The sequence below is a fragment of the Crinia signifera genome, chromosome 5, assembly GCF_055691185.1.
Source record: "Crinia signifera chromosome 5, ASM5569118v1, whole genome shotgun sequence".
Classification (NCBI taxonomy): Eukaryota; Metazoa; Chordata; class Amphibia; order Anura; family Myobatrachidae; genus Crinia; species Crinia signifera.
The window spans coordinates 94,174,293-94,462,650 of NC_139221.1; the positions used below are offsets into that span (position 1 = coordinate 94,174,293).

Sequence of the window (288,358 nt, forward strand, 5' to 3'; positions counted from 1 at the left end):
ATTACTAATGTCTCTTTTTTATTTTTTATTTTTAATTCTGTAATATATGTACGCAACTGTAATAAATTGTTATACTTAAACATAAGTCGGGTGCGCAGCTCTATATTTTTCTATGTTCCCTACTATCCAACTACGCATGGAGTTGATTTTATATAGTGTGGCGAGCGCAGCGAGCCACCGTGCCTGAAGCGTGGCGAGCGGACTCGTTCCCATAAGAAAAACGGGAGCCCAGATATTACATAAGTACCCAGTTTACTACCTGTTTCAGAGCCATTTTTTTGGCAGTGTGAACGGCACTAATTATATGGCTTGAAACATGTTCTTTGAGGGTTAAACGGGTTGAATGTGTGAATGGTATTACATGCTTTTTAAAACAGTATTCACCTGCAATGTGAAAGGGGTTTGAAAGGGGTTTAGTGGCTCAGATCCGTTTTAAATACAGTTTCAAAATACCGGATCTTGAACGTTTAGGCAAAGTGAACGCAGCATTAGTGTACTCACTATAAAGTAGCTCTAATGCTCATTCTTATTGGATTATTCAACTGAAAACATCTATAGTAATGTTTTATTTGGAAATGTGCTTTGTTACCTGAATTCCCATGGCATCTAATTATTATAATCTTCATTTCCTGTTTTATTTTTATATACAGAACACTTGGAATATGGTAACATAGCCTGCATTGCCTACTGTACTGTGAATTTAGATAATAAACTATTGTATATAATTGTTGTTTTTTTTACTCCATTCCCTTTCATTCAGTATTGTAGTAATAGAAAACTACTGTATGTCTTTTTACTAGAAAATCAACAGCCTTATGTTGGTTGCTCCTGATTTGGGACCTGGTGACTTTAAATTGAAAAGGCCAGTTAGAAGTAAAAAAAAACTGATTATTCAAAAGTACTGCCTGAACAATGTGATTTGATTTTATGTGTAATTATTAAAGGCACTCGAGCTATGGGGATTGTGTCCAATGTCAGATATGACTTACAAATAAATAAGTGCATAGGTGGTCAAAAATTGGTTACACATTTTGCCAATGCAGGCACTGTGATGTTAGTGTATTAGAAGGCTTAATATTTGAAGACACTACATTACTAATATGTGTAAGACTGAATCTTTGGTGATCATCCCAAGGACCAGGGGAATGCTGGGAAGTGGGTGGTGCTGAGATAGTGTGTCTGGAGTTGGATGGAATAAAACAGCACAGCAGTGAACTCACATGTCACTGTGTCCTTATGACTGGATTTACAAACATATGAACAAAACATGGTCAGAAGAAGTTTAACTTGGACTGCTAGTGCTCTCAGAGTGTGAAAGATCCTGCAGCAGTCTGTAAGGCTGTGATACTCAGTGTCTGCAAAGCCTGCTGCCATGTGCTCCTCTCTTCAAACAGTGAGTAACCATGGATAAATTGGCTCCTCCAACCGGCATGCTGATTTCTGGTAACTTGTTTGAGAACTGGAAAAGATTTAAGCAAAGGTTTAATATAAATCTTGCTGCATGTGGAGCTGATACAGAGACTGACAAAACGAAAGCATCCATTTTCCTCCATGAGATAGGAGAGGATGTGCTGGACATTTATAATAGTTTTCATTTAGCTGAGGGGCAGAATATGGTGCTATCTTCTATAATGCAAAAGTTTGAAGATTACTTTGTGCCAAGGAAAAATTTGACATGAAAGATATATAAGTTTTTCACTTGTGATCAGAAGTCTGGAGATGGATTTGATCAGTATGTTACATAACTGCAATCACTCAATAAAACCTGTGAGTTTTGTGATTTAAAGAATTCACTGATTAGAGATTGTTTTGTCTGTGGAATATGTAATAATGGACTCAGAGAGAGAGAGAGACTGCTGAGAGAGCAAGACTTAACACTAGACAAGGTGTTGACTATGGGCAGATCCGCAGAAATAACTAGATTTCAACCAAAAAGTTACACAAGGAAGCTGATGGTACCGTACATGTAGTGCAGAAAACAGAGCCAAGCAAACCTCCATTCTAAAGAATGAAGCAGTCTGAGCCACGGTCTAATAAGGAAATTTGTAGTAGATGTGGAAATGCTCACAATCATAAAATGTGCCCTGCTTATGGTAAAACCTGCATTAAATGTGGTAGACTTAATCACTTATCCAAATGCTGTAAAATGAAAAGTGAAACAACCAAAGTGCATGCTGTTAAACAAACAGAGGAGTTCTTTGTGGATTGCATTGAACTTTGCAGTGCAGATAAGAAAGAATGGATTGTCCCTTTAACTGTGAACGAGATTGTCATTCCCTTTAAGCTTGATACTGGTGCGCAGGTGAATTTAATATCGTTTCAAGACTACAGATGGAGCCGGCCTTAACTTTGCAGGGCTGGTGTTTCTATCACCAGCCCCACCAGCGGCCAGCTCCTGTGGCAACGGACCTTTCCCCAGGTCCCCGCCGCCTCCCCTGGGGCCCCTCGTCGTCCCCCATATCCCTGCCCATCTCCCTGAAGCGGAGACGGGCAGGGACCCGCATCGCCACCGTCGAGAGACTGGGATGCGCGTGCTTGTGAAACGCACGCGTGTCCCAGTCTCTGTCGCCGGTGCTCGCCAGCACAAGGGGTCTGGCGAGCGCCAGCCAACGATAAGACATGCTCCATCTGTATAAGACTTTTAGAGTAAAACCTAAAATTCATCCAGCCAAAGTGAAAGTTACAGGGTACACTGGGGAGGAAATATCTGTGAAAGGTACATGCTTAGTGATACTGAAATATAACGGACAACAGTTTAAAAAATCTCTACTGATTGTGGATAAAAATGTGCAACTGATTCTAGGATTAAGTTCCTGTGAGAAACTAAGCTTGCTAAAGAAAGTTTTTACGGTGACATCACAAGTAGAAGATGACTGCAAATCGATGTTTACAGAATATAGAGACTTGTTTGAAGGTCCAGGTTGCTTGCCTGGAGAGAATAAAATAAATATAGACACACAAGTTTCTTCCGTGATACACCCCTGTAGAAAAGTGCTGTTTGCGCTGAGAGAAAAACTGAAACTTGAGTTAAATTGCATGGAAGTCTTGGGTGTGAAACAGAAAGTTGATGAGCCTCCTGACAGGGTAAGCTTCTTAATAATTGTTGAAAAGAAAAATGGACAACTCAGAATATATCTAGACCCCAGAAATTTGCTGGAGCAAAATGGTTCAGTAAATTGGACGCGTCTTCAGGATTCTGGCAAATGAAGCTAGATGAGGCCAGCTCAAAGCTTTGTACATTTAATACACCAGAAGGTCGATACAGATTTCTTTGACTACCGTATGGAATATTGTCTGCTTCAGAAGTATACCACAAAAAGATACACATGATTTTTGAACATATTCCAGGTGTTGAAACAATGATGAATGACACTATTGTCTGGGGATCTACAAAGGATGAGCATGATTCTAGATTGATACAAGTAATGGAACTTGTCAAGAAATTGAATCTAAAGCTAAACAATGCCAAATGTGAATTTGTTCTGAATGCACTTACCTTTATGGGTGACGTGGTCTCGGATCAAGGTGTAAAACCAGACCCAAGGAAAATATCAGCCATAGTGAACATGGAACGCCCTAACAACAAAGACGACATCAGAAGATTCCTAGTAATGATTACTTACTTAGTAAAGTTTATTTCTCAACTCGCTGAATGAGTTGTTGGACAAAGATAACAAGTGGATGTGGTCTCATGAACAAGAAGAAAGTTGGCAAAACTTGAAACATCATTACAGAGCAACCAGTGCTAAAATTCTTTGATACTGCGAAAAGAATAAGAATTTCAGCAGATGCTTCGCAATTTGGCCTAGGCTCAGTGTTGTTACAAGAACATGAGGATACATGGCAACCAGTAATCTATGCATTAAGAGCACTGAGTGATTTCATCAATTTGTGTATGGTCAAACATTTACAGTGGAAACTGACCACAAGCCATTGGTAGCTATCATGACTAAATCATTACATGACTGTCCCATAAAATTCAACACATGCTTATCAGACTACAGAAATATGATGTATACTTGCTGTACACTTGCTGTACTGTCCCGTTGATACACTTTCTCATGCTGTGGACAAAAGTGAAGGTTCCAAAAGTCTGATGGATGAAGAGATAGAAGCCTATGTTAATTTGATTGTAGCTTCTCTACCAGTGTCTTTTGTAAGACAAGAACAGATTAGGAAAGAAACTGAGACAGATGACACAATGAAAGTGTTGAAAGATATCATCCTGAAAGGTTGGCCAGCAGAAAACCATGTGTGCCTACTGTCTATTCATCATTATTGGATGTACCTCAGTGACCTTACAGATGTCGATGGTATTATTTGCAAAGGCAATAGGTTTGTAATACCTGCACAACTAAGAAAAACTATGCTGTGCAAGATACATGGAGTGGAGATCGCATGATGTTATGTATTCACCAAGAATGAACCAAGACATAGCACAGACTACTGCTACATGTGAATTATGTCTTACATATAGACTGAAACAACAAGTAGAGCCACTGAGTCATCATGCAGTGCCAGAGAGACTGCACCATAAAGTTGTTGCAGATTTGTTTGATTGTAATGGGAAAACATACATTGTTGTGACTGATTATTACTCTAACTATCCTGAGGTGATGACACTACATACAACTAATAGTAAAGCCGTAATCAATTGCATGAAGTCAATCTCTGTAAGGCATAGTGTTCCTATGGAAGTGTTCATTGACATAGGTCCTCAGATTTCCAGTGCTGAATTTAGACAATTTGCTGATGAGTGGGAATTTGTCCATACTACGTCAAGTCCCCACTATCCACGCTCAAATGGGTTGGTGGAAAGTCCAGTAAAAACTGTAAAGAGTCTCGTGAAAAAAACTCAAGAAGGTGAAGAAGATTTAAACAAAAGTCTTTTAATCTACCGCAGTACACCTTTACAGAATGGGCTTTCTCCTGCACAAATTCTGATGGGAAGGAGGATTAGAGCAAATCTCCCGATACATGATGAACTGCTTAATACACATAACTCAGTGTTGGTCAGACTGATTAAGGAACGTCAACAGGCAAAACAAAAACTGTTCCATGACAGGCGAACAAAACTCTTATCTGATCTACAGTATAATTGGGTGGCCAAGTCTGTCTCAGAGATTACGAGAAAGGTATTTGAGTGCAGAAAGGTATTGTGCAAGCACAAGCAGCACCAAGATCTTATATTATACGTACAGAGCGTGGAAAGGAATTAAGAAGAAATTGGCCGGATTTAAGATCTCAACCTAACCATAATGAAGACAACATGACTGAAGAATACCATTCATCTGACATGTATGATGATCCTGATAATGGTGAACAAACCACGATTCTAGAAAGGTCCAACATGGTCGATGAAACACAGACTGTGTATGAAAGGGAAATATGCAGACCTGAGATACTCATTGAAACATGTTAGATGATGTTCTTAATATGGTGTTGTTAATTGTTGCATTGAAGCGTACAGGGCTTATCTTTAAAGAAAAGAGGATGATAGCGTATTAGAATGTTTAATATTTGTAGACACTCCCTTACTAATATGTGTAAGCCTGATACTTCGGTGATGGTCCCTAGGATCAGGGGAATGCTGGGAAGTGGGTGGTGCTGATACAGTGTGTCTGGAGTTAGATGGAATAAAACAGCACAGCAGTGAACTCACATGTCTCTGTGTCCTTATGACTGGATTTACAAACAACAGGCACCAACTGATATCATGATAAAAAAAGACCACAGCAAGTCTTGCAATAATACTTAAAAAATAAGAAAGTATTCTTTTAAAGTATATTGGGATGGGATCTAATTTAGAAATGGTTTAATATCTTAATCCTTATAATACATGTGTACATTACTGTACATCGCTTGCTGTCTCAAAAAGGGATTAAGAAAAAGTCCTTATTCAACATATAAACAGTCACAACATTTTCACAAGAGCAAATCTTGTCAAACCAGGTGGAAGTTTAATAAATACAAAGTAAAAATTCCAAAAGACAATTTCACACCAGCCAAGACATACTGTAGGCCACTAACCACTACTGTTTTAAGCATGAGACATATACAGCACTGTACATCTAAGAAAATCCTCTATAAAAAGACATTTAGCAATGTAGATCATCTTTGAAAAAACTGCTTTCCGGTGTGTTGCATCAATTTAAAAAGACAAAGGGCCAGATGCACTAAGCTTCAAAAGTGATAAAATGCTGAGTGATAAACAGCCAGCCAATCAGATCCTACATGCCATGTCACAGACTGTGTTTGAAAAGTGTGACATAGGAGCTGATTGGCTGGTTTTTTATCACTCTCCATTTTATCACTTTTGAAACTTAGTGCATCAGTCCCATAATCTTCTGAATTGAGTTGCAGGACTTAATATTTTATCATCTAAAGTATATATATATATATATATATATATATATATATATATATATATATATATATATATATATATATATATATATATATATATATATATATGTCTAGTGTCCATGAGTCTCAGAAACACTGCCATATGCTGTCAGAGAGTGAAAATACATCTCTTTTTCACACATGCACAAACACCGAAGGTAGCAGACTAGCTTTCGAAGCTTTTGCTTTGAGTGGGCTTACTAGTTTATATACAAACTATGTTTTATACGTTTATACTGTATGTTAACACATAAAAACTTTTTAAGCACTTTCCTTTACTTTTCATTGCTGTACTTCCTGTCTGCTGCTTAGACAGAGATGGTAATGAATGAAAGCAAATCACAATATTTTGTATTAGTGGACATTTAAAATGGAATGAACTGTTACAAAATTCACATATTGTTGAATTTCTGTTGTATTGTGAAGGGAATATATCGGGTATTATATAATATAAATCTACCTTTAACAACTTGATATGAAAATAAGAATAGGGGTTCTATCTGGGGCCCCCGTTGAGTTTATATGTAATTTAATGAAATTGGTTTTGACCAGCAGTCATTTTCAATTAACACATTCATGGGCACACTAATTACATCAATTTTTTTTGGCGAATATCACAAATTGTGGTAAGCCAGTGTATGGACACATGTTTAGTAAGACTTATCATTGCACTGCCATGTAGGGCCTAAAAAACTTTTCAACCTCTACAAATTTCCAGCTCATGTATTGGTACTCTTGGAAAACTTAGTCATTGTACAGCATTAACCACTTTTTTTTTTGTGTAAGCTATTTGAAAGAGATTTATCGAGTAGCAGATCTTAACTTGTTCTGTTTGTGTTATTCGTGAGCAATAGTTTGGTTAATCACGTCAGCAGCCCTGAAAATGCATGTATTTCTGTATTTTTAAACATTTCCTTATGGTAAAAATCTCATAATAAGATTAGAATTCCTATTATTATCCTTTAATTATAAAGCACCACAAGGGATCAGCAGTGCCCAATTACAGTGCACAGAAATTAAGAAAGAAAACAGGAAACAGTAACTTACATTTAAATATAATAGAGGACAAGTGCAGGGTACATAAATATAGCTGCATCAGCAGATGGCATTGAAATAAGTATCAGAGTGCAAGAAAATCGCAGAATATCATGCCAACGAAGATGGATTATGTAAGAGATTGAAAAACACAAGGATAGAGGGGAGGGGCAGAAAGACAGGTGACACAGATGGAGTAGAAATTCAGCATGGAAGAGAAGATTAGGGTGAGATTTTAAAGATGGTAATCAAGAATAACATCAACTAGGTGGTCCGTGCGAAGATTTATCATGTAAATAAAATGATTCATTTCATAGCGAGGTTGGTGGTTTGTAGTGAAAAACTCCATGTCGAGCTTTTGACTGTCGACCTAGATAATGTCAAACTAATGACCTGTCGAACTAACGATCTGTTGAACTAATGACCTTTCAACTTAGAACCATGTTGACCGTTTCCCATGTCGACCTAGATCCGTGTCGACCTAGACCCATGTCAACCTAATGACTGTCGGCCATAATGCAGTAGACCAAATGACCGCATTCCGGCTATTCTGCGTAGTGAAATCGCATCACATCGCATCGCATGGGCCATTTAAGGGCCATGCGATGTTCAATGTGCTATGAGATTTTCCAATTCATTTATTCACTGCTCTCTCAGCCCCGGGCCATAGCATCTGCTACAAAATTGCATGCAATCGCATGCGATATCTCATGTTTTTTTATAGGGTGTTTGATGGCATGACATTAGGTATACAATCATATGATTGTATGTCCCAAAAAATAGGTTTAACGCACCCCCCTACTATCCACGCCAACCCAAAGTGTGGTGGCAGAACACGTCCTCTGATTTTTTCATTACCCCACTATCCACGTCCGCGTGGAGTTGACTTTACATAGTGTGGCGAGCGCAGTGAGCCACCAAACCCAAAGCGTGGCGAGCGGATGTGGAATACATGTAAAGTAATATGCATCCCCTCGCGGGGCTTTGCTGCGCTCGCCACGCTTCGGGCTCGGTGGTTTGCTGCGCTCGCCACACTATATAAATTCAATTCCACGCCGACGTGGATAGTGGGGTAATGAAAAAGTCAGAGAATGCATTCCGCCGCGCCTCGCGGGGCACGCTGCGCTCGCCGCGCTTCGGGGTGGCGTGGATAGTGGGGGACACAAACGCAGGTATAGTTTTGAAACTGCTCCATTTTAAGGAATACATTGTAATGTTGTAAGGGTTAATGCAAAGTGCAATTTGGGTGTAAAAGCATTTAATTGGTTCAATTGAAAGTAATAGAGACCATAGAGGTTGCCTAATTGTTTCATTGTTTTATGGGTTTGAAGCATGAGTTCAGTGTGGATTTGTGCTGTGCTTACAAAATCTCCAACAGAGGGCATTCGGTCGGCTGTCAGTCCGCTTGGACGCGGAAAGACCGTGCAAACTTGGTGAGTTCCGTCCGCACATGGTGGTGTTGATGCAAAACCATGCCACTCCCTCTTATGTGGTAGTCCGTCCGAATGGATGCAGTGGCCTTGTAGGTGTGTCTTCGCTCACCATATGGATCCTATCCGAACGAACGCACATCCGAAAGAGTGAACCAGAATAAGGCCCTGAGTGCATACGGGGCTGCAGGAAAGTGGAGGGGCAAAGTAAATTTTTAACTATGTGCACTCATCCTGCTGCAGCTGCACAGAGCACCAGGGCTCTTCTGACAGATAGTACGTGGTGTCAGTGGCTGGCCTATGACTTGGACCATGTGTTGTGTGCGCATGTCCTGCAGTGAGGCTGAGCTGCAGGGACTCTAAATAGCTGTTTTAGCTGTCAGGTGGGGGGGAAGAGACTGCACAGCAGCACATCCAGTAATGTACCAGTGTTAGTGCTCTTATTTGTGCATGGAATTACCTATGTTTTCATACAATGAGCGGATTCAGGACAGCGGAATTCTCTCAGCCAAAATATGGGCATCCAGTCTTTTACATTCAGCAGCCACTTCCTGCGCCACCAATACCACTACTAGTTCCCTTCCTCCACAGGGACCCTGACGCTGACTTCCCATATACCTCAGGGACCCCGCTGCTGACTGCCCAGCCATCGCAGAGACCCCCCTGCCTGCCACGCCCGAACCCGCTGCCTACCACCCACCTGCCACCGCTGCTGTGGTGGCACCTGATGTGTGGGGGCCCTGGGGCGACCGCCCTGGTTGTCCTGTGGTTTATCTGGCCCTGGTTCCCAGTCCCCACTGTCCTGTAATACTGATTGATGCCACAGTGCTGGTGCCGCACAGCAGTACAGACTGAAGCTCTGTCATTGATGGCTTGCAGGCTGTAAGGCGAGAGGTGGCAGGACTCAGAGAGAAAACAGATGCAGCATATTGGAAATGAGTACAAGCACTTGGTGCACCCCAGCACAGTTGTTTTAGTTGGGCACATTGGAAAACAAACAGTACTGTGTTCAGGTACCCTCCATTAGTGCCAGCATATACACTTTACAATAAATTATGTGTTTCAAGCATTTTAACTCTACTTTTTCTTATTGTACTTTTTGTGGTAAACACATTCTCATTATAGTGTTAATGATATTTTTTAGTTGGGTCATTACGGTACATTGTAAAACTACTCTATTTTACATTCAATTAGAACCCTGCCCACATTACTATGATCAACCATACTGAAAGACAGGTTTTTAAATGTCTTGGTAAATGTTATCCACGATATGCTTGTTTATAAATTATCAAATGTATTTTTGTTTTTCATCTCCACCACCTTTAAGTTGCCTTGGTCTTTTCAGGGAAGCATGAAAGGACCAACAGGGAGGAATGCAGTTATAGGGGTTCATACTTAGGCATGTATTTAATGCTCCTATGTCGCCGTAAATAACGGTGAGTGTGCATGTTTTTTGGAGAGTAGTGAACTTTTCTCTCCTATTTTGTGCTTCCCTGTATTCAGCTCTGTTGCTTCTCCAAAAATATTTTGCGAAGCTAACTCAGTTCACCCTGCACTTCTCCCCATGTCTGTTCAATGGGGATTTTAGTGTCTCTCTCAAAAAGTGTATTCAATGCACAAATTGCGAGTCCTGCTGGTTTCTTTTTTTAGAGATGTTCTCCATTTTTCCCTCTGCATCTTTTTTTAGGTGAACTGTAGGGCTATCTTTGTTAAAGTTGTTATTTTTTTTGTTTTTTTATGGCTTATAAATTAATAAAAATGTACTCTAATGTATTTATTGCAAGTGCCATAATGCTGTATTTCTATATTAATTTATTTGGAATTTAATAAGTTATTTTAATGGTAACCAATAAGAAATCATTTTGGAATGCTCCTAGTAATTTCCCATGCTTCCTCTCTTCTTCCTCACCTAACCCCCAAACAGGCTTTTAAACACGCTAACAATTATAAAATAAATTAAATAAAAACACAGGGCAAAGAAACAATGCTAAAAGCACAACACAAGGATATAGGCCAAACAGAACAAAATACACCCGTCTGCACAAACCCAATTAAAATAGTCACACAGCCATTTGTTGTAAAATAAATACTGAACAAAACATTAACCTTTCTAAACCTTTGTAAAAAAATACAAGTCCACAAATGCGAGGAACACGCTGCTGAGATGAACACCCTGCTCATATCCCAGTCTGACCAGCTCACGTGGAGAGCAGGAGAAAACAGATGTCTCCAATTACAGCACTCCCATTTGAACTCGCATAATTATGCTAAGTTCGCAAAAGGGGCCGGCGAGCTGGCCACAAGTTGAATACTGAGGAAGTCAGAAATGAGGAGATAAGAAAAAGTGCCGAGCACTTCAGCGAGATCACAGGGACACAGAACAGTGAGCGGTGAGCCAGACTCTCAAAAAACATTGAATACTCCTCTTAGAGGTATAGTCTGCCTTCTGTAGGTGTGCAGCCTACCTCCATAGAGACTTGAAATACAAAATAGGTGCAGTATAAAGTAACATTTTCTCCATTTAAAATTCAGTCTGGAACCTGATATCTAGAGGAGGAGATCAGGCAGGGTGGGCCACCTGGAGTTTCCCTAGTATCCTTGGGAACCAGTCCAGCCTTGCCCAACCTATGCCAGGCACAACCATGTTGATTATGCCACATCCACAAATTAGTCATAGCCTTTTGCTATCTCAGCCAGTGGATGTATATTTGCAAACATGTCTGATTTCAAAACACAACAGTTGTTCTTCCACAAAACCCAAGTCTGCCAAAACTCTAACCTTGTATAAGGCACAATGATGCAATCACAGCATGACAGTTCAACAGCTGAACTAACCATAATTGTAAAATGCATTGAGCAAATGTGTAACTCTCAAAATAGGTTTCACAACACCTTACTAAGGATGCCATAGTCACAAAATAGGTATCATGACACATACTGTACATAAGGATTCTAAAATCTCACACAAATGCAGCTTGGGACCTACTGTAAAGGCTACCATATTATGTTTGAGAACCCAAATGATGGCTTGGTTACCTACACTAAGCACTAGCAAATTGGCTAGCAGTACATTAAAATAAACACCATGGCCCCTGTGACCACCCTTGGTAACCCCAGGCTGGCAAGGGTCCATGAAGAGGAAAGCAAGGAATTTAATGGACAACATTATTTATAAATGCATTTGCCCCCCAAAAAATGTATAAATATGTTTCAACATTTCTAGTGTTAATTTACCATGCTACTTTCATTTTCCCTTCTGTTTGTTTACACTTTTGATTGATTATTCTAAACTATAGTTACCATAGTAATTATTTTAGTTGCTGTCTTTTTTCTGCTCTTGTTTTTTATTTTAGTTAAGTAACTTCATTTACATAGAGAGTTCTAAATACAAATTGCTTGCTTAAAATTTTGAATTATAAAAATATACATTACATAAATATGTTTATACAAAAACAAGCCAACAAAAGTAAAGCGTAATAACCTTTCTGTGCAAGTTTTATAAAAAAAACTAAACAAAACAAATATGTTGTTGAAGACTCAATTTTGCTTTATGTTTCATCGTATTTGCAAGCATAATTCATAGCAAATCTGAGCATTGTATTCTTCTTAAAAGAAGAACTAGCGAGTTGGCTTGATGGTGCAATGACTTCTACAGTATTTGCAAATTCTGCCATGTTTTGCAGATCGAATAGTTTTTTTAACATGCATATTTAGCTTTTATAAATATCTGAGTTGACAAAAGCCCAAATTTGCATAAGAATGCAAACTCCACCTAACAGGAATCTACCGCTCACATATATACCAACCATCCCACTGACAATCATGGTCATTGTTGTGATGTAAAGGAAGTTTTGGGGCAACACATAGTTTAGGTAGAATATTTAAAACAACTATCAAAGTTTTACATGAATTTGAATTTCAGGTTGTCCATCTTATGGTACAACACAAATGGAAGCCCTTAACTTCAAACTTAAATCTGACTTTGATGCAGCGCATAGAATGTTCAATGTGCCATTGCTCACCTTAATCATAAATTCAGTACTCTAGTTAATATAGTCAGTAAGCTTTTAGCCCATAAGGTAAGAGGTAAAAAGGATAGATGCCTAAGGTACAGTACTGAATATTGGTGATGAAAACCCATTTGCTGTATAATAGGAACAACCACACAATCTCAATCAGGATCTCTCATTGCTTCCCTTTTGGTTTCTTTGGCCATGCATAAATTGTCTCTTGTTGAAATAATGGCTTTCTTCTCTAAATGAACTTCTGAAAAGATTTGGGAGACTATTGACTCCTTAAAAAGGTGTAAGTCACCTAGTACAGATTGTTTTAAAGAAAACTTCCAGTCAGATTGGGTGCCTATCCTTTACACTCTACAATTATACCAAAAAAACCCTGTTTATCCTAAAATGTTATAAGCTAGGTTTAGTACTGTTCCCGAACCTGGCAAGGACCCTGCATGGCCTCAAAACTATTGACTTTTGACTTATGTCACTTCTTAACTCAGAAAGATATCCATTACTCTGTTAAACAACATACTGAGGGACTAATTCAAATTTGCATATCAAGTTGATAGTTATAGGGTTGTGCATGTCAGAAAGACATTGCATGTGCCCTTTGTCAGCATGTTTGACATGGACCCTTTTTCACGTACCATTTTTTGGTTAGTAGATCAATAAAGATCAAGTGAGATTAATCTTGGTTCAACAAGCACTAGGATATATGAGACATGTATTCAAATTGCTGGCATATCATGTCAGTAAGCCCAGACCACTGATTAAACTCTCATTAGATGCAGATAAGACATTTGATAGGTTACATTGATAGTGATGTATATGCATGGGTCCTTTCTAAATTAGGCTTTAAGGATTTATTGCTTCAGACAATCCTTGCAATATATAAAAAAAACTCAACCAGAGTTATAAGAAAACAAATTTCCAATGCAACTAATCAAATTTGCTACTCTCTCCATTATTTATTACTTTTGCCATGGAACCATTAGCATAAAGCATTACATCGAAAGACAGATCTCAAGTTTCTCAGTTGGGCTTGTCAACATAAAATTTGCAGCTTCACAGGTATTGTGTTGCTTTCTGTCACGTACCTGAGGCTCCCTTGCCTGCCATCCATACAGTCATCCAGGGATTCTCTGAAGTTTCCTATTATAAAATGAATGCCTTAACATTGGGTATAAAGCAGAATTCCTTAATTTCCCTTAAATCTATATAAGGATACCTCACTATGGACCTTATTCTAGTTCACTCTTTCTGACAAAATCCTTCTTAGATGGACAAACCCATGTGCACTGCAGGGGGGCAGATGTCAAATGTGCAGAGATAATTCGATTTGGGTGAGTTATTTTGTTTCTGTGCTGGGAAAATACTGACTGCTTTATTTTTAAACTGCAATATAGATCTCACTTTGAAGTAAAACCCCATCTGCCCCACCTGCAGTGCACATGGTTTTGTCCATCTAAAAGAGTGAACCAAAATAACCCCCTATGTTACCTTGGTATTCTGATTCCCTTTGACTTACAATGTGCTATTGCTTGTTATTTGTTGAACTTTCTAAAGCAATTCACTACTCATTACTATAAATAATAGATTAACTATGGGATTTCATAAAAAAGAATTAGTTGCCACCTGCGCCAATACAGTATTGCAGCTAGAAGATGCACTGCGTCTTAGCTTGAAAGACTTTTAATTTGGGACCTCCATCTTCCAATCCTTGATGCCACTCTTTGGACCTACTGCCCTTCGTGTTTCCTCATTCTGGGTGAGGGAGCTGAGACGCGGTTGTGGAAGTGTGGGGTCTGCATTTTAAGCAATAAATCTGTGTTTTACCCTTGGATTTACCATTTGTGGTCCGTTGGAATTCCTTAATAAAGAAACCTTTGGATGAACATAGGGACTGTTCCCTAGGTGAGTTTTTTTCCATATGATTGTGATGCTGATGAAAAGTAAAGATACCTAGATGTGAACGTCTCCTAGTCAATCTAGGTGAGTTGCTGTTGTGGTTAACCTTACTGAACTCTAAGAATGCTCGGTGTGTGTGTGTTAATCCAGAGAATCTTTCTCTTTCTTCCTCGCGGTTCGGATACCCTGGAAAGAATCGTCCGGTTAAAGTTAATCCTAAGAATAGCGCTATTAGATTTCATGGTTGAAAAGGTTGACCATATTCAAGATTTTCCTTTTACATAATTTTTCTTCCCTTCCTATCTTCAACCACCATGTCGATATGTAACAGGACATATACGTATTGACACAATGTGGCTATTGCTCAGTACTGAAAAAATATGACTCACCAATTCCTCTGCAAGATGATTATTAATATCCAAAGGAGCTTTGTTATAAAAACCTTGTTTTCAAACATTTTTACTCAATCTTCTCACTTTTTGTAAAGTTGAGATAGATCTGACCACTATCATGCACTCATGACCTCAAACCAAAACACATTTCAGTATTTTTTTTATTTGACTATATTACCTCTACCAGGTATACAACAGTGCACAATATTAATTCCTAACTATAACACCTATTGGGGTTTTATTATTCTTATATTTATTATTCGCATGTATTAAACTACAGTATACATTTACTGTTGCTGTGCTAAGATGCATTATGTGGTTGGTTGGTTGGTTGGTTGGTAGATTTATACAAAGGGGTAGCGTGAAGGATTTCACAGCAAGTTAGATTACTTTGTCCTCATCGCTTTAACATGCATGGGATCTGTTTTTTATCACCGGCCAATCATCTCCAAACTGTGAAGTTACAGGCTTGGTTGGAAAAATGACAGGTAGAAGCTGATTGACCAGTGATTTAAACCAGTCACTTTATCACTTCACCGAGCTTAATAAATCTACCCCACAATGAAAGCTTGATTGACAAACTGTCATTATCAATATCACATTACTTCTTCTTATTACCAGTGGCCAGAGCCGATAGAAGGAAGAAGGACCCACTTGAGTCACATTGGACCAGAAGGCAGCTTAAAGACAGATCTAGTTATGCTCACTAGGCCGGAATGTTATCTTACTGTATATACCTGGTTACGTGCACACAGGCTCAAACATTTCATAAAAGATCTTGAAAATGGTTTAAATTTAAGGGATTTTTTAGTTAAAAGCAAGTGTAGGTTTTGGTCACATTTTATACTACATACTGTACATTATAGTACTTTTTGTTATCACGTATTCCTGTTGTCTTTGATCACTAGGTCCTCAGCAGGATTGGGTTTAATGTCAACCAATACTGACTATAATAGTTCTGACTGGTGCCTCTAGAGTTAAACCATGTAATAGTTGTTGAGATTAATTACGCAGCAGCCTGGAGAAATATAGACCATCACAAACAAGTCCCAAGTAATGTTAGTGGATTAAATATATGTAATCCGGTGCTGTAAAAATACTCCGGTTTAAAGTGGATTTTAGGGGCTAGAATTATAACATCTTAGAAAGAGATAAAATTCCAACCAATCAGCTCCAAAATCATTATTCAAACACAACTTATAAAATTACCGAACCAATCAGATTCTGTCTACAGTATATCGGCATATTCTGATTGGTTGCTATAGACAACATCACCTCCTTTCATTTAAATAGTACTGCAGTATCTATCTGTTCAATATTTCACTCCAAAATAATGCTCTGCTGAGTGTTTACTTCATTGCTCAAAGAATGGACACATATTTTTATAATCAGTGCACTTAATAGAAAGCGAAGATATAAAGTTAAAACAAAAGATTTACAGTTGTGCTCATAAATTTACATAACGTAGCAGGATTTGTGATTTTCTGTCCACTTGTTAGAGAATATGAATGATAACTAGTGGTTGGGTGAAGCCATTTATTGTAATAAACAACTGTGTTTACTCTTTTTAAATAATAATGACAACGGAAACTACCCAAATGACCCTGATCAAAAGTTTACATACCCTGGAGATTTTGGCCTCATAACATGCACACAAGTTGACAAAACCGGGTTTGAATGGCTACTGAAGGTAACCATCCTCACCTGTGATCTGTGTGTTTGTAATCAGTGTGTATGTATAAAAGTTCAGTGAGTTTCTGGTCTCCTGAAAGACCCTTGCATCTTTCATCCAGTGCTGCACTGACATGTCTGGAGTCATGGGGAAAGCAAAAGAATTGTCAAAGGATCTGTGGGAAAAGGTAATTGAACTGTATGAAACAGGAAAGGAATACTAAAAGAGGTACTTGTTTCCTATCTGGGCGCCCGCTAAGTTAATTGCGCACCATGCTATTCTCCGTAGAGAAATCTGATCGCATCGCATCGTACACATACACGATATTGAACGATGCGATGCGATGCGATGCGATCCGATTCGATTTCCCATAGGAAACAATGTTAAATGGCTCAATTTAGCCAAATTATCATAGGAACAATAGTAAATGGGCCAAAAACACCCCTGAACATTAAAATGTCCCCCCAAAAGTAGTTGACGCCACCCCGCCATCAACGTGAACCCGAAGCGTGGCGAGCGCAGCGAGGCCGCGAGGGGCGGCGGTACGCGTCCTCCGACCTTTTCATGCCCTACTATCCACTAGGGCGTGGAGTGAGAATAGAATAGTGTGGCGAGCGCAGCGAGCCACCGAGCCCGAAGCGTGGCGAGCGCAGCGAGCCCCGCGAGGGGACGCGGATACCTTCACAGGTAAACGCGTCCCTTTGCGGGCTTCCCAGGTGTCCGCGTCGCCATGGACACCTGGGAAGCCCGCGAGGGGACGCGTATAACTGTGAAGGTATCCGCGTCCGCTCGCCACGCTTCGGGCTCGGTGGCTCGCTGCGCTCGCCACACTATTCTATTCTCACTCCACGCCCTAGTGGATAGTAGGGCATGAAAAGGTCGGAGGACGCGTACCGCCGCCCCTCGCGGGCTCACTGCGCTCGCCACGCTTCGGGTTCACGTTGATGGCGGGGTGTTGTCAACTACTTTTGGGGGGACATTTCAATGTTATGGGGTGTTTTTGGCCCATTTACTATTGTTCCTATGATAATTTGGCTAAATTGAGCCATTTCACATTGTTTTCTATGGGAAATCGAATCGGATCGCATCGCATCGCATCGCATCGTTCAATATCGTGTATGTGTACGATGCGATGCGATCAGATTTCATTACGGTGCCGTACGTAGAAAACCTGGGCGCCCAGATAGGAAACAAGTACCCTAAAAGATATCCAAGCAATTGAGAATGCCATACAAGAAAACAGAAATGATAGATAGTACATGGCGCAATGCAGCCTTAGGTTACCAATCCCTGAAGATACACCTTTACTTCAATACATAGAATTGTGAAAAATTGGGATATATAAACCAGTGGCGCAATGAGTATCACTCATTGCGCCACTGGTTTATATATCCCAATTTTTCACAATTGAGAATGCCAATCTGCAGTGTTCAAACTCTAATTAAGAAGTGGAAAATTAGGAATTCTGTGGAAACCAAATCACAGTCAGGTAGACCAACAAACATTTCAGCCACAACTGCAAGGAAAACTGTTCGGGATGCAAAGAAAAATCCACAAATAACTTCAGCTGAAATACAGAACTCTCTGAAAAAAGTGGTGTGGTTGTTTCAAGATGCACAATAAGGAGGCATTTGAAAAAAATGGGCTGCATGGTCGATTATACCAAAATGTAAGTTTTTGGCCACAACCATAAATGTTACATTTGGAGAGGAGTCAACAAGGCCTAAGATGAAAGGTACACCATTCCTACTGTGAAACAGAGGCGGACCACTGATGTTTTTGGGATGTGTGAGCTACAAAGGCACTGGAAACTTGGTCAAAATTGATGGCATGTTATCAGAAAATGCTGGAGGAAAATTTGCACTCATCAGCCCAGAAGCTGCACATGGAATGTACTTGGACGTTCCAACATGACAATGATCCAAAACACAAGGCCAAGTGGACCTGTCATTGGCTACAGCAATATAAAGTGAAGGTTCTGGAGTGGCCATCTCAGTCTCCTGACCTCAATATCATTGAGCCACTCTGGGGAGATCTCAAACGTGTAAGACAGCCCAAGAATTTACAGGAACTGGAGGCTTTTTGCCAAGAAGAATGGGCATCTTTACCATCTGAGAAAATAAAGAGCCTCATCCACAACTATCACAAAAGACTTCAAGCTGTCATTGATGTTCAAGGATAACCACGGTATTAAGTATTGGGGTATATAAACTTTTGATCAGGGTTATTTGGGTAGTTTCTGTTGTCATTATGATTTAAAAAGACTAAACACAGTTGTTTGACAATAAATGGCTTCACCCAACCACTAACCATGAGTGAAAGAAAAGTTTGTTTGCTATCATTCATATTCTCTGACAAATGGCCAGAAAATCACAAATTATGCTAGGGTATGTAAACTTATGAGCACAACTGTATATAATGTAAATGTAAAAATGCTTGTGCTAGCAATAAACTTTTAAAATATCAAACAAAATAAAAAAAACCCTGTAAATATGAGCAAAATTAAAAATACAAAAATAAATTAAAGAGGGGAGTTCACACTCACCTTGCAACACATTTATCAGTGCTCAGACTGCTTCCTCAGACAAATAATGACAGCCAAGCTAGCAGCAATATTGGGTTTAGTGATAGTAAGTTCAGCTACTGACAATATGAAACTATCTTTCTTTGAGCTGAAGCAGTGTGCTATAATGTATTGGCTTTAACACTAAATAGTAGACTTTAGCTTTATGGTTCAAAAGACATCCCACAAAACCCTTAGTACCCCACCCCTCCTTTAACAGACTACCCCTCCTCATCCATTTTACTAACACAGATTTCTGATTCATTCCCTGATTAACCCATATCAGTCTATCTTCCATCTCCACTGAAACTGTCCTCGTGATGCAATGACTTCCACCACTCTCTGCTTATTCTCCTTGACCTGCTGCTTTTGACACAGTAGATTATCCTCTGCTCCTTTAAATCTTTTATTAATTTGGCCTGCTTGATACTCCCCTCTTCTGGCTGTCAAACTACAGTACGTCTCTGACTGTACATTCTCTGTCTGATCTCATGAATTTACTTTCTCTCACTTCTACCAACAGTTGGTGTCCCACAATATTCTGTTCTTTAACCTCTCTATACATACTCTTAAGGTATGGTCATTAGCTCTGTTGATTACCAATATCATGTCTATGCTGATGCTACTGAAATCTACAAATATGTCCTCATACATTGCTGAAGTCAAGTCAAAGAGCCCTTCTTGGCATGCCTTGTCAAATGACATTGAGCTTATCATCTTCCCACCCTCCTGAATAATCACACCTCACACAATATCACTATGTATTGATGGCACAACTGTCTCCTCTAGCTCAAAAGTACACTGTCTTGGAAGTATCCTTGACTCATCCCTCTCCTTCAAATCACACATTCAGTATGTCTCATAGTCCTGCCATTTCCATTTAAAAAGTATAAAATTTCTGGGAACACACCTTTCCTACCCTAGTCCAGTTTGGACTACTATAATCCCCTCCTACCAGGCCTCTCTGACTATGGTCACTCTCCATTTCAATAAATCCTCAATGTTGGGAAGTAATTCAGTCACAACTGTATAAATTTGACAATAGATAAAGTGATCTTTTGGGTGAGTACCCCTATGTTTTTATGTCAAATTTGACCCAGATTAGGTATTAAATAATAATTTAGCTTTTCGATGGGTTATGAAAGCAGGGTGCATATCTTACACTTTTAACAGAAAATAAGCCAAAATTGGTATTATTAGAGTCATTAGAGTGTATTTTTTATTTTGTAAGAATTTAAGATACTTCTAAAGAGGTAAAAATAGAAGCTTTGCCGCCCAAATAATAAAAAAATTCTTCAGCAAACCACCACAATTAAAATCAGCACAAAAGCATCAAAATAGTATAGTGGCTTGGTTTGTAAGGTGAATCAGTTGACTAAATATGTCTCAAAGAGTTCATATCATATAGTATTGAAGTGGTTAAGAATGTATAACTTTATTACATATAATCACTTCAGGTGCAGATGTCTCTAATAGAGCTTTATTGATTGAAAATTGCTTTGAATTTACATAATTTGTGTAACAAATATCTAGGCAACTGACTGCATCCCCTAATGACATATGAATCATGCTGTATGTGTTGTGAAGAAGCAAGATGCCTGCTGAAAAACTGACATTATATTAATTGGGAAGATTTGAACAATTTGCTCCTAAAGCAGCAATTTTCCTTTCTGCAATGAAAGTGAAGTAAAAGCATGAGAAAAGTATTTCCAGATAAAACTTGTTTTATTTTTGTTTTTATAAAATTCTAGCAGCTACTTCCTCCCATTTCATGCAGTTTCAGTTTACAGGGTTTTTTTTTTTTTGGCAAACCCAATTCAGACCATTTTACTATGCTGCCAGAAATGTGCTGGTACTGTAATGGGCTATAAAGTATCTTCCTTTATTTGAAATTCTCAGAATACCATACAGGTGAATCCAGAACATGCATTGTATGGTTTTAGAATTGTATTTAACATTGCTGAGTTAATAAATATGTATTTATTTATTTATTATTTACAGCAGGGTACATTTTGTTTTTCACTTTCCTTTTCCTATTGTTAGGAAAAGTTTGCTGTTGTCTGATTTGATTGCTTTTAAGACATTGGTTCCATTAGGGGTAAAAAAAAAATTGGCTCATTGATGCTGTTTTCTTAAATGTACTGTATAGCTTTATGGTTCTTGGTTTTCTGAGTGTTTTTAGTCATTTGTTTTGTACCATCAGAAACTGATGTTTTTGTTGTCCTCCGATGATCCATTTATGTTGTGACCTTTTCATTGGATGCAATTGTATCTAGATAGAATCTGGAAAAAAAGCACAGTAGATAATACCTAATGATGTAGGGGAGTGATGTATCAAGTGTAGGAAATAGTGGAGAAGAGGAAATGCGTATAATGTAATCAATGGTTAATTATTTCATTGTTGAGTTTTTAATTTCATTATTGATTTTTATGTACATATGTTTTCAGCACTTTACAGAGAATTTATAATGTATTTGTAAACACTATGGATATATGGTTCTAGAGCATAGAATCATAAACAAATATTTTGCTATCTGTCTTTATTGTATAAGATTGTGCCTTCCCCCTTTTTTTGTTTTTTTTTTGCTAATTAATACAAAGTCTCTATATCGATATCTCCCTGCTTGGGTATCTGGATTACAATAGGTCTTTATAAGACATTCTAATTATAAAGAGAAAGTAAAATAAAAATATATACCTAGTTGGACACGCACGGAGATTTGAACACTGGATCTGTAACATACAAGCATAGACGCTCTGTGTAGTACGCCACTGAGCATCTATGCTGCTGACAGAAAAATATGGGATATAGTAACATTGAAGAAAACACCACATAAAATGTACTTATAAAACTGTCGGAATCCTCCTAATAATGAGTTTTGTTTGTTTCTAACCGCTATACTATTATATTGATATGTACAATTTTTAAATTAAAGCTTGATCACTATAGATTGAAAACTATACTATATTACTCACTGAAGTATCAGTCAAAAGACCGATTCATTGAGAACAGGTGATCTAATCAGGTGGTTAACTCTGATTGGTTGTCTACCCTTTTTAAACACCCTTCTGTTAGCTGGGGATATCTTCTGAAGAAACTGCCAAATTTAATGACGGAGAAACGCGTCAAGAGACCCCTGGTCTGACTGACAGACTGCTGATGGGTATAGACTTTTAAACAGCACTTGCTTTGGAAGCTGTTCACATTGCCCTTCGTTGCTCCCGCCACACAGCGAGCCCGAAACAACTGGGAGCTCCAAGCCGCACAGTTATAGAACAGTGGGAAACTTACTTCAGCAGCGGCAGTGAGACAGCAAACGAGTGTCCGCCCCCCAGCCGAGTGTGTGTGGATTACTCGCAGACGCAGCTAAGTAAGCAGGTCTCACGCTGCGGTCTGCCTTCTAAAACAGCAGCCGCTGCACCCACAAAATTACTGAGGCGAGTACTGTATGAGCTGGTATGTAACTCTTTAAAACCATTATCACATTCCACAGGCTTTATCATCAAAGTAAAAGCGCTACAGTTTGTTATCAACAATAACAGCTTCACCTAAGACTGTGAATAATCTACTAAATTACCAATTGTGGTTCTACACACTGGAGCATTCTTTGGGCAAAACAGCTATTTGAGCAATTTTAAGAAATGAATTGCTGGACATTTACACGGACTTAAATAGTTCACTATATATCTTACTCCGCGGCTATCCCTGTCTAGTCATTTTATGCTATATTTTATTGTTGATTGTGATAAGTAAGAAATTAACTAATCTGTTTAAGATTTACTAGTGTCATGTGCACTCTCTTAAACACTATATTGTTTAAATTTGTATAAGCTTTGGTCTATATTGAGAGACACAGAGGTCCTCAATTGGGAGCTGCAATTGATACTATAAATAATTGACACCTGATCTTGATATTCTTTGTGCGCCCGATCTAGTGGCTCTTTTTCTACCCCCTTCTGTGGGTCGGGAGACTGTGTTTTTAAACATATCACACAGGTCTCTTTAGACACATTGGTGGAGTGATTAGGTACATTATTGTATTTTGTTCAGGTCTAAAATTAGCACATTGCAATTCAGTGAGATCTGTGCATGGATCTGTCCAAAAAGTGTTTACCAGCCCCAGATTCACTGAGCTGGTCCTGGTTCCACAAATACAGGGGAAAAATATTGTGGGGATACGCCATATTTAAGAAATCAGCACCGGGCTCTTGGACTGGTCCTGGTCCCAAAAATATGGGGGACAAAAAGACTGGTTGTACCCATTATTTCTTAACAGCACCAGGCTCCAACAGAAAGTGGTGTCATGCCACATCTGGGGGACAATTTTTATGAAAGGTCCCCTGGCCGTACTATGACTACCATGGCTGGTAGCCCTGGATGGGGCTCCTGGAGGAGTGGGAACTCCCCCCCCCCCCAATAAAGGGGTCCTGCCAAGCTTCACCTGTCCAGAGTTAAAGCCTAAGGCTGTCCCCACCACCCCTGGGCTGTGGGTGGCAGGCTGATTTTTGTGGTGTAAAGAACAGAGATAAACATTTCACAGATAACCTACAAGTCCCAGAAGGCCTCCCCCACATGCTGGGACTTGGAGAACCATAAGTTTCAGCATGCGGGGCATTAATGGGCCTGCTTAGACATGTAGTTTATCTGTGAAAACAATGAAAAAAAAAGACACGCAGACATAGTGAAGTCAATAACTGACATGTGATTTGGGATAGCCAATAAGATACTGCTTTGAAATCTGAGTAATTCAGAATAAATCAGAACCTGCACAGCTCTACTTAATATAGACAGAAATTGCAAACAAATTCTGACTATAGACTTTCTAAAAAATTGCACCTTACTACATTTCACCCTTAAGCTGGCCATACATCAGAAAGATCGATCTTAAGATCGATTGCACTCATGATTGTGTACAATTTCCCTTGAAATCCCCGGCAGTCCTTGGTGGTTTTTGGACACACAATCTACTCACAATCCATCATACAATCAGTCATACAATCCATCTGCTGCATGATTGTGTACACAGGATGTGCACACAATCTGCATACAATCCATCATACAATCAGTCATACAATCCATCTGCTGATTGATTGCATGATTGTGTACATAAGATGTGCACACAATCTGCATACAATCCATCTTACAATCAATTGAGATTGTATGATTGGGTACAATATCTTTCTGATGTATGGCCACCTTTACACTTTATGTACATATGTATCAAGCAGTGGTAAGAGTGGAAAGTGGAGCTGTGACGTTTCCCCTAGCAACCAATCAATTTTGAGCTAGCATTTACTAAGTACATTCTATTATAAAATCAATAGAAGCTGATTAGTTGCTATGCGCAATGGATATGGGTCATAGGTTTGACAGCATGAAGGTCGACATACATTAGCACAGTATGAAGGCCAACTGGTTAAGGTTGACACATGAAATAGATTGACAGGCCTAAGGATGTCAGGGATGGAAGGTTGACACAAGCACTAGTTCGACAATGGGAAGGTCGACTGTCAGAAGGTCGACATTATTTTTTCCATGTTTGTTTTGTGGACACCATATAAGAGTACCATGTGTCCTCGCATGACTCCCTGCGCTCACCTTGCTTTGGGCACGATGCTTCGCTGCACTCGGAACACTATTCTATTCTCCCTACACGCCCCACTAGGGTATGAGGTACTTGTTTCCTATCTGGGCGCCCGTCGCGGGCATCGCGGGTACATTTATGTATGGCCGCGACGCGACCGACGCGATGCCCGCGATTTCCCATTGAAACCAATGTTAAACTTGGAAATCGTGTCGGTCGCGTCGCGGCCGGCCATAAATGTACCCGCGATGCCCGCGACGCGATGCTCACAATTTCCCATAGGAATCAATGTTAAAAGCCGCGATGGACCCGATTTTACTGTTAAATGCCTCAATCCACCCGATTTGGCCATAGGAATCAATGTTAAATGGGCCACAGAGCCCATTAACCCTTAAATGTCCCCCCAAATTTTTGACGCCACCCCACGATCGACGCCAACCCGAAGCGTGGCGAGCGCAGCGAGCCCGCGAGGGGCGGCGGTACGCGTCCTCCGACCTTTTCATGCCCTACTATCCACTAGGGCGTGGTGTGAGAATATAATAGTGTGGCGAGCGCAGCGAGCCACCGAGCCCGAAGCGTGGCGAGCGCAGCGAGCCCCGCGAGGGGACGCGGATACCTTCACAATTATGCGCGTCCCCTCGCGGCCTTCACAGTGAAGGTATCCGCGTCCCCTCGCGGGGCTCGCTGCGCTCGCCACGCTTCGGGCTCGGTGGCTCGCTGCGCTCGCCACACTATTATATTCTCACACCACGCCCTAGTGGATAGTAGGGCATGAAAAGGTCGGAGGACGCGTACCGCCGCCCCTCGCGGGCTCGCTGCGCTCGCCACGCTTCGGGTTGGCGTGGATCGTGGGGTGGCGTCAAAAATTGGGGGGGACATTTAAGGGTTAATTGGGCCTAATTCAGGGTTAATATGGCCAAATCGGGTCAATTGAGCCATTTAACAGTGAAATCGCGGTCAATCAGCCTTTTTAACATTGTTCCCTATGGGAAAATCGCGGTGATCGCGGTCATCGCGGGCATCGCGACCATCCAATTTTACCCGCGATGCCCGCGATGACCGCGATCACCGCGATTTTTACCCCCGATGACCGCGATTTTGATCGTGGGCGCCCAGATAGGAAACAAGTACCGGGTATGAAATAGTAGCGCCTGTTTTTTTATGTGAAAAACCACGTTGCACTTTTAACTATCATCCTTCCCACTGTCGACCTAATGTTTGTGTCGACCTTCTGACCCTGTTGACCTACAGATGGAGGGCCTATCCGCCAGTGCTGGGAATAGCCAGATTCCCTTAGCTGGTGATCACCAGTGGAGAGGCGTTGACCTACAGATGGAGGGCCTATCCGCCAGTGCTGGGAATTGCCAGATTCCCTTAGCTGGTGATCACCAGTGGAGAGGCGTTGACCTACAGATGGAGGGCCTATCCGCCAGTGCTGGGAATTGCCAGATTCCCTTAGCTGGTGATCACCAGTGGAGAGGCGTTGACCTACAGATGGAGGGCCTATCCGCCAGTGCTGGGAATTGCCAGATTTCCTTAGCTGGTGATCACCAGTGGAGAGGCGCTCCATCTGATGGGGACGCACAAGCTTCTCACACGCATGCGTGTCCCCATCAACACGGTGAGCACTTTCCCTGCCCATCTCCGCTTCGAGGCAGGGCAGTTGGCAGATACCTGATTGCAGTATTCACTAAATCACGCATCAGCAATCACGTAGGACTAACGCCCATTACTCAGACCTGCCCACATTTCAAAAGTCTTTGATGTTTTTTGATAGGATTAAAAAATGTTTGGGCACACAAAATGGCTTCATCCACTGTATGTGGGCAGTCAGTTTAGGTTAAATGTGACACAGGTATTAAACCTACTTCCAAAAGACCTAGAGCCTTTTACTGATTTGTACACAATGCTGATGCTTATGCAACTGATGTTTATGCACCTGCAATCAGCAGCAAAAATACAGTTCTATGGATTGTTTGAGGGAGGAGGGCCCCAAACTGGTATCTTTCCTAGGACTCCATGAGATCTAAATCCGCCTCTGAAATAAATGCACTAATAACACATGGGCATTAGAGTAGTTGTGGGGCATTCTCCCTTGCTCCTAAGCAGAATATTTGCATCCCCAAAGGGGTTAGGCAGACAATTAAAGGAAAGGTGAAGGAGTACATATGTGAAAGAGGGATAGTATACTGAGTGTCTGAGTCTCACCGGGATTATACAGGCAGAAAATGTACTTTACAGCCCAATGAACTTCTAATTGATGACAATGAGAGATTATCAGTACACTGTGCATGTGTACACAATGCAATGCACACACTCCAAGTCCTTATTTGAGGTATTTGTGATAGTGAGAGCAATCCCATATAATGAGGAAAAGGAAGATTGTCAATGGGAGGGATTCACAATTTCTCCTATACGGGGTGTGTAGTGGGTGATCCAATGAAAATATGAATAGATTATTGCACAGGCTGAGTAACTAAAGGGCTACCGCAGACTGTGGGAGTATTGATGGCAGCTGAAAAACTATCGATACTCAGGCTAATTATTGAATAACCACAGCAAGCTAATGCTCTTCAAACTGATAAAGTGGATGCTGTTTAGCCTACTGCATGCCAAATTACATTACTTTAAAGAAGTTGTTACAATCGGGTGTGGTATGGTGGTCCGACAATCGGGATACCGATGGTCAGTATCCCGACATCGAAATCCCAACTGCCTGAGCTCCGACAGGGGGGCAAGCGCAAGGATTCCTTTTGCCGGCTCGCTGAATCCGCCATGCTCCCCACAAGGGAGAATAGACCCTGTCAGTCTGAATCCTGGGCAATTAAACAGTCAGATTCTGATGTTGGAGTACTGAGGAATTCCAACTGTCCGGCAGTCATCCGGCATCCGTTGCAATCAGAAGTTATATAAAGTACAGCATTTTGTATTGTGGAACTTTTTCAAAAATAGTCTGTAACTTTCAAAATTACCTCTCTGCAGCTCTGAATCTCCAAGATGTATAACACCTTAGAACTTAATGAATCATCTTCCTTATCTCTATTGGATTCATATATCAGAAATTGCTATATCACTGTAACAAGTTCATTATAATACTTTTGCTGGAGAATGGGATCTCAGACATTTGCAACTAAAGGGTTGCGCTGATTTGCATATATTGTCATTACTTGGTAGAAGATGAGAAGGATAGAGGCAGACTACCAATCAATCTTGGCAAGATGTTTTATTTTCCTGTTCATCATAACTTTGGCATATGTCTGCCTTATGACAAAATAGATTACAAAGAACAAGTGACATTGCAAAGTTCCACTCCCCTTTGCACCGAACAGGTTAAGAAAACTGTGGATTGCTGGATTTGTTTTGTTTACAACCACAGGAAGACAGGCGATTTGATCTTAACCCTTTAAGTGCCAAGGATGCTGTGAGAGTTCCTCAAAATATCCACTAAAAATGCCAGTGTCGCTCACAGCGACTGTTCTTTAAGTGTACATAAATACAAATACAGCCAAGTCAATGAATTGAAAATTAGTTCAATATTGCACTAAAAAAAGAGAGCAGTTGCTGTGAGCAATATAAGCGGATATTTTGAGGATCCCTCACCGAAACATTGGCACTCAAAGGGTTAAAACACCAAGCCAATTATTACGGTACAGAATAAAGTTGCACCTGTTGCACTTATCAATAGAACAAATACATTTTGCTATCTTTAAAAAAAAAAAAAAACACAATGACACAAAAACTTGTAACATCACTAAGAAAAGGTGAATGAGCCTGCAGTACTTCACTTGTGAATTTGTGCAGCACTAACAATAGCAACACAATAGGAAACTGGAACAATGGAAGTGTGTTTCCAGCAACACTAGTATATGTAACCTATCTATTGTGCTATCTTGTTTAGATGCAGGACCCTTTCTTCAAGATGAGTTTCACACTGAGACTAAATCATACACTGGGATTTTACTCCAGATAACACAGCAGGGTGGAGAATATACAGAAGTAAAGACTGTGTAACTAGGGCACGCTGGAGAGATTGAAAGGGCAAAACTATAAAGCAAGACAACTCTAAGTAGTGATTCGCTCTGGCTTTGTGCCTTGGGAGCTCAATTGATCATGGTTCCTAATGACAAGCTAAAAAAAAAAATCTTAAACTCTCTCCTGAAGCTCTTTCAAATGCAAATGCTTCAAAGCAGATAGACTGGTTGCCACCCCACCCCCTTTTCATAGCCCTTTTCTGATTTTATACTGAGGACTCCATCTGTACCTCCTGTCAAGAAGGATGTTCTCATTTTGGAATCCTTTTTAATAGCAGCTGCGTTATCCAGCAGAAACCAAAAAAAAAAACATAGAGAGAGAACGAGAGAAAAAGAGAGAGGAGAGAGAGAGAGTGAGTGAGAGAGCGAGAGAGAGAGAGTGTATGTGTGTGTCACCATGCTGCCTTTTCATATTCTCATATGAAGAAGTGAACAAGTCAGAGGCCACGGAGCATGTTCTCACAGCAGTTTAGAGCCCCAGAGACCCTCATATCACTGAGCTGCTGCTATTACTGCTCAGTCTGCCCAAAGCAGAGCTCCGCTAACTTCTCTCTCTGACAGCGGACAAGGCACATGTCTTCAGGAGCAGGTACCAGTTTAACAGAAGGCACGAGAGATTTGCATACATCTTTCTCTGGCTACACAAGGAGAGAATAAGGTAATATTCTTCCACTATATTTTAACTCTTTTTTTTGTGCAGTGGATTATTCGTAAGCAATTTATTCCAGGGAATTGTATCTAAGGTTTCTGTCTAGAGCCATAGATAGATGTATCATTTGCATGCTGCATCAATGACATTTAGAAGTTACTTCCATTCTAATCAGAGGTTGCTTTGAAAAGAGATAAAAAGACCTGCTGCCAGTAAGCATATAAAAAGGCAAGTCTGCAAAAAAAAAAAAAAGCATGCTTCAAATGGGAAAGCGCAGAAGGGAAGGAGGGATAGACGGGAATAGGAAGATATCTGGAGAATGCCTTTCAGGCAGAGCAGCCAATTTAAACAGGACTTGCAGGGATCCAAAATTAGGAGTAAGGTAAATATTCCTACTGCAGTGCTATTGATGCCTGGCATGTGCATTACTCTGCTGAATAAGATGTGTGAGTGTTTGACTTTGCCTTAGACTGTATTGTTGCTCTACTGACTGTGTGTGTGATATCTGTCATTCTACAATGTTTATCATACAGTATACAGGTACAAATGGTAATGATCTAGTTTATTGCATTTCTCACATAGGTTAGGCTACATGCTTCATGATTCCTGTTCTCTTAAGTGATCAGGCTTCCAGTATGTGCTGGATGGTACTTTATCACTGTGTTCCAGGCAATTCAAGCTGTAGCTAAGGTCAGTGAGGGTTATGTTAAGCATGACTCTACGAGGCAGTGGCAGGACTTGGAGAACACATGCTACCCACTGATCTCAAAGATGGCCCGTAGAATATGATAGATAGATAGATAGATAGATAGATAGATAGATAGATAGATAGATAGATAGATGATAATATATTTGTCAAATCATCTAGTCCTACAGTATATAAGTAGTTAACTGAGTACCTGGCCATACATCTGAACAAATTCAAATTCCCTGTATGACAACCAGGCAATGAATTCATAAGGAGATTGCAAAAGAAAAAAAATGCTCTACTAGCAAATTTGTAGAGAATACAAATGACCCATTCTATCAGATTAGAAAGGTCATGTGCATCTGCTTTCTATGTCTTTTTTTTTTACAAAATTGGCTTGACGTGCATGAGCAATCCTGAAGGTATTGCATTTCATCCCATTGGCTATTTATTATCAATGACATCTCATATTTACAGTCACCGTAGAAGATGCTTACAAGTAAAACACCTTGATCAGGTCAAACATTATGTCTCCTAAAGCATTGTGTTACCAAGGAGATCAATGTGGAATGCATTAAGCTTTATCAGACTCCTTGCTAATGAGTTACAAGGCAGAGGTAAATAAGCTAACAGCACAACTACTGGAACTTGCAGCTACCTGAGTCAAACTTGCATAGTACCCACAGTTAATCCACTCACAACTCTATCCAGATTTGTTTCTCATGCCATAACCTCATAATAGAGGATCTAAAGAAGATGTTATGATTGATTACACATGTTTTATCCCAGCTTCTTTCTTCAAGAAAAGGTAAATCACATTTAACAAGGACTGACTCTACTATATAACATATGTATATATTATCATAACTATCTAATACCCCAAATCTTAAGTTTCCCATTTGCCATGAAGATATATAGACTGATATCATCCTGTTTTTGGCACTTTTCTAATGTTATGCAACTGTTGCATGACAGATGCAGGTTATATAATGAAATTCGAATTTTAAGTTCTATGTAAATAATGAAAATACGTTTGTATGCTATACTTATATGCTATATGATGCAGAACTGTGGCTCTGATAAATATCAAAGCACAAATTGGTTTTAGGTGTTCTATGAAGATCAGTAGCACGCTCAATAACCTTCAGTGTCACATTAAGGTTACAGTAGCGTAGGCAGCATTTCAGTTTGGTTCTTCTTTCATAATATCAACAGTAGACATTGAAAAGTCTGTCAAGTCTAAGAATACGGCATTTTTTCGCACATTAAACTACATAATGATTTATCCATTAATTGTAAAGACCATAGTGCTGTTGGTGTGTGTGTTTCTTTGAATGAATATTTGTACAGGAGATGTGTATGTATGCTAGTAGAAAGTTTTTGTAGTGTGAAATATTCTGTTTATATATATTATGAGCATAGTAATAAGGTCTAGAAATAACTGCATTATGGTACTAAGAACGATATCTCCTCTTGCTAATGTGAATGTCAATTTGCAATGAAATAATTGACTTGGACAGGACTGCCAAGTGTCATAACCTATTAATCCTTAGTGAGTAGTGTGAAAGTGGTAACCTGATTACAAGGATATTAGACTCCTTTAGGATGTGTAATAGATCATACAGTACTGTGCATTTGTAGCAGATGCTAGTTATAATGTACTTGTGTTGTATAACTGTTCATACAGTACTTTCAGCTTTTCTATTAGCAATGTATTAAACAGATATATGGATATTTTAAGCATCTTGGAGTGTTGCTATATTTATACCAGAAATAATAGGAAGCTGCTGACCAATTTGCACACCATGCATCATTTGTCTCCTTCTTACGTTCCAGCTATTGCATATGTTAGTTGTACATTACCACTTTACTTTGTTAATCATCTTGGCCTGTGAGCAACTCGTTCTATTTTCTATGTGTCCTCAGCTATCTATAAAGTAAACAATAAGAAAGTACTGTATACTTACAGTATATACAGTACTGAGATAGAGGGAGAGAAAGGGGGGGGGGGGGTGACAGAGAGAGAGAGAGAAAGAGAGAGAGAAAGAGAGCGAGAGAGAGAGAGAGAGAGAGAGAGAGGGTACATTATAAAGACCATTTGCTTTTAGTTTGAATATGATTGTGATTCATACTTCATCTGATTGTATGAATACCTAATTGTTTTTTGCCTATTTGCTGAATAACTTTATCCACTGATATAATAAGTCATTTTTGCTAGTGTTTTGGATAATGTTGATTTGTATTCAAGAGACATATATCATTTTAAAAATATGTTCAAAGCGGAATGAATACTAAATACTAATCTGCATAATGATCTTACTAACACAGTATTGATTCCTCATGATGAATGTTTCAGACACATCCTGAGATCCCTAACCCTATGAAGCCCTTTACATTTTGATATCTGTTTTTTAAAATTTCCTTGGTTTTAAGAACAGGAAGGGTTAAACCGTTTCCATATACAACTATACAATAAAAACAAAATCAATCAGAAACCACTGCATAATATTCAATTACGTTCATTATAAACTTTAGGATATAGGGGTGTGTCTATACAAGGAATAAGGAAACAATAGGGAAAAACTTTAATTTGGATCACTACAGATAGAGCAATTCATGAAATGTACTAATGATGGTATTAACCAAATAAAATACAATTAAACTTACTTTGCATATTCAAGTTTAATTATTGCTTTTCCCATGGAGGTCACTTGTGTGGGTTTTTCTGTAGTTGTGTTGCTACATAAAGCTTTTGTAGTACTATGTTTATTATAATTTATGTGTACAGTGCTACCAGTATGTTCAGTGCTTTCCAGAGAATATTGAATTATTATGGCCCATCTTGTCATAAGCCAATTAGCCTACAGTACCTTGGCTTCTGGTGCAAACCCACATACACATGTTTCGAACATTCAAACTCCATAAAGTGACCTGATTAATTAATTGCCCCTTTTTGATAAGCTTCAATGATAATTACTATGTTACCATATTTCTCATGGCAGAAATTCACCTGCACTAACTTTTTGGCATATTTAGACTTCCTTTGCCCACAGCTATAAATAAGCTTCAGTATTTGTATTGAACAAAAGTAGATTTAACCAAAACAACATAAAAGTAGTGGCCCATGTAATATTTTTTGAAACTTCCTGATCTTGTCATATTTTATCCAAAACAGAGGCTGTAGTTAAAGAAACGGCATTTCTCATTTTCTTACATTCAAAATGAACCATTGAAACATACTGTAACATTATTTTTTAAATAAGTGATGCATTTTTTAAATGTCCAGTACAACTATTTTATAGTTATTTGTAGAAAAGGGAAGTTAGTAGTTTGTGTTTGCAATGCCTTGCATGTCACTCTTGCCTGTTGAATCTTTCACTATCGAGCAGCAAAAGTCATGGAAAAATATGATAAAATATTTTATAACAGTGGCCAAGATTTTACAAAATACATTTAACCAATACTGTATAATGCTGCATCCTAAAGATCTGTCATTGCCAATGACTTACAGAGCGTCTGGCTGATCAGGACTGTCAGTGCTAACCAGTGGGTGTCACTGTCGTACTGACAAAGGAGACACTAATTGAGCAGAGAGAAAGGTGAGGAAATAATATGGTTGAGCCTTCTACGCATACAGCATGTATTGGCTCTTTTAGTAATTTCTTGTTTTTGAGCTTAACTATGCTTTTCAACAGAGCATAGTTCAGCTGTGAAACATATCTTATTCGATAAGGGCTTTATTGGAAAAATGCTGCTGTTCAAAAGTTATCTTTTTAAGAAATAAAATGGAACATTACAAATAAACGTCTTACCATTAATGCAATGGAGCAATGTGCAAGCAAAGATAATTGGGAAGATATAGCTCTTGAGTTTATTATGGCACTTTTATGCAGCATTGCTTTCTTCCCAGATGTGCTAAGAACAGGTTTAAACAATAGTTCCCCAAAGGATGAAAATAGGACATAGCTATTACAAAAATACAATAAAGCATGTGCTTTTATATTACATGTGGCACAGATAAAGACAGACTATGCCTTCTGCCCTTTGTATTTGCTGTGTATGAGTTAAAAGCACTTGCCAAAGGAACACCTTTAATGTCCTATATCAGTAATGCTACAGTATGATGTATCAAAAATAATATATTGGACATCAGGATGCCAGTATTCACTTTATCGATACAAGCATTCCGTCTACAACCAGAAGACTGGCACCACAATTCTGATAGCAATTAGGATGTCAGAGCCTGAATCTCAACTGCCGTGATGTTGAAGGTAAGTATGCTGGGGAGTGATACAACAGGTTGGGGAAGGGGGGGTGTAGGTTTAGGCACTAGAGGGGACTTAGAGTTCAGCTGGGCGGGTTTGGCTAGGAGGAGTACAAGCAAGGCTGTGGGTGGGGGAAAGGTTTAGGTAGGGGGATTGGGGAGATTGTGGTTTGGCACTAGGGGGGAGGGTAGGGTTATGCTGTGTTGGGAGGGGGGGTAGGGTTAGGCTACGGGGAGAAAAGATTAAGGGTTTGGGGGAAGGGGGAGATAAGTACAGTATACTTACCTGACCCGTGTCAGATTTTCCTCCCTTGGGATGCCAGTTTCCCTAATATATATGCTTTGAAAATCTTTGAATGACAGCATTTGCTTTCAGCTGGCAGGGTATGCTGTTACTTGTGGTTCAGAATTAAGGAAATATTTTAACAATCATCCCCCAACCTATTATAATTCTCTATTTCCATGACACTCTGAAAGACAAGAATAAAGCAAAGTTGAACACAAGTCCGTTTGCAGAGAGTATCTTGATTATTTTTTCTCTGCACATGCTCCAGTGCCATTCATATGCAATTACAAGACTGCTAGATGTACATATCTCCACTAACAGATGTGTGAAAGAGTTGTGCATAAGCATAAAGATGCCTGTTTTCTGATGAATCTTTTGTACCAGGGATAGGGCCGGTGCAGGTGTTTACTTATATTGACTGTCGTTCTGGCTGTGGAGATGCGTACAATGTTTAATTCTGGTGAAAACATGCTTTAAGTTCCCGGCAAGCAATGTGGCAGCAAATACATCTGGCTTTCATTTAACTCTACATCAGCCCAAAAGTGTGCAGGACACTGGCTTAGGCAGAGATACCATGTCAGAGTATTGATTTCACATCTTTAATACATCAGTAAATAAATGACTATACTTAAGGCACCTATACACTTATCAGATTTGGGCCAATTTTGCCCAATTACGATGGATCAGGACGAGAAATCATCCCAAATTGGATGTGTTTGACATACCCTCCGACCTGTCACATAGTCCAGGGCGCATCAGATCGAAGTGGGGAGGTCGGGTGGCTGCACAGTAAATTTATCGGATCAGATCCATCAGTGGCACATCGTGGGTGCTTTTTAGCTATTCTAGGTGTGTGTGACAGCAGTGAAGCACCGCTGGCCCACACCAATGTGCAATGGCCAGAGGTGGGCAAGCAGGGTCTGTGCATCGTGGGGCAGGCAGCGGGGTCTGTGAAGCGAGGGACTGGGCAGTGGGGTCAGAGAGGTGGCTGGGAACTAGTAGTGGCATTTGCCAGGCTGTGGGGCGGGAAGCGGCTGGTGAAATTGAAAATATATATTCAAACGACTGGCCGGACATTGATTGGCTGAGATAATTCTCTCAGCCAATCAGATGGGAGGCCGCTGATTGGCCGAGAGAATTCTCTGATCCAATAACTGGCCGACCAGTCTTTTCTAAATATTTTTTCAAATTCACCAGCCAATTCTCACCCCACTGCCTGGCAAAAGCCACTACCAGCTCCCAGCCATCGCTCTGACCCCGCTGTGCCACCCAAGCTGCATGGATCCCCCTGCCCACCCCACGCTGCCCTAAAACCACTGCGTGCCCCACACTGCAAGGACCCCACTGCCCACCCCTGTCAGCTCACCAGGAGTTTTTTTCATGCAATAAATTGCATATGATTTATTGCATCAAGCCCCAAATCATTAGTGAGCCCTCCTGGGGAGCTCAAGAGGCAATCTGGTGTGACGTCTCCTATGGATAAATTGGACTAGTGTATCCCCCATACACTAGTCCAATTTATCCTTAGGACATTTTAATGGAAAGCTAGAAAAGTTAAATGTCATTAGTATGTAAAATTTCAACAGGGCTATAACTGGTGTGTGCAGCACATTTGCCCTGTAGGAGCAACTGGATGCACCCACCCACTGCCCATGATCCTCTTTCCAGTCCAGTTTGCATTCACCTGCCGCCACCAGCTACTGTAGGTATGGCTGCGGGAGGGAGAAATCAGGAAGAGATTGCAAAGAAACTTTGGTGCCCAGTCTGTGGGCTAGGGACCCTGATCCCTTGGTCCCAGAGATAGGAGGCCAGTGATCTCTCTGAAGTCACAGAAATCCAAGGAGTGGACTGCAGGCAGCAGCTGAGAATACTCTGCTGCATATCAACAGAATCTGCTGCCCAGGAAGAGGATGCTATGGATATACTGCTGCTGTCCAGAAAGATGTGTGTCTGGCTTCTGAGGGCTAAGTGTAATGAGACCCATTTAATATATGGTATGAGATATGAGTGAGAGCTCAGTGTCTGATGCAGAGTGTGAGATTTACAGGAGGGCTGAGTTTATGACAGGTGAATTAGGGCTGAGTGCATGAGAGGTGAGTGAGAGCTGAGTGTTATGGTCTATGGTAAGCAAGGGATCACTTCTGAGTGAGAGGTGAATAAAGAGGAGGAATTATGATGAGGGGTTTTAAGTCTTGTAATAGTAATGACTATCCTTTACCAAGATGTAAAGTCTACTGTTTTGTTCTTTTCTTTAACGGAAGTATGCTTTGGATCAGCATATTGCTGTATCCATTAACCAAATAGGTATAGAACAGATGTAAGGTGGCCATTCCCAGGAACAGAATTGGCAGGATCCTTGGATTTGACCCCAAAATTGCCAGGATTTCAATCTCGGGCAGCGTCTGAGCACCTGATCAGATGCTGCTTGGCTTCTCCCTTCCCTGGCTGTATGGCTCGGCGCAGCACGATGTGGTCAGAGGTCACAATGTGCAGGCAGCAGCCCCACTCCTGGCCACACAGCCTGCCCCACTTCTGGACGCACCACCCTCCAGGATTGAAATCCCTAAACAGACGGTATTGTATAGTACTTTCTTCAAGGTGCCAGTCACTTTGTGCAATCACTGACTGTGTCTGATGGTTCTCACAGTTAGTGGTCATACTGCACTTAAGCACAAAATTTAAAAGGACACTTATTTTAATAGTTACAGATGTGTTCTCATACATCTAACCTCAATACATTATGCTTCAAATGAGTGTGTTTTAAGGTCATACTGTATCTCTGCTAGTATCAGGCATATTTTTTCTTGCTGCACATGTGTCTTAATGGCAATGCAGCTAGGATGAAACAGGAACCTGTGCTGATTAATTTGAACATTTATATCAAAGATTGTCATACTGTACACAGGTCACACATACTGTAGGTATACAATAGTCACATAGGAAGTTTGTCAGCACAGTCTCCTGGTGCATCGTAGCCACACTGTGTTGTGAGTAAAAATACATATGCGCTAACAGAATCTTATGGAACTAGGCGCACTGAGAGGGACTGAAAGGCGCAATTGCAGTATTCATGCATGAGGACAGATCTGTAGAAAATAAACTATTCAGATTAAGGAAGAATCCTTTAGCCTACTCATTGGAGTATAAAACCCTTGCATAATGAACCATCTTCCAGTCTTTTTTGGCAGTTTTTGATGGATGACATTGCAAACTACCCAGATGCTGCAGTGCATTTCCGTTAGACTCGTTTACTGTTGCTCACATCAGAAACTTCTTTATGTACAGTAAATATTGATATGCAACAATAAATATAATTGATGTATTCACTGCAGGTTTTCAAATGTATTTCCATGACACTAAAGGCCAATACACACTGGGCAATTTTGAGCTGAAAGAAGCTCACTTTTACCGCTTGAGCTGCTTTCAGTGTGTATGGAATGAAGATGAGCTGTGAGGGGTGATGTGCACTCCTGCATCATCGCCGACTACCTCCTGGTGTTTCCAGCAGGTAAGCAACGGGGTGGACGGCTTTCTATAGTGTCCTGCTAGCGAAAGCCTTCGACCCCCAGCAAAAATCGCTTGGATGGGCGAAAATCGCTCAATGTGTATGCACTGAGTGATTTTCAGCCCAGCCGTTTTCAGCATCATCGCTCTGCAAACACGCCCAGGGTGTATGCACTTTAACAGTATACCCACATACATTTCTAGTGGATACCATGTACGTCTTCTTCGTTCTTCAGCTTCATCTTGTTTGCCATTTACTTTTTTCTTTACAATATTTACAGAATTAATTAAAGTTACTACACACAAACAAGGGAGGCAGACAATGTGGGCTGTAGCAATATTCAAAGGAATAAAGGTCATATTTAAAACAGAAATAAGTGCATCATCATGGGTATTGGCATTGAGATACACTCGTAATGTAAATATTGGTCTCATAATCAATGACCTGCATTTCTTGAACAAGTGCACTTTAATGACATCATCAGTTTATTACATATTTCATCATTCACAGTAATGAATAACTGTTATTAATTGTACACTAGACTGAATACATCTAATCTATACAAAGTACAGTACTGTATATTTTTCACAAACACTAAAAATTGTGAAAAGTCTGCCTTATATCGTCTTTTTTTTTTTTTTTTTTGAAGAAGAAGAAGAAGAAGATTTGTCTTGTTTGTATGAACATGTGAATGTATTATCAAGGCAGTATGGTGTGGATTATAGAAGGCTCAAATGTTTGCTTCCTTTAATGCTTAAAGCTGGTTAGCTTAAGGAGGATTGCACCTGACAATATGGCATTGATTGTAAAAGAATCAAATCTATGCTCATTATAGGGATAACTCTAATAACTCACTAGCGTATTGGGATGTTCTAAGCTAAATGACGACTATACTCAATATTGCCGTCAATTTTGAGCCATAATTCAAATCAGAATTTTTTTTTATGCATTCAAATCTCCAATAAAATGCATAATGAATGACTTAAAAATATATTATTCAGTATGGTTCAATGCAGCAATTTCAATGCATCTGCATAATTAGAGCCATGAAAATTCATGTTGCCCTAAAGTGTGTGTATATAGTTAAAATTAGATGTATTAGTGCAGTAGTATCAAACTCATCCCAACATGCCATGTCACAGTTTTAGCAATACATTGTATAAAATCTGTGGCAGGGCATGCTGGGATGTGTAGTTCCACAACAGCTGGAAGGATATGAGTTTGAAACCACTGTATTAATGCAAAAGGAAACACATATTGAAACACTAAAACAATAATCAAAATAATTTGATGTTGTCACTGGCAAACATATTTTTTGTGGCCTATGATACAAGTTTCGATATTATGCATACATACCGAAAGCTAAAGGCATATGAATAATAGCAATATACACTCATTGGTGATCCAACATAATACATCCTCAAATACAGAATACAGTATGTCCTCATACATTAGCCTCAATATGCCTTGCAGTGTGAGATGCCTGGTGCAAGTGAATCCCCAACTCCCATGCTGTTCTTCTAGTGTTGGACATCTTCTTTTCACCGAATGTGAATCTTAGTCACAACATGATGCACTTAGGACACACTAGGATACTGTATTGATATGCAATATCTGTATATATGAGTGCAACTGAGTCTGTATACAAAGTCAATTGGAACTTGGTATAGTAAAAAGCTGTAGCTGCTGCTACTACATCATATCACTTCATATATATAGATTCATAGACTCACTCGCATACACAGATATATAAGTGTTGCACTGGCTTATTTAAAATGGGGCAATGTGTGTGGTGCTGATGGGTCCCTGAGTCCAAGATGGCCCACAGTGCACAGGCTGCACCCATTTCCTGAATACTTACACTTTCTGGGGGACTGCACCATTGGCAGCAACATACAGAAATTACTTTAAAATGATTCCCAGCATTTTAGTCAAGCACGGTAGAGAAAATGCTGACCAGTACCTCTCCACCAAGACCAGGCCCATTTAAACAGAATATGACCACCCCTCCTGCTGCCCCTGACTGGGACTCAAATGTGTGTTCATTTCTCCCCTTCTTTTGTAGAAGTTAAGGGAAAATGATTATACCCTTAACTTTTGCTGTAGTCACTATGTTCAGTTGGCTGTACTCACTGTGTTCAGATGAGCAGCAACCATCCCTCATGAATACAGGGGAAGATAAACTTCTGCAAAAACTACTTCCAAGCCAGGGGGTATAGTGTCGTAGTGCAAGCAAAATATTACTTCCCAGGAAACTATTGATGTAAGTGTTTCAGATTTATTAAGGGCTTTTTTAAACTTTTTTTTATAGAGCTAATATAGTGTTTTGAGGACATTGGAATGAGAATTTTATACCAGTTTAGATTTTATTATATCATTCTACATTTATATAGTTATCACTGTATTTTAGATAGAGGGCGGTGTACCTGCGCACTGAGTGGAGGGGATTTGGACTAGCTGCAATACACTAAAATGGTCTGACTGCTACCGTTTGCATAATTAATAAGTATAAAGGATTGGTTTGTGCTGCTCTCCATCCCTATGTGTTTCTGGTCTGTTCTTCCAAACCTACTACAATTCTAACAATATGATGATAGTGGTGACACAATGGTTGAGTTAAAAAACTTTACTTATTTAATAAGAGTTTACATATATTCATACATAAGATAAGATAACAGCAGTGAATAGCCCTGATAGCTGCAGAACTTTCAACACTGTGTCCCCAAATGTGTGCACCATACTTGCAGTCCGTATGATTGATAGGTCCAAAAAGTTCCCAATAGTGATGAGATTGAGTCTTAATGCAGTCTAAAAATGTATCTGAGTGCGGGGTCCTGCCAATCAGTTATACATAGTATGTCTTCAGGTACCTCTTTTAAAGCCATTGGTCAAGTGTGGTTTTCGGAACAGGGGTGGATGGTGCAGTGTAAGGTGTGCCAGATTCTGTTTGTCCAAGGTCGCCTGCGTGCTGCACACGTGTGGAGACACAGCGTGCAATCTTTGGATTACAGAGGGGTGAACCAGACGCTGCCAGCAGGATGGACCAGCGGTGAGGACAGGTAAGTAGGAGGCTGTGAGTGTGAGGCGAGGCAAGAGGGATCCCAGGCAGAGAGGTGAACGCAGCCCACACAATGCCAACAGCGACCAGTGCGACGCAACTATGCATTAAGACTCAATCTCATCCCTATTGGGAACTATTGGGAACTTTTTGGACCTATCAATCATAAGCATACCACAGACCGATATCCCCGAATTGGCAAGACAGACTGCAAGTCTGGTGCGCACATTTGGGGACACAGTGTTGAAAGTTCTGCAGCTATCGGGTCTATTCACTGCTGTTATCTTATCTTATGTACAGTATGAATATATGTAAACTCTTATTAAATAAGTGAAGTTTTTGAACTCAATCATTACTGTATTTTAGGCAACAATATACAGAGAATATTTGTCATTCACAGTATCTGCCTTACATGAGTTTACAGTTTAAATTTCCATACATACAGTATGATCAAATTTTATGACTATATGGTCTTGGTTTATAGCAAGGCAATACCACATCTTGTCCTGACACCACCCTAAAACATGTGATATTCTGACATAACTGAAAAAGGGCTGAGTCACAAGCATACTAATAATAAACCATTGGCCACCTCTCCAAGTTGCAGTTAGCCATTCCCGATACCACACAAACTGGACAAAAAGTTGCCATTTTTGTCCAGTTTTGTGTTCTCATGCCATCTTACCTTTTCTTGTACTCCTGGCATTTAAACAAGATTTGCCCACTAGGTAGTGCAACCTTCAGAATTTTTTTACAGTATTGTCTGCATTTTATATTATCTACACATATTAATAAGAGGAAACTGCAGCAGATAGGGACTGAAAAAAACCCTCTTACCAAGCTTTACAGATCTTTTAATCACTTTATAAACCTTTTCTGGGACAGTCTTTTATCAGAGGTCAATAAAACCCCAAACAAATAGCACCAACAATACTTTTCAAATGCAAAAAAAAAAAAAAAACAATATATGTATTTTACTCTTTGGGTCTTAAATAATATTATTTCTTTATGGGATCTTAAATTTTGCACAAGATAAATGCCAAGTTTTAACAAACAATCTCCTGTTCCTAACTACAGTACATTGCATAAAAGAAGATCACAGTTACTGAAGTATCAATAACGATGAAGTGTTATTGATGTTTCCTCCTCTTCCTCATCCTATATGGAATAATACGAAAAGTTATGTAAAACATTTTCTTTTGTGTGAAATGCAGAGCAATCTGAGTTTGCGGATTCGGATGACAACATTACAAAAATGAGATGAAAATAGACAGACAATTTCTAGAACCTCCATGTGAAGTTGTATCAAGCAGTGATGATGAAGAAGAAACAAAACCAGGCACAGCAAGCTTCTGATAAGCATAAATATTGCATGTCCCTCCATCCTCATCTGAGAAAGACAAATAAATTCTTACCCCAATGAAATAACAAAAAAAAAATTGCAAGTGAAACCAATAATCTAACACCATAGAGTTCCATGGCTCATACTTCTCTAATACATTACATACAGTATACAGTATGTAGGGTTGGACAGGGTGTGGAGTGTACATTGGGGAAGTAATGTCAGGGGCTCATGGAATAATGTGTATGCTTGTTTAGTCTAATAACAAAGTATACCTCCTTAAGTATTGTAATAATAACCTTAAGTTTAATATCAGAACCTTTTCCCCTTTTAGTATATTAATGATCATCATCAACATGATCCGTTTACTAAAAATAATCTATGTCCCTATTAATAAAATGAAAAAAATCTATACCACTTTAATAGAATATTACTAAAACTATATATTATTTTCTTTAGTCGTCTATTTATAAGAAAATTAATACTATGAACAGCCTTTTACTAGAGTTATATAAAGGAAAAACAATAATATGTCCACTCTTTATTTGTGTAGTAATTATATATATATATATATATATATATATATATATATATATATATATATATATATATAATCCAGGGTGTATCCGTATCCACACCTGTTATGGTGTGGAATGTCAGGCACTCGCCTAATAACAAGTCCAGATCAATTCGTAAAATCCAAACATGGTGAGGTTTTATTCAATTTTTTTCAATCAGTCAGGTAGGCAGTAGGTAGTACCACAGGTAGTTATAGGATATGCCCCGACGTTTCGGTCCTATATAAGTGGACTTTTTTCAAGGAGCTTTTTCAGCAAAGATACTTTCTATCAACGGAGATGGGGATGGAAAACCCCGTGGTGCCTGGAGCTGCTTTTTTTTAAATATTATACATCACTATAAGAATGCTAAAAACAAAATATCTGTATTATTCTATGAATAAATACAGTAAATTATTTGTACCTATTTAATATTGCCATAATAATAATAATAATAATAATAATAATAATAATAGACTCCATATTTTTTGTTGTTCAAGTGGTTCTATTGAACATCTGCAATAGGATACATATGTACCATAGGGATCTTATTCTTCTGAACAGGAACTTCTGCTGCATAGTATGCTAAATGATGATAATTCTCTGGTTAACTGCTTTTAACCACTCCTGCTCATTCCTGTTTTTGTTTGTGTGCGGCTCACCACACCCACCATAGAAATGACACCTGCTACTCACTTAGGTGTCATGCAGGGGATCTGGGGCACCATGTAAACAGGCTTTTCCTCCAAACTTGTGTTATTGGGTACAGCATAGAAACAGCATTGGCCCTCCATACCAATATGAACATTAAATTCATAGTTACATTTATAACATGACAATTGTGAAGTACATAGCAGGTTCACAAAGGGACAGTTGATGTAGATTTGAAAAATAGTTCAGAATATTGGATTTGATGTAAGATCTGGAAATTAATTATCGTCATTTGAAATACCTTTCAATCTGGGTAGCAATTCAAGAATAAATAAATGAAAATTGTACATCTAGGGCAAAAAAGCTACATGCAAATATATTATGTTTTTATCCATATGTGGAAGAGTCTCCTAAGAAAATATACCCAATTTATTTCAGTTACACAGCACTTAACAAGTTCAAAACTATTTGTTTTGCTTTCAAAATATATTGTACATTCTCTAACATATTTATTTAAAAAATAGAATCCATTCCTCCTGTATATCAATGACAACTCTAAGGGGGAGATTCTCTAAGAATCTCCGCCCCCCTTCGCCTTTCTTCGCAATTATAATTATCGCATATGTTGTAACATATGCGATAATTATAGCAAAGGACAGCTCTTGCGTTAAGAGCTGTCCTTTGCGGTGAGAGTCGCCGGGTCCCAGCAGGTCCCGGCGGCTCCCCCTCCCTCACACACCCGGCGCTGCTGCTGCTGCGCCGGGCTCTCCTCCCTGCACCCGGAAGAGGATCAGTGCAGGGAGGAGGTCACAGGTCCGGGCAGCACAGCTGTGCTGCCCGGACACAGGTGAGGGGGGGAGGGGGCGATGCGGGGCGGCGGGGGTCCGTGCGGGGCGGCGGGGGGTCGTTGCGGGGTGGCGGAGGGATGCGGTAGAAGCCCATTGGCTTCTATGGGGCATCGCCAGATTTTTCTGGCGATGCCCCCCGCCGCGTTAACCCGGCGGGGGATGCTTAGAGCATCCCAAAATGCGGTAAAAACCCGATAACGGGGTTTTTACCGCATTTCTTATTTAGAGAATCTCCCCCACTATCCCTTGTATGAAAAACGTGCTAAAACACGTATAGGAAAAGGGCTGTTCTCTGAGCATCAATGTGTTTAAGCACATTACTCATATGATTATCATACAGTAAGAAGACTATTTAATTGAATAGCTTTTCCATATGTGGCATGACCAATTACGTGATAAATCCTGCACTCAAGCTATTTTGGAGGGTGTAAATAATGAAATAAATAGGGTAATGTATGACATTGTTGTGTGTATATCAATTTTTTGTAGTAAAGAAACAATCCAATAATAACCAAACAATAACAAATATGCAGATACAGCAATATGTAAATTGTTTTGAGAAATGAGCCAGAGGAGAATCTTTCTGGAATACGAGACCTGGCAGTTTGATTGATATGTAAGAATTAGCAAATACGATAAATACACTTGCACAATGGAGAGAAAAAAAAACTCAAGCACAAAGAGGAATAGTTAATGAATGCAATTAAAATAACAGCATAATGTAAAACACCTGTAATGAAAATAAATCCTACTGTATTTGAGATGCAATTTATGTTATTTTAACTTAGGATAAAGCCATTCATTTATGTAATTATTTGGAATTTTGTGATTTTCAGGCAGATTTATATTTTCACAAATGAACCCACAAGCCCAATATTGTGGGGCTGCAGTGCTAACAATAGTGTCTGAGGGGTAAATGTATGAAGCAGTGAAAAGGGAGGAGAACTGATAAATTGCCTGTTACTTTATCACTGGCCAATCAGCTCCTGACTGTTAAGTTACAGGCTGGGATTAAAAAGGAGCAGTCAGGAGCTGATTGGCCGGTGATAAAGTACCAGGGACTTTATGCACTTTGCATGTGCAATTCAGTTATTCTATTTAACCTGTCTGACATCTTTGAAGATCAGTTAATTAAGTCACATAGGGCTGTTGCATCTGGGAAATAGGTGGAAAGAACTGTAATAAATAATTTGAAATGGGTCATATAAAGCTAAGTTAATTTTTTCCCCTATACGATATATCCATATACGTAGTCAAATTTCTCCCAATAGTATCTCCATGTTAGACTTCCATTATAAACAAACAATGTTATTTATGCTGATTCCGCTACACGCCCCTGTGCTGCTATTTCAATGATAGCATGCTGAGAGAAAGAGGTAATGCATGAAAGACAGGGACAGATTATAATGGGGGCATAAGGGGTCAGTACCCCTGGGCCCCCCTCTAGCTAGGGGCCCCTGTGGTTGGCATGTATTTTTTTTAAAAACAACATTCTTTTTTTTTTTGATAAAGGTTTTGTGCATGGGAGTGGGGGTAGTGCTGCAGCTTCACCTATCTGCCAATGTGACAATGATTAATGGTGCTGAGCATTACTGGGAGTTAACTGAGTCCCATGACACTTTGCACAAGAGGGCAGAGGCTGAGATGTTTGTGCTGAGCTCTGATTGGTGGAGCTCATTACATGCTTCTCAGGCCCATGGAGAACAGCAGCAGCAGCAGCCTAGTCATGGGAGGGATTTTAATCAGAGGCAGCACTGGGACTGTGAGGTCTTCTACAGAGTAAGGTGCAGAGGGACAAACACAGGCTTTTCATGTGGTATGTATGTATGTATGTATGTATATATATATATATGTGTGTGTGTGTGTGTGTGTGTGTGTGTGTGTGTGTGTGTGTGTGTGTGTGTATGTATGTATGTATATATATATATATATATATATATATATATATATATATATATATACATCCCCTGCAGTTACCCATTGACCAAGTTTATACTGCCTTTACTCTGTGTTTTGACAGTGTAATATTCCCCCATGAAGTTTGCGGCCAGTAATGAAATGTGCAAGGGGGCCCCGCTGTCTAAAGTGCCCCGGGCCCCCCGAAGGCTTAATCTGGCACTGATGAAAGGTCAGTAGCGCTGACCGTTTCTACAGCTGCAGCTATTGTTTTTGACAGCTACAGGTGTTATTGCCCATACACCATAGCAGGGACAGCACTGTCACTGGTTGTGATACCTGCCAGCTATGGGCTGCATGTGAGATCTCGCAAGGCTCACAAGATCTCAATCATGCCCAGTGAAGCTGGATGGTGTAGAGACACAGCACATCAGCACTAGGTTGATGGGGAGTCTGTGAAGTATTTGCCAGATGTATAACATCTCAGCCCTGGGTCTTCCTGCTTTGCCTCGGTAAAGAAGGGAAGAAGGAAAACTTATACCCACATGTATCATCTGGATATAATACATCTACCCCTTAGTTTTCTTTTTAAATACAGAATTGTGGAGCTGTGGTATAAGTAGTAATAGGTAGTAAATAGGATAGTTTTGTCCAATAATGCCTAATTGATAATATGAAAAGTCACCTACTGTATGTAGCTAATTGATACACCTGTGGATCTGCAAGTAGAGTAGAAATACATTACCTAATTAGTGTTTAATTTTAGCTTCATTCCAAACAGCTTTAATAGCTAATAAAGTTTTTATCTGAAATGTGAAGCTTTGATATAAAATGCCAAAGTGACCCATGTAATCTCTGAGATAGTTGTCTGATCATTAACTTACCACTGATCTTCAGGCTGTATTGATCTGGTCTTAAGTAATGAAGGGATATAAAACAAAACTTTAAACCACTTAATTAATTGAATTCAAGATAAATCGGGCAAAAATTAAATGGGTCAAGTTGACAATTAGGTATTATGTTTTTTCCAGTGCCCTGAACCTCTTTTTGCACTTAATTATACTTAATTACACTCATAATGTGTATCTCGACAGTAAGATGTTCTTCATCTTGATACAATAAAAGCTCACAAAATTATTAATAAGGTTGGTAAAGGAAATCCATACAACAGCTAAATTAATTATTTGCAATGCCTTGTGATACCATGGTTATTGGGTCAGCTATCCAGTAACATACTGTATGAAGTATACATACTCCACTGCAAATACACTACATCAGTGTTTCGTGTTAGCACAGAATACTATGTCATTTAAAGCATGCAGCATTATTAAGGAATATTTATTTAGCATAAGATTGTAATGTTAAAATGAATAAATATCAAGCAAAAACACTTTGTTAATCAAGTTGTGGAATTGTCTTAATATGATATTTAGTCTATATTCAGACTGAACATATTGCAATTGCTTAAATATGATTTCACCTTCCAATGTTACCTAATGCTAAGCACCAATAGAACTTATCAACACATGTATTATACTAATGTTATTCCTCTGTTACTGTAACTGTAATTGTAATTATGCAATTTTGTTGCTTTAGTGGAAATTCAAATACTGTGATGAAAGAGATACAATAGTAATACTAATAAGTAATCTTATAACTGGTTTTAAAATAAGTAGTTAGCTACTACAAATCAGTTCTTAACATGTCTGCTATAATTTCTTCCCCACTTTAATGCTTCCAGAACTGTAATTAAGTATGTTTTCTTTGTGGTGTAACAAGTGGCTGCAACAATGTGAAATAAATACCAGACTCGGTATACTGCCAATGTCTGACACAGTTGGGCATTTTGTTTCCTGTGCACACATCTCCCTCCCATGCATTCTAAGTCCAAGCACACAGAGTCACAGTTGAGACACATGGAAACCGCACAGTCTCAGAAATGTTTTAAAAATGTACTGGGTGTTGCTTGCAAAGGCAGGTGGCTAAGAGGACACGTGGATATGGTACATTGTATCGGCGTGTTATCATAGATGTGTTGTGTTGTTGCTGTGAATTCTAAACTCTAGTTTTGGTGGTACAATGTGCACAGTGGCATTTCATAGAAACAGAATTTAAAGATAGATAAGAAAAACTTGGCCCGTATATTCTGCTCCTTTTTAAAACATGTTACCTCAAACCCTATTTGATCCTTATTTCTTCGTAAAGATATCAATATGCATATCCCAAGCATGTTTAAATTGCTCTACTGTATTTGCCTTTACCACCTCTGATAGAAGGCTATTCCACTTATCCACTACCCTGATACCATGGTTATTGGGTTAGCCATCCATTAACTGTATGAAGTATACATACTTCACTGCAAATAGACTACATCAGTGTTTCATGTTAGCACAGAATACTGTCATTTAAAGCATTCATCATTGTTCAAGAATATTTATTTATTTAAGATTCTAATGTCCAAATTAATAAATATCAAGCAAAAACACTGTAAATACTAAAATCCTGTGTGTTACAAAATGTGTGTCTCAGTATTTGAATGTTCAGATGGACATTATGCATCATTGGGCATCACAAAAGATGTAATAGTTAGCATTACTGCCTCACAGCACTGAGGCCATGGGTTCGATACCCACCATGGTCCTAACTGTGCAGAGTTTGTATATTCTCCCTGTGTTTGAGTGGGTTTACTCTGGGTATGCCGGTTTCCACCCACAATCCAAAAATATACTGGTAGATTATTTGTCTTCCAACAAAATTAACCCTATAATGTCCATGTGTGTGCATGTACATGTGGTAGGGAAAATAGATTGTAAGCTCCACCGGAGCAGGGACTGATGTGAATGTTCAACTATACTGTGTAAAGTGCTGCAGAATATGTATGTGCTATGTAAGAAACTGTTAATAAATAATAATTAAATAATGCAGCAGTGGAGAGGCTTTTATTAGCATTAGTAGAATGTGACTCAGAAATGACCCCTCTGGGATTTTAATTTTTTTGTTTCTAAAAGCTACAGTATTAATCCATTTAATGTTCTACTGGAAACTGGCATGCAGCTTTTGAATGGAGTTTAATTGGTTAGCTGTAATTTTATTTTATATTTTGCAACAAGTGTCTATCTGTAACTTTTGAGGTTCACTATTCTTATTACTGACCTGTCTATATTCATCTACAGTATGATGAGAAATTGTACCAGAACCTAGATGTTTTATATTTACTTGTGCTATATACAGAGAAAGTGGAATAACTTTATTTTGACCAAGCTCCCTTTCCTTTTTCTTTTTTTTCCCTTAGGCATTTAAGTATTTCTCTGTGGATATATACTTCAAGTAAGTTTCCACCTTCGACACTAAAACTCTGTCTGGAACAGTATTGGATTTTGTACGAAGACATTTGGGAACTGTTTAATACTTTTATTTAAAGTCAGAAAAATGAAGATGGGCAAACATGAAATGTGTCATTATCTTCAGCTTATAGCTATTTTATTTGGTCTTTCTGGAATAAGCCAAGCTGAGCTTTCAATGTCTACATCCAAGCCTTACATTCAGTCCGGGAAATCAAGAACAAAGCGGAGCTGGGTGTGGAACCAGTTCTTTGTACTGGAAGAATACACAGGAACTGATCCTCTGTATGTGGGGAAAGTAAGTACCATACACACATGCTGTTAAATCCATACTGTAAATAGAAATGACCTATCTTTCTTTATCTGTATTTGGATCACTTTGTTAGAGAACAGAGAACTGAATGGTAATTGAGGGGCATCGAAAATAGGTGGTTCATATATCATGTATCTCACTGACAACAATAGTATGAACATCTATTTATTATATAACTTTTGATTTATGGAGCATTGAATGTACTTGGATTAATAAAATGCAATATTAGCTAATAAAATGCAAATGTGCCAAAATTAATATTTTCAGACATCCATACCCATGATCAAGAAATCTAGGGTGAACTTAAAAGCTCTTCTAGAATACCACTAACCATCAAAGATTAACATGCATTACACTAGATTAATACATAGAATAACCATAGATAAATCTAACAAAGTAAAGCCTATAAATAAAAAAAAAAATATATATATATATATATATATATATATATATATATATATATATATATATATAAATGTTTAAAATATTTTGCATGTCATTAACATTTGCAAAAACAGGAATAATATGATTCAAAAATTTTGTTTAGTAAATGTAAAATATAATGTGCACATAATAGAAACAGTATGGAGCAGATGCTGATTATGTTACTATAAAAATATATCTTTATGCAAATGAACAATGAGTTAGGAATTTCATACAGTATTTGTTTATATTTATTCTTTGTATTATAATATCTCTATATATATATTTCATAAAGAAAATAATTACATCTTTACTAACTAAATAGGAACGGAAAGTGTGATAAAAATGTTTTCAAAATCTTAAAAAAAAAAAAATGTAGATAATCAAAAATAGATTCATTTGGGCAAAATACATGTCAAAAATGTATTGTGAGTTTTCAAAACTAATTTAAAAATGATTGTGTCAACTCTTTACTAACTGGAAAATGGAAAAGAGGGTTACAAAAAAAAGTGAACATAAAATAATAAAACATTTTTAAATCAATGTCTAATATATTTTGTAAAGTGATACTGCACAGAGGAAATTAATATTTTACAAATTACATCGATAGACACATTGATGTTAATCTATCACCATTCTATTTTATGAAATATAATCGTAGATAGACATTATATGCATGGTTAAAGCTAATATTTCCAAACAAATTGTACTTGGATACTAGTAACATATATGTGAATAAATGTACTTTGTTTATAAAAAAGAAAAGGAGAACATCTGGATACATACTTAATGATGTGTGTATCCAACCACCTCCTTAGCTACAGTACTCGATGGGGGAGAGCAGGGTCCATGTTGCATTCCATAACATGTAGCTCACTAGTGATATCCTTTGTCATACTGCATGTACAGGCAATGGCAGATGGCATTGTAAGTGACATTGTGCATACACACTGGACAATATTTAGATATTGTCTGACCCATCAGAATCGGCTAAATAGTTTAAAGTGTCCTCCAGTGTGTACACCGCTATAGTGAATTCATCACATATCATTTGAAACTCATAAAGATTGCATATGACCTATATATTAGTATTGAATCTGGTAAATTGTTGTTGAGACTCAATCTAACACAATTTAGACCAGGCATGTAAAAACTATGGTCCTCCAGCTGTTGTGAAATTACAAGTCCCATCATGCCTTGTCACAGTTTTACTTTTAGGGAATGCTAAAACAATGGCAAGGCATGCTGGGATGTGTAGTTTCACAGCAGCTGGAGGGCCACAGTTTGGACATGCCTGATTTAGATGATATACATAACTTTTCTTTCCATAACTCTACCATTAGTAATAGATTCAGCTATTTAAGTGTACACATTCCATTACATACAGTAGACCTCTGATATTTGTGTTCTTTTACCTGCAAATGTGCAGACCAGGGACTGAGTGGTCACTTGCAGTGCTCCAAAAGTGACATGCTGTTGGTATTTATGGGCAGCTATGGAACAGCGTTAAGCAGCATTATTTGTGTGGGGCCTGTCTTTGAGTTATTTAAAGTTGTATCTGCAGCTTCTGAAAGGTGAAACCTTTTGAAACAATAAAAAGCTTTTGGTCAAAAATGTCACTTTAGTGTACAGTATATAGCTTATAATATGATGCAAAAGATAATGACATCCTATTTACCACATAGACAGGTCCTTAAGATACTTATAAATTCATGCTCTTTGTATTTATTGCATTTCCTTGTCCTGATTGTTGGTAAAGCTATAATTTAAGTGGTGTAGAGGGGTAGATTTATTATAGCATCTCTTATCGTGCCGCTATAACACTTCCTGCTTCGCCTCATTAGTGAGGCGAAGCAGGAGGGAAACCGACAAGATGTATAAACATCTTGCCCACTGAAGTGGGGGAGCACAAATCCCCCCCTCAGGCGATGGCCCCTCCTGGAGATGCGCTGTCTCCTCCCCCCTGGCCGGCTGGACTGAGCATGTGCGGGATCTTGCTACTCACGCAAGATCTCCAGCGCAGCTCAGAGCCAGCAGCAGGGACAGCGCTGTCCCTGCTGTGGGCATCAGACATTGCCACCTGCAGCTGTTAAAGTCAATAGCAATGTTGACCGTTCATACAATAGGTAGGAGGCAGGCACACAGTATAAAATATAATACTTGCGCTAAGCCTCCTCCCCCAAACCTGCCGCTGATATACTGTAGTACCTGCATCGCAGGTGTCATAGATCAGGGGAAGTGCTATCCCCTGCCATAATGCACAGGGATAGCGCATTTTCCCCTGATTTACGCTTATTAAATCTACCCCAGAGTCTCTTATAGCTATATGTTATAACTTCACATATAAAAATATTTATGTTAATATAAATAAAGTATGAACATGTAATAATTTGAGTAACTTATTCTAACCAACTGATCATATCCCTCTTTGAATTAGTATAGTCAATAAGTAAAACATCTTTCAAAATTTTAAAATAATTTGTTTACAATTGTACATAAGTAGATTGCCCTATTTTTTTTGCAAATACATTGATTTGCAGGCACAACAGTGACAGTTCAAAAAGTCATTGTCTGATGGAAGAGGTTTGGTGGGTTAGGTTGTTACCTCGCTTAATTTAGGTTCATGAGTGCTACTAGGAGGGGAGATGAGTACATTATATATAGAAGGTGCGATTAGAAAGTAGTTTCCCGCATGTACTTGAATTATTCAGCTGCCAGAGGTGCTGGAATGTCAACAATGTGATTTTACATTTAATTGAATACATTTTGTATTTTCTAGTAGTATTTTAGCAGGGCAACACATTATTAAAAATACACAAACTCTCATGATTTATTTACTTCATAAATAAAACTAAATAAAAATATTTTAGATGAAAAATTTTAATTTCTAAATTAACGAAGCAACAGATATAAAATGGAAAGCTTCAATTTGATTTACAGTTTTTATCATGTACAGTTTCAAGATTAACAGCAAATCTGCAGCTACTGTATAGATGTCAATATAGCAATGAGGGGTGCAAAGACTATGACTTGGCTGTGCACTTGTTATGTACTTGATGGATAATTAAGCACATATGTACAATAAACAAAACATACATACTGCATATTGTTTTCTTAGGCAGCATGATTGATTAAGAATGAAGTTAGAAAAATTCAAATACATATGATAAATCAGTTTATTCTGTCACCATATGATGTAAAAAGTAGCATGACTTGTGCTAGTGCCTACATGAAAGAAGCAAAAGGCCTGTTTATAAACTATTGTTATCTGCTGTGAACAGGGTGAAATGTCCAAACTATGGCCATCCAGCTGTTGTGAAACTACAAATCCCATCATGCCTTGCCACAGTTTTGCTATTAGAGGATGCCAAAGCTATGGCAAGTCATACTGGGATGTGTATTTTCACAACAGCTGGAGGGCCACAGTTTGGACATGCCTGCCCTAGAGGGTACTAGTGTCACATTGACAGAAGCTGCTTCACCAGCAGCTACTGTAGGTGGGAACGTCAGTCCCAGAAAGACTTGCAAAAAAAAGAAAATGGTAGCAGCGCTTACCAATTGTCGATTGTATAAAACAATTGGACTGATTTCACATAAAATAATACAATTTATTAAAACACATATAACATTGACCATTAGTGTGTAATGTATTGCGCACTGTATTGCGCATGTGTATTGCGCATGTGTCAAACACAAAATCCCATACAGTTCCTGGTGTAAAGGTGCTGACCTTTTCTGTTATGCACCTGATGGTAGGTGCCTGATATGTATTAAAGAGGGTATTTACCGTCCACAATAAATGGCTTTGCAGTCCCACACTACTATTTGCCTCCTGTTGCTGTATTAGGCTGGTCCTGATAAAATACAGTCCACCATGGAGGATAGCTTTGTGGTGTAGATGGTACCATTGGTGAACTCCGATGGCTGGGGTACAAGCATTGATGCTAGAAACCTTCTCCAGCTGGTTCGGGTTCAGATGTAGATTGGCCAAGATAATTCAGGAACGATGTGGGGATCAAACGGCTGTATCAAAGTAACTGTAAAATCAGTCCAATTGTTTTAACTAAGACCTTTTCATTAGTATAAGCACTGCTACCTTTTTTTATACCATACTGTACATGTTTCAATCATGTGGTGTTGTGGAGACAACAGCACAAAAACATTGTCATCACTCCTCAGGCTGGTGGAGGCAACATTACTGAGAGGCAGATCATCATATTGAGCTAATATCATCAATGAAACTTATCAGCAGTAGAATACATGCTTAGAAGAATTCAAGCCATGCTAAGGGCAAAACTTGGCCAATAAAGTACTAACTCGGTCATCAAAATAATCCAGTGTGCTTAGTCAGAGCAAAACTGTTGTGATAAGCCTTGATATTTTGTGACCATGTTAAAGGAGGCTCCATTAGATTATATGAATAACATTAAAGTTTGATACAGATTTAAGAATTCCCCTGTGTTGCTGCTTAGTTGCCATACACTTTCAGCACATTTCACATAAGGCAAAAGCAAGCAAAGATCTGTCCAACTTGGGAATCCATGATGCCAGATTGTAAACTTAAATGTTTTGCCTGAAATATGAATGTATACCCCTTGCAGGTGTGTTCTTTAGCAGAATTTTTTTTTTCATTCAAGATTACACTAAGAATTTTAAACCTTGTAAATAAATATAACAATTGACATGTTATAGCCCTTATCAGTGGTGTCACATAGGGAGACCTTGCCATGTTGAGAAATTCAGGGGCATTGCTGCAAATCGGTAAGCCTTCTGGCTTTGTGACAAGACAAAAACTGGCATTGGTCTGGAAACATTTAGGCTAATCTGTGCAAATATTCATGCTAAATGAGCGGGCTAAGCTAATATGTTTTGAATATCAGGAACCCGCACGTGTTTGGGTTAATTGCCTGACACTGCAGGAGTATGTGGATTGCTACTTAGCACATAATGCAGTGCCACTATACTGAGGCTACTCTACCATGAGTGTGCAACAGAACGGCAATAGCTTATTTCAGATAACAATCCTGGGTAAACTGAATAATGACCTGGCACTGGTGGATACAGCAGCAAACTCACTTTATTTTGATTGTTTGATCTCAGTGGAGCCAGTGCCCCAACTGCACAAAGTGAAGGTTCTTTGTATTCATGGGTTACTGGGGGAACACTCTCAAGGTCAGATTGTATGTACTGTGGTGGTGAGAGCTCATAAGCTCCCATACCTACTCACCTTGGGACGTGACTTCCTGTTATTCTAGGAGGTGATCTTAAAGTCCAACCTGACATAACAGCAACTGAATCATCAGATGGGTCTTTGGGTTTAAAGTATATGCCAAAGAGAGAACAAGATCTATACCCCAGAACAATGCCATTGTGGGAAAATGCAAGGTGACACAGAAATCCCCCTGTTAAAAAAGCATGTGGGTTCTGCTTCTGATCCTCCTGTGGGAACAGACAGACAAGCCCATCCTGGAGCTCAATATGGACATGGACTGGTCACCAGTGCCAAAACTATTTCTATTACAAGTCTTTGCAATGGACCAAGTTAGAAATCTTTTGTGTACAGTTAATCAGCTCGTACATACAGTATACGGCATATATAATCAGTAGTGTAGCCATGGTACAGATTATGCATCCGCATGCTTCCCATACTTGTTTATTCCTTTGTTCCTAGGATACACTACGGCATCTATTATGTCATAAGACAAACCAGGGTCATGCACCTGAGACAGGACATGATGGCTTTGAATCACCTATTTCTTCAGCAATATTACTAAGTCAAATGCGTCTGTCATCCTGAACCTTTATGCGACACAAGTAGCATTTTGTGGTTGATGTTCTTGGCCAGCCAGATCACTGCTCTTCTTGAACATTTTTCCTGCCATTATCCAAAGCACTAGTCCCAAACCTGTTTCCGTGACATGACATTATCACTGTACACCTAGACAAGTTTATGATTCATTTTGGCTGCTTACAGTATGTGCCCTTTAGATTCAGAAATCTGATGCACCTAAGTATTTCTGAAAGCCCCACAATCTCACAATTGAAATTTGGACAGTATGACTGATATGAGGTGCAGTCTACTGAATTCAGCCAGATTCTTGCTGAAAGTGACATACCATACAGTCCTCCTGGCTGTGAGATAATTGGTGACCAATTGGCCGCCTATAGAATTTTTGCATGCTATTGAACCACTTTAGCAGGTAACTTTATTTGGGCCCGTTGAAGCCGTTTTCTTGTGGGACCCTTCTTAAGGGAATTAATTGGAATACTAATTATTCTAAAACTTCCATGAGGAATCAAGCCCTCATACACCTATAACTTTTGCAGCCATAGAACTACCTTATCAGTATATATGCTAACGAATTAAAAGCTAAACCCATAGGGGACGAAACACATCGGGTGAGGCATCACATTTTATTCCAAAATGTACAACACATTTTTTTTTTTTTTTTCAAAACGTTTTTATTAAAGTTTTGCATGTAATAGTAGTTGTACATAACTAAACATCAATCTCTTGTATTAAAACATTCAGCAAATAAAGTACATTACCCTATGAAAACTGTGCATAATTGGTATTTCTTTCCATGGGTGTATTCATGTCAGATGTATAACATTTCCTTTCTTCAATCCCTGAGAACCCACTTTTCCTATTGCACCACTTTCCCTTCTCAATATTTGACCCCTCTTTCTTATTTAGAGGTGTGTTCAACAAAGTAACCCTTTAGTTTCCTCGTCTCTACATACATTCGCCTGATTACATGTCTAATACAACTTATTCCTTATGAATTTCAACAACCAATCAACTACCCCTACAACATTAACTACCCCCCCACCACCCCCCCCCCCTCCCTTGCCCACCCACAACTAAGACTCGGTGCGCCTCAACTATCTGTTAGTGATCTAAGCAGGTACCAGGTTGTGCCTTCAAACACCTTCATAACGTGTTTCCTTTCATTTTCCTCCATTGACGCTATGTATACCCCCCATTTAGCATGAAATTTCTTGACTCCTTCCTCCACCATCGGCAAAGTGGCTTTTCTATCAAAATACAACAGTTGCGTTAGCGTAGACTTAACATCATGTAATAATGGGGATGCTGAGGTAGTCCAGTTGCGTAAGATTACTTTCTTCGCAACTGTTACTATCATGGTGAGAAATGGAAACAATTCTGTTTTCCTGCCGTGAAGATTCCATTGTGAGAAATTCGCACATAACATAGCCAACGGATCTTTAACTAGGCGCAACCCACATATATTATTTATATACATCATCACCTTGTCCCAAAATTTTCTGACTCTCCCGCATTCCCACAAATGGTGGAAGAACGTTGCGTTTGAGCTTTTACATTTAAGACATATCCCCAGTTCTCCCGGGACAAAGTGCTTTCTCTGGGCTTGTGAGATATATGCTCTATGTAGCGTCTTTATGTGCACCTCCTGCAGCATAGCCGACTGCAACACCTTCAATGTTTTTTCCATGTGTTTATGTAATATATCTCCCGAACCCACTCCCGGAATGTCTGCCTGCCACTTAAGCCCCATTGCTTGCCATACTGCTTCAGGTGTGACTGGTAGTATATCGCCATATATATATACTTAATTCGGAATGGCCCAGTAGAGCTTAAAGCAAACACTTGCTGCATTACGTCTTGTCTTTCAGTGTCTATCATTGGGTTTCCTTTTGACTGAATAAAATGTCTGATTTGCAAATACATAAAAAAGTCCCTATTTGGTAAAGAGTATTTAGCTGAAAGCTCTTGAAATGAGAGCAAATGTCCCCCCGGGTCGAACACATCCTTAACTGCCAAAATTCCTTGTCTTTTCCATCTTTCATACCCCTTCTCTGTCATCCCGGGAGTGAATCCGGGGTTTCCCCAGAAGGTGTCATATTTTGTGTTTTGAAAGTTTCTGCCCATGCACTTGTTGATTGCCAACCATGCGGAGTATGTGTCCCTGACAATGATGTTATCCCGGACCTGCTGTGGCAACTTTGCCCGTGGAACGTGGAGCAATCCCGCCAAAGAATATGGTGAGACAGTTTCCTCCTCCAGAATTCTATGAGTATAGGAGCTAGTTCCCTGGAGCCAGTCCAGGGCATATCTCATGAAGACTGCCTGGCTGAAGGCCAGCACATTTGGCATTCCTAACCCCCCATCTGCCTTTTTGAGGTATGTTTTAGATCTAGAAATCCGTGGTTTCTTGCCCTGCCACAAAAAAGAGAAGAAGGCCGTATTTATTTTCCCTATATCTTGCCTAGATACCCGGATTGGGAGCATTTGGATGTAATAGGATAGTTTGGGGAATACTATGGCCTGTAGTACCGCAGCTCTTCCCAGCAATGAGAGTGGCAGTTCCTTCCACCCCTCCAGCAACTTTCTGATATCTTCAATTATAGGGGAGAAGTTAATTTTGTATAAGTCTCTAATTTTGCCTGGAATATTTATGCCCAGATATTTAATGGTATCTGTACTAAGCTTGAAGGGAAGGGTATTTTGCGCGGAAAGCTCATCTGTCTGGGGCCCTAGTACCTGCAAAATCTCTGACTTGTGGAAATTTATCTTATATCCTGCAAAGGACCCGAACTCTTCTATCAGTTTCCTGATGGCAGGTAAGGATTCCGTCAATTTTGATACAAAAAGAAGCATGTCATCAGCAAAGAGGCTGACCTTCAATTCTATTGCTCCCAATGTAATGCCCCTATAGTGTGTACTTTCTCGTAGAGCTATTGCTAAGGGCTCCAAGGCCAGAGCAAACAGCAACGGCGACAGTGGGCACCCTTGTCTCGTCCCTCTTTGGACCAGAAACGGGGGGGATATGTGACCATTACATGCCACCTGCGTGTATGGTTGTAAATACAGAGATTGTATAGTTCCGATGAAGGCCGGGGGAAATCCAAACCTCTTCATCGTTTCATATAGATGGTCCCAGGTGACCAGATCGAACGCCTTCTCAGCATCCATAGACAGAACGACCCGGTCACCTGAGCCCCCCTCCCTTCCCAACTGGTGGATCACGGTCAGCAATTTACGTACATTTACCACCGAGTGCCGACCACTTATAAATCCAGTTTGGTCCTCGGAGATAACTGTAGGCAAAATATGTTTCATTCTTTCGGACAATATTTTTGTGAACAATTTGTAGTCAGTGTTCAACAGTGAAATGGGCCTATACGAGCTCGGCTCCTCTGGGTCCCTACCAGGTTTCGGGAGTACCTTGACTACTGCTGAGTTAAAATACAATGGGGTTGGTTGGCCCTGCAGTATAGCATTAAACACCTGCACCAAAATGTCTCCCACCCTTGCTTTCAGTATCTTGTAGAATTCCCCAGAGTATCCATCTGGCCCCGGGGCTTTAAGGGGTTTAAGCTTAGATATAGCTTGCGTTACTTCCTCTATTGTTATAGGCGCTACAATACGCTCCGCTGCGGAACTAGAAATTTTAGGTATTGAAATAGAAGCCCAAAAGTTTTCCTTCTTCTCCCGATTAATTTCCCCCTGGGAATATAGGTTTGAGTAAAATCCCCTAAGAGTATCAATGATATCAGATCCCCTATGTACCCTTGCGCCTCCCGAGGTTTTGAGGGATTTAATATATGCTGATGGCCTAGTGCCTCTCATTAAATTGGCCAATAGTCTTCCATTTTTATTACCATGTTTATAAAATTGGAAGTTTGTGTTGCTTATGCACCGCAATGTCTGAGATTCTAGCAGTGCCTCGAACTGAGTCTTGGCCTGGGAGTATTTCTGTTTATGGACCAAGTTAGGGGATGAGCTATAGGTAGCGTATGTTGATGTTAGTAGTTCCTGGGCCTTGACTATGTCCTCAGATCTTTCCTTCCGATATTTCTTGACAAACGAGATTATTTCCCCTCTAAGCACCGCTTTAGCCGCCTGCCATTTTAAAAACGGATCTACATCATGTTCCATGTTGTTATGTTGATACTCCATCCACTTGGCCTCTAAAGCATCTCTAAAAGTTTTGGAGGACGCCAGATAAGAAGGGAATCGCCACTGACGATGTCCCCCTACATCTAGGGCTGTCTCCACTAGTACCCATATCACAGCATGGTCCGACAAACATATCGGTTCCATACCGGTATCAAGTAAGCGGCCGCAGAGACCAGTGGATAGGAGTATGTAGTCAATGCGTGACATTGTTCCATGTGCCGCTGAAATACAAGAATATTCCCTGTCTGTGGGATGTAGCAACCTCCAGCCGTCTACCACCTGGAGCTGGGTTGCAATTTCACCTAACCCCAATGCTGGTTTTGCAGGGCTTCTTTTTGGTTTAGAGGATTTATCTAAGGACGGTTGGGCTACCATGTTAAAATCTCCCCCTATTATTAAGCGGGAATCTGCATATGGCATTAATTTTGTCAATAAGTGGGCAAAAATTTTTTTTGAGTATACATTGGGCGCGTACACACTGCACAGAACAAATTGTTCTCCGTGTATGGTCATCTCTACTACAACATAGCGTCCCTCCGGGTCTTTGATGATGTTGCTGACTACCACTCCCAGTGTTTTGCGTGACAGGACTACTACCCCTCTAGCTTTAGAGGTAAAGGAGGCATATGCCTCAACTTTAAACCCCAAGGCTCCCAATTTATCATGTTCACTATCAGTGAGATGAGTCTCTTGAAGTAGAGCTATGTCCGCCTTTTGTTTTCTAAGGTATAAGAGTAGTTTTTTCCTCTTTATCGGGGAATTAATGCCTCCCACGTTCCACGAGCAAAATTTTATATTAGCCATAACACATTAGCACTATGATACTTCCTAGACATTGACGCACCGAGTCCCCATTCCCACCCCCCTTTCCCCCCCCAACTTCCCCACAAAATATACATAGAACCCGGAAGGACAGGTCCCTGTGCCTTCCCCCCCTCCCCTCCAACAATAAGAACAAAAATAACTTTTCCCTTGAGAGAAAAAACTCTCAGATAACACATCAATATATTCCCTATTCCTGCAGCGAGGATTGAGCCCCACCAGTGAAGCTCCTCCCTCACCAACACCCCTGTTTTGGTATTTACCTGACTTCCTTTACCTCTACGCCCCTAGATTAAACCAGTTTCCCGGGCGGCGTAGCAGGGCCGGCACCCCTATTATCTAATTTCAATATATTATCAAACAGATCACAATCCCCCCAATATTAACCTTATAACATAACTATAACTGTATATATTAGTGTTAACTTTTCCACACTTATAACGGCAATAATATCTCCATGCGGCTGTCTTAAACTAGTAACATTGATAGGAGCATGCTCCTAAAATACCCATGCAGTCCCGCCGGACAACCTTGGCGTGAATCCATCAAGTCATATATATCACATGCATGTTCTCACGGCTGTGCAGTTTCTGCAAATTCCATCCTGAGATATGCTCTCGCATCGGCCGCTGTAGAGAAGTCTCTGAAGGTGTCCCCCTCAAAGACCCTAAGCCTGGCTGGGTAAAGCAGTGCGAATTTCTTCTTTTCTGCGATTAATTTAGAGCAAATGCTGGTGAACTCCTTTCTGGCCCTAGTCACCTCAGCAGAATAGTCCTGAAACAGGTGCAACTTGTGGCCTTCCCACTGTAATGTTCTCTGCTTGCGTGACGCTGTCCATAATATTTCCTTATGCAGGTAGCTCAAGCATTTAAAAATTGTGACTCTGGGTCTCACATTTACCCCCTCCTTTTCAGGTCCCAATCTGTGGGCTCTTTCTATGACCATATCAGTGCAATCACTCTCTACCCCCAACAATGTAGGCAGAGTGTTGCGGACAAAGTGTTGCAGAGCGGGGCCCCGCACTGTCTCTGGGAGTCCCACAAGCCTGAGGTTAGATCTTCTCGACCTATTTTCAAGGTCGTCAACCTTGTTGGTGAGGGCATATACAGTTTTCTGGAGGGCGGCATTGTGATCCTTCAATTCTTGTACCTCATGGAAAACCACTCCAACTTGTGACTCATTATGGGAAACCCTCTGTGAGAGCTGTGAAATGTGTCCCTTCAGGTCATTAAAGCTCACATGAAATGCTGCTGCCTGTTCTTTAAACATAGGCGCAATGGTTGCTTTAATAGCTTTTACCATGCTTTGGTATGCTGCAGTGTCCCTGTCTTCCTCCTCTCTGGTTATGTCCCGCAGTAAGCATTCAGGGGTACCCTGGAGTGAGTGGGTAAGGGAGTCTGAGGTGCCCAGTACCTGTAGCTGCACTGTCTGTTGCTGGCAGGGTTGTCCGGGCGAGTGCTGTGCCTCAGAGCGTGATCCTCCTGCTGCAGGGGACGGAGGTGTGGCCGCCATCTTGGGCTGCTGTAGCTGCTGCTTCACTGCGGTGCGACGGCTCTGGCGCTTCGGCATGGGAGAGAGAAACCTCTCCATGCACCGCGCCCAGCTCTCCTTATGTTCTGCCTCCGAATGAGGAGCAGGGGGACAGCAATCCGGCGAGGTAGGGGTGCCGCCCACGGAGCTCAGCTCTCACGCGGCCGTCTTGTAGTGAGCCGGAACCGGAAGTCTAAGCCGTGACATGTTAAGGGCAGGCAACGGGGAACATGAGCCTGGTCAAATCATCTGATGAAAAGACATCCTTATGGAAGTAGCGACCAGTATTAGAGATTGGTGCTGCACAGGTCTGACACCAGTAGCACAGGGCTGGTCCACCATGCAGCAGCTGCTGCAGCTCGTTCACAGGTGAGATATCTGCAGGTCCAAGCTGCCTCCATAGGCACCCAGCAACAGCCCAGACAGCTCTTAGTCTCACTACAGTGTATTACCCCCGCAGGAGGCTTAGCCCAGAAGCAGCAGGAGCAGGCAGCTGTATATATAATCCCAACCTGCCACCTCCAAGATGGCCGCCGCGGGGACAGTGAGAGGGAGAGACCCGGGTCTCTCACAGAATTTTCAGCTCCCTGGGTGGACAGGTAGGTCTGAGCAGGCAGTGCCAGGTGGGGGGCAGGTGTAGGCACCTCCAGAGTGGCCAGCTGATGGTCCGCGGCGATTTGCGCTGCCGCGATTCGGGCCTGGAGCCCGCCGCCGGGTGCAGTCTAAATTGAGGCCGCGGCTTGAGGCAATGTATAGGCCGCAACCTGCAGGAAGGGAATTCTCCCTCCCCCGGCCCCGCAGCACACTCACCCAGGTACCGGAGGGTCCCCGCCGGGCTGGAGAACACGCAGGGGCCTTGAGGGGACTGCCGGGGTGTCCCAGGAGAAGGTTTTTGATGGAAGGAGCAGGAGCCCTTGAAAAAAGCGTCCTGTGTCCTTCCCGTGCAGGCCACGCCCCCCGTGTACAACACATTTAATCATTGAACATTTTTATTGAAAAAAAATACTTTTCTTGAAAAAAAGATTTGTAATAAAGAAAGAAGTTTTAATATGGACTTTTGTGTTAATAATACTGGTGACACCATTTGAGGTATATAGAGAACTTATTGTGGCAGGGACATGAAGTGAATTTGTAATATACATTCCAGGGTTTAGAGCAGCAGCAGGACTAATTAGATCTTTTGTTTCCTCTGATATATTGTGAATCACTGTCTGCTAATTAACCACACCTGTTATTTCCAATTATATGTTTGCCTAGAGCAGAAAGTCAGTATTCCCAATGACTTGTAGCTGTTGAGCAGTAGGCTGGGTTTATGTGAGGATTACGATAGGGATTGCTGGAGTGTACCCGTATTATGAAGCCTATGTGTTGCCTTTTGGAAAACCTGCCATGGAGTAACTCAAGAATTGCCAAGCTGTTACCTTGTATGCTGTCTACCTGCTGCAAATGAAGATCCAGACTTTATTTAATCTAGTGTGTGTGTCACTCCTTGTCACTATATATATATATATATATATATATATACACATATGATATATATATATATATATATATATATATATATATATATATATATATATATATATATATATATCCGGCATGGTGTAGTTAATAGTAGTCATCATCAAATTGTAATGCAGCATGCAAATCACTTTTCCTGTATGTAATCTCTATTTTCAGCAACATAAACCAATTATTATTTAGTCTAATAGTTTTATTACAGGAGTAGTGTTCTTGCAAAATGGGCTCATTACATTCCTAATTAAACAAAGTGGACATTTCTAACAATACATAGTATACTTGAAGTGAAGTCCATTAACAAAACTTCAGCTTAGATAAACATTTTATTACATTAAGACTAAACATGTTTTCCCTCAATACACACTGTAATCTATACTTTGATTCTGCCACAGAGGGCCTGATTCATGATAGTAAGGAATTGCACCGTCACAAGGAAGTGGCTGTGCACAAATTCGCCTGTAAGAGATGGATGCATCATGTTTGCATTAGCAAGTATCAGAATGCTGTGTCTGATGACATGCAATTTACTCGGCTTTAGGCATCGGTAGTGTTGGACTGGGGCATCATATAGAACCCAGCCCCAGTTCATATTAAGTCCACTAACTGTATTCCTGTTTATAATATGCACACCCAAGCATGTCCCATTAATTCACTTTTTTTAAATCACCATATGCTACCTTGTCAGCAGGTTGCTCTGGGAATTGCCTCTTGATGCCTGTGTCATAGAAAGACATACAAAGGAACTGCAAGCAGACGTGATTTTTGGGTCAAAATAGAACAATGGGAGCTTTTTCCCACAGTACATATTTTAACAATGTTGCCAAAGTAACGGGTGCAGAGGAAGTACTGTTGGCCCCAGAGGCATGCAAAAATTCTTATGCCAATGTATGCATATGCATTGTAAACAGGAGTATTGGACAGGATCAATGTAAATACAGAGCAATATTTTGTTGATATTGTGCTATTTTGCTATGTAACCTCCTTTTGAATTAAATGTATAACCAACACTGTGGTTACTGTGGCACAGTAACGTGCATCCTCATCATATCTGCTAGCATTGAATGCTGTTAATACAAGTATGTTTCAATCTGAAGCAAATCTACCATGAAACAAAATTGTATGAAATAGCTTTTTATATTCATTTGTTTTGCTTTCAGGTGTTGGACTTCATTTTAACATTTCTATTATTATGCAGTTTTGGTCATCATCATCATCATCATCATCATCACCATCATCATCATCATCACATCATCTACACGTATGTATAATCTGTGAAAGTTACTATTTCGTTTATCAATTGTCATTGTCATTATGTCATTTTAGCATTGTTATAGCACAAATCTCGGCTTTTCATTTCATAGTACCTGTCAATTCTTCAACAAAATTGAAATATAATCAAAGAAATATAGAAAGCTGTGCAGCTCTATTGCTTTTAACATGTATTTCCTTTTAGTATAAAATCATCAATACTTCAGAGTGGACTCACATAAAATCATCATAACAAATTATTGCGTGAGCACAAGCAAATATCTTTGTTTATTTCAAGTCAAGAACATAAGATGGTATTATTTTTGATTTGCAAATATAAATAATATAAATTAGGGTGTATACATTATTTATTCAGTAAGTGGAGGCACATTTAGGGGCAGATGTAGTAAGCCTTAACAAGAGATAAATGCAAGGGTGATAAAGAGAGATAAATGTCCAGCCAATCAGCTCCTTACTGACTTTTTTTCAAACACAGCCTATAACATGGCAGTTAGCAGGTGATTGGTTGGACATTTATCTCTCTTTATCAACCTTGCATTTATCTCTTGTTAAGGCTTAATACATCTGCCCCGTAATAAGATAATTTAGCAGGGTGGTACACATTCACAAGTAAACTTTATTGCATACATCCTACTTCCTACTGGGCAGGGATAATGAGAGGGGTCAGTGCTACTAATGTTTACCACCCTGTTCAGTTGCAGCAATCAATATAATAAGCAAAAAAGTGTGTGGAGTAAATTTACTAAGGAGTTCTTTTCAAAATGAGATGTTGCCCATAGCAACCAATTCGATTATCTCTATTATCTTCTAGGTAGTGCTAAATGGGCAACATCCAATATTCCATCTTAGTAAATTCACACCTATTTGTTAGTCTGTCCTTTATGCACAACCAGTGTTTTGTACTTAGTTCCACAATATTTTTCATGTTGGTGTAGTTTGACTGGAATAAGGTTCCTAGTTCATGGAGATCTACTTGTTGGCTACTAACTAGGTCATGGAGACTCTGAGTCAATATTTTCATTTAACCAACTTTGCTCAGGATGTCTCCCAGTTCTGAAAACCACACTGATCTGAAAGCACAAGATGGTATGCACCAGTGGGGAGCAGGCAGAGTGTCCATGGAAAAGCAATGTCAGATATTAAACTGTCACATTGCACCTGCACTGACAGTTACTAGCCTTGGTCTCCAATATTGGTCTGCAGAGATTTCTGCCATCATTGATTTCTGTTCTGCGGTGATCTCTGAAACCGCAGTGATTTTGTAAGCTATACAAACTCAGTCTGCTCCTGATATACCCCATTCCAAACAGTCATAGAAAATGATTACCTGCACTTTTATGTTACGAAGTTACAAGTTCAGAAAGGAAACTATATAATACATAAGTGCCTCAGAGGGTTATGCGTGTAGAACTTAAATATGATAGGCTTGCCTGAAGAGGTGAGCTTTACTCAAAGCTTTCTCACTTTAGTATACCACATTCAACTAAGTTTACTTATTTTCACCTCTCAGTCTTCAAAAGTGTGATCCATATCAGGAACATTCACTGTTAAATTACAACCACAGACTAAATGCCCTCATACAATATATGATTCAATGAGGGGAGACGTCACATACAATCCCTATTGAAGTGCGTGGCAGCTTCCCAGGGGGCAGAATTGCATAACTACATCATATCTGGTCCTTTTGCATACCATGTATCATGGTATGCAAAGCTTGAGGGGATCCGATAAATTTATAGTGCAGGTTTGGAATCTCCGTCCCTGATCCAATGCGCTCAGAGCCATACATTGGATTGAAATCAGAGCTGAATCACATGCGATTTGATTTTTCATCTAATTTCTCGCAATTATCCCCTGGAATTGGATGAAAAGTGCCCAAATAGCACGACAGGTCATTTGGTTTACACAAGCATTAGGTCAACAGTGTCTAGGTCAACAGTGTCTAGGTCGACAGTCAAAAGTTCGACATGGGGTTTTTCACAGTTTTTTGAGCCGACATGTGCCGACAGGCGGTATTTCATGCCATACCATCGACTAGGGCATGGTGGGAGAATAAAATAGTGTGCCCGAAACATTGCGAGCGATGCAAGGGAAAGTGGTGCACTGGAAACTGTGTCCATGTCGACTGTGTCGACATTCGGGTAAAACAACAGTGAAAAACCCGATGTTGACCCTTCGACTGTCGACCAAGCCACTGTCGACCTAATGCTTGTGTCAACCTATTGAGCTGTCAACCGAAACCCATGTCAACCTAGACCCATGTCGACCTTGTCCCATGTCGACCCAGAACCATGTTGACCTAGACCCATGTTGACTTAACGGTGTTGACCTAATGCTTGTTGACCAACTTGCTGTAGACCAAACGATCCCAACCCATTTTTAAAGGGGTAATCAACAAGGCATGGTTTTCCAGGTAAATTACTGCTCCTTTGGTCAGCAAAGGTGTTTTGCTCAGACATTCAAAAAAATAACTCTGCTTTCCAGTTTCGGGGATGATTCAATTTACATATCATTATGTAAAAGTTCGGGTGACGTCTACCATCAAGTAGCATCATTGTTATTACTTCCTGATGAGAATCATAACTTTCTTCATTTAAGATGAGAAACAGGAAGCAAAAAGACAATGTAAAAAATGTCTGGAATTGATTTTTACAGAATCTTTAAGTCAAAGGATATAATGCCAATAACTACAGTATATCACGAGGGTTAACATTGCCTTAGAAAATAAAAACCTCAAGGTCTATTCTTCAAGATCCATTCTTCAAACCGAACAATGGCAGGTATCCCAGATTGTCTTCCATAAAACATATGTGTTCTGCCTTAACCCTTTATGACCCCTTGTCAATTTAAATATACATTTTTAGAAACATTTTTGCATATACTATATTTTAAAGATGGTTAGCATTCAAATCCCATTTAAATGTACAAAAATACTGTACATATTTTCTGGCAGATGCTAGAGTACCAAAATATCAAAATAGTATGATTGGTTTACGAGCTACCATGGATTATGTACTAATAATGAAAATAATCAAACCTTGTTTTGGGGGGTTTACTTAGGACCTGATTTGTCCATTCGATCAGTGTCATCACTGGGATACACCGGAATCATGCAGTGTCATAAAAGATTACTCCTCATGGGATCTAAAATCACCAGAAATTTGACTTTTTAATCCAATTAATCAACCTATGAGAAATCCATTACACTTTAGTACTTCATCAGGATTTTTTCAAGTCTGTTATTCAAAATACTGTACATATTTTAATCCACATTAATGTTATGCACCAAATTTCTTGTGAAACTTAGAATTAGTCATTGATGTACATGTACATACCCATATAAATGCAGAATATTTTTGCAGAAAAACGACCTACCGTATGTTAAAGAAACAGGGTTGATCTGGCCCACAAGCATCTAGGGAAAACCCCCTTTGAGCCTCACTTTCTAAGGGCCCACCACCTCCTCTAGCATTCAGATTCCAGAGGGTGCACTTGAATTATATATAATACATATGTTATATTATAGTACACATGACTATGTTTTTTTTTTACAGTGCTTTAAACTGGTAATTTATCATACATGAAATATATCTATAAAGGGGCCCAGACCATACACTTTGTAATACTGTAGCAAAGTCCCTGTGATGGCTGGACACACCCCTTCTGGCCACACGCCTAAACATGGTCACTACTGTATTATCTCGGTGGGCTTTTCATGCCACAGTCCGATACTGTATAGAAATATAGTTAGGTCTTTTAAAAACGATATTTGGAATATACTGTAGATTTCATACTCCAGGCAGGATGTAATCAAGTCCCCGTTTGGTAAGATGCCTATCAATCTTGAACATTAAAAAAAAAGGGCAATGACTTAGTAGTCAGAATCATGCCTTGTAAATGATTGTCCCTTTAAAAAATGTATCCAAGTTCATCTGGCATCCCGCACCTCCTCCAAACTCAGACTTTAGTACATCAAACTGCAAGGTACTGTAATTATGGGGTAGATGCATGAAGCAGTGATAATGGAGGAGAAGTGATAAAGTGCCTGGTACTTTATCACCAGCCAATCAGCTCCTGACTGTTAAGTTACAAACTTGGTTTAAAAGGGATAGTAAGAAGCTTATTGTTTGGTGACAAAGTACCAGGCACTCTATCACTTCTCCTCCCTTATCACTGCTTCAAACATCTACCCTATAGTTGTAGATATTAAATACTTTTTAAAAGTATACAATGTTAAATTTCTTTTTGAACATTTTTGTATATTTAGCAATGCCTCATATCAAAATTCAAAACCAGTATCATTTATAATTTGTATGATTGCCTTAGCTCCTAAAACTGGACATTTCTACCATATTGTTCTTAGCTATCTTATTAAGATTCTTATAGTCAAGTATTTCCTAAGCATTTACCAAATTCAGCAATCTTTATTTTTAGATATGCTTCCATTTCATTATACAATTCTGTACTTTCCTGATGAGTTTATTCTAACAAGACATTTTTTCCACTGCGTTCCTACACAGGAACAGTTAAAAGCAGAATATATTCATATACTAGTCTCATTGTGCAATGTACTGTATGCTTACACAGCTGTTTGTATTGATGTACAAACATGTCTCCTATTTTTTTATGAGTTTGCATTGACTCAATGTTTATTGACTGATATGAGTAAACAGAAAAAGCAAAAACACAATTGAAAATATGGGGAGGGAGAAATGATTAAAATCGGAATGTTGTCATAAATGCATTAAGATAATTAAAAGAATATATTGTATATAATATATTAATACTTTGCAGTCACCTTGATAGGTGTTGTACATCACATCGATGCTCAGAGTACTGGTATTCGGTATCTGAATGCTGACATTCAGGATTTTGGCATGGTAATAATGTTAACATTTTGAATGTCAACAGTGACCAAAGCCAGGGATGGACTGAGGGATCAGGATGCGATAAAAAATGCCATTATTAACTGCCCCCCCAAAGAAATTGTATTCATTTTTTGCCACCCATAGTACAGAATATATGATTTCCTATAGTATAGAATATAATGTGCCCCCATGGTTGGTTCTGTAACATAACTAGCCTCTGCTTGCCCTGTTCTTTGGACAGCTTCCTTGGCTCCCATTCTTTAATGTGGGTTATTGAAACAGGAGCAGAAGGTGCAGAATGTACATGAAGGTGTTGTCTGATCCAGCTCTTGATCGTGGAGCATAGGATGTCAGTGGAAGCATGTATTGGAAAATAATAGATAACTTTATTATACAGGACCAAGATGTGCAAATGGAACTGAACTGGAATCAGCTGGACCTGGGATATAACTGGAACCAGACTAAAACTGGAATGTTAGCTGTAATCTTACCAAGAATACAACTGAAACTGATCTGGAACTAGAATACAACTGAAACAGTACTGGAATAAGAATACAACTGGAACTGGACTGGAACCAGAATTAAATTGGAACAAGACTGGGCATGGAATGCAACTGGAACTTGACTGGACCTGGAATACAACTAGAGTCAGTTTGGATATGGAATACAATTGGAACCAGTATGGACCCAGACTACAACTGGAACAGGACTGGTACTGGAATTGTAGTGCCCTAATTTACGGAGTGGATCTGGAAGCTGGTGTGTACAGGGACAGAATTCCAGACAGGAAGTACTGTTGCAGTGAACATTACTGATACAATCAGACTGGAAACAAGTAGGAATTCAGTATCTGGCTCAGTACTGGGTAGTGACTTAAACAGAAGTGAAGTTGTTGGGAAAATTGGGTCTGGGGGAGGTCCCCTTTATAGCACAGAGCTGAAGCTGATTGGAAGCTGATGTAAAGCTGGCCATACATCAGAAAGATCGATCTTAAGATCGATTGCGCTCATGATTGTGTACAATTTCCCTTGAAATCCCCGGCAGTCCTTGGTGGTTTTTGGACACACAATCTACACACAATCGATCATACAATCAATCATACAATCCATCTACTGCATGATTGTGTACACAAGATGTGCACACAATCTGCATACAATCCATCTTACAATCAGTCATACAATCCATCTGCTGATTGATTGTATGATTATGTACATAAGATGTGCACACAATCTGCATACAATCCATCTTACAATCAGTTGAGATTGTATGATTGGGTACAATATCTTTCTGATGTATGGCCACCTTAAGCTGGTCTTGAAGCAGCATTCAGATTGACATTGTCTATACCATCATTGTGGAGGTAACTGTGATGTTCAGGACACTGAATACGGCCAAAGAGGAGCAACATACACAGGGACATTGATGTCATGCTAAGAACACTGTATTGGAACATCATAAGGAGACATAATTGCCAGCCGAGAGCGATGTACAGCATGAGCGGACCTCATCACCATATGGGACAAACACTTGAAAGGTGAAAAACTGAGCTTGAAATGGCAGAGAATGACACTCTAGCATTATGCTGCAATGGGTCTCCTCCACTCCCCTTTCCATTCCAGACATGCAGATTTCAGTGGTGGCTTAACTCACAGGCAATATAGCAATGTGTTACCTCACATCCCCCATTTCCCAACATATGATACCAGTCTGCTCACATCTGTTACTGGCAGTGGTAAAAACACAGGTAGCAAATTTCTCTCTACCATGCAGCCTATGTGAATGGCTGCACTGTTCTTCCCTGCAGACTGCTGTCTAGATCACAATAACAGGACTGGGTAATATCATCAGGATGGACGTTGACCATACTGTATGTGCACAAAATAAGGCTGTAAGCCTATTCTTTGCAACTATAAAGGATGCTAATCAGCATCAATCCATTGCATTATTAAAATGGATACATAGAGCTCTTAACTCTCAATAAGAATGTTATTACATTGTATTGTTTTATTCTTCAATGTTCTAAAATATTATTGGAGATCAATTCCTGTTGAAAGGAGACTCTGGTATTATTGTGTGCTTTATTTGAAAGGTTATATTATTTATACAGTATTTATTATGCATATTTAATTAAAATTGTTATATTTGATTTGTTATAAAGAATTATTGCTGCCATTTAAACTATTTCAGAGATATTTGATAGGAACGGCACTTAAAAAGGGTGATCTTTGGTTATTTACTACTATTTTGTGCCTGAATTTGTTAATCAATATATTATTACATCACATGTGCAATATTTCTGGGATTATTAGGTCCTGCTGGGTTTGCAGAGAGGAAATGATGGGTGACCTTGTGCCCTAAATGACTACAAGCTGCTCCATTGATGCCTGCACCAGCAAGTGGTAAAAAAATTCCATATTATGATGGAATCAAAGTAGGAAAAAAAGTATCCCAATTTATAATGTCCAATATAATACATTACAGGCAGAAATGTAGAAGCAGAAACAATGCTATCACTGGATAAGTTTAGATTTCACCCAGCTGTCACCCCTCGAGGGGGGGACACCACAGTGATGACTGTAACATTAAGTGGACTTGTCACCTGTCCCTGTGTAGGACCTGGTACTGCAGGCCAAGGCACTTTCCTGGAACAGTCTGCATCTCCTGGTCCCCCACAGTGATAAAAAGTGGTTTGGGCTATGAGACCAATACCATGACCCAGTAGACCATGCCCCCCTTTCTGCCATGTACCATCTCCAGCATATTGCACCCCTAGGTATTCACCTCCCATGCCTAGTGGGGAATTTGCCACTGACTAACCCTAATCCAGAGCTGTAGCCTGGAGTCTTGGCATCTGAAGCAAGTGACTACTATAGATTCTTCCCGCTGAAGTGCTCACAATTCACATTATGCCACAAAGCCGCACCCACAATTCAAATAATGTCACACAGTAGTGCCCCTTATACACATGCCACACTATTGTCTCTTATTGGCATTTAGTGTAAGAGCAGTCATTTTGAATCAACATTGTCTCTGACCAGATATGTCAACATTCTGGACCTGTCAACATTACAGTACAATATTCTGAATGTCAACACAATAAAATGTATTCAGAAAGCATATACTACAGTATAAGGATGAAATAAAAAACAAATGTAGTGCGTGGATAACAGTTGAAGATCAGATGTACTAAGCCATAAAAAGTGATAAACTGGAGAGTGATAAATTACCTAACTGCCATGTTACAGGCTGTGTTTGAAAAATAACAAGTGCTGGTTAATTTATCAATCTCCACTTTATCACTTTTCAAGGCTTAGTAAATTTGTTCTAAACTGTTAAAAATAGTCAATAATGGGGCAGATGTATTAAGCCTGGTAAAGTGATTAAAGGGCGATAAAGCTCTGATAATGCATCAATCAATCAACTGTCATTTTTCAAGCACAGCTGATTGGCTACGCCATTATCCCCTTCCAATTTGTCACCGCTTTGTCATCACTTTACCAAGCTTAAATATCTACCCCAATGTCTGTTACCCCAGAGTTGTTTTTCACGCAAGAAAGCTATATTAGGTATAATTAAGCAAAATAAAATTTACAAAGACTTCAGTGTTTTTGTCTTTTGTCTTGACAGTTCATTCAGATTACCATTCCTGATCATAGTCCACGTGGATTGCAAAGTATGAAAAAGTTGAAAAAAAAGCAAAAAAAAACAGGCAAAAAACTATGGCGGCGATATGTTCTGACTATTGTTATGTCACCTTTTGACCATATTGACCATATGCATGTTGACTATATGGTGCTGACCTATTGAATGTTGACCTATTGCCTGTTGACCTTTTACCTATCTGTTGACCTATCATCGATATATCCATTTTCCATTTTTATTCCAGATATTATATTGTGTAGTAATAGTACAGTCTGTAGTTGCACATGTCTATAATACAGTCTGCTGCTGCACAAAACACAAATATCATGTGCCCTAGAATATGGCATCTGGACCTGAATGTATTGATCCTACCCATATGGTCCTACAATACAAGACACCTAAAAGCAAGTTCTTGAATGCATCTGAAATTTATTTCCTTGGTATAATTCCAATTCTCTATTTATGTCCTGCATTTTCAAAAAAATGGTAGGCATGGCTCACACACTGCTTTTCTCTTATGATATTGGGAAAATTAACAAAGGAGCTGTTCAACTCACAATGCTTTCCAGGAAGGCACTATCTTGATGCAAATACTCTATTTGTAATGTATAGTTTTCTACAGATCAGGGCCAAATTAAGCCTTTTGGGGGCCTGGGTCACTTTAGACAGGGGGGCCCATTCCCTCTTGTCATTACTTGCCGCAAACTGCACAGGAGGCTATTTAACTGTCAAAACACTCTAAAGGCAGTGAAATAGCAGATAAAAACAAGTGGGAATATTAGCAGCAAAACCTTGCATGTAGATCATACATATGTATAATGTCACTGACTAGTTCAAATAAACTATGAGGCAAGTTCAAATGTAAGGACATGTTATAAAGCAAAGGTAGGAACATTGCACTAAGAGAGTACATGTAAACTCCAGATACTAATCAGGACATCTGTATTATCAGAGAGAAAAAGAGAGTTGTACCCATAATATATCTGGTCTACAACAGGAGGTGGTCATAAAGAATAGGGGAAAATGACATGGGAGAGTACATACAAACTTGCTGGTATTAGATGTCTTGTGGCATCTAGAATGTACAACAGGCTGATAATCTGAAAGCTCTAGAGGGGAAGTGCTCATAAGAGGCTCATGTTAAAGGATCAATGGTCAATGGGTAACTGCAGGTTACACCACATGAAAAGCCTATGTTTTTCCCTCTGTATCTTGCTCTGTAGGAGACCTCACAGGCTCAGCACTGCCTCTGATGAAAAACCCTCCCATGACGAGACGACTGCTGCTGTTGTCCTTCTCCGGTTCTAGATGCATGTAATGAGCTCCACCAATCAGAGCTCAGCACAAGCCTCTTAGCCACTGATCTCTTGTGCAGAGTGGGATTTAATTAATTCCCAGTAATGCACTGCACACTTGTGCACAGCTCCTGATGCTCAGCACCATTAATCATTGTCACATCGGCAGATAGGTGAAGCTGCAGCACTACACTACTCATTTTTTATTTTTTTTAAATACATGCAAGATAGAGGGCGGCCCAGGGGTACAAATGTTGCCTACCGACATAGTTGCCTTCAATCACAGAATGTCAAGTACACTCCCAAAAGTGAGACTTTACTTGGTAGACTGCTTGGTTGCTTGGTACTTGTGACTTATCTGGGCGCCCGATGTTGAAATTGTATGCCAGTACCCTAAGCATGCGATTTGATGCGATTTGACGCGATTTCCCTTGAAATTCCCTTGAAGAGAAAATCACGTTGCATTGTATGCTATTGTATTGCATGCTATGCGATTTGATGCGATTTAATGCGATTTTAATATGTACAGGCACCCAGATGCCTGTTTCATATGTGAAAGGGCCCCCCAAACCCCATTTTTAATTGTATACCCACCCTGATGGCTAAATGACCCCCATTGTTAAAGCCACCCCACTATCAACGTCAACCCGAAGCGTGGCGAGCGTAGCGAGCCCGCAAGGGGCGGCGGTATGCGTCCTCTGACCTTTTAATACCCCCACTATCCACGTCGGCGTGGAGTTGATTTTATATAGTGTGGCGAGCGCAGCGAGCCACCGAGCCCGAAGCGTGGCGAGTGGACGTGGATACCTTCACAGCTATACGCGTCCCCTCGTGGGCTTCACAGGTATCCGCGTCCGCTCGCCATGTTTCGGGCTCAGTGGCTCGCTGCGCTCGCCACACTATATAAATCAGCTCCACGCCGACGTGGATAGTGGGGGTATGAAAAGGTCGGAGGACGCGTACCGCCGCCCCTCGCAGGCTCGCTGCGCTCGCCACGCTTCGGGTTGGCGTTGATAGTGGGGTGGCATTAACAATGGGGGGCATTTAGCCATCAGGGTGGGTATACAATTAAAAATGGGGTCTGGGGGGCCATTTCACATATGAAACAGGCATCTGGGTGCCTTCGCATATTAAAATCGTGGCAAATCCCGGCAAATCGCATCACATGCAATCTGATTGTATGCGATGTTATTTGACGCGATTTTTAGGTGCGATGAAGAAAATCAGGCGCCCAGATAAGTCACAAGTACCGCTTGCTTTCAATGTGAGTGAAAACACATGTCCTGAATAAGAGATGGATGCTGTTTGCATTGATGCTGTGTCATATTAATGCAAAAACATGCTGCAGAACAAAAGATGCCCAATGCCAGATATGCAGATTGAAGTATTGCATCCAAAGGCAGAGCATAGGATCATCATCACAGCCATCATTAACGACATCAGCATATGGCTACCAAGATTGGATATCTCACCTCTGTAGCAGAGTCAGTAAATATACTGAAAATTGAAAGGGACAAACACTGGTCTCATGACTCTCAGATAACAAAACTGACACTCGCCCAGTTTTAGGAATGCTGTCACCCTATTCATTACCCCCAAATGTCCGCAACATATTAATCAGGCTGCACGTTAGGGGTTGCATTCACTATAACATCGCCAGCATCCAGACTACTGCCAGGAGACCATCACCAGCAGGGCCGGGGCTAGGGTGTTCAGCGCCCCCCTGTAAACTGTAAATTTGCGCCTCCCATACTTTACAGAAAGACAGCAGGTGCAGAAGGCGCATGCTTCAAAAAAAGGGTGTATAATGTCCATAGTAGTAGTGCCTCATACACTTATAATATGCCATGTAGCAGCAGTACCATGACTAGACAATTTGACGCACCTGTGGCAGAAAAGGGATTGTGCCCCAGCCCCCCCCACACACACACACACACGAAAACACTGGGATAGTGCTCGCCAAAGTGACTTTGTGCGGGAGGGGCAGGGCCACATAATAGTACCAATACAAATCACGCTGCACAGTAGTGTGTTATTCACATTCCACAACACAGTACCACTTGTACACATTGCGCCAGGTAAAGCCCCTTTGACACACTGCACCAAGTAGAGCCCCTTAGAAACATTATGCCAGGAATAGTCACTTAGCCACTTGGATACACTGCACCAGGATTATGCACACCATATTGCCAATTACATATCGTCACACACTGTAATGCCCATTACACATTATGCCATACAGCATAATGCCCCTTGCATATTAAACCACACACAATAATGCCTATTACACATTATGTCACACATCTTAATGCCTATTACAAATTATACCATGTAAGGTCAGCTTACCTACATGCTCATTGCCAGGAGTTACATTCTCCTTGCCTGGGGCTGCAGATGCAGCCCTTATATCTTTATGTCTATTATATCTTTATGTATATTACTCCACACCACCACAGAAAACATAAGCCCCAAATACCTTTAACTTTCATTTGTTTGATGGTGGCTTTTTGGCTGCATGCACTGCTGGAGCTGGCTTAGGTGAGCCATGGACAGCATTGAGTCTCCCTCTCCCTGCTTACTGCACTGGCAGTGCTGACAAGAGACCAGGGCCCCAGTAAAACATGGAGGCGTGGCCTAATCGCGGGAGGCGTGGCCATGCCCCCTTCGTGGATTTTTTTTTATAGAGGGATACTTTGATCATCCTCGGACCTCCCCCGAGTCCTTAGCAGCACAGCCACATCACACTGCAGCGTGTACTGTGCTGACAGTTACAGCATGAGATTCTCATATGCCGTCACATATGAGAGCTCATGCTGCTGCTGCTGCTACCCTGATATGAGTTGCGGCGGAGCCCGTCACCAACCAGCCGGTATGTGAAGGGAGGAGCCCTACCTGCCCGGATATTTAGAAAGTGCTCAGTGCAGATTCCCACTGAGTCCTGAGGGAGTCCTGCTTTACGCTGCCAGTGCTGCGGCCTGTCATACAATATGACAGGCACAGCAGCGGCCGGCAGCAACACCACAAGCAGGGAGCGAGCGCCTATCCAGCCTGGCCCCTCCCTGCTTTGCATACCTTGCTGAGCGGCTAGCGCCGGCCCTGATCACCAGAATCCCAACATCATTAGCAATGCTGAGGCCATAATCATGTCTGCCAGGAAGCTGAAGGTAAGCATACATGGGAGTATTAGTGTCATGCTGGTGAAGGGAGTGTCAAGCTTACACACTAGAGAAATGACTAAGGGTTAGCCTGCAGGGGGAAGGTTAGAGTTAGGCTGCAGGGAGGGGGTTAGGGTTAGATACTTAAAAGGGAGGTTAGGGTTAGTCTGTGGGCCAGGGGGGGTTAGGCTTAAGTGGCAGGGTACAGGGGCTAGATTTAGGCACTAGCAGGGATGGTTAGGGTCAGGCTGCTAGAAGAGAGGGTTAGGGAGGCAGGGAAAAGGTAAACATACTTATCTGGCCCTGTTGGTATTCTCTGCTTAGGGATGCAGGTGCTAGTATTCTGACCACCGACATCCTGACGGCCGGTCATTTGGCAACCCACATATGCCTATTACATATGCTCCATGGTTTGTGTACATCTTTGAATCAAGACCAGTAACATTTTGTTATATATTTGCATGATTACAATCAATAAAATAGATGAAAGCAATGACTTTTAGAGAAAAACAGTGAATGAAACATACAGATGGAGCACACTTCATCCAGTGGGGGTCTGGCGGTCGGATCGCCAACCACCAGCCCCCAAAAGGGGATGCGCGCGCATTCCCTTACAACGGAGCTCCTCGCCAGTCCCCCTGGCTCGATTCCACCTGCCTGCTCCCCCCTCTAACCCTGTTCATCTCCCTGAAGTGGAGACAGGCAGGGTTCCTGTCCCCCACCGCCCGGAAACTGGGACACACGTGCGTGTAGGATGCTCACGCATTCCCGTCAAATGGAGTGCCATCTCGCCAGCAGGGGCATTCAGGTGAGCCCCTGCGCTGGCTGAGAGATGCTTCATTTGTAAGCAATAGTGTAGGTACTATCTGGCCAAGTTCGCCAATGATACCATCTCTGCCTCCTTTGTAGGCATCAAAACTCAAGTTAATTCTCATAATAAATGTTGTGCCAAGACTGAAGAAGGCAGTTATACAGTAAACAGACCATTATTGGCTACAATTCCATTGCAACACACCTTGAAATACTATAACTGTTCCTGGTTTTGTCTTATAACTGACAACTAAAGGAAGAGTCAGTGTATATATTGTAAAGCGTTGTTGTACCTTTCAAAACACATTTATAAGTAAACAATGGGTACTTGTTTCCTATCTGGGCGCCCACTAAGTTAATTGCGCACCATGCTATTCTCCGTAGTGAAATCTGATCGCATCGCATCGTACACATACACGATATTGAACGATGCGATGCGATGCGATGCGATCCGATTCGATTTCCCTTAGGAAACAATGTTAAATGGATCAATTTACCCAAATCAGCATAGGGAAGAATGGTAAATGGGCCAGAAACCCCCAAAAAACCCACAGAGCAGTGGAATGTCCCCCCAAAAGTAGTTGACGCCACCCCGCCATCAACGTGAACCCGAAGCGTGGCGAGCGCAGCGATCCCGCGAGGGGCGGCGGTACGCGTCCTCCGACCTTTTCATGCCCTACTATCCACTAGGGCGTGGAGTGAGAATAGAATAGTGTGGCGAGCGCAGCGAGCCACCGAGCCCGAAGCGTGGCGAGCGCAGCGAGCCCCGCGAGGGGACGCGGATACCTTCACAGGTAAACGCGTCCCTTCGCGGGCTTCCCAGGTGTCCGCGTCGCCATGGACACCTGGGAAGCCCGCGAGGGGACGCGTATAACTGTGAAGGTATCCGCGTCCCCTCGCGGGGCTCGCTGCGCTCGCCACGCTTCGGGCTCGGTGGCTCGCTGCGCTCGCCACACTATTCTATTCTCACTCCACGCCCTAGTGGATAGTAGGGCATGAAAAGGTCGGAGGACGCGTACCGCCGCCGCTCGCCACGCTTCGGGTTCACGTTGATGGCGGGGTGGCGTCAACTACTTTTGGGGGGACATTTCAATGTTCAGGGGTGTTTTTGGCCCATTTACTATTGTTCCTATTATAATTTGGCTAAATTGAGCCATTTCACATTGTTTCCTATGGGAAATCGGATCGCATCGCATCGCATCGTTCAATATCGTGTATGTGTACGATGCGATGCGATCCGATTTCAGTACGGTGCCGTACGTAGAAAACCTGGGCGCCCAGATAGGAAACAAGTACCAAACAATGTTATGTTACAGAGGGCAGCGAACAACATTGGTGCTACTGCTTGATGTATTGTTTGTAAAACAAAACAAAAAGATCAAACTAAGTTATACTGTATGTGTTAAAAGGTATAAAATGATATAATTTAGATTGTAGTACTTACTCTGAGACTAGTTCTGTAACCAAATGAGCAAATGCTTATGCAGAACATGAAATGACAGTGTGATAGCACGAAATAGCTGTACACTTGTTCTAAACATTGAAATGGTGCTGAAATAACCAAGGCAGAAGTTATTTCTTGCTGTTACGGCAATACTCACCGTGGAGAGGATAGCAGAATAAGAACTGCTTTTCTGAATAAGCAGGTCTTGCCTTTCAGTCAAGAAAAGGTGAGATGGTACAGTGCACATTACATATACTGCTTGGCAAAAGAGTTCACAGCTGAGAAACATCACAATTATGATCAGAAATGAAGGTTGATACAAGTCACTCTTCACTCACCATTGACTGCTTTCTTTGTGTAGACTCAGATAAAGCAGGTGTGAAAGTGGATGCACTCTGCAATTGTCCTTCCTGTAAATTACCAATCTTAAATGTACTATATCAAGGTATTGGTTCTTCGTACTTTACATGTCCTTTAAATTCCTTGCATTCAACTTTTTTTTTCCATATCACAACTGCCTTGCTTTGTTTGCAGTAGTTAGCATAAAACTGTAGTAAACTCCATACTGGTTCTTTTTTAAGGCACAAAATGCGGTGATTCGGTTCATCAATATGTGAAAAAAGTCCTGCTAAACTTGTGAGCAATCTAAGTACCAACAGATGCAAACAAGTGATTACATTGTTTAGCAATATAATTAACTTCAGAGATTATTTTTCCTTCAGTTGTTAAGAAGGCAATCTGTTGGTTTGGGTAATGGCTTAGTGGTATCTTCTGTGTTTTTCTATGCAAATTGTCGTAAGTAGCAGCAAAAGTTTTCTGATACTTTTTTTTAAGTGGTTGGCAGAGTTTCAAACATCAATAGGCAAACTTATTCTTGCCAATTCTTTACAAATTAGAATACTACGTTTAAGGCATATTGTCATAAAAGAAACATTCTGCATACCTACATGCATCAGATATATTATTCCGCCTTCTGTGTGGTTCTACTAAGGAGGATGAATGAGGTATTTTAAATCGACGGTTATACTCCCTGCTGTTGAGTAGATTACTAAGTACAGGTCGAGCCATACTGGCCTAACCTCTTGAAATGGCAGAGAGGCTCCCAAATATCTGGCCCCCTTCTCCCTGAAGGGTGGGCAACTCTCCTGCATCTTACTACCCTGACAGTCAATTACAATCATTGGCGGGTATATGCTGAGGGGGTGGGGCTAAAATGATGCATGTTGCATCATTTTAGCCCCACCCTCTCCATGTACATTTGGGGATTTCACCATAGTAGTGAGATTCCAATAAGACGTCTATTCATCATTCATTAATTTCTACAAAAGCAGGTGATGCTACCTACTTTTATAGAAATTAAGATTCAGGACTGTTCCTCAACTGTGCTAAACATGTGATATCGCAGGTATCTCCTGGTTATAATTATCTTCCAATAATTTCCACAGCCCCCATACTTCAGTACTCACAGCAAACCCTCTACATCCATATATGTTTAATCGCAATGTGTCTTCCAAATGCGCTAGGACTGTCCTATGCTAGCCTCCAGTGCAGCACTCTCTGGACTCAAGCAGTCAGCAGGCCCCACACCGGCCTCCCCATTATCAGGATGGATTTGTATAATTACTGCCTTATATGTTGGAGGGGCCTATATGAGTAACAGCTCAATCATTGGTATCCATACTGTAGACATGAATAGAGGGTGGGCTACATTAAAGGAAAAAATAAAACCTTGTTTTAATTTTCTTTAACCGCATTTCCCAATGCACTTAACCCCTCACACAGGGGCTTCGGGGCACAGGGTAATACCAGCAAAAGCTGTTGTTACCCTATAGAAGCCTACAGGCCTCATTCTGCAGTGCTGGTTGACTGTTCCATCATGGATCCCTCACAGCATGCTCTTCAACAGCTAACTTCACTCTGAGCATACACAGAGGGACTCCTGGGTCACAGACCTGGAAGTCCAGTGACGAGAGAGCATCTTATCGGAAGAGCTGTCCTTTGCATTACTAATCACATATGTGAGTGCACATGTGATTAGTATGTATGCAAAGCCCCTGCGTTGTATGCAGGATGCACCGGCAGAGTTTCGCGCTCCTGCCCTGAATATCAACTAATATTTTTGCTTATGTCATTTATGTCATTTTATTATATGGGAAGGAGACAAACAAATAAATAACTACAGTGAGCAACTATAAATCCATAATAAAGTGCTATTATGTACAGTGCATTGAAATCAACAGTAAAAGATGATTTTACAATTGGGAAACCAAAATCTTCTCTATCCATTTGTATACATAACCCCCACCCCATGTCATGCTTGAAGCTTGACAGATTATGCATACAGACCTTGCATCTATGAACACCATCAGCACAGCAACGCCACATCTGATTAAGTTGGCGAATGTGTTACATTTCTGTGTGCTTGCTCTTCATTCCAGATCCCATTAGCTGCAGCAGCAGGAACGGATGTGAGACACTGCATTCCTGCTATGCATCAAGCAGTTTATTAATTTGACATTGAATGAGATGAAGAATCCCTTTTGATACAGCACTCTTGTTACATTTTACTTTGCTTAATATCTGCATATACCGGGGAACTGTACATGGTGCTCTAGTACCGCTAGGAAATTAATACATTTTCAATTTAAACATTTTCTTTCCAACAATGCCTAGGCTATGGGGGTATTCATTAAAGCTGGGGTAGAGATACAATTGTCAGAGATCAATTACTAGCCAGTCAACTTCTGCCTTACAATTTACAGACTGTCTTTGAAGAATGAAAGGATGCATTTGGTACTTTATCTTTCACATTTTTATCACTTTCCAAGATTTGATAAATACCCCCCTACATGTTTCTTATTATACACTGAATTATTACCTACTTTCCAGTGAGTGCCCATTATGAGGCATGATGGCATTATAAGGCAACCAGTAATATGGCATAGATTATCACAAATTGAAGGTGAACATGCGTGAGTGTTAAGTAATATATATATTTTCATATACTGCTTTACTATAAATTATTGAAAGCGCAGTGTCCCTTTAATCAAATTTTTGCAATGCAACTATACTTCTCCTTAAAAAAAAAAAAATGCAATTCCTTGTAAAGTTACACACTAAACAGACTTTACATTTTCTGACATAAGACCTTTAAAACACACAGGGGGGAATTTACTTAGATCAGAGTTCTTTTTCGCATGAGACGTTGCTATGGGCAACAAATCAAAATCCATTTCTTATTTTTTAGCACCTTCTAGAAGATAATAGACAGGATCTGATTGGTTGCCCATAGCAACATCCCATCTGAAATAGAACTCCCCTCTTGGTAAATTTCCCCCCTATACTGTTTGGGTTTTTTGTGTGTTGTTCCACTTGTAGGAGACAGTGCTTAGCTTTTTCAATAGTAACTTCTCACTCCTGTGTTAAACCTAGCAATAGACTAATGTTGGTTAATGTTATCGACTTGTAATTTATACAATATCTTCAATCGTTTCCCTTGAAGTCCCCGGAGCTCCCAGACAATCGATATAGGTACTTATGTAATATCTGGGCGCCCGATTTTGACATCGCATTGCATCGCATTGCATCGCATGCAATATAGTGGCATGCAATTCATGCGATGCGATTTTTCATTGTAAAGACCCGATTTTTCCCTCTAGTATGACCTGCATGGATATAAGTAATAATACTGTATGTGATCTTTAAGAAATCAGCCACACCGGGCAGTATTACAATGGCTCCTTGTCGTGTCTCCTTATCATTATAGATCCTGCCAACCATTTCATCCCTCACTGCGCTCACCACGCTTCGAGCTCGGACTCGGTGGCTCGCTGCGCTCGCCACACTATATAAAATCAACTCCATGCGTAGTTGGAGAGTGGGGGTATGAAATCACCCATGGTTGACTATACAATTAAAAATCGTGTCTTTACAATGAAAAATCGCATCGCATGCCTTAAGTAGTGGCATGCAATGAAAAAATTGGGCACCCAGATAAAACATAAGTACCTTAATATATATTCTGTCATTAACATTATTTACATATCTTCCTGCCTGTTGAAAAGATCAGAAGATGCGATTAACAACCAGTGGGAGTGTGCGTCATCAGTCGTCTAGTGCGAACACACTGGATGAGTATTTGGCCAGCTTAAAGCTACTTTTGCCTGATTTAGAGGAACTATCAGACAAGTATATGGTGTTGTATGATGTTATTGGTCTGTGTACTACTGTATTTCATTGTACATCAGTTTTGGGTGTCTTTCAATAATATTGAAATTTGCTGTGCAGGTACCAGAGATTATAATGTGAAACCATCCCCAATGGAGGGTATTTTCATTTGGAATATTATACAGTATTATTTAACAATACTTAGTTGTATGGGCAACTAAAAACTTAAATGGTTAAATACAAATATTGTACTAATTTTCAATTTCTAACTAATAAAATGCAATAAATTGTATACCAAAAGCAAACACATTGTTGGATTGTTCATTTGATTTGGTTATGGACATAAAGTGTTTATTACTTGAAAGTCATGCTGAGAACACACTTTGACATATAATAATGCCCCAAAAATGATTTAGAACCATTGATGAGCTTAACACAGATGTAACATTACTGTATACATTTTTAAAATCAAATACATTACATAGAATATGTACAGTACAGTGCTCTGCTTTCCTTTATTACATATGTAACACTTATTGAAAAACACCAGCAGATTTTTTGTGCAGGTCAAATGAGTTATGCAGACTGGTGACACACCCACTTTATACGTGGATACATGAGAGAGAAAAACTATATTTGTCTGACTTCTTAATTTATTTTTGGTTTTAAGCTTTTTTTTCTTAAAAACATACATGCAAATATTTTTCAGATTTGCATGTAGTATAATGTGCATTCAGATATTTATGCAGGTTCCATAGCTGCATGTCAGTGGTGGATCCAGGGGATGGGCTGTAGCATAGTTCAAAATTCAAAAAGGGGAGACCCACCAACTGAATTGAATTTGGAATGGCAGTTGGTGTGGTTCTCTATTTTAATTTTGAACTGTGCTGCAACCTCTCCTCTGGAGCCTCCCCTGATTCTAGTCATAACTCCAGTTTCTACTGAATAGGCATTACCATGCCATAGCATGTCAAGTATGTGTTGATGTACAGTATCTCCAGGCTTTTGTTGAGTTGTGTGTACTAAGATATATGTTTTCTCATGGATCTCTTATCACAGATATAGGGCACATGCAAGGTCAGGGGGTGACATACCTGTACAAACAAATAATTGGGGAACTTAATGAGCTGAGTGACTTAAAGAAGGCGTATTTTGAGATAGCTATATAAGATCATCTCCAAAACAGCGGGTCTTAAAGCGTGTTCTTGTTATGCACGGAATTGTAACTATAAAGTGGTCCATGGAAGAATAACTGGTGAACTAGTTACAGGGTCATTATTCAAACATTATTCTCAAATAGTTTACGGAACATGACAAACAGTTAAAGGTGTTGACTTGGCGTCCAAATTCCTCAGATCTTAAACTAAGCATTTGTGGAATGTGCTGGAAAAACAAGTCCATACCATAGAGGTCCTATCTCACAACTTACAGGACTTTATCAATCTTCTGCTGATGTAATGATGCCAGATACAGTACCACAGGACACTTGTGGAGACACATAAGTGAGTGTGTGTTTGTGTCCAGTTGTGATAGAATCTATTGACTACCGTTTTAAAATAATCCTTAATAGTGTCTTATTGACTACCGTTTTAAAATAATCCTTAATAGTGTCTTTCAGCACCGCCCCCCCCCCCCCATCCCCCTTTTTCTGCTTATTCCTCTTAGTTCTCAAATATTCAGCTGCAATCGATGTGGACCACAGGCAGGAGAAAAATATATATAGTTGTATAATAATAAAATGTATATATAAAGTGACTAGTGCTCACATGCAGAAAAAAGTGGTAGCTCCTCCTTGTCAAGAGCTTAAAAATAGCACCCAAATCACTCCAATCTAGTGTTCCAAAGTACCACATAACTAGATTTGGAATTGAAGTGGCTTTTGTGTGTGGTTTTGTATGTGTGTGTGTTTAAGATAGATACTGTAGGTAGATAGATAGATAGATAGATAGATAGATAGATAGATAGATAGATAGATGAAACAATACAAGATTCTCAGACATTGAATTCAGATCTGTTATTAAGCTTCAGGTTAAAATTATGTTAAAGTGCTCAAATATGTACAGTTTTTATATTCTGTATACAATCACATTAATGTATTTTTTCTGTTATTTATTCCTGTATCTATGAACGGTTTCCTATGAAAAAGTGTGATGTGACCCTTCACATTCCACTTTGTATACATCTGTCTACATAATTGAATGTCATGCTTTGCATTCTTTGTAACCATGTTTTTACCATATAATCAGTGTAGTTGAAAAGCATACCTATACATAATTCATGCTATGCCTTTATATTTCTTTTTTTCCCTTTTATAATTTCAAGTTATGGACTCTATATGCATTTAAGTAATATGAGTAATGTGAATGGTTGAAATACATCAATGCTAGCAAACTGATAGAATGGACAGAATTAAAAGGTATATGTGAATTGCTTGGGTGCAGTTTTAAAACACTGTTTATCAAAATTTTACGGCATGCGTACCGACATAATCTTCTGTGGTGGATACCAGAAGATACTGTATATAAATTTCCACACTGCCAAAAGCAAGAACAGGGGTCCACTCATGGAATGCTCTGTAGGGAGACCTCCTCGGAAACTGTGCCGCATGCTGAAGCGAGCTGATCACCAGAGGTCACCCTACAACCAGGATACAATTTATTTAGGAAGGACAGAATGGGAAAGAATCAGAGGAGGGGTAGCAATGTATGTAAAGAAAAGCATAAATGCTACTTTAATACAAAACATTGAAGAAAAAACTGAGGCCCTTTGGGTGACCATAGAAATGGGGGAGAAGGACATTATTCGTACTGGGGTCATATATAGACCACCAGGCCAGGGGCAGGATTTGGACAGGAGCCTATTGCTTGATGTCACTAAAATGGCTTTAAAGGGAGAAGTCATAATCATGGGAGACTTTAATCTACATGATGTGAATTGGGAGGAGCCTTTTGCAAGATCATCTACAAGTGACAAATTTCTAAATTCCCTACAGGGAGCATCTCTCAAACAATTAGTGAGGGAGCCTACTCACAAAGACTCAATATTACATTTAATACTCACAAATGGTGACAGGATATCGGACATATATGTGGGTGAGAACCTGGGATCCAGTGATCATCAAGCAGTATGGTTTAGTGTCAAGGCAGGGTCCAACTCCAGTCACACAAAAACTAAGGTGTTGGATTTTAGGAAGGCGGACTTTGCAAAAATGGGGAGATGTTTAAGCGATTCATTTGTATCAAAAAGGGTTAAGAAAAGTACCAGGAAAAGGAAGCCAGTGTGGTTTACTAAAGAGGTATAAACTAGTGTAAAAGCAAAAAAGATGGCCTTTAGGATATCCAAGCAGACTCAAAATAATAATGACAAAGAAGTGTATCTTGCCAGATGCAAGGAGGCTAAGAAAGTGATCAGGCGTGCCAAGACACAAGCTGAGGAGAAAATGGCTCAGTCAGTAGATAAAGGAAACAAAACTTTCTTTAAGTATATAAGTGAAAGGAGAAAATCAAATGGAGGAATAATAAGACTGCGGCCAGACACTGAGAATTTGGTGGAGGGAGACAAGGCAATTGCAGATCATCTAAATAATTATTTTTGCTCTGTATTCACTATAGAAGGAGAAGGAAAGGGACCACAGTTAAGTTGCAAGAACAGTCAGAAAAATAAGGTAGATGGAAGTACACTTACTTGAGAGAAAGTCCTAACAGAACTTTCAAGACTGAAAGTGGAAAAATCAATGGGGCCAGATGGAGTTCATCCAAGGATACTAAAAGAACTAAAAGATGTGTTGGTAGCACCATTAACAGATTTATTCAACCAATCACTAGATACAGGTGCAGTTCCAGAGGACTGGAGAAGAGAAAACATAGTTCCACTGTACAAAAGCGGAAGCAAAGAAGAAGCAAGTAACTAAAGACCAGTGAGCCTTGCATCAGTAGTAGGGAAATTAATGGAAACACTATTAAAAGAAAGAATAGTGGAATATCTTAAATTAAACAACTTACAAGATCCAAAACAGCATGGTTTTACTGCAGGGAGATCATGTCAAACAAGTCTCATTGACTTTTTTGACTCCGTGACCAAAATACTAGATGAAGGGGGGCTGTAGATCTAGATTTTAGTAAGGCATTTGACACTGTCCCACATCGCAGACTGCTAAATAAACTTGAAAGTGTGGGATTGGATTATAAAACAATTAAATGGATAAGAACCTGGTTGCAGGATAGGAAACAGACAGTTGTAGTAAATGGAGTGCATTCTATGGAGGGACATGTTACCAGTGGAGTACCCCCAGGGAACTGTACTTGGACCAGTGCTCTTTAATATCTTTGTTTGTGACATTGCAAATGGTATTGAAGGGAAAGTATGCCTTTTTGCAGATGACACAAAGACGTGCAACAGAGTAGACACACCAGGAGGGGTAAATCAAATGACTGATCATCTAAGTAAACTTGAGAATTGGTCAAGAGCATGGCAACTACAGTTTAATGCTAAAAAATGCACTTGGGACTCAAAAACCCAAAGGCTCAATATAGTATCAAGGCTACTATAATGGAATCTACTGAGGAGGAAAGAGATCTAGGAGTCACTATTTCAAGTGACTTAAAGGCAGGGAAGCAATGTAGCAAAGCAATGAGGAAGGCTAGTCAGATGCTTGGTTGCATAGGGAGAGGAATCAGTAGCAGAAAAAAAGACGTAATGATGCCACTTTATAGGTCATTGGTACAGCCTCATCTGGAATACTGTGTCCAGTTTTGGAGACCAAATCTTTAGAAGGATATAAATGCGTTAGATAGTGTACAAAGAAGGGCATCTAAAATGGTGCATGGCCTACATCACAAAACTTACCTGGAAATACTAAAAGATCTTAACATGTATAGTTTGGAGCAGAGAAGGGAAAGGGGGGACATGATAGAAATCTTCAAATATATCAAGGGCTTTAACATAGTACAGGAGGGAAATTTTCTTTAAAGGAAAAGAAGTAATAGAAAACAAGGTCATGCACTGAAACTGGAGTGAGGTAGGTTCAGTGGAAATGTTAGAAAGAATCACTTCACAGAAAGGGTAGTGGATAAGTGGAATAGCCTCCCATCAGAGGTGGTAGAGGCTAAGACAGAACAATTTAAACATGCATGGGATAGGCATATGAATATCCTTACAAAGAAATAAGGATTAAAAAGTGTTGCGATTACCTGAAGGGTAAAAAAGGGCAGACTAGATGGGCCAAATTGTTCTTATCTGCCATCAAATTCTATGTTTCTATGTTTCTATATATATATTGTATATACAGTGTATACATATATACTGTCTATCAATCAATCTATCTATTTATCTATCTATCCTAAACCCTCAGGGGGGACTTCTATTGTTGCTCCTATTGGTAGCGGCTTACTTTTCAAAGTCTCACTGTGAGTGCAGCACCAAAATGAGTGGAGAAGAATATGGGGAAAAAAACTATTTCCTATATCTTTTCTGCCCACTATACTTATTGTTAAAAGTTGTGCTGGTTGATGCTCCTTCCAGCAATTACTGTAACATTGTGACTGACAGCATAAGAGTAATCAATTATCAGTAGCTGCTGAACAGAACATTCTGGGAAGTGAGGACAGTCAATTTAGCAGACAAGATTTGAGGTGAGAAACCTTTTACTGCTGCATCTTGACACATGGCAGAAATGAACCACTTTAAATTTAAAACCATTTTTTAAAATGCATTTTCGGTATCCAGCTCACCAAGATAACACATATTTTATTTTTGCATCTACAATAACCAGCTATTGTATGTTGGTCTAAAGTATTGACCAATATATTAAAACTGTCACCATATGAAAAAAGACTTGTCATTCAGGGGTTTAATACCTCGGTTTTGTTTTCAAATTACCATTAGAAATAAATTGGTTCAAAGACACCAATTTGGAAGCTTGTCTGTAGCTCTTCTATGGACTAAGGATGTCATCTTTTTATATCCTATATCCTAAAACACAATTTTGAGATGGACACAAAGATGTGGCAGTAAAGACATGTCAGATAGTCATTTGAAATATATACAAAAAAAAGGGGGTAATTCTGGTTGACCAGCAAAGCTGCAAAATGTGAAAATATGCAAATCTTCTAAACGCCACCGCGGCGCTGGCACTAATGCCCGCCCCCTCACACCCTAATTTTCACACACACATGCGAATAGATGTTTAGTATAAACATCCATTCGCAGCCTTGCATGCGGGGGCAAAATCAATTGATTGTCGCCGACCATCAAATGATTTTGCAAGCGCTTGCAGATCGAAGACACCTCTCTGGTGTCTTCGATCTGCGGGCATCCTGTACTCTGTTCCCATGGGCGTAACAAAGGCCCGCCGCCCCTGCCCCCCACCCACACTGCTGCACTGCTATGTGCGAGTTGCCGGCAAAATAATCAACTCACTGTGCCTGCTCGCACACAGAGGCGGCCCATGCACATAAATACTTATGTGCATGGGAAATCTCTAAAAATCAACTAGAATCACTCCCAAGAAACGCCCCCAAGGTACGTTGACAAAGAAAGGATTGCAATTATTAGTACAATATGACAATCAGAGCTAAACTAGAGCTCTGCCCTGGAGCAGCTCCACAGGATGCAGAGTACCGGCCTGGATTGATACTATTGATGGCTTTGAAGTAGCGCTACTGGTTGAAAGGTGCTTAGCCAGGGCTGGCTTAGCAGTAGTGTTAGACACTGGGTAAAACAATGCAATGGGGCCCCCACACACCAGTTCATAATAATTCAAAAGTAAACAGCAGAGCAGCAGTGGTGTACTTATAATGGGTGCAGTGTGTGCTGGTCCCTGAGTCCACATGTTGAATTCATTTTCCATTTTTTAATACTTACCTGCCCTTCCAAGAGTTCTGCAACAATGGTAGCAGTGCTGCTCAAATTTCTGTAAAAATTAATGCTGTGCCATTTTTCCAGAGATCTCCACATGAGCATTAGAGGCCGAGCCTTCTGTAGCGCTGCGCTGCTGTTGGCAAAGAAGAGGAGGCCTGAGTGGAGGAGGTTGCACATGGGTCTTCTCTCTTACAATGCCCCTACACCATTAATCAAATCCATCTCCTTAGTGCTGTGCGGCAGAAATACTAACCATTACACCACCTTGCTGTCAGTTATCCATTATAGAATCTCTAGGACTCATTATTTATATTAACAATTGAATAGAACTATTAAAGAGAATGAAAAGCAACCTTATAAAAACATAAGCGGATCATTACCCACCATATAGGGCCTTATTCAGATCTGAGCTCAGTACAAATTTGTTTGGAAAATGGGCAAAACCATGTGCACTGCAGGTGGGGCAGATGTAACATGTATAGAGATAGTTAGATTTGTGTGAGTTATTATGTTTTTGTGCAGGTTAAATACTGGCTGCATTATTTTTACACTGCAATTTAGATTTAAGTTTCAAGACACCCCACCCAAATGTAACTCTGGGCCTTATTCTGATCGGTGCGGCCCGATCAGGAATATGCGGCCGCGAACGTGCAGGCGAATCCCCGCCTTCCATACGGATCGCCACCTCCGTCCGTACGCGGATATGTGGCGATCCGCATGAAATTGGACGGGGATACGCCTCCTCCGTCTTGGGAGCAGCCCCTGCATTCGATGGTCGCCGAACATCAAATGCAGGGCCGCACGCTCCACCAGGTCCCGCCAAACAAGACCACACGGACACTTGTCCGTGTGAAATCATGTATGGGGGCGGGCAGCTGACATCCGGCGATGTCAGCTGCCCGCCCCCTACACACGCGTCACGGCCTCATTACCATGCATACGCCCCGCGTTTGCATGGGAACGCCCATGAAACGCGGGGCGTATGCATAGGGTAATGAGGCTAAGTAGCCCCTCACGCCCCTCTACGCCCCCTGTGCGGCGTGTCAAGAATACGTGCGCCGAAATCGCCTGCACATGCGCAGAGTGACCTCTGCACATGCGCAGGCGATCACCATCGGCGGGACGTACGCATGTGGAGAAATCCGCACCGATCAGAATAAGGGCCACTATTTGCACAGGTTACATCTGCCCCACCTGCAGAGCACATGGTTTAAAAAAAAAATTGTACTGAGCTCAGATCTGAATAAGGCCCATAATGCAGTGTTTGAAAAAGACTTAGGAACCTGGGATTGAATGGCAGTAGATAATGTTGCTATATTCCATAGCTATATATATATATATATATATATATATATATATATATATATATATACATACATTCATGCATACAGTAGTGAACACACACACACACACACACACACATATAAGAAAATAAGTTTTATTCCATGTGTAAAAACAGACAGTAACAGCAGCCGTCCCAAGGATCTGATCTATTTCAAACTTGCTGGATATGGGGAGGGAGCCATGAAAACAGAGATTTGAGGTAGAAGCAGATAGTGACTGGGGGTGGGGTGGAGAGTTTGTGGGCTAAAAACTGTCACAGCTCAGAGTAAAAGTAAAAACAAAGTGAAAGTACATGGCTTTAACCCCTTAAGTGGTAATCCTGAGAATTTTCCGGGCTGTGTCTCAGTGCCCAGCTTGGAAAGCCTGGAAAATTCTCGGGATTGCCAGCTCCCTATCCTCTGCCGTGCCTCCTCCTCTCTCCTCCTCCCCCCTCTCCCCTGGCTTTTCTATTGAAGCCTCCGGCGCCGACTACTTATACGCCGCATGGCCGGGTGCAGGGCTGAGGCGTCGGGGCGCAGGGCTAGGCAGCGGCTGGCATAGTGTCCAGGGCGCTGCCTGGTCCAGCGGGAGAGTGTGGTGTTTATTTTTAGGTAGTGCTCCCCCCAAAAAACTTGCCCAGTGGGGAGCGCTACCTTAAAAACACCACTGATGGGGTTAAACTAGTGAATAGATAAAATAGCTTAGCCTTAACAAGGGGCACTAGTGGGGAGGATCCAGGGTGCAACCATATTTGTAGAATGGCTTACTGAAGCCCAAACTTTTATGAAGGCCTTGCGAGAGAATTCCAGATAGTGCATATTTTGGTGCTGATGTTAAATAGCTGAACAATTGTTCAACAGAATAAGTTTGTATTTGTACTCATAAGTTACAAATTTGGGAAAACCAACCATTAGGGTACCTGAAGTAGCCTGATTATACATTTGAACATTGGGAGAGTTAATACCCCATTAGAGACACTGTTGTGGTTTTACAAGTTCTACATGTGGTCTTCTGCCCTGCCATAAAGACCGCTGGAACAGAAAGGGTGTATGTTGATAATCTTTAGGAGTTAAAATAAAGGATAAATCCTAAATCAGGTACATAAAGTGTGGAAAAGACAATATCTTAATAAGATTAACTCTTCCAACATACTGTATGACAAGGGTAGAGAACTTAAACTTTGAGGCTCAACGAATATCCGGCAAAGAACAGATGTGAAATTAAGATCATAGAAAAGTTTGGTCTCCTAAAGGAGGGTACCCCCAAATTATGGATGAAATCAGACCTCCATGATAAAGATACACTACCCACTCCATTTTTGAGAAAGTCTCCCAAACACCAGATGGAGTGCGATATAATTTTTCATCAGTTAACTTGAATTCCTGAATCCTACCCAAAATGTTGTAATATCTGAAAAACTTGGGGCACGGATTCAGAAGTTTTTGATACATATAGTAAATATCGTCCATCCATAAATGCAGTACATTTAATTATTTTATTGCTGATTAAAATCCCTTGGAAACTAGTATTGATTTAAAGTTAATTTGAGGGTGACATGTACAAAATTACAAAAATTGCACTGTTGAACTTAAAACAGGTGAGTTAAAGCATGGTGCCAAATGCCTTTATAGTGTCAAGGCTAATCAATATATTTTGCATGTGAGGTGAATGGGAAGAGGCAACAGTCACAGCTATTGTATCTCTGAATATACATGCACAAAGTTGGTGGCTCGTTAAATTATGTGAAAGCAAATGCTGAAGCCATCCAGAATAATTTTTGTTAATAACTTAATATCAGTTTAATATATGTAGTAATACAATTGGATTATGTGAATCCATTATTTTAGGATTTCAGCTTGGCTTTGTGATAGTATGAGTTTAAATGTGGGAAAGTTGTGTTGTTATGAAGGATATTATTGAAAAGTTCAACTAAAATAGATGCAGTGTGTGGTATAGTATTTTATCAAATTAGTTGGACAAACCCTGGGGATTTTGCGAAGGTGAAGTTGAGATATGGCCACAGTAACATCCAAAATAGATACAGGTAGCCTAAGGAATTCATACTGATCTTGTGTGAGAAGGGGAAGATTCACATCCTGAAGTAGTCAGTCATGCTGATCTGCATGGAATGGAAGGACAATTAATATGGTATGATTCAAAGTGTCCCAGTATATGACAGTCAGTTAGTATATTACCACTTGGTTGGTGCTTTAGCATTGTGGCAAGCAACGGGAGGATTGAGGTTTGGACATACAGTAGTTGCTAGAAGGCTACTTCCTTAAATTGAGAAAATACTACATCTTGTTTAGCTTGCGTCAGAAAAAATTGTTCAGTAGTTGTTTCGCTTGTGTATAACGATTTACTGTGTCTTCTGAATGGGTAGATATTTAATCATTCAGAGTTTTAGATCATAAGTCATGCAGTATGCAATATTTCACTTCTATTTTCTTCTTCAGCCTGGACACATAATCTATTATCAGTCTTGGATGCACCACAAAACGTAGTAGTTCTGTCCCAATAATGTAAGTTGTCATTCGCATAATTCATCCATTTATCAGTATGGTACTTATGAAAGTCAACTGACTGATAAAGGTAACTGAAAAAAATGGCAATTTCATTTTCCTCCCACCTGTTCTGTCGGTTCCAACATTAAGGAAACCGGAGCATGGTCATATATTGATATGTTGTGAATATCAATGACCTATGTGACCAAATAAGTTTTCACTAGAATGGTGTTTATTCTGGACAAAGATCTGTAAATCCCTGAATGAAATGTAAATATCTGTCTATAGGATTCAAAACAGACATCCATAATCTGAAGAGTGGACCTAATGAGTTGGAGTTTGGTGTCACAGAAAAGGAAACATATCCATGAGGGGGTTGTCAACTGAATTCAGGTCACCACCTATTATAACAGGGAAATTGGTTCAGGAAATGTGAAACTTCCTCATTCTCATTGCTATCATCCGTTCCCTGTAAAGTGTAGTTATTTATACCATGTGAATTATCTTTAATGCATAATTAATAGCAATAAAGATTTATACACTTTCAGTTTATTTTATATATGTAAGGAAAGACATATGCTCTATGAAGCAGAGAATAGGGGGATACAATTGGCTACTTTGAATAAAATATATTATCATAAAAATACTACATCAATCATTAATTAATAATATGAAATAAATAAAAACTCATTAAAGAATAGCACAATAGGATGTGCCCACTTATATTTTTTACCTTGACCTTGATTTCGCACTGAAGGTAGGCTACCTGTATGTTTGCTTTCTCTTGTAACTTTATTTTTCTATGTTAGATGATATCATTCAGCCTCAGGCATTTACTAAGATTGAAAAGTATATCAAACCTAGAAGGTAGAATATAGCAAAAACAGAAGGCCACATAGTGGCAGAGATCCTGTATCACTTGGTATTTAGTATTCCAGATTAAGTAAAGGGGCCACTGTCTTTCTCCATAATGTGAAACTGGTTTTAAAGAAAAAACATCTACTTGCTAGTGTAAGTCAATCAAAAGACTCCTCATTCACATAGTACAGTAAGCGTCCAGTGAAAGAAGGAAGCATGTTAACAATGCATGCAGTACAGTCTGTTGAAGTCTGTAATAGTTCTCCTGACACTCCTGCTCTTGCTAGCATTAGTTGGATCAAGGGCATTCACAAAGATAGTGTCACATATAATGATAATAAAATTGATATCCAGCAATCTTTCAAGCAACGTGCATACTATTTCTTCACAAGGATATAGAGTCTACACTGAAAGAATATAATCATGTATATTTCCAGGTATTACATTAATTATTATTATTATTATTATTATTATTATTATTATTATTATTATTATTATTATGGTACTTGTGAGTTATCCGGGCGTCCGATTTTTTGATTGTATGCCTTAAGTTAAGGCATACAATCAGATGCGATGCGATGCGATATCGCATCGCATCGCATCGCATCGCATGCGATCATCGGATGCGATGACCCGATTTTTCCATAGGAATCAATGTTAAAATGATTCCTATGGAAAAAGGGGTCCTTTTCATACCCCTACTATCCAAGTGGGCATGGAGTTGGATATAAACCTGTGGCGAGCGTAGCGAGCCACCGAGCCCGAAGCGTGGCGAGCGAAGCGAGCCCCGCGAGGGGACGGTATTCCGTGTCCCCTCGCGGGGCTCGCTACGCTCGCCACGCTTCGGGCTCGGTGGCTCGCTACGCTCGCCACAGGTTTATATCCAACTCCATGCCCACTTGGATAGTAGGGGTATGAAAAGGACCCTTTTTCCCATTGAATTCCATGTTAAAATGGACTCAGTCCATTTTAACATTGATTCCTATGGAAAAATCGGGTCATCGCATCGCATCGCATCGCATCGCATCCGATGGTCGCATGCGATGCGATGCGATGTCCCGATCCGACCCGATTTAAAAATCGGACGCCCGGATAACTCACAAGTACCATTATTATTATTGGCAGCTGAAGACATCAATGGAAATCAGCAACTTGCAAGATTATTTTTTTACAAATAAAAAAATATGTATTTTATTATATATTTTTTTTATATAAGATCTAAATAATAGAAAATACAGACATTAGATATCACTACAGATATGTTTAAATAGATTGTTCAACATACAGTATGTAGTTTAATTTAATCATGCACAATTCATGAATGTTTGGATAACAATATACAGGGTCTTATTCTGGTTGGTGCGGTCCGTTCCGAATTCTTTCGGAGCTGAGCGAACGCCACGCTGTGCGGACATTGTAAGAACAAACGCCCACAGGTCCTCCGCATTCGGACGGACTTACTCTCTAAGAAAAGGGTGTGTTTTCGGACAACAACCAAACCGTGCGTGTGCGGTGGCAACACAAAGATTCTGCACGGTCTTACAGCGTCAGAACGGATGGGAAGCTGCCCATCCGCACCGATGCAGGGTATTTCCGCAAAACTCATGACTGTTATCTGAACTCATACATCTGCCACATGACACACTTATGCCCATTTCTGCCCATTGCTTGCAGTGTAAATGTGTGTAAAATAGCAAGAATTTATTTTATTTATTTTTTTCTCGTCTGTGGTGTTTTTTCTATCTTTCTGTTGTTGTTTTTTGTAAAGTGTATATATATGTAGTCTTGTGAATTGTAAAGGAATTGTCTTGTAAAGTGATGTAATTGGATGTATATGTGATGTAATTATTTGTAACTTTTCTATGGGAAAAAAAAAATGAATAAAGATGATTGAATTTAAAAAAAAAAAAATAGCAAGAATGCAGTCGTGCTTTCAGCATATATTTGTGTATTTAGTAATGGCCCATTTAGGCAGCAATGCTTCCAATTGAAGCTATGAAAAGAGTGTAATTAATCACTAATGAGGAGTGGATTGTATTGTGTTCAGCTGAGAGTGATTCAGGTGCGGGCGTACTAATTGGGCGAACCGAATGCCTAGCGCATGAACAAGTGCTCTCCGCAAACTGAAACTTGCTTATGAAGACCGCATATTTCATGCGTGTTGGTTCGTTTGCAGTCAGTGTGCTGTCCGAATGCACGCCTACCACACTTTGTGCACTCCCTCGTGTACGCCCATATTTACGCCCAGTTTTGCCCACTTTGAAACCACGCCCTTGTGTAGGTCCGAATGACGCCCATATTACGCCCATATTTCCTGAGTCAATTCGGTGGACATATCTGTATTAGTGAGAATGAGAACGTAGACCATGCGTGGCACATGCGCATTGCATTGCCTACGCATGCGCAGACAGCTAAAAACCAGAATAAGGCCCACAGTGTTGAAAACAAATATGTCCACAGACATCATTTAAAACAAAACTATTATTACCATCATGAAAAGTATCATAGAACAAACAGCACTTGGTATGTAATAATAATAATTAATAATAATAATAATAATAATAATAATAATAATCTACTGTAGGTAATTGTTATGTTCAGTATTTTAAGATAATTAAAAAATCATCATGAAATCAAATCCAGTCATAATATTTTTATCAGTAATATACTGGCACAATCAAAAAAATTGCAATCGGAATCTATGTTCTATGCATAGATAATATGTAATTCAAAGCAAGCTTTTGCAACACTTGCAAAAGTTAACATAGTAAATTGCAGTTAATAGTATAATAAAATAAATGAATGAACTGACTCTTTCTAATTTGTAACATTTAACTATAAAAATAGTTCAAATAGCCTACCAAATGAATGCATATTCATTATCAGTTTATTAAGCAGTAATGTAATGATTATATAAGGCAGTCAGTCAAAACAGATTAGTAATTTATCTATTGCAATCCAAGTTTTATTTAACAATAGAGCTGGCAAATATTGTTCCAATAATTCCTATGTATGGAAAAGTGAGAATAAATGTTTTGATATTCTGCTGATTATTTACAGTATACTGTATGTAGTCATACCTAAAGTCCAATAGGTAATTTTTAATGAATAATTGTAAGGTTCCAATGTGTCATTACATAGTCCGGAAAAAATAGGCACCCTGCGCTTCCTATTGGGGTAGATGGAATAATTGAATGATGGTAATTTCCTTTTTGTGGTCTCCTTCTATAAAAAACAGTTCTTTTTCCTCAAGTCATGTTCTTCAATTGTTTTCACCTCAAAAAGAAAATAGAGAAAATCTCATGGTGCAGATTTTCCTTAAATGTTCAATACACATATATCGTAGAAAACAGGGGTGAGGGTACTCGTACCGTATACAGGCCTCTCCTATAGGCCAAGAATTTAGGCGTAGATAAGGGGTCACTTAATAAATCTGGAATATGTCCAATGAACCAATCCTTTCCCAGTTTCCTCAGAAATCGTACCTGGCCTTTCACCAAAGGCCGGTTATGGAGCGTATGGGGGGGGGGTCAGATGTAACAACCCAGGTAGACCCCTGCATAAATTCTCCAGTAGCAGATCCCGGTGTTAGGTTTCCAGACAGGTTCCCAGGTGCCTCAGAAACACCTCCTTCCTTTTTTCCTTTTTTATTGTCATTACATAGTGACCGTAACCAAACTAAATGTATACATTTTTATTTAGCTATTGATTAAATAAATCCGGTACTTTTTTCCTAGCACAGCACCCAGATTTTCTACGTACGTCACCGTAGGGAAATTGCATCGCATTACATGGGCCATTATAGCAGCATGCGATGCGATTTTTTCATGTAGTTTTTTTTTTCATTTTACACTACTATATCGCATCGCATTGCATCGCATGTCCCGCAAAATCGCATGCGATGGCATGCGATTTGATAGGGTGTGCGATGCCATGACATTACATATACAATAATATGATTGTATGTCCCAAAAATAGATGTGATAGATGTCATCCCCCCACACTTTCCCTGCCACCCGAAGCAAGGCGAGCGGCGGCTGACCGCATCCTCTGACTTTTTCATTACCCCACTATCCACGTCAGCGTGGAGTTGACTTTATATAGTGTGGCGAGCGCAGCGAGCCACTGAGCCCGAAGCGTGGCTAGGGGACGCGGATTACTTTACATGTATTCCGCGTCAGCTCGTGACGTTTACGGCTAGGTGGCTCGCTGCACTCAAGACACTATATAAAATCAACTCCACGCCGTTGTGGATAGTGGGGTAATGAAAAAGTCAGAGGGCGCGTTCTTCTGCCCCTCTTCGGGGTGGTGTGGATAGCGAGGGGGTGCATTACATCTATTTTTTGGGACATACAATCATATTATTGTATACCAATGTCATGGCATCGCACACCCTAAAAAATCGCATGCGATTTTGCGGCAGATGCGATGCGTTATGATGGCCCGGGGCAGAGAGAGCAGTGAATAAATTACACAGGAAAATCGCATCGCATTGCACATCACATGGCCCTAAATTGGCCCATGCGATGCAATACGATTTGACTACGCAGAATAGCCTACTAAGCACATATCTTAGTGGGCGCCGTGCTAGGAAACAAGTACCATAAATCCTTCAAGATGCATAGAATACAGTTGTTGCACATGGTATACATAAGATATCCCCACGCTCAGGATGATGGCAATCAAAAGACCAACCCCAGCATCACAATAGGGAAAATCCCAACAAGGGGCTCTTTATGTACCCTAACCCTCTTCCCCTACCTTCTAACCCTCCCTTGCAGCAGTCAAACCCTCCCCACCCACAAACTGACCTTAATACTTCCTGTATGGGGTACTCCTGTACCCTTCTACCTGCATGCTCTTTACCCAAAACCTAAGACCAGTTGCCCTTGTAGGTACCTACACTTAACTCTCCTCTTCCCACGGCCTATTGATAACCCTTTCTGCAGCCTAACCCTAAGTCCACCCACTGGTGCTTAAACCTAATCTCCCTTCCCTGGCCTGACCAAAACCCACCTCAGCATACTTATATTGATGTACTTGTAAATCCTGACCGCTGGTATGCTGACCACAGCCTGTTACACATAGTATACCTCTTAAACTTTAATATGTCTAAAACCACCCTTCTCCTAGCAATTACCTGTATATTCCCAATGCCAGTGCCCTTCAAGTAATGGGGATGATTAGTGTGGAAATACACAAATTATCAAGGACTCATGGGTCTGGTTCTCAAGTGGAGGCAAATGGGAGAACATTACCCAAAAGTAAAGTCAGCAAATAATAACAGATCCACATATAAAGAACTTTGACTGACTGATATGTGAGGCAGTCCCTGTAGAACTGCATTGTACTGAATGGTATCACTGATGTTCTCTGTATCATATGGTAGTCACTGATATACTTATGCTCTCTGTTTATTTTTTATGCATTCTGAAGTATATATAGTAAAAGCCACTGCAATTATCTGTGTTAGTGGAGGTAGAGTCATACAAGCAATGGAAATACCTTAAAGCATGGGTCTTCAAACTGTGGCCCTCCAGATGTTGTGAAACTACAAATCCCAGTATGCCTTGCCACAGTTTTGCTATAAGGGAGTGTTAAAACTGTGGCAAGGCATGCTGGGATTTGTAGTTTCACAACATCTGGAGGACCACGGTTTGGAGACCCATGCCTTAAAGCCTTCAGAGAGTGGAACCTGAATGCTCTATTTAAATAAAAAGACATCCCAAAAGCACATAAAAATGCAGCAGGTGCTGGTACCTAAATGTAGCAAAAAACAAAAAGGAATTCTTGCATTGGCATCTCAGTCCACTCTGCAGCTGTCCACGTAGCAATGTGTGTATGGACAGTCTTTGCTAACCAGTGCTTCTCTGGTTTGAACATACTGTAGTCAAGATCTGAGCCAAAGATGGGTATGCATGGGACCGCTATGGGCATATACACGGAATGATCCATGTTTAATTTCTAAGTGATCTAGATAGATCGCTTAGAAAATGGGCTATTATTTCCCCATGTGTATGCCGCTTTAGTTACTGTCACTTTTCTCTAGTGCAATGTTCTGTGTATTTAATTCATCAAATTTGGAATATATGTAAGTATTAACTATGATATCTAAAAGAATTTCCACAGAAACTGTATCAGTAAAAAATAAATTAATCCAGTAACACTAAATAATGTTTTGTTGTTGTTGTTGTTTTAATCCTTTATGTACAAGATTTCTTCTCTCCTAAAAACACGTAATTTCAAATAATCAATAGAAATTGGCATGTCATAGTGTATTGTACGTCTTCTTTCTGAATATTAGTTATGTAGCAAATGGATTAGTCAAACATTTACATTTTGATAATAAAATGGCTAATGACATTTCTTTTAATATTTAATATTTCTCAGAGCACAATATAGAGAACAAAATGTAGCTTTTATATTGTAATATAATTTTATAACCGTACTGCTGGCACCTTACTGAATGTACAAATATAGATGAAAAAAATATAAAATGATTGTGAACAAAGGACGTTGTTTGGATGAAAACATATATAAAATTATTGTGAACAAAGGACATTGGCCCTTATTCTGATCAGTGCGTACTTTTCCGAATACTTACGGTGCGGGCATCGTCCGTAGAAACGCCCACGTGTCCTCCGCATTCGGACGGACTCACTCTTTAAGAACAGGGCGTGTGTACGGATGACATACAAACCGTGCGTGTGCGGTGGACACGTACAGATTCTGCAGTCTTACCGCGAAAGCACGGTCTTACCGCGTTAAAACGGACGGGAAGCTGGCCGTACGCACCGATGCGGAGTATTTACGCTAAATACAACACTTTTGTACTGAGTACACACAGCGATCACATGACCCACTTAGGCAATTAGGCAACCTCATTAAAAAGGGATTGTAATCTATTTGAAGCAATTAAATCCTAATCTATACTGAACCACATTCCTAGTACATTCATTACACACATTAACCCTTACATCATGTGACCCTAACATACATCTATATACACTATTTACATTTTGCTTATGTAAAAGATTTTAAACAAGTTACACATATACTTTTGCATGTTATAAAAAAACACAGACAACTTCGAACTGTAATTAACTATTTATTAACTGTACAAAACATATAGATTATATAAAAAATAAATAAATTAATTGGCCCCATCCAGTAGCCGGTCCAATTCCGCCATGACCTGGCGCATGTGGGCTCGAATTCGGAAGAGGGCCCCACGGAGACCCTCTTGTGCTTGGGCTGGCTCATCTGTGGGCCAAATAAAAATAGAAAAATGAATAATGATATTTATGCATACATTTAACATAGTCATACCTAAATTTTAAACATGCACCGTGACAGGTGTGTGTGTATATATATATATATATATATATATATATATATATATATATATATATATGTATATAGACACATATATAACTATATATGACACATACAGCTATACATACATGCATACATACTACATGGAAAGCCTGTTTTTTCCCCTCTACCCTTTACTCCTAGAACACCTCACAGTCATAGTGCTCCTTCTCAATCCAAACCCACCCATGACTAAGCTCTGAGAAGCATGTCACGCGCTGCACCAATCCCAATTCTGCAAACAAAGTTCAGTGTCTGTTATATGATGGAGCGTGGCAGGGGAGTTACACAACTCTCAGGAATGCTCAGTACATTTGTGCAATCAAGCATGGCTTGCCTGCTGATGGTCTGCTCCAGAAATCATTGTCATAATGCCAGTTAGGTGAAGCTGCAGCACTAACCCACTCCCATGCACAAAATCATTACAAACACAAAATCAACAAACAATTATGGTGCCAAACATACATGCAGACCGCAGGGGGTGGTTAGCTAAAGGAGGGCCCAGGGGCACTGACCACTTGTTACTCCAGTCTAAGCCACGCCTGTCCATACTCCATTTATGCCATACTGAATCTAGTTTACAAAGATCAATCACCAGTAAACTCTACTCACCTATATGAGGCTACAGATTGTATGCTTGCAGCAGGGACATGTAACCCTTACATCAGCAAGTCATCCCTTTCTTCCAGGATACAGATTAACTACACAGGTTCAGTGGCACTTAAAATCGACCTGAAAGCCATCCGCACAACCTGTGTCATTAATATGTGTCCAGGATGAAAGGGATGGTTTGGCCACCCTATCTAACCCCAAAGTGTGTCTGTTGCTACCCAATTTGTTGTTTGACTTTATAGTATTTTCAAACACAATTGAATCACCAGTGCTACATATCAAATAGTAGATGACAAAAGGAAGAATGATTCTTTATGTATACATACCACTTTCGGCCGCCTGCTCCACCTCACAGGCCTCCTCATCCTCCTCTTCCTGGCCCTCCTCGGCTGCCACGACCTCCTCCTCGGCTGCCACCTCGTCCTCCAAAGGCACCACCTCCGCCTCCACTGCCCACACATCCTCCACCACTTCCTCCCTTTCCTCTGCCTCCACTTCCTCCGCCACCCCTTCTTCACTTTCACCCTCCTCTGCCTCCTCCCGGGCCTGTCTTGCTCGATCACGTGCTGTGTTTGGGAAAAAATCAAAAAAGTGCCAATTAGTGGTCATTTGTATTAAGCCTTATCAAGCTATAAATGCAAAGGTTATAAGTACTGATAATTGTACAGGCAAACAGCTCCTTAGTGGCCTTTACAAAACACAGCCTGTAACATGGCAGGTATGCTGTGACATTTGGCCCATTGTAAGCATCACAAGCATTAATCCTCCCCAATAACATATTTTATGACCATTACAGGGTGTCAAACAGGAAGTAGCACACATATAGTGTATGCCATGTTTAACTCATGATCAGGCTGGTGACCTTAGTGGCTTAAATAATGTCAGGTAAGCAATCTGGTACAAATGGACATTTACTGTAGAAACACTCACATCTAGCAATACTGCCCCTGATTTGCTGGAGCAAATCCGGCTGCCGACGCCTCAGGTCAGACCACCGCCGCTCCAGCTGAGCAATGGTCCGCCGCACCTGTGTGCGGGCGAATATGCGGTGGCGGGCCACCGCATACGCATTGCGCTTCTGGCGGTTGGTTATGAATGGGCCCGCCCGCCCCAGCCTGGTCTCCATAACGGAGACCAGTGTCCTGAGCTCCGCAGCAGAAAAGGGTGCTGCTCTTCCATATGCCGCCATCTTAGCAATGGCACAAATCAAGCAATCATGTGCTGTCATTGGTTGATCAGAGTGATATTTGGTATCAACTTTATTGTTCATTTTTACACTAACAGCGTGTATGCGCCCGAACAGACGGCTAACCCATTGCATCGCACACCCACACTTGCTGTACCTTTGCATAGTTTAGCAGACCATCCTAAACAGACAGTGTCAAATAAGATGGGAACCCATTATATATAATCTATAACAATCACCAAACATGGGTATAAGCAACAGGTGAAATAGTCTGCATCACTAGACACTTACACCTAACTCAACAAGGTACTAAACAGCTATTTTATAATGAAAGCTATGCAGAAGAAACATAGCAAATAGTGCCAGACCTTTTCCCAAAATTAGGCCATGCTGCCATGTGTACACTTACCTTCTACTGGGCCATACTAGAGAGATGGAATGAAAAGTAGCTAGCATCAAGGCTGAATTTGGAGAGCTTTCACATGTGATTTGGATGCTAGCACTGATTACTTGTGCCTAAGTGGTGGACTGGATTTACATATGGAATGGGTATTGTCAGTTGTACTACATACCAAACAAGTGCACAGTACAGATGTACATTCAAATATACATTTCATGTGTGACCTCAGTTTTATTTGGTCATTGGTGTTCAAATCTGCATTTACCTACTAAATCAGACTTACTCAGTTTGCCAGGTTTTTTTAAATATTTTTCCTCAGCAAGGGGCGTGGCCTATGCGCCGCACGGTTGACGCTGCCATACGGAACGCGGCCGTATGGAACGCAGGTTGTAGCTGATTTATGCCAATTACAGAAATAGTATTTAAAGTTGTGCTAGAAAGGCAAAAAGTTGTTGCAAACATGGCTGGCTCAGAGTCAGAGGAAGAAAAGGTGGTGCAGAACCTCTTGGCCCGCATTGAGTCCAACACCACCTATGTCCCCCTCAACCCAGACCAGCCATTGGGGGAAGAGCAGCCAGATGGGCCATCGACATCACGCCAATCGGCAGCTGGCCCATCCTCAGCATCAGCAGAATCATTGGGAACACAGCAGGTGGCTTCCCAACAGAGTAGCCTGGCCAGCACTTCAAGTACAGCAACCGGTGGCCGTGGCCGTGGCAGTGGCAGTGCCAGGATGAAAGGGATGGTTTGGCCACCCTATCTAACCCCAAAGTGTGTCTGTCGCTACCCAATTTGTTGTTTGACTTTATAGTATTTTCAAACACAATTGAATCACCAGTGCTACATATCAAATAGTAGATGACAAAAGGAAGAATGATTCTTTATGTATACATACCACTTTCGGCCGCCTGCTCCACCTCACAGGCCTCCTCATCCTCCTCTTCCTGGCCCTCCTCGGCTGCCACGACCTCCTCCTCGGCTGCCACCTCGTCCTCCAAAGGCACCACCTCCGCCTCCACTGCCCACACATCCTCCACCACTTCCTCCCTTTCCTCTGCCTCCACTTCCTCCGCCACCCCTTCTTCACTTTCACCCTCCTCTGCCTCCTCCCGGGCCTGTCTTGCTCGATCACGTGCTGTGTTTGGGAAAAAATCAAAAAAGTGCCAATTAGTGGTCATTTGTATTAAGCCTTATCAAGCTATAAATGCAAAGGTTATAAGTACTGATAATTGTACAGGCAAACAGCTCCTTAGTGGCCTTTACAAAACACAGCCTGTAACATGGCAGGTATGCTGTGACATTTGGCCCATTGTAAGCATCACAAGCATTAATCCTCCCCAATAACATATTTTATGACCATTACAGGGTGTCAAACAGGAAGTAGCACACATATAGTGTATGCCATGTTTAACTCATGATCAGGCTGGTGACCTTAGTGGCTTAAATAATGTCAGGTAAGCAATCTGGTACAAATGGACATTTACTGTAGAAACACTCACATCTAGCAATACTGCCCCTGATTTGCTGGAGCAAATCCGGCTGCCGACGCCTCAGGTCAGACCACCGCCGCTCCAGCTGAGCAATGGTCCGCCGCACCTGTGTGCGGGCGAATATGCGGCGGCGGGCCACCGCATACGCATTGCGCTTCTGGCGGTTGGTTATGAATGGGCCCGCCCGCCCCAGCCTGGTCTCCATAACGGAGACCAGTGTCCTGAGCTCCGCAGCAGAAAAGGGTGCTGCTCTTCCATATGCCGCCATCTTAGCAATGGCACAAATCAAGCAATCATGTGCTGTCATTGGTTGATCAGAGTGATATTTGGTATCAACTTTATTGTTCATTTTTACACTAACAGCGTGTATGCGCCCGAACAGACGGCTAACCCATTGCATCGCACACCCACACTTGCTGTACCTTTGCATAGTTTAGCAGACCATCCTAAACAGACAGTGTCAAATAAGATGGGAACCCATTATATATAATCTATAACAATCACCAAACATGGGTATAAGCAACAGGTGAAATAGTCTGCATCACTAGACACTTACACCTAACTCAACAAGGTACTAAACAGCTATTTTATAATGAAAGCTATGCAGAAGAAACATAGCAAATAGTGCCAGACCTTTTCCCAAAATTAGGCCATGCTGCCATGTGTACACTTACCTTCTACTGGGCCATACTAGAGAGATGGAATGAAAAGTAGCTAGCATCAAGGCTGAATTTGGAGAGCTTTCACATGTGATTTGGATGCTAGCACTGATTACTTGTGCCTAAGTGGTGGACTGGATTTACATATGGAATGGGTATTGTCAGTTGTACTACATACCAAACAAGTGCACAGTACAGATGTACATTCAAATATACATTTCATGTGTGACCTCAGTTTTATTTGGTCATTGGTGTTCAAATCTGCATTTACCTACTAAATCAGACTTACTCAGTTTGCCAGGTTTTTTTAAATATTTTTCCTCAGCAAGGGGCGTGGCCTATGCGCCGCACGGTTGACGCTGCCATACGGAACGCGGCCGTACGGAACGCAGGTTGTAGCTGATTTATGCCAATTACAGAAATAGTATTTAAAGTTGTGCTAGAAAGGCAAAAAGTTGTTGCAAACATGGCTGGCTCAGAGTCAGAGGAAGAAAAGGTGGTGCAGAACCTCTTGGCCCGCATTGAGTCCAACACCACCTATGTCCCCCTCAACCCAGACCAGCCATTGGGGGAAGAGCAGCCAGATGGGCCATCGACATCACGCCAATCGGCAGCTGGCCCATCCTCAGCATCAGCAGAATCATTGGGAACACAGCAGGTGGCTTCCCAACAGAGTAGCCTGGCCAGCACTTCAAGTACAGCAACCGGTGGCCGTGGCAGTGGCAGTGCCAGTGGCAGTGGCGGTGCCAGTGGTCATGGCCGTGGCCGCAATCGGGCAACAGAGGAACCAACCACCAGAAACATGGCATATGAACCGCAGGAGCTTGCCATCCTGGTGACCCGGGCACGGGATTTGATCGAGTGCCCACCGGAAAAGTTGACACACACAAGGAGATGGAAGATCTGGGAGGACATAACAGCGGAGATTAATACGGTGGCTCCACAAGTTCGTGAGGCGGAGCACGTTAAGAAGAGGCAAGTTCATGTGTGTTACATTTGAGCAGTACAAGTCCAGTAATGTTTACATTAGATATTAGATGGAGTTGGTCAATGGGCTGTGACGTTGATTCAAGCCACTGACATGTTTGCCATGTCATTGAATTGATAGTTATTGGAGGGTGAGTGTGAGTGTATCTTCTAAGGGTTGGTTTTCAAATTTAATATAATGTAAGTTTGGTGTCATGAGGCACATGTTGTATTATGTTGCAGATTGCAATGGGTGCTACAGCAAACATGAGGAGTGACATGTATTAATATGTACACTTTGATTGCAGGTGGCACGACTTCAAAACAAACCTCAAAAAGAAATTGACCCAGCGGTGGGAACACAGCCACACCTCTGGGGCTGGCCCCATGCCTTCAAAGCAGAAGCTCACCCCCCTGGAACAGATGGCAGAGTGCTGCATTGCAGTGGAGGAGGTCCGGGGCGTGAGCACCATGGACAGCGAGGCCCCAGCGGAAGTCATGGCTTCTTTGCTTGAAGGTAATTATTTGCCAGGCCATAAGTAGATGTTTCGAATTTTGCATGGAATGTGTGGTAATTGGAATTTTCTCTTTCAACAGCATCCCCACCGCTTGGTCAACAATCTCTTGAGGAGGTTGTGGAGTCTGTGCCACCTGGCCCCAGTAGCAGGCCCGTGCAGCAGCAGCCGCCAATGTCCGCGGCTGAATTGGCCACGTGGGGGCATGTGCTTGAAAATATTGTGCAGCAGGGAGAGTCGGCATCAGAGCGGGTGCGTAGGGCCGAGGAGGTGTTGCAGGGCTTGACCAGCAGCCAGCAGAGTATTGCTGCGAGCCTGCAGGCTATGAGTGCCAGCCAGCAATCTATTGCTGCTAGCCTGCAGGTGCTGGCTGATCAAGCCCTGCGGCAAAATGAACTCCTCCTCCGCCATAATGATCTTATGGTGGAGCTAGTTACCACCAATAGGGTCCTAATGTCACCCGTTTCTGGTGCATTCCCACCATCATCACTCCCTGCTGCCAGAGGGGGAAGACGATCCCCCCCCTCCCCAGCATGTGCTCCACCTGGCCCACCATCTGACCGTGGCCGTGGCCGTGGCAGAAGAGCTGCTGCACGTGGCAAGGAGCCTGGCAGGGGCAAACGTGCCCGCAAATGAACTTGTGTCTCCATTAATCTCCACCCTTAAGTCTTCCCAAATCTTCCATTGAGCTGTGTGTGTCAGCATCCTGTGTCAAATTCCGTGCCGAGGGTCACCACATTTGCCCTAGTTTCGAATGTCATGTTTAGTTCCCCTGTTGCCCTGTTTCGGCTACCATTACTGTGTGCTGTACTTGAAGTGTTGGTGCTGTACTTTTGTTGTGAAGCCACCTGATGTGTTCCTAATGATTCTGCTGTGGCTATGTATGTCTATAATACATGGATTTTGTATATATTATTTCATTGTCTTCCTGCTATGGTACCTTTTATTTTGTTGCGATTTCTAATTTATTTGATAAGTTCCTTTAATAAATGTTTTTTTGTTTCCCCCAAATGTGTGGTTTAATTGATACATGTAAAAGTGACATGTGTATTTGTATTATTTATATTAAGTTGTGTTCATTATTTGCAGTGTAAAAGTGTGTGACAAGTGCAGCATATACAGTATGTGTGTGCTTAGTAATGTTCCATTTAAGCTGCAATGGGTCCAATTGAGGCAGTGAGAAGCGTGTAATTAACAAGTAATGAGTAAAGTAGGTGATTGTATTGTGTTCAGCTGACATTGGTTGAGGTGCGTCCGTCCTGATTAGGCGTTCCGATTGCCTAGCGCATGACCGAGTGGTGTCCGCAAAGCAATACTTGCTTATGGACACCGCACATTTCTAGGCTTTTTGTTCGCGTGCATTCGGCGTGCTGTCCGAATGCACGCCCACCAAAATAGGTGTACTCCCCCGTGTCCGCCCATGTTTCCGCCCAGTTTAGCCCACTTTGAAAGTACGCCCCTGTGTCATTCCGAATGACGCCCATAACACGCCCATATTGCCCGAGTGATTGCGGTGCACATTTCTGTACGGTATTAGTGAGGCCATGCGTGGCACATGCGCATAGCGTTCCCCACGCATGCGCAGACGGCTAAAAAACGCCATCCGAAAGTATACGGGAAAGTACGCACCAACCAGAATAAGGGCCATTGTGTGGATAACAAATTCTGGGATTGCAACTCCATTTTTCGAAACAATTATTTCTTATTTTAAAAACCCACTTTACTAACTAGTATGTACAGATGGATAAGTGTAAAAACAAATGTGATGCCAACATGAATTTGGGATCTATGCCTGTTATCTAGTAAGGAAACATGTGGGGAACTGTAAAAAGTGTAACTAAATGTTTCTTAAACTTTTAGGAAACTATTCCCCATGCCTTAACTAAAATTTAATTTATAAAACAGAAATAAAAAAAAGCTTGGTGTACTGTAAGAAAACTCAGAAATTAGGCTGTAGAATATGACACATGTTAAGAAAAGTTTGAGATACACCTTCATGTAACACAAATATTTGAAAATGATACAATTAGAATAAATATTGTTTTATGAAACTTGTTATGTCAAGTAAATGAACTTTAAATAAATGAACGTGGTACTTATGTAATATCTGGGCTCCCGTTTTTCTTATGAAACAGCGTCCGCTCGCCACGCTTCGGGCACGGTGGCTTGCTGCGCTCGCCACACTATATAAAATCAACTCCATGCGTAGTTGGATAGTAGGGGTATGAAAAAATGGGGTGCATTTAACATGGGAGCCCAGATAATACATAAGTACCATGAACGTTAACATTTTATGATTAAGTTGAAAGTTAGAATGTAACATAGAAGTGGAGAGGGGGCAAGTGTTGTAAGAGCTGGCAGTGAGTGGGGAGATGGGCGTAGGGCTGCAGGGCTTTTGGGAGAATGGGGTGCATTGAAAGATCCCTCTAATACATTTGATGTTTGAATTTTCAAAGAAAGGGGTGTACACCGCACTAAATGATAGCAGTGTGTCAGTACTGGATAACTTTAATATTAGAATGCCTATTATGTAAATATTAAAAAACACATTTAATAATGCAGTAGAATAAAATAAAAACAATAGGCACAAAAAAGTTATGCATACCAATATATGATGAATATATGAAACTGAAAATTAAAAAGTTAAATGAAGACGAATGCCTGAGAGGGGTGGGTTAGTGAAAAAAACAGTCCATATGGTACCACATTGTTAATCTGCTTAGCGGCCAGAACCGTTCCTATAATGTCTCTTGTGAAGAATCCTGTAATGAGATCCTTCAGGGAAGTGTATCCAGCAATTGTGGACCCAACTGTAACTCCACGTTGCCAGTCCTGATCATTAAGGGTGGGTTCACTCATGGGATTGCACTCACTGGCTGAGTTGTGAACAGCCACTCCGTAGCACTGCGGGCCACCCCTGTGTTGGAAAATGGGGGGAGGTGATGGATTCTGATGCTGGCAAGGGGTAAACAGGTGAGGGTGGTCCGGTCTCTGGTGTAATGGCAAGCTCTTAAGTAGCAATGGAACAAGGTAATAGGCCCCCTCTCATCCACCAGGTGATTACAAATGTGCAATAGCAGGTATTATAATGCAAAATATGCTATTTTACTGCTCATTTCATTTCATTACTGATTTAAATTAATCACTTCACATGTCACCTTATGTGTTGGCTGTGTTATTTAGCTAAGTGTAAGCTACTGACTTTTCATATGAAATATAATCTTACATTTTAAGCCTTGAGTGGCAGTTTTGATCATACTTCATTATTATGTGATCTGAGGTTTCCTGGATGAATTATTTTTAGTCACTGTGCACAATACCCTGGTAATCACTGATAGAAATACTTACTCCTAGCAGTGTCATTCAGTGTTTACAGTTTTAGTATGTAGGCTATTGTACTGTATATATTGTTAATCTTTGGTAGGGTTTCAGAATGATAGCTTGTTTGTGCATCATTTGCTTATTGGTTTACTTTTTTAAGGCATGGGCAATTAAAGCTAAATTAATGACATACTGGTTTAAATTAGCAGCAATATAAAAATAACAAATAAATTAAGATCAAATACTGTATACCAAATGCAAATATAATAATTTAAAACAGATAGAAACAAGCTTATGAGTAAATGCCTGTTTGCCTCATCAATATATACAGTAGATGCATTTTTCACTGGCACCTATTGTATTTCTAAAACACTTCTGCATTCGTAGTTGTACGTGCCACTCAGATAACTTAGTGCATGACAGTGGGCATATGGTCGAAGTTTTGGTCCTTTGGCGGACCTTTCTCAAGACCCCCTTTCCTGCCTTTTCCAGTGAGCAACAGTAATAGTCCAATTGCATAACCGTGTGTGAATTGCTATGCACAAGTGACCAGTTGAACCCATTTGTTTGGATGGAGTAATTGTTTTTGGGAGGAAGCTATCAGTATATACTGTAAATGGATTCAGCAATTTATATGCATGGGGTAGAAAACCTTGGATACAAATTGAATCATAACTATTGGGTGAGCTGCCAATGTTTAGAATGAATAATCAGACCATTACAGTTTCTAGGTTGTGGAGGAATCATAATGGGGTTGTGTGATTATAGCATGAGGATTCTAGCTATGGATATATTAATACATCTACATGATATGAGGACATTGTACAGCAGGGACAGCTGGAGTTGTTAGAATTGTTTAATAATACATTGCAGTTTCTTCTAATATTGGGTCCCCAATTCTATTCAATATTACATTCATGGTCTCATTCAGAGTTGCAGCTTGTTTGGCTGTACTTTACATTAGTATTCTTACGTACATGTCTTTACAACTATGAATCTTTTTTGGCATGTACTGAACTCTCCATGTCAAGACAGGGACTAGATTTGGTGTAAAGATTCGACAAGTGGCCTACAGATGCAGCCAATAAATACAATAAGGACATGGCGACTGTGTGTAATTGTGAAAACAATATCCAGAGTGGATTGAAGTGTTCTGATTTATGTGTGCTACAGCCTTGGTGGAAGTTGCATACTGATGATGACAACTGTGTCCAGTCGCAACAGTTAAAAACTTATTTAAGCAAATACAGTGGAACTGTGTATTTTTTCCTTCATTTTACCATGCAAGGAAAACAAACTTGTTTTACACAAATATGGTAGGTTTTATACTCACTTGGGAAAGGAGATGTACATATGTTAATGTAAAGTGTTGTCATAAAACAAGTGACCGTAGATTTGCATCTGATTAGCTTCAAATTTCAAATAGCCACTTGGGTACATATGATTTGTATTATCTTCTCATTAGTTTTAATGTGTAGAATTTCCAATACTTGCAGTTGAAACCACACATCCGGTTGAATTTCAGCCCGGTAGCATCATTGGGAGGGACACACCATTGCAGACCTGCATATGTGATCGACTCCAAATTGTGTAAATTTTAGTGCAACTTTGTGGTATTCAGTTTATGTCCAGCTCTGAATAAGGTGCTCAATATTTTAGAAATAGTCTAAACTTTAAATAAGCATAAAAAATGTGATTTAAATGTATCTGCAATTTAATGAGTCCACCTTTAGTTTGAAATATTTTCTGTAATCCAGAAGGAGATGCCCCAGCAACATTTGAAGCATAATAATTAAATGCTTACTATAACAAGGTGCATAACATTACTACTGTATATCTACTTTTATATTTTATGCATACCAACATTTGCAAATCTAAAACTTCTCTTTATCCTTCTAGTCTTAACAACTTTAAGGAGATAAAAAGTTTTTTTTGCTCTTCTTTTGATTGTTTTTTTCTTTTACAGAAGTAGGTTAGAGAAAAAAAAAATACATGGTTTTAAAAATGTTATTTTATTTTTTTACTTGAGGGAATAAATGTCAGTATATATATTTAATTGGTCCCTTAGTGTTACATTGTAACCTATACAGCTGATGGCTATAACCTATTAAATGCCATTTGAGCAAGTTGGAAAGTTTCACAATAGCTGTGAAGCCTTTGTTGATTTTTATGACAGCGCATTTTGTACTAAAAAAATGAATATAAAAATTGGGGAAAAGTTATTATTAGTAATGTCTACAAATCAAATAGCCTACAGTTTTACTGCCTGGGAATTAAATATATCATTATGCTGACAAGAATGAACAGCCAAGAAATGATAACAATACAAATGAAGCTTTGGGAAAATAAAAGCCTCCTACATGACCCCAAGGATGATTTTGATGGTATATGCTCCTTTGGTTAGGAAACGGGAGCTGCACAAAGGAAGTTAGATCAAGATTCAGGTATGGATGCAGCAGTAACATCTGTGATCCACTGCTGCTTGTGAAGATAAACATTGGTCATCTGAGTAGGCCTAAGGCAGAGGTAGCCAAACCGGTCCTCGAGATCTACCAATGGTCCATGTTTTCCAGATCACCTAGCTGGTGCACAGCTGTGGTCATTAGAAACTGTCACATTTTCAAACATACTGCATCATTCCTACAAAAGATCCACAGGCTGCCTGAAAAAAAGAACTGTTGGTAGATCTTGAGGACAGGTTTGGTAACCCCTGGCCTAAGGTGTTTTCATACTGCAGTGGCCAATCAGATTGCAGTATACATGGCACTGCAACTGTCATCACAGACATAGATATGCACATGTGCATTACAGATCCTGCACAGGCACAGATCAAAAAGCATTGGAGATGTACATAAGCCACTGGCTTTGCATTCATCTCTTAGGGCCTTATTCTAGTTCACTCTTTCTGACAAAATATCTTCTTAGATGGACAAAACAATGTGCACTGCAGGGGGGCAGATGTAAAATGTGCAGAGAGAATTAGATTTGGGGGAGTTATTTTGTTTCTGTGCAGGGTAAATACTGGCTGCTTTATTTTTACACTGCAATATAGATCTCACTTTGAAGTAAAACCCCACCCAAATCTAATTCTCGCTGCACAAGTAACATCTGCCCCACCACTGCAGGTGGTTTTGTCCATCTAAGAAGGATTTTGTCAGAAAGATTGAACTAGAAAAAGGCCCTGAGTTCCAGTAGTTAACTTTTCAATAATGATCTAGCTGTGGGTTAAATGCAAGTTTATATGAAGTGTACTGTTCATTGAGGTCTGCATTTAAATAGATTTGTTGCTGACAATATTATATTTGGTTTGGATTTTTGGGCACTTTGGGTCCCATTTTCTGGGAGTGCTGATAGCAGAGTGTGTATCTTTCAACACAGACTTTCTGTCCTCAGTCTTACGGCTGTTAGGGACAATCTTAAGCCCTGTACACACGGGGGGAGATATATTGCTCAGCAATATATTGCTAGCAATATATTGCTGAGCAATATATTGCCCAGTGTCTCCTTTGCATCAGCGACCAGAGATGGTCGCTGGTGAAAAGGAACCTCTGCTGATGGTGCTGCAGAGGTAATTTGCTGGTCGCAGGAGCAAGCACCTGCAACCAGCGATTAGAAAGGGGCTGAAAACGGGAGCGCGCACCCGGCGATTTATCGCTGGGGCACAATCCCAATCACTGGCAATATGGTCGCCAGCGATATTCCCAGCGATTATAGCCCCGATCGCCCCCGTGTGTTTACTTGCTGACAAGTGAACTCTTGAACATCTCACTGTCTAGTCATGCCATAAGCCACTGCACTTAATTTTACACTATGTCCCCATGGAATATCTTTCTGTATGCCTGTATGTGTTCCCCCACCTGTTTATATTGTTTATATTGAATACCTGAAATACTACCTGAAAAGATTACACAAATAAGAAAATATCTATATTTCAAGTTATCTTAATCCACTCTTCATAGTCAATATACGTATCAGCAAGACTCCTATCACTGATAGTATGGACTATATTAACAATTTCTTTGTTTACAAACTCAGGACTGCTTTCATTCTTAATGTTTTTGACATCTTTCACATTTGTGATGTTTGAGTTTTGCAAAGTATCTTTTTTCATTTGGACTTTGCATCACACCAGTTGGATCTTGACTTTGGCTTCTAAATATTTTGACATCATATCTTTTAGGTGGTTCTGAATCTTGCAGAACATATTTTATGTGGCTGTTTGTTCATGCTGGTAACTCCTGGTTCAGACATGTATCCAGTTGCTGGCAATCGGTGTCAATTTTCTGTAATTTGCACTTTTTCTTTAAATATGACCACTCTAGACACATTTTCTGGTACTTTAGGCCCATACACACTGGACGACTGTCACTTGAAAGCCGCTCAGTTTTATTGTCTGAGCAGCTTTCAGAATGAATGAAAGCCGCCTAGTGTGTACAGGGAAGCGATGAGCGGTGAGCGCTGCTGCCCGCTCCTGCATCATCTTTGCTGGCCACTGCTTATTTGCTGGTATTACCAGTAGATGCGTGGCTTTGTGGACAGCTTTCCATAGTGCTGCACTATGGAAAGCAGTCTGCCTCCCGCTGACAGCACCGGGCAGGGGTAAAGCCGCTCAGTGTGTATGCACTAAGCGGCTTTCCCTGAGCAATGACAATTATCATCGCTGTCCATACACGCTGGGCAGAATTGCCCAGTGTGTATGGACCTTTGGATTCAATAATCTGTGGCCTTTACTTTGGCAACAGCGAAGCATGATAAATTTTACAGATTTGAATCAAGTTTGTGTCTTCTTTCCTTTAGTATATACACATACTGTACTGTAGGTAGTACTTCCAAACCAAGTGTGATATGTGTCACTCTTAGACCTTATAGATATTTTATCTTTCATGGAGACTGTTGGAGAACATTTTTTGGGGTAAACTGCTGTGAAAACATCTTATGCCCCAAACTGTTTGTCTAGGCCTGCACCATTTAGCATATATACTTATTTCTCTACTAGTACTTTAGGTACTTCACTTACTCCCACTGTGCTACTAGGCAGTATAGGGGGTCAGATGTACTGTATCAAGCTTCAAAAAGTGATAAAATGAAGAGTGATAAACAGCCAGCCAATCAGCTCCTACCTGCCATGTCACAGGATGGGTTTGAAAAATAAAAGGTAGGAGCTGATTGGCTGGTTGTTTATCACTCTACATTTTATCACTTTTGAAGCTTAATACATCTGGCCCAGGCACTGAACTGTAGATGCTGAGTTGCATATGTCCTCAGATAGCATTCAGCCTACATATTCACCATATGTATTAGTAGTCCATTCCTCCCAACATGACCCTCTCCAGGAGGAACACATTGCTCTGCTCCTGCACTTCCCTCATAATGTATGATTGCCATCACCTGTGTTGAAACACCTTTGTCATCAATGAACCTGTTCAACACAGGTGATGGCAATCATACATTAAGAGGAATGTCCAGAAGCAGAGCATTCTGTCCCTCCTAGAAAGGGTCATGTTGGGAGGTACAGTATGGTAGTCTTGTATTTCAAAGTCATGATTGTACCTCCAATACAGTACTCAATAATGTACTTACAAATACATGGAACAAATGTCAAAGATTACTTACAGTATCTCTATTTTAATTATTATGAACTATTACAAATATAACTTTGTTGTTTTTCTTTCCTACATTATGATATAAGCCAGGGATAGCCAACTCCAGTCCTCGAGAGCTACCAACAGAACGTTTTCCATGTCACCTCACAGAATAACAAGTGAAGTATTTAGCGCCACCTTTGGATATTTTAATATGTGTTAGTCAGTAATGAGTGCACCTGTATACCCTGCGAGGTGAGCTAGAAAACGTGAACTGTTGGTAGCTCTCGAGGACTGGAGTTTTCTACCACTGATATAAGCCATACAGGATTTAACAACTTATTTCCAATTTTGGACTGCAAAAAGAACCTCACTGTATCTGCTGACTTTTGTGGATTTGTTCCTAACCATCAATTCCATAAGTATGGCAAGGGCACTATGTCATTCTACAAAAGCTACTGTGAGCACATAGTCTTCTGACACTTATTTCATTAATTTGACAAGACCTACACATTTGATTATATCATCCAACAAAGTTAAAAGAAAATGATTCATATACATGAACAAAAATCATCTTAATAACATACTGTAGGTGAAAAGATGATCATCTTTTAAAATATTATATTTTATGCAAGCTTTGACTCACCAAATAAATAACCTTTTTTATGTTAGTAGCTAGTATACAATATAAATTTCAGAGAACATAAAAACACAATTATAAACCATGTACAAAATAAAATTAAACATCTTTTTTTTAATTAAAAATGAATTAATTGATGACATTTTGTTTAAATTGGTACATTTATTTTAATTTTGTTATTATTAAAAATTACCCATATTTCTTATAATTTCAGAATAGAAAACAAAGACAAATTAGTACATAGCCTAAACTAAAACATCAGCAAAAGCTCTCAAAATCTGTTTGCTATGGAGCAGTTTGCATTACGTTTTTAGCTTGAGTTGTAAAAAAAATAATACTGTCATAGTCACAAAAGATGACTGGTTCAAAAGTTTATCTACAGCTGAAAAATAATTGAACAAACATTTAACCCTTTAATTGCCAGTGTCTCCATGAGAGATGTGAAAAATATCTACTAAAAATGAACATGGCGCCTGTTGAAATTATCACACCCATCTACTCTTCATAGATATCAAACTGTAGCTTGGATTGAGATAATGTAAAGATATATTACCAACCAGGCAATTCCTAGCTGTCATTCTTCATAAACAACTTGTAATATGTTAGTTAGGAACTGACTGGCTGATAATGTATAGCTGGGTACACACAGGAGTGATATTGATCCAAAATATAATTTCTGGATAACTTGGAATGGCATATCAGCATATTGCTCAATTCCCAATATGCGAGTGACAACGGTCACTAGTGATGACGCATGGTTGGAACTGCTACAAGGCCAACCCGGTGATAAAGGCAGCAACCTTGTGTATTATAATGAATTATGAAACAGTGATTATTCTGTCCTTTATTAACTTGTTCTGGTGTGTACGGGCTCAAGGGAAATTGCCCCTTATGTCTGATTGCCCATCGCTCCAGTGTGTACCCAGCTTATCTTTCTACACTTTATATTTCTCCAAGCATTAATATATCTCCCCCATAGTGTATAACCAATGTCTATTACTTGGATGTGAATACAAAGAAATATAATCCTTTGAACAGGGCACCATGTGCCTTACTACTTTACTGAAAATTTACGAATATATTGTATAATTAAAATACATCCTACTTAATGCTCATAGCAAGGGTGTTTTTGTTACCAATAATTTAAGATACAGACCGATCACTCTAATGGAATTATGGAGAGGCATTTAATGTCAGCTTAATGCTAAATATTACAAGGCCACTGTCAAGTCTTTCACCTACAAATCTAGTTTACTTTTCTTTAATCAATGAGATTTCAATGGAAAATAAAAATGACCATGTCTCAGTACATCATTGTAGCATTACTTGGTCATATCTTCTTTAATTATTATTATGAATGTTGCTTAAAATATGTGGACAACTTGGACTCTCACCCACACATTTTTTACAAATAATTTGCATATGTTTTGGAACTCGGAATCACTTTTTTAAAGCACTTTAAACTACTGTCTCCTTGAACAGCCAATCAATGTGTACCATCAAATACAGTATATTCATAAACCAACTGTAATACCTACGGTTGGTTGTACTATAGATGCATTGTTTCTGTATGTTACTGTGTCCTATGTATGCATTTAAAGTGACATGATTAAAAATGTCCTATCTGTGTACCCTTATGGCTTGAGCTTGGTACTGCCCCTTTTTGGCTGTTTCCAACCTTATGATATAAATTAATGATAAAAAAAAACAGCCTATTGCTCTTAACAAAGTGAAAATAACATTGCCTCCAACTGATTTTCTGAAGCCCAAACTACCATCAGAGAATCCACACTTTAGAATACAATAGCACATCAAAGCACTAAAACAGTTTTTGCTGTTAAATTTATAAATATCTGTGTTTATGTTTTTGCACAAAGGAAATAACACTGGGGGAGGAGCAAAGAGTGTGGAGTCCCCATGGTATTTTTACTAACCAGCACTGGGTTTAACCAGCAAGATCTGGTGGTCCTCCCACCATGGTCCCAATAAGCCTCAGGCTTTGCTGCACTAGAGCTGGTTTCCCCCATGGGTTTAGGCCAACATATAATTGTGTGTAACCAGCCCAATGGCATTAGTTGTATGGCTCTTCCTGCACCAATGTAGTGGTAGGTGCTGGGTAATAATGTTTAACTAAAATTATTACTAATTAACTTTGCTGGTAAATTACTTATACCAACACACAAGCAATGTCAATTTTAAGGGGTGCCTTAAATGCGGTTTATCATTTCTTGTAAAACCATAAGACTGCCAGAGACCATAAGGATTTGTGCAGTGCTTTCAAATTGCGGTCGATATGTGGCAGGTTTGCAGCAGGTTTACAGCAGCACAATATGGGCTAAGCATATAGAGGCTGATTGACATCTACAACATTTCTTAACATACATTCAAAATTACTGCTTGGCTTTGTGTGCAAAAACCATTGGAGATGTACATTAATTTTGAAGGGATGTCAAATTTCACAATTTTACCTGTTAGAGTGACAGACTAAAGCTGATTTTTTTTCACAGAAAATCTAAAACAATCATTTAAGAGCATGGTGCTTCCTACCACATTGTGTGATGCTACCACCTGCTGTCCTTCCATTCAATGATAAGCTAGGAGTGTCACACCATATTCCTAAACTGTCACTGACATGAAAAAGCAGTATTCTTTAATATCACAGGTAGCACAAAGCAGTACATCCTCTTGCTCAGCCTGTCACACTTATTTTGTGTTTCAAGCTACAGTATGTAAAAAGAAGATGGGTTTGGTATATTCCTATAAGGTTGCATATCTCTACGTGTCCACAACAGCTTCACTGGCCTTTCATTTGCTTATATATTTTATAAATTAAAATTAAATGACTGGCATCAGTAGTTTATCTGCTCTTCAAATAAATTACATTGTATATTAGGGATAGGGGAAGGGATACTGACCAAAATGATGGAGCATTTGAGGTCTGGCCCAGAAGTAAATTCACATTAGCATCAGGATCCAGAAGATATATTGGAGCCACTGCAGCTGTCAGGAGCTGGTACAAATGTGTCCCTTTGCGTCTTTGCACCATAGTGTTTTCACCATATCATTCCATAGCCGGAGTGTGCATGACCATGTTCCCGCTACCACCACAAAACAACAAGTGTGTGTGGGGTAATAAACATAGCAAGCAGCAGTGCTACTGTTACCGGTTAATTGAGCATGGTGGCAGAGAGTGTTCAGTAAGGGTAGTGGGAGTCACTGTACTTGAGCCCGGTGAAACGGAGGTAGCAGTGGGATTGTACATATGCATGCTACTGCGCTTAATAGTAGACAAATTAAAAAGCTATGCTGTGGGAGGGCAATGATAAAGCAACAATACACAGCCTCCCGCAACAAGGAAGTATAGGGACACTTCTATAAGTGACCGCTGGGCCACATTTTTTGTAATACTGTAGTATATTTGCACAAGTCCAGGGAGTGACTTAGAGAAAACTCTAGATGAGTCCCTTGGAGTGTATCATTTGCACATTACATATTGGGCCTTATTCTAGTTCACTCTTTCTGACAAAGTCCTTCTTAGATGGACAAAACCATGTGCACTGCAGGGGGGCAGATGTAAAATGTGCAGAGAGAATTAGATTTGGGTGAGTTATTTTGTTTCTGTGCAGGGTAAATACTGGCTGCTTTATTTTTACACTGCAATATAGATCTCACTTTGAAGTAAAACCCCACCCAAATCTAATTCTCTCTGCACAAGTAACATCTGCCCCACCTGCAGTGTACATGGTTTTGTCCATCTAAGAAGGATTTTGTCGGAAAGAGTGAACTAGAATAAGGCCCTTTGTGTAAACAGTGTTCATTTAATGTATTTTATATGCACATTACATATTAAGCATTATTTAATCAGTGGGCATTTAATATGTTCTATATGCACATTACATATTATGCATTAATTAATAAGTGGGCATTTAATATGTTCTATATGCACATTACACATAATCCATTAAATAATGGACCATACAACTGACATCATTACTCTAGCCACTGCAACCAAACATTTAAACTCTACTTCAATGCAATCATTAATAGATTGCAAACACATACAAAAGAGAGCATTCATTTGCAGTACTGTATAGAACCACAACCACCCAAAATCCTCAGATTTCTCAGTGTCTGTGAACTCTTTTATCTTGTTCTCACTGATCAAACAACATTTAAAAGCTTCAAAAGAATACCTTTTTTTAATCAACTTCACAAGCCATTTGTGATTCCGTAACAATAGTGACCTCTAATTGGCTGCTGGAGTCCATTAAAGAAAAAAACATGCTTCATATTTGACATTGCTTGTTACTTGTTATTATCTGTGTGATCATAAGAAAGGAGTTGGAATTATATGAAATACACAGAAAGAGTGCATGTGGTGCTCAGGAGACCAGGGAAAATGTGGGGTACAGTACAGTTTGGGAGACTATAGAAATCTAGAAGAGAAAACACATCTTTGTGCTATAATCCATGACATTATAGGATGGATAGACATTACTTATATTGTTAAGTAATATACATAAGACACATATTGAAGAAAATCAACATACTGTTGCATAATAAAAACAATTAGTAAAATTGAGTATATATATATATATATATATATATATATATATATATATATATATATATACATATTTCACATACCACTTGTGGTGGTGCCATATAATAGAATGTAATAATAATAATAATAATAATAATAATAATAATAATAGTAATACTGTCACACATAGGGCTTGATGCAAAGTTGAATACAACTCAGCTGTATTATCTCTTGTATATCATGCACAGTACCAGTTGCACATACAGATGAAGATTCAGGGGAAATGTGAGGAAGAATTACTTCACAGAAAGAGTAGTAGATAAGTGGAATAGCCTATCATCAGAGGTGGTAGAGGCAAATACAGTAGTACAATTTAAACATGCTTGGGATAGGCATATTGATATCCTTACAAAAAAATAAGGATCAAATATGGTTTTAGGTAACATGTTTAAAAAAGGGGCAGACTAGATGGGCCAAGTGGTTCTTATCTGCCGTCAAATTCTATGTTTCTAAGCGCCGCTCATTCAACTAGGGGCTGGCGAATCCATCGCCAGCCCCCACCAGGGGGTGCAGACGCACAAGACAGTTGCGTGCCCCATGGCGACAGAGCTTCCCACCGCCGCCCACTGCCTCCTACGCTGCCACCGACTGTCCCCATTGCCACCCGACCCCCCCACTAACCCTGCCCATCTCCTTGAAGCAGAGACGGGCAGGTTCCCACCGTCCAGCCGCAGAGAGACTGGGACGCGGGTAAGACTCACGCAACCCTGTCTGATGGAGTCCCTCTCTGCCGGCTCTCACCAGTGGGTACGTTCTGGCGAGAGCCCAGCAAGCATGAGAGGGGATCCATTTGTACATATTTGCTTATCAGCAAGGTATTACACTTATCTCTGACTCGACTGTTGTTCTTAATCAGACCTGTCAGCAAGGCTGCAGTTTTTGCAGATGGACAAAACCATGCTGCACTGCCAGGGCTGGTGCAAGGCTTCTCAGCACCATAGGCAAAACTTCAACCTATTCCCCCCCCCCATTTTTTTTAGATCATGTGGTCATCCAATCTCCGTGACCCCCCACCCCACCCCCCCCCCTGCATTATGTACAACAAGGATCCTCATAGACATCCTTGATTTTTGATTTGCAGACTTGGTGGCACCCCCCAGATCCCGGCGCCCTAGGCAGCTGCCTAAAGCTGCCTAGTGGTAGAGCTGGCCCTGTGCACTGCAGATGGGGCAGTTGTAACATGTGCAGAGAGAGATACATATGGGTGGGTGTGTTCAAACTGAAATCTAAATTGCAATGTAAGAATAATGCAGACAGTAATTACCCTTCACAGGGCGCTGGAGACATATATCGCAAACTGTGCCGCCGACTCCCACGCCCTGCTCGCTTGCTCCTCCACCTGCTCCCTGCTGTGCCCGGCTGAGCTGCCCTGTCCACCACTATTTTCAGTCTCCCACTGGACTGCTAGCCAATAGGCGCTTGCATTCCATAAGCCAATCAGAAGCAGCATTGGTGACTGCTGAACTGTGAGTGCCTATTGGCTAGCGGTCCAGCAGGGGACTTAATAGAAAATAGCGGCGGACATGGCAACTTAGCTGGGCACAACGCCAACGAGCTATTTTATTCCCCCTTGGCAAGGAGCAATTTCAGTCTCCTTTGGCAACAAGCTATTTCACTACTGGCTGTAGCTTAATCAAAGCTGATAAAGCTACAGCCAGTAGTGAAATGCATCAAGTGTTTCCTCACTCCTGGATTCACTTTTTGGCTCAAGGATTGCCACCTTACCACTGGGACTAGTTTGGTCACTTCCCTCACTGTGGAAACTCCACCATTCACTCCACAGGTGACCTCTGAGGTGCAACTGGGCACCAATCGAAATCAAGGATATAACATCTTCACCTGCCATCCCATTGTGTCTCCTCCAGCGGTTTCAGGGGCACTGCATCACCAGAGAGGACCCTTGGACAGTTTGGGATTCAATATCCGGATCAACTCACAGACACCTCCAGCGGCCTAATATCTGAAGACTGTAACATCAGAGAGGATCTGTGATACCTTGTTCCACCTCCCCCATTTCACGTACAGTGACTCAATATCCAGCCAATTGGTAACGTTTATGCACCCCTTGTTTAACTACTGAGCCATTCATCATTGCTTTATTTCCCCAGGAGTGAGCATATCGATCAGTAATTCATTGTATTTTATGTATAGTTGTATTGATGTGCAAATTATTTTTTTATAATATAAATACTTAAACCGTTTGGTTGTGTGTAGCATTGTAGCAAGGAGGGGCACTGTTCATATTTTCTTCTTTTTCCTATATATTAGAATATGTATGTATATATATATATATATATATATATATATATATATATATATATATGTGGACAACGGACTGGCACTTGGTCCAACAAGGGTTAAATCAGGTGAGGTGCCTTCCAAGGGTTAATTATAGCAGCGTATCTCCAGATACAAGGAAAACAAAGTTCCAAACAAAAGAAGACAGGAGGCGGCACTCTCAAACAACGTGGTGAACTGTATTCAAATCCTTCCTCAGGACAACTGACCAGGCTAATGAAACAAACGTGCAGTGCAGAACTAACAAGAATACAAATTACTAATACCTTTATATAAAGAAGCATACTTACGTGACACGCTGTGAAGCGCTGTGCGGCGGGTCTGACCTCCGATGGCTTGTTCACGTGATGAGTGACGTCAAACTGTAGTCACGGCAACCACCTAGCGTCTAACCCGGCGCTCAGACGGTGTCTGCGAGTGAACAAAATGATTAGATGCGCAAAGCAGCAAGCAGGAACGAGCGCATTGTATTGAAAGTGCATAGTGCTTAAAGTGCTTGGTGCGATAGAGGTGTAATAAAATTTAAAAACACAATTAAAAAAGACATGTAGCGCTATCACTGATGTGTAAAGCATAGATTAGGGTAATAAAGGTCACGTGAATAGGCTTCTTATGGCAACATTACAAGCAATGCAACCATTTAACACATGAAGACATGCTTTTTGAATACAATCACAAAATAGATTAGTGCAGGCTCCTCTATTATAATAAGGCTTGCAGGTCATAGGTCAATACATATTTAATTAAGGAAATGTGGTATTTATTTTACTATGCTATACTGAGTGTTTCCCAGGCTGTGACTAAGTCCAATGTCACAATATGGAGGGTCACTGCAATATTTCTATCGATAATAAGCTAGTTATAATTGGGGGCTATTATCGATCGTGCAGTATACGTAATATGGACAATAAAGAAAAATATATTTAAAGAAATATGTTTAAGGAGGTTTTTTCGTTGAGACCACGGGGCGCCACTGTGTCCAGTACATGGATCCAGTAGGTCTCCCTTTGTAGCAATTTTTTTAATCTATCGCCTCCGCGGGTGGGCATGGGTACGTGTTCTATGATTTGGTGCTTAAGACTGGCCAGCGTGTGCTGGTGTGCCTTGAAGTGGCGAGCAACAGGCTGGTCTATGTCTTTGCCGGCAAGACAGTTTTTGATAGCTGAGCGGTGTGCTGTGGCTCGCTCGCGAAAGGGTCTGCTGGTTTGCCCAACGTACAGGAGCCCACACGGGCACCTGATGACGTATACCACAAATGCTGTGGTGCATGTGATCACCTGATTAATCTTATATTTATGGCCAGTGCGGGAGTGGGTGAAGAACGTGCCAGTATCCATGTAGCTGCATGCAGTACATGTAGGGCACCTGTAACATCCCGGGGCTTTAGTGTGTACACCCTCGGGTGTGATGGGGGTCAGATTGGTTTTGACCAAAATGTCTCGGATGTTCTTACCCCTTTTAAAACTGGTTTTGACCAAAATGTCTCGGATGTTCTTACCCCTTTTAAAACTGGGCATAAGTGCGGTGTTGGCAAAGCACGGTAGGTCGTGATCACTGGTGACTAGCGGCCAAGTGGCTTTAAGTACACGTGGTAGCGCGGCACTGGTGGAGGAGAACGTGGTGACAAATGGGATTTTACTGTTGAGATTGGTCTTAGGCTGACTACGGAGCAGGGCGGACCTAGGTATATTAAGGACCTCTTGCTTCTGTTTTTTAAGTAGCCTGTAGTCGTATCCACGTTCCAGAAATTTTTGAATGACTGTGTCCAGGGCCTGATCCAGTTTTGCGTGGTCACTAGTGATGCGTGCGATGCGCAGCATTTGAGACCGCGGTAACCCCCTCTTCAAACTAGAAGCATGGTGGCTACTGTTGTGGAGCAGGGTATTGCGGTCTGTCGGTTTTGAAAAAACCGTTGTGTGGAACCTACCATCTGTTAAATGGATGGAAACATCGAGGTAATTAATGGTAGAAGGGTGACACTGCAAAGTGAGTTTAATGGGGTTGTCCAACAAATTAATGTTGGAAACCAGGGACCTCAGTGACTCCTCGTCTCCCCGCCAAACCAACAACAGGTCGTCTATGTAGCGGGAATAGAAAATTATGTTCTGGGAAATGCTGTTGTCTGAAAAGAAAAAGTTGGTTTCTTGAGTAAACATAAATATATTGGCGAGCGATGGGGCCACATTGGACCCCATGGCGCACCCGGTGAGCTGCAAATAAAAACTGCCATTGTGCAAAAAATAATTTTTGGTTAAAACAAATTCAAGCAATTCCAGAAACAAAGAAATGTCTAAACGGTCAAATTGTTGAGAAATCAGAAATTCCCGCATGGTGGACAGACCGGTGGAGTGGGGGATGACGGTGTAAAGATTGGAGACATCCATGGTACTCAATAAAGCATTTTTCGGGATATCGGTGAGCTGTTGTAGATGAATAAGCAATTGGGTTGTGTCCTTTAGGAAATATGGTTGTGCCATAACCAATGGCTGAATTAGGAAGTCCAGAAATTGTGAAATGGGTTGGCAGAGGGATTTACGAGCAGAAATGATGGGTCGAACCGGAGGGTTATTGCAGTCTTTGTGTATTTTTGGGATTGTATATATCACCGGAGTTATGGGGAAGTAAGAGGTTAGATTTTTTTGAATTTTCTTGCTGATGTGTCCTTCAGTAACAGCTTTTGTGAGTATAACGTCCAGTTGTTTTTTAAATGAAGGGGTAGGATCACCAGACAATTTTTTATAAGTGTTGGCATCGGCCAGATGGGCATCCAAATTCAAGATGTATTGTGCCCTATCCTGGATGACGATGCCACCGCCTTTGTCAGCCGGTCTCACAATGATATCTTGTCGCTCGGATAAAGATTGTAACGCCTGTCGTTCTCCGTTGGAGAGATTGTGGTGTCTTGGAGGCTGAACTTTATCAAGTTGGGTGATAGAATCGTCGAGCAGGCGAGAAAATGTGCGTAGTGTAGAATTCTGTGAGGGGGGGTCAAAGGACGAGTGGCTATGCTGACGCAGAAAATCCTGATGTTTATCTGGTGTGCTGGTAGTGGTCTGGTACTGAAAAAATTCCTTGATCCGAAGATTACGATTGAGACGATGTAAGTCGATTTTCCAGTCGACACTTTTGTGTCGATTGGTAGGCACGAACGATAGCCCTTTTGAAAGGATGCTTTCTTCCATTGAGGAGAGGGGAGTTGCTGAGAGATTGAAAATTAGTTTTTCTGTCTGTTTATGGGCGGTTTTGTGGAGCCTTTGCGTTTGGCCTCCACGACGGGTGGGTTGGGTGCGATGCCCCCCGTGCGGGCTCGGGTGGCGCGGCCTAAAGGGATCCTCGTTGAGGATGTGGAAGGTTCGTCAGAGTCCGCAAAGGCGAAATCACTATCGCTATTGGACCCCGTAGGGTCATATCGGGGCTTGCGTTGAGATTTTGATCTCCCTCTAAACCGGTTGTTAGTTGGTTGCGTACCGTTGAGCCATCTATATACCCGTGAGTCCTCATAGTCACCTTGAACTGTGACTAGCTTCTTTTTCTTAAAACGTTCAAGTTCCAATTTGTAAGTGGCAACCTGAGCTTCCAACTTCGTCCACAGTGGGGCCTGTTTTTTGTCCTCGATGATGTTTTTGTGCTGAAGTTTGAAAGCAGCAATTTTAGCCCGGGTAGTCTGTAGTGTTTTGCCTGCTTCTTCTATTACGAGGATCATTAGATCCATGCTGCATTTGTTCAGCACGGAGATCCATTTATAGCAGAACTCTGCACTATTTCTCCCAATGGTGGGTGTGTTGGATATGCGGAATCCACGTGGTATCTGGGCTTGTCGGTAGTAATTAGAAAGCGAAGTGCCGTGTAGCAGACAGTCAATCTCTTTTTTTTTGCAATTTAAGCAACATATGGTAAATGTCGTCAGGTGTGTCTGTCGACAACTCAGTAGACTCTGTCTCCTCAAACAGAATGGCCTGTATTTGATCGGTAGACAATGTAAGGGTGTCATTTAGATGTTGTTGCAGGTCCATAAAGGTGAGTGGGTCACTTCTGGGGGTAGTAGTGATATCCATGTCAAAAGAGAAGGGTACTGTAATATTAGTACTCAACTTAGATTTCTGCAGTAGATAAATGAAAAAACGCAGAATACTAGGGGTCCAGTGCCTTGTCACTTAGGAATCCTGGCGGGGAATCCAAAATACATATGTGGACAACGGACTGGCACTTGGTCCAACAAGGGTTAAATCAGGTGAGGTGCCTTCCAAGGGTTAATTATAGCAGCGTATCTCCAGATACAAGGAAAACAAAGTTCCAAACAAAAGAAGACAGGAGGCGGCACTCTCAAACAACGTGGTGAACTGTATTCAAATCATAACAAACGTGCAAAACGGTGTCAGCTTGTAAGTGTCGACAAGTTTCGAGGCATTGCGCCCCTTCCTCAGGACAACTGACCAGGCTAATGAAACAAACGTGCAGTGCAGAACTAACAAGAATACAAATTACTAATACCTTTATATAAAGAAGCATACTTACGTGACACGCTGTGAAGCGCTGTGCGGCGGGTCTGACCTCCGATGGCTTGTTCACGTGATGAGTGACGTCAAACTGTAGCCACGGCAACCACCTAGCGTCTAACCCGGCGCTCAGACGGTGTCTGCGAGTGAACAAAATGATTAGATGCGCAAAGCAGCAAGCAGGAACGAGCGCATTGTATTGAAAGTGATCACATGCACCACAGCATTTGTGGTATACGTCATCAGGTGCCCGTGTGGGCTCCTGTACGTTGGGCAAACCAGCAGACCCTTTCGCGAGCGAGCCACAGCACACCGCTCAGCTATCAAAAACTGTCTTGCCGGCAAAGACATAGACCAGCCTGTTGCTCGCCACTTCAAGGCACACCAGCACACGCTGGCCAGTCTTAAGCACCAAATCATAGAACACGTACCCATGCCCACCCGCGGAGGCGATAGATTAAAAAAATTGCTACAAAGGGAGACCTACTGGATCCATGTACTGGACACAGTGGCGCCCCGTGGTCTCAACGAAAAAACCTCCTTAAACATATTTCTTTAAATATATTTTTCTTTATTGTCCATATTACGTATACTGCACGATCGATAATAGCCCCCAATTATAACTAGCTTATTATCGATAGAAATATTGCAGTGACCCTCCATATTGTGACATTGGACTTAGTCACAGCCTGGGATACACTCAGTATAGCATAGTAAAATAAATACCACATTTCCTTAATTAAATATGTATTGACCTATGACCTGCAAGCCTTATTATAATAGAGGAGCCTGCACTAATCTATTTTGTGATTGTATTCAAAAAGCATGTCTTCATGTGTTAAATGGTTGCATTGCTTGTAATGTTGCCATAAGAAGCCTATTCACGTGACCTTTATTACCCTAATCTATGCTTTACACATCAGTGATAGCGCTACATGTCTTTTTTAATTGTGTTTTTAAATTTTATTACACCTCTATCGCACCAAGCACTTTAAGCACTATGCACTTTCAATACAATGCGCTCGTTCCTGCTTGCTGCTTTGCGCATCTAATCATTTTGTTCACTCGCAGACACCGTCTGAGCGCCGGGTTAGACGCTAGGTGGTTGCCGTGACTACAGTTTGACGTCACTCATCACGTGAACAAGCCATCGGAGGTCAGACCCGCCGCACAGCGCTTCACAGCGTGTCACGTAAGTATGCTTCTTTATATAAAGGTATTAGTAATTTGTATTCTTGTTAGTTCTGCACTGCACGTTTGTTTCATTAGCCTGGTCAGTTGTCCTGAGGAAGGGGCGCAATGCCTCGAAACTTGTCGACACTTACAAGCTGACACCGTTTTGCACGTTTGTTATGATTTGAATACAGTTCACCACGTTGTTTGAGAGTGCCGCCTCCTGTCTTCTTTTGTTTGGAACTTTGTTTTCCTTGTATCTGGAGATACGCTGCTATATATATATATATATATATATATATATATATATATATACTGTATATATATATATATACACAGAGATGCAAGACGATTTCCGGCACTCCGGTGTCCCCAGGTCTCGCTTGCTCCAGTGCCTCCAAGATGGGTTACATAACCCTATGCATTATACCTCCAACACACGAGTGGCACTTGGAGACTGGTTAGTGCAAGAAAGTGCGTCAGGATCCTGTCGAAGGAGCGCAAGCTCTGAAACGTTGATGTGACAATAAATGCACTTTCTTGCACTAACCAGTCTCCAAGTGCCACTCGTGTTTTGGAGGTAATATATATATATATATATATATATATATATATATATATATATATACAAATAGGCAGATGTTCAAACAGTTTTATGTTGTAAAACTAAAAACATATCCTCACATACTGTATACTGTACTCTGTGAATTTGTGTGTAGAGTGCGTCAATGATGGATAAATGTAGTGTGTCTGTGAACACTGACTTTTAAGATGCCCAAGCTAAACAAAAATTGCCCATATTTGGTAATAATTCAGTAATCATTCTGTTTTACAGTATATTGGGTAAGTTATCATTTTTAACATGTATTGTGTATGCATGAGTGTTTCAGTGCTTCACTCATAAAGTAATGAAAGAATGATCAATTATCCGTCAGTGCTGAAGTACAAAAATGACAATATATGAACTAATGTCATCAGGATACAAAGTATACTACCACTGTATAAAAAACACTATTTAAGTGAATTTTAAGGGATGGGATCCAGAAATACCTAGAGGCAAATAAAATAATCAGTGATAACCAGCATGGCATGTAAAAAATCGTTAAGCTAAACTAACCTACAGTAATACATTTTCATGAGGAAGTGAGCATGAACCTTGACATTGGCAATACTGTAGATGTGGTCTACCTGTATTTTGCAAAGGCATTTGACAATGTGCCACAAAAGAGACTGATTAATAAAATGGAGGAATTGGGACTGTGAGTAAAAATGTGTAACTGGGTAAGAAACTTGCTGCAGGATAGAGAACAGAAAGTGGTTTTAAATGATGCAGTCTCAAGCTGGATATCAATACTAAGTAGGGTGCCACAGGGCTCAGTGCTAGGGTCACTTCTGTTTAACATATTCATTAACACAGAGGATGGAATACTAAACAGGTTACTCATCTTTGCGGATGACAAAACTCAGTAGGGTGATTGGAACGGTCAAAGATGTCTCCATGCTGTAGAGGAATTTAAATAAATTAGATATGCAGACAGACAAATAGAAATTGAGGTTCAATGTACTGTAGATAAATGTAAATGTTGTGCATCTCGGGGTGCATAATGTTTGTGCAAACTATAACCATAATGGGGTATAATTGGGTAAATTAATATTAGAAAAGGACCTTGGAGTCCTTTTCTAATATTAACTGGGGTGCAGTGCTTTTTGCCATGGAGCAGCTAACAGAATACTAGCCTCTATAAAAAGGGGCATGGGAACTAGGTACGTAAATGTACCACTCTGCACTGGTTAGACCTCACCTGGAATGTGGAGTGCAATTCTGGGCCCCACAATATAAAAAGGAAAATGTAGAACTGGAAAAAGTTTAGAGAAGCACAACCAAGTAAAAAATCGAAGGGAGTATTTAAACTAGGAGGATAGATTAGACAAATTAGGAATGTTTACGCATGAGAAGAGATGTTTAAGGGGAACCATGCTTAACATGTACAAATATAAAAGAGGGCAATATTCTAAATACATCAGAGGGCAATAATCTGAATTATCGGGCATCCTCTTTGCTTTGAGATCAGGGACTCATGCATGCATTCAGACTAGAGGAGAGAACATTTCATATCCTTAAAAGGAAAGGCTTTTTCATGGTCAGGGCAGTAAGGGTATGGAACTCTTTACCAGTAGAATTGGTGATGGCAGACACTTTGAACACATCTAATATAAAAATGGACAAATATTTATTAAAAAAATATATATTCTGGAGTACAACCCATAACCACTATTTAGTCAAAGTTAAAACAAGTATATATTTCAAATAGGGGATGACAATTCTAGATAAAAGGTTGAACTTGATGGAGATATGTATTTTTTCTACCTCAACTACTACAGATGGAGCCACTCCTGGCAAAGCTATTGCCATCGCGGTCTGCCTCTGTGCACCATAAAGGGGGCACATGCACATGAGATGCATGCACCCCTCATTTTTCCACAAGAGAGGGGGAGGGACCCGAACCCCTCATAATTCCGTAAGCCATGCAGCCCTGTCCCTGCCCGTCTCCCCACCCATCACCGCACCCTGCCCATCTCCCTGAAGTGGAGACACACAGGAAAGCCCCCTGTCCCCGCTCCATGCCGTCCAGCTGAGTGGGACGCGGGAGCAAGTGAGATGCACATGTGTCCCCACCATCCGCCAGCTCCACCAGAAACATCACCATGGTGAGCTGGTGGGTTGGCTGTGAGGGGCTCCATCTGTATCTTACAAAGTTACTTACTGTAGCATGTGCTGTTGATACTTGTATTGAACTGGGGACACTGTATATTATAATGTGAATTGGGGAATACTGTGTGGCATAAGATGTACTGCCAGCCTTACAATGTGACATCATGTAAACTAAGAAACTATTGTGATTCATAAAAAAAGCCTATGGTACTACTCTGAGTAGTAATATTAAAAAGGCACTTTTATGGTTCAGAAAACAAGTCACAACTCTATTGTGGGACATAAAATGAATATCTTACGTGAAGAGGCTTTTCTTTATAATCTTTGGAAAAGGTGGCAATTCAATATGTTTTTATGGGACCCACAAAGAACTGGTTATGTACAGTATCTGGTTACTGTGAATGTATCACTGCTCTCTGTGGCCCCTGCCCTTGCTGCACCCCTTCTCTTCGCACTAGTTAGAATAAATACAATTAAGTTTCCTGCAACAGGATGTGTGACCAGTGTCTTTGGGACCTGGTCAAGTTCTGGTCAAGTGGTCTGTGCTGGAACCTCAGATGACTGCACAGATCAGGTGTCCCAGTCTTAGGGCTATTTCACATGCTCTGGCTCCTGCCGGGCGGCGAAACCCTGCACGGCCAGGAAGCTGTGCCGCACACAGCAGTTTACAATGGTGGGGATGACCACAGCCCGGCAGCCGTCCCTTCCAGTGGTGGGATCCGGCTGCAACTGGGTGGCCGGGCCATGGCTATCCCGTGTGAATGGACATATTTGTGTCAATTATTAACTATGGTGTGCGGCATGGCTTCCTGGCCGTGTGGGGTTTCGCCGCCCGAGGGAGCCGGAGCGTGTGAAATAGCCCATAGGGAAGGAGTTCATCAAACACAGATCCCTGGGTTCAGGTAAGTTTTATTCTACATATTTTGTATTTAAGCTATTAATTTTCACTTTGATTAGCCTCTGATACATTAGACACATATGAAGCAAGGTCCTAGCTCCTCTCTGCATGTCAGCAGAGTAGGAGAAAAACCTGCATAATGCCATCTGAATATGGTGTTATAATCACAGCTCCCCCCATATTATTTTGCAAAAAGAGCACATTTACCGTTCCAACTATTTAAAATGTGAATTTAAAGAGTTTTTACATACATTTGTTTAATACAAAAATAATGTAGAAAGGATGTGAAAACATGTTTACATTATTCTAATTAAATCATATAAATAGACTGCATAGTGTGTACTTAGCTTTTGTAATATTCTATGAATTTATATAAATAAGATGATTATGATGATGAATATCGTATTTATTCAACAATGTTTGACTGTTGTATACTGTTACTGGTATACTGCTGTATAGTGTACAGAGATGATCATGACAAAAACTACAGTAATTACAGTACATCCAATGACATAATATTAGAGACAAAGATGGCCCATGATATGTTATGATAATAACAGGCTTATCCAACAGGACCAACTACCCTATACATTATGTAAATTAGCTTTGTCTTCAATATGTTATTGTTAATATATGGTGTTACATGTGACAACAATATTAAGCTGCTCAGTATACTAAATAGTCCATGACTCAGTAAACTACATGTTGTGGATCATTAAATAGCTGTGCAAAGATGTCTGCAGCTGTGTGATATGAAATATATGCAAATTACTTGTTATAAATGTAGCATGCAGAAATGTCAGTAAAGTAATAATGAATGAATGAGAACATATTCGGTGTACTTGGCAGAGCACATGTTACTTGCTTATAAAGACATGGTGCTGTGTGATTAGTGGGATGCAAGCCAGGTGGTAACACTTATCTACTGAAAACGACCATGTGATTCACTAAGGGTTATTGCAATAATTTCCAATTGCCTAATTAATATGCTAGCAGGCACAATAATTCACCTACATGGGTAATTACTGTACAAATTAACTTAATTGACTATTTCAAGGCTTTTTATTTGTAAGCAGTTAATTAATGTAACACACTTCTTGGCTTGCAAAAAATGTCAAAGAATAACTGCAACCAAGCATCATATCACATTGCAAATAGTAATATAAAAAGGGTAATATGTATAAAAAAGTAATCTGTGCATGTACTGTACACAAGAAATCAGACCATTTCTTGGTAGAAAAATTGCAGCTCTTTGAAATAATTGTTGTAAAGAATTTGCAACTCCATACCTTCTTTTAAAATCTGTGTTCACACCATCTGCACAGATCACCCGTACACACTGTAGTGATGATAAAGAAGGACGGAATGACCACTGTTTCATCCTTCATTAACATGCATGGTGTCAAGAGGGGTTCTATATATAAATAGATATCATTAAGCCCCTCCCCTGGTGGCAAATTACCATGATTTTATGATTTACATAATGATTTTATGCAATTTGCCGCGAGGTCTCATGGGTTATTAAATCATGCCCAGTCTCTTTCTTTTGTCAGAGGGGGTTCTGGGTTCTCAGCAAAACCCCTAAGTGTGCTAATGGGTGTCATTACCAATCTTGCCAGGTTTGAAGTTCAGCCCTTAAAACCTACCATCATCGCAAGTGCCCCATGGAGTTTGCATATAATGGATAAGATCTGAACTATGGCCCTTATTCTAGTTAAATCGGTTGGATGCGTATTTTCGAACGGCCACCGAGTGTTCTTAGCCCCAACTACCGTACGGATCGCTCACAGCGTCCGAATACGGTAAGATGCCGTCCGAATGGACCGCGAGTGAATGTTTCATGTGAACACCTCCTCCACATGTGGGAACCTCCCCCATCCTCCGATGGTCGCCGACCATCGAATGATGGACCGAGCGTTCAGACAGCTCCGAGTGCTCCATACCACTCGGACATTTCTCCGTGCGAAAGAAGGGATATGGTCGGGCAGCTGACATCCGCCTATGTCAACTGTCCGCCCCCCACATGTGCGTCACGGCCGCATTACCATACTTACGCCCAGCGTTTTTGTGGGATTGCCCATGAAACTCGGGGCGTATGCATATGTTAATGAGCCTGAACAGCCCTTCACGCCCCTCTCCACCCCCTGATCGGATTATTCTGACCGATAATATTCTGCACTGAACTCACGCCGTGTCCGCACATGCGAGACATTCGCACATGTGCAGAAACGCCTTTGCACATGCGCAAACACCAACCATCAGCCATCTGTCCGCGTTTGGAGCCATCTGACTCAATCAGAATAAGGGCCTATATGTGCAATATGTCAATACTTCGACTGGACGGCATAACATCCAGTATGTACCTGGCTTAAGAGGCTGGTAGAATATACCATCACCAAGTGCATTATCAAGAAAATATTAGAATCAACAAACCTAGTATTTTTTGCTTGCTTGTAATGTTCACTGTTCATCTTTCACTTTTTTTGGTTTACCTGTATTTAAATATTTGTATCTCTAAATACTATTTCAATAAGATTTTGAAATCATTGAAAGTATATTGTAGTATTTTTTACATTTTAAAGTCAAATAACATTGGATTCAAGGTTTGAAGCCTGTTATTTATATTCAAGATCTGCAATTCAATAGTATTTATTTATCTTAAACATGCCTGAACTTACGTTTGAGAACTGAACAGAACATGCATTGTTGATTTGGCTAGAGCATAAATCAATCTTGATTTCTTCTGTAGAATTTTTTTTCCAAAATGAAATTAATTAAAAATGTAAAAAATGAGAGAAAGGGCCTGATTCTGGTTGACTCTGTAAGCTGCGAAGATTGCAATTTACCGAGTGCCAGAGCCTGCCAAAAATCCATTTCCTGCCACAGTTTCCCCTCACAACCAGGCTAGGGAATGGTAATGAAGACACATCCCCTTGCATGCCGCTGCTGCAGGAGAAATCATTGACAACCATGAAATGATTTATCCTGTCTTCTCAAATAAAAGTCAGTCTGTACTGGCTTTTATTTGTGGGCGCTAGGGTTGAAGACAGCGCTGATATCATGTGCCGTCAGCCGCCCACCCCCGACAGGCATTGGCCCGCCCGCATACCATGGGAATGCTCGGTGATTTCATCTGGATGCCCATTAAATGCTGGGCGTCACCATGGCCCAGTGCCGCCTACATAGTCCATGTCCCTCCCACCCGAACTGCGAATGGACCGACGAGTGAGTAACTCACCATGGCCTTTCGCAGTTGGGGTTTGCACATGCATCTGGAATGCCATCTGTCCTCATCTCATAGCAACTATGTTACTATGTTTATAAAGGTGAACTACTGTAAATCTCCACCACTGTTTATTCTTGTTAGTTAACATAGTGAGTGCAGAGCCCCCGTGATTTCTGTTGTACCCCAAATCTAGGAGCGTTGAGTGTCATGGATTAGTGCTTATATATATATATATATATATATATATATATATATATATATATATATATATATATATATATAGTTGATGCACTCACCCAATCCACTAAGCAGACAGGGAAAGAAACGACCAGCACTCAAAACGAAGGTGAAAAGAAGAAAATTGTATTCACAATGACAGCATGGTTATACAGACATTGCTACAGCTGACCCGACAGCCGTTTCAACCAGGGGGTCCTGGTCTTCATCAGGGGTCTTCCTGATGAAGACCAGGACCCCCTGGTTGAAACGGCTGTCGGGTCAGCTGTAGCAATGTCTGTATAACCATGCTGTCATTGTGAATACAATTTTCTTCTTTTTACCTTCGTTTTGAGTGCTGGTCGTTTCTTTCCCTGTCTGCTTAGTGGATTGGGTGAGTGCATCAACTATTATTCCTCTATGGACCCTGCACCTGCATAACAACTAAAAGTGAGTGCCTGCCTGCCTTCTCTTCTATATATATATATATATATATATATATATATAAACACCCAGCCCTGGCAATTGATTGTATCTTCACGAGATCTACAGCTGGAGCTACTGTTGTTCATTGCCGGTGCCTGCCAGATCCTCTCCTCTGGCAAGCGCCGGCGATAGGGACTGGGATGCGCGTGCATCTCACGCGCATGTGCGTCCCAGTATCATGGTGGCTGGGCAGCATCTCCCTGCCCATCTCCGCTTCAGGGAGATGGGCAGAGTTTGGAAGGGGGGGGTCGGGCGGAGAGGGGGACTGGCGGCAAAGACGGGGTAGACGGCGGGGACCCGGGGCATCTCATTCGTGCATGCCCCTGGCAGGAGCCTGCCGCTGGTCGGGCTGGCGCTACTTTCGCCAGCCCCTACAAGAACTAGACCAGCTCCATCTGTAGCTGATGATCAAATATCTATGAATCAATGTATTAATGGCACATATATGTGTTGTTGTTTTTTCTTTGTTGCTATTTTATGGGAATTATAACAATACAATACACTTACAGTCTGAGTAAGAGTATAGCTGTTCACTATGCTATATTAAAAAAAGCAACAAAGTAAAACAATATTTCTTGATTAAACAACACATTCCAAAAATGTGAAATTTAGTCTAGGTCCCTAAAGTATTAGATAGCCTTGTTCATAGATATTTTAAAAAAAAGCCTCCATGTTCTTCCAAATAGTAAAAATGATGCATCACCTGCCACTATGGTAGTATTTAAAACTCCAGCTGAAATACCCAAAGGGTCTTTATTATTTTTAAAGCATTGGCTTTATTTGATTTTTAACAAATGACAGGTAGCAGCTCTCCAAGCTTTGATAAATACCCCCTTAATGTCATATTAACTAATGTCTGACATTGAGCCTAAAGTACAGGAAAGTGATCAAGATGTTTCCTGTAGGAAATGTAACATATTATTTGGGCATGTTCCATGTTGTAAACAAGTTCTAGTGCCTTCTAAATTGAACTTGAAAAGTTTATATTTTAACCTTTTATTTAGTAAATAAAAATGACTACATTCCAGATTAAGCAATCTTTCTTATATAATAAATCTCCCAAATGTAAATGTCCTTGCAGTGGAAAGCATTAACTATAGTTATAGTCTTGCATTAAAATGGTTATGGTCCAGTAGTTTATGGTGTTATATAGTGACAATTAGTCACAGTTATTAGTTTAGCTAGTTTACATCTTCACCTTTTAAATTTTGAAATATTTTATGATAGTAATTATTCTTCCCTCTAGCCAGAGCTGTGATGTAAAATACAGGTATAATGTATTGTAGATGGGACTTCAAATTTCACATGAAAGGAATAACCTTCAAGAAGCTCATCAATAAAATTACTTTAAATTGTTTTATTAACTGTAAAATTTGAAGTGAATAATACCTTAAGCCTTTATTTTTTAACATTTAAATTATAACTGGCCTACAGTATTGAAAAACTATGAAGAATTATATTGTAGTCTCATTAGTCAAAAATTAGTAGCACTTGACAGCTTGTATAACATTTTTATCATTGTTCAATTTTACTAATAGTAAACAAACAAATTAATGTAGTAAAAACACTGAGACCTTCAATGACAAATTTTAAAAATTCATAAACTATCAGTTAGAGTACATAGTAAGTGGTCAAATGGAAACATATAGGTCTAAATTTTTATCATCATGCTCAGCACGGTCAAGGTCTCCCAATAATGAGTAATATACTTCCACTGATGCCATAGTGGAAATTCTAGGATATCTAACTTTCCATCATGTATCAAAAAATAGTAAAGATCAAATATTAATGGTCTTGGAATTCTATGTACTAAGCCGTGGAGAGAGATGTGAAGTGGATGAAGATTAAGTACCAGCCAATCAGCTCCCAACTGACACGTTAAAGGCTGCATATGCCGATTGACTGGTGCCCTACCTCTGTCCACTTTATCCTTTGCCAAGTCTTATTACATAGGCATATCATTTTGATCAGCAGATTCTTCTTTTTGCATTTATTTACATAGAGATTAGAATAAAATGCATTTTCAACAGTAATAGATGACCAATGCTAGTGACCTTTTAGCTCTTTAATGCCAGTTATGGTATCTCCCGCTGCATGGTGTATTGAGTCAAGATGTATGAGGACACATCTGTACATATAGATATGCAATTTTGTTTTCAGAAATCTATATTAAAAAGTTTTACAAAAGAATTAAACTTGAATATGAATGAATATCCTTATCTTAATCCCACATAATGGAATCCATATTTGTGTACTCAAATAATGGACTGTTGCACCTCTGCTACAACATTTTCCTGAATGAAATATCATAAACCAGATTAAAATGTCTAAATAAAGATTGAAAACAAAAGTACAGGTCACATCTTAAATGCAATATCAACAGAGGTCTCTGACTATTGCAAGGTTTTTCTGACTACACTCTGAAAAATGCATTTGTTCTGAAAAGTAACAAGTTCTGCCCAAAGAGGAAGGGAGAAAAGGTACATCTTTATTTTTCTTTTTTTGTGCCAAATTTCTGTAGAAGTGTGTGATTTATTTCTCTATTTTTATTGATTTATAATATATCTATAAATATTATTGTTTTTTTTTTTTTATTTTAAAGTCTAGTTTACTACTAGTGTATTTTATGACTTGTATATTTACATCTTTACCATTCTTGTAATATTTATCTGTAATACTACATTCATATTTTGTTACTTACTACTCAACCAAAGTTATCATTCTAGTAGACATCAAATTACAATTTAGGGAAATATCATCCATCATTTAACATTCCATGTCATGATGTAGGGTGGAACAAATTCAGAATAGTAGAAACATGTGCAAAACTAGCGATTTAATTAAAATGTTGTTTTTATGAATAAACATTTAATTGAATAGTAACTGAACATTAAAGTCATTGTTGTGAGGGTTGATGTCAGGACCTGGTAATATGGTATATGGTAATGCTGCCATTTCATGAGATTTGCAATCAGACGTTTGTATTTGTGTCAGAGTAAGGCAGTGATTGTCTGATTTTCTTTAAGTAACATCTGGAATGATGCTGGAGTAATACTGCTGTTGGTTTGAGATTCAGTTTTGTTTACAGCGGGATGTGGTTCAGGCATGCAGCCATGCTGGTCATTAAAAATATTGCACGGTTATATGTTGTATAGTGTAAAATAATGTTACATTTCAGTTACCAGTCAGTAACTGTACACACAAAAAAATATATGCAAATATAACCAGTGTTGCAAGTAAGGGGGTACGGCGTGGTACGGAGTACCTGTAAGAAATATGTTGCAGGTACGCAGTACCACTTACCCCCTGAGCCACTGTCAATTCTAGTTTTATTTTAAGTCTAAATATAATGCATCCGCAGCCCGCCCACCCAGCGTTATGATTGGTGCTGTATGCAGCTACCGGCTACTGCTGATTTAGCCTGTCACACTGACAGGCAGCAGCGGCGCCGACAGCATGAAGAGCAGGCTCCACAATTGTAAGCACAATCTGCCTGGCTCTCCCCCAAGCAAGAGCCAACCCACCCCCTGACATTCCCTGTTTTTCATTCCCTGTCTTCTGATTCCATGCTACTATTGTCATTTAGTCACTCCTCTAGCTTTGTGTGACCACGCCCCCTCATGACACATAACCACGCCCATTTTTGGTGAAGGCTGTCAGTACCACCAAGAAAAAAATTCTACTTGCACCACTGAATATAACCCTTTTTGAAAAAAAATTCCACACGACTAAAATTGCCAGCACCCTGCTACTTCATAAACTCATTAGGAAACAGGGTTTATTATATTTAAAAAAAGGTATCAATATCCTGTTATCCTACTATAAGATGTAAAGCAGCCACAGCAATTATGTTTAGTGACTCAGATATAACTGTCATCATAAAGAGTCTTTCCCCTATTATCAGGTGCAATTTCACCTGTTATGTGGCCATATTGGTATGCATTTTGTGTTGACACACCCTGCCCATATTTGGACCACATCTACCTGCACCCTTCAAGTCACAAAACAACTCACAACTATAGTACTGGGAGCTGTAACTGTATAATGCAGCTGAGTTGTCATGGTTACATAGGCATATGTACTTAGGGCCTAATTCATATTTGTGCGAAAAAGCAATAATTTACTTAAAGATACAATAGCTGTGAGTCTGCAGAGGTACAATACCTACTCTGCACATGTGCAATGGGTCTGGGGTTTTGATGGCTAACCTTAACACTCCAGCTGTTGTTGAACTACACATCCATGCTCTGCTTCAGTTTTGCTATTTAGCCATGCTAAATCTGATGCAGAGCATGCTGGAATGTGTAGTTCAACAACAGCTGGAGTGTCAAGGTTAGCCATCAAAGGTATAGGGTGTGCATGATGCATGCAGATCTACTGGACTGGGGTGACCCGATTCCACGTCCAGCGCCTGTCAGAGTAAGCTTCAGTACAAATTGGGACCAATAAACACAGTGATGATCAAGGCATCTATCTCCTACAAACACTTCCTGCTGTATTCAAATTTTAACTACATAAAATTGCACAGACACTTTCTTACAGTTGTGCAATTTATTTCAATTGATTCAAGTAACTACTGTATAGTAATGGTCAGAATGGCTACATTATAATGAATTTTAAATATTAAGGAAAATAAAGAATTTAAATATATGCAATTATTCAGTATTGATCAATAAGCTACAGTACAGTTTTAGCAAGACATATAATAGTGAACAATGGCTTACTAAAGATAGCAAAGCTTGTCCCAAAATGTTTTTCAAGGGGCCTCTATAACATTTTGCTGTGGGACCACATATACCTAATTATGGCCTCCTCGTAAGGATGGTTAAGCTAAATAATTCCTGATCAAGTGAGATAAAAAGGTTAAAAGCGAAATATGAAAACTGGATGTTATTTTTATAGAAATGATATATACAGTAGCTATAATTAGCAGTGATGATAGATATTATTTACAGTATTGGGGTCAGTTGATCTTGACTTCCTGGGAGAGTAATTTGGCAACTACATTATCACAATGGGTATTTTTCTTTCCATCAACACAATTAAAATGAATGAAACTATGAACTTGATGGTCCATTATATTTTATCAACCTTACTAATTATGTAACTATATAATGGATGAGCAATATGCCTCACTATCAGCAGACACGACCTATTCAATGTGCATATAATTATTACTGAATTATATTTTATTTGTTGTTATCCTCATAAATTACTGTAGTCATAACCTACTGTAGACAAGCAAATAATAGCAATCTACATTCAGGTCAGAGCAAAAAATTATTTCAGGGCAAACCTTGACAACATTTGTATGTCTGGCAAAATTAGATATTATTTTGCCAAACTGTATGTTTACAATATTTGTTAAATGCAATCAGAAAAAATATACTGTAATAGCATAAATGTATCTCACATATTAAGACAATGTTGCTCAACTCACCTAATACATCATGCGCTTAGATAAATTGTTTCATTTTCCCTGTGCCACTTGCTATAAAGTATAAAGTATTTTTAGTATAGAATGTTTCTTTTTTTTGCTATATTCTGGATAAACAGGCTGATAAGTAAGTCTACATGAGAACCAGTTAATATATATATATATATATATATATATATATATATATATATATATATATATATATACACATATATATATATATATATATACGATACTCACGCTGCATCCAAGCAGCTGCAGCAGCACACGGAGCGCAGAAGAAGGACACAGGGAGCAGGAACTACTGCAGTAGTTCCTGCTCCCTGTGTCCTTCTTCTATGCTCCGTGTGCTGCTGCAGCTGCTTGGATGCAGCGTGAGTATTGTATACAGTAGCCTTCTCAGTAAGGTTTCAGCTGGCACCGGGACTGTATCTTGCACTTATGGGTTGTGCCTGACCTATTGCTATCTATCTATCTATCTATCTATCTATCTATCTATCTATCTATCTATCTATCTATCTATATATATATATATATATATTAATTATGAGGTATTGTGCTCGTTTGTAGGTAACACACACTGGTGTAATTATAAGAAAGCACCATTCTATTGCCATATATGTGAGCAACTGAATTACAGTCCAGATTAAAGCATTACTGTTCATATTACTAGTGTTTACTTTTTTGCTTCTATTGTGTGGTTTAAAAAATACAGTAATTTTTTTCCTGACTATCAAAAATTATTTTCTATGTAGTGTATGAGTTTGACACACAATTGGCATCGATAGGTCTGTTTGTTTCATGAGTATGGTTTGACTTGCACACATTTTGGTGAGAGATACAATACACAAACTGATATTGCTGTTGTATCATAGAAACATAGAATTTGACGTCAGATAAGAACCACTTGGCCCATCTAGTCTGCCCCCCCCTTTTTAAACATATTACCTGAAACCATATTTGATCCTTATTTCTTTGTAAGGATATCAATATGCCTATCCCAAGCATATTTCAATTGATCTACTGTATTTAACTCTGATGGGAGGCTATTCCACTTATCCACTACCCTTTCTGTGAAGTAATTTTTCCTCACATTTCCCCTGAATCTTCCTCCCTCTAGTTTCAGTGCATGTCCTCATGTTCTGTTGCTCCTCTTCCTGTGAAGAATGGCTCCCACCTGTACCTTGTTAAAACCCTTGATATATTTGAAAGTTTCTATCATGTCCCCCCTTTCCCTTCTCTGCTCTAAACTATACATATTAAGATCTTTTAGTCTTTCCTGGTACGTTTTGTGATGTAGGCCATGCACCATTTTAGTTGCCCTTCCTTGTACAGTCTCTAATGTATTTATATCCTTCTGCAGATATGGCCTCCAGAACTGAACACTGTACTCTAGATGAGGTCGTACCAATGACCTATCCAGTGGCATTATTATTTCTTTCTTTCTACTGCTGATTCCTCTCCCTGTGCAACCAAGCATCTGACTTGCCTTCTTGCCTTGCTTTGTTACATTGCCTATCTGACTTTGTCACCTGAAATAGTGACACCTAGATCTCTCTCTTACTCGGTAGTTTCCATTATAGTGCCTTTTATACTATATTAAGTCTTTGGATTTTTGAGACCCAAGTACATTATTTTGCACTTTTTGGCATTAAACTGTAGTTGCCATGGTAGACCATTCCTCTAATCTACCTAGATCATCAATCATTTGTTTTACCCCTCCTGGTTTGTCTACCCTGTTGCATATTTTACCCTCAATTCCATTTTGCAATGTCACCAATAAAGATATTAAAAATCACTGGTTCAAGTTCAGATCCCTTGGGTACTCAACTGGTAATCTTTCCCTCTTGTGACTGCATTCAATTTACCACATCTCTTTATTTTATGTCTTACAACCAAGATCTTATCCATTTACCATCTTATAATGCAATCACAAGCTTTCAAGATGATATATCAGTCTGCGATGTGGGACAGTGTCAAAAGCTTTAATAAAGTCAAGATAAGCTACATCTAAAGCCCCATTTTGATCTATCACCCAGTCTAAAAAAATAAATAAGTTTTTTTGACATGATTTTCCCCAGCAAACCCATGCTGTTTAGGATCCTGTAAATTGCTGGTTTTGAGATATTCTTCAACTCTTTGTTTTAAGAGTGTTTCCATCAATTTCCCTACTACTGATGTAAGGCTCAATGGTTGGCAGTTGCTTACCTCTTCCTTGCTTCCACTTTTGTGCAGTAGGGCTACATTCACTATTTTCCAGTCCTCTTGGATTACTCCAGTAGCTACTTACTGGTTGAGTAATTCTGTTAATGGTTTTACCAGCTCCTCTTTAAGCTCTTTTAGTGTCCTTGGACACTGGGCCATCTGGCCCCATTGATTTATCCACTTTCAGTTTTGAGAGTTTTGTTAGGACTTTCTCCTCTGTAAATGTACTTGTCTCTCCCTCAGTTTTCTGAATATACTTGCCACTTAACTGTGGCTCCTTCCCCTCTTAGCAGAATACTGAGCAGAAATAATAAGTAATATGATCTGTTATTACATTGTCTCTGTCAAGAAGACTTCCACTCTCTGTCTTACTATTCCACTTTTTGTTTTTTTCCTGTCATTCTTATACTGGGCCATTTTCTCCTCAGCCTGTGCTTTTGCACATCTGATTACCATCTTAGCCTTCTTTTGTCTAACAAGATACCCCTCTTTGTCTTCATTATTCTGCGTCTGCTTATACTATTTCTTAAAGGCAAACTTTTTTGCTTTCACAATACTTTTTTCACAAACAACACTGACTACCTTTTCCTTGTGTTTTTCCTAACTCTTTTGACACAATGTTCTGTTGCTATTAGTATTGCACTTTTTAAGGTCCCATTATGTGTCTCACTGCATTGGCTTCATTAAGTTGAACTTAAAATGACCCTTAGAATGATTGGTTATTGGAGATTAAATTGTGAATAACTTCATGCAAAAGAGGAGTGCCGTTCTGTTTGTATCTGACTTGCTTGGATATACAGTTTTCCTATCAATGACCTCTGGACTCGCACACAATCCTTATATCATTACAAGTGTGCAGATCCCTCATGTGTCTTCTGGCCATTGTTGCGGTTCCATTGTCATTATTCCAACTGCCAGCATCCTGACGGTTGTTATAACTAACCAGATCACAAAATATTTTCTTTGTAATTTTCCTATAATTTATTTTATATTCTTTAGTGTTGTGTAAATATGACAGCCAATAAAAAAAAATCATGTTTAAATGGCTATTATATCCTTACGTATATCTGTAAGCAAAGAACAACAGCTGGATAGGTCATTCTTCAAATAGCTAATATTAAGAGAGTATCTAAATTTGCAGATTATCAATATTGTGTTTCATAAACACACCCAGTAGTCTACTTACAGATGGGTCCACGGTCTTCTGTAGCGCTGGAGCACTGAGATAACCCATCTCGGCATGCCACTCGCTGGGACATGAATGTGTGAGCATCTCACATGCTGACATGTCTATTGCTGTGAATGTGGCACGTGAGTGTCTCACATGCGTGCCTGATTCATGCCGTGTCGCGTTGCATTGTGCTCTAATGAGCATGGCTCCATCTTTATATAAGATCTCGCCTGTTTGATCATTTTAAGCATAAGATGCCACAATTCTTGGATCTGCATGCAATCAATAACCTACTGTAGGTATTTGTGGTTGCAGTACATATTTGTGTATTTTCGCTACACTGTTGTAAATCCAATTTAGCATCAGCCATTATACAATATACCAAAATTTGTTCAGCTTGCTAATGCTGCTTTCACATTGCCTAAACGTTTGAGACCCGGTATTTTGAAACGGTATTTAAAATGGTATATTACCGTTTTAAACCCCTTTCACACTGCACATAAATACCGTATGTATTGCAGTGTGAAAGCAGGAAAGACAGTAGCTATAAGACAGAGTAGGGCATATGTAATGAGATGCTCATTACATATGCACATATGTAATGAGAACAGTGCATGTGAATGAGCCGATATGTAATGATCGGCTCATTACATGTGCACTGCGCTCATTATATATACGCATATGTAATGAGTGGCACATGACATATGCACAGCACTCTCATAGCTACTGCCTGAGTCCTATATATACCGTTTAAGAGCCTTTCCCACTGGCAAAAAAGGCTCTTAAATGGGTAAAACACTGCTTTTTACCCATTTAACAATTACCAGTATATAGCAATCTGGAGCTTTCCCACTGCAGCTCTACCCTTTTAAAAAGGCTAAAAAAAATGGCAATTTACCGTTTAGGAGCTGCAGTGGGAAAGGGATATAAGTCAAATAATATTTTTTTAGACAAATCTACAAAGCCTTACAATATAGCATTCATGCAAAATCCAAATTGATTGCTTAATTGCCTCTTGTACTGAAATACACTTAAAATAACAAGGGTAAATCAAAATATCTCTAGCTTTTAAGCTTGGCACCTTCCATTTTTAAGTTGCTAGAATAGAGAGTTTGAGAAAAGCATATGTTCTTTTATTATGGTTTCAGTATACCAACATATTGTAATTAACCTCTTAAAATATTTATTAGGACATTGGTTTTGTAGATAATGACTGGTGATAGGATTCCCCTGAGGCAATAAAGCAATGGTTTCTATTTTTTTTTTTTTATCAGATGAAAAATGTCCTGTGTATTAACAATAACAGTAATATTTTGTCAGGACAGCTGTATCAAGAAACAGGTTCTGCAATTCTAGTTCTGCATGACAATATATTGCAAATCAAGCATCATGACTCTAGATGCCATGGTTAATGAACTGAATTTTAGGATTAGTTTTTTTTCTTAACTTTCTGAAAATCTTTTGACTTTGAACAAATTTTAACCAAATAAGATAGTTTGGGTGAATGTCATTAAGATAATCATCCTTTCACTGCATTTGTTAAAACTTGTTTAAAATTGTATGCATACTCCAAAATGTCTTGCTGATTGTCCTTGAATTGTATTAGGTGATTTGATAGGCTTACTTTGAAATCAAGTTGTACCCTGACTTTCTTATTTTATAATATGAATAAACGGTACTTGTGTATTATCAGGGCGCCCATTACGTAGTTTACATAGTGGTGTATTCAGAATACTGATACAGCACTATGCTGGCTACGTAAACTACGTAAGTGGCTCTGGAGCCCTAAAAATACACAATGCTTAATATCCCCACTATCTACGTCATACCCCTAGTATACACATTGGTGTGGAGTTGATTTTATAAAGTGTGGCGAGCGCAGCGTGCCACCGAGCCCAAAGCGTGGCGAGCGCAGCTAGCCCCGCAAGGGGACAAAGATATGCGTTCCCTCGTGGGGCTCTTTGCACTCACCACACTTTGGGCTCGGTGGCTCGCTGCGCTCGTCTTGATAAAGTTCCCAGCCAAACCACGGAACGAAACGCGTTGACGTAATCTACACACCTGAGACGGTGATCCCACCAGCAAACATCTTACTTGCCTCCCTGCCTCTCCGTGCAAGCGTGAGCCTCCTTCTACTACCGGCAACCAGCCGCTCCACGCTGTCCGGCTGGATACAAGCACAACCGCGCACTCCGACAGGTGCACACCTACCATCCAGCTGAAGTGCGGCTCTCCCCTCTTCCGAGCCGCCGGACATCAGCTGCTGCACCCTGCCCCTCTCCCCATGCTACATCAAGGGGATTGAGACCTGCCGCGGTATACCATCACCAGTGCATTCCCGCAGTTGGAGCAGTGTATCCCATCTGCCGACAAGCTGACAGCTATTCCACGCTACACGCTGTTTGAGCATTCCAACTTGGCTAAACTCACCCCGGCATACTGTCAGGTGCGCTTACACGTCCCAGCTGAAGTGCAGTTCTCCCTCCATCCGAGCTGCCGGCCATCAGCTGCTGCACACTACTCCTCTCCCCAAAATACATCCAGGGGATCGAGGTCTGCCGTAAGGGTGAGCATACTACCAATTCTGTGACTGTATCTATTATAAGTTACTAACCAGCTTGAATGCAATATTATTCCGCCTAAATTGGAACTTTATTTCATTGCCCGACTCCTTCTGCATACTATTCATTAAATTGCAGGAGAATCACTTTCATCTCTAATCTTGCCGGAGAAAAAATTATTGCTGTTATTATACTAAAGTTACTACAAATAACTGATTGGGATCCCATTCTCCTTTTTTAAAATTGCTTTGTTTTATATTCTGTGTATTTGTATGTAATATATATTTTTATTTGTGATAAAATACTTTTCTAAAGTAACAGTGTGTCCAAGATTCATTCCTTTTTAGACAGCCAATGTGTTACAGATACTAAGATCATTTAAACAGCAGCGCAATTAACTCCAACCCTCCTCTTTAATCTCTTTCTTCTTTGTGGGTCTGACGGGCCCACAGGAGTTACTGCTGCAGCTGTAGCAAATTCTGTAAATTATATATATATTTTTTCAAACGAAATAGATCTTGAACTGTAGAGCGCCAGGAGTTGTGTCCCAGAGGGCCCTGTTTTCAGTGCCACTCCGCCACACACAAACACTCCTTGCTCGCTGCGCTCGCCACACTTTATAAAATCAACTCCACGCCAAAAAGGAGACGGGGGGTATGATGTGGATAGCGGGGCTAAAATGGCTGGTCTAAACTTACCCTCCTCCGGCCCGGGCACCGCGTCAATCTAAGCTGACCACACTGACTCATGCTGGGATCCATGGTGAATCCCCGGCAGTCGCATTCAGACCCTCTGCACCGGCACTCACCATGGACGCTGTACGCAATTAGCGTAGTGCCACTGGGGGAGCAGGGAAACCATTTGATGCACCGCAAGTGGCACTATGCTGAATTACGTACAGCATCCGCCGTGAGTGCCGGAGGAGGGGGATTGAACGCTGCCACTGGGGAGTGACCGTCGCTGCTTCTGGGGAGTAACCATCGCTGCCACCGGGGAGTCATCCGGTGCTCCCAGTGCTGCCTCCTGTATTATCACGGTGCCGGCTATGCTGACAATGTAGCTTAGCCTATGTTGAAAATTTAGCGTAGCCGGGTGCCCTGATAATACACAATTACCGAAAAAACTAATATAATGGGGTAGTAGCGTAAGTAATTTAATAATTTATATAATTTTATATATTCTATACTTTACGCTTAGTCAAGGCTTTTTGTAATGTTAAAAAATTTAATTATGTAGTAAATCTTTAGCTGTTATCAGTATAAAATGTTGCTTCTTTTTGGCATGTCACTACTGCAAAATAAAGGGGGTTATTCTGGTTAGCAAGGATGCAAATTTGCAGCCTTGCTAGTCCAACAAACCCCACCTTGCGCCCTGGCCGCCACCCATTTGCAAGAGCGGTTCCCTCACAGGGCCTGCAAATGGATGTTACACAGTAACATCCATTCGCAGCCTAGTGGGATCCACCCACATCAATCGATCGTCGGCGATCATCGAATGATGGTGAAGGGGCACGCATTTAAAAGTGACTCTGAAGTCACTTACATATGCGCGGACGCTCTGGAGGAAGTGGGTGGACAGCTGACATCTGGTAATGTCAGCTGGCTGCCCCCTGCACCCACGTCATCGGGGCATTTGCATGAGAATGCCCAGCGTTCTCATGGGAACACCCATGAAATGCTGGGTATTCCCATATGCAATTGGCTCAGGCCACCACCCCATGCCCCTACATGCTGCCCGCCCACACACATTGGTGCGTGCGCCCAGCAAACATGCTGTTTGCCATGCCACACACACCCGGCATATGCACATGCACAGAAATGACCCTGCGCATGCGCATACACCCACCATCGGAGCCATTGCGAATATTCTAGTTCATGCGAATGGATCAGAATAAGGCCCTAAGTGCTGCAATAATGAATGCTCTAGGAAATATACATTTAGCCACACACTACAGTATTTATTGGGAAATAAGAGCATTTAATATTTACATTACTATGGGCAGGATAATTTTTTGTGAATAATGCAGCCAGAAATTATGGAAATTAGAATGCGTGTGTAGTAATTTTTTGATAGCACTAACAGGCCAAAGTGAAGTCAGGAGTCATTTAGCCACTTGAATTTAGAATCAGATGAATGCAATTTGGCCAATCCCGTAAAAAATGTAATTGAAAAATGACCTTGCTATTTGACTGTCATGTTGAGTATCAGATTTGGTCCATATGTGGGCAAACTAACTGCTGTTTAAAGCTCTTTTGAGATACTTTTGGTCTACATGCAGATTCCAAATCAATACAACAAAGAGAAAAATAATGATTTGACATTTTATTTTTCTAACATCGATTGGAAGCAATTACTTTATATTTATTAGTGTAGACCATAACAGCATGTTTTTGTTTTGTTTCTTTGTAATAATATATCTGTTCTCAGTTAGTTAACTTCTGAACAAATTTAAATATATACTGTACTCCACATTTTTGCATTTGTAAAAGGATCTATTGTCTCTTTGGTGTACAGTAATAAGTCCAATTTCCATTGAGTTGCTAATTATTATCTTACACAGGTTATACAGGCAAAATTAAGATGTGTGTAGCATGCAAGAAAAGCTGTGTAATATCCTATCTTATGTTAGCTTCAGTTTGTTTAAAAAAACAAAACACATTGTATTCAAGATGCTGTGTTGTGACCAACATGTCTCTATAGGAAATACATTGTAAAGTATATACAAGTCATATTTTTCTAAACGATGTACTGTATGTGACAATGCTTCAAATACTAAAATATGAATGTGTTTTTTTAGCATTTTAGCAAGTCTATTTTTAGACTAATGATAACCTTTTAACTTAACATCAACTCTTGTCAATTTATTAACAGCTTCACTCTGATGTGGACACAGGAGAAAGTGTCATCAAGTATGTCTTGACAGGTGAAGGGGCTGGCTCCATTTTCAATATTGATGAAAATACTGGGGACATACATGCTTCAAAAAGGTTGGATCGTGAGGAACAAGCCTATTACACATTGCGAGCACAAGCCATTGACAGGCAAACAAATAAACCAGTTGAACCTGAATCTGAGTTTGTCATTAAAGTACAAGATATAAATGACAATGAACCAAAATTTCTGGATGGACCTTATACTGCTGGTATTCCTGAAATGTCACCTGTTGGTAAGTAACTAAAACTTTTTTTATACTATAAAAGATTAAATCATCATTAAAAGTAAATGTATTGTTCTATGCAACACTGCTAAAGTCCCACAATAAGGGAGTCCTGCAAAACAAATTATACATTTGTAAACACTCACAAAATGAAACATTCATACAATTATGTAGTAGTATATTTAATGATCTATCTATCTATCTATCTATCTATCTATCTATCTATCTATCTATCTATCTATCTATCTATCTATCTATCTATCTATCTATCTATCTATCTATCTATCTTAATGTTTCTTTTTCAAATCCATAACTATAACCCATTTTTAAGTATTGCAATGAAGGTGAAAGGAAAATCCCATTTCAACTTTTTTTCCAAAAAGTCATTGCATTTGGAAGAAAAACTTTTTATTAACTGACAACTAAACTCCTTTTAATGGCAGTGATTAACCCAGTGCTTGAAACAAATGCACCACATCAGATTTGAACATAGCCTAGTAGATTGCTTACATCAAAGCAAACATTTGGGAGCAATGTTTTGAAAGTTGCAACCCCTACAACCAATTATTATATTTACAGTGTTGTGAAAAAGTTTTTGCCTCCTTCATGATTTCTTCTATTTTTGCTCACCTGAAACATTCAAATGTTTTAGATCTTCAAACAAGATTCAATATGCAAAAACAAAAAGACAACCTAAGTAACTACAAAATACAGTTTTTAAATGATTATTTAATTGAATAATATTTTCATTCTTAGCTTCTTAGTAACTATTATTCAATGAACCAAACTGAACTGAAATGGGCTCAACGACTCTACATACAATAATGATTGATTAATACCAGTCTTGTGAAATCTAATCACAAAAAAACTGAACCTTTTTAGCTACTGTATGCGAAACAAATGGAGAGATATTTAAACAATGATAAATCTTTCATGTAATGACGAGCATATTCAAATTTCTGGAGGTCACAAAATTAACCAGACAAACATTTTATTTATTAACATTAATTTATATAGCGCAGATATATTCCGAAGCGCTTTACAGCGAATATTTAAACATTCACATCAGTCCCTACCCCAGTGGAGCTTACAATCTAGATTTCCTACCAAAGGTTCACATTAATTCTAGGGTTAACTTTGGAGCCAATTAAACTACCAGTATATTTTTGGATTGTGGGGGGAAACCGGAGTACCTGGAGAAAACCCACGCAAGCACTGGGAGAATATACAGATTTTGCATGGTGGGAATCAAATCCATGACCTCAGTGCTGTAAGTCAGTTATGTTAACCATTAAACCATCTGTGCTTCCCAGTTCGAACTGTAGGCCTCACTCAGTGCAGTTAATGTCAGGATTTATAGCCAAAATAATGATACTGATCAAAAAAGTTTATACATGGGATAGTTGCAAGTTGAAAACCACTGCTTAATAAAAAAATGAACATAGAATTTGCCAATAAACATATTAACAACCACCCAACACTTTTGGGTTAAAATTCTGTGAACCGATGAGCTTTAAAGGGAACTTTATGGAAAACACGAGTCCTATTACACCTGGTGTAAAGCTAATACAGCATACTACAATACGATCATTATACCACCAGTCAAACATGTTGGTGCTGAGAGTGTGATGGATGCTTTGCCGTTTTCATCTTTCATGACTTGGACAACTTACCATAAGACATTATTATTGGCTCAAAAGCAAGTACAACTTTTGTATGGCTCAAAAGAAACAAAATGATGGTTCTGGCGTGGCCTAGTCAAAGTCCTCTCTTGAATCCAATTTAGATGCTGTAACATTAAATTAAACAGCAGCTATTGAAAATCCTCAAGTATGACTGAATAAAAGCAATTCTGAAAAAATAGTGCAACAAAATTCCTCCATGGTGATGTGAAAAACTGATCTCCTATTGAAAGTTTTTGGTTACAACTGTTGCTGCTAAAGGGGGCAAAGGCAGTTATTATGTTAGGGGACAATTCAATTTTTAATCACCTGATATAGGTGTTGGATAATTTTTTTTCCTTCAACAAATGAAAGTAATAATTAAAACCCAGTAATTCAAGACATCGTATTATTATTCAGTTTGATTTGAAGATCTGAAAAAAAAAAATAGATGCAACAAATATGCAGAAATAAAAGAAATCTGGAAGGGGACAAAAAAACCTTTTCATGCCACTGTATAAAATAAATATTTTGCTAAAATGATATATTATATATTTTTTACAATTTATATAGAGGAGATGACATTCCACAAAGTGTTGCTTGTACAGTAGCAAGAGTCTCCACTTTGCTTTTAATCTGTGTACAGATGTTCAAAAATAGACAAATCTGATGTAAAAATCAAATCTGTGGATTTATGAAAACATTTTTAAGTCATTAGTACTATCTTATAAATAAAAGCTGAATTCTTTTTTGTTCATTTTTGCCAAATAGTTACTTTATTTGCATTATTTTATTGACTTATGAAAACATACCAAAAGATAGTAGCAATGAAAATAACCGTTTAGCCATTTAAGTGACATACTGTATTTTGTACTGTATACTGTACATCTGTTTTGTATTCATAAAGTGAAACTAAAACAAGTGACTTTATTAAATTAATAGACTATGGGCAGTATTCAATCCAGGATCTGTCAGAACATCCAGACAGTCTGAATCCTGGGCCATCTTCGCTCAACTCGACAGAAACTCAGCAGCTGGAATTCAATGTTCCATCAAGTGTCGGAAAGAGGGCGTGTCATCAATAATGTCCGTGGATTGTCAGAAAATGACTGTGAATTCTGAAATCTCCCGGTGTTTCTGACAAAACAGATCGACTTGTTTTGTCATAATCTGGCTTCAATGCTTTCAGAAACAACAGCATTGAATAGGCGATGACCGCTTTTTCCTCAGGCGGAAATAATGGCCAGGATTAAATACTGCCCTAAGAAACTGCATTCTCTTGAATGATTTTCTATAGCAAAAATAGATGCATACATTGAGTGGCTGATTCATTCATTTAAAAAATATTTTCAAACAAATATTTAATGTCCCTTTAATAAAAGTAGTGTTTTCAATCACTCAACTGTCATTGTAGTATTTATATTTGTCTTATATTTGAAGTTATTTTTTTCTAAGTATTTTTAATAAGTTAAAAATAAATCAGATTTTTCTAGTTTATTTTTTATATATGTACAGAACATACTTGAAAAGTAATATGTACATCTCTGCCACAGTAACGTTTCTAGAATTACAATATTATAAATGTTTTACAATGTACTGCTATAGGTTGAAATCTGCTTAACTGAAAGCCAATACCATTTTATTAAGGAACGTCAGTGCTGCAAGTAAAAGCAACAGATGCAGATGATCCCACTTATGGAAATAGCGCTCGAGTTGTGTATAGCATTCTTCAAGGTCAACCGTATTTTTCTGTGGAGCCAAAGACAGGTAAGAAGAAAGGACGTTTAATCTCACATATAACATTTCATTATTTGTAAATTAGTTGTATGTTCTAGGAACAAATTGACATTAATTTTTTCACAGTAAATTGTTAAGGGCTATATCAACATTTTACATTTTGTGTTCAATATTTTTTTAATGTTATGGGGTGTTCAAACTGGTATTTTGTAAGGGTTGTTCAAAGGATGCATCCTTTTTAATTATCCTAATATAGGGGATAATTCAGCTATCCCCGCAAATTACCAAAAATTTCTAATTGCAATTTTTGGAAATGAACACAAGCATTTAAAGTGCAGACGCATTGGGAAAAATGCTACCACAATCTAAGGTGCGATGATTGCGTTAGCCAAGCATTTCTTTATCTCAGTTTGGACAATGCAGGCTAGTCTGGACAATCGGGGGGGGGGGGGGGGGGGCAGCAGCAGCTGCATGAGAGCACAAGCAGCTGCTGTCACCCAGAATATGGTGGCCATGCTCCTAGCTTCTCAGCCAGGAAACTGATGTTTTTGTTTTGCATTTAGGTACTTGTACAAAAGTGATTTTGCATTAAGGGGAGAGACCTAACAAGTGGGTGGCTCTGCCCTGTGATGGGTGGCTCCCACTAGCTATTGATTGCAGATGTAATTATGTAAATTTTTGTAAAATTACAAATTATACTGTATTAGGCCTATAGCCACATTTTTATGTAAAAAAGTTATCCAATTCTTCACAATTTTTTTCTTCTACTGCAATATACTGTAGGTGTACTAAAAAATGTATACACACTGATATATAATAATACGCTTAAAATCCACGTTTTCTTTTCAAATACCTCCAAGAACTCAAACAATTATACACTTGACTTTTTCAACTTGGATTATAATATTTAAATATATAATTTGTTTGGGACATGCTGTATTTTTGAAAGTCAAAGTTTCTTCATTTTTTCTATTGAAATACTTGATTGTACTGTCCTTACATTCTAACATTAAGCTCTCCCCTCACATGCTTTTTTCTACTTTTATGCTTTACTCCTTTCAACTACACCTAACCAGAGGCAGGGCTGTCTTAACAGCTTTGTATGCCCCTGGCAAAGCAATGCATTTGGGGCCCCTCTACACCCATTCACGTGAAAAACATAACACGCACCTCATTTCCACTTGCTTCCATACAGTGAATGGCTATCAGCACTCTGATTTGTTGATGGCTCCAGCCATCCACCAATCAGCATGCTGAAAGCCATTCATTGTTGGACTGTGGGCTGGGAAGCAGGAAGAGAATGCTTCCTGGATATTCTGTTTGTGTGTGATTCACTATCATAGTGGCCAGCCAGCATTCTCTACTGCCTCCCAAGAAGCCCAGGAGGCAGATGCCCCCCCCCCATCTGCCCTAGTTTGAAAGCCCCTAGATTTCAGGGGCCCTTGGGCAGCTACCTATTGAGCCCATACATTAAGATGGCCCTGACCGGAGGCCTTTACCACTCTAATAAGTTTTAAAGTGTCCTGTTCCCTGATGCACCCGCCAGCCCTTTCACTGGTGATAGAATCGCCAGCCCCTGCAATGATGACCCCCGCTACATCTGTACTTGTCATAAATTGCCTTGTACTGCACCTAAGTTTTTTTTTCCTGTTTTTGCTCATTTGTTTAGTGTTAAGTGTTATGGAACCATTATGCTGCCATGTAAATAAATAAATAATATGTTGGCTCATCAAACATAAAACATGTTGATTAATTAATGTCACAACTTCAAATCAACTGGAAATGTTTGGCTCATTGGACAACTATCTTGGCTCGCCATGGCTATCCTATTGTTCTCAGCTGCAATACAATAAAATAGCTGTACAATCGCCAGAGGTAGAAAGGATGAGAGACGCTCCATCTGTAGAACAATACAGTAGGGCATGGGTCTTCAAACTGCAGCCCTCCAGATGTTGTGAAACTACATGTTCCAACATTGCCACATTTTTTCCTATAAGAACATGCCAAAACTGTCAGGGTATGCTGGAACATGTAGTTTCACAACATCTGGAGGGCCACAGTTTGAAGACCCATGCAGTAGGGGATTAGCAGAGTAATCCTATTACTCACTTATTCCTATTAAAGTTTTAGATGAGGAGGGCTCCATCTGTAGGTTAATAACAGTGCATGTGCAATTACCATATGTCCACAAATTAAGCATGTCTTTATCTTTAGAAAAGGTTTTAATAATTGGTCTGACACTTGTTCTGTATTCGATTGTGCCACAAAAAAAATCTGTTATATTGTATATTACTTACAGTATTATGTGTGTTGTGACAATCAGTAGCTTTATTAGGTACTGTGTAAAAACACCCAATCAATTCTTTTCAATATCAGACAGGTATTTTATATGACAATAGACAGAATCAGTACTGGGTTCTATTGAATTATGAAATGAAGGGATTCATTGTCACACTGTTTATTCTAAACATAATTTTTGCAAGTGTCACACACACAGAGAGTCTGCGTTCTGAAAGTTTAGATATAGATATAGATATACACACAAACAGATATTTATATGGGGGGGGGGGGGGCACCAATATTTATCTTGCCTCTGGGCAACTGGGATTTACTTATGCCACTGCTTCCATATAGGAGAGTCTGCAAAATATAACACAAACACACATTACAATAAGTGACACAAGACATGCATATGGTTGCTTGCATTGAATTTGTTTGCCCATATTTTATATAGATTTGTACACAGAAGCTTCTGAGTCCAGAGTAAGCAGCTTGAGAGTGCTGTACTTATGGGGCATACACAGAGGCCGATTTAAGCCCCGATTCTAAGAGATCTGACTAGATCACTTAAAAATGAAGCACTTATAGCTTTGTGTGTAATCCCGCACAACGCCATCACACACACAGAGATAGACAGTTCATGCACTGTCTGTCCTGCTTCGAGCGCAGTGTTTTGCCTATAAGCATAGACAAAACACTTCTCAGCACAGCTCACTCAGCAGACATGGCAGGTGCATTGCATGTCTACAGCGATGTGTGCTGAGCGATATGTGCTTAGGCAGCTAGATTTTGTCTTGCTGTGCTCAGCCCTGCAAAGGCTGATGGGTTAATTTTCTAAGATGGGAGTTCTATTTCCGATAGAATGATGTCATGGGAAAACAATCTGATTTTATTATCTAGAACAGGCATGTCCAACCTGCGGCCCTCCAGATGTTGTGAAACTACACATCCCAGCATGCCTTGCCATAGTATTGCTATTAGGGAATGCTAAAACTATGGCAAGGCATGCTGAGATGTGTAGTTTCACAACAGCTGGAGGGCCGAAGGTTGGACATGCCTGATCTAGAAGGTTCTAAATAAGTAGATTCTGATTGGATGCCCATAGCAATATACCATCTGAAATATAATTCAGATCTTAGCAAGTAAACCCCATAGCTTCTATCTCTATCACAGCATTCTTTCTGGACTCTGAGGTCATTCTGAGATACATGGGGGTGATTCCAAATATTTGTGGTTACCCCTGAAAATGAATAAGCCACAACTATTTAATGATAATTGGACCTCTAGTCTGTATGTAATCATGCAGATATTTCACCTAGACGAGCAGTCTCAGAATCATATTCTTAAACTGTATGAAAACACCGGTACTTGTGAGTTATCCGGGCTGCCGATTTTTTCATCGCGCCCGAAATCGTGGGCATCGCGTCGGTCGTGGCCGTTATAAGGAGCCGCGACGCGATGCCCGCGATTTCCCATAGACAGTAATGTTAAAAGACACGATGGACACGATTTCCGACCCGATTTCCCATAGACAGTAATGTTAAAAGACGCGATGGACCCGATTTCCCATAGACAGCAATGTTAAAATAAAATGACAATGTGAAATTGGCCAATATGGGCATTTCACATTGGATATGTTTTAAAAAAAAATGTTTCATGGCCCCCCACCACCGTTAACGCCACCCCGCTATTGACGCCAACCCGAAGCGTGGCGAGCGCAGCGAGCCCGCGAGGGGCGGCGGTACGCGTCCTCCGACCTTTTCATACCCCTACTATCCACTAGGGCGTGGAGTGAGAATAGAACAGTTTGGTGAGCGCAGCGAGCCACCGAGCCCGAAGCGTGGCGAGCGCAGCGAGCCCCGCGAGGGGATGCGGACACCTGTGAAGCCCGCAAGGGCACGCGGATACCTGTGAAGGTATCCGCGTCCCCTCGCGGGGCTCGCTGCGCTCGCCACGCTTCGGGCTCGGTGGCTCGCTGTGCTCGCCACACTATTCTATTCTCACTCCACGCCCTAGTGGATAGTAGGGGTATGAAAAGGTCGGAGGACGCGTACCGCCGCCCCTTACGGGCTCGCTGCGCTCGCCACGCTTCGGGTTGGCGTCAATAGCGGGGTGGCGTTAACGGTGGTGGGGGGCCATGAAACATTTTTTTATAAAACATATCCAATGTGAAATGGCCATATTGGCCAATTTCACATTGTCATTTTATTTTAACATTGCTGTCTATGGGAAATCGGGTCCATTGCGTCTTTTAACATTACTGTCTATGGGAAATCGGGTCCATCGTGTCTTTTAACATTACTGTCTATGGGAAATCGCGGGCATCGCGTCGCGGCCCCTTATAACAGCCACGACCGACGCGATGCCCCCGATTTCGGCTAAATCGCGGGCATCGCGTCGGTCGGGTGTCCTTAAGTTAACTAAACTTAAGGACAAAATCGGCAGCCCGGATAACTTTACAAGTACCAAAACACCTCCTGAACCGACTTCGGCAGGTGTCTGCAGGCCTTTGATTTATGAGTTATACTGTAAGTGAACATACACGGTACAATTGTGCTGTAAAATGCGATGCACGCTCCCGTGGGCATCCCATCGCACAGCATATAAAGTCTCTGCAGCCTGTACTTTTTGAAGTAGGTCCCGATCGCATCACATCGCACGCAGATCACATGCAAATAGCATGTGATCTGATGTGATGCAATCTTGTTCAAAATGCACGGGAATTATTGTACTGTGTATGAGCACCTTTAGACCTAGACCTTTGATTAAATATTGTTCCTTCTCTCTACTTTTCCCCCTTCACCTTCCCCTTTGTGTTTCCCTTTTATTTGATCTCTTTGTAAGCTCTATTGCACCTCATTTCATTTGTTTCTTTTTCAAATATATTTGATTGTAACATGTTATTCTAATATGGTCATCAATGTTACACTTATTTCACTTTTTTCTATTACCATTGTCATTGGCATCTTATTGTGCTACAACAATCTGGAGTGAAAAATCCATTGTTTGAAAATCAATAAAAATGTATTTGGAAAAAAAATCATGTAGATATTTCCAAGCAGCCTTGGCAACTGCTCAAGAGCTCAGGAGGAGGTCACATGGCCAGTCAGGTGGTAAGGGCAGTGAAAGTTGGAAGTTCCTGTCATTTGTTGCTGGGGTGTAAGGATATGGGTTGTGCTGTGTGCAGGGATCTGAAAAAAGCTGTGACAAGAAGATGGAGGCAGACTATCCCCATGTGCAGGGGCGGGCTGGGCCGGGGGGCAGGGTGCCATGTGCCCCCCGGGCCGCTTACCCAGCCACCTGCTGCGGGCCACGCGGCGCACTTCCTCCAGCTCTCCTGCACTGGCCGCGTCTTCCAGAACACGGCCGCGGCCACAGGAAAATGGCCGCCGGCCCCCTGCACTGAGGACATATCCTTAGTGCAGGAGGCCGGCGGCCATTTTCCTGTAGCCGCGGCCGTGTTCTGGATTCTGGAAGCAGCGGCCAGCGCAGGAGAGCTGGAGGAGGTGCGTGGCCTGCTCCGGACTGAGGCTGCAGGGTGTGGGCAGGAGGGGCATGAACTGCGCTCTCCCCCGCCCCCAGCAGCAGCAGCAGCAGCAGATATAGTTGAAACAGCAACAATGGTGAGTTGCAAATTCTGGCACTGGGCTATATGTGTTTCTGGCACTGTGGGGGAATATTTGGCATTGTGGGGGCATATGTGTATCTGGCACTGTGGGGGCATATATGGCACTGTGGGGGCATATGTGTATCTGGCACTGTGGGGGCATATATGGCACTGTGGGGGCATATATGGCACTGTGGGGGCATATGTGTCTCTGGCACTGTGGGAGAATATCTGGCACTGTGGGGGCATATCTGGCACTGTGGGGGCATATCTGGCACTGTGGGGGCATATCTGGCACTGTGGGGGCATATGTGTCTCTGGCACTGTGGGGGCATATGTGTCTCTGGCACTGTGGGGGCATATGTGTCTCTGGCACTGTGGGGCATATCTGGTACTGTGGGGGCATATGTGTCTCTGGCACTGTGGGGGCATATCTGGCACTGTGGGGGCATATGTGTCTCTGGCACTGTGGGGGCATATGTGTATTTGGCACTGTGGCGGAATATCTGGCACTGTGAGGGCATGTGTATATTTGGCACTGTGGGGGAATATCTGGCATTGTGGGGGCATATGTGTATCTGGCACTGTGGGGGCATATATGGCACTGTGGGGGCATATGTGTCTCTGGCACTGTGGGAGAATATCTGGCACTGTGGGGGCATATCTGGCACTGTGGGGGCATATGTGTCTCTGGCACTGTGGGGGCATATGTGTCTCTGGCACTGTTGGGGCATATCTGGTACTGTGGGGGCATATGTGTCTCTGGCACTGTGGGGGAATATCTGGCACTGTGGGGGCATATGTGTCTCTGGCACTGTGGGGGCATATGTGTCTCTGGCACTGTGGGGGCATATGTGACTCTGCCACTGTGGGGGCATATCTGGCACTGTGGGGGCATATGTGTCTCTGGCACTGTGGGGGCATATGTGTATTTGGCACTGTGGCGGAATATCTGGCACTGTGGGGGCAAATCTGGCACTGTGGACATCACATTGTGCAGTGCAATGGGCATCATGTTATGGGGCGTAATGGGCATTACAGTGTGGGGATCATTGGGTAATTGCCATCACATTATAGAGTGTAATGGGCATTACAGTGTGGGGATCATTGGGTAATTGCCATCACATTATAGAGTGTAATGGGCATCAAGGTGTGCGGCATAATGTGTAATTAGCATCACAATGTGCAATCTGCAGGTACACAATACAATCATGGAATAGGCCACGCCCCCTTATGTTAGGCCACAAGTCTAATTTTTCGGTTCCGTCTTCCAGAAAGTGTGTGTGTGTGTGTGGGGGGGGGGGGGGGGGCTATGGGCCAGTGCTCTGGACTTGCCCCCTAGGCTAAAAGTTGCCAGCCAGCCCCTGCCCATGTGAAAGACAGGTTGAGAGGGCACCCACTGCCATAGAAGGGAACTGAGGTGTGTGACCAGCAAGTCAGGAGGTGCATGCTCTATGCTTTATTAATGAAAACATCAGTAGAGGTCAGTTTTTCCCAAATGACCTAGGGTTCACACAATATATTACATACCTCCCAGCTCTCTCGCTTTCACACAACAGTCACTTTTTTATGACTGTCCTACGGTGGTGGTGGGCATTTAGGAGTTCCCATGCCACATGTTGTGAAATAGACACTGTGCACATGCATACATCATCTATTCATGGAGACAGAGGGAATGAGGGAATGATCAGCATCTCATAGACCGCTAGCCATGGCACCACAATGATGAAAATGGGAGGTGGCTCACAATAGCGGTGTTGTCACGAAGCCATGCATCTGGGAGACCATGACCCCTTCTTTGCCATTCACATTTAAATGTTCAGAGGTAGGCATTAGAACAGGACCCATAGTTTATTTAAATAGCCGACCATAACAGGCTTCTGTCATAAATAGACTTACAGGCGCAATATCCTGCAGCATCACAGGCAACTGAGCCAGTGGCGTAACTATAAATTTTTGCTCCCCCCTGCCAAAAAGTTTGTGGCTCCCCCTCCAGCAGGGCCGTCTTAACAGCAGTGTGGGCCCCTGGGCAAAGCAATGCACTGGGGCCCTTACCCATTCTCCCCTCCTAGGTGAGGGGGTGCTATCAGTAGTAGCTTTGATGGGTGGCAGGGGGTGCTCTATCTTCCATTCAACATGAAGGACCTGTAGCAGTAACTTCTGTTAATTACTCCTTTACAGCATAGGTGGTGGGAGGGTGAACACTAACGTGTGGAAGGGGGCACTGAGCTGAATGAAGGGTACCTTGTAAATGACTTCCAGGGAGGTAGGGGGTATTTTATACACAGGGGAGGGTTGGATAATGGAGTGGGCTTAATATTCGTCATTTTCTAGTGGAAGAGCAGCTTGTTTGACTGCAGATATCACCATTATCTGGAAATAGATTTCTTAGCCTTCATTAGTATAAAAACCTAGAGTACCAACCTTCAGGAGGTGCTGAGAACTTGGGCATCAGAGATCAGGAGCCAGAGCAATCCATTGACAAAAATATAAAACTACACCAGACGTTTTGAGCTGGAGCAGTGACCAGCTGCTCGAAGGCTGATATCTCTGGTTCTGGGCATGATAGAGACAAGCTGCTAGTGTCGACAGAAAGGGGAGAGTCCCAGCTTTTGGAATATACTCTCAGAAAAATAAGTAAGAGAAAACCTGAGAAATATGACTGGGAATTGCAATTAACAGGTCAGAAATGGACTGCTGCTTTGAAGTTGGATATCTCCAGTTCCCCAGGGCCGATTTTCTAAATTCTGGTATTCCTGGAAAAAGGGGATCCTCAGCTATCAGAATATGGCCTGGGCAAGTGCCCATTAAGCCCATACGAAAAGACGGCCCTGCCCTCCTGGCTCCTCTCCAGCATGTTTTGCCAGCGTGTGACGTGATGACGTCACACGCATAACGGAGAAGCTGAAGCAGGAGAAGAAGAGAGACCAGCAGACACTGCTGCTTCCCTTGGCTCTGACGCATCACAGGCCGTCCTAGCATGCCCATCCGCCCCCCATCCTGTACACAGTAGCCAGTAGCCAGCTCTGTGTACAGTCAATTGAATCAGTGGGGGAATTTGACATCTCTGCCATGGCCCCACCTGCACTGCGGCTGACTCACCCCGTGCTCAGTCAGTAGCCTGCAGCAGGCAGCAGCATGTCAGTGCGTCGAGCGGGTGCCGGCGCCCAAACAGACCCTGCTGCTGCTTGCTCCCCCAAGTGGCTGCTGGGGCTGCCTTACAGTAGTTACGCCACTGAACTGAGCAACAGTGACCAATAAAAGTAATGTACTGCAGTGCTAGCACTTGTTGTAGCTACAAACCAATCAGGACTCTTATTTGTACTCTGACAGTGCACACCAGCAGCAAATCTGACAGTTTTCCAAAGACAGGCTATAGTAACTGCAGGAAAGCAGCAAAAACCTTTTACATGAGATTCTGCTTACTGCAGCATCCTATCCCCTCTAGGGATAGCAATAATGACCAGACTACCTTAACAAACAGTTTCTACTAAATAGGAGCCAGCATCACAATCAGGCACACAGGTTTTACTTGTAAATCAAAGCCAGCAGCTTTCTGTTATTTCAAGTTTAAAAGTGTACATAGTAATAGAAAGCATTCAAGCTGGCAGGTACAACCCGTCCATTCATTTGCCTGATTACAGCTAATGGTGCACATACATCTATGATGTATTGGTGCAATCATCCGATCCCCTAATCGGCACATCCGGAGATCGGGGATTTAAAACATGTTTTAAAATCCTGATCCTCCAATACCGGCAATGATGGGGGATCAGGCATCTTTATTTACATGCTTCATTTCCCGTTTCTCCTGATGAATCGCTGATCAGGGGCGGGCTGGGCCGGGGGGCAGAGTGCCATATGCCCCCCGGGCCGCTTACCCACCCACTGGCTGCGGGCCGTGCTGCGGCTGGATCAGCTTCTCCAGCCCTCCTGCACTGGCCGCGGCTTACAGAACACGGCCGCGGCTACAGGAAAATGGCCGCCGGCCCCCTGCACTGAGGACATGTTCTCAGTGCAGGAGGCCGGCGGCCATTTTCCTGTAGCCGCGGCCGTGTTCTGGAAGCCACGGCCAGCGCAGGAGGGCTGGAGAAGCTGATCCAGCCGCAGCACGGCCCGCAGCTAGCGAGTGGGTAAGCGCTCTCCCCCCCCCCCCCTCCCTCACCCCAGCATATGTGTTTCTGTCACTGTGGGGGCATATCTGGCACTGTGTGGGGGCATATCTGGCACTGTGTGGGGGCATATCTGGCACTGTGTGGGGGCATATCTGGCACTGTGTGGGGGCATATGTGTATCTGGCACTGTGGGGGCATATGTGTATCTGGCACAGTGGGGCATATGTGTATTTGGCACTGTGGGGGCATATGTGTATCTGGCACTGTGGGGGCATATGTGTATTTGGCACTGTGGGGGCATATGTGTATCTGGCACTGTGGGGCATATGTGTATTTGGCACTGTGGGGGCATATCTGGCACTGTGGGGGCATATGTGTATCTGGCACTGTGGGGGCATATGTGTATCTGGCACTGTGGGGACATATGTGTATCTGGCACTGTGGGGACATATGTGTATCTGGCACTGTGGGGGCATATGTGTCTGGCACTGTGGGGGCATATGTGTATTTGGCACTGTGGGGGCATATGTGTCTCTGGCACTGTGGGGGCATATGTGTCTCTGGCACTGTGGGGGCATATGTGTCTTTGGCACTGTGGGGGAATATGTGTCTCTGGCACTGAGGGGGCATATGTGTCTCTGGCACTGTGGGGGCATATGTGTCTCTGGCACTGTGGGGGCATATGTGTCTCTGGCACTGTGGGGGCATATCTGGCACTGTGGGGGCATATGTGTCTTTGGCACTGTGGGGGAATATGTGTCTCTGGCACTGTGGGGGCATATGTGTCTCTGGCACTCTGGGGGCATATCTGGCACTGTGGAGGAATATGCGTATTTGGCACTGTGGCAGAATATCTGGCACTGTGGCGGCATTTGTGTCTGGCACTGTGGGGGCATATGTGTATTTGGTACTGTGGCGGAATATCTTGCACTGTGGGGGCATATCTGGCACTGTGGACATCACATTGTGTGGTGTAATGGGCATCATGGTATGGGGCGTAATGGACATTACGGTGTGGGGAGCATTGGGTAATTGCCATCACAGTATGTGGTGTAATGGGCATCAAGGTGTGCAGCATAATGTGTAATTAGCATCACAGTGTGCGGTGTATTGAGTAATTAGCATCGCAGTGTTGGGCGTAATGTGTAACTGGCATCATGGTGTTCAGCATAATGTGTAATTGGCATTACGGCATGTGGCTTTATGTGTAATGGGTATTACAAGGTTCGCTAAAATGTGCAATCTGCAGGTACACAATACAATCATGGTACAGGCAACGCCCCTTATGATAGGCCACGCCCTAATTTTTCGGCGCGCCTACGGCGCGCAAAAGCATTCCTTCCGACGGTGACTTGGCTGATTATGGGCCAGTGCTCTGGACTTGCCCCCTAGGCTAAAAGTTGCCAGCCAGCCCCTGTCGCTGATTATCGTTGGTCCCTGATTGAGGCATACAGTCGGCGGAATTGCTGGGAATTGGGACATCACACAAGCAGATGTATGGGCCTCTTTATTCTTTAGGCAGCTATATTTAAATATATACATAATATTGTTGACAGGATTAAAAGTAACTGAACTTTCTCTGCTCTAGTAATTACAGAAAAGGGTCTAGACTTCAGTGGTTTCATTCTCATATATATATATATAGATATATATATATATATATATATATATATATATATATATATATATATATATATACAGAGAGAGAGATAGAGAGAACACATATATATTTCAGAACTTAGCCATAGAAGCAATTTTGATGGCTTTCAATTAATAGTTTTAAAATGGCAGTGGTAGAGAGGTGCCCCCTTGATAGCAAGAGCCCGGCGGCAGATGACTCCATTGCCTCCTAGAGTTCTGCCTCTGTGAAGACCACTACCTATGGGATTTGTATGTACAGGCCCTGAGATTTCAGTTCATAAATTGAGATTGTTGAAAAGAGATACAGGAAACATTTTGTAAACAGATGTAATAAAACTGCTTGATCTACAGACCTGCAGGGAATTATTTTTAATGTTCTTTGGAGTGCTTACTCAAATTCCATAGTTCAAGTAGCTTTGTGTTTCTTTACTTTCCATTGTACTAAACGTAATTCATAGCAAATTAACCCAACATGTATTAAATTGAATAATAGCTGCTGAAATGTAATATTTCTTTAGCTTTTAATATTCTTTTTGGAGATGATTATCCAGGTACAGAATAGTTCATGTTGTACCACAGAATAAAGTACAAAGATATCAGCATCTCTTTAATGTTACACAGAGTTATGTCATGTGCTCTACATGTCAAGTGACTCATTGTTGTATTGTGCCAAGAAGCCATTTTCAAGCTGTGTCTTCTGTTAAAACTTATTATCAAATCTAAAGTTCTGTGTCCTAAATAACCTTTACCGGTCAAACAGATCCCTCAAAATGGGATTTCCACTAACATAGCAGGCAATACATTTATTATAATTAACGGGGGTTCTGTGTAGTACATAGATTATATGGTACAGTATTCACACTCATCACTGTCACGCCAAGCATGTGACTTCTGCGGCAATTGGAGCAATCCTATTACCATGCCTGTGTGTCTGAATCGCACCTGCAGCTTAAAGAAACGCATAAAGCGGTGATATCACAGCATGGAGATTCCACATAGCGGGTGTGAAATTTGGTGTGTCAAACATGCATGAGCATCTGGGTCACTACAACGACATAGGCGAATCTAGAATTATGGTAATGAGTGGTCCCAGATCTAGACATAATAGAAGGGGGACCTTTGCGCGGCTATGCCGCGCGACAAAAAGGGGCGTGGTCTCATGGGAAGGAGGCGTGGCATCACAAAAAGGGGTGTGGTATTACACTATAGACCATACACAGTAATGCCCATTACACTTTTTAGCAAACTCCGTAATACCCATTACACATAAAGCCACACGCCGTAATGCCAATTTTACATAAGGCCACACACCATAATGCTCATTACACATTGTGCCACACATCATGATGCCCATTACATACTATATAACAAACCGTAATGCCCATTACATATTTGCTACATAAGTGCTGCTTACTTACGTGCTCATTGCTAGGGGGTTCTTGCTTGATGGCACCATAGTACCCATTACACATGATGCCGCACACCATAGTACCCATTACACATGATGCCGCACACCACAGTACCCATTACACATGATGCCGCGCACAATAGTACCCATTACACATGATGCTGCACACATAATGTCCCTTACACATGATGCTGCACACATAATGCCACTTACACATGATGCTGCACACCGTAATGCCCCTTACACATTGAGACACACATTATGCATAATGCCCCCAAATACCGCCACTTGTAGCGTCCCTTAAGCAATGCCCCCAAAAGGGCCACTTACTGTAAATTTTTATATGATCCTTCGCTGGTGCTGCAGGGAGAGATGGAGAGCGGTGCAGCTGCTTCTATGGGAAGAGGAGCAGAGCGCAGCGCAGAGCACGCTCCCACTCCCCTCCTGGTGTCCCCTGGCTGTTTGAAATAATACTCCTTTCACAACAGAAAATGCAGGGATTTACCCGGGAATATGGTCCCAGGATCATGCAGGGACATTCCCAGGCTGACCCCTTATACACCAGCCTGCATTTTCTGGTGTGAGGGGGAGAGACAACCACTCCCCTCTCCCTACCCCCTTTAACCAACCAGCTATATCTTCTGAACCAACTGACCCATTTACATGAGACCAGTATCATATTGAAGAACTTTTGAGTTGGCTTCAAATGATTTTGGTGCCGTGAAACTGGGCTGTTTGGTTCCAGAGAAATCTGCCCTCAAAGAACATAAACAGTCATGAAATTACATGTAAGAAATGAAAAAAAAATGGTTTAACCTCAATATCCCTGGAACCAATTAACCCATATGGATCCAGCCTGGTATCAGATTGAAGGCCCAGCAATTTGAGTTAGACTGAGATCAACCTCGAGCTTCAGTGATGCCGAAGGGGGAACTGGCAGCCGTTGAACTGGGTGGGGGTCGGCATTAGCGGGTCCCGTGTTATCCTATAGGGAAAACGTTCCAGCTTTGCCTGTCCGTATCTCCGGTTCCCAGGGGGCTAGAGACACGGGGCTGGGCTTGTTGGAAAGCCCCATCCCTCAGCTACAAAATGGTGAATGGGTGGTCCTGTGCACCCCCGGACCACCCCCTAGATTCGCCAATGTACAACGATGAATATGGCTACATCTGTATCATTGTATTACAGTAATGCTATTGTGTATTGTTTTAAAATCTACATTACGAAAAGCACATTAGAGATATAGCCGATCTTACCTACCTGTAGTACCCGTTTTGGTGCAGCAATGCTATGCTGTACATAAGTGTGGTGGCAGGTAGGCGACTTTTGCCACACATTTTGAACCTGCAACATGTCGGGGCTCTGATGATCGGGGCTACATCAGTATTTGTCATTAAAAAAAGACTTATGCTGAGTACACACTAGATGATATTTGGAATAATTTTGCCAAATCTGACGAGATAACATGACAAAATTGAATTATTGTCTAGTGTGTATGCCATATGTCACTAATTATGCGCACTCTCGCTCGGTGTCAGCAACATCCTCTGTTGTCTGTACATGCAGGATGATGGAGGACATTGCAAATGAGGGCTATGCTGCTGAATGCAGCATAGTCCCGATTATGTTGTAGCTGATATCAGCAAGTGTGTATGCACTTGACTATGCTGACTACCCTTGACTAAGAAGGTTACGCTGGGTACACACTGCCAAGTGTGTACCCAGCATCAGATGTATTTTGCCCTTGTACCAACTTTAAAATAACTGGATGTGGTTACATCCTAAATTGTCAAGTTAGAATTACAGTTATACACCTGATAAATGAGCTTAAGTGCCCATAATGGTAGCTGTAGCTTGCAGTGTGAAAGTCACCACCTTTCATAAGTCCAGTTCCATAACTTTTTTTGTAAGCTCTTGGACAGCTGCAATAAATGTCTAAAAGTATATATATATATATATATATATATATATATATATATATATATATATATATATATATATATCTCAAATGGAAGAAACATTTTTTTACAGTGTACTGAGATTGATGGAAGCTCTATCAGAGATTGTTAAAGTATCCATAGTCTTCTGAGGATCAATCATTTCTATGCAAGGCTCTGGATAAGATACAGGGATGGAAGGGAACTCTAATAGGTTTGTCTTGTGCCACCACCAATTTACCTGAGTGGGTGGTTAGGTAAATCCATTAGATTTTAAATGCACTACAAGACATTGAGTGCTTTATGTAATTATGTTTTTTTTTTGCACAATTTCTAGTTTCAGCATCTGTGTAAGGATTTATAGTGCAGTTTACTGAAAGGGACATCCCAGTTGACCAGCTTTTATCAAAGTAAAAAAAAAACACATAATAGACTTTTTCTTTAGTATTTGATGCTGGAGAACCCAATGATAACTGCCCAGCAGCTTCATCACTGTAGCCCGGGCAGGCTATTTTTATTTTACTTTGCTTTATTTTGTTTCATAAGCATCTTTTAAATTCCTCTGCTCCATCTTTATTTTCGTCACTGCTATAATTTTTTTAACTTTACCTCTGCAAAACTTAATATAGCCGGAATTACCCATACCAGCTATCTCAGTACATAGCCTGATTTGTGCCATTCACAATATACTACATATACAGAACTAATGGTGTGTACATTTTTGGTAGTATCACAGGCAATATGGTCGCTGAGTGACCATATTGCCCGCGATTGGAGTGTGCACCGATTATATATCGCCGGGTGCGCGCTCCCATTTTTTCCCCGTAGTAATCGTCGGTCGCAGGAACATGCTCCTGAGACCAGCTGATTTCCACTGCCAGGCTCCACAGGCAGTTTATTTTTCATCAGTGACCATCTCTGGTCGCTGATGCAAACGGGATACTGAGCGATATATCGCTCGCCCCATGTGTACACATCTTAACTTTCAATTGTGCCCCTATATTCAGTTATACTTTTGCTGAATGGTTCCCTCACTACAAGTGCTCTTCCTCTCTCTCTGCAATCTTCCAATGCAGGGTGCACTTCTATGGCTGGTATTCTGCCGATTGTAACCCGTGTAGTGTGCACTAAATGGCTGCTTCACTTGCTGCTTTCATGGGATGGGCAACTGTCGAATTTTTTAACAGGGTGTATTTTGATGATTCACTGTTATTTTAATCTTTTTATCAAATGTGAGTCATAAATTCTTGGAATTGCCTATTCTGCCCAGTGGAATCATATATAGTGCACCCAAAATGACTGTCTCACCTGGATTCTTCACTGTTAGAAAGAATGATTCCTGCAACTGATGACTCAATGTTTCACCCTTTAAATTAAGTCTGTAGCCTCGCTTTTTCCATACAAAGCTAATCCACTTCATTGTGTTCATTGACTTTTATTGTACACTGTATTTTGTATCTACTATCCGCTAAGTGCCTTGAGTCCACTTAAAGCCAGAGCACTATATAAATAAAACAATAATGTGCATTTCCAGGTAATTTGAATGCAAGAATAAAGGGTTGTAATTGAATAGCCCAAGCATTAAAGTCTGAAATAGACCATACACACGGTGAGATATGCACTATTTTTCTATTCAATTTTGCTAATAGAAGCAAAATCGAATAGAAAATCGAATGTACATCAAATGATTTTTCTACATTCAATGCAGATTTGATCCCGATGCGTGCTTCCGTGTAGTGTGAATCGAATAGAAAAATAGTCTTGGCAGCCAAGACTAAATAGTGAAAATCTAATAGTAGATAGTGCAAATCTAATGTGTTCACTGCAGCATTCGATCCAATGTCCATATCCTGCCATTATTGATCTAATAGAAGAATCTAATAGCAAATCGAAAGCACATTGATTGGAAAATTGAATATAAAATAGTGGAAATTGAAAAGGAGTAGAAAAAACTTCAGAGCAGCGCGAATAGGTGAATATTCAAGGGTTGTAATTGAATAGCCCAAGCATTAAAGTCTGAAATAGACCATACACACGGTGAGATATGCACTATTTTTCTATTCAATTTTGCTTATAGAAGCAAAATCGAATAGAAAATCGAATGTACATCAAATGATTTTTCTACATTCGATACAGATTTGATCCCGATGCGTGCTTCCGTGTAGTGTGAATCGAATAGAAAAATAGTCTTGGCAGCCAAGACTAAATAGTGAAAATCTAATAGTAGATAGTACAAATCTAATGTGTTCACTGCAGCATTCGATCCAATGTCCATATCCTGCCATTATTGATCTAATAGAAGAATCTAATAGCAAATCGAAAGCACATTGATTGGAAAATTGAATATAAAATAGTGGAAATCGAAAAGGAGTAGAAAAAACTTCAGAGCAGCGCGAATAGTCCATATCTAATAGAAATTGAATCAAAAAAGGAATTGAACCATGTATACACACCTTGAGGCTACCACCCCTTTCCTTGTGCAGAAAAGTATCTAATTTTATTTAATCTAGTCCTAAAACTTCAATGAAATCATTGGCCGGATGTAAGGAAGCCATATTTGGCTGCAGGTGCATTTTCCTTTCTGAATGCAGATTTTTTTAAATGTATCAAACACTTACAGTACATGACACTGCTCAAAAAAAATCTCAGTTTAGCTAGGAACTCACACCTTTAAAACTCGGGCATCATTACATTCTGCCCCATAGGTTTAGTAATGGTTTTTAAAAATATTTAGAAAAAAATGTTTGAATACCTAAGTTAAAACTGATTGCTCTAAAATAAAATATTAGAATCTGGTCAAAAAATGTTCCAGCAAATTCCTTAAAATGGAGAAAACAATGCTTATTAGCAATCAAGATAAAACAAAAGAAACGGCAAAACACAAAAATATTTATACAAGTGAGCTTGTAAGATGCTTTTTATATTAAAGAGGTTTTTTTAAATAAGAAACCGAGGAATGCCAGTAGCTTAACATTCACCATCCATTCAAGCAGGGGGAAGACAACAATGGGATAGTAAAATACTTAAAATACCTATAGAGCATAGGGCATGATTCTGACCTGGTCACTAGGCAGCATATGTTAGCAGCTTGCAAACAGTAAAACGCTGCCCGACAACCGAATGCCCACCCCCCGCCACGTGAATCCTCACATTTGCATGCAGGTTGATGTGTACACAAGGGGGGTGGGTGCTTATTTATTTATTTATTTACAGTTTCTTATATAGCACAGCAGATTCCGTTGCCCTTTACAATTGTAAACAGAGATAAAACAAACTGGGTAACAACAGACAGACTTGGAGGTAGGAGGGTCCTGCTGTAATCTTACAATCTATAGGGATTATAGGAGGGAAACACAAGGACGGGCACCAGTAATAGCATAGCTTGTAGGTCAAGAAGGGAAGCTATATAATACATAAGTGCCTCAGAGGGTTATGCATATGAAACTTAAATATGATGGGCTTGCCTAAAGAGGTGAGTTTTCAGGGATCTCTTGAAAGTATGGAGGCTAGTGGAGAGTCTTATTGTGCGTGGAAGGGCATTCCATAGGGTGGGAGCAGCCCAATGAAAGTCCTGTAATAATGAATGGGAGCTGGTGATCCATGCAGAAGAGAGACGCAGATCTTGTGCAGAGCGGAGTGGTCGAGATGGGAGATATTTTTAGATAAGTAAAGATATATAAGCTGCTGCAGTATGCTTATTAGCTTTATTTGCTTGCAGAAGGGGTTTAATGTCATGTGACATCAGCCACCGGCTCCGAGAAGGCATCAATGGCAAGAATTTTTATGGCATATATATATATACAAGGGTGTTTTGAACCGGCACTCTCGGTGAATGGAAGGTATTGCCCTGGGTGCCTTCCCAATAGTTAAAGTAGACTGGAAAAAACTGGAAAAAACAGGCGTCACTCCAAGGGACTTTTCAAACGATTTTTAGTGATTAAAGATCTTTAATCACTAAAAATTGTTTGAAAAGTCCCTTGGAGTGACGCCTGTTTTTTCCAGTCTATATATATATATATATATATATATATATATATATATATATATATATATATATATCCACCTATGCCGGCACTCCAAGTAGTCAGCTGCTCCGGTGCCACAGTTTAGTACAACTAGTGGATCCACGAAAAGAGCACTCTGGAGACTTTTCATTCAAATCAAAGACACACTGTATTGCAGTATAACGATACCGTTATACTGCAATACAGTGTGTCTTTGATTTGAATGAAAAGTCTCCAGAGTGCTCTTTTCGTGGATCCACTATATATATATATATATATATATATATACAATGGGCATCAGGTCGGCACTCCATATATAACACAAATTCCGGTGCCAGGTCCATAAAGGGAACGTATACAGCACTTACCCCCCACACACAAGGTGAAGAAGAGTCCTGAGGAAAATTGGCTGAGTCCAATTGAAACGGCTGTCGGGTGCAGCTGCTGTATGTATTTCCTGCACGTTATGGAATAAACTTTCCTCTTTCTTCAACTACGCTGAGTGCCGGTCTGGACTCTTCTTCACCTTGTGTGTGGGGGGTAAGTGCTGTATATATATATATATATATATATATAGAAAAAAAGGGGAGATCAGAGTGCGCTAATAGACCAATAGATGTCACTTAGTAAAAATATATTTAATACAAAATACAAATAAAAAGTACATATAAATCATGTACAATAAAATAACCCTTCAATGGGTATCACAAAATATACAGTAGGTGAACATCAATAATTGCTCAGAGATTCCATAATCATAAACAGAAGGCCCAACGCGTTTCGTCTGAACCAGACTTCATCAGGGGCAGAAATTGCGGTCAGCAGTAACTGTAATTTACAATGGTATATTACATCAGTGAAATTCATATCTGCAATATCACAACAAAAAAGGAGGAGAATTTCGAAAAAGAACAGGAAGAGGAGATGGAGAGAACGAAAAATGACCACATAGGATCGAAATCAGACATTTACAAATTTATATCATTAAATTTGACATCAAACAATCAATTTATAAATCAAAAAATTAATTCACAAATTAATGAAATTGATAAAATCAGGAAGTAAAGAAATAGTATAAAATTCACCCGTAAACACCACGTGAAAATTAATGATGCACATACCTATGGATGTTCAGTATAGATAATATTATGACTCAGATGTCAATAAGACATAATCCAGTAAATTTCGGCAATCTATATAAATTCATACAAATTTACAGAAAGTCACATTCTGTTCTATACATATTAACAAAAGACCTTATGGTTGACTGTTTGACATATTATTACATACCAGAGAAAAGATTATTCGGGCTTGGAATAACCAAACCAATGGTAACAGCCAGATGTAACAGAATCCTCAAATTAACATCTGGTAACAAAGACATTATGAACCTTAGTATAAAGTTACAGTCCAAAAAGAGGTATGCAAGTTCAATTCATCAGGTAAACTTCAATTGGAAAAAGAAAAAAACACTTACTAAAAATGTCAGGAGCAGTAGTATACAGCAGGAGTTCACCAGTGTGAATGAAAGCACTGTGAATCTGGAGTGTATATATAGCTCTGAGTATATGACGTCACTTCCGGGTACTGAATAATAAAGTTCGTCTAATAAAGATATTTAAAATTAATAGTGCTAGGTTCTAAATGAGCTGTGTTATTATAACGCTCCCTTGTGCAATAGAGAAATGAAATGAGTCTGGAGCGGCCGTTAAATAACTAATATAAGCCAGTGGAACGCAAAACGCATCGCGTGCGTTCCAACTGGCAGCCATTTTGGACGGAAGTCCAGGATTCAATGTACAGCTGATGTGAGTATAGTGGGATGGGCAGACAGAGATCGCTCAGCCTGTATTGATGGTGGAACGCACAGCATACCCCATGCGTTCCATCCAGGCGGCCATGATGGACGTCTGTGTGCGTAACAGTATAATGTGAACATGTTAAAAAAGCGGAAGTGTTACCCGATGGAGCGCACAGTATAACCTATGCGTTCCATCCCGCAGCCATGATAAACATATGTGAAATGCTATTATATATATAATGAAAAAGCCTGTGGGGCATATGAAAGTGCGCTCCTTATAGCGGCCTTAATAATATACTTTGTGTATAGTGTACTCCAAAATATGTGAACATAATATATAACTAAAATATATTACAATATTTAGTTATGTGAAAATGAAGCATGTAATTGACAAGGCTCCTATATTAAGATATTATCCTAAAGTGACTGGTGATCTATAACTTATGAAAATTGAGACAAGAAGTATATACGAAAAAAATATGGTAAATACGAAATAAAACGAAATAAAAACGAAATGAAAAATAATAAATAAATAATAAAAAAAAAAAAATAAATAAATAAAGAAATAAATAAAAATAAAAATAAATATAAAAATATAAAATAAAAATAAAAATAAACATAAAAATAAAAATAAAAATTAAAAATACAAAATATTTCATTCAATACTAGACTTATAAAGGTACCCGAAGATATCTTAATGAATTGGACTTGCATTTACAGTATCAATCACCATTATCTAAAATAAATAAACTTGATTTGTGCACAAAAAAGGAAGAAGAAAAAGAGAAATAAAGAATGGAGAAAAAAAGAAAATTAAATTAAATAAAGGCTACCACATCAATGCCTTCATTTAGGCCATTAGGTTTAAGAGTATTGAGAGTATATATCCAATAACTCTCTCTTTTAATAAGCTGTTGTCCCCTATCTCCGCCTCTGGGGTTGATGGGTATTTTTTCCAATATTGTAAATGAAAAATTCTCCTTTGTTACAGTTGAATTATGCCTCTCCAAGAAATGTCTTGGGAGACTATGAATCCTGACTTTATTTTTTATGTTTCGAATATGTTCTTGGATGCGTATTTTTGTCTGCCTGATTGTTTTTCCAATATACTTCAGACCGCATCCACATGTGATCATGTAAACCACATGATCTGTATTACATGTAACCGCATCTTTAATAGAGTACAATCGGCCATCTTCTAGGGTGTGATGGAGAGGAGTCCTATCTAGAAACTTGCAACAAATGCATTTATTACATGATGTTACCCCAGGTTTTTTAATCAAAAAATTCTTTTGAGTGTTCTCTTTAACTTTAGGTGTAGTTTTTAGCCTGCTAGGTGCCAGAATGCTTTTCAAGTTGGAAGCCTTGCGGTAGACCACATTCGGTTTTTGAGGGAGATGTTGGCCCAATATCGGATCTCTTAAGAGAGTACTCCAATGTTTTTCCAGAATTTTACTGATGGTTTTATTATTACAGTTATACTGTGTAATAAACGGTCTGGTATTCATTGGTGTTTTTGTCTTGATGTTATGTTCCAGTAGACTGTCCCTTTCTCTAATGGCAGCTTTAGATCTTGCCTTATCAATGAATTCCTTTTTGTACCCTCTCTCCAGGAACCTACCGTAGAGTAGTTCTGATTGCAGCCAGAAATCCTCTACTGTACTACAATTTCGTCTAATCCTCAGAAATTGTGCGTAGGGGACACTGTTTTTCCATATCGGGTGATGACAGCTTTCTGCTGGAATGAAGCTGTTGGCATCTACAGCTTTGAAGTATGTTCTCGTCAACACTTCTTTTTCTGGGATGCCTTCAAGTTCTAGGTCAAGAAAATCAATTTTACTTTGATCAGTTTTATATGTGAATTTAAGGTTGAAATCATTCACCTGAATATCTGACATAAAATTGACAATGCTTGACTCGTCGCCACACCAGATCAGGAGGAGATCATCAATGTATCTTCCGTAAAAAACGATATGATCTTTATAAGTTGAATTGAATACATGTAGATCTTCCCATGCCCTCATGTGCAGGTTGGCATATGCCGGGGCAAACTTGGTCCCCATAGCCGTTCCTTGTTGTTGGAGAAAGAATTCATCATTGAATTCAAAGAAATTGTGGCTCAGTATAAATTTTATACTGTCAATTAGGAAGGTGATCTCTGCGTCTCTTATGCTGGGATCCGTTCGAAGAATGTTGCCTACTGACTCAATACCCTTAGAGTGGGGTATCGAGGAATATAAGCCCTGGACATCTATGGTAAGCCAGCTATAATTGGACGACCATATTTTACCTTTCAAAAGTTGCAGAACAGTGGTACTATCTTTCAAATGTGACCGATTCTGTAATACAAATGGTTGCAGGCGTATATCTAAATAATGTGAAAGGTTGGAAGTTAAAGAGTTGACTCCAGCGATTATCGGCCGGCCTGGTGGATGATCTTGGCTCTTGTGTACCTTTGGAATATGATAAAAAATTGGTACGGTGGGATGCTTTACCATCATGTAATCATATTTCTCTTTACAAATCACACCTTTTTGTAAACCTGTTTGTAAATGGCAATTAAGTTCTGCCTGGAAGTCAATGGTAGGATTATTTTCAAGTTTCAAGTAGGTAGTGTCGTCTTCCAAGATTTTATTTGCCTCCGCTAAATACTTATCTCTATCCTGTAAAACTACAGCTCCACCTTTATCAGCACTTCTAATGATGGTATTGGTGTCTTTCTTCAAGGTTTTTATAGCTTTATTTTCTTGGGGGTTCAGATTTTTTAGGGAGAATTTAGAAGGTTTGATTTTCCCAAAATCTTCTCTCACAGCTTCATAAAATATGTCCAAGTGACTCCCCCTAGATTCCACAGGATAGAAGTGTGAGGGTAAAGACACAACGGGCTTGTCTTTCTCTTCCTGAGTAGAATTTGTTTGATTCTTGAGGAAATGACGTTGAACGGTCAAATTTCTAATATATTTGTTCAAGTCAATAAATAAATCGAAGGCATTTCGGTGGCAGTCTGGGGCAAATTTGAGGCCTTTATTTAGTACCGCAATCTCGGCTGTAGATAACTCTTTCTCAGAAATGTTGATGATCCCTGATCCTGAGTTATTGATTGTGGTAGTTTTTGTTTTTTTGGGGATCTGTTTCCCACCTCTTGTTCCTCTATTTCGCCATTGTATCTCCTTTTTAGACCGTGCGGGGAATCTAACCGGGTATGTAATTCCTCTCTCGTGGACCGATGGGGGGGGGTCTATATGGCGTTTTTCGTCTAAAAAATGTTGGCGTTGTTGTTCTCTATGAGGTGAGGGGGAACGAAAAGACTCATGTCTATGTGATTGGGTCTTTGCTAACAGAGGACCCTTCAGAGGTGCTGCTCTTATTCTATTAGCGCAGGAAAGGGTTTTTTCCTTTTTATATATATATATATATATATACACACACACACACAGTATATATATAACTGAGAGTAGCAGCGGCACTCGGAAGAGAAATAAAGCAAGCACGCAGGGTGGTAATTGATTACCGCCCTGCATGCTTGCTTCATTTCTCTTCCGAGTGCCGCCGCTACTCTCAGTTATTACATTCACCTCACGGTGGACTGGATGGCACCGGAGCACTAATCATGTGTTAGAGGAGTACTACTACCTCAGACTATCTGTATATATATATATATATATATATATATTCCTGATGATGGTTTGTACACAACCCGAAATGTAGAGTTGCATGAATAAAGATTAAGTTCTTTATTTAAATAAGTCCTGGAGTGCCACTTCATTCTTGACTATTAACAAATATGGCTTTGAGGGCACCGGGCACATTGAACTTTAAAGATTGAGTGCCGGATCAATACTACAAGCTATATGTATGTATGTATATATATATATATATATATATATATATATATATATATATATATATATATACAATTGACATCAGGTCGGCACTCCATATGTAACAAATTCGGTGCCTTGTCCATAAAGGGAACGTATACAGCACTTACCCCCCACACACAAGGTGAAGAAGAATCCAGACCGGCACTCAGCGTAGTTGAAGAAAGAGGAAAGTTTATTCCATAACGTGCAGTAAATACATACAGCAGCTGCACCCGACAGCCGTTTCAATTTTCCTCAGGGGTGACATCACACAGTAAAACCATATATATAGGAAATGTAACCTTTAGTAGTCTAGTAGAGGTACGTTGAAGGCACAATGCTTAAAAAGTGGAAGGAGGCCTATTGGTGAGATCATGTCTCACTTTGGAGTGAAGGTGCCTGATTTGTAATAATTAATGACAATTTCTACTGGGGATATACTGAGGAAAAGACAAGTCTTTAGAAATGTAATTTAAGATATTAGATTTAATATATTTTGATTTCTCCATAGGTGAAATGACAATTTGTTTACGACTGGATAGAAGTCTGGATTAAATTGGGGAAGGGCTAAGGGTCTAACTTAAATGTATTGTTTGCATAGTTCCAAATAGATAAGGAGCGAGAAGTAATTGGATGGAAGCTCACGGCCCTAGGGCGACATAATCCCGGGATCCAAAGAAGAGAAGAAATCGTGGAGAAACCCAACTCATCGGACTTAATAGTAGTCCAAACCCTCCATGCATCCAGATTACACCATTGAACACAGTTCAATTGGATGGCTAAATAATATTTTTTAAAGCAGCAAATACCAACTGTCATTATTTAAATACATTTAGGGACAATCTGGTTGGAGCACAATTTATCATATTCAATGGGTTTTAAATAGGTATTAATCTTTGATAAATGTTCCTCACAGTTTTAGCTAGGTGCACAATTTTCACATCTTGAAGTTCATTTTAGTATCTTTCTTGAAACATAATGATATTTAACATTACTGCATATTGAGCAGTGAGGGGCGTTCCTGCACATAGCCAGAATTTAGCAATATACACTATATTCATCTATAAAAGACACATAATTAAGGTTTCATAGCTTTTATTTAGCAAATAACTCAAAGTTTTACATCAATAATAAAATGTGTGAGATAAGTGCAGTATATTGGCCCTTATTCAGATCTGATCGCAGTACAAATTTGTTCTCAAAATGTGCAAAACAATGTGCACTGCAGATGGGACAGATGTAACATGTGCAGATATAGTTACATTTGGGTGGGGTAGGTTGAAACTGAAATCTAAATTGCAGTGTAAAAATAATGCAGTCAGTATTTAGCCTGCACAGAAACAAAGTAACTCACACAAATCTAACTCTCTCTATACATGTTACATCTTCCCCACCTGCAGTGCACATGGTTTTCCCCATTTTGAGAACAAATTTGTACTGCAATCAGATCTGAATAAGTGCCATAATGTATGGTTGAATTGTCTGACAAATTTACATTGGTTTACATTTTTGATGTTATGCTAAAAATATATTACTGTAGTTGAAGGACATACTAAACATTAGGTCATTGAAGAATATAAATAAACTTGATATATATTAATCTGTACACAGTAATAGACTAACAGTAGTATATACTATATTTAGTGACATGAGCTTTAAAAAAATAGTTTGCAAATTCTACTTACTTTGACAAGTTCCTTTGGCATTCACACAATTCACATTCTCCCATTTTTTTGTGTCAAGAGGCTTTTAGTATTACAGTTTTAGTCTGACAATTGTCTTGTATGAGGTATGCAGGCTAGTAACTGAATTTACTAATGGATGGTATAGAGGCTGCATTTACAGTAGATATGGGTATGGTTTTACTTCAAAGTGAGATCTATATTGCAGCCTCATAATAAAGCAGTCAGTATTTTCCTTGCACAGAAATAAAATAACTCACCCTAATGTAACTCTCTCTGCTCATGTTAAATCAGCCCCACCTGCAGTGCACATGGTTTGTCCATTTGCGAAGGAATGCACCTTTGACAGTGAACCAGAATAAGGGCCTTAATCATATGCCCTAATCCCCTACTGTATACTTCTATGTATTGTATTGCAGCTGAGAACAATAGGCCTTGCTGAGCCTTGGCTCGCCTTGGTGAGCCATGACTCGCCATGGCTCACCATGGCTATCCAGAGAAGCTGGAGAAGGCTGAAGAAGGCTCCTTCTGTAAAGTATTTATTTCTCTTCCAGCACAATTCTTAGGTTATAGAATATAAAATAAATGATATAAACTCCTTGCTCATGCACGCCATAGAGTATTTTTACCACAATCTTTATCTCAGATGAGGACGGGATGTTACTGTATAAATAAACCCAAATTCACTTTGTCGCCCCCAAAACTCCCAAAGTTTATAATGTAGTTATTTCAGAAAATATCTGCTATGTTTTCTATTTGGATACTATTTTAAACAATAAAATATAGGTGCATGTCTTACTCTTGATTTTTTTCCATCAGGCATTATAAGAACAGCCCTACCAAACATGGACAGAGAAGCCAAAGATCAATATCTACTTGTAATTCAGGCAAAAGATATGGTTGGACTGATGGGTGGATTATCAGGCACAACTTCTGTGACAGTCACGCTTACCGACGTCAATGACAACCCACCAATATTTCCACGAAGTAAGCTCTTAAAATAAATGCTTGTTTTTGTCCTTAATTAATACACAACAAGTTATTCATATGTCTACATTAAAATGTAATCAGCTGCAGGGTATTAAATAGTATGGGAAATACTGTAAGTGTCTAAATAAAATTAGTTACCGACTTGTGCACTCACCCTTCAGTTAGTGTCTTCCCATGTTCTGCTCACACTCATGTCTTCCCTTTAACCTGCATTGCTAATTGATTGAACTGTCTGTCATGCAAATTAAGGGCCTGTTTCACAGGGTTTAAATCACACTCAGCGCAACGCTGCATGTGAACCAGAATAAGGTCCTAAGTCTGCAATAATATTGGAGGTGCAGAAAGACTTGTGTGTTTATTTATTCTATATAATAAAAGACTAATGTTGCTCCTGGCCTCTATGGGGAAAATTCAAGTGTTTTGTGCACCGGCGGCAACTAAATGGCACACAACTGAACAATTTAAGTATTTTTCCATTTGGCTGCAGACATCTGGCAGTGTTGACATTACTGTTATGTTGTTCTGCCATATTGACAGGCTGATTTCTAGTATTATATACAAGTTAGTAAATGCTTTGTTAATGTAATTATCATTATAAGTGTTTATTATTAATAAATAATGTGTAATAGCTTTACCGAATTTATCAGATAAATTATATTACATGTTCAAAATATAAATGTACAGTGCTATATTTAAAATTATATATATACATATATATATATATATATATATATAGGTCACAGGTGGGAAAGCCAATAGCAAATAAAAGTCCAAGTGCCAGGCACATGAAGATTAATTATGACAAGCACTTACCCCTCACAACGTGAATAATTGGAGCCGGCACACCGAGTGAGAGAAGCAGTGATTTAATGCTTAAGCATCATGTAGACAGTAACAGCTGTATTACCCAACAGCCATTTTAACTGCTCACAGGCAGTTTTCAGGCAGCCCTGATATATATATATATATATATATATATATATATATATATATGTATATATATAGCGTAGTGTGGCTGGCACTCACTTCCGTATAAGTCTCTTAGGGCCTGGTGCCTTCAGTATGGGAGCAGCGTGTGCTGACCCAAATGTAAATAGCAGGGTTCACAGCGGCACTCAGGACTTAACCGTACAAAGAAACTCACATAGCCATTCAAGGTGTGGTTGACGAAACAGCTTACATACAGACACAGGGTGATCTTACCTCTATATATGGTGCAGGATCATTGATGTGAGCAAGGACCGCGTTCACTCGTGCACGCCGAGGGCGCTCTCTGAGTGACGTCATTGTCGGGGGGACCGTTTCCGCGGCAACGCATCTGTACAAGAAAAAAAACAATAAAGTTTTGTTGACAAAACAGAAAAAAAACTCGGAATGAGTGCTTTTAAACTAAATGTGCGTGTGGAGAACAATGCCGCTGCCTTCACTCAAATCAATGGTGCCACACTGCAACAAAAACAACAAATTCATGTGCAAAATAAACTATCAGACAGCAGGCTACTGAATAATAATATGCATAAGATATATAATAGTGTTTTAAAGAATAGCATAATGGACAATGCAAAATGAGCATAATTAGTGAAAATACAGGTTGATGTAATAAGTACAGTAAAATAGCCATAATCTAGGTACCTACAGTGCTTGAATTGTAGAGATGTACTATATATGCTAAATACCTCTGCTGTAAATAACAATACGGAACTGCTCTATTATTATAGTACCAGTTGGGGGTCAACTCAATGGCATAGGAGCTAATAATATCGAATATAAATTGACTTGATGCTCTAGTCAAGCCTGTGTCACTTAAAAAAAGTTGACATACTATATATAATTCATGATGTTATGTAACAACTAAGTCTCACTATATGGCACTGGAGTGAGAAAAATATTGTTGTCTTAAACATAAACTAGTCATGTATATCTCACAAAAACCAATGTAATCCCAGCTGGTCGTTGAGACCCCTGGGGGGCCAGGGTGCCCAACTTGTGGATCCAGCGGGTCTCCAGATATAAGAGCTTCCTTCCTCTATCGCCACCTCTAGCAAGTGGCGGCACATGGTCAAGAATCATATATTTAACTGAGGACAAGGGGTGTCGGGCCATGGCATAATGACGGGCAAGGGGTTGGTCACTTGTGCCCTTGTTGATCGCTGCCCGGATGGCTGAGCGGTGTTGGGACAAATTGTCTCTCCGTCTTGCCTATGTAGGCCAAAGAGCATGGGCAAAAGATTATATACACAACAAATGTTGTTGTGCACGTGAGGAAGTGCTTTAAGGGAAACCGTTTGCCGGTATAGGGGTGGGAGATATATGAACCAGTTTGCATAAAGCTGCACGATGTGCAGTTGGGGCATCTAAAACACCCTTTTCTTGTTTTGCCCAAGAACGTATTAACTGGAGTTTTACCCATGTTGGTTATATCGGTCTTAACCAGGTGATCCCTCAAGCTCTTCCCTTTCCTGAATGCCGGCAGCAGGGATTTGTCACCCATGTGTATATATATATATATATATATATATATATAAAAATAATACAGACTTTTCAATAATAATTTGTATTACGCATAACCTTTTATAGAATAGCAACAAAACCAACTTTTTGGCCATGGACTGATTGGCCTTTCTCAAGACAGGCCACTATCACATCACTGTCCTGTGCATGGTGATAGTGGTCTCTAGAGTAACAAATATATCTCATTCATACACCGTTAATCCAAGTTTGAAACACTTTAAACAGTAGGTATTGTCTTTGGTCAATGTACACAATAGAAAACCAAAGGAGATCCTTGGCTTAATGATGACAAGACCTACTTCTGCTGTTAACTCTTGTGCTGTTGAAGGGAATGGGTTGATGAGAGAGGAAGTTTGGCAGGTGGAATGGAAGGGATAGAGAAGTAGAGCACATATCTTGTTTCCAATATACAGTCAGTCCTTTCCCTGTTGTGTGTTCACATTGCAGTGGAAGTGGCAGGTTTGACATTGGTTGAAAGGCCGCTCTAAATACCTTTAGATGCTGTTTAGTAAATAGTGTGATTAAATGTAAAGCGATCAATGCCATTATAGCTGACTGTCAAGTCCCACTGTGAAACTCCAGAGCTGCCTTCCTATGATGTCAGATCTCATGGACACTACATGAGAACAAGGAAGTGATGCTTGATTAACCACATTTCACCAAGCTCACAGGATGTGTTAACAGCTATGGGTTGGTGTCCTGAGAAATAACATTATAAAATATAAAAAAATAACCATTGCAGATTCAACCCTTAACCTCCTGGATCTATATACTTCAGTGTCCACCTGTTTATTAGCTTGCATTCTCCTAGGGCTTTTATCAACTGCAAGAATCCTCTAGACTCCAAGTGCTTGTGTTGACTGCTTAAAACCTCCTTCGTCTTGCACTACCTTGTGTGTTCCAGAAAGATTTCACCTATTTCTGAGGTGCTACATGCTTCCACCACTAAACACACACAATAGGAGGAGTTATTCACAGGCATGTCCAGGCATTTTCATGGAGGGTCTGTAATGTCAGCTCCAGACCCAATCAGCCTGTTTCTATTGCAATGTACAAGTAAGTCCTGGGCTACACACAGACTGCCCACACTGGGGAAATAATTCAATGGTGAGTAAGTTGAAAATGGATTTGCAGGTAATCATCTAGGTCAGGGCTGGGGAACCGTTCACCCTCTTGCTGTTGTTGAACTTCACATCCCAGCATGCTCTGCTACAGTTTTGCTATTTGACCATGCCAACAACAGCTGGAGGGCCAAAGGTTCCCCATTTCTGATCTAGGTATTCATAGCCTTGCACATAGCAGGATTTCACCCTGGCGGGGGCGGCAGCTTTCTGTTCGCAGGTCTGTGCAAATTAGGAATTACCCCCTATATCCTTGTAAATCTCTGATCTGATTGAGTTTGAACATAGAATGATCTGTGGTGCTCTCAGGGTGGAAGTTATTAAAGTGTACACATAATGGATCAGCAGATAAAAAACTGCATTTGTGTTCATAAGCAGCTAATGGTACTGGTAAATGCAGGTTCTGTATTTGTAAACAGCTACTGGATGTTCAGCAAAACAAAGAGAGGGCATACTCATTCAGTACCGCATCAAAATATGGATACATGAGTTTGGTTCCAATTCATTGCGACTTTCAATGAAGACTACACTGCATATTACATATACAGTACAATGTAATATGCAGTGTAGTCTTCACTGAAAGTTACTATGAATACAGAAGACAAAGACCTGTCTGGGCACCATTACTATCTGCTGCAACCAAGATGGCACACCTCTAGTGTACTCAAGAACACTGGCGTTGGACAGAAAATGATTGGATATTAGTCATGTGGTCTGACAAATCACTTTTTAAATATGCAGATGATAGGATGAGTATATGAAGACAACAGCACAAACACAGGGAAGCTTCTTGCATTGTCACAACTCTTCCGGGTGGCTACCATCAAACCTTCTGAAGCTGGAATACACAGCTCATCAAATTTGGGCTCTAAGTGTGTATGAGTGTGAAACATCGGGGACGGGGTTGAATTTGGACCCTAACAAACGGGTCTGAATCAGACCCTTAATTTCAACAAATCAGAAACACTTTTATTTCTGCCCCATGTTACATGCCTTAAAATATAACTTCTAAATATATATAATGTAAAGCTACATGTGTATTTAAGTTAATGATATTGCTGAATATTTTGTGGCAGGGAAATCTACTACTGCAGGCTCTATTCATAAAACTTTGTCAATCTTAACTTTAGCCGCAATATGGAAATCTGTGATGAAAACTTTTGTTATACTGGATAATGGACTTAGCTGTCACTAAAAGGTCAAGATGAAAATACTGAATTCTGCATATTCTTTTGAAATAATCCTTGATAAAGAACATACTTGCGGGGATTAAAAATAAAAGGAAAGACGGCGCTAACAATGATTGTAGAGAATATTGAAATGCAGATGAAAATTAATGTAAATGTGATATTAGAAAGTGCTATGAGAACTACAGTACATTTTCTGAAGGCTATTCAATCCTTAACAACTGAAATAATTAGAAAATAGTGCTATTGATATTTAACAACAGCTCCTACATAGCATTTTCTAAATATTCATTATCCATTATATCACATGGCATCTTATAAGATTGCTATATATTATCATTTTAAAAGTTTCATACCATGAAGCCTGAGATAATTACACATTGTAACTGAATGCAAACTTTTATTTGTTGGTTGTCCACCATTACATAGGCAATATCACCTCATAGACTCATTTATAATAGTGGGAAAGTTCAAGCTTTACAGGTTGGTAACATCGCTCACATTTGTTATAGAAATTCAAATAAAAAATGTTGTGTAAAAAAGATTATTGGTGAAACTTAATAGGGTGCGATTTTTTCTTTTTGCAATTTTTTTCGCAAAAACTGCTGTTTTCGGTCTTTTTCCGAAAATCGTATATTTTATAGGGTGCGATTTGCGGTAAAAGAAATCACACTTTTTTGCCGCAAATTCGCATCTTATTAAAAATGCGAATTCACAGAACAAATGTGATTTTTTAAAAATGTGATTTTGTGCGATTTTGGAAAGTGCCTAAAAATCGGCCCCTATTAAATCTCACCCTATATTACATATATACGGTAAACATTACAGATAATTATGATTAATAAATATGTTTGCTTGGCAATTTTTATACCTATTTTGACAAATTCACTTGGCACTCAAAGGGTTAGGTCACACAGACATCTCTGAGAGTTTATGTAATTGGCATTCAAAGGAGGACTGAGATGCCCAATTTTAGTTACTGTGCATTTTGTAATACTGATATCAGCATCGGCGGGGACTTATTAATCATGTGTGGGGCTTTAGTCTGACTGGTAATGATACAAAGTTACAATGCATCGCATGCAGCTGTTGTTTTTAACTTAGATGCTGTGTGCGACTCAGTTGGAGTAAAAAGGCAAATTATGGATGTCCAAAATGAGCGAAGAGTGTCATTCTTGCTGCCATATCACTGTACTTAGGGTCTAATTCAGGTTGGTTTGCAAAAGCAAATGTACAAAACCATGTGCACTGCAGAGGGGTCAGATGTAGCACATGCAGAGACCCAAGTGTAACTCTCTCTCTCTTACATCTGCCCCACCTGCAGTGCACATGGTTTTGTCCATTAAAGGAGTTTTTGCAAACCAACTTGAACCACTCCCTTAATATGATACTGTACTTTATACCAATTCCCTTGAAACTAAAATACTAATACTACATGCCTAGTATACTGCAAGAGGCGTTGTACGATGAGACTATGCTAAATTTATGAATTTATGTAAATCTCAGAAATAATATCCATGGTAGAGCATCTTTGTTGCATAATGTGTCTCATGTTATATATTGTAGTACCAAAAGAATAGGTTTATACAGAAAACTTTGTATTCTTACAGCATATCTGTTTGATACTAAAAATTTCCACTTTGTATTTGGCCTTTAGGTTATTATAAAACATATCACTGAGTTTTTAAGGTTTCATTTTCTTGAAAGATTATTATTGTATAGTACCACAAACATAGAAAGGTGGTATATCTGTGCTAAACCCCACAAAAAAGTCCCTCAACTATATATAGTTTTGGTATAGACCATATACACTGCCACATATGTATGTATATATCTTCTTTTTAAAAAAGATATCTATACACACCCACAGCAGGTTCAAGCAGCGTCTGTAGGAAATGCCTAGTCCCTAAATATGCAAGAAAACAAAACAAAAAAAAATACATAATACGCGCTAGAAACAATGTATAAAATAAATTAATAAGTAAATAAATTAATTATTGTATGGTAATTTGTTTCTTCAAATGTACATCTTTTTATTTAAGCTATTAGTAGGATTTATATGTAAAATTGATTATAATCTAGGCTTGGTTGCTCTTTAGTTGCATAGTTCTAAATAACATTTACATAGTAAACTATTAAATGATCTTTAATCTTTGCAAAATAACTCAACCATACAATCTATGATTTGACATTGCACTCTTTATTTTGATTTAAATATCTGGGTAAAACTTATGATATCTCATTTTCAATGTAATTTAATGTGTTATAACAAAATTATGTTTGTTTTTTACAGACAATAATCACAATTTATAGACAAGTATCATCATCATTTCATATATTTCTCATATTTCCCAAAATCTAGTTATGAATATTATGGATAATTTTCTTTGCTATAAATCAGAGGGAGTTATCCAATATGTGCTGATAAAGCGGTACCCGCCTATTCAATACTACCGTTTCCGACAGCATTGAAGGCAGATTCTGACAAAACAGATACGACTTTAAAACAAGTCAGATCCGTTTTGTCTGAAACGGCTGCAGTTTTTTGAATTCACGGCTGTTTTTTAACAGTCTGCAGCAGTTTTCGCTGATCCACCCAGTTTCTGAAACTCAACAGCCAGAACAAAGGAATTCCAGCTGTCAAGTTACAGTCGAACTGAACAAAAACAGCCTGGGATCCGACTGTCAGCACGCTCCGTCAGTCGGAATCCCATATTTCTGTATTAGACAAACAACTCTCCAATCTGAACAGCGTACAGATAACTAATGTAGGCTAGCATAGAAGATTTGGTATTGTGTAGGATAAATAAGAGATAAAAGAGTCTAACATTATCATTCCTTCTTTCTCCAGAATCTGATCAGTACTATGTTCCTGAATCATTGCCTGTTGGCTCAACAGTGACCAAGATAAAAGCAGCAGATGCAGATATTGGATTAAATGCAGAAATGGAATATAAGATTGTTGATGGTGATGGACATGGAGTATTTAAAATTTCAGTTGATAAAGATACTCAAGAAGGAATTATTGCCATTCAGAAGGTAATAATATGTAAATGTTTGAGCAAATGTACTAATCATAGAAAGCTGGCATCACCATGAGTTCTTGGGTCAGAGTCAGATTATAGACTTCATAATACAAAGGATATTAATGATGATTATAGATTATAAGCTTGTAGCAGGGCCCTCTAACCCCCAAGTCTGTTTGTTGTTACCCAGTTTGTTTTATCACTGTCTACTATTGTAAAGCGCAACGGAATCTTCTGCACTATATAAGAAACTGTAAATAAATAAATAAATTATATTGTTACCAAATACAGTATACAACCATGCTACAAACAATTATTTAAACACATAAAAAATCAGAAGAGTAAAGCAAAAATAAACTGCTGTAATTTAAGAAGTACTGTATGGGATCGTTCCATAGAGACGCATTTATGCATTAATTATTCCACATGTATTTGCCTATCATAAATTATCTTGATACATACTAATTAAGTGAGTTTCAGCAGAAGCAATTCTTATGGGAAAAAGCATTCAAAAATATTACAAATTTATATTTTTCATGGGTATACACTTTATGTAAATCCACATAAGTGCTATTAACTTGTCTTTTTACCCAATAATAGCAATCTCTTTCGCTTTTCCCAAAATACGGAAATGCAGTTAATTCCATTCAGCCCCCAGTGAGCGTATGTCTCAGTACCACTGTAAAACTGCAAAACAAATCTAAATAATAATGATAATGCTATAATTGGATATAAAAGATTATTTCCCATTTTCTGTTGAGAAAGTATACATTTTCTACAGCTGATTAATCAGAAATATGCTTCAGAATATTTTTCTCTCTACAAGCCACCTGTAATTACTTTTTACAATTTAGTCAATTGTTATCACAACAGATTCTTATAAACTGTACTCGGCAAACAAAAAAACATAGCTAAGCACTGATTTACACCCAGCTATGAAGAACATGTATTCATTGGAAGACTGATCAAATTAAACAGGTCTTCAAAACTTGTTTATTTTGAGCATAGTATTTATTTAATTGACAACCTGAAAGAAAATTGACGTAAAAGCAATTACTTTAGTCATATTATTTTTGCTATTAAATGGAAAAACTCCATAAAACTTATACCTTCGTTTAACTTTCTTTACAGAAGAAGCGTGACTAACTATAAAACTTTATATTGTTATTGTAGCCAAGCAAATTTTTCAGTTCATAAGCCTGGGTTGTTTCTCAAGTGTAATTGTCTCCTATTTATAAATTAATGACAACATCAATCAAGTAGCTGGGGGCCGCTATACTGACTTCATTTGCCACATTTCCAGCATTTGAAAAGCAGTCTGTGCATTCCATAGGGAAATTACTATTAGAATAATAAATAACCACACCAATGCTGCATTGGTTACACACTAGCCGGCACGTTCGCTGGGGTGACGCGGGGTATTCTGAGGGTGGTAGCAGGGGAATTCTGGGCATTTCCCTATAGAAGCAGCTGTGGTAATGCCTGATTGTGGTGAATGACTGCCATCACATGACACCAGTGCCCAGCCCGTCTTTGGCGAACAGCGATTTCAATTATTTCTCTCCTGTTTGGCCTCATGTTAGGGGATGTGTACCTGGTACCGAGGGGATTCAGTGATGGTGGTGAGGTGGAATTGGAATGGGTGCCATGTGGTGTTAACCAGCTTGCAAACAGTGAAAGACCGCTGCTTAGAGAGTGAACGTGAATCGGGCCCTTTGCACCTGTGTTAACTATCCTAACTATTTCTCAAAATTATGTAGTGCTTCCACCGAAGCCTGTTTTCTATTCCTTTCCTGAAGTGGACTTGGGAACACTCCCAAGCAGGCAGGTGCACTGTACCTGGTATGGTAAATGACTGAATGTATCCATACACTATGCATGATAGATTTACATTAGCAGATATGTTTTATTTTACTCCATCATGTCTACAAGCTAAAACTGAACACTGTTATAACAATGCATGTATGAGACACTTACAAATATTATAATACACTCTACCAGGGGTGTCAAACTCAAATTCATCGGGGACCGCATCAGCAGTTTGGTCACCCTCAAAGGGCCAGTTGTATCTGTAGGACTATGTGTCCACTCTTTATTATCATAAATTATTGTCACTGCATTCAATTATTGTATACTCAGCAGTAGCATTTCCCTCCTGCTATTGCTGTGAACTGCAGTGCATTAGGGCACACGCTGCCTGCACAGGGGGGCAGCACTCAGTCTTAGGGCATATGTCCTGCTTATTATCATGGGACACAGCAATTAATGATGGGCTGCAATGTGCCAGTGGACACACACACACACATAGGCAGAGAGTTTGACACTTACCTGGTCTGATGCGTCCACTCCAGTCTGAGCTGCTCCACCACCAAGGACACAGCTGCGCTCTCACACAGGCGCATTTCCCCCTACCTCCTGTGAGTAACACTCCTCGCACTATCTATCCAGGAGTGGGGGGCAGCGTGCTCCCGGTCACTGTGCAGTGCACACTCAGCAGTAAGTGACCTGGAGCGCACAGCAGCAGCAGCACCATTCACCACGACAGACCTGCTCTTTCCTCTCTCTGGCTCCTATACAGCAGGTGGGAGCGGTGGAGGGGTTGACGACCGGCGGCACTGTGCTAGAGGGCAGACATTCTCTGGCTTGTAGGCTGCCGTGCATGCGCTGAAGAGGCGGCTTTCTTGTTTAAAAAAAAAAACGAGAATAAAAGGTGAAGGCTGGCGGCGGCTGCGCGGGCCACATAAAGAGGTCTGGCGGGCCGGATTTGGCCCGCGGGCCTTGTGTTTGACACCCCTGCCTACACCAATGACATGTTTAGATGTTCCTGTTTTATATTTTTGTTACATTATTCCTTATCCTACAACTCTAATCCAAGACATTAGTAATGTTACGAAAGAAAGTGTGTGTGTGTGTGTGTGTGGGGGGGGGTGTTTCGGCGCTCTCTGGGGGTCATCTGGTTTCAGCAGCAGGGCTCCAAATAAGAGGGAGGCCACCCTCTTGAAAACAAGGAATAAAAACAGGGGTGTCTGGAGACCTGCGCTACGTTAGTGTCTGTCTAATGAGTAATGAAAGGCTGTTGAGCAGTGATTGTTAAACAAAAATAATTTATTAATGAAAAAAAGGTAAAAAACAGTGAACTGCAGTGTAGCAGGCATGGGCGGATTGGCCCACCGGGATACCGGGCTTTTTCCCGGTGGGCCGGCCTATTTCAGCCAGGCAGCGGCCGCTCGCTCCCCCTGGCTGGGCCGCGGACCGCCCGACCGCCTTCTCCGCGGTTAGCGGCCGCGGCCGCAGCACTTTACCCTCAGTTAAGATGGCCGCGGCCGGCCTCGTCAATGGCAGCAATGATAATGGCCGCGGGAGGGCTGGTGCGCATGCGCGGTCGCACGCAGCAGCTCCCGCGGCCCCTTTGAATGTGTGTGTGTGCACGGCTGCTAAATTGATCCCCAGCAGGCAGCGCAGCATGAGTTTATTGCGCGCTGGGGATCAAAAACAGGAAGGGGGCGGCGCTGACAAAGCAGGAGAATTAAAGAAAGAGCAGCAGTCTGCACTCTGAAGCGCCGCCCACCCTTCTGCTAGCCTTCTCCCTATAGCAGCAGCAGAGCAGCAGCCTGGCAGCCACAGCCATAGGAAGAGCCAGCCAAGCATGGGCAGAGCCTGGAACAGCTCTACAGCTAGCCTCCCAGGTATATAATGTGTGCTGGGGATGGGCATGATTTGATGGGCATCACGGTGTGTGGCATATGTATAATGGGCATCACGGTGTGTGCCATATGTATAATGGGCATCACGGTGTGTGGCATATGTATAATGGGAATCATGGTGTGTGCCATGTGTATTATGGGCATCACGGTGTGTGGCATATGTATAATGGGCATCACGGTGTGTGCCATATATATAATGGGCATCACGGTGTGTGGCATATGTATAATGGGAATCATGGTGTGTGCCATATGTATTATGGGCATCACGGTGTGTGACATATGTATAATGGGCATCACTGTGTGAGGCATATGTATAATGAGCATCACAGTGTTTGGCATATGTATAATGAGCATCACGGTGTGTGGCATATATATATTGGGCATCACGGTGTGTGACATATGTATATTGGGCATCACGGTGTGTGGCATATGTATATTGGGCATCACGGTGTGTGACATATGTATAATGGGCATCTCTGTGTGTGGCATATGTATAATTGGCATCACGGTGTGTGCCATATGTATAATGGGCATCACGGTGTGTGGCATATGTATAATGGGAATCATGGTGTGTGCCATGTGTATTATGGGCATCACTGTGTGCGGCATATGTATAATGGGCATCACGGTGTGTGCCATATATATAATGGGCATCACGGTGTGTGGCATATGTATAATGGGCATCACGGTGTGTGGCATATGTATAATGGGCATCACGGTGTGTGGCATATGTATTATGGGCATCATGGTGTGTGCCATATGTATTATGGGCATCAGGGTGTGCGGCATATGTATAATGGCATCAGGGTGTGCGGCATATGTATAATGGAGCATCAGGGTGTGCGGCATATGTATAATGGCATCAGGGTGTGCGGCATATGTATAATGGAGCATCAGGGTGTGCGGCATATGTATAATGGGCATCAGGGTGTGCGGCATGTGTATAATGGGCATCACGGTGTGTGGCATATGTATAATGGCATCAGGGTGTGCGGCATATGTATAATGGGCATCACGGTGTGAGGCATATGTATAATGGGCATCACGGTGTGAGGCATATGTATAATGGGCATCACGGTGTGAGGCATATGTATAATGGGCATCACGGTGTGAGGCATATGTATAATGGGCATCACGTGTGTGTGGCATATGTATAATGGGCATCACGGTGTGCGGCACAAGTATAATGGGCATCACGGTGTGCGGCACAAGTATAATGGGCATCACGGTGTGCGGCATATGTATAATGGCATCAGGGTGTGCGGCATATGTATAATGGGCATCACGGTGTGCGGCATATGTATAATGGCATCAGGGTGTGCGGCATATGTATAATGGCATCAGGGTGTGCGGCATATCTATAATGGGCATCAGGGTGTGCGGCATATGTATAATCGGCATCACAGTGTGCGGCATATGTATAATGGCATCAGGATGTGTGGCATATGTATAATGGGCATCACGGTGTGTGGCATATGTATAATGGGCATCACTGTCTCCTCCACCACTTTGGGACTCCCCTCCCTGCATCCCCTGCCACTCTGCATTCCCCCTCCTACCCTGCATCCTGTGCCACCGTGCCCCCTCACACTCTGTGTCCTGTGCCACCCTGTGTAAGTCCTCACTCCCTTCGTTCTCAGCCACTCTGCATCTCCCCTCCCAGCATTCTACGGCACCCTCCATCCTCCCCTCCCTCCCTGCATCCTCTTCCACCCTGCCACTCTACTGTGTTGGGAGACCCCCTGTCACCCCCCCCCCCCCATCTCTATCTCCCCAGCCCCACAGGCTGTAGAATAAACGCTGTACGCATGCGCCTATTCTGCAGCCTGAGGGGCTGGGGACATAGCCAGCAGCTCAGAGAGCCACTAGCCATGCCCTCACAGCGGCAAAAATTGGGCGTGGCCTTGTTGGAATAGGCCACACCCCCATAATGATAGGCCACGCCCCCTAAAAAAATCGGGCGCGCCTCCGGCGCGCAACAACACGCCACCCCCCCCTTAGGGCTGCTTCAAGATTTTTCCCGGGCTGGTTTTAATTCCCAATCCGCCCCTGGTAGCAGGAAACTATTTTTAAGTATAGGACAAGGGGGCGGGGGGGGGGGGGGGTCCGGGTGGGAGGGGGGGAGAGAAGGAAATATCACCGCTGCACCTGAAAAGGTGTCTGCGGTCTGTCTGACCTCTTTGGGACAGGGGAATTGGGCAGATGTACGTTGCACAAATACAAATGATCACAGAATAATGTGTGCCTTATAAATGAACAGGGGACACTCAGTTAGGGTCCTGAGAAAATCCCTCTGTGTGTATGAATGAAAGTCCAAGGTGGGGGGGCTGGGGGGATGTCACACGGAAGTGATGGTGCCAAATAGTGTCACCAGGGGCTGGCCTCCCTACACCGCTGGTGGTGCCCTAGCACATGCCTCTTTTCCTTGGCTCTCTCTCCGACCGTCCCTCGTTGTTTCACTATGTGTGCGTCTGCAGAGCCCTGCAGGACGCCGTCTGTTCCCCACGCTGCTTCTACACTGACAGCCGCTACTTCCATGTCCTGCCTGACCAGTTTCCTGCTACACTGCAGTTCACTGTTTTTTACCTTTATTTCATTAATAAATCCTTTTTGTTTAACAATCACTGCTCAACAGCCTTTCATTACTCATTAGACAGACACTAACGTAGCGCAGGTCTCCAGACACCCCTGTACCCCTGTTTATTAGTAATGTTACGCCCAATGATATAAAGTTACAGTAAAGCTTTAAAGAGCAAAGTTCCATACTATGATCCCTGGTACATGCACTCTGACTGATGCATCACTGCACTGCATATAGGGAGCCAGAGGAGATCCACTTTGCACTTGTGTCTGTCATAAGGTGGTTAAAGAGAACCTTTTTCCACCAGAATCAGTGACCACCCACTGAGATGTGTGCAACTGGAGCTTGTCCTCCTCTATCCTGCCCTCCAGTACCTCCTCACTGCACTGCAGTCCTTGTAGGGACACTGCCAAGGGTGTAACTACCATAGGTGCAAGGGGTGCAGCTGCTATGGGGCCCAGAGCTGAAGGGGGCCCTTTTTTGCTGTCTAAGTATATGTTTTACATACATTTATCACCATCAGTTGCTGAATAGGGGGCCCTTACAAACTTTTGCTATGGGGCCCACAATTATCTAGGTACGCCTCTGGACACTGCTCCAGCTGTAATCACATAATGTTACAGTACCTCACAGATGCTGAGGCTTCCAACACAGTAGTTCACTTCTTCCACCTGTGCCATCCTTCAGCATAGCCAGCTACCTCTATTATACTCTTTGGCAATGAGCACCCAGACCAGAGTCGGATTAAGGCTCCAGGGGGTACATGGTTCTTAAGACAATGGGGGTCCCTAATGATCTCATTGTCAGTTTTGGATTCATATAAGTGATACCATTGCTGTATATTTTCTTTCTGAGACATTTTCTGCCACCAAATGTTTCCAATTGTTTTAGCATTTCTTAGAACCTACAGAAGGAAATTTGGCAGCAACATATGGTATACACTATCAATAAGAACTCAGCTCGCACATATGCACCATTAAAACTGCAGAATATTAACGGAATGGTGTGTTGTCAAGTGCATTTCATCAGTCAGTTATTTGCCAGTTGTAGAACAGACTGGGCTCCATATGCAGTTATACAATGTCATGCTTCTCCAATATAGTTGTGTCACCCAATTGTGACTATCTGGTACTTTTATTCAATAGCTTTTTGTTTAACAGAAACATTGGTGCATTATCTAACCTATTGATTATTCTATTATTGACTTTTAATTTATTGATAATTTATGTTCTATATATTTTGTGTGTTTGCACGCACACAGTCACAGTGTCACACAGTCATATATGTTGGTTTGCTTCTGAAATATTCATGTGTGCATGCAAATTGTTGACACTACTGACATTGGCAATATATACATTAATATAGTACATGTTATCTCATATCCATTCCCTCTGCCTGTCATCCACCCTCATTAAAAAGTTGAGAATCGCAGTCTTTGTTCAAAGCCTATGAACGTGCATCTTAAAAGGTTTCTTCTGCAAACTAAATTAACTGGAGATATGTAATTTAAATGTATCCAGAAAGCTTCGACCAGGGTCTTCAGAAACAGCACACCAATCTAATGCCCAAACAGTTATTGTGAACATTTCAGTAAAATTTAGCCATTAAAACAGCACCAATTTAAGTGAGACATGCAGCACTGCTAGCATCGGGCATCTTTTTTAGCTGAAAATTCATCTTAGGTGACAGTGCTGATTTAGACGGACTTGTATATCTGTGAGTGCCTAATACTGTTGATGAAGCACAGTGGAATTTAGCATGGAAAAAGCCATGGCCACTACATGGGAGCACAGTTTGTATACAGATTTAGAGACTCGCACACAGATGCACAAGTGTCACATATCAACCTAATCAGCACAGTTTTTTGTTGCTTCCTTATTGCATCACACTGTGACTAAAAGTATGGACACATGGTGCAATTCACATTCGATTTGATCCCAATTCAATTGGGATCAAATTGCACACAGCAAGCAAAACACATTCAATTGGGACCATATGGTATAGATTTGTACTATATAGTCTTTTTCTGTTTGATGTACGCTATATGGGAGCATGCATCAGGATTGAATGCGGCTGAAAACTGTTCAATTTCTATAAAATGTTTACTATATAAGGAATACAGTATCTAAATGTGTTTCCACAGCTTTAAGCTGAATACACACACAAAGATGTATATGTTCAATCTGTCTGGTAGGAACAAAAATCTGCTGATGAATGTGAGCAATTTGACAATCAACCATTTGCGCCAAATGCTGGAAAACAGATAAAAACAATTGTTCAGATAAATTTGTTAAATCAAATGGCTTTGACCAATTTGTCTGATTCACTATTGTTCCTTTTCCAGTCTTTGGTAGCACATTTTCAAATTCTTCCATACACAGTATTTTATACAGGTTTTTGTTCTCATCAGATTGATTGGATATATAAATCTTTGTGTGTGTGCCCAGCTTAAAGGTGTGTGCATATGCTTTGACACGATGGCCATTGATACTGATTCCATATCGATGGACACCAGGACCTGGCGGGTGCCAGCATCGAACAGGAGGGAAGGACAGTGTGCAGGGGAGCTCCCTGTTACATGCTGCATTGAGCAGAATGTAACTACATTTCATCTGGAGATCAAAGCAGAAACAGATTTGCCTTCCAAGTCTATTTCTGCTTTCTATCCCAATAAATACAATTTGATTCAGTGTCATTTTCGATTTTGCTTCTAGAAGCAGAATTGAATTGAAAACATGTCAAAATTGAACCGCATAAAACAAATTTTCAGGTGAAATACTGTATGCAAATAGAAAGATGCCTGACCTGACACGGACCTCACGGGACCTAACACGCAGAGTGGGGCTATTTTGCATGTCTGCAGCAACAGTGTATGAGAACACATCTGTCAGGGGCACTTTTTTTTAACGATAGGAAGAGGTCCATGTGCAGCCTCCTCCTGCCAGGCCCCCTCCTCTCTGCCAGGAGCAGTGACGGGAGCCAGGTGTGAGAACTAGAGTGCTCAGACCCCACTGCGCATGCAAGAATCTCAGAAAAAAATGGTGTGGTAGCCATTTATCTGTCTATATTCCTATTGCTGCTGCCAGCAGGAGCGTGGTGTTGAGGAGTTTGAGCACTAGAGTGCTACAATGCACATGCACAGATCACTGGTAAAATTACCATTTTTGGCAGTGATTTCAACAGCAGTCATGCCGCTGAACTCCTGAGGGTAAGTATTAGAACACTGCACCCCTTTTCGACACGCCACTAACATATGACTATAAACAAACACACACACTCATTTAATCCAAAGTAATTCTACAACATAAAAATAGAATTTTACAGCAGACAAGAACCGTTTGGCCCATCTAATCTTCCCTATACCACACTAGGCTTCATTTTTGTCAGGAGCCTATAAATATTTTTGGAGTGTGGAGGAAATCGAAGTACTCAGAAGAAGCTCATGCAGGTACAAGGAGAACACACAAACTCCACACACATAGCGCCATAGTGGGAATTGTACTTCTGTCATAGTGATGTATCTTTTCAGGGTTTTAATAGTTAATGCAATGCATTATACCTAGCATTTGTATAAGATGTTCCATCTTTTCAACACCATGCACTATTGCAAATGAACAAATGAGGGAAAGTCTCTACTGCAAAAATGTGTTTTAAAAATGTATGAAAGTAAGGTAGTTTATTATACAGGTTAATTGGAACTTTACATTTTATTTGCAGGTCAATTATTAATGACATTTTTTTTTATTACAGGAACTGGATTATGAAACAAAAACCAATTATATACTGAGAATAGAAGCATCAAATAAACACGTGGACAGTCGATTTTTGAGCGTTGGTCCATTTATGGATTCAACAACAGTAAAAATTACTGTGGAAGATGTGGATGAACCGCCTGTATTTTCGCAACAGTTATATACAATGGTTGAATCTGAAGCGGCAAAGATAGGCACCAGCATAGGTGCAGTAACAGCACATGACCCAGATTCTACAAATAGTCCTGTGAGGTATTAACATTGCTCTTTTGTTTTTCATATTGTTTTTTGTTTATTAGCCACAAACACATTTCAATATCTATTAAAAAAAATAAAAATAAAAATAACAACTCATATTATTTCGAATATTATTCAGCTAAATCAATGCAAAATCGTCTCTCAATGTACAAAGGGAATAATTAAAAGTCAACAAAATGTTCAACAAAATGGAATAAATAATAAAATCACACAAGTATGTTCTGCATAAATGACCAAGTGACCCATCATATAATTATTATTACCAATTATGTCACAATAACCGGTAGGTCAGGATAATACTCGTGACATTCAGCCTTCGGCAGTATGCAGAATCAGTACCCATCTCTCAGTCTAGCACTGTTGCTTTCTGCAGTGCAAGTTGAGCAATCTGTCACTGCTGGCCGGCCATAACCCCATTACTGTAATGTCACTGCTGTCTGTAACCCACCATTTGTTAATGCTACTGTGACTGCTGGCTGTACCCCACCATTTGTTAATGGTACTGGGACTGTGACCATACCCCCACTGTGTATATGGTATTGTGACTGCTGTCTGTACCCCACTCTGTATATACGTTACTGTGACTGCTGTCTGTACCCCACTGTGTATACGGTACTGTGACTGCTGTCTGTACCCCACTGTGTTTACGGTACTGTTCCTGCTGTCTGTACCCCACTGTGTATACGGTACTGTGACTGCTGTCTGTAGCCCACTGTGTATATGGTACTGTGACTGTTGTCTGTACCCCACTGTGTATACAGTACTGTGACTGCTCTCTGTACTCCACTGAGTGTACAGTACTATGCCTGCTCTCCGTACCCCTACTGTGTATATGGTATTGTGACTGTTCTTCATACCCACCGTGTGTATAAGGTACTGTGACTTCTGTCTGTACACAGTGTGTATATGGTATTGTGACTGCTGTCTGTACCACACTGTGTATACGGTACTGTTACTGCTGTCTGTACCCCACTATGTATATGGTACTGTGACTTCTGTCTGTATACAGTGTGTATATGGTATTGTGACTGCTGCCTGTACCCCTCTGTGTATACGGTACTGTGACTGCTGTCTGTACCCCACTGTGTATACGGTACTGTGCCTGCTGTCCATACCCCTACTCTGTATATGGTATTGTGACTGCTCTTCATACCCACAGTGTGTATAAGTTACTGTGACTTCTGTCTGTTACCTCAATGTGTATATGGTATTGTGACTGCTTTCTGTACCCACTGTTGTTAACACAAATTATAAAAAAAATGAACAATACTAAAAATATTACACCCCACAGCGTATACATTATCTTTGCATATGCCTAAAAATCCTGTGTGATCACTCGCTGTCCCCCTTTAACTGAAGCTTGACTGGCATGCTGTCTCATTTGGGGGTGGTGACATTCTACAAAAAAATGGAGGGTGTCATCCCATTTTGCAGGTGTGCCAAGCCTGGACCTGGGATAGGGGTTCTATGTCATTTTATTTTATATACTTATATAGACAACTTCATGACTGCCAATATTTTGGGCATATCCAGGTGATGAGGGTGGGGAAGGTAGCTGCTGAAGATGAACTTGCTATATACATTACTATAGTGTGCTCCACTCTGCATTGGTGGGCACCTGGACCAAGTATTCAAAGCCCTATATCCCCCTCTTGGTGCCTCATTACATTACTCATTAACAAAAATGAGGACATAGGAAACAGTCTCTAGAGTAAGTAACAGTGTAGGCATTGCTCATGTTTTTGCATTTAGGTCACAACCCACGTTTCACATTAAAAACTTAAATTTTTGCCTCATTGATCATGTGCTCATGGAGAAAATTAAATTATTTCTCACCGAGAAAAACTTGCATCTTCACACAAAATGGCACACACATTGACATGTGAAATTGAGAAAAGCAGCAACTGTGGAAACCTTTTACATAGTGTGAAATCACCATATATTATCTTTTACTTTAACTATCTGACATAGCACAAGATCTGACAGCATAATGAACAAAAGGATTAGCAGGGAAATTGATTCTGTTTAGTCTAAACATCCATTAGAGGTTAGTGTGTAACTATATTTATGCTTCATTTTGTTAGTAGAAATAGTTATTTCACATAATTTGGAAGGATCATATGAAATGTCAGTAAATCTTACTACAAGCCATACCACATGTGGATATCTTATAAATAATAAAAATATATAATTTTAGACATAATAATTGTAATGCCTAACATACACAATGATAGCATACAGTGGAATATACAAAATAATATAAATAATAATAAGCAAGTATTGTAATGAAAATATAAAAGAAACCTATAACACAAATTTAATAGAACAGCATTTGATTGTCTTAGTATTGTCGAGGAGAAATTTTGTTCAATTCCGCTGTACAGGTGTAGCCAAACTCATCCATCCCACAATGTTTTCACGTCCTAGCATAGATGGTGCAACTAGTGTTTCCATGAATGGAACGCACATGTGAGTATGCACACATACACCATTTACTCCTAGGGGAGTATGCATCATGGCAAAAATGAGTGTCGTGCATATTTTCCACATGCTCAAAAGTGAGTGTATACAAGTGTAAGAATGCAGAGTTAAATATTTTATTTGCATATACAAATACAAACAGTATAGCAGGGATGCACATGTGCATTGGTTGCTCATAAAATGCTGTCCACTAGCCATGGGCTGTTCAGCATGGTAAATATGACATCATCAGGAACTGGGTTCATGAACCTGATCTGGGACAAAATGTACATTCCATAAGAGAAGTTTTATTTTAAAGTCACCTGTGAGCACCTTTGTTTCTAAATACAATATATACTGTACATCTCTCTCTATTTTTTGCTGATCACAGCAGGTATTGATAGAGTATCTTGGTGCATGCACAGTCAACCAATAAATGCTCAGCTGTGTAAACATTAACATTGCATACAAATGTGAATCAGGAGCTAGATCTTTTGGAAGTGGACGTAATACCTGTGTCACATATTAAGTAAAAAGTTGCCTTGAGGAAAATCCACCTCTGTCTACATGAGAATAAAATACAATCTGTACTTAGAACTGATGGTATATTATATTCTTTATTATGTTTTTGAATGAAATTAATAAAGTATGAAGCTGTAATATGATTACCCAAAAAGCATGCCATTTTCAAAAATAGACAAAATACCTTATCAAATGAGGGTCAACTTTATGTTTATTGATGCCAGTAAAGTATTGTCTCGTAACTACTGATGTCTTCAAAAGGAGCACATTTTTTTGAAAGAGGAGTCTCCTCTCATACAAGCGAGGGTACTCCTAAGTGTGTAGTTGTCTGGGTTAGGAGACCAAGCATTCTAATATCCCTCATGTTTTTAGAATGTTTTTATATTGCACAAACTAAAATAATGTGATACATTTTTTCAAATGATTAAGACACAAAACTCAACTGTGCAGTACATGGTATTTTTGATGTTTGTTCCACTACTGTATCTTGTATCTCCTCAAGAGATATCTTGTCTCTCCTCAGGAGACACAATATAGGTGTGTGTGTGAAGTCTGACAACTTAGTGTACAGTACTTTATTTAAATATAAAATATTACATCATTTGTAAACAATTAAAAAATACATATATAAAATAAAATATATAAAATATTATAAAAATATGTTTTTTTCTAACCACAGATACTCAATTGACCGCAATACGGATCTTGAGAGATACTTTAACATTGATTCCACCAGTGGTCTTATCACTATAGCAAAACCTTTGGACAGAGAGACCAATGCTGTTCATAATATCACAGTTTTAGCAATTGAGAGCCGTAAGTACAGTAAACATTATTTATTTATTTATTTATTAGTCCTCGGGGGCCCCAAGTCACTCGGAATGGAAGTTCTGACTCTAACTGGAAGGTGGCTTTTCAGATGCAAAGAGATTTAGGGCCAGATGTATCAAACTTTAAAAAGTTATAAAATGGAGAGTGATAAACAGTCAAACAGCTAATCAGCTCCAAACTACAATGGTGGATGCTGGGTTTGAAAAATGACAGGTAGGAGCTAAACTGGTTGTTTATCACTCCCCAGATTTTTACTTTTTGAAACGTGATACATCTGGCCCTTACTGTCTCATTATGGGAATGTTTTGTGATGTTAAACTGGTGCATTTACTCATTTTGGAGACCACTTTCTGATTGGATGCTTTGCCCTTGCACATTCTAATGCATGTATATTCATCAGGGGAATGAGATATACTAGTATTAGCTTACATACACTCTGCACCAGGTTGGAATCAGGCCCCATGTTAGTGTATTCTCTATAATGTAAACATACTGTATATGATTGTGATTATGAACATATTTATATGTATAACTTATTTTGTTTAAAGTAAATACTGTAAGTTGGCCTTTGTTTCCACCCAAAAATAATGAAAATAGCCAGCCAACCATTTATACTGAAAGATTTTTAACCATTTATTTTGTGTTATGCACAAAAGTGGGTGAAAAACTACAAATTGATAGTTTTTTTTGTTTTTAATGTTGCACAGAAAATCCAGCACAAATCGGGAAAGGTTATGTAGCAATTAGTATACTGGATATCAATGACAACGCTCCTGAATTTGCCATGGAGTATGAGACCAATGTTTGTGAAAATGCTCCTCCTGGACGAGTAAGTTATATTATATACAGTATATAGTGACATTAAATGGTTGTGTTTTGGTGAGTAGCACCCCTAGTTTAAAAAGTGAACCTTCCACACTCCCTAAACAAATTTCTTAACTCTTCCCATAGTTCCTAGCCCTAACAACCCTCCCACTGACTACCCCTCCCTCACTAGAGCTAATGCCTAACTCTCCCCTCCCACAGCCTAACCCTAATTGTCTGCTATCTGAGAATGTAATCATTTTACATATCGACAGCTCAGAGGTCAATATTATGACAAAGTCTACATTTTGTAGCAATCTCGACATCATAACGGTTAAGACAACATTATTAATTATAGCATCCTGGTGCTCTGGAGGATAGACAGGTAAATAAAATATGTGCATTAATCGGGCATACCAGGGAGGATCCATACATTTTAAGAGATTCCTGATGTTATTCTGTATAAGTTAAATGTACAAAATTATATTGCATTACATTCCCAAATCAGTACTTTTTTTTAAAATTACTCTATTGTGGGTTTCCTTTTTCTTTAGATATCATGCCAACAAGGTATATTTTATCCCAGCAGTGTTTAAGAACATACAGTATTGTAGCCAGTAATTACATATATTTGTGATATACTTTATTTAACTATTGCATTTATATTGTTTACAGTATTTCATAATAACATAACTGTAAAATTACATGTGTATCTGAATAACATATAGTACTACATTAAAACAACACTTTTGTTCATTTTGCACAACTAAATTATATGAATATTGACACTGACACATAAGATTGGATTAAAGATGTTGCAGTTATAATTATTGTTCAAATTGATTAATTGTTATGGTGGCAGAAAAAAGCAGTGCTACCTAGGCCAAAGCCTAGATTGCAAGATTTTGCAATCACATGTGAGATGGGATCTGTCATGCACGGTGAACCAGGCCTGTATTGAACAGTCCTCCATATGCTATTGTAAGGAGTTGCAGGTTTACCATTAGGCACAAAACTACATGAATTACTGTGTAGGATGATAGGAAACAAAATACTATTGAGCACAATATAATTTTTACTCTAATTAACACAACTGCAAAATACAATTTAGTGGCTTCAGCTAAATGTACGACCCATGTTGGTAATCTCAAAGTCACTAATCATATATATTACAATGCAAAATATACTATGTAACTAGAATTCCAAAACAGTTGAGAATAGGTGCAAGTTTCTGACTATACTACATATATTATTTATATGATTTACATGACCTGCCTGTTCTTCTGAATTGTACTGCTTTACTTAACACCTACAGACAAGATGGTAATTTTCCCTGAAACATTGTCTGATCTTTCTTGCTTGTCTGATAATGTTAGCTTGTAACCCTTTATAAGACCATGAAAGTGACCTCCAGTTATTTCATCTTGAGCCTTGAGAGTAACTTGCTTCTGTTAAGCTATTTTATCAGACACTGGGTTTCTCTAGAACTGGGGAGAAAGTCATGCACCAAATCTTGCATAAAGAGTTGTTGGTAGCAATTGGTTAATTAGCATCTTCATAATTGCTAATTTATTTATATTGAATTAAATAAAGTGGTTATAATAATTATCAGAACCCAAGAGAATAGACACATTTTCAGATGTTCTTACAACAAGTATACAACCAAGAGGAAAAAAAATGAAACTCCCCTTTAGTTGGATAATTGCACTACTGTATGTTTATGCATGGACACAACAACTGGTTATATTTGCTTACTGTATATACAGAGTTATAGTATATGGATGTTAAAATCCTAATGCATGTGTGCATAGACCTGCTTTGCATCCATACAGACCAAACTTGACCACTATCTGGGAAACTGCAGGAGTCTCATGGTTTTTGGGGTAGTCCCCCACAGCCCCTGAAGAGTATGTATCTCTACCCCATCTTGCCTACAGGTAGGTTGGTGTAATAAGCACAGGGCTGCAGGAAAGGTCAAAACACATGGGCAGATGTATTAAGACTGGTGAAAAAATATAGCGGTGATAAAGTAGAAGGTGATAACTCAACAGCCAATCAACTCCTAACTGTAATTTTTCAAAAATAGCAGATTGGCTGGTGCATTATCACCTTCTACTTTATCTCTTCACCAGGCTGAATACATCTGCCCCTAAATGACTGAAAATACCTTATTTTGCTCTGTCCCCTCACCAAGGACCCACGAATAGTGGGTGTTTCCCTCTATTGAGGTGGGGGTCTAAGGACAAGTAAGTTTGGCCCAGTCTCCTGGATTGATCTGCAGTGTCCACACTGGTAGCTTTGCAAATCTGATTGGTTGTGCACAAAGTTACATAATTGTTCATAGATTAGTTGATTATCAGAGCTCAGAGTAGTTAAATGGTCACAGAGAATGTCTGAAATTGCAGTTGCAACACCACACATGTGCTTAAAAATATTAGTTAAACCCCTGTTTATGCTGCCACAGCCCATTACATCCTACAAATGGCCCCAAACGTAAAGAGCAGAGGCAAAAAAAAAATTGTACAACTGTCTAAAAACTCTATAAATGGGCGTATGTTCTACTCTGTATTAAGCTAATAGTATATACAAATGTATCATATTTCTTCCTCTTCCCTCATAATTGTTCTGATAAATAACATACAGGAATAAATGTAATGTGATTCTTGCCTTGTAAATGATTGCTGCTTCAAAAATATCACCATTTGCAAAAGAAATCCCAGACCTCCGGCATCTCCAGCATTTACACCCCAGTATTATTTTACCAATAATGAGAATAAAATGTAACTGCATCAATAAATCCTGTACTACCATGCAAAAATACTGAAGTTTGGGACTTTGGCGTGGGTGCAGGACCCATTATACATATGTGTAAATGGGTCCCATGACATCGGGAGCAGGACAACAGCAAACTGTCAGTGATTGCCATGCAGGAGCAATGAGGGGTGGCAATGAGGGGCTATTGCAAAATGGAGCTGTATTGCTGCCATTTAGGGGGTGGGAAGCAGTCAAGGTTCACCGTCATTGGACTAGGATTTTGTGGTCTCTACAATGGCCATAAGCCTTCCAATGGTGGGAGAGATCCAATACTGTGTGTTAGAACTCAGCTTGTATCACTACTGCAGGCAGGAGGCATCTGCATGTAATAGATGCCTCCTGCTGCATTACCATAGAGTGCTATCCCGCCAACTCGAATGACCATCAGTAATTGTATCATTAATCTGCTTTCTGACTTTTATTAGTTATAGTTGTAAGGGCAAATACTGTATTCAGTTTTACAGCAGTGTGTTTTTATATTTGTGATACTGATGCCTTGCCAGATGTTATATAGGCTGACATTTTATTGCTATGATACTATATAAATAAATAAATAAAAATAAACTTTGAAAAGCTATCTTTGTGTGGAAATTACACTGTGTGCCTATATCTACTCTTTGTTCATTATTTTTAAAGGTTATTCAGGAGATAAGTGCAGTAGATAGAGATGAACCTTCAAGTGGCCATTGGTTTTATTTCAGTTTACCGCCTGATGCAAGTAATATTAATTTCACATTACAAGACAATAAAGGTAAGTGCTATACAGTAAATGCATCTACAACAATGCAACCTTTTTATAAAACCCCTCAGAATAAACCTGTTCCTTGTCACAGCATATTGAAAAATGTACACAAAGAATTTGAAATAAAAAATATTTGACATTATACTCTTCATTGCATGTTTTTTAGTTTAATTCTTGTTTATAATATATAAGTCTATAAGATAAAACAAAAGAAAAAGACACTGGGGCAAAAGTAATACGGTGTGAGAATTTGAAAGTGAGAATTTTTGCGAGATTTTCTCATTTTTTTAAGGCAGCAAATTGAAATTTTCAGGCAGCAAAATGAATCTGTTTTTTTTTTCAGTGTAAATACAGTAATTGCCTCTTTTAAAAAAAATGGTAAAAATCTCCCAAAATCTCCCACTTTCTGATTGTCACACCCTATTGCATTTGGGGGGTTATTCTGATTTATCCGCAAGGCTGCGAAATTGCAGCCTTGCGAGTCCATCAAACCACGCCTTGCGAATGGGTGGCTGGTGCCACTCATTCACAAGGGCAATTTGCATTCAAGGGTTAGCGCAGGGCAGGGGGAACCTCCCATATCTTTCGATGGCCATCAAAAGATGTGGAAGGTGCACGCATATAAAAGTGACTTTCAAGTTACTTACATATGTGTGCAATAGGTGGGCAGCTGACATCCGGTGATGCACCCGCGTCATGGCTTCATTAGCATGAAAACGCTTTGCTAACATGGCCACCCCACACCCCCTCTCCACCCCCCACCCGCTGTTCTGGGTGTGTGAACAGGAGGAATAATCTGCTCACCGTGGGTGCACCCACCCTGCGTATGCCCAAGCGCAAAAATGCGCATGCACATGTGCACAGCGCCACCATTGGTCCTCCTGCAAATGCATTCTGGTTGTGAAGAAACCAGAATAAGGCCCTTGGTCCTTTATGTTCTTACAAGTTTCAACAGGTGGAGACACACAATGGAAAGACTGGGGAGGGTTAGTGGTCTGTGTATTTCTAATGAAGCCATGTCTTTTAAGAGGACAACAATTGACTTTTTTAACAAATATTTTGTTGTACAGTTAAATAATTAAACACAAATACGCAGTCATTTTAGGGTAAACACTGAATACAATATTTTGTCAGAAATACATGTAAAAAATGATGTTGCAATAGCATTAAAACAAATGGGTAAGTGCATTTCTATGAATGATAGCTTGATCTTGTTCATTGATATTGCTAGCTATGTGTATGCCCAGGTAGTTTATGTTAAAAACATGTTTAAAACAACACCGCCATTTTTTTTTTGTGGTCACATTCATTGAAATAACTCATTTGAAAATCTAATTTTTTTTATTACCATTTTTTTCATTCAGATTTTGATATCATTATATATGCTACAGTATAATTGTTTTGTTGCTAAAGGCAGATTTAAATGACAGCAAATAAGGTGAAGGTTATAGCTAGTGTTATCTGCTTGGCATATACACAAGGAATTAACAAATCATAATAATAGGCATACCTTTGAGACATAGGCTTCAGTTGGTGACAAATTGAATTATTGTTTGTGTTGTTTGATAATGATATAGTGGGGAGTTCATTAAAATGACATACAAGGACACATTTTAGCACAATTCTGTCTAAACCTTCTCTAGACACAAAATAACTATGACAGGTTAAAATTATTTAATCAAAAGTACAATACTTTTTTTTAGTGTTCTTCAAGCTCCTCTGCTAACCTCTGCCGCCTAGTCTTTTTCTTTTTGTACAAACATCAGTCTGCTCGGCCATATAATAAAGAAATGTCATGGTAACTGTTTTCAGTGCAACCACAGATCAACTGTAGTATATTACATCTTCAAGGACATCATTTTGAAAAAAAGTCATCACTCTTTCCTTCTTGTCAGTACAATTTATTTTTTCTTTTCTCCAGCACAGCATAATGTTTGTGCGCTTGAGGTTCTCCTTATTATAAAATACACATAAATAATCTTTCACTGGCGGTTTCTAGCTGCTATGTTATTGTATTTTGTTGTTTTATTGAGCATATACGTATGTAACATAATGAGTTACCTTAAGAATTGGAAGAATCTATCGTAGACTTTCATTAGTTTTTTAGAGACATCAAAGTAACATTTCCAACGATATCAAGATTTGACTTGTCGTTTTTATAAGATATGAGCACATATTTCTTTTTCTTGCACTGTAGACTGTTTGATTAATTCTGGCATTGCCAAAGGGTAATACATGGCTGACAAAAAGTGAGAAATCAGAAGTAATTCTAAATTGCCTGTCCCTCTTCACTCCTATTGTTGATTGAAGAACTACAACGTGACATTTGCTTGACTTTGTATCCGGTGTAGATTTTGACAGAGACTCTAATGCCTCTAAATTAACTTTAGATCATGTATATAAACAATATTTTGAATTTACTATGATGCTTATATTAAATTGATACATTTTCGTACATAGCAGATTTTACTAAATTGTGCTTGACAAACACTGTTTTATGTTTCATATCTTTTTACCATATAGCTGAACTAAAGTATATGTTACATTTTGTCATAGTCTATAAGAAAGCTGTGTTAAATTATAAATCCTATTCTAACGGGTGTGAGTGTGTTGGCAGTGCCCTGACTAATACTTCATAAATCCCCAACCCCTAGTGGGCTGAACAATAATAACAGAGAGTAGACAAACACGATGGAAAGAGTTAAAATGTGCTACTGTCGCCATCATACACCATCTGCTTAGTACTTGAGACGAGATGTCTAGTTTAGTTGAAAATTGAATACACCTGAACTTTGGGGTTTTGATTAAATTGATTCAAATCCTGGCCCTTTTCTTTTAAAATTTACGAGTAGAGCTGTGTCCATGCTCAGGTCTTTCCATCTAGTTTGGATCTCCAAAATTAATCTTGCATGCTTTGGATTGCATGTTTGTTCCTACCTTGTGATTTTATGTGCTGTTTCACACCGAAGAGTGTATGGAGAGAGTATGGGCTGTAGTAGATGCTGCAATATTAAATACTAGCATCAAAGTTATATGATGTTAGCTGTTTTTATATATTTTCAAATAATCAGATCCAAAACCAGATTGCAAACCTAAACAAGGCTGAAAAATGTATAACCCAAACACTGCATATACAGTATATTTACTTACACAGATCCAGGGCAGCCAGTCCTGGGCCCAGATATAAAGGGGGCCCAGGACTGGAGTCTATCAAGTATAATTTGTCATAAAGATCACATTTCCCATGAAGCAATGTAGAGGTTGAATAGTGCGGCCAGTGCTGTGGACACTGGAGGGCTCACCAGGCATTCTTGGGACTCAAGAAGAGGAAAGGGGGCACTGCCTATTTGGTTAGTCCCGGGCCCCATAATCTCTGATGGCAACCCTGAACAGATAAATTATTTTTGTGCCTTAAACATAAGTTAGACAATGGTAGTAAATTGAATATTTGTCCATGAAGTTTGATTTTTAAATAATTACTATTCTCACATTAATGCTTCATTTGTATCTGTTCTTAGCATAGATCAAGCTTTAAATCAGGTTCTATAAGATGTATAGACAATGGGACTAAACTTAAAAAATGCATGTTATTACTGAACAAATAAAGTAGTTTGAGTGTTTGGTGAAAACGAGAGAAGGAAGTACTGAAGAAAAGATTAGTAGTCCACATGTATAGTACAGGATGATTTAAAAAAAAAACTTGTGTTGACCATATGTGTGTCAACCATTGTTATGTTGACCATTTGAACCTGTCAACCTCAAGCAATGACAACCTTTTACATGTTGACCTATTGATCATGTTGAGATATTGATCATGTTGACCTTTAGTACAAGTGACCTACTGTAATTCAGATTGACTATTTAGGCTCAACCTATTGACTTCCATCTAATAAATGTTGAAGAAACTGTGAGTAGGATAAAGGGGAGATAAATCCAGAAAAAAATGCCCTGAATTTTCTTATTCATAGAAAAGACTCTTGGGCTATAATCAGAAAGACAAAGAAACCAAAAAGATGTAAATTAATATGCACCAGCTAAACATATGGTATTATAGCATTGTATTGTGTTTCATATTAAAATTTTGAACATACAGTATGTTGATGTTTTAAATGTTTATATATAAACGTATCTATATATTTTAACCTAGATAATACAGCCTCAATCCTAACAAAAAGAAATGGATTTCGAAGACAAGAACAGTCTGTATTTTACCTACCAATTGTTATAGTGGACAGCGGATCTCCATCACTCAGTAGCACCAATACCCTAACTATTAGGGTCTGTGATTGCGATCTGGATGGAATTGCTCAAACGTGCAATGCTGAAACCTACATTTTACCTGCTGGACTAAGCACTGGAGCACTGATTGCAATTTTAGCCTGTGTTTTGACACTATTAGGTAAGTTTTGGAGTGTTGAAAATGATGTAAGTCTCAAACCCTTGGTAGTTTTTGAAAGTCAGTCTTTATAGTTTTTATTATTTTATTAATTAAATAATTTTAGGTACTGTATGTGAGCACGTGTGCACCAAAACATTTATAAGATACAGAAATTGTATTAGTATTATTTAAAATATTTTTATTAGCATTTATTATGTAAAACCATGTGTACGTGTGTTGAAAACTATTCCAATTTTGGCAAGCATGAGTGTTGGGCCACAACTTTTAAAAATTTAGTGATGGCCATCACAAGTTAATTACTGTTTAACAATGATGTACATGTCAATTATAGAGCATACACACGGCGAGATATGCACTATTTTTCTATTCAATTTTGCTTCTAGAAAATCGAATGGGCATCTAATGATTTTTCTACATTTGATGCAAATTCGATCCCAATGCATGCTCCCGTGTAGTGCAAATCAAATAGAAACATAGTCTTGGGAGTCAAGACTACAGTATACAGTATAGTGGAAATCTAATAGCAAATAGTGCACATCTAATGTGTTCACTGCAGCATTCAATTCATTTTGAATAAATTAAATTCATTCAATTCAATTTGATGTCAATCTCCTGCCTGAAGCCAGTGTTGATCTAATTGCAAATCTAATAGCAAATCTAATGCACATCGAATGGAAAATCTAATAGAAAATAGTGGAAATCGAAAAGGAGTAGAAAAAACTTCAGATCAGGTCGATTAGTCCATAACTAATAGAAATCGAACCGTGTGTACGCACCTCAAGTTTTCTCTTTTTCAGGAGCCAATAAAATAAGAAAACATGCTGGCTGGTAACTTTCAGTTTACAATTGTAGACTAGAAAATCTTTTATCAAGCAAAATATATACTAGTATTATTTGTGCTACTGTAATTTCAATGTACATTGTAGTCAGAAATAGAATAGATGTTTGATGAAGCTTTTTGCGTAAAATTAATAGATTCATTTTTAGCTGTTAAATAAATGTCTTCTTTGAAAAAAGTATAAAACAGTATTGTAATCATTGTAGAATGTTCTACTATTTTTATTAAGAGTTTAAACAATTGCTCAATATAATTAGGGTGCCTAAATTATAATAAAAGTAATTAGAATAGTCCTTTAGAACCATTATAAAATCGATTTTTTTAGACTTGTGTTGCTGAGAGAAGAATTGCTTTCCTTTGTTTAAGCACTTTGGGGCCGATTCAGACGTGATTGCAGGGCTGCAACTTTTTGTAGCCCAGGGATCAATTGGCGACTTCCCCACCAGAGTGAAATCCTGCCTATGTTCATGGCTGTGAATCATGCGAAGTGGAAGGATTCTATTTGCAATCAATTACATCAAATGGATTTACCCACCATTTGTGCAGAGCAGCATAAGTCTAGACTTACTTGATGCTGCAATGGCCCTGGTGAAATCAAGGCTGCTGCTAATGGCAGCGGCCCTCCCTCCCAATGGCTTGGTCTGCCTGTGTTTTTTTGTTCCACTCCCAAAAAACACTGGGGAAATCTAGATATTATTATTATTATTATTATTATTATTATTATTATTATTAGTTTTCCAATAGATATTCCAACCCACTAAAGTAATAATATGAATATAATCCACAGCGTGTACAAAATAAAAATACAACTTACTTATATGGTGCAGATTGTGGGCCAGATGCCCTAAGCTTCAAACATGATAAAATGGAGAGTGATATACAGCCAGCCAATCAGCTACTGCATGCCATGTCACAGTATATGTTTGAAAAATGTCAGGCAGAAGCTGATTGGTTGGCTGTTTATCACTGTCCATTTTTGCACTTTTGAAGCGTAGTGCATCTGGCCCAGTGTATTTAGTTAGTATCCACTATTCATATAGAGATCTAATGGTCCAGAAGATTCCTGTTTGTGCAGGAATATAACCAATGTCATCATTATACAACAGAAGTTCAAATAGACTCATGCCCCCATGACACCTTCTGCCTCCTGACCTGTCTTGCCAGCCTCCTGTCCCATTACTCTTTTCTCATGCCTTTCATGGCTGCCACTCCAGCCCCATCTCTTTAGCCTCATGACCCCTGTCACTCCAGCCCCATCTCTCCAGACTCCTTCCCCTGTGTCTAACCAGCCTGCTCCCTATCAATCATTCTGCCCTGTCTATCCTGCTTCATTTACCATGTCTCTCAGCCTCACCTTCACCCTGTGTCTCTATCAGTCCCCCCCTTACCAAACCTCTCTAGGGCTGCCTCTCCTCTGCATCTCTCTGTAGCCCCCTCTTTCCTGTAACTCTCCATGACCAGTCCTACCCTGTGTATCTCTGGCAGCCACACAGACCTTTCCTGACCTACTTCCCTGAACTTCTACATTACAAAGCTTCTTCTTACTGTGACCTCTCCTATTCTTCAATAATGTGTACATGGACATTATGACATTACACCATGCTGTGCCATAAAAATATAACTTTATTGTGCAGGGGGTTCTGGGGAGTACATATACCAAGGAGTACTGTGACCTTTTAAGTGGCATAGTGTTTAGCTACTGGTGGCAGTAAGGTGGTCATGTTACTTGCACTGCTGCTCACTGCACATAGAAGCAATGATGGTGGGCTGCGGCACCTTTGCCAGATCATATGCTTCAACAAGCTGGGCTAGGGACACAACAACAGGGAGTCACCTGGCACTATGTCCTGCATCTTCATTTATTCATCACAGGGGTTTTGTTTCATATGCACCTGTGGGTCAATCCAACCCTGGATGGGTTCCCTTACATTGGTTGGAACATCCTGCTTCTTTGATAACAAAGTCACTGTATTATCCACCAAACTGCTACTACCAATATAGTTTTTAAAACGAATGCTGGTGACACTTCTGTAGTAGGGGCTTAAGTAGATAGTCTTGATGTCCAATGGAACCTCTAATGTTTCACTTTTTTACTGTGATTTAAAAACTTGTGCAATATACAGTGATTTGTTCCTTAAAGACTAAAAAAAAATAGGACAACATTTTGTGGAAAAGCATGTGTACAATTGTGTCATTTTGGAGACTGTATGACTATTTGAAATCTATTATACAGTGCATTATATATACAGTACAGTACAAATTACAGTTGATTGTAAAATCACCAATTTTTCAAAATCAAAGGCTATTACATTTCAACATTAGTGTTCTAGTTCAAAACAGGTTGCATACCATTTCTCTATAATAAATATTATAGTATAACACCTTCCCTAGTGGTTATTATACTGTAGCCTGTTTAGGACAAGATGGCTTGAATTACAAAGGATTTTCTATCTGATCTACTATCATCTGGTTGAGATTTATGTGCACTTCTGCATGTTGAAATTGCTATTAGTAGGCATATGAAGTTATAACCTTTAAAAAAAAGATACATTGTGCCAGAAGTTTCTTGTAGGCACTGCATCATAGATTTTCTATTGAAACATGCATCAAATTTCTAAATTGTTAAATTCCCCCAAAGGACTATATTTTTGTGCTGTGGGGGAATCTCAATATAATATGAGCTAGCTGGGTGTCATTTATCACTTCTGGCTTGACAACCTTTGTTCTAAACATATACAGTACATAGCAAAGCCAATCTACAATTTATATTCCTGCAGTGTTATAATTTAAAATGAATTTCCCACACCTCTATTGTAAAATTTTATATACTGTATAATAATAATAATAATAATAATAATAATAATAATAATATGTTGTTTACTGCCATTATTCATTGTACTAGTCCTGATATTTGTGGCATCCAACTTAGGGTTCCTCTTGCTTTCACATTTTGAAAATGATTGCAAATCTTAATTCCTTGGTGACTCCATTAGTTGACGTAATGCATTTAGCTGGTTAAACAAGTCTCAATGCTGGGATAAAGCAATATCAGCAGATACAATATGAGCAATGGGTTGTGCTCAGGCAGAATTCATAAAGTCGAAAAGGAAAATTGAAAAAGTTTCCATTTTAGTGTTGGAAATGTGTGTGTTTGTGTTTGTTGATGTGACAGCATTACTGTGCACAATAGCAAAGCCCACAAACAGCCCAGTTGGGGTGGTTTATTAAGAGATTAATGAGATACAGCATTATCCAGTGTGAAACGCACAGTGAATGTATGGTACTTTTATGCAGGAGAGTAGAACAGGATACTGGAACATTATTTGGAACATGTACTGTAAATAGCAGGTCTCATCTGGAGCCATGTACCAATATAGTGCTTTTACACACAGACAAGAATGTACCATACATGTGAGTTACTTAGGTTGGCAGCCATGTTAATACAGGGCATGTACAGTAGCTTCCGTTGAAGAACAAAATAGAGTGTGCACAGTAGCGCACTCTATTTTCAACAATTCCCTTGCTACAAGCTTCACCTTGTTACATAAAAATTCAAATACTGCATTTCTGTAGCAACCTGAAAAAGAAAACAAGGTTAAACACACAATATTACATCAAAATATTGTGACTGGGATGGTCGTCTTGGTAGACTGATCATTAAGAGTCCCTTCACTGACAGCATGGATCATATCAACATTCTATTGACTCATAATCCTGGGACAGGGGTCACTGTCAGGAAAAAGTGTTTTTGTTCTATATTGGGCATCCACTCACACCAGTCAGAAATTGGTTTCTGGATGTCTTGAAGTTCACTGCAAGCAATATATGCAAATTTGTAATCAAATTTCTTAAATGATTTTCCAATATTTGATCCTGCAGAATGTCGTTTCTATGGTTGAACTTTTATGTTGGCATCAGATGGCATGTCAAGTTACATACACTTGTTCTTCACACTAACTCTGTAAAAAATATGTTTAAATATGACACCTCTTGATTTAACAAACTTTCTAGTACTTGGATTCCATAACCTGTAACCTTTTGCTGTCATGACAATAGCCAATATGCTCTTTGCTGATTTTGAATCTAGCATTGGTATATGAACATATTCAGTTCTTCCAAGACTAAAGCTGAGTACACATATATACAATCCCTGTTTCTTGCAACTATTCAGCCGACCGTACTCCCGTCGGACCGTCCACAAACAACAGCCGACACGCGCGTACACACCTGTACAATTTTACTTGCGACGTCTGATGTACTCCCGTCCAAACAGTCACAAGAAAAAGATTGTACCACCGTACACACTGTCTCAATTTGGGCTATTGACATGTCAAATGTGACCAAAATTATCATAATGGGCTGGGTTAGGGCATAATTATAGCAGTCACCCTTTTACCTATTAAAATAAAATTGTCGTGGGGTCCCCCCCACAGCCGTAGCCAGCACCAGGCTGAAAGACCCGGGACTGGTATTAAAAAATCAGGAAACCCGACAAATAGGGCTTCGCTGATTTTTTAAAACCATCCCCAGGCTCCAGGTCCTGGGCTGGTTCCCAAAATACGGGGGACAAAATGACCAGGGGTCCCCCATATTTTAAGAACCAGCCCCAGGCCAAACCAGCCAGCAGGGTAATGCCACAGCCGGTGGACACTTATTATATAAGGTCCCGCGGCCAAAGCATTCAGCCCTCTGACCGGTCAGCCTGGCCAGGGGTCCTGGGGGAGTGGGGACCCCCCTCCAGGACTTACCTGACCAGGCTGAAGCCTGGTGCTGTCCTCGGTGGCCCTGTGCAGTGGCCACCGGGCTGATTCAGTGTAAAAAATAGATGAAAAACCTATTGTCTTTTCCTGTGGAACTATGAGTCCCAGCAAGCCTCCCCCGCATACTGGGACTTGAAGAACCACAAGTCCCAGCATGCGGGGCATTAAAGGGCCCGCTGGCACTTGTAGTTCCACAGAAAAAAAATAGTTAAATAAATACACACTGACACATTAGAAAAATAAAAGTTTAATACATACATTACACAAACACACTGATACTTACCTATCTTGATCCCGTAGGTAGGTCCCTGGGTCCGGTGGCTTGGTTCCGGGGCTGGGCCGGGTCTGGGGCTCCAGGGCTGAAGAGTACGGGGTCCTGGATCCGTAGTAATCCAAAGGGGTACCTGTGGAAACTTATCACTGCTTTATACATCTGGTGATTTACCAAATAACATTAGATACACATGTCTAAATAAGGATGCTGTGGATGGTACAGACCTGGAGGGGCCGATCACAACTTTTTCATGTAGCATCCAGAGGAAAAGTCCTTCAGGCATAGTGAGGTCTAGCGACATGCAAGCACCTAGAAAGGTCATGGTAGGAATTTTAATCATCAGGCAGACAGATAGGGCAATCTGTTACCCTGACCATGATCATCATACCGTCTGTTGTCTACCAGGTGCTCGGGTACAGCTCGGAGATGGTGGACAGATTATTTGGAGGGGCTTGGAAAGACCCAGTAGTCATGGTGCACTTTGGCACAAATGACAGAGTTAGAGGCAGGTGCGCTCTCCTTAAGAAAGGTTTCAGGGCCAGATTTGCACACAATATATGAGCCATGGGGTACATGCCGGCATTACACACATGTGTAGCAGTATACACTGCTGGAGATTTGCTGAGTTTTGATAAGAGATGTGCAGAAAAGGTAGCCAGGTGAGGCACTGGCCCTACCTGCCATAGACTTTTTACTCCAGAGTTTTGACTACAAAAATGATTAGCATAATAAAATAAGAATTTTTTTATACATTCTTTGTATTTTTGACATACTTTATAAATTCAAACAGCCGGCATATGCGCTAGTATGACAGGAAAGGCTGTGCCTCACCTGCCTCACTCCACCGCACGCCACTGATCCACGGTAATATTCTAGGAAATATTGCCAGTGGCAAGACCTAGACCAGGGAGACAGAGGGAACTTTGGGAAATAAATGTGTCGCTTAGGGAGTTCTGAAAGAAGGAGGGATTCATGTTCTTAGACCACTGGATAGACTTTTCGGCCGGGGCAAAATCTACAGCAGGGAGGGATTGCACTTGAATGAGGAGGGGGCGGCCGTGCTGGGGGATAAGACGGTAAGAAGCTTGGAAGAGCTTTTAAACTAGGGGGAGGGAATAGCAAGCAATTAAAGTCTTGATAGAAAGAGGAGAGGGGTAGCAAGGAACAAAGGCATTGAGAGGGAATAAATAGCATTAGTAAAAACTCAAGAACTTATACAGGATCTCATAAAAAATTGTCATGTGATAATGGGGGTAGTAAACTAAAATGCCTGCTTGCAAATTCAAGAAGCCTCTCAGGTAAAATGGGGAATTAGAAAGACTGACTATGAGGGACTGTTATGATTTTTTAGGCATAACAGAATCAGGGCCGGCGCTACCCGCTCAGCAGAGGATGCAAAGCTGGTAGGCGTCGGGCAGGAGAGGCCCTGTCCCTGCTGTGCATCCTCTGTGGTCTCTGTGGCTGCCAACTGCTGCTGTGCCTGTCACACTGCAGGGCACGCAGCAGCGCCGGAGGCACAGAGCTCCCTCCAGGCTCCTAAACATCAGGTCACTGGTCAGCACTGCAGTACGGACGGAAAGGGGTGGGGCTACATGGGTGGAGGGGGCGGGGCTACACGGAGCAGAAGGGGCAGAGCTATGAGGAAGCAAGACTGAAAACAGTGGACACAGGAGAGGATGAGCTGCCAGGATACTAGTGTGAGTGTAAAATGTCAGCAACTGATGTGGGCACTTGTATAGGCAGCGCTACTAATGTCGGCAACTGGTGTGGGCACGTGTGTTGGCAGTACTACTAATGTTGGCAACTGATGTGGGCACGTGTATAGTCAGCGCTACTAATGTCGGCAACTGGTATGAACACGTGTATAGGCAGCACTACTAATGTCGGCAACTGGTGTGGGCACGTGTGTTGGCAGTGCTACTAATGTCGGCAACTGGTGTGGGCATGTGTATAGTCAGTGCTACCAATGTCGGCAACTGGTATGAGCACGTGTATAGGCAGCGCTACTAATGTCGGCAACTGGTGTGGGCATGTGTGTTGGCAGTGCTACTAATGTCGGTAACTGGTGTGGGCATGTGTATAGTAAGCACTACTAATGTCGGCAACTGGTATGAGCACATGTATAGGCAGCGCTACTAATGTCGGCAACTGGTGTGGGCATGTGTGTTGGCAGTGCTAATGTCAGCAGCTGGTGTGAGCGCCTGTATTGAGAGCGATACTACTGTCGGCAACTGGTGTGAGCATGTGTATAGGCAGCGCTACTAATGTCGGCAACTGGTGTGGGCATGTGTGTTCGCAGTGCTACTAATGTCGGCAACTGGTGTGGGCACGTGTATAGACAGCGATACTACTGTCAGCAACTGGTGTTGGCACGTGTATAGACAGCGATACTACTGTTGGCAACTGGTGTGAACATGTGTATAGGCAGCACTACTAATGTCGGAAACAGGTGTGAGCACGGCAGCGATTCTACTGTCGGCAACTGGTGTGAGCATGTGTATAAGCAGTGCTACTTGTGTCGGCAACTGGTGTGGGCATTATATATAGGCATCGCTACTACTGTCGGCAACTGGTGTGGGTGTTATGTATAGGCATCGCTACTACTGACGGCAACTGGTGTGGACACGTGGATAGGCAGCGCTACTAGTGTCTGCATCTGGTGTGGGCGTTATGTATAGGCATCGCTACTACTGTTGGCAACTGGTGTGGGCGTTATGTATAGGCAGCACTACTAATGTCAGCAACTGGTATGGGCATGTGTATAGGCAGTGCTACTTATGTTGGCAACTGGTGTGGGCATATTTGTATAGGCAGCGCTACTGTCGGCAACTGGTGTGGGCACGTGTATAGGCAGCGCTACTGCTGCCGGCAAGGTGTGTAGGCAGCGCTAATGCTGTCGGCAACTGGTGTGGGCATCTGGTTACACAGTGCTACTAATGTCGCAACTGGTGTGAGCACTATGTACTGTATAAGCAGAGCAACTACTTTTGGCAACTGGTGTGGGCATTATAAATAAGCAATGCTACAAATGTGGGCATATGCAGGAGTACTTGGGGCATTATGTGTAGCATAATGTGTGTCAATGTCATATGGGCATTATGGTGCATGGCATATTTTGTAAGGGGAATTATGGTGTGTGGCATAATGTGTAATGGGCGTTATGGTGTGTTGCATATTGTTTAAGGGGCATCATGATGTGTGGCATAATGTATAATTTGCATTACTGTGTGTGGTATAATGTGTAATGGGCATTGAGGTGTGAAGCATAATGTGTTATGGGGATTACAGTGTAATTGGTATTTTTATGTGACCACGCCCCTTCCCCGTGAAGCCACGCTCCTACATTTTTGCATGCGCCTGCGGCGCGAACTCTCCCTGTTTTTTAACTCATGGCACCAAAATGGCTAGTTACAGCTGTGTAAGGTGAATAATATTGTGCTACTGTGTGGTGTAATTTGGAGTGGGAGTACTATTGTGTGGCCATTCTCTTCCTTGTGATATCACACGTTTTTCTTTCCGTGTGCACGGTCCCTTTGTAAAGCTTGGGTGGGCGCAAATTTATAGTTTGCAGGAGGGCGCCGAACCCCCTAGCACCGGCCCTGAACAGAATTATGGTGCAATGATACAAATGACTGGGCTTCAAACATTGAGGGTACACCCTTTTCAGAAATATCAGGGCACATAAAAGGGGAGGTGGAGTCTGCCTCTATGTATGGTCTAATATTAGATATCCTCTACCCCATTTGAACCATTGCATTTATATTTATTCTATATGTCTTACCTCATTAGCATAAACCCAATGGTTTAACATGTATGTACAGGTATATCAGTTGGTTTTTGCAAATATCCAAGAAAGTTAACTTTTTATCATCCATTATGCAATCCTACTCATTTAAAACATAGACTATACAACTCCCTAATCCCTATTCTCAATCAGGTTAATCCCATGGGATGTGGTCATTTGGTCTACAGCATTATGGTCAACAGTCATTAGGTCGACATGGGGAAAGGTTGATGTGGGTCAAGGTCAACATGGTTCTAGGTCGAAAGGTCATTAGTTCGACAGGTCATTAGTTCGACAGGTCATTAGTTCGACATTGTCTAGGTCGACATTCAAAAGGTCGACATGGAGTTTTTCACAGTTTTTTAGCCAAAATGTGCTGACAGGTGGTATTTCATGCCCTACCATCCACTAGGGCGCGGCGGGAGAATAAAATAGTGTGCCGAGCATGGCGAGGCACTTTGCCCGATGCATTGCGATCGCAGCAAATGATGCGAGGGGATGCTGTGTACTTTAAACTGTGTCCATGTTGACTGTGTTGACATTCAAGTAAAAAAACTGTGAAAAACCCCATGTCGACCTTTTCACTGTCGACCTACACAATGTCGAACTAAATGACCTTTCGACCTAGAACCATGTCAACCTTTTCCCATGTTGACCTACATCCATGTCGACCTACACCCATGTCGACCTAATGGTGTCGACCGAATGACTGTCGACCATAATGCTGTGGACCAAATGGATCCCAATCCCATCTAGATGGAGCGCAACACCACCCTATTGTAATTAATTTTAGCCCAAGCTTAAAGGACATGACCTTGGTTAATGGCAATACTGAGGTCTTGAGGGCAGACATAGACTGTGGTAGCAAAAGTTCAAATAAACTGTTAATAGGGGTATGTGTTTAGACTCCTGATATTACAGAATCAGATGAGACATTACTCATAGAACAAATCAATAAATATGCACTACAGGGACAGGTATTAATCATGGGGGATTTTATCCAAACACATTTGCAGCCATGCACATGGGTGGGATTTCAATCATGCATGGCAGTGCGGGGCAGCGTTTACCTGCTCGCTGGAATCTTTACACTCGCATCCCAGCGAGTAGGTCTGTATCAGACCCTTAAGGAGCCCATACACGCTCCATTGTGGTCCGGCTCAGTTCTGTACTATGCGATGCCCACTCCCGTGCATCACATAGTACGGTACAAAAAGTATGTGCTGCACATACTCTTTGTACTAGCTACACATCGTATCGGATCTCAGTGCATGCACAATGCATGCAAAAGGCATGCGATCCGATACAAAGTGTACTTTAAAAGTACATAACGGAGCTGCAAAACGAGGCGTGTATGGGCTCCTTTAGTCTTAACAAATAACATTTAACTAATTTCAAACATTAAAGTAATTAAAATGTGAGGAAACAGTGATCACAATATGGCTTTGCTTGAAATTTACTTTCATAAAAATCAATATACAAAAACACTTAGGATCTTATTCTGGTCCACACGTAATGCTCCGAATTTCACAGTGTTGAGTGTGGATTAAACTCCGACAACTGCTCGCAAAGCTGGCCACACACACCTCACCCCTTTTGCATAAACATACATTCGCAGCCTTGGATTCAGGGGCCAAATCATATGATGGTCGCCGACCATCAAATGATTTGTAAGGTACATGCAAATCTAAGACACTCTGGTGATATCAGCTGCCCACCCCCGGCAACCACAGCACTGCCTAATTTCCATAGGACCGCCCAACATTTTCATGGGAACACCCAACACATTCCCATGGGTGCTTCCCCTCGCTGCCGCCCCATGCTCATCACCAACATTGGTAGTTGCAAATGGGATGCGAACAAGCAGTTTACCATGTCCGTTCGCACCCAGCCTATGCGCATGCACATTAGGAAAACATTGCTCCCCTATGCAAACTTGTGGGGGATCAAGCAGATTAGAATAATGTCTTTAGCTTTGGGAAAGCAATCTGCAAAATGCTGAGGGAGTCCATAAAATACAAAGTGGGATGCTAGTTTTTGAGGGTAGGAACACAGAGGAAATGTGGGAAGCTTTTAAAATGTTGTTGGTAAGATTAACAACAAAAACCAAAAGGTTAATTACAGTACTGTATGTCAAAACTGTTGTGGTTAAAGAAGAATGCAATGGAAGCAATTAGCAATCAGAAGAGATCCTTTAAAGTAAACAAGGCTATTGGGGGCAAGGAAGCTTTCATATTATATAAAGAGCCCATGGTTCCTGGGTTTTATCTGTCACCAGGATATAATGTCACTGACCACAAACTTTCACACTTTAGTTGCATTTCCATTACAAACTTCCAAGTTGTATAATTAACTTCACTTTTTGTATCATGCATGTATGCTTCTTACAGATATAACCGAGTAGCCTTTAATTAGCTTCACTTCACTCTGTATTCAATGGCATTGTGTGCCTAATTCGCATTTATGTGCTGCTTTGGGTGTACTGGGTGTGGATTATTAGATAGACAGTGTCTATATAGACAGTAAATAAATGTACCCTAAGAGGTCGACATGGGAAAGGTTAAGAGGGTGAAAATGACAACAGGGTCAAATGTCAAAATGTTATAGGTATTTTACATTTTTTGGGAGTGTCAATGTCAACTGTCAATTAGTTTGATGCGTATTGGGCCACGTACTTATGCATGACTCACTTTGCTTGCCATGCTTTGGATTTGGGGCCTCGCTAAACTCGGCACTATTATAGTCTAGTTCTATGCCGATATTGTGATGAAGTAAGAAAAAGGTGGTTAAAAATAAAACATCATTAAAAACTCATGTCTTCCTTGTCATATAGTAGCATTGATTGGAGGTGAAGTAGTTTAGTAGTGTAGTGCAACACACACAAGGGGAATTGGTGCAGCATATAAGGGGAATGTGGTATATTGATGTAGTGCGATGAATTGGAAAATCTAGTGCAGAAATATAGCTCAAGATATAAGGAGGGAGTATAGTGATGTAGTGCAGCAATGCAGTATGGAGCATAATGAGATGTTGTACAGTTATGCAATGCAGTTGTGTAGTTCAGTGTAGTGACGTAGTTCAACATTTAAAGAGATGAGTGTAGGGATGTAGCACAATTATGCACTAGATGAAGTGCAGTGACATAATGTAGTGGGGATCAGGGCCGGATTAAAGCAGGGGCAAAAGGGGTCAGTACCCCTGGGACCCCCTCTAGCTAGGGGCCCCCTGTGGTTGGCATGTATTAAAAAAAAATAGCTAAAGGTTTTGTGCCTGGGTAGTGCTGCAGCTTCACCTATCTGCCAATGTGACAATGATTAATGGTGCTGAGCATGGGGTGCCAAGGCACACTGACATTACTGGGAGTTGACTAACTCCAATGACACTTTGCACAAGAGGGCAGAGGCTGAGAGGTTTATGCTGAGCTCTGATTGGTGGAGCTCATTACATGCTTCTCAGGCCCATGGAGGACAGCAGCAGCCGCCAAGTCATGGGAGGGTTTTTAATCGGAGGCAGCACTGGGACTGTGAGGTCTCCTACAGTCCTACAGAGTAATCAGTTACCCATTGACCAAGTTTATACTGCCTTTACTCTGTGTTTTGACAGTGTAATATTCTCCCATGCAGTTTGCAGCCAGTAATGACAAGTGCAAGCCCCCCCCCCCCCCTGTCTAAATTGCCCCAGGCCCCCCGAAAGCTTAATCTGGCACTGGTGGGGATGTAAGCCACATACTAATCATCTCCTTTTTCTTTTGGGGGGATGGAGGCAAAGCACTTCTGCTCATCACTTGCTATGCCACCACCCCACAAGTAGATGTTACAACACATAAAATATGCTGACAATGCCATTGACCACATCGATGCATACAGTATAATTTCATATAGGAGGAAAACCCCAAAACAGTCTCAGAATTCTTATTCTATAAATAATTAGCAAATTACCCTAAATCTGCACAATGTCCAATCACATCATTTTGCATAGTATTGAAAGCGAATTAGAAACAACATTGAAATGTGTGACACAATTTTTCTTAACACAGTAGTAACTGTATCACAGCCCTAGCTCTATTAATGTAATTGGCAATTCACTCATGGAAGATTACCTTTTCTTTAATTATAATTGATACAGTCTCTGCTTGTTTAGACAAAATAAAACGATTTAAATGTAATTTTAAAAGGTCACACAAAGCTATTCTACATTTTGTTCATGCATATGCCTGGAACCACTGTCTCCTCTATTTAATTTAAAAGTGAAGTAGTGTTTACATTGTTTTAAGCAAATATTAAGCCTGATCTAGCAATATTTTACGTTTGCAAGACATCTGCTAATATATGGATCATTAGAGGAAAGGCTGGTAGCTACAACATGACAAGCAATTTATTCCTTGTTATGTGTGTCAGGGGAGGCTGCAGGAAAGAAAATGTGCTACAGTATATGCTGTCATACAGACTTTTAACAGTTTTCACCATAGGCTTAAAAAAAAATGAAAATCTGTCAAAAGAGTATACAGTAGATAAGTATTGAAAATTAGAATAATTCATCTCAGAGTGTACCAAATAAATGTGAAAACATGCAGTATATTAACCTTACCAATATTTCCACATAGAGAAACTCACCAAGAAATGATAGCTTTCTCTGTGAGCAATTATATTTGAAATCAAAACACATTTTCTAATGCTTTAAAAATGTGTTTTCGATTAAATATTTAAATGCAATGAACTAAACTCATTAATTTTGCATTACAATTATTATTCTGGCAATTCCATCCAGTATATTAATCCAATTATTATAGCACAGTAACATACTTGTTCTGTTGCCCTTTCCACCATAACGATAGGCAATCTTAACTAGCCTCACAGCCTGGGGTCTTTCCACACAGCATCAATGTCACCTTGGGCTCTTGTAGATTTTCTGCTTGATAGAGCACCCATTGGCAATATTGTTCATGGACAGTAGATTTATCCTATGAGGTTTGAGCATAATCCCATAAGACAGAGGAGTGTCATGGAGAAAGCATTAGAAGACCACATCAAGGATACAGTAGACAGCTATTTGTAAACCGTTATTCATTTCTAGAAAGTATTGATTCAAAAATAACTGTTTATTTATTTCCTGATTTAGTGCTTGTTCTTCTAATTGTCACCATGAGAAGACGGAAAAAGGAACCTTTGATTTTTGATGAAGAAAGAGATGTCAGAGAGAACATTGTACGTTATGATGATGAAGGAGGAGGGGAAGAGGACACAGAAGCCTTTGACATGACAACTTTAAGGAACCTGAATATTATCCGAGACAACAAAAGCAGGAGGGATGTCACTCCAGAAATTCAGTTCTTGAGCAGGTCATCTGTACGTAGTCCTCCAGACAACTTAATCTTTAGGGAATTTATCTGGGAAAGACTAAAAGAAGCTGATGTGGATCCTTGTGCACCTCCTTATGACTCCCTACAGACATATGCATTTGAAGGAAATGGCTCAGTTGCAGAGTCTCTCAGTTCATTAGAGTCAGTCAGCTCAAACTCTGAACATAATTATGACTATCTGAGTGACTGGGGTCCTCGTTTTAAAAGACTTGCTGATATGTATGGCACCGTTGAAGACAACCTGTATTCATAGCATTGGAATAAAAACTCTTAAGGCACTGAATTAAGAATTTAAAATTGACTGCTGAAATTTACATATGTGCTCATTTTACTACAGTAATATAGAATTTTGGTTTTGTGGAACATGTTTTATTTCTCCTGCCCTTAGGGACTGCTCTGACAACAAATTGGAAATATTTACTTTTATATAGAATGAAAAATGTATAAATTCACCAATATATGGTTAATTGAATATCTAATCTGGTATTTGAGGATTGAATCTAAAACCTGACCTATACTTTATTTAATATCTTTAATTGGACACTTTTGCTATGTTCATGATCCATTGATATGCAGAATGTTCAGCTAGAGATGACATAGGTGTGGTATCCATTGATAGTCTCCATCGAAGACACTTCTGGTTGTTAACCTCGATGATGTTGGCACATCCATAGGCGATCCATCAATGGTTTCTATCACTGATGGACATCCCTTCTCTATTGCCTACCAGGCAGCAGGTCAATTAGAGGTGGAGGTGGGGCCTCACAGGTCATGTCATGGGCAGGTTTTGTGTCTCTCCACAAAAAAAAGAGGTAAAAATCAGGGCCTGTGTGCCATTGATGGCAGAGAACCATTGGATCTGTGCTATTGATCACAAAACCAACCTATATCGGTGGTTAATTAACGATGATCATGCCTATGTTAAGTCAATTCAAAATTTAAATTATAATATTCCTTAAAAGGTAATACTTTTCTATATGGATAAAAGATGGTCTATGTAAATGAATTAAAGCTGGAAAATGAAGCTTGAATAATGTTGCTTAATTAACAAAGCAATTTGCTATATAGAGACCAAAATATAATCTATCTGCAGTGATGTATGTTCTATATGAAGTTTGATATGGCTAAATGCATATCTGGCCAAAAGAACACAGATGCAGAGAAAATACAATTGCATTTAAAAACAACTAAATATTCAAATCTAGTAAAATTATTCAAACGAAACACAAAAAGTGCAAATAAATAAAAAAAGTTTAATATTAGAACAATAATAATAATAATAAATATTATGTTATTGTAAAACAGAAGTAATGTTTCTTTGAACACCATCAATCAGAAACTTTTTTTCTTCTAATCATTGTACACCTGGATGGTAAATTATGAAAAAGTTCCAAAAGTGAAAAAAATTCTTAAAAACACATATCAATGATTTTCTGTGTCGACGATAATCATGTCAATCTATTGACAATACCAACTACTGCATGTCAACCAATAATAGTCGACCTACAGTATTTACTGTTGACCGGATTTTCAAGTCCGGATACAGTACAGTCGTACAGTAATTGCTTAAATTGGAATGTTATACAGTATTACACACTTAACTGGTGTTAAAATACAGTATGATACTGTACATATAGCAGGTTTATGTGTTTTGCTGAAGAATAAAAGAAAAAAAAAAACATTTAAAATATTCTCAAAGACCTTTAAAATGTACCATACCACAATCACAATCATAGGAGAGCAAAACAATACATTTTCTAGGTTGACCATGTCATACACAGGTCCAATTGTCTTTTTAGTAGAAAAGTATAAGATAAAATACAGATTTAAACTTCTTTGTGATATATGTACTGCAGGTGATACCCTTTTATATTGGATTTGAAAGGTAGAATTATTTGTCAAAGAGATAAACTACATAACGCCATAAGGTATTTATATGTGTGATTTGTTTGAGGTACAGTATAAAAGACAATAATCTATTTAGGTTTTTTGCACTTTCTAATAATCATATAATGCATACTTTTCATTTTAATTTAATTCCCCCTTATAGATATGGAAGTTCTATTGAAGATGTGATGTTGTTCACATCAACCAATCAGAATCTACTTCTTATTTATTCATTTATCACCTTTTAGAAGATAAGATAGCTGATTGGTTGCCCAAAGCAACATCCCATCAGAAATAGAACTCCCATCTTAGTAAATTAACCCCTAAGAGGGGACAAGTAAGGTTAGACTGTATATGGGGGGGCACTAAAGAGATGAGTTATGGTAAGGCTACAGGAGGATAGGGTTAGACTGGTTACACAGGTTAGGAGTGGAAGGGTCAGAATACATCCGAATGCTGCTGTTGGTCTTTTGACCACTTGTTACCCAAGCACCAGCATACCAATACCATCCTGTCATGTAGAAGTTTAATACACTTGTGATTTTCATAACCATATGATGATTAGAAATGTTAGTGTTGTCAGACATGAGCTCAATGATATGCCAGGATATATTGAAGAGACAATCTTAATACAATAGCTATGAAGATCAAGGGTTGCATCTAAGTTGCAGACATTGTAATGGACAGTCTGGTCATATTGTCTTGCCTCACAAATAATGTATTACTCTTACAATTCATTCATAACTCTTAATACATACAGTATGTTTCATATAGAAACATACAGTATGTATTAAGTGTTATGAATTAATATGCGCAGCACAGAAAACCTCGGAGATGTACGGTACATCTCCGAATCAGTCCCTAAGTTTTAAGAAAAGTTTCAATATGGAAAGTGGCAAAATTGCCCTTTTTAGTTTGTTGTTGAGGCTGACACATTTTTATTGGTTTAAAAAAATCTTACAAAGTTTAAACACTAACAAGACAATTTGTTCATTTGTATAACTATATAGATTTGTTTTTCACAACTATAGGGTTGCACTTTAATGTAAATTTCAGTATCTGCAAATTATCAACTGGAATCTAAGATGAGTAACCACATAGTATTATTGACAAAGAAATTATTATTATTATTATCAATGCCAGCATAATGTGTCTATATACACATGTATATATTATAATGAAAATATAAATCTTAATTAGGTGCATTCATTTGTCAGTTTAAGGTACTTTTTTTGACAAGCTACTGTACTATAATTGCCTACATTAGGCTTGATAATCTTTGCAGTATAATTTTTGTGATTGCCTTATTTACAGAATCTTAAATGATAATACCGAGTCTGTGTTACAAGTGAAATTTAGAGTGCTGGTTCCTCAGGCAGTAACTTTAACAGTTGCATTTTTGTTGTTTTCTTTTATCCTCTAATTTATAAAGGACATTTTGCCTTTTTACTAGATGTGTAGTGTTGCATTATATTTTTGGAGCACTGATCTACATAAAATTCAGGACCATTTTGCTGCCTTGCAGTATAAGTCTCAACAGAATGAGCTGATTTTCCTCTAGACTCCTATGTGAATGAAATGAAGCATGGAAAATGAGAAAGAACTCTAAGCAATCGGATGGCATTGATACAGAAAGAAAACGCTTACAAGGACATTTGATTTTGAGCCATTAATATTTATGAGACATTGAAATCAAATAATTGTATGCTATTTTCCTTTGGAAAAAAAGAAACTAAAGATGATGAAATGAAGTATGATTTTCAAAAATACCTGTTAGATCTGATACTATCACTGAGAACTGAACTTTTTGTGTTGTCAATGATATGCAGTGATAAGGCTGTTTCACTTTTCAATCTTATCTGTTGTTTTGCTATTGAGTTGACCTTGCTCTTGGACCTTCGCAAATTGATTTTGGAAAACATTCTTTGTATACTGGTTAATACTATTGACAATAATTTAAACTTCTAAAAATGCATTTTTTTATTAAATAACTTTTGCAAGACCCAGATATTTACACATTCAAATGTTTTCATTCCATATTATTGATTAAATGTATTTTCTTTACTATGATTTGAATTCTGTTCACATTTTATTTCATTTTGTTTATATTGTTGAATTTCAATTGGATTAGTTATTGTCATTCTGTATTAACAGTCTAGTATAAAGCATTATATGATTTATATTGTATTGATGTTCTCAATGACCTTTTACTTTGTTGTACGTATTTACTATTTATGTTTGTGAATAAGAGTACTTTCATTGTATAACCAAATTTGGATTATTGGTAAGAAATACATTTCTTTTTTAAAAAATAAACAAATTTAATACATTTGAGGTCATTGGTAAAAAACTGCTTCCAATTAGACACACAAAATTTATAATTTTGGGGTATTTCCAAGCTAATGGTTCGGTTTTTACCCACGAGGCTATGACATCAAAATGAGGGGAAAAAAATCTTCCTGGCATTGAATCTTGCAAGTTTTGGATTCTGTAAAATTTCCTTTGGTGATTCAGGTGCTATTTGAGGAATAGGGTGTGGCACTGTGGGCTGCAGCAATAACACTGTGTCAGTGAAGGACAGTGGGGTACAAGCACTATGGTGACATAACTGCTGTAGCTGTCTCAGACTGTAGAGCTGTGGGGTGCAAGCATACTCTGACATTACTGCTTTGGCTTTGTCAGAATAAAGGGCTGTGGGGCGCAGCACTACTGTGGCACTACCAGGGCAGGTGACATGGGGGTCAAGGGGGACAAGTGTGACAGGCCCCAGCAATCTCAAGGGCCCCAGAGCTTCCATACCCCATCACGTCCGCTAGCCTGTCAGTGACCCTCGCGGCCAGGCCACCTACTGTGCATTTAGAAGAAAAGGATGGTAATCGCACAGGAAAGAATGAGTATGAGTCAGAAGGTTTGGCCCCTCAATAGGTGTCTTAGTGATTAAATTCGTATGACATGTGAGGGTGTGCTACCACAGGACATCAAAAAGTTACATATATAATTTTGGACAGGAAAGAAATGTCACTGTGTGGTGCACCAAATAAAGAGTCAATTAAAATCTAACCTTTATTGTTATCGGTTAAAATTATAGCGAAATATAAAAGACACAAAACATAAATAACATACACATTCGTTTAAAAAAGGATATAAGTTATCCTTGCTGCGTGGCGTCCCACACTCCTAATTTTCAATTCCTACTAGTATCAAAGTACGTACTCTGTCAGTTACTATATTGAATTATTTATATGTATGCGGCGGGCATTAAACACACATTATAAATTACCCCATTTATAGGAGAAAATTGGTGCAGGTTAAGGTTGGCTGTTTAGGGCGGGTATGCCAATTGATTTGAGATATAATAAAGTGCGACGACTTTAAGGATAGAATTTCCAGATGTCCAGTGCTTGTACTGGAGGGCACTGGTAGTTGTTCTAATTTGTCACTGATGTGCCATTAGGTATTAGTTTTATATGATGGCGCTAGTTTATGCCAGAAAATAATTAGGCAAGGTTGAACAGTGTTTGTGTTTAGGAATACCGATAAGGGCTCAGTAAGTAGTATTAGCGTGTCTACATGAGCGTGTCGGTAACCTCTAATCTCACGTTAATTGTGTGTTCGTATAGAAATGATCACTGCAGCATAGCCAAATATATCAGAGATAAAATTGATACAATCCCTGGAGTGTAGCGTGTCAATTTATACGACACGTTGTCTCACGATATAACAGGACTGAATAACAAAATGTGTCAGTGAAAATATATAATCCCTGGAGTGCAGCGTGTCTATTTGTAAGACACGTTGTCTCACTATATAACAGGATTAAATATCAATAATTTGCTCAATATCGACTGAACAATTTGTGAATAAATTGTCAGAGTACCAGTACCAATTAGTTTAGAAGGTACAGTGTATATGGCGGCGTTTTAAGAATATAATTTCAAATAACCAATGCCTGCCCCTTTTGTGAGGGACACTGGTAGCCGTCCAAAGTATTCACTGATATATTTGTTCTTATATTTATCAACTGTTATTTGGCGCCTTAATGAGTGTTTTTGGCAGCGCGAACAGTGCTCATATTCAGAAATGTCAGTAATCGCTTGGTGTGTGGCATTTACACGCTTTAAACGATCGTTTCAATAGCAGTTAATCTCATATTCATTAAGTGCATTGGTATCGGTAGTAATCACTTCACTTTGGTTGCATATATAAATGACAATAGATCATAGTCCCTAGACTTTCACGTATTTTTAATTAGGACAGATTGTCTCTCATAGGACGGGACTAGAAGGTCATAATATGCTCAGTATGTTGAGATCATACGCCTGCTTACTGAATATACCAGTAGTGGCGGTGATCACTACACGCTGGCCAGGTACAAGATTCACAGCGTGAGAGACACACAGTCCCTGGAGCGCGGCGTGCTTGATGGTTACACGCCGTCTCACAATGGGGAGGACTGGGTGACACTTGCAATACAAATACGCGCCCTTCAGCCAACGGGCTGTGTGTCGATGCGCCCGCTCGGTAACGTAATTAATCAATTTTAAACTAGACAGATCAAAATTAGTACATTTCAATGGGGGTAAGGGAGTGGGGATAGCCAACGAAGTGTACGGTCGGCGTACGCTTCGCTAATGAGCTTCGTACTACTGTGCACTATCTGTGTGTGGCTGAGTCTGACTGACACTGTGTGCCACTGCTGTCTACTGTGTGTGCGCCCTGCCATTCAGTGCTCAGAACCATCTACTCTGTGTGTGCACATGGCCTGTGGCCGCAGGTGCACAGCCATACCTGCCGCTGGCACTGTAGCCTCAGTCTCTGGCTCCTGTACTTTATAGCGCATGCGCAGGTCGTCTGTTCTGTGCCTGCTTGTAGTGCTTGGCATTTTTTTGTGAAAGTGACAGGCCAGCAGAAGGCAGCAGCCAGGAGCCAGGCCAGCAGGACTGAGAACGAGAGAAGTCTGCACCTGAAAGCAGGATCTGCAGCAGCAAAAGGTTAAATGAGGCTCGTACAGAAGAGGGTTGTGTGGATTTGGATTAGGTGGGGGCCCCAGAAATATCATTGTACAGGGCCCCAAGATTTCTGTTGCCAGACCTGGGCACTACTGCTGTGGGCTGTAACTGTCAGGCTGTGAAGGGCTGTAGGATGCAGCACTGTGAGGCACAATATTGTTCATTGCAGGCAAAAAGAAAAACCTGCCACCATTACAAGAAGCACTAAGTTACAGCAGTGTGTAAACATTTTAAAAAGTTTGAAAAATAGGGGGTTGTTTACACAGCACTTAGAGGTTTAACCCTTAGTGGCCTACACTCGTGGGGGAATGTCCTTGTCCCAGTGGCAGTAGGCAGTAACAGTAAGAAAAAAGGGATGGGGTGTTGGCGCTCTGGGGTTAATGTGGTAATCGGTGGGTTAAAGTCAATGATGTGGAGGATGATGAGGGGCTGGGAGCAAAAACTGTGGGCTATGTGTTGTAATGATGTGTCACCTGGGAGCAATAACTGTCGGCTGGCTGTTGATGGTGGTAATCAGGATAAGTCGGCTGTGGGTAGTGCTAAAGTAACCTGTTCCACGGTGTGGCGATGCCTGATGTCTGGCTGGTTAAAGAAGGAAGTTCAGCGGAGTGGTTCCCTCACATCAAACCGAGTTGGGATGCATGTACCTCCAATATAATGGCAGGAATCAGTATGTGTATATTTTATGCAGAAACCGGTGGTAGTAACTTACCGTTTAGTATCGATGCATCTGCGTGTCTCACTCTGTGGAAGCTGATTCCATGCAGTGGAAGTGAGTGGGTAATATATAGGAGGTGGCAAATATACTGACTACTGATGCTTAGAATACAATCACAGTTTAATGTACACATACAATATACAATATACAAACATGCAGTGTAAGCAAGTAAATGGTAAAATGGATGGTATAGGGATGGGTGCTGTCCAAACACGTTTCATCCTGTTAAAGGACTTTCTCAATGAATGTGTGCATGGGGAGAATGTACCTATTTAAATAGGAGAACTGTGAGCGTGTTGCCCGGCATGCAGACACGCAGCTCCGCCATCTGGTTTACTTCCAGGTAGTAAGGTGATAGTGCGCATGCACACATGACAGGTGCTAGAGCCCGATGTGTAGTGGAGGCCGGATTCAGGTGAATGTAGGGTGGTGCGCATGCTGCGCGGGTCCCGTGGTGATGGGATTGAATGCGCATGTGTGGATACCGTGACGGCGATCAGATATGATGCGACAATGCATTAAATGGAGATGCAGGTAAAAGCTTTGGAAGCAGTGTAGTCAGCGCAGAAAAAATGGTGCCCGGGTAGCTGCCCCCTGTCTGATGGGATTGGTCAGTGTGGTGAACATGGCGCTCGGGTAACCGCCCCCTGTTAAATGGGATTAATGTAAATTGTAAACAAGGGTGATGTATTTAGACAGGCACTGTGCGTTCCAGTTATGAGTAGGGCGGATGGAGAAAAAAAATGAGGAATTTAGTATTGAGATCAATTTGAGGTGGAAATGCAGAGAAGGGAATGGTGGATTGGTAATTTATATTGTGGATGGGTGTAATAGGGTGGCTCCTATAATAATAATAATAATAATAATAATAATAATAATAATAATAATAATGGACGCCCGGTTTAATTGTAATAAGTAAATGGTATGAAAAATATTTAAAGAATATGTAAAGAAAAATTGTGTGTGTAGGATATATATATATACACCAGGGTGATCCAGCCTGAAGACGACACGATATGTGTTGAATCGTTGCTGTGTTCCTCTCACTGTTTTTTTGCTCACTAAAAAGAGTTATTGAAATTTTGCTGGAGTGCTGCATTCTGTTGGATTTTATATATATGTGTGTGTGTGTGTGTGTGTGTGTGTGTGTGTGTGTGCGTGTGATTTGAAAAATACATGCAAAATACATGATAAAAACATGAAAAATACAAGCTCATAAAGGAAATACATGCACAATGTATAATACATGTAATTATTTATTAGCAGTTTCTTATATAGCGCATACATATTCCGCAGCGCTTTACAGAGTATACTTGAACATTCACATCAGTCCCTGCCCCAGTGGAGCTTACAATCTATATTCCCTACAACATCTACATGCACACACAGACATTCTAGGGTTAATTTTGTTGGAAGCCAATTGACCTACCAGTATATTTTTGGATTGTGGGAGGAAACCGGAGTGCCCGGAGAAAACCCACGCAAGTACAGGGAGAATATACAAACTCCACACAGTTAGAGCCATGGTGACAATCGAACCTCAGCACTGTGAGGCAGTAATGCTAACCATTACACCATCCGTACTGCCCATTATGTGTTAACTGACAAACTGGAAATGGTGGTACAGACCATAGACGGAACACATAGGGTGACATTCTATGGGATGAGATAATCTGACTTTGGCGAATTTTATTGCAAAAACGGCCGTTTTCGCACTTTTTCCCTAATTCGCATATTTAATGAGATGCGAAAATCGGCAAAAAGTGCGGTTTTGCAGCGAAATCGCACTTTTTAGAAGTGCGATTTTTAGTTTTCGCCAGAACTCGCATCCAGATGTTTTCACATTGAAAAGTATACAATTCGCATATTTAATGAGATGCGAATTTGAAAAATGTGTCTAAAAATCTCAAAAAAATCAGACCAGGTTCTGATATGCGATTTGGCCAGAACCCTGCACAGATCATAGAGATCTGTGCATGGCCCTGTGTTAAAAAATGTGGAAAAGTGTTTTTTGACAAAAAAAAATTGCGTGGGGTCCCCCCTCCTGAGCATAACCAGCCCCGGGCTCATTGAGCTGGGGCTGGTTCCAAAAATACGGGGGACAAAAAGCATAGCCGGCTCTGCAGCAGAAGGGAGACCAGCGCTGGATCCTGGATCGGTGAGTATGTGGGTGTAAAAGTGAGGTGTGTGTGTGTGTGTAATAAAGTTTTACTTCTCTGTGTGTGTTTTTTTTAACATTTTTTTTTACAGGTGGACTACAAGTCCTAGCGGGCCCATTAATGCCCCGTATGCTGGGACTTGTGGTTCTCCAAGTCCCAGCATGCGGGGGAGGTCTGCTGGCACTTGTAGTTCTTCTGTATCAAGCAATGTTATGTATGGAAGATTTAACACTATCAGGCCGGCGTCCACTGGCCACGGATGCCGGTGACAGCCCCAGGCTTCAGCCCTGGACGGGTGAAGCCTGGGGGGGGGACCCCTTTATGGGGGGGTCCCCACTCCTCCAGGTACCCCGTCCAAGGCTGACCAGCCACGGTGCTCATGTTTCGGCCGGGGGACCTTATATAAAAAGTGTCCCCCGGCTGTGGCATGACACCGAGGGCTGTTGGAGCCCGGTGCTGGTTTCAAAATACGGGGGACCCCCAGATTTTTTGTCCCCCAGATTTTTGGAACCAGGACCGGTCCAAGAGTCCGGGGCTGGTTTCAGAAATACGGGGGACCCCTATGCTTTTTGTCCCCCGTATTTTTGGAACCAGCCCCAGCTCAATGAGCCCGGGGCTGGTTATGCTCAGGAGGGGGGACCCCCACGCAATTTTTTTTTTTTGATGAACAAAAAATCGCACATTTCCTTAAATTCGCACATTTTCCTGCCTAAAATTCGCACATTTTCATGCCTAAAATTTGCACATTATCGCACCTAATCGCACTTTTCATTCCAGAATTCGCACCTCATTAAATATGCGAATTTGCGGCAAAAATGCGATATTAAAAAAGTGCGATAATGGGCGATTTTGAAAGTGCGAAAAAATCTCATCCCATAGAATGTCACCCATAGACTCTGTGATACGTCTCCTTTCTTTATATTGTGACTAGTCAGCGTGTATACTTTAACTGCGGGGCCAGACACGCAGTGATAACAGTGTTTATTTAAGACTCATTAGAGAACCATCACAGGATAATTCTGCTTAAGGTTCCTGTGAAGTCACATTAGTCACTGTTAACCCCGTAGTAACATATCTCCAGGATAATTCATACAGTCCTAGCCGGCATTTCTATATAGAAGTTTAGTCACCTTGCCGGCTGACTAATATTTAGACGCGTAACCCGTCACATTTGTTTAGGTTCTGTACTCACGCCTCTTTGTTTTGGTATGCCCTTAACCCAGCCCATTATGATAATTTTTGTTTATTTATATCGTGTTAATAGCCCAAAATCGAGAGAGCGTGTACGGTGGTACAATCTTTTTCTTGCGACTGTTTGGACGGGAGTAAAATTGTACAGGTGTGTAAGCGCATATCGTCTGGTGTTTCTGGACAGTCGGTCGCGTCTACGGTTGGTCGAACGGTCGCAAGAAAACAGGGATTGTATAGATGTGTACCCGGCTTATGCTGGTCACACGGATGTTGATGGTACAGATATTCATGATATATCTGGAGTGTTTGTGGTGCCAGTGTGCCATTGGTTCCGTCTAACGTGGGTCTCTTTTTAAGTTTGTATGTGATTTCAGGTCATAAGACTAGATATACCAAGCTTCAAAAAGTGAGAGTAGAAAGAGGAGAGTAACAAATAGCCAGCCAATGAGTTCCTACCTGTCATTTTTTCAAACACAGCCTGTAACATGGCAGTTAGGAGCTGATTGGCTGGTTGTTTATCACTCTCCATTTTATCACTTTTTGAAGCTTGATACATCTGGCCCATTGTGTTGTAAAATAATAACATTAAATGCCAGTGTTCCTACATTAATAAAAGCATTGTGAGGTCCCTACACTGTGGAAAAACAAAGAATATGTGTAATGTTCAGGTTCAGACATTGTGTTCTAAAATAATAACATTCATTAAGTGCCAGTGTGCCTCCATTAATAGAGGTGCTGCTAGTCACTGCAGTGTGTAAAAAAGCAAAAGGAAACATGTATTGTTCAGGTTCATTCATTTTGTTTTACAAAGTGATGTTCATTAAATCCCAGTGGGTTTCTGTTTAAAAAAAAACTATTGTGCAGGTTAACGCATTGAATTATAAGAGAATAATGTAAATCTGGTGCCATTGAATGACCTGTGGAGTGAGCGGTGTGTATACGGGGAAAAGTGATAGTGCTGACAAGGAGGTGATCTGCGGAAGGATGTTATCGATAAGACACACCGCTCTCTCCACAGGTCATTCTCAGTGCCTAACACCAACCCGCAGGGGCAGGACATCCCTGGGCTCACAGCAAGGGATTCCCTCTGATGTCATTCCCGCACACACCCTCGGCCAATGCCGCTGAAGCCGCGCGCACCTCACTGAAGGTGCTGATTGACAGCTCCACTGCTGAGCTGACACTGGGCGGGTTTGGCGCCTTTTGTTTCAATTGTAAACTGTATATAAACCCTGCTGGGATGCCCTGCAAGCACCCCTGATGAAGGCTGGCATGCTGCCGGCTGAAACAGCTGTTGGGACTGCCGACAGGCTGGTGAATATGATGACCATTTGAAATACACTTTTTTTCTTTCATCAAAATGTGAGTGCTGGTTTTCTTTCCAAGGAAAAAATGCTGTCATAACTATCTTTCTGGACCCTACACCACACCATTGCCAGTATTGCAACTGAGTGCCACCTTGCCTACGCACACATATATATATATATATATATATATATATATATATATATATATATATATGAAGGGAGCACCTGCACTCTCAGGCAGCACAATAACAGGAGGGGTGCCCTATAAATTCACAATAAAATTGTGACAAAAATGGTCCAAGTGTCCCGGAATCGGGATTAAGAGCACTCACCACAAGTAAAGAGCAAAAAGACTCATTTTACCAATATCAAAAAAACTTCACTATTTATTTAGTCACTTAAGCAGTGCCAAGGTATCCATTTTACAAACATAGAATTTTGTTAAAAAAAAAAAAAAAATTTCATAGCCCCAAAGTTTCCGTCTTTGGGAGTGGACCTTTTTCAATGAGCTGACAAAAAATATATTCCAGTCCAACAATCCAAAAAGAAAAAAGGGTACTTATCTACTAGCTGATCATCCAAACATCCTTAATAGAAAATAGCAGCTTAGTCACCGGGAGACCGATCAGCGTCACTGAACTACAGCCTGGCTTGCAATAATAAGCCATAATTGTTTCGCTTTTTTTAGAGGTAAAACTGCTGTTAGGGTTATGTGCATTAACCTGGGGGAAAATGCACACCTGTTTCTTTTTTTGTATGTCAGAATTTTGTAAAAGTGCCACTCTTGGGGTGGCCACTACTCTTTGTTTAGCCTGTAGCAAAATGTCCTCTGGATTACCTCTACATCTGAATTTAGAAGGCAAGCAATAGCACACAGGACTGGGTCTCAACAAGGCAGAGAGTACAGCACATAGGACTGGAGGCTTTCTGATCAAGAAGATTATCACCAGCAAAGTCTTTGTGCACAGGAAGTACTTTTAACATGGAGAGCAACCAATTACAAAAGCACTTGCCTAAAGACTAAATGGTGTGCAGCTGCTTCACTGTACACAGTAAAGTGAACACCTGTTCAATGAGCTGACTGGGAACGGAGAATGCCTTTCCGACATCAGAGTCCCTGCTGCTAGGCTCCCAGCGCTGCAGCATCTGTGATGTCAGATGCTGAATGCACATCACCAGCCGCTACACCAAGAAAAGATGCAGCATCCCGGTCGCCAACAAATATGTTTCACTGGACATGCCAGTAACTGGACATACTGTACATCTGAACCAGAGACAACCAGCATGAAAGATAAACCTCAGAAAAGATTGCTGTTTGAGCAGCTCTCAATGGAGCTGCTCCTGGCAATTCTATCGCCATTCGATACCCGCTGCCAGCCATCATAATGGTGCATGTGCATGAGATGCTTGCTCACCCTGTTCTGTTGGAAACTGTATCAGCCCTACACCACCCTCTGCCGGTCTCCCCACAGCCCCAGTAGCTCCCCCAGCCTGCCCCCACTCCCATCCCATCTCCCTGAAGTGGAGATAGGCAGGGAAGCCACTCACTGCCACCTTGTTGATGGGGGTGTGTGAGCGAGTGAGATGCTCGCACATTCCCATCAGATGGAGCACCAGTCTGTCCACCAGCCTGCGCCAGCTCAGGAGATCTGGCGATCCTTCAGGTTGGCTGACAGGTGCTACATCTGTATCTTCTAGATAAAATTAATAATTTTCAAACATTGCGTTCAGTGAACCTCAGTACATTTGTACGTCAAAGTCAAAGACTTATTGGTGTAAGTGTAAGTCCAAAGTAGAAAAAAAGGGCTTGCAGGAAGATGTAGGAATTAAAAGTACAGGACTCAAGATTCATGACAGTAACAGAAGTGTACAGTTTGTCAAAGTCAAGAGACTTTGCCAAGGCCTATGCTGACAGTTAAATGAGTCTTGCTGCTTTCCAACACCTATCAAGAAGGTCACACCAAAGTTGTCTTATACAGTATGTTGATGTTCTTTGATGTTTCTAACCTCAACCTTTGACAGGTTGATTTGTGATATAAGAAATAGGGAGAAACAAGTATCTGTGCAAATATATTTTAATTCTTTATAATATGTGCCAACCCTGCTCTATTTTATTTATCAATCATATCCTTCATGGGGGTGCAGCCTTTACTCCCAGTAATTTAATCTAAATATACAAAAAATAAAAAAGAGGTGTTTGGCATGTGCACAAGGAAAACTAAATATTAAAACTTCACTTTTAGAGGCCGTTTCTGGTTCACTTGGGGTGAACTGAATTCGGCCCCTGCCCCAATGGTTGGAGTTTATGCATGCACCCTGACTGCAAATGGCCTTGGAGATTTACAATGCTGGGCCATTCACAGCAGAAAGGGAGGGATGAGGGTGAAGGTGGTGCTGGGCCATGGGAATGCCTGGCATTTCATGGGCATCCCATAAAAACGCTGGGCATTCCCGTGGGAGTGCGGGAGAATGAAGTCTGCCGGGGGTAAGCAGCCGACATCACATGATGTGAACCACCACCCTGTCTTTCTACCAGCCCCTGCAAATATAAGTCAGTCTCCACTGAATTATATTTGTGCAGGCAGGCAAAACCATTCGATAGTCAGCGACCATCAAATGATTTCTCCTGCTGTGGGCAGATGCGAGGGGATTTGTCTTCTTAACACATCCCCTAGTATACTGCAAGATTTGCATTCTGCTTCATGCTATGGTAGGAATATAGGGCCTGATTCTGGATCTTTTGAAAAAGTAAATTCTCTCTTTAATGGACAAAACCATGTGCACTGCAGGAGGTGCTGATGTAACTTGTGCAGAGAGAGTTAGATTTGGATGGGGTTTGTACTTCAAACTGATATCTATATTGCAGTGTAAAAATAATGCAGCCAGTATTTATCCTACACAGAAACAAAATAACATCCAAATCTAATGCTACCCATACACTTATGTGATCAAATTCGATGCAACATCAAAGTGCGATGTCCATCAAATCAGATTGCATCTTGTGGTGCAAAAAGTGGTCCCTTTCAGCACCCAATATTGCATGCCATCTTGAGATGGCACATTGGGTGCTGGAAGAGGGTGGGCAGATGGTGGCAGAGTAGAGTAGTGCCAGAAGTAGTGCTAAAAGTAGCGCTAGCAGGCGGCGGGGGTCAGTGGTGGCGGCAGAATTGTTTAAAATACTAGGCAGCCCTCTGATTGGCTGATCAGTGTTTTAAACAATTCTGCCACCACTGCTGACCAGCACCTCCAGCTAGCGCTGCTTATAGTACTACGCTACTCCATCGCCCTCTGCCAACCCTCTCCCACACCACCAGTAGTACCTCCAGCCCCCTCTCCCCAAACCACAGGCCACCGAATGCCTAATCAGATTGCTTTCAAGCAATCACATTTGGTTAAAATTTACATGCGATCGCTCCTGCAATTTGATATATTTTATGTGCAGAACATAAGATCTATCAACGCGACATTCAACGGCATGACCACGCATCACAGCAATTTATTGACCAGATGTGGTCGAAATCGAATGACAAGTGTATGGGCAGCATAACTCTCTCTGCACATGTTACATCAGCCTCACCTGCAGTGCACATGGTTTTGTCCATTAGAGAGAGAATTTGGTTTTGCGAGTGAACCAGAATCAGGCCCATAATTCAGTAAACCTGCCAACATAATCTCCATGATGACCTGTTTGTTGCTCTCTGAATAAACAATGGGGTAATACAGAATAAACGGTACTTATGTATTATCTGGACTCCCGTGTTAAATGCACCCCATTTTTTCATACCCCTACTGTCCAACTACGCACGGAGCTGATTTTATATAGTTTGGCGAGCGCAGCGAGCCACCGTGTCCGAAGCGTGGCAAGCGCAGCGAGCCCCGCGAGGGGACGTGGTCTTATAAGAAAAACGGGAACCCAGATATTACATAAGTACCGAATAAACAATGAGTTTATTCACTAGCAAAGGACAAAGGAGCAAAAACAAATATTCATAGTACAGCAACAGACTTGTGTAAAATAAATAACTTACTGTATACCTGATTGCAATGAGCTACAGTAATTGTAGGTTAGTTGGAAAGGTACATTTGCACTTTGGTACTACAGTGAATAGTCACTAGTGACTTGGTTGCTTTCCAAACTTTGCTGAGACAAATGACAAAAACATTTGACAAATCATTATTTGTATAACCATTTATTATTTTTACCATATAAACATAGTGACAACACTGTGTACAACCAATGATTGCACACTTCAAAAGCTAACCATAATTACTATTTTTATCTTTTTTTATTTACAACAATTTTATGTTGTCATTTGTGGAAGCTGCAGATGGAAAATGTTATAAAATGCATCATGTCACCAAAAATACATATAAAAACTAATCATTAAATTGCTTTTCTTCTTGACAAAATACCTGCCAAACTAAAATATTGCTTGAGATTTCTAAGTTGTACTTGCTGTGTGAACTCTTTTGACTTAAGCCCCGTACAGACACGGGGCTTAAGTCAAATAGTGAGTTCGGCCCCATCCCGATGTTTAGGGAAGGAGGGGTGGCTTCACAGGAAGTCAGCCAATCAATTTATACAGATTTTCAAAGCATGACTCATCTTATTATTTTCTTAGTAAATAAAATACATTTAACATACCTTTATTATGCTGTTGATAGCCATGCATATACTTGCTATATCACTTTGTAATGTGAGTTATAATGGAATGGCAATAGCACGAGGTTGGTTTTTGCTTGTTATGATGGCAGATTTCTACTAGAGAATTCAGCCCCATTCTGACCAGCCTAGGGTTAGCTTTGAACTAAAAAAAATGGGTTTGGGCCTGATGGAGATGCCTATTGGGTGCCCAGGTCTACTGCCACTCCCTCTTTTCACCTTCTTTATTAGGCAGTAGCAGCAAGAGCTCGCAGACTGCTGTGTGCTGAGCTGCAGTGAGGCCAGAAAGTCTGCCACTGTCTCGAGTTGGGGGAGAACAATTATAATAGTAATCAAATCAATCTATGGTACTTGTTTCCTATCTGGGCGCCCACGATTGAAATCGCGGGCATCGGGGGTAAAATCGGGGCCATCGCGGGCATCGCGGCCGATAAAAAATCGGGTGCGATGTGCCAGACGCGATGCCCGCGATTTTCCCATAGAGAACAATGTTAAATGCATCAATTTACCCGCGATGACCGCGATTTACCATAGGAAACAATGTTAAATGGATCAATTTCCCCAAATTATCATAGGGAACAATGGGAAATGGGGCAAAAACACCCCTGAACATAAAAATGTCCCCCCAAAAGTAGTTGACGCCACCCCGCTATCAACGTGAACCCGAAGCGTGGCGAGCGCAGTGAGCCCGCGAGGGGCGGCGGTACGCGTCCTCCGACCTTTTCATGCCCTACTATCCACTAGGGCGTGGAGTGAGAACAGAATAGTGTGGCGAGCGCAGCGAGCCACCGAGCCCGAAGCGTGGCGAGCGCAGCGAGCCCCGCGAGGGGACGCGGATACCTTCACAGGTAAACGCGTCCCTTCGCGGGCTTCCCAGGTGTCCGCGTCGCCATGGACACCTGGGAAGCCCGCGAGGGGACGCGTATAACTGTGAAGGTATCCGCGTCCCCTCGCGGGGCACGCTTCGGGCTCGGTGGCTCGCTGCGCTCGCCACACTATTCTATTCTCACTCCACGCCCTAGTGGATAGTAGGACATGAAAAGGTCGGAGGACGCGTACCGCCGCCCCTCGCGGGCTCGCTGCGCTCGCCACGCTTCGGGTTGGCGTGGATCGTGGGGTGGCGTTAAAAATTTGGGGGGACATTTAAGGGTTAATTGTGCCTATTTGGGCTCTGTAGCCCATTTAACATTGATTCCTATGGCCACATCGGGTCCATTGAGGCATTTAACAGTAAAATTGCGTCGGTCGGGCCATTTAACATTGATTCCTATGGGAAATCGGGTGCATCGCGTCGTGGGCATCGCGGGTACATTTATGGCCGGCCGCGACGCGACCGACGCGATTTCCATGTTTAACATGGGTTTCAATGGGAAATCGCGGGCATCGCGTCGGTCGCGTCGCGGCCAGACATAAATGTACCCGCGATCACCACGACGGGCGCCCAGATAGGAAACAAGTACCCAATCTATCAAATATTCCCAAGCTGATCGCTCAAAGCACCCCCCTCTGTCAGTGTGTAATTCCCATGTTTTGGATCTATGTTAGCTTTGTGTTTTGGTTTTGTATTGCAAAAATTAACTTTAGAAGACTGCTATAGTCATATAATACCATGTTCTCATTGCCGCCCCTGCAAAATCCCAGGTTTTTGTTTGCCGGTTTTTGGCAGGCCACAGATCATCTCAGCTCACAGACCCCGTTCATACTGCACCTTAGACCCAGGAAATTCCCATGTCTGCCTCGTTCACACTGCTTCCCTAGTCTGCCCTGCCAACAAGTGTAAGGAATCTAAGAGCAGCTTTTATTGTCTGTTAAAAAAAAGCAGTTTCTATTGGCTGTTTAAAAAGCAGCTTTGATTGTCCATATGGGCACCATCACTCTTCCTCAGCTTGAGATCATGCACCTTGGAGTATGCTTATGAAGTGCTTTAAGTTTGTTCACAACCTGTTGCTGGGTTTTATGTATGCCATGGGCAGACAGTATATTTGATATGTTGTAGTACAATGTCGATTCCTTGACAGTGCCAGTCACTTGCTTCTTTATTTCCTCCTCCCCTCTCACAGCTAGCAGCTAGCAGCTCCAGCACCTACTCATCCCTCCAGTGTGCCATGTCTCTTCTTCTCTCTGCAGCATTAAATGGATGTCACCTGATCTCATTCCCCAATCAGCTTGCTTTTTCACATCCTGTGTGAGAAACTCAGGTCGTGCCTGTTCACACCGAAAAATAGATCATCCTCAATACACCTGAAACATATAGCCCCATTGTGAAATAACTGGTGCAAGATGGAATTGTTCTTAGGGCCTTCCTCTAACTTTTATGTTGAATATTAAAAACTAGGACATGAACAGTTTAACTAACCAAGTTATGCAAAGTTATGCCCAGTTAAGCCCAGTTATGCAAATCTTTTCTTGGGCAAATGGGAAGATTACATTTGGAAATTGCATAACTGGAGCGCCAACCTGATCCTATGGCGACGTTATATATACAGTATCATTTTCATATGGAAAGGCACACAAGCATCCCTCATTGACTTCACCACATACCTCAACCAAAATTACAGAAATCTGACCTTCACAACCAATATCAGCCAAGCTAAAGTAGAATTTCTAGATCTGGAGATATTCATTGAAAACAGTCATTTACACACAAAAACATATAAGAAAAACGCCAATGTCAATAGTTATATTTTATACAACAAAGTTGGGGCCCAAGTCACACTAGGTGATAATAGGCCAAGGGCGCCTGACAGGGGTCGTATTTACCAGCTGCTGCTCGGAAACAGGATAGTCAGTCCTGTACAAGACATAATACACAAGAATATTTTATACAACAGTGGGCACCACATACCATGGTTAGAAAACGTACCAAAAGGACAGTTCAGACGTATCAGACAAAATTGCACAAATATGGATGATTACATAACACAGGGACAAGAACTGAAACTTTTGACAAGGAAATAGTGGAACGATCATATCAGGACACAATTCACTTGGACAGAGCAGAAACACTACAGGTCAAAAAACATAGTGATAAACAGATAGATAATGACGTGCCATTCATTACACAATACAACCAATCTGCAAATAAGATCAAACAAATCATGACGAATCACTGGCACATACTCAAACAGGACAACGATTTAGGACCAATTCTCAAGGACAAACCCACTATTATTTATAGAAAAGTACCGGACACCCAGAAAAAACTCATACACAACCTCATCAAACCAATGAGCATGACACAAACAACATTGACAAAGAAAAAAAGGTTTAGACCATTGTGGTAGATGTGCGGGCTGCAAAAACATGGCATCCAACACCACCAAAGCAACACAAACATGGACTTCCACTACCACTGGCCAAAAATTCCCCATCCACCAGACTATGACATGTGACAACCAGGGGGTCATCTACATTCTGAGGTGCCCCTGTGGAAGGAATACATAGGGAGAACCATACATATCTGTATGGGGTACGAGTTACATAGTGTATCATTACATAATAAGGAAACCCATGGATCTGACCCCAGGGGTCTATTTGTCATGGTGATCTAAGCTCCAGAAAACAATTGAGAGGAGGTAGTCTCTTATAAACACTCAACAGAAGAGAGTTATATTGGATCTTTCATTTAAAAACCCTAACAACAGGTGGACTTAACATTTATTTCAATAATGGCATAATTACTAGATAACCACCATGATGCTTGCCAAACATAGGCATTCACCTAATACACCCTAAGAATATCATCATATTCCCCTAAACATAACCATTAACACATTGGTCCTTATTCTGATCGGTGCGGATATATCCGCGTGCGTTCGGCCCGCCGATGTTTTGTGTCTGCACATGTGCAGAGGCGTCTCTGCGCATGTGCGAGCGGGGCGTACGGCCAAATCCCGCATGATCTGTGAACACTCCGAACAGGGGGTGGAGAGGGGCGTGAAGGGCTATTTGGGCTCATTACCATATGCATACGCCCCACGTTTCATGGGCGTTCCCATGCAAACGCTGGGCGTACGTATGGTAATGCAGTCGTGACGCACGTGTAGGGGGCGGACATATGACATCGCCGGATGTCAGCCGCCCGCCCAGATCCCTGCTTTTGCACGAAAACATGTCCGTGTGGTCTGAGGTTGCGGGAGCTGGTGGAGCACTCGGTCCTGCATTCGATGGTCTGCGACCATCGAATGATGGGGGAGGTTCCCTTAGATGGAGGAGGCGTATTCCGTGAAAAATACACGTGCGGTCCGTTCGGCCAGCTTCTTACCGCATACGGACGGAGTTGGCGATCCGTATGGAAGGCGGGGTTTCGCACGCACGGTCCTGGCCGCATATTCGGCTCCGGCCGCACCGATCAGAATAAGGGCCATTGACTGATTGACTCCTACTTTTTGGCTTCTATCACCAGCATGAGTCAGCTCATGCAATAGGTTTTCACATGACACACAACTACCCTAGATAAACCCCTCTTAAAGTGCTTAATTATCATGTATTAATATTATTCATTTCTGTCTATTTACTCCTCTATTTCTCTCCTCCTCTTTTCCTTTTTTCCTTTGCCTATAGCTTCTTCTTGTCTTTCTCCTTCTCTCTCTCTCTCTCTCTCTCTCTCTCTCTCTCTCTCTCTCTATTTCCTCTGATATACACGTTACTGCATACCATTATCATAACATCAGTAACATTGCAATACACTCACAGTAAAGTAGTATACAAGTGATACGACAGTTGGTTTTTAATGCATGGTACATACAGTATTTAATGATTATTCATGCAACATTATACTGTATGTAAATCCAATAGACGAACAGACACATAACACAGTACTAATACTATTCCAGTCTAGTACATTTGGTAACTGCACATACCAATAACTTCATAAAACCATGCAGCCACACTAATTTTATAGATCCGTCCACTGACATAACATGAAAAGTATCATATATTACCCGTCTTATTACACCCTCCCACATATGTGATGGATGGAACATTCGACCAATGAAAGACAGGCACCACCTCTTTATATACCTATTTCTACCATAAGCATTATACCATTGGTAACCCCTGAAGAAGGCCTGGCAGGCTGAAACGCGTTGGAACACTAATTGAATAACATTATACACACTCCTCATCCACATCACCCCTTGCCGCAGCCTCCTCCAGGCCACGAGTTGAGCGCATAGACCCTGTCACGCTGACCTAGGGTGCCGAACTCTTGTGAGAACTGCAACCCGAAAGTCGGGTCTGACGGCATCTGTGGAGCCGGGCGATACTGCATGGCAGTGTGGAAGCCTGTTGCCGGAGTTCCATCATCTAAGCCACGGCATAAGGAACAGGATCAGCTGAGGGCAAGCGCAGACAGTGGGACGCCGCTCGTTGCCCTCTATGACATTTCCCAATATTTTACACCATATATTTTCATTTTCATATTTTTTTCTTGCACTTGCCCCCTGGACATTGGCTTATTTTGTTTATATTGCCTGACTCTGTTTGACTTGAGTTAACAGCAATATCACCAACTTCCCAGGCAATACAATCCGCCTCAACCATATCCCCAAGTGCTAAATCCATGCACTGCTATACCAACAATACTTGCCCAATCTGAGACCACTGCGGTCACCTGCGATTGGACATAGGTCCCAGGTGAGGGACCTATGGTTCAAAGGGATCCCTAAAGGACACCCTTAAGCCTAGCCCCAGGCCACGCAGAGTAATACCTTGCTGCCCTTTTCCTGTGAGTTAACCAGGACATCACACACACATAATATTTTTAGCATTCACATTTAGAATACATTTCAGATTTTATTCAAATTTACGCTTCATCTCTTTATTTCATTGTGGTACATACACATTATAAACCACCTAGGTGAGCGCTTCATATCATCTTCTCTAATACTGTTACTCACATGGGGTATCTTGGACATAACCAGTACTTAGCGGCTCCTTTCACACATCTTTGGACCTGGTCCATTTACAGTCACTGACCAGACACTCTCATTGTAATTCGAGCGCCATTGCCAAACTTCCTCTTACATAACCAAGTGTTTGGTTTCTTGTGCCCAAAACAAATCAATTTTTTGGATGAACTAACTCTGCTCACTAATGAGGAGGTTGAGAATGAGAGTGTTAATTACATTATAAACTGCATATAGTAAAAATGGAGGAGGTGCAAAGATTTTCAACATCTGTACATTTAATAACTTTGGCCTTATGAATAGAGAACATGCATACAAACATTTTCAGGATTTGGATACATATTATCCTACACCTAAGAATTGGCTTTTTTTGATCTTATGCCTAGGCATCATAATGTTCTTTTTTTATTATGGCAAGAGCTGGTGGCTGAATAACACAATCAACAACATCCTTAATGACCAGGGCCGGCGCTACCCACTCAGCAGCTCCTGCAAAGCAGGGAGGCGCCATGCTGAAAAGGCGCTGTCTCCCTCCCTGCTCTGCTAAAGCTGCCTCAGCCCTCACTGTCACTGCCTCCTGCACGCCGCCCGCAGCGCCTGTCTGACAGCGGGCGGACAGTAGTATAAAGAGCTGCTCCCTGCACCGCGCACACACTGTTCTCCTCCTGCGACCTGCCCCCTCTTCCTCACGGACACTTGCACTGAGGCATGAAGCGCTGTCTGTGAATTCCTGGATGACATCTCATGTCTGGATCCACCCCCTACCCATTGCTCCCTGCGCCTATCAGCTGACAAACAAATGACGAACAGGCAGCAGCGCCACCCTTCTTTCCCTCTTCTCAGTGTGCTGTGCCAGTGCCGCTGCCAGTCCTCAACACTCCGCTCCCTCTATCTCCTCCTTCTCTCTCCTCCTTTCCCCTTAAGTCACGAGAGGAATGTAATGGTGTCAGTGGCGTAGCTAAGTTTTGGGTGCCCCCCCCCGCCGCCCCGCCAAGCACCCCCCGCCGCCCATGCAAACCCCCCCAATCCCCCGCAGCCTTACCTATCGCGCTGGTCCCGGCGGCTCCGTTCTTCTGCTGAGGACCACCACAAAATGGCCGCCCCCATACAGCAGACAATTTCAGAGAACTGTGTGCTATATGGGGGTGGCCATTTTGTGGTGGTCCTCAGCAGAAGAACGGAGCCGCCGGGACCAGCAAGATAGGTAAGTCTGCGGGGGATTGGGGGGGGGTGTGTAACTATAGCACCGCAGCCCCCGGTGCCCCCACATGCACAGCGCCCCCCCCCCCCCGGGGGCTGCGGTGCTATAGTTATGCCGCTGAATGGCGTCCACAGTGTCCTGCCAATGCAGATAGAAGAGGAGGGACTGCACAAGAGTTAAACAGCAAAAGAACAGTGAGACTTTTATTATACATGTTTATAACAATTTTTTTAATAATTGTAGATTTTTTTAATATTAATTTAGACACTTTTTAAATAATGGGCTGGGTTATGTGCCTAAAGGTGGCCATACACGCTGCAATAGCAGCTTGCAATGCGATATGCGCTCCTGCAGGCATCGCACAGACCAAAAAGTATATGCACATACTTTTTGTACTGCTTTCGGTACAAAAAGCCGTGCGATGCGATCTAGCACATAACATATGCGATTCTTGCAGTGTGTATGGGCACCTTTAGTGCCTGCAACATTTTGCGGACACAGCACTGAGATGGTGTATGCATACATGTACATGCAACCGAGATCCTCCATAGTATCGCATGTTGCATACGCTCCCACAATCGGGCTGCAGCTTGTTGCAATGGCAATGTGAAAGGGCGCAAAATGTATGGTTTGCAGGAGGGCACCGGACACCCTAGCACCGGCCCTGTTAATGACAGATAGTAGGAGTACACACATGCACCTCTCATAATGTTTTACAAAAGCATTCTCAGTTTCTATTATGTTCTCATCACCATGTAGATGGTGCAGTATTTGTTTAAAAATAGGTGAAAGATGCTTCTCTATAAAGACAGTGTTTGAAAACCATAAGGGATGTGTGACGGTTCTCAATACACAGTTTGCCTTAGTGGATTTATTTTTGTTGTTGTTTACACATCATCTAGACTGAGTGGGAATAGCTTACAGTGTCATGAGAGGCAGAAGATTACTTAATGACAGTTGCAGAACCACCACTCATAAATAAAGGCCTACAGTAAGCCACTTCTTTGGGGGTGATTGCAATTATGGCAATTTGATGTTTTTCTGCACCAATTTTTTTTTTATCTATGTTGCTCTGACCTAAACCATCAACTTTAGTAGATTATTTTTAAGTACTAGTATTGGATTTGTCTTGAATGGTAGCATCAGCAACAGCGCTACTGTTTGGTTGCTGCTCCTACTCTTCTCATGACTGATTGTTATCCATATCTCCCTCCCTCTATCTCCTCCTTCTCTCTCCTCCTTTCCCCTTAAGTCACGAGAGGAATGTAATGGTGTCAGTGGCGTAGCTAAGTTTTGGGTGCCCCCCCCCGCCGCCCCGCCAAGCACCCCCCGCCGCCCATGCAAACCCCCCCAATCCCCCGCAGCCTTACCTATCGCGCTGGTCCCGGCGGCTCCGTTCTTCTGCTGAGGACCACCACAAAATGGCCGCCCCCATACAGCAGACAATTTCAGAGAACTGTGTGCTATATGGGGGTGGCCATTTTGTGGTGGTCCTCAGCAGAAGAACGGAGCCGCCGGGACCAGCAAGATAGGTAAGTCTGCGGGGGATTGGGGGGGGGTGTGTAACTATAGCACCGCAGCCCCCGGTGCCCCCACATGCACAGCGCCCCCCCCCCCCCGGGGGCTGCGGTGCTATAGTTATGCCGCTGAATGGCGTCCACAGTGTCCTGCCAATGCAGATAGAAGAGGAGGGACTGCACAAGAGTTAAACAGCAAAAGAACAGTGAGACTTTTATTATACATGTTTATAACAATTTTTTTAATAATTGTAGATTTTTTTAATATTAATTTAGACACTTTTTAAATAATGGGCTGGGTTATGTGCCTAAAGGTGGCCATACACGCTGCAATAGCAGCTTGCAATGCGATATGCGCTCCTGCAGGCATCGCACAGACCAAAAAGTATATGCACATACTTTTTGTACTGCTTTCGGTACAAAAAGCCGTGCGATGCGATCTAGCACATAACATATGCGATTCTTGCAGTGTGTATGGGCACCTTTAGTGCCTGCAACATTTTGCGGACACAGCACTGAGATGGTGTATGCATACATGTACATGCAACCGAGATCCTCCATAGTATCGCATGTTGCATACGCTCCCACAATCGGGCTGCAGCTTGTTGCAATGGCAATGTGAAAGGGCGCAAAATGTATGGTTTGCAGGAGGGCACCGGACACCCTAGCACCGGCCCTGTTTTTTTTTTTTTTTTGATAAACATTTTATTGTTATTTCAAAAAGTACATATATACAAATATGCATTGGTAATAATTATATCAATGAACAATAAAGATTGAACAATATACGATATCTGATGGTTCCTACGTTTCAAGAGGGGCAACTTGTGTTATTATATGGAGCAAAGCCTGGAGGCAATACAAGTGAACAAATGTTTCGGCCATTTCCCACCACGGGTCACAGGTGTCATCTTGTTCAGTTAGTTGGCATAAAGAGCTTACTACTCAAGCTTACAGTCCCGAAATTTGGCCCGGGTAGGTCAATGAACCTTAGCAATAAAACGTTTCTTCCTGGCATATAGGTGAGTTGTCCCACTTGTACTCAGAACTTTACATACATTATCAACAGCATCTACATCTACATTATATTAGGAAATCAGAAAAAGAGCAGGAGTAAGTAAGAAGGAAAGAGGGGGAGGGGGGGGAAGGCGGGGAGGGAAGTATACTTTGGTTGCTGGGTCTTCTTCAATAATTTCTAGGACCTGGGTCTGGTGGGGCCCTTTCAAGTGCCTCAAGATTGTGGGAAGGCTTAAAGAAGCCATGTCTATCGTAGTCGTGGATAGTGGTCGGGGATATCATATGCTGATTTGCTGAATTGCTGAATTGGTCAGACCTCATTATTGGGGTTGTTTGTTGCGACATTCTGATCTATACTTGTTACCGCGGTCTGTTTGTCCATAGACCATGACTGAAACTCAGCATACTTGTAGATCTTTGATTGGGTGTCTGGGTCTAGCGTGAGAACATATCTTCCCCATTTTCTTTGAAAGCGGGAGGTACTAGTGTGGGGTGAGTCTGTCAGGTGTTTCCGGTCATAATACATCTGTTGAACCATCATTCTATGTAGGTCCCCTAATCTAGGACTAGCCTTGGTCGTCCAGTGCTTTAGTATCAATTTCTTGGATATTGTAAACATGATTGTGAGTAGTGGGATCGCTTCTCTGTACTGAGCCATGTCCGCCCACCCCGTGAAATTGGCGCATATACAGGCTGCCGGGTTGGGTGAAATTTTGATATGCAGCCTTAGATTTATAAATTCAAAAACCTTATTCCAGTATTTCTTGATCTTATAACAGTCCCAAAAACAATGAATCAAAGATGCTGACCGCATATCGCATTTGGGGCATCTTCCCTCCTCGTCGGGTACAAAGTGTGCCCTGACGTTTGGTGGCATATAAGCCCTATGAAGGGTTCTAAAATGAACTTCCTGCAGATAAGCTGAATGCAGAACTTTCATTGTAGATATATAGTTACTAGTAAGGTCTGCTGCTGTCTTGATGTCATTTACATCGTGGTGCCATCTGTCTGCCAGCTTTGCCATGAGTGTAGTGGATGGGGCATCAACTATTAGTGTGTATATCTGCTTCAGTTTATATTGTCGAGTCTCCCATCTTCTCAAGACCCCCAGGATCCCTGTTGAAGGTGTTTGTGTATTGTTAGTTAATTGCAAGGTTTGTATGTAGTGTCTGGACTGTAGATACATAAAGAAATTTGAGTTGGGTAGGAGGAAGCGTTCTCTCAGATCATGGAATGGGCGGGCCACACCTCCTGGGTCAAAGATTTGATTTGCGGAAGACAGTCCCCTCTTCTTCCACTGGAGATATGTGTTATTGTGTAGTGAGGGAATGAAGGAGGGGTTTCCCCATAGATGAACATAGGGAGTAGCATCATGGCGTGTCTTGAGCTTCTTGTTAAGTGTTACCCAACTCATATATGTGTCATGAAAGAGCGGGTGGCCTAAGATCTCCGGTGGGATCAGGTTCTTCTTGGTGTGGAGAAGTGCATTTGGTGAGTATGGGTGGAAGATTTGTGCATCTAGTGTACTATCTGTGTAGTTGTTTTGGCCCAATAACCAATCCGCTGCATATCTCGTGAGTATGGCTAGAGAATAGGCGGGTAAGTCTGGTAAGCCTGAGCCCCCCTCCTCTTTGGTCATAGCTAGTTTGGCAAAGGCGATTTGGGTTTTTTTCCCCTGCCAGATAAATCTTGTAATGGCCTTCTTTAATTTTTGATCGTCCCCTCTGGTTATTGCGTAAGGTAGGAGTTGCATTACATAGAGGATTTTGGGAAAGATTATATTTTTTATTATTGCTATGCGTCCCATTAGGGAGACTGGGAGATTGTGCCATCCGTCTAGTTTAGTGATGATGCTGTTTATTACTGACAAAAAATTTAAATGGTATACATCTGAGGGAGATTTTGGGACTAATATTCCAAGATACTTAAAGTGTGAGTGAGTGATTTTTAAGTGGGTTTGCGTGGTTAGGGCCGAAATGTCATGATGTGGTACGTTAAGTGGCAGCAGCTCGGATTTAGTAATGTTAATTTTGTATCCCGCTTTGCTCCCAAACAGGGATATGAGCCTTAAAATTTCAGGGATAGATACTAAGGGGTCTGTGACAAACAGGAGCATGTCGTCGGCGAATAATGCGACCTTCAGCTCTGCTTCGCCCACTTTTATGCCCTTGTATGTGTCCGAGGACCTCAACATCATTGCTAATGGTTCTAGCGCTATGTCGAATAACAAGGGTGACAGGGGGCATCCTTGTCTTGTGCCCTTTTCAATGGTAAAAGGGTCTGATAGGAACCCGTTACATGCTATGCGGGTTTGGGGGTTGTTGTATAATAATTGAATGTTTTTAATGAACTGTGCTGGGAATCCGAATTTAACTAAGGTGTTATATAGGTGTGGCCATTCTATGAGATCGAAAGCCTTTTCGGCATCAAGGGATAAAATTGCGGTGTGAACATGAGGGGGGGAAGATTTCGAGGTCACTAGGGCTGCCATGACCTTCCTTACATTTACCACCGAGTGCCTTCCTGTTATGAACCCTGTTTGGTCCTGATGGATTATATGTGGCATAATGTCTTTTAATCGGGTTGCTAATATTTTGGCCATCAGTTTATAATCTAAATTTAGCAAAGATATAGGGCGGTAGGATGCTGGAAGTGCTAGATCTCTACCTGGTTTTGGGAGGATTTTTAACGTAGCAGAGTTGAAATGCAGTGGTGGGTTTTGACTTTTTATCATATCATTAAGGGCTTTTGTGAGTATAGGAACAAGAGTGGGGGCGAGAAGTTTATAGAATTCTCCACAGTATCCGTCTGGGCCTGGGGCCTTTCCTGCTTTGAGGGATTTTATAGCTAATGTGACTTCGTCTTCTGTAATATCCTTTGAGAGAGAGGTAGACATTTCTGCTGTTAAAGTCGGGTAGAGGACGGAGTCCCATTCGCTGTTTGGGGGGGTTTGAAATGTGTGGTCAGTCGAGGAAGGAGTTTGGATGCCTTCTGAGATGGAGGTGGAATATAGTTGCTCATAAAATGTATGCATTGTCTGTGCTATCTGAGCATTGGAATTGGTCATTGACCCATCTGGTTTGCGTAGGGGGTGTACCACTGCAGGTTTGTATGTTCCTTTGAGGAGGTTTGATAATAGGGATCCTACCTTATTTCCAAAGCGGTGGAATTTGTAATGGACATTGAAGAGGTATCTGTCACCCATTTCTGCTAGGTATTCGTCTAGGTGTGTTTTTGCCATGAGGTACGCCTGTTTAAGTCCTGGGGTGGGGGAAGCTGTGTATGCTTGAAAAGCTGTAGTGAGTGTTGACTGTAAGTCTAAATATTTTTTTGCATATGTTCTGTTGGCTGCTGCTGTGAACGATATCACCGATCCCCGTAATACTGGTTTTAGGGCCATCCAGAAAAGGGAGGGGTTTGAAACTGCCATCTCCGCATTATCTCTGCAATAATTTTGAATTTCTATTTCCAGCATTTTTTGAAATTTTTGTGATTTGCAAAATCTGGAGGGGAATCTCCACAATTTGCCAGTGCCAGATTCATCAGGGATGTGGATATTCGTTGTCACCATGGCATGATCTGAGAGAACTATTGGTGCTATCAAGGATTTTGTTGAGAGAGGGAAAATAGTTAAGGATAGGAATATATAGTCGATGCGAGAGAGGGTGCCATGAGCCGAGGAGAGACAGGTGTAGTCTCTGTCCAGGGGATGGTGAGCTCTCCAAACATCGACCACCTGCAGTGAGTCCTGGAGTAGGGCAAGGCCCACTTTCGGTGTATGTATAGGGGTGCGTCTTTGGGAGGACCTATCTAGAGTGTTGGACATGACGATGTTAAAATCACCTCCTAGTATAAGATTTTTGTCTGTGTATGGAGTCAGTAAAGCTATAATAGAACGGAAAAAGTGTTTGGAGTACGGTGTGGGAGCGTAGACATTTGCTAAAGTGTATTGTTTGCCGGCTATGCAGACAGATGCCACCACGTACCTTCCCTTGTCGTCTGTTTTGGTCTCCAGTATTTCCAACGTTAATGCCCGTCTGGCCAGAATCACCACTCCACGTGCTTTCGAAGTGTAAGGGGATGCCGCCACTACTGACCAACCCAGCATTTGTAGTTTCATGGTCTCAGGGGCCGTCAGGTGTGTTTCCTGTAAAAGAGCTAGATCTATATTATTTTTGTTAAGATAGAGTAACAGTTTCCTGCGCTTGATTGGGGAGTTTATGCCCCCCACATTCCACGAACATATGGTCAAGTCAGGCATGGCTCATCACAGTGTGCAAGATAAAGAATTTTTAGGCCCCCGCCATCCCAGCAGTAGTGTTCAATTCGATTATCACAAGCATACCCAGTTATCTTTTGAATACACATGACATATATGGAGGGGGTAGGGAAGAGGGGGGAAGGGAGGAAAGAGAGTGTTGAAATAGAGATAAAGATCAGTATAGAGACAGAGAAATGTAGCAAAAAACTTATCATAGAACTAAATAACAGTGCTAAGAGCAAACTAGTCATGTCTTGAGGCAATTGCATCAAGACAGCACTTCCGTAAATTCTATAACCAGTTAACATTAAATGGAGCCTGTGACCGGCAGCCAGCTCCATCTATCCGCCCCACTTATCTTGCTAATAGGAGGGGGGAGGGGGGAGGGGGTGCGGGGGAGGGGGGGGGGGAAAGTGGATGTATGGGGTGAGAGGGATAGGGGTGGGGGGTAGGGTTCACCGTCCTCTCTGGAGTAGTAAGGTGAAGCATCAGGAGCTTATTATTTCAACAGTGAACATTAGTAGCTTCTTTTCACTGGGGCTGTCAATCATATTTTGATATCTATATGTCCCAAATCTGTGGTAGCAGTTAATTTCTTCCAAGGGGTGAGTCCCATGCGTGCCCGAGCTGAGTTCAACAGTTCCAGGGCAGCAGAGTTGCCACAAAGGTAATATCAGGAGGGGGGGGGGGGGAGGGGAAAAAGGGGGGGGTATCGCTGAAATGTGTAGTTCACCAGTCAAAGTCCAGAACAAAATTTGGGGGGGGGGGGGGAGATGAGGGGGGGGGGGATGTGGAATTTATGCTGAGAGACTCCAAAGCTTATTTTCTATGAATGTTGAGGAGAGTTCAGGGAGCTGTATCCGTAATATCTGCGGGAGAGGCAGCGTGGGCCAATTCTCGGAGGTATGCTTCGGCGTCTTTGGGGGTGGAGAAATCTTTATAAGTGGATCCATCATAGATGCGCAGTTTTGCCGGGTACATGAGTCCAAATCTGCGTCCTTCATTAGCCAGTTTTGTGCATACGGGTGAGAAAGCTTTCCTCATTTTTGATAACTCTGCAGAGTAATCTTGAAAGACATGTAGCTTGTGCCCTTCCCAGGTCAGGTCTTTGATTTTCCGCGAGGCCGTCCAAATTTCAACCTTGTGGAGGTAGTTCATACATTTAAACAAGGTGACCCTGGGTCTTGGTCTGGAGGGGGTGGGTGGTGGGCCTACTCTGTGTACTCTCTCCACGACCATGTCGCGGCATGTTTCTTCAATTTTTAACAGAGAGGGCAGTGTATTGCGTACAAATTGTGCCAAAGCCGGGCCCTTGATGGATTCGGGCAGGCCCACCAGTCTAATGTTATGTCTGCGTGACCTGTTCTCCAGGTCCTCCACCCGGTTCCATAACTGGTAATTCTCTGTATTTAGCCTTTTGATGTCTCTTTGGATATCTGTGACCTCGTGTGTGATAGTGCTAAGCTGCTGCTCATTTATGGACACTCTGTGAGATAGCTGCTGCAGTTGCTGGGTTATGTCATAAACTGCCTTGTTAAGTAATGGCGCCATAGCTGCATTAATGGCTTCCACTACATCGCTATATGTTACAGGGGCGTCCTGGCCCTGACTCACGTTTCTCCTGGGTTGGTTTTCCCCTCCTGCAGCTTTCTTGTGTGCTGGGAGCTCTCTGTCTCCGCTGTCTGCTGGTATCATGTCCTCCGCTGCCCTGCGGCGTTCAGCACGCGGCTGCTGGGCTTGCTGTGACCCATAGTGCGCCGGCGTCCCCGTCTGACTTGGAGATCGCTCCATCATTTGCTGCGGGTGAGAGGGGTAACGAGGAGGGGTGAGGGGTGTAGAGAGGCTCCAGGAGCCGAGTAACGGTATCGTTATTTGGGGCGGGAGACGGAGCTTCAAGACGGAGCTCCTCACTCCATCAAGCCGGAACCGGAAGTGCACCGGCCCTGTTAATGACAGATAGTAGGAGTACACACATGCACCTCTCATAATGTTTTACAAAAGCATTCTCAGTTTCTATTATGTTCTCATCACCATGTAGATGGTGCAGTATTTGTTTAAAAATAGGTGAAAGATGCTTCTCTATAAAGACAGTGTTTGAAAACCATAAGGGATGTGTGACGGTTCTCAATACACAGTTTGCCTTAGTGGATTTATTTTTGTTGTTGTTTACACATCATCTAGACTGAGTGGGAATAGCTTACAGTGTCATGAGAGGCAGAAGATTACTTAATGACAGTTGCAGAACCACCACTCATAAATAAAGGCCTACAGTAAGCCACTTCTTTGGGGGTGATTGCAATTATGGCAATTTGATGTTTTTCTGCACCAATTTTTTTTTTATCTATGTTGCTCTGACCTAAACCATCAACTTTAGTAGATTATTTTTAAGTACTAGTATTGGATTTGTCTTGAATGGTAGCATCAGCAACAGCGCTACTGTTTGGTTGCTGCTCCTACTCTTCTCATGACTGATTGTTATCCATATCAGCGAATACACAGATGTAATGTAATTACCTGGGGAGAAGGAAGAGGGGAATTCTGTCTATGCACTAGTATCACTGTTGATTACACAGAGAAATTATATGTGTCGAAATGTTTGGTTCCACAGTAGAAAAATATATAATTAGATACTACCGTATCTGTAAATTATTTAGGTGGAGGTGCTCCCTAGAGAGTGATATAATGCATGGAAGGAAAGAAAATAACTCTCTCTTTTTTAGGGGCACAACTTTAGTTTGTTAAGTATTATTGTATATTAAAAAAATTAACGGTACTTGTGTACTTTCACGGCTCCCATCGCATGCCATCGCATGCCATATGTAGTGGCATGCAATGGCATGCAATGGCATGCAATAGGATGCGATTTTTGCAGTTTTTAAGCATTTAAAAAAAATTTGCAAGCGATCGCATCGCATGCGATGCGGTCGCATGCGATTTTTAACAGAAATGCATCCAAATGCATTGAAATTAGTATCAAACATGTTCAATGGCCCCCAAATGTCATTTTTCAGGCTGTACCACCCCCACTATCAACGCGAACCCGAAGCGTGGCGAGCGCAGCGAGCCTGCGTGGGGCGGCTGTACGCGTCCTACGACCTTTTAATACCCCCCCATCCACGTCGGCGGGGAGTTGAGAATAGAAAGTGTGGCGAGTGCAGCGAGCCACCGAGCCCGAAGTGTGGCGAGCGCAGCGAGCCCCGCGAGGGGACGCAGACACCTGTGAAGCCCGCGAGGGGACGCGTATACCTGTGAAGGTATCTGTGTCCGCTCGCCACACTTCGGGCTCGGTGGCTCACTGCGCTCACCACACTTTCTATTCTCAACTCCACGCCGACGTGGATATTGGGGGTATGAAAAGGTCGTAGGACGCGTACCGCTGCGCTCGCCACGCTTCAGGTTCGCGTTGATAGTGGGGGTGGTACAGCCTCAAAAATGACATTTGGGGGCCATTGAACATGTTTGATACTAATTTCAATGCATTTGGATGCCTTTTCTGTTAAAAATCGCATGCGATCGCATGAGATCGCTTTCTATGCGCATCGCATGCGATTTTTTGCTATGCGATGGACATCGTGGGAGCCGTGAATGTACACAAGTACCAAATTAACTTTTATTAGGTTTCAGTTTAAAATATTGGGAGCCAACAATAAAGACAAAACAATTTTACATACATACATAGAAAACACGTATCACCTTTCAAGAGAAAAAATCTCCTAGGCAGGACAATAAAGAAATTCTAAAATCTATATCACAGTCAAAGTTACTGTTAATATCTGTGGTATGGCATCTATACTTCTGTGTGATTCAGTATAGATGAGTTACATACTTTTGATAGCAAACTAGCGAGAATATCACCTTGTGAGGGAATATCTAATCTAATTGTAGTTTGATATTACCTCACTTGTTATGTTTCAATCAGATTACACTGAAATACTGTAAATGGCATGTAATATCATGTACAGATGTAATGTAGTATACAGATCGAGTCTTACAAAATGACAAAACACTTTTAGATAACTGTATCTGTACTTCTCTAAATGGACAGAAAAGGACTAGCATTGGATTCAGCTGATGAAGACCAGCCCATTTTGAGGGCATAAGAGATGAATCATATAGAGGAAGTTCTCCACTGCACCAGCACTTTTACTGAACTTCAAATTTAAGTTTGTTTTTATCTTATTTTTTTTTTATAAAAAAATTCATTATTTTATATATGAATAATTTCCTTCTTTTTGCCTGCATTTTATATCAGCACACTGATTGACTAAACACTGAGATCTGAAGTGATAAAAAAGCCCTGGTCAATGTGTCTATGTACCTCCTGGTAATTTCCTGATGGCATCATTGCCTTGAGGGATGTTCCTTAAAGAACAATATTGATAAGCACTTAACCCTCACCTCGAGTACGGAGTGCACTCACCTCGAGTACGGAGTGCAGTTCTGGGCCCCACACTATAAAAAGGACATCTTAGAATTAGAAAAAGTCCAAAGGCGAGCAACAAAGCTTATTAGGGGAATGGAGAATTTAAGCTACGGGGAGAGATTAAGCAATTTGGGACTATTTACATGTTAATGGCGATTAAATATGACCAAAGAAACAATAAGTGAAAAGCGCAGGTTACGTATTGTCCGTAACCAGCGTACCCTTTATACCTAGCTACGTGCGAACAAAGCGTAGCGCAGCGTAGCGTACCTTTATTGTATATTGTACACCAAAGAACCAATACCTTAATAAGAGATCCTTTCGCAGTACTCTGACTCTAATATGCGAAATATACCTTTTAGGACAGTGTCCGTAATATACCTTATCGCTATGCGAATAACAGACACAACCACAGTATAGAAGTAAGGAGATAGAAACTCCGTAAAAGGATGTATTTAAGTCCCTAATGGACAAAAGGGGGTTACAGGAATAGAAAATACAGGTATAACAAGTAATACAATAGTCTAACAATGAGTATAATAATCAGGCTCTGCTAGGGGAAGAAAAACAGATACAGGATACAATCATAATCAGCCACATTACATAAAAGGGGAATACGAATATTTACCATCAGGGGAAATAGCGCAGCGCAGTCCGGTCGGAGCTCACTATGTTCAGGTTTGAACATAGTCCGGTCAATGGTCAGGGAAAGGAAGATGTGCCGAAGTGACCGAGGCCGCCCTGGGTCACCTATCTTATAGGGTCAGAAGGGGGAGGTCAAAGGCCATTCCTATTGGTCAGGGTTCGTATGTCAAGTCCTCTGTGATTGGGGCAAAGTAATACAACTGGTTTGCAAAGGTGCAGGGGGAAGGTGAACTTTGGAGTCCTTTGTTCTGTTGGTATCGTCGTCAGGGGTTGTAAATAGCAGTGAGAACTGGTTTTAATAGATTCCTTTGTTATACACTTTTGAACAGAAACTGTCTTGGAAATATGGATTTTGTCCATAACTATCGGACCGTATGTCTTGCGAAATATTCGCAATGACCGGAATACTGCGCATAAGAAACGGAACGTAACGGTACTAAACATGATACAGACGGATGTATGCAATGCTAACTAAGCTATGTGTGGCGTTCTAAACCTTTAACTATATTTTATTTAGTGTCAGTATGTTCTTATGAATTTATGTGTAATAGTATGGCTACGCTTCTGGTCCACTTTGTCACACAGATTTGGGTATGGAAACTTTATTTGCGCAACTCTGCGAACCAAAATGGCGGCCATACTATTCTACAATGGCGTGTGTGCAACTCGACTTTAACAGTCCACCCTTTAACAGTAAATATAAAACTGTTACAGTACAAACATTTTACATAACAATACAGAAATTCATAATCCCAACAGAGAAATTGGGATCAGTGAATCAAACATATAAGGGGAGTAAACCATCTGCTCTTTGGCCGATCCTGGATCATGGATAAACGATGGGCCGCATTTATCGAACAATCTACTCAGGGTGACGAAGGATAATGTACAAATCTTGGGATAAAAATAAAAACAGGGGAGGTTACACTATATACAGTTGTTTTTCAGATATGGCATCCTTTGGTAGGTATTGTTTGTGACAACAGACCCTTGAACTCTTTGTTGTCTCTCTTTTTGGTATGCTTTTAAGTATGCTGGTATTATCACTATCAAACATCCGGTCCTGGGTAATGTGTCAAGTTTATAGATTCTACCTTGACCTAAACTGGGACGGGTAACACACTCTCAGAACTCTGTATCGTCTGTCCAATGCCTGGCAGCAGTGTGGCGGCGGTATCCTTGACTTTGAAGATAAGAACGGATAGTGGGGGGGGACAAGAATAGGACCCACAACAATAGAGAAAACTGAGAAAGGAAAAATTTGTTAGTGATCCTTCCAACCTGTTACCAGTGGGGTGTGTCACAGTCCCTTTTGTAGCTTGTACAGGTTGCTTGACCTTAGCTGCTCTCGAGTCCTCCCGAAATGGTGCCTCTTAGCGATTTCTTTCTTTCGCCCTCGAGTGTAAGGACCTTCTGGGTTTCTGGTCTTTTGGCAGTAGGACGAATATACCCGAATCTCTCTCTCTGCGACTTTGTTATTGAGGTAGTGCTGGTCAACAAGACTTTGGGGTGGTTTGTTCCAAAGGTCTATCAAGCAACCTGTATATGGCAAAGCAGGGGAAACAACAACATCTCCTGGTTCATGGTTATGACAGTTCACAACAGGTGTCAACAAAGTCCTTTTGCTGCAGGTTTCCAGGTGTGGATACATCACTTGCATTACTTTTTTTCCGTGGTGAGGTCTGGGATCTCCTTGTGGGATTACCATAACGTGTGGCTACCCGCCAAGCAATGTTTCGATGGGGACAAATGAGGTGGAGTTCTGAGAGTGATTCTACTACTACAAAAAGAGATTGTGGGGTGTACCATCAGTCCCTAAAAGGTTCACACATGACTTAAAATCTTTCATATAAACTTGCATACTCAGGGGTGTTTCTGGGCTGCCATATCTATACACACAAACGTCAACACGTATATATATATATAAAAAAAAAAAGTAAATAAATAACTAGAATGCTTCTAGAGTGGACTGTACAAAGCCAATTTTGTATTACCTGCAGAGGATCCTGCTGGAGGAGGGATGTGGAGATGGCTCTATGGGAACAGCCGTTGCAGTTTCTTTCCCCCAGACAAGTAAGGCATGATCCTGTCGTCTTACCTGTCTGTGGGCACACCAGTAATTTCGGACTAATTTTCCACATACCTTCCCTGTCAAGACAAGTCAGGCCATGGGCTATCTCTGCCCTGACAGTTTGGCATGTTCTCAGAGTCACTGGTTTTCCTTGTCCATCTTTCTATTCCTGTCCACATCCCTTCGGCTTCCAGACTGCTTCTCCTGCATTAGACACAAATCTTGTATTTCTATGTGAATACACTGACATTTACAGGGGGAACACAAACATTATGCGCATGGCTCACCCAGCTGCCTTGCCAGCATGTTCATTATCAAGTGACACTGAATCCTTATCGAAGGTGTGGGCTTTACACTTGATAACAGCCACTCTGTCCGGCAGCTGTGTGACTGTCAGGAATCTTTTAAACTTACAACGCTTGCGCCACTGGAGTGCCAGCTACTGAAACAAAACATCTCTGAGGCGCCATAGGGCCTAAGATCTTCTGCATTACCCCAACAAACGTACTTGGAGTCGGCATGAATATTGGCTGTTTTTCTCTCAGCCCGCAGTACTACTAATGAGACTGCTGTTGCTGAGTGAGACGTCCAATGGGTTCAGCCTCTACTATGCCTTTTCCATCTATTACGGTATAGCCAGTGTACAATTTTCCCCTCTCGGTGTTGTGGAAAGAACGAGGGAGAGAGAAAAAAAAATGAATTACCTCTTCCAATGGGTTGTTACCACCCTTTGGGGGCATGCTGCAAAGGTCTGATTCAAACAGGTCATGCAATCATATTCGTCTCGGCTCCCACTAAATTCCACCATTCCAGCAACCTCAGCACCAATCCACCCTTTGTGCCTTGAGGGCACACCTGATAATAGTGTTGCTGGGTTTACAATATTACCCATTTTACTGGTAACATTTATAGAATTCATCAATGCAAGTTCCCATTTAGTGAACTTGGCTGATGAATATTTTTTTTTTCACATGTTTAGGCAGAATTTTAGGAGTGTCCAGACTATATGAGGAGCATAAACAGTTAAAACACACCCCAACACCACATTCTCAGTTTTGTTTACCAGTAGTGCTATGGCAACTACACTGTGTAGACAAGTAGGAGGTGCTCAAGTAATAGGGTTTAATTGTACACTGCAGTACGACATTGGTCAGGCTGGCATCACCAGGTTTCTTACGTCACTATATCTGTCGCCCCCTCAGCAGGTCTAATATTCTAAATCACATGGTCTCTTGTGTCAGTCATACCCATGGCAAAAGGCTGTAATCAGGCCTGTTTCTTCTTCTTTACTATCCACATCTGTCTGTGAAGACATGGGTTTTGCGATTGAACCTATTTATATGTAAATGCGTTTTACAACCCTTTTCATTCTGTTGAAGGGGAATGCTTTGTGCACTACTTGGACTGCTTTTCACAAGATGGTGGCTGTGGTTGCCCTGGGTAACATAAAGAGCAATGCTTAAAGTTACTGGGACTTTGTTCAAGATTTACTGAAAAATATATATATTGACTACTCGCTTTATGGGGTACCGCATATTCACAATAGGTATTTCTCTGCTGGGAGTGCGACAGATTTTTCAAACTATTTTTCTATGATTTGTGGGTTTATGGTTACTAATGTGTCCCAGCTTCCCCCCCCCCCCCTTGTTCAGGCGCAACCGCAATCCGTCCTGAGATACCTTATGTCCTGCCTCAGGAGGATACACCAGAAGTTGTCTATCGCCATCTGCTGGTGTTGTGGATGAGGAAAGGACATAACAATAGATCATTAACCCATTGTATTGGTATTTACCCATTGGTGGGCCGTAAGGACAGTGTGCGATCTTGCAAGACCCGGGGGAGGGGCTTGGTGGCTCTCTGAGGTTTCTGGAACAGAAGAGTAGGGGAAGGGGAAAAAATTGGAAAAAGAGAGAGAGAGAGAAAAACTAAAAAAAAAGGTAGAAAATATTAATGACAGTAATGTGTACATTTATTTTCAACAGGAAATTTTTCTTTTATTTGGATGACACCAGGATTTAGCACTATGGGGGAATTGGCTCTCAACTATTTGGTTCTTACCCTTTTCAACTCCTGTTCTGATTTGTAAGCCCTCCCTTTTTTTTTTTTTTTTTTCTTTCCCAGTGTGAATGTAACTATGGGCTGTGTCTAGGGGTATTTAGCTAAAAGTTCTCTTTTGGGAACCTTGTTATTTCACTGGGTATTTTTCCAGCTCAACCTCAGATTTCAAATGGTGAAGCTGTACTTTGGGGCGCTATACTTTCTGTTTTTAACAGGGTTTCTATTGAAGCTATTGTTGCCATTAATCCTGTGTCCTTCCCATCTTTAGTTCAAAGGGAACTCGGTATTTGTGCTGTAGTTTTTAGCTACCTTAGATGGGTTAAAAAAAATCTATAACAGTACAGTGCAGCATTAGTCATGGGGGTATATCTAACAATTTTGCATCTAGTTCGTGCATACTGGTCCTGTTGTTTCTAAGTTATGAATTCTCTGGAGTCCAGTAGCAGACATAACTTATATTTCAAGGTAGTTCTGTAATTTGAAGGTCAATCGTAGCCGCTGCAGTCAATAAGACAGTGCATTTGATATGCAAGGGCCGGATTTATGATCTCTATTTGTTTTACCAATGTATAATGCTGCACTTTTCCTGTTACCCCAATTGTAACTGCTAATTGCTTGGCACAACCTAGACCAGGAGGGAATGTTGTTAACGGGTTTGATACAAAAAAACTTTTACATTTAAACCATTCCACTTACCCATATCTGAGGCTCCTCCCTCAGATATTGTCTTATGTTACCTGGTTGTGGGGTGTATGTGTGTCCTACTCCCTGTTTGCATATATGTGTCATACTTAGGGCGGCGTTGGCTACTAGGTGGGGCTATGGCTATGTGTTGAGACCTACCTGTCTTCTCCCATTGTGTCTCCCAGTTACTTACATATGTGTTATATTTCCTATGGTTACTTACCCTGCAATGTCTGGCTATGTGTCCTTTGTGTCACGAAATGGGTGTGTGGAATCAGTCGTGACTGGAGTGGTCAGATGGTGGATTGATGGAGTGGTGCGGATCTCAGGAAAAGAGGCGTGACCAGCCGGAGATGGGTTAACACAAACAGGTTTATTGAAGGAACTCATATAACAGATAATGTAACCAGGATCAATACTTCTTGATTGGACAAATAATAACTAGATGCAAGTCTCTGATAAATAACAAGTAACAAAAGATAGCAGTCCTTTGCAAAAATAAACAAGATGGCAGTCCTTTCAAAATAAACAAGATATGTGCCGGTAGTTCTGGGAGGATAAGGCAATGTTCAGGATTTGAGTTTAGAGAAAAGGATACCTGAAGATTGGACGATTGGCTGACTGAAGATTGGATGATTGGATGACTGAAGATTGGACGATTGGATGACTGAAGATTGGACGATTGGATGACTGAAGATTGGGCGGCTGGATGACTGAAGATTGGGCGGCTGAATGATTGAAGATTGGATGGCTGAATGATTGAAGATTGGATGGCTGAATGATTGAAGATTGGATGGCTGGGATCAGGATACAGCTGAATGACAGGATTACTGGAAGCTTACAGCAGAGACGTAGCACACAATAGCTGGATGCAGCTTGTAGCAGGCAGGTCAGGAAACTGGTATCAGGACAGGGTAGCGACTTGGCGTTGACACAGGAACTCAGGTGATGGAGATAACAGAACTGAAATGGCTGACTTGGCATATAACAAATAACTGAAGAAAACCGAGTATAAACACAGGAACTAGATGAGCAGGAACTGGAGCAGGAATTGGACCATTTGTGGACCAGACCGTGAGCGCTGGACCAGCCGGACAAGCAGAGCCTCTGGGAGCTGAACACTGAAGACTCACGCAGGGATTCCAGGAAGCAGGTTTGAACTGCACAGAACATGCAGCAGGAAGACAAGTTGCTGAAGTCAGTTCTGCCTCTGTGAGCAGGATATTTATCCCCCCTGCCTTGTATTGATTGGAGGAAATGACAGAGGGCAATCTGCAATCTGAGGCAGGAATCCAGAATACTTCAGTCTGAACTAAACAGGTGAGCCACATGGAACAGGAGAGCAAAGGGTTACAGGTGATTCCAGCTTCTGCCAGGATTTCTATCAGGTGCAATCAATCAATGAACCAGCAATGCACAGACTGTCTGGCAGCATGAATGGAGTCAGACTGAGACACAGAGCAGAATCACCATACAGGTAAGCTTGACTAAGCAGATCTGTGACACTTTGTTTCCATATTTGAAACATATCGTTTGGTTTTGTCTTACCGTGTCTTGCCTTGGGTGTGGTATGTTATAGGTTGGATCCTTACTAAAAGTGCGACTATCGGCTGTTATCAGTTGCTGCATGCCGTTTGTCTGTCTTTCTGTTTTAAATCGTTTGTCCAGATCAATAGCAGATTTCCTTAAAGTATGTATTGACATCTGTCTGCAGTTGGGGTGAATGGTTTCTATGTTGGTTCTCAGATTTTCCCTAAGACCTTGTATCAGCACAGAGACAATCCCTCCCTTAAGATGTATGTGGTCCCTGGGGTCGGGGATACCAGAGTGTTTTGGCAACGCCTGTAAAGCACGGTTGAAATAATCGCTGGCAGACTCACCATCTTTTTGTTTGATGGTGAACATCAGAGTATTTTCAACCGTCGCGGGGAAACATACACCCAATTGTATATTTATTAGGCGTATATTTTCCTGGTTGCCCTGTTCAGTTAAAATCTTATCGCCCTCCACACCACTGTCTCGAATGAACTTCTGGACATCTATGTGTAAAGGGAGGCAAGCTCTCAACATGTATCGCCAATCCTTATTGGTGGGCTCATCTGAATTTCCTCGCTCCCTTACAAATTTCTGACACTTTGACAGATCTTTGCTGGGATCAGGGAAATTTTTGATGATTGAATGACGTTCCAATCGTGTCCACGTATTGTGCATGTCACTATCCTTTACAGGCATTACCTCATCCCTGTCTCCCCGTCCACAAGGAGGTTCCACTGTGTGCAGAGGGTGAATCTGTATCCCCCCTGCACCATTGGACAACATCCCAGGAACAACTATCTCTGTGCTGTGTTGTGTGTACTTACCTGTGTCTCCAATCGTGTTCCTGGCATCAGCCATCTCCTCGACCCGAATGGCAGCAGCAGCTTGGGCTGTCTCAGCCTCTCTCTCCTTTCCGCTAGCTTCGCAAGGGATGGCTGATGTCAGGAATCCCCCCTGTGGATCTGTATCTTGCTTATAGGGGGTAAAAACAGTACACAAGTTATTCATTTTCAGGTTATTTTTGGTTTCACTTCGGACTTGAATTGTTCCCTTTTTTACATATTGGTGAGTGGAAACATTCGTATTCCTGTGGCTGATTATACTTGCATCTGACAGATAACTATGTTCCTTTTTGATTGTACTTTCCTTCTGCCACAATTTTAGACATTCATTCTGTTCAACTCTTTCCTCGAGTGGCAAGAGCAAACATTTCTGATCTCTAACTGCTGATAAGACTTCTGGATCGAAACCACCAACACTGGGAAATTCTAACTTGCTGCCTTGTGTCAATCCCTTTCCATTTATTTTTGTAAACAACTGCTCGTTCACTGTGCTCCAACACATTATGGAAGCCGCCGACCCTTTGGGTCGACTAGATTCCTCCCTAACTGACTCGGTATCCCTGTGTGACCTGTTATTACCCATAATTACAGAAATAAAAGTTCACAGCTAGCAGAAACCGGAGGGCCCTTTATCAGTGAGACACTCCCAATCACTCCTTCTCCACAAAATGGCACTATTCCGCAATCAAGCGTGAAGCCCACTATGCGAGGTAATGTACTCAATCACCACTCGCTTTACGGTCAGAAACGCATAACTACACGTCTTGCGGGGTGCGGCAGAATTTTGCAGAATACAAGAAAACTTGTTTTTCCTGTACCCTCAAAATCGGTATTTCTAAAGTAGCTGATCGGATCACTGGGTTCCGATTTAGCCTCTTGTACCCTCCCAGTGGATCAAAATAGGTAGTTCCACAGAAGGGGCAGTTCCTATGGGCACGTCGTCACGTGCACCTTGTCCTACACCAAACTGTCCTACACTGGACTACACTGCGCTTGAGTCGTGCCGTCACACACCCGTTCGCCTCAGTTTTGTTTCACACTGGGCGCTAGTTACACCTTGGTCTTATGCTTATATTTGAAATATTTCTGTACAGAAAAGTCTTCCCAGGTTGGTAGTTTCTCACCAGATACTTATGCAGGTATAAATCCCTTTTAAATAGCTATAGGAATCTATTAAAATAATGCTTGAGTTGCTTGTTTATGAGAAAAAGAACAATAAAAGAAAAACTTATTTTCTCTTATTAATCACCGCTTTATCCACAGTATGTTACTATACTGTTTTAAATAAAGCTAGTGATCAATACTATTCACCATTGAGTTCCTATGCGTGCTGCATGTGCAGTGCCAGTGAACAGCCACGTGTGTACGTGTGTTTTGTTAAACCTGTTCACAGGCCGCCGATGAATCGGCCACCCACGTGTTCTACAGTGTATTTGCAAGGTTGCGCTCGGGTTTCGCTATACGCAGTAATTGCGCCTAAATGTGGAATAAATCCCTTAACTTCGTCCGAAAGTTACGTATCAAGATGCGAAATGAATCCCGCACTTAATCCATAAATCACGTACAAAGATGCGAAAATTTCCCCGATGTGAGCACGTGCGCGCGCACCTTGCGTAATACACAATAGACACTTTACATTACTGTAAAAGGCCCAGAACTTATCGCCACGTGGCGGAGTCCCTGGCCCTGCAGTAACTAACACTAAAAGTTATAGTTTTGCACAGAGGGGATCCTCTATGTACTATAATAAAACACAGGCCTTTGTCTCCACGTGTGCGAACTTTATCGCACGTGGCACATATACTGTAATGAACAAGCAACTCAAGACACTATACCCCGTTAAACTACTTGTGGCAGGCAGAAGTACAGTTTACTAAACACTTAAATATGCTTTAAAACACGTGGTTTAATGTTTCCCTGGATTTCACTTATTGTACTTCGAGTTCAACGCTAGCACTTCTCGAACCCTGCACCGCCGCGGACCTGGCCTATCCAGCAATGGATAATAAATACTTCCACCCTTTTGCTGGTATAGGTCAAGCCGCGCGCCTGGTACTGAATTCCAGAATGTGAAACGGACGGACGATGCACCCATTTGTTAATGGCGATTAAATATGACCAAAGAAACAATAAGTGAAAAGCGCAGGTTACGTATTGTCGGTAACCAGCGTACCCTTTATACCTAGCTACGTGCGAACAAAGCGTAGCGCAGCGTAGCGTACCTTTATTGTATATTGTACACCAAAGAACCAATACCTTAATAAGAGATCCTTTTGCAGTACTCTGACTCTAATCTGCGAAATATACCTTTTAGGACAGTGTCCGTAATATACCTTATCACTATGCGAATAACAGACACAACCACAGTATAGAAGTAAGGAGATAGAAACTCCGTAAAAGGATGTATTTAAGTCCCTAATGGACAAAAGGGGGTTACAGGAATAGAAAATATAGGTATAACAAGTAAACAAGTAATACAATAGTCTAACAATGAGTATAATAATCAGGCTCTGCTAGGGGAAGAAAAACAGATACAGGATACAATCATAATCAGCCACATTACATAAAAGGGGAATACGAATATTTACCTTCAGGGGAAATAGCGCAGCGCAGTCCGGTCGGAGCTCACTATGTTCAAGTTTGAACATAGTCCGGTCAATGGTCAGGGAAAGGAAGATGTGCCGAAGTGACCGAGGCCGCCCTGGGTCACCTATCTTATAGGGTCAGAAGGGGGAGGTCAAAGGCCATTCCTATTGGTCAGGGTTCGTATGTCAAGTCCTCTGTGATTGGGGCAAAGTAATACAACTGGTTTGCAAAGGTGCAGGGGGAAGGTGAACTTTGGAGTCCTTTGTTCTGTTGGTATCGTCGTCAGGGGTTGTAAATAGCAGTGAGAACCGGTTTTAATAGATTCCTTTGTTATACACTTTTGAACAGAAACTGTCTTGGAAATATGGATTTTGTCCATAACTATCGGACCGTATGTCTTGCGAAATATTCGCAATGACCGGAATACTGCGCATAAGAAACGGAACGTAACGGTACTAAACATGATACAGACGGATGTATGCAATGCTAACTAAGCTATGTGTGGCGTTCTAAACCTTTAACTATATTTTATTTAGTGTCAGTATGTTCTTATGAATTTATGTGTAATAGTATGGCTACGCTTCTGGTCCACTTTGTCACACAGACTCGGGTATGGAAACTTTATTTGCGCAACTCTGCGAACCAAAATGGCGGCCATACTATTCTAAAATGGCGTGTGTGCAACTCGACTTTAACATACATTAGAAAAGAGACGTTTAAGGGGGGACATGCTCAACATGTACAAGTATATCAAGGGCCAATATAAGGAACTGTCACACACCCTCTTTTCTACTAGAAAGGAATCTAGGACACGAGGGCATGAGTATAGATTAGAAGAAAAAAGATTTCATTCAGCTAGTAGAAAGAATTTCTTTACGGTCAGAACAGTCAAACTCTGGAACTCTCTTCCCAGAGAGGTGGTAACGGCTGGCTCATTAAATGCGTTCAAGGCAAAGTTGGACAAACATTTACTGGAGAAAAACATCCATGGGTACAAATAAGAAATATAATTTGTCTGTAAAATACCAGAACCTACCAAATCAGCAATGGATATCTATACCAGGTTGAACTAGATGGACGCAAGTCTTTTTCCAGCCTTACCTACTATGTAACTATGTAACCCTATTATCACAGTACACAGATTACTTAATATTTATTATTATTACACTAGAGAGTGCTGTATATAAATATATACTTCCAGAAAGCTGTGAGTAGAGCTATCCTGAAGGCCTGAGGCACAGCTTTAGTAGAAAGACAATAATCGTACCAATGGGCAATTTCAATCTGTAACCTTTAAAAAGTACTGTAGCATTTTGCAGTTTGATGTCTATCATGATGGGATTCTGTCAACTTTCAGCAGTATTTCATGTGGTGATTGCTAAAAAAAATGCTGAAAACCAAAATGTGTGCATATTCAAAGGCTATGACCCATAACTTTATTTAACATACAGTAATTAGAAAATACACTATATTATAAAAATAATGTGCATCTTTAAATTTGATTAAATGTACACAAAGATACACAAGATGTATTTTTCTAGATTGAAAGTATTGACTGTAGAATGCTTTTTTTAATTTTTATTTGAAAGAAAGATGAAAGCTCTTAAGAGTTCACTGTACACTTTACATGCACTAGGAATTAATAAGTCATTTATACAGGAGATAACTTCATAAACTTGGACAACATCCATCTGGACAGTGTCCATTGAGGACATTACCAATGTCAGTAGTTGGTTATAACTTGATACTTTATTACTTAAATTGAAATCAATGTTTTTTTGAAGAATCATGCATTTATAAGATGAATGATGCCATATACCATTAAATGATAAATGAATGTTAAATATAACAATTATTGGTGAATACAACTAAAGGTATAACTACAGCCAGAGAATACAGCCCACCCCTCCCTGCTTGTTTGCTCTATCTGTTTGCTATATATATATATATATATATATATATATATATATATATATATATATATATATATATAGTGCGCTCTGTGATGTCCACCACCTTTTACAATATAGTTTAAGGTAGACACAACAAATTAAAACTTGTTCAAAAACATAATTTATTTTTCAGACACAAGCTTTATATTTCATATCTTCCAAGAAACAAATACCCGACGCGTTTCGTCATACACATGACTTCATCAGGGGACAGTATTTCTAAACCCTTTGAATATAGGTTTAATAGATGGATCCTGTTTTAAGGATAATTTTTATGTCAGAAATAACACCTTATTCCAGCAGGAAAAACAAAAACAAATTTTTAATAGGAATTAAATATTCAACAGGTAACAAGCAGTGGCCTGGATCACTTAGAATGGATCCTATGCCACCAGTGTCTGAATACAGCTGTATTCAGACACTGGTGGCATAGGTGCCATCAGTAGCCGTGGAATCTCTCTGCATATCTTCTTTTGGAAGGCACCAGGGGCCGCTGTCTAATGTACTTTGGAGTGCCGGTTACACGCACTTGGATATATATATATATATATATATATATATATATATATTTCCAAACAGGCAGAGAGCACTCACCAGACTTCTTAATGCTGATAACTTTGGTGTTTATTCAAAACATGGTTCCATGCCTAAAGGTGGTCTTGAAGAAGGTCCCTAAGAGGACCGAAACGTCGACCTATTGCACTGAGATGTTTTGAATAAACACCAAAGTTATCAGCATTAAGAAGTTAAGAAGTCCGGTGAGTGCTCTCTGCCTGTTTGGAAATATTTATGGGACAGTTCTGAATGGATTGTTTCTGAGAAATTGGCACCCCAGCATTTGCAAAGGATGTAAATTATGCGATTTGCAGCCTCTCTGTGGAATATATATATATATATATATATATATATATATATGCCTAGTCTCCTTGTGTGACTGAAACACTGCCATCTGCTGGCATTGAGTAAAACTACGGGTGAAATTTAAAAGGATTAGAAATTCAGAAAGTGAGAAATTTTGGAAGAAATCTTCAGGGTTTTAAAGCAGCAATAATTTACACATCAAACTGTTTTTTCCAGTGTAAATGATTGCCGCTTTAAAAAAATGGGATTTCTTAAGAAAGCTCTCACTTTTTGAATCTCTCATCCTTTTAAATTTCCCCCTACATATTTTTCTCTTTGACACATTTAGAAACACAGAGGCAATCACGAATACAGAAACACAGAGGCAATCACAAGGTAGCAGACCAGCTTTCAAAGCTTTTGCTTCCAGTGGGCTTAGCTAGTTTAACATATTTGAAAACAAGTTTAACTATAAGAATAAGTTTAATAAGAAAATGTAATTAATTTTTTTCTATTCATATAACAATGCAACAAACGTTAAAAAAGGCAGCCAATCAGAAATGCATACAATATCAGAAATCACAATTCCAGCAAAAATAGGAGCTTAGTACAGATGGAGTTGCTCCGGGTGATGCTGAGGGAGTCACACCTTGGCATGTGACACTTGGGTGCGGACCTCATCCCCCTTGTGATGTCTCTGCTATGTAGCTGGCATGGATATTGTTTTTTTCTTCTACTTCTATTCTTTTTCCTGGATCCTTCTAGTTAATGTTCCAAAATAAAATCAACACATGTATCATGCCTACAGCAACGTTTTGCACATAGGGGGTTATTTTGGTTCACTCTTTCTGACAAAATCCTTCTTAGATGGACAAAACCATGTGCACTGCAGGTGGGGCAGATTTTACTTGTGCAGAGAGAATTAGATTTGGGTGTGGTTTTACTTCAAAGTGAGATCTATATTGCAGTGTAAAAATAAAGCAGCTAGTATTTACCCTGCACAGAAACAAAATAACTTACCCAAATCTAATTCTCTCTGCACAAGTAGCATCTGCCCCACCTGCAGTGCACATGGTTTTGTCCATCTAAGAAGGATTTTGTCAGAAAGAGTGAACTAGAATAAGGCCCATAGTAACATAGTAATCAAGGTTGAAAAAAGATGTTAGTCCATCGAAACCTATTTGACTTGTAACTACTGACTTGAGTAAGTCATATCTATAGGATTCCCTTAGTGGCCAAAATGTATCCACCCCCACCGGCAATGAGTTCCAGAATTGTACTGCTCTAATAATGAAGAATCCTCTTCTTAATTCAGTACAGAATATCTTTTCTTCGAGCCTCAGTACATGCTCGCGTGTCCTAAATATAGGCCTGTTAGTACACAAATCATCTCCCAGTTCTATATGACTCCCAATTCTTTATTTGAACATGCTAATATATCTCCTCTCAACCTCTGTTTCTCCATTGAAAACATATTCAGCCACGTTATACTATCCATGTATTCTAGTGTTTCTAGACCTTTTTCTAGCATAGCCGCTCTTCTCTGTACCTGTTCCAATTAATTTATGTCCTTTTTAAGGTGCGGTGCCCAGAACTGAACACAGTATTCTGAACACATAGTTACATTATATACTTTTTTATAGACCGCATTATGAAGCTCAGACCAATAGAAATAATTTTCCCCTATTATAGCCTGTATGAAGTAAGTCGGTTTTTTGGCCAGGTTTTTAATTTGTATTTGAATTTGTTATTACATCCATGGTTTTTATACTTTACATATACTTTCTTTCTATAATAAATGTACTCTAAGCACAGTTTTTCACTGGGTGTGGACTGCAGTAAGTTAAAGTATTGATTGTAAATAAAACAAAACATCAACACATTGCACATATATCCCTACACATACATTTTAGCAAGTAAAGATAATTTTACCACTATGAATTTAAATACTGTAACAATAACAACCTCTGTATAAAGCAGTACCATGCATTCTTGTGTTAATAGATATAGTCAGGGCTTTCTGACAAAATATTTCCTAGATGGACAAAACCATGTGCACTGCAGGTGAGGCAGGTGTAAAACCCCACCCAAATCTAATTATCTCTGCACAAGTAACACCTGCCTCACCTGCAGTGCACATGGTTTTTTCCATCTAAGAAATATTTTATCTGAAAGAGTGAACTAGAATAAGGGCCTCAGTTCCTGCTGGAGCCTGCACAAAAATAGCCCTGGATATAGTAATGGTAATTCAACAGCCTTAGAGGCTCAGGAGAAGAGGGGGAGCAGATTTTAAATTTACGTACAGTTCTTAATTACAGTGTATACATTAAGCTGTGCAATATTTATGGGCTACATGCAAAAGCAACCAGAATTGAACCTGCATATAAAAATAAAAGTATATATACCCCTTGCTTGCAACAGGGTTTGTTGTACAGTAAGCACTAAACTGCATGCTTTTCTGGCTTTGCTTCAAACTGAGAATTAGCCCCAGAGGCTCAAACTCTTGATGAGAAAGCCTTATTTTTGGCTGTGTGTGAGCCATCATTATGAAAACATTCCATTTAAGATAACAAAAATAATTCCAGTAAAATTACATTCTAAGTATTTACTACTGGATACTTTCGCTGAAAATTATGCTGAGCAACAGAAATTATGTTTATTTTTTATGCAAATGTAGGATCGTTTATTTAAAATGAAACATTACGTGCAATGTTTCCATGTATAATAAAGTTGAGAAAGAAAAATAATTTTAGTGAAGCTGCAGGGGATTCTGTTAAAGAAGCGTAGCAGTGCTTGAACACCTTCTGAATTCCAGGTGAATTATTAATAAATCTGCCAAGTGTTGCCATTTTGCCTCAATAGCTCTTTTTAGTCACTGGGAATATTTTTTTTAATATATGTGTAGAGTAATAAAATTAGTAGTTAAAGTTAAGGATACTGAAGGGATGACTTTTAGAGAGTGCAAAAACTTAAATTCACACAGGTGCTCCAATTCTTTCAAAAAGTATAGTATGATGTATAATCAATGTAATTAACCTTTAATGTCCTTCAAAGGAATTATAGATACTTTTCATTCAAGGTTCATGTGTTAAAAATTAATGTTCTATTTTAAAATCAATATGGTTCATCTGAGGTTCTTAAAACACGAATAGTCTCATATTCCTGATTAATTTAAAGTGTGCAGATGGGACACTTTTATGTTAGACAAATTGCATGGCTCATGACAGCTTAGAGAAAATTAATAAACATAAATAGCTACATTTTATGACCATGCAAGAGGAACAGAGATTATTGCAGTCAATAAGGTACTGTACAATGGCACAAAATGTTTTTTTGCAAGTAAATTGAATAGCAGTAGCAATTCACTAAACTAATCACCACTAGACCTGCCACAGGAAAACATGAATTTTCATCTTATTACTAAGCCCCAGTTGTATTATTTTTGGCAAGTATATCCATCTTCAAGTTGTTGGCATGTACTGTATGTGCCTTAGATGCTAAATAGTAATTCTTTTTTTTTTTGCGGGGGGGCATTGTGTGTTCATACTACAACCGTGTACAACAAAGGAACAAACCTATACCATAGCCCTATACATTTTCCAAGTCTTTATATTTAAACAGCTGAAATAATTCAAATGCTTGTTATACATGTCATGTATTGATAAATGTGACATAGAAAACAATCATGTCAGAAAGAAGCAACCATAAGCAAAGATGTTAAACTGAATGCTGCTTCTCCCTAACATGGGAATCATTCCGTTATTACAATGGTATACAGTCAGTGAATATACAGTGACTAGGCTGACACCTAAAAAAAAAGGTTGACATACTTTAGGTCAACACTGCCTAAAAGGTTGACATAAGCTTATGGTCGACAGTCAAAAGATCGTTTTTCAGGAATTTTTTCAAATGAAGGTGGTTTTTCATACTTTAATATCCAAGTGGGCATAGAGTGGGTATATAATAGTGTGCCCAGCACAGCGAGGCCCTGTGCCAAAAGCATGGCGAGTGAAGCAGTACATTTATATGGCTTCAATGTCGATGTTCAATTACATAGGCACCCAAAAACTCATGAAAAACTCATGTCTACCCTTTGACTGTCAACCTTGCCTTTGTCGACTATAAGCTTGTGTCGACCTTTTGGCAGTGTCAACCTAAAGTGTGTCAACCTAGTCACTGTCAACCATTAGCGGTCAATCTAGTGACTGTCGACCTAGACTTTGTCTATTATCTATACTGTAACCATTACATATGCTGCCACCAATATTTTTCACAATACAAGTATCAGACAAACATATCGGGTGGTATTCAATTGTTATATTGCACCCGATCTATAGTTTAAAGTGAAGGGGGATTGTAGGGCAACACTTAATTTATCTATTTTTTTTTTAGCATATCACACTCATTATGGTCAGGTTTAGCCATGCTTCATGCATTTCATCTCACCACTCCCAGAGGTAGCAGGCTGAAATTCTGGTAGAAAAACAATTGAATACCACCCATTGTACGTTAAAAATAAAAGTCTGTTTAATAATATTATTTAGATAAAGGGGCTGATGCAGAGTTGAGTTTAAGATGGCTGTAAATGCTGAAATCCAGATGTGTACAGAAAAAATTACTGTATTAAGGGTTGTACATTTGTCTGTGGTTTGCACACACTTACAGTATCCATGTACATGGTTTCATAGCTGACATCATCATCAGTGTTATCCTTGCAGCAGACCCTTTAGTAGTTTGCGCAAAATATCCATCTGAAAACAAACAGAATTACATATACATGCAATATGTAATTCTGTCAACATGTGAATGGTCCATTAAAACCCAATTATGACCCTACAACTGCAAGATAAATATTACATGATTGTGCTTTGTATTGTTCCCATTTGTCAGTAAATTTTGGGGCAGTGAAAAAGCACACAAAATATGTCTGGAATAAACAACTTCAACTTTGTGTCAACCCTGAAAGGGGTATCCAATTACCCACACACAAGAAAGAAAAGAATGTCTCTGTGTGATGCACCTAGAGAGTTTCTAAAATTTAACTTTTATTTAATAATTTTTCAAAAACTGCAAAATATAAAACACATATACACATGAAACAAAACAATGACATATAAAAAGTATATACAATCCTCACACCATGGGGCCCCAGGGTATGTCTCCCTTCCGTATGGTAGTTAGCAGTTCTAAAAACACATACTTATCAGCTATCTTAACCCTATAGGTATATTGCAGTGTTCACACAGTATGTCGGCATCTCTGATCCGGAAATAATTTAATTAGCAGATATGGTATATAACATATATAATTGGCGACGGGAGTGAGATGAATGCTGTTTTATTTCCGTGTGATGCCGTGAGCCTGGATTGCTCAGTATTCGGCAGGGAAAACAGCAATACACACAAGCCGCCGCAGATTATCTGCTATGAGTGACAGCGGTTAAGGTACACCACTGCACGCTCACTACTCCATCTGCCTGGAGGTGCTGTAAGCTGGACGTCGTGTGCCACGGTGAGACACAGTGTCTTCTGGCTGAGACGGGTATGTTACCAGGACTGAGACCGCTCATTAGGTTTAAGCTAAACCGTTTCAAAATTTCAACATTTCATGAGGGAGGGGGCGGCTGGGAGCACACACACGATGTGTGTGTGGTCTGTGTACGCTTCACAGAGAGAGCTTCAGAGGACCCACTATCCAGGGCCATCTTTTTGTATGGGCTTAATGGGCACTTGCCCAGGGGTGCCAGGTGTATAAGGGCCCTATGCTGAAAGCTGAGGATCCCCTTTTTCCAGGGATACCAGAATTTTGCAAATCGGCCTTGGGGAACTGGAGATATCCAACTTCAAAGCAGCAGTCCACATCTGACCTGTTAATTGCAATTCCCAGTCATATTTCTCAGGTTTTCTCTGACAGAGTTTTTCTGAGAGTATATTCCAAAAGCTGGGACTCTCCCCTTTCTGTCGACACTAGCAACTTGTCTCTATCATGCCCAGAACCAGAGATCTCAGCCTTCCAGTAGCCGGTCCCTGCTCCAGCTACAAATGTCTGGTGTACAGTTTTATATTTTTGTCAATAGATTGCTCTGGCTCCTGATCTCTGATCCCCAAGTTCTCCAGCACCTCCTGAAAGGTGGGACTCTATTTTTTTATACTATTGAAGGCTAAGAAATCTATTTCCAGATAATGGCGATATCTGCAGTCAAACAAGCTGCCCTTCCACCAGAAAATGACGAATATTAAGCCCACTTCATTATCCAACCCTCCCCTGCGTATAAAACACCCCCTACCTCCCTGGGAGTCATTTACAAGGGACCCTTAATTCAGCTCAGTGCCCTCTTCCACACGTTAGTGTTCTCCCTCACACCACCTGTGCAGTAAAGGAGTAATTAACAGAAGTTACTGCTCCAGGTCCTACATGTTGAGTGGAAGATAGAGCACCCCCTGCCAACCGTGGGACATCAAAGCTGCAGCTGAAAGCACCCCCCACCCCTAGGAGGGGAGAATGGGTAAGGCCCCAGTGCATTGCTTTGCCCAGGGGCCCACACTGCTGTTAAGATGGCCCTGCCACTATCATTGATCGATCATTGATTTTGTAATTAGATTGCTTAGAAAACAGTTTAAAATCACCCCGTTTGTATGCCCCTTCATATTTGGATGGGATGTGTTAAAACTGAAATTCAAATTGCAGTGTAAAAAGTAAAGCAGTCCATATTTACCTTGCACAGAAAGAAAATAACTAACCCAAATCAGGTCTCTGATCACGTCTAAAGTAGGTCCATAGTGTAGTAAAAGAGGAAGCAAGAGCTATAGAAGAGGAAAAAGATAATCCAAAATAAATGTTATGTGTCAGTGTTAATCAGAACCAGGAGGATACTGGATGGAGAGAATATCATATTAAAACAAGGGAACACCACTCTTTAAGATACCTGGAAACTCCACACCCACAAGTCATGGCATGTCCAGTGGACAAAGGAGGGTTGGAAGAAAGATGTCTTTAAATGATGAAGAACCATTGGAACCAGGTGTCAAGATGTATATCTGCCATCTCCAGAAGTCAATACTGAATGTCATCCATTCCATATAGAAGTCTATTTTATTAAACCAATCAAGTACAGTTGGAGGAGAGGAGGAGCACCACCATATAGGAATAATTGCTTTAGCAGAATTATACAAATGGCACAATAGTAATTTTTTAGCATTCAAAATGGTTATGGACGAGAAGTGAGACAAAACAGAGGATCCGTAGGAAGAGGTTCCCCTAGGATTGTAGCAAAAAAAAAAGTAAAGACTGTCTAAAAGGGTTAAAGTAGGGTGCATTGCTACCAGATATGTAGCAGCTTCTTTGCACATTGGAACATCACCAGCAAATGTTTAATACTTCCATCCCCATCTTAGGGGGAGGAGTTATATTTCAGAATGGAGGATGCTATGGGCAACCATTATTATTTTTTTTATTTCAATGTTCTTTATTGAATTTTTTTTTCACATATCATACAGTACATACATATTCATTAACAATTACAGTAGAAAAGATTAGACATACATCTTATAAAACCACTTACGGTGCAACAGAACCCTCCCTATTCCTGTGAGGGGCCCCTAGTACGGATCTACCTTCTATGGCCACTTCTTCTTGTCCTTCCTTATCCCTCCCCCCCATACTTTTTACTCACATCCATACCCCCCCTCCCCCCCTCCCCTCTCCCCCTTCTCTTTGAGTATATTTGAGGTCTCTTTGGTTCATTTATCATATCCTACGATTCGTTTCCCTCCTGTGCATGCCTAACCTTGTACACCTATGTCTCACTTTGTGTTTCCACCTCTATTGTTTTTATATATATGTGCATATACTTTATTATTTTATTAATTTATTAATATTCTTTAATGCTATAAGGTGCCATTTCAATTCATAGTGCATTTTTAATTTGCCAATATTCATATGTGATTATCCTCACAATAATTTATTTGCGTGTTTATTTTAACGTGTATTTATTCATAATATTTTGACTTCATCCACTTATCCCATATTTTGTTGTGCTTGCTTATATTTTCCATGTCTCTGATAGAGGCATGTTTCTCGTGAGCTACCGTTGTGTTTACCAGGTTAATCCACTCTATCTTCCTCGGGCTTCTGTGTGACATCCAACCTCTCGCTATTAGTACTTTCGCCAGAGCCATCAGTCTTTCTATTAGTCTATTATCACACCCCCTCCTTCCTTCCTTGATGTTGATTCCTAACATGCAGGCTTTAACACTTATACATTCCCTACTAATCCCCATTTCCGCCATTATGTTCTTCACCTCTCCCCAAAATTTTTGTATTTTCCTACACTGCCATATCAAATGGAAAAAGGTACCCTTCATTTGACCACATTTTGGAACAGGTTATTTTTACTCCCATCATACTGTCTCAGTTTTTCTGGCGTAATATATGATCTGTGGATTACATAATATTGGATTTGTTGGAATCTGATCGACCTCGTCGCTCTAGTGTGCGACGACGTTGCCTGACTCCACTCTTTATTGGTCAGGACCCCAATGTCTCCCTTCCATTTTTCCCTAGTTTTTTTCCATCTGGGGTTTTTTAAATTCCTTTAATAAGATTTTATATATCCCTGACATCCTAACCTTGTGTCCCTGCATTAATATCTTTTTTATCGGGGAGTCCTGGATATCAACTGTTTTTTCCCCTAGCACCTGACCCAGTCTACTCCTAAACTGTAAATACCGGAAAAAATACCCTTTTGGAATCTTATACTCCATTTCTAACTGGTTGTATGTCTTGAATACCCCATTGTGGTACACCTGGCCAATAGTTTGAATCCCCACTTTCTCCCATTGTACCTTAATCTCCTTAATCTTCTTCTTTTGCTCTACTTTCCCCCATCATCTCCAACCCATACTGGGATCTCTGGGTCCAGGCTATCATTCCCCAACAACTTATTCGTATATACCCATATTTTTGTTGCTTGTTTTAGTATTGGATTTTTTTACTCTTATTCTGGTGCTTGAGAGAAGTATTTGCTTCGGGTCATAGTAGCCATTTGTCTGTGTGATCAATGTTTTAATCTGCTCCTCCGCCTCTCCTTTGATCCATGTCTGCAGATGACTTAGTTGTGCTGCCACGTAGTACAACCGAAAGTGGGGAAGACCCAGTCCTCCTGTCTGTTTAGTTCTCCTAAGGGTA

General features: G+C 40.7%; 1 protein-coding gene across 2 annotated transcripts; it reads left to right on the plus strand.

Moving 5' to 3' along the window:
- Nucleotides 1-29,195: 29,195 nt before the first annotated feature.
- On the plus strand, nt 29,196-234,741 carry CDH7 (cadherin 7). Of its 2 annotated transcripts, none has more exons than XM_083187709.1 (12): nt 29,196-29,686; nt 50,065-50,411; nt 153,961-154,255; nt 157,555-157,674; nt 184,799-184,966; nt 192,640-192,827; nt 202,850-203,103; nt 206,771-206,907; nt 207,630-207,751; nt 211,177-211,291; nt 215,430-215,681; nt 230,456-234,741. In XM_083187709.1, exons 2-12 carry the CDS (start codon nt 50,202-50,204, stop codon nt 230,947-230,949), a joined length of 2,355 nt encoding a protein of 784 aa, XP_083043835.1. In that variant the 5' UTR covers nt 29,196-29,686; nt 50,065-50,201; the 3' UTR covers nt 230,950-234,741. The 2 variants fall into 2 exon arrangements, with proteins under 2 accessions (XP_083043835.1, XP_083043836.1); XM_083187710.1 differs by lacking the exon at nt 29,196-29,686 and adding an exon at nt 29,938-30,059.
- The last annotated feature ends 53,617 nt before the right edge of the window (nt 234,742-288,358 follow it).

Bases quoted from the DNA above. Each gene is read 5' to 3' on its own strand.
- CDH7 (XM_083187709.1), top strand. From the start codon at position 50,202: ATGAAGATGGGCAAACATGAAATGTGTCATTATCTTCAGCTTATAGCT. The intron at 157,675-184,798 runs GTAAGAAGAAAG...TTTTTCCATCAG, and splicing joins TTCTGTGGAGCCAAAGACAG to GCATTATAAGAACAGCCCTA. The intron at 215,682-230,455 runs GTAAGTTTTGGA...TTCCTGATTTAG, and splicing joins CTGTGTTTTGACACTATTAG to TGCTTGTTCTTCTAATTGTC.